Below are 243,126 nucleotides of genomic sequence, written 5' to 3' on the forward strand. Positions count from 1 at the left end.
GTATCTGTCAACTTATACGTTTTTCCCATATTGTATACGTTTTTTGATCAGTTAAAATTGTGCACGCCGTATAATAACTTTTGTGTGGGATTTTTTCAGTACGTTTTTTTGTAAAACCGATCTCGTTTTACCCATTTCGTCTCTAATCTGGATTGTCTTGGTCACTGGTAGCAGACGAAAACGTCATCGCCGACTACTTAGAGTATTGCCATGCTTTAAGCATGATATGCGCACACGCATTTCCCTTTCACCTGAACGCTTTTCACTAAATAAATACAGAGACACCTCGCTACTTCGCGCTTCGGTTAACGCTGCTTCACTACATTGCAGATTTTTTTCTGGGGATTAGAAAAAAATTATTCATTCATTCATCTTCCATACCGCCCATCCTCGAAAGGGTTGCAGGGGTTGCTGGAGCCTAACCCAGCTGTCTTCGGGCGAAAGGCAGACTACACCCTAGACTGGTCGCCAGTCAGTCGAAGGGCACACAGAGAGAAAAACAACCATTCACACTCCCAATCATGCCACTGCCTGCGGGAATCGAGCCCACGTCTGCCCGCAATGAAGTCAGGCGAGTGAACCTCTACACCACGAGGCGGGTTATTTTTTTATTATTTTTTTTAAGTTCATAAAAATATGAAAATCCACGCTAAAACTCGCAAGCGGAAGCAACTCCCCTGTCTTCCGCTTGCTACGAGGACTCGGCACTGAAGAAAAAAAATTAATAAGGGTGACCCTACTTCGCAGATTTTCACTTTTCGTGAGGGGGTCCGACCCCCCCATCAACCGCGATAATCGAGGTATTACTGTATAGCGCGTCAGAAAGCCGTGCACTTAGGAGAAAATTTTAGACCTTTACGTGCCCCCCATGTGAGTAAATATGTGCTGCGTTGCATTTTTTTATCGCTTAATAAGGGGAATTGCAATCATTAATAAGAGGAGGTACGGAAATGTAACATGACATTTTCTGTACCGCTTATCCTCACAAGGGTCGCAGGGGGCGGAGCTATACCAGCCAACTACGGTCACCAAGCAGGTGAAACCCATGAATTGGTGGCCAGCCTCCCACACGTTTTTAGGACGTGGATGGAAACCTGAGTACCTGGAGAAAACCCACGCAAGCCCAGTGAGAGCATGCAAACTGCACACAAGAAGGTCGCAACACACCTGGTATTGAACCCTTGATATCAGAACTGTGAAGCCAACGCACTAACTACTCGATCAATGGGCCGCCATGAAATTATCTTTTACAATAAAATTAAAAGTTATTAGAGTGCAACATAAAGTTCCACTTGACAATGTTATCAGAGCTAGTCCAGACATTCCTTAACAAGCATAACTCATTTAAATCTGACAATCTCTGAACACAGTCTGTTTTAACATTGTTTTTGTGTAGACTATATTCCTACATTCCAATGCATCATACATTTTGATCAGAATTAGTCATAGCTCAGGGTATAAATTTAAGTACTGTACCAATGCAAAGTAAAACCATATAGAACAGATTAAATTGATCCATCTTCATTGTGTAAAGGCAGATTCCTTTGATGGGTTGTACACAACGCCCAACCTCCCTTAATTCAAAATAAAGTTCTAGAAGTGATTAAAAAGGCTGCAGTACTGCCACTAGGTCTTGTTCCATCTTACAGAGGAGTTTACTTTGACACTTAATTCTAAATTACATGATTTCATCATCAAAATAATCCCATTTAAAACCTATTACAGTCATTCCTCTACTTACAAATGCCTCTAGGTACAACATTTTCAGGTTACGAATTTTTTTTTACATGCAAATGAGTGACTGGAGATACGAAAAAGATCCAAGCTTACGAAATCCCCCAAAAAGTAAATGCATTTCCTTATCGGTTATTTTATTTAGAAAATATTGTCTCGGATGCATTGATTCTCACTTTAGAACATCGCTACCCTCTAATGGGTTCTCATTTAATCGTTCTTATTCTATCTCATAATGACAATAAAAGCATTCAATTCAATTCAATTGGCTGTCTCGCAACAACCACTATCCATGTTTCAAGATTCTCTCTTACATACCTGTCCACCTTGGCCAAATTCTCCCCTTATTAATGATTGCAATTCCCGTTATTAAGCGATTAAAAACCGTACAAATAAAAGTAGAAAATGTATGTAGTACTACAAAGTGGACGGCTTTTGGCCCCGGAAGAATGGGCTCTTGCCGCCATCTGGCAGACAAACATGAGTATTACGTCTCCCAATATAATGGCCAGGGAGGGAACTATTTCAGCGGCACAGGGCACATTTTTACAGGGATTTTGGGCTATTATATTCATTTTAAGACATTAATAAATTATTTCCTTATAATTTTCTCTCATTTTTGTGTTTCCTCACATCTTTCATACAAAATTGGGAGACGTTGACCAAATTTAAAGGGTTCAGTTGGTAGTTGTGTGAAGACCGTGGAACGAATTAGAGAATTTACATATAAAGTACACCTCTACTTACGAAATTTTCAAATTATGAAAAAAGTTCTGGAACCAAATAATTTCATAAGTAGATGTACAACTGTAGTAAAAAGTTTGAATTTTGACTATGGTGGGGCTGTATCACAATCCTGAAATCCTAATCTATTTTTAAACAATTTAAAATGAGGTTGCAGGGCTATGGTTCTGAAAATCTCTCCGAACCGTTTGTGATGCCTGCCACAAGCACTGCGACTGTGCCTGATGCACAGGTGTAATATTTCATTAGCATCATGTCCACTAAAGAGTTCAATTGACTGTACTTACAGATATTCAAGGGTTCTTGGATATCCCAGAAAAAACATCGAGGAGGTAGTGAACGGGTTGCGAGGCAATTAAAAGAGAATAAACTGGATTTGGTGGTCCATGGATGGATGCAGAGAATAAGTTCTGCCCAAACTCTCCAAATATGGATATCTTACATTCGATGGCTATACCCTGAACAAGTAATTTATTTTTTTATTTTTTCCCCCCCAATATTGGGGAAAACAAATTTGTGACTAATCAGCAAACATAATTCGTCAATATGCAAGAGTTTTGGCTTGAATCCCAAAATGAACATATGCTTGAAGCATTTTTTTTTTCGATTTGCATTTATAAAGTTATACAAATACTGCAACTAAGGAAAGCGTTATGACAATCTGTGAATTGAATATGATTGCTTAGACCTGATTTACAACATGGTCACACCAGTAATAATTTAGACCAAAAAAATACAAAACTGGATGGACTCAATTTTCAAAGTGATTTTCAGTCTTTGTGAAAAACTTTACACCAATAGGAAATACACAGAAGCAATGAAAACTAAATAGGTCCATACACAGTTTGCCATGACTATATATGGAGGTCCAAATATTTATCTCAGCCACTTTCTAGAGCATTTGTCCTCACTAGCGTCAAGTGTAACCTAGAGTCTATTCCAGCCGACAGGTTTATAGCCAATCACAGAGCACAAACAAACAACCATTCACTGTCTATAACATTTTTTCTCCAATTCCCCTACTGTGAATATTTTAAGAATGTGGGAAGAAATGGGTAAACCTTGAAAAAAACAGACATAGAACAAAGGAGAACATACAGAAATTTGAAAACCAGACCCCAGAACTTTAAGGCACTTGTGCTAACAAAGAGGCCACTGAAGTGAAAAGATAGAAGAAGGAGTGTCCCTCCCAGGGTGAGACTCTCAGGACTTGGGCAGACCTCAGCAGATGGTTTAGCTCTAGCGTCAGCTGGTAATTTCAGTGGGAATTCTTGCCTGGTTCATCCAAACCTCAAAGTCACTGTCTTTGCCTCATCGCTCCACCCTTTCTCCTCTATGCCCTCTCTCATGGAAAACCCAGAGAGCCAGGACCACACCCAGAGCCTATCAATCATTGCTCTAAAGCACATCTGCTGCTGATACTTACTAAATACTACCAGCAAGGCATGTTATTGAAGGGCTTTACCTCTGAAAACATACGGTATGCACAATTTGTGCATACGGGTGTACTCACATCCATAAATATATGGTCAGCCCTTGTAAGTTTACATTACACTCATGAAAAGAACTGATTCTGATCCAACTTGACCGACATTGGCCTGTAGGTTGAATTTCTTACTCTTGGACTGTCTGTCTGTGACTTGGAGGTTTCAGTGTTTACACTAATTTACCTTTGAATGAGACCTTTTTGGTTGTGACTCAGACTTTGGGCAGCAGTAAAGATGTGGAGTCTCAAAGTCTGACTGTTAAGCAATATTTCACATGAGCGGGGGGAAAAGAAGAGGATACATGGCGGACTGTTGCATCTTTAACGTCATTGGGGATGGTGGATAACAATACAATTATTGATTAGCTGATCGTTAAGAGTTGTCTTTTGAAAGAAAATTGAGTTTAGTACGGTGAATTCGGTATCAGAGTTCATGGTTAAACAAAAAGTCCTGTTGAACACTCTATATACACTCAATTGTATATTTGTTGTATGAATCAAATGTGAAAAAAGGTTTTTGAAATAAAGCTACGCATCTGACAGAAAACCATTTTCTTCCTATGTTTTTTATCCATTAACTTTGGTCTAAAATGAAATAAAATATGAACATGTTTTGTACTGTGCTGATATATGAAAAAAAAAACTGATACTTCAGATCGATGACAAAGAGTTGGAGACCTTGAGCTAGATCAGATATCTTCAATAAGGTAATATAATATGTATAAATAATAAAAATATGCATCAAATCTATACAAACATGTGGTGCTCAAACTATATGATGTTAAACGAGAGAGTCAATCTCATAAAACCTTTCATTTGCAAGGAATTGCTGTGATTTGCTCCTTGTTTGAATTTTTTGCAACATGAAACTGGATATTTAGAGTAGAACAAAGAATAAAAGAGAATATTAACAGAGGAGCAGCATTCAGATTGTTGTATTGCCAGTAATTTGCATATACATTATCCTTCAAAATTTGGAGTTAACCATTCAGTTTCATGTTTCAAAAAACACACCACTGTTTATAAATACATATACATACATAAATCACTCCAAACATTAAGTCTACTGTATTTCTTTGCACAGCATCACTATTACGGTGATCCTTTGTAGTATAAAGTTGAATTGTTTTCAGAATTTTTAGTTTCACTAATAAAAATAAGCAAGCTCCTTTTACGATTACCGTATTTTCTGGACTATAAGTCGCACCTGAGTATAAGTCACACCAGCCAAAAAATGCATAATTGAGAAGGAAAATACATCTATAAGTCGCATTTTTGGGGGAAATTTATTTGATAAAATCCAACACCAAAAACTTGAAAGGCAATTTAAAATTAAAATAAAATAGAGAACAACAGGCTGAATAAGTGTACGGTATACTGACGTTACATGACTGGTTATGTCAGTAACGACGTAATATATTAAGAGTTATTCAGATAACTCTAGCATAAAGAACATGCTAACAAGTTTACCAAACTATCAGTTTCACTCCATACCACTAAATCCAATGACATTTTCATCGGTGTCACTTTCAAACAACTCCTCCAACTCGGGAAGTAGATAATTTCACACATAAATCGAACCGGAGTAAAAGTCGCACCCCCGGCCAAACTATGAAAAAAAACTGCGATATATAATCCGAAAAATACAGTATGTGAAAATTAAGAATGTTGGAAAATTAGACTGTCACACAAGTCAATTTCTCATTCAATTTTACCTACTAAACCTAATTTGAACAGGTTTCTTGTTTTTCAATAGCGATTAAATTAATTTCATGACTAAGTAACAATTAAGAATATGAAATTAGTTTGTTTTAAACATCTGCACCATAAATAAGGTTATTTATCTGACACCCAAATTAATCACAGTAAGACGCAGTTTATCACCAGAGGTTATTTACGGGACCGACCAATCTCATCATCTGTCAGTTTTGAAATTATAATTTGATTATTTTTCCACTACTGAACTTTAACATTTTCTGGTGTTCAGTTAACTCCTGAACATTGAATCCCCAACCGCAGCTCTCCTTTCCTAAAAGCGAGGGATTTACAGTAAGCATTGTCTAAAAACCCATTAAGAACAATCAGATAAAATATTTTTTGAAATAGACAGATACAATAGAACCATGAAACCAAGTTATGAAGTGAGGCTGCAATAACTATTTTGCCACTATTCTTAGTAATAAAAAAAAACTGAAATTTCTCAATGCAAAAAAAAAAATCACACTGGTAATGGGAGTGCCTGCATTTATTCATTCATTCATTTTTTGAACAGCGTGTCTGCACAAAGGTCGCGGGGTGTGTGATAGCCTATCCCAGCTGACTTTAGGCCGGAGGCAGGGGATACTCCGAATTGGTGGTCAGCCGATTGCCCATCACAATTAGATGGGCAACCATTCACACTCACATTTAGGTGCAATTTAGTGTCCAATCAGCCTACCATGCATGTTTTAGAATGTGGGATGAAACCGGAGTACCCGGAGAAAACCCATGCAGGACCGGGTAGAACATGCAAACTCCACACAGGTGGACCGCTCTGGATTTGAACCCTGGACCCCAGAACTATGAGACCGACGTGCGAATCAATCAGCATTTTTTATTTTTTTAAAAGCCACCCAAATATGTAAAAACGGTTCATATGCTTTTAAAGGGAGATGTTCAGACACATTTTTTGGCATTCATCTTCCTTCAGTGAAGTCTCACAGGATGAAACTTGACAAGAATTATGGAGCTTTTTTAAAAAAACAGACTACAATGGAACACAAGTCATTTTGCTGAAATGCTTGAAATATCGCTTTTATTTTATGAAAAAGTGTAATGAAACACACCTAATGGTACGGAATGTGAAGACTATTGTTTTGCGCTGGGGAAAATGGATCCTACTATGAATCAGGCAGGCGCTATTGTGATTGACTTCATTTCATAAGTTCTACTGCATGAGAGAAAGACTGTTCCAAGTACAGTTTGAGATATACTCCACATATTTTTTTTAAATCAACTAACTCAAAAGACTGCTGTTGTACGACACTGAGAACTTCTTATAGCTTTTTGGCATCTAGCATTTTACCATATTTCCTTATAAAAGCCTGTGCAGGTGAATTTAGAATGAGGCTAATTTTATACCACTACAGTGTTCCCTCGATTATCACAACTTCACTTCTTCCCGATTCTTTTCTGCTATAAAAAAAAATGGCAGCGGTCAGGACAGCGCTTCATCTCTCAGCGCCAAAGAAGATAGCTACAATAGAGGGAGAATGGCCGCTCCAAACATAATTTATACAGTGCCTAGATTGCGTCTTGCCATTTTCTCTTTTGTTGCAAGTGACGTATTTTTAAAAATATTTTTTGCCTACATATTACATCAATAAAACAAAATCAAACTAAGTTTCGTTCCTGTTGCTTTTTTTAAAAACATACGCTAGCATGCATGCTTACGTCTGTGTCATGCTAGCACAACTATAGCAGGGTGTCCTTTGAAAGGAAGCGCCATTTCTATTGACAAAAAAAACAGAAAATACCCCCGGTGTGAAAATATTCAATCAGTCCATGGACATGATTCGCAGGCCACACAAAATGGGGTAGCAGGCCAAATCTGGTTCACTGAGCTTAAGTTTAACACCTGTGATGTAAGAGAACATCTAATGTCACAACTTGTACACTCGCGATAAAAGGTTATGAGACACTCCCTCATTCTATTGAATGGTGTGGTGTCTCAAAACATTTGACCATGTGTGTATACTTAGCGAACAATCTAATACAATAATACTAAATAGGTCTAAATTTTGACAAGCCTGTTTTATTAGGAGAAATCAACATGTTAAGCACATTTTAAGGTTAAACCTATTCTTGTATAGTAGCACATTTGAATGGTAAACCTAGTGTCGTATATTCTTAGTCAGTGCCGATCATTCCACTGTAATGTTCAGGAAAGTAGAGTTGTTCATTTCCTCTTCCATATGACCTCTTGAATAAACCCTTCACAAAGGAAATATGCAATAATGTATTGATTACAGAAATCTGTCTGACTGCTTAGTTGCACTCTGTAATGAGGATGTTTAAAAAAACAGAAAATACCCCCGGTGTGAAAATACCGTACTTCAAAGTAATGGTCATTTTGCAGAGTAAGGGTTAACAAGAGGGATAGTGTGTCACTACTGGGAGTGAGTAAGTTGTTCCATTTAGACTGTGCCAATGGAAATAAAAAGGGTCCACACTGCTAACCCTCGGATGTCATAAACGGATTAAAAGTCCATTATTATTAGTAAATTGTCACACTGTGTGGTGGGCTGCCTGCAAGCGGCTTGGAAATTAATCAAGTGAAGTTGAAGAAACTTTTCACTGATTAATGACAACATTTTTATTTATCTTTATTTTTACAAAAAGTGTGGACATGATTGCAAATGTAATTTTTCTTGTAACCACTTCTATTGTTGAGGTTAACCCATTGGCTATTACCTCATTTCCTGTAACAACATCAATCGCTACGCAAGCAATATTACCCTGAGGCCACCCACTGTTGACTCGGGTGTGTCTTTGTCAAACAGTAAAAAGAAGGGAAAAAAACTGGCATCCTTCCTTTCTTCCTGTCTTTCTTCTTTGTTCATGCAAAAAATACAAACTGTGGACCACATTTCACACACATGCGTATATCGTAAACATTAGAGCTTTTTTCTACGTATAGTTTAATGGTTCAGTTTTCGCAAAATGAAAGTGTGTGGGGAAAACCCTTAATTTACAGTTTAAAAATGTTTAATTTTATTCTGCACAAATGTGAAAAAGTGGAAACTTGCGTTCATACTGGGCTTTTGTCATTATATTTAAGACTTAAGTGAAACTTGAATTGACAACTTATGGTGTTGTCTTTTGCGGGTTTAGTTTGCTTTTCTAGGTTTGGCTAATTTTCCTCAGTGTGACCTTTCCTTGTGATTTCCCATTGAGTTCACCCGTAATTTCCTTGCAACTGGTGTCTCTGCTGGTCACTGCCTCTTGTGTCACATGTGTTTCTAATTGTCTTTCAACCCATGTCTGTCTATTTAAACCCTGTGTATTTGTGAGTTCTTGTCGGATCGTCTGCTGAATTTGAGATATGAGTAGAATTCCGGGCAAATATTTTCCTTGAGATAAGAGACAAATTTTGAGATTTGAGCATTTGAGACAGCCATTTGGCCAGGCCGCTACTTATGATTTCACCGCACTGTCTCTCTCGCCACATCTCCCTCGTGCAAAGATCTCTACGAGCACCGCGTTGCATTTTTTCCGTTTTTCTTTTTCTTTTTGCATCAGTCAGTGCATAATTAAGGGAAACACAATGGATCCAAAGTAAGCTGGTGCAATGAAGGGTAATTCGAAAAAAAGTTGTATGATGACAATCGATATTAAGCACGAAATAATCCAAAAACATGAGTAGTGTACGGGTGACTGAGCTGGTTCGTCAATACATATGCGGAAGCAGGAAGTTCAGCCCGAAAGCCGTGTTGGAATACATGAAGCCCTTGATTATTGCACAAGGAGGTTTAAATTTAGTCTCACATAAGAATAAAACGTTTTTTAAGTGTGTGTATATGAATCTAAGTTCATTTAAGTTAAATTTAAAGTTTATGTTACGTTACGAGCGCATCCGTCAAGTGACTCTCTCTCCCATCCACAAATTTCCCGTTGTATAAAATAATGCCTCATTTTATTATTAAACATCATAACCACTGGTTATTTGTTACTCTGTTAGTAGATGGTGAATTATAACCAATAAAAATATGTTTTTCCATTGTAATATCCTTTTTTTGGTGTTTTTTTCAGAGGGTGGGAACGAATTAATTTGTATTTAGTTCATTTCTATGGGAAACGTTGATTTGAGATACGAGTGAATCGACATACGTGCTATTTCTGAAATACATACTGTATGAATCGAAAAGGATCGTCTGCTGGATTGCACATTATTTGGTTCAGCCTCTATTAAGTCCGCTGGGATTGGCTCCAGCAAGCCTCACAACTCTTGCGAAGATACGAGGTACAGAAGATGAATGAATTAATGTGATTTAAATGTATTTTTTGCAATACACTTCAGGATTATTTTGTTGTTTGTAGCACTTAACTCTTTCACTGCCATTGAGTTATAGACATTAAAACCATTTCAATTGCAAACGCTGGTATTGAGTGATCATCTTTTATTGGCAATATGGATTGATGTCTAATGGCGTCAATCGCAGCTAATGAGTCGATACTTAAAAATTAATAAAAAATAAATAGATAAAAAAATCTCATTGTTTTTATCTGATTACGATCCTCTGAAAATGATGTGATCAGGCCCGATTTCCAATCACAAGAGCAAAAGAAAAGAAGGCTACTGACACAATGCGTGTCATATTTCATACAGGATGGACAAATGGATAATAAGACATCCGTTTCAATTCAACCCGATAATTATTGCATTTCTATTTTCCTTCAAAAATTGCATCACTCATATGGCCTCAATGCCTTCTTTTGTGGTCTGTAAATAGCCCCCTCACTGGCCTCACCGGACATTCCCTTATACTCTGTCCATCAATCTTTAATGATGTCATAATGCAGCCATTCTTCTAAATCTTTTATGTGTAGAAGAACAGACAAGTGTGTGAATCAGATCATATAACACACAAGCTAGTTGACACATTCGGGTGTTTTATTGGCCAAGTAACCAAAGCAAATGCCCACTTCCTGTCTTCCAGGCAAAGGAAATGACTTCATCGTCTATATACCGTGTCCACAAATACAAACTTGCTGACCACTCACAAACTTAAAACATAAGCATCCTCATTACAGAGTGCAACTAAGCAGTGAGACAGGTTTCTGTAATTAATACATTATTGCATATTTCCTTTGTGAAGGGTTTATTCAAGAGGTCATATGGAAGAGGAAACGAACAACTCTACTTTCCTGAACATTACAGTGGAATGATCGGCACTGACTAAGAATATATGGTTTTCTGTGGCCTCCACATTAAAACTGTTCAATGGCACCTTCTATACTTTTTAACAGCATTTGTGTAATGTAATTAAAATAACCAAGATGATGAAATATATTCAACTAATGGCTCTACCTGATATGATTTCACATCTTCCATTTTGTTAACAATTCAACCACGGTCTAAACTTGTTGATGTGGACTTAATTGCACATCTTGCAAACATATGCAAACTCTTTCTTTACTGTTAAAGCGTCTCTGGTTTCAATCCTGTACTTCAAATTTGGTGGTCAGCCCACTCCTGTCTTTGTTTGAATCATAAATTGTCCCTTTCGTTCGGGACTTGAATGTAGGTCAAGATATTCAACGTATCATTTTTCCGCAAAGACAGCTGGAATAATAATGAGAAAGAAGTTTGGTACCACTGCTTGATCAAAGCCATTATCCATGTTGCATGATTCCACGATGTACATACTTTGTAATTACTTTGAAAAGGCATTAAAAAAGTTGCAAAGCTGCAGTTTTTTCACAGCTAATTCTTTCTCAGAGTAGCTGAAGAAAGACTCCAACTCTGCTGAGCTGTAACTTTAGACAGATGTCAACAATTACATTTCGCCATCCCCTCAGATATTAACCCACAGCTCTCAAAATCCCCTCCCATGCCCACAAAAATTGCCTCCGACTCTAACCCGACCACAATACAAACTCCGATTTCTCCCCATTTGTGCTCTCATGCTTCCTCATTTTTGCCTTCTCAGCACTCCTCAGCATCACGAGTACTAGGATCATTATGGGCTGCTTCCTCTAACCTGGGGTAAAGCCCACCCCCCTGTTGCAACAGCAAGTAACTTTTGTTGACTTTATCGTCCTATTGTATTGTTCTATTAAAAACAGCCAACTATTAACTCCCGTTCATTAAAAACTACTTGTTATCGCTAACCAGCATTCATTCTACTTTTCAAGCAACAATTTCTTAAGTGAATGACAACATTTTCAGTCTAGTCAAACCCATTTAATGGATGATATAAATTCAATAATTTCCCAATCCAGTCTTAATTGAATTTTGGGCGAAAGGCAGACTACGGTAATCCCTTGATTAGCGCGACTTCACTTATCGCAAATTCACTACTTTGTGATTTTTTTTCCGCTATTAATTATTCAATTTTTATTTTTTCTTTAAAGTTCATAAAAATGTGAAAATCCACACTGAAACTCGTAAGCAGAAGCCACTCTTTCTACTAGGACTCAGCACTGAAGAAAAAAAAAGTTATAATAGGGGTGACCCTACTTTTCGATTATCACAGCCATGTCTGGTCTACATTAACCGCGATATTCCAGGGATTACTGTACACCCTAGACTGGTCGCCAGTCAGCCGTAGGGCACACTGAGAGTCAGATGACCATTCGCACTCAAAATCATACCGCCGCCAGCTGGAATCAAACTTGCACTGAAGTCAAGCAAGTGAAACACTACATACACCATGAGGCAGCCTGTTCACACAGTTGGCCCTCCAAATTTAGGTAAATTGGACTTCTATTGTTAAAAAGGTGAGCAAGAAGGTGAATAACACATTTTGTAAAAGGAAAAGACAAAAAAAGTGTTGTGTTTATTCATTTATGTGTCATTCAGACAATGCTTTCCTGTACAAGTGCATTCTTAAAAGCTGTTGTTGGGATTTACCCTTTAACCCCTGCAAAATCTCATCTATATAAATACACACTTGCCCTGTAAATGGTTAAGGCTCTTTTAACATATCCAAAATACCTTCTAAAAGTACTTTAAAAAAATAAATGAATAAATAAGAATGACCACGACAAGGGGGCCTGGGGGATGAGTGGTTAGCGCGTCGGCCTCACACTGGGGACCTGGGTTCAAATCCAGGTCGGTCCAGCTGTGTGGAGTTTGCATGTTTTGCGTGGGTTTTCTCCGGGTACTCCGGTTTCCTCCCACATTTCAAAGAGATGCATGGTAGGCTGATTGATTGGACACTCTAAATTGCCCCTAGGTATGAGTGTGATCGTGAATGGTTGTTTGTCTCCTTGTGCCCTGCGAGTCAGCTGGGATAGGCTCCAGCACCCCCCGCGACCCTAGTGAGGATAAAGCGGTTCAGAAAATGAGATGAGATGAGAATATTGGCATGAAATTAATGCAAAGAAAAGCATTGATGCAATGACATCACTTAAAAATTACAGCTGCTAAAGCATCCCATCTCCAATTCTTTTGATGCTAATAGTCCATTCCACCGAAAATGTGGGACTTGTACCCAATGTTTTAATGAGGTAATAACTAAGTTGGTCCCTCTGTAACACAACGCATATAATATACAATAATCATCCATATTTTCATTATTTCCTATTGAGGAGCAACTGGTATATTAGTTAGTAGACTGTAACAACCGTCCCGCTTTTTTCCATGTTTCCCCGTGCTATGATGCACTAAAAATATTTAATACGGCCACCATATGTGACAATTTATGTAACCTTTGAGTAGAGACTTACCTCAGGGTTTATTTTTTTCTCCGTGGCCGCCTGCGTGCTCGCGTCCAACAGCACCGCCACCAGCAGGACTCGGAGCAGCATTTTCAACACTTTTTTCTTCGTTGCCATCTTTTTTTTACACTGTCCAAATAATTAGGAAATTTCTGTATAATCTTTTTAAATCTGAGACAGGCTTCACGCTGTCAAAACATTCCTAAAAAAGAAATTAAATATTTAAAAGAAAAAAGTCGAAAAAGTCATGAAAATTCCTCACGGCTACCAGCGCCTGTTATTCGTCCAACTATTTCGACAACTAAAGTAAGTTAAGAACGACCCGCATTCTTTTTGTATTTAGATCAAGAGTAAAAGACGACGAACGAGCTTTTAGGTTGAATTTATGTGCTTTCTTTTAAGCCGCATCCCCTTTTGCTGTCTTGTCCTTGTAGACGTGGTGGTCGTTTGTAACGCCCCCACTGCCTGTTGAGAAAATGCCCGCCCTCCTCCTGCTCGCATCAATTTGCGTAAATATAATAAATAAACGTCGTTTGTTTGCCCTTTACAATAGTTCCAGACCTAACATTTAATTCGATATAGTTTAGCTTTGTAATTTTGCAGTTTTTTCTCTCAAATTAAGCTTTAACCATCACCATACATGCACCAATTGTCACTTGTTTATATTTTTCATAAATACTTATAGGAATGGAAATATGAGAATATATTTGCGCATAAATGCAATTAGGAGTTGATTTAAAGAGAATATTGCGCCACCTAACGCTAACATTGTGCTAAAATCAGCTCCTACTGTAACATGACTTTTTTTTCTTACTTTCTTTCTTTCTTTTTAACACAAAGTCTTGAAGGCAACTCTCCATACCTTTTTGTTTAAAATTAAACACCATTTGCCCTCGTAAAATACACCGAGGGGTAAAAATAATGTTGAAAATTAGGGTGTCCCCGATAAAAAAATGCATATATTAAGTAGATATACCTGAAGAAATCCTTAATCCCACTACTTTAATTACTATGCGTCAGCAAACATGTACATACCCTATTTTCTCGCATCTAAGCCACCCCACGTACAAACCGTACCCTTGAAATTGCCTTAAAATCATTGAATTTCACAATTTTCATCTCCATATTCATGGTTTTGATGGGGAGTACAAATGTGTTACTTTGACGGGAAAATCTTAAGAAAAATCATCCCACGTGGTATTTCTGAGATACTGTATGAATCAAAAGCACATTATTAGGGTGAATATCATAAGGAAGTTAGTCATTCATCCAGTAATGGTTGTTCTCTTACTGGGAAAACAGGAAATAACCACAAATAGTAAATGTTAATTTGCCGACATCTACTGGTGAAAAAGAGTATAGCAAGCCTGTAAATCTTGTGGCATATAAACCGTACCCTTGATTCAGTCATAATTTTCTTGAGTTACAAATGTGGCTTATATGCGAGAAAATACAGTAGGTAGGCCTAATTGTACTTTGTTACTTCCCATTAATGAAGTTTTTGCGTCCGCATGCAGAATATAAAGAATTCTGCAATATCTTGTGATTAAATATTGCTAACACACAATTACTGGGAAGTTCTGTTTTATAATTGTGGCTATTGTGTTTTTAGAGTATATTGAGGGCACCCAGTTTTGTGGCCTCTGTAGACCATTCCTGCCCTTTGTTGATTAAGTGGTTCTCAACTCTCCCTGGATTGGTTTTTAGATTATTTTGAAGTAGTTGGGGTGAAATTCAGCACTTTCAAATCTGAGACCATGGTACAGTATGCCCTCGAATTTTGCAAAGTAGGATCACCCCTATTATATCTATACCATACATTTTTTTGCGTCCATACAATATCGAGAAATGTATATATTAAACTTAGGTAGTTACTGTATTTTCTCGCAGATTAGCCGCCTCCACATATAGGCCGTACCCTTAAAATTGCCTTAAAATGGTTGAATTTTACAATTTCTCTCGTTTAAGATGCCCTGATTTTCAATTTTCACCTGCATATTTATGGTTTTGATAGGGAGTACAAATGTGTTACTTTGAAGGGAAAATCTTAAGAAAAATCATCATACGTGGTGTTTCTGAGATACGGTATGATTCGAAAGGATTGTCTGCTGGATTGCACATTCCGAAATGGTGTTGCCTGCACGTAGAATTTTTTTAAAAAAGAAGTCACATGAGCAGTACAACCAGGAAGTGTGTCCGTAGAGGTCTAGTTTGTCATCCCTAGGTAAGATGGCGGCGCCCTGAGCGAGCAATGTCAGGCACATTTAAGTAATTTTTGAATTTTTAAAAATATTTTTCTTGAATTTCATTCATAGACATCAAAATTAATTTGGTGAAGCGTTTTATCTGTTTATCTTTTATCTATTTTGAAATAAATGACCGTATCAGTTGCATTGTCTTGCGTTATGGCATTTCGTACATGTCAAGTCTAATTTGTGCGTATATTCAGTCATCATTTTTAACGCCAAATACAGCGTATATGCGAGAATACAGTATATGCATTTGTAAATACTGTAATGCAATAATATTTAGCAAGAATGTATTATAAATGTGTAAATATTTTAACTACTGTACTCATCTCTGACAATAGCTCTGCTCTGCCTACTAATCTTAATCACAAAAAAAATGACAAGGAGACATCTGTGCAATACGATTAAGGTGAAGTGATGATCAAGATGATGATTTAGTGCGCAGGTAAATCCTCTTTGTCAGATTCGAGAGGCATCGTCTGGTCAGCAGGAGGAGCTTATGGTGATGGTGAGTTGTGACTGCTGTTTCTTTTTTTGTACAAATATGGTTTTGCACATGAACGTGACACTGTCAAGACGATTGCCAAATTCAATGGCTCTGACCATGTCATCAATCTCTGGGTCCTTTTGTTGCAAACTGCGTGCCAAATTGAAGATGCTGATTTCTAAAATTACTAAAACCCAGTGGCGGGCGGTGCATTTTCTGGTAGCGCCTTCAATGTATCAATCCAACCCTCAAAAACTATTTTATGGCTATAAAACCTCTACTGCAGCTACAGCTGCGACACGTAAAAAATAATCAATAAATTAATGCACAATAATGGGGTAAAATCCACTTCCTAGCAGCATTTCAATTTCGTCATACGCAGCTGGGTATGATGACAATTAGGCTTTTGTCTAGTCAATGATGATGACAAGCCTAAGTCTGATTTTATTTTATTTATTATTTCATGATTAAATACAAATACTGGAGCTTTTCAGACATTAAAACCAGGCCAGGGGGTGATTTTCCCGGGAAAAGACAGCGATGAACGTCAATGGCGTACGGGCAAACATTGCCCGAAAATGGGGTAAAATCCAGCCGAAAACAGCGTTTATTGATTAAATACAAATACTGGAGCTTTTTAGACATCAGAACCGGGCCCGGAGTATCATTTCCCCGGTAAAAAGACAGCGATGAACGTCGATACGTCCATACGTGAAATTTCAAAAAATGCACTAAAATTAGGTAAAATCCACTTCCTAGCATCATTTATTGATTGAATACAAATACTGGAGCTTTTGAGACATTACAACCAGGCCAGGGGGTGATTTTTCCCGGGAAAAGACAGCGATGGACGTCAATGGTGAAACGCCAAAAATTAAACTGGGGTAAAATCCACTTCCTAGCAGCATTTTGTGATTAAATACAAACACTGGAGCTTTTCAGATATCAGAACTTGGCCCACAATTGAAATATTATTTAGGAATACTTTACTCACCAAAAATCCTTTTTACACAATATCCATCCTCCTTTCTTTCTTCCTTCTTTCCTATCGCCATCAAAGCTAATGATGAAAGTCGAGCCTGTCCTGTCATATTTCCGGCATAGTCCGTTTTTAAAATAGCATTAAATCAACACAACAATATACTATTTGCTTGTGGAGCTAAGTTAGCGCGCTGAAAGTGCCCCACACTTTTTACACACCATTTTCCCGGCTGTAACAGGCTTGCTAGCTTCGGAGTTGACCGCCCTTTCTTAATGATGTCCATTTTTTTCTGGAAAAGTCCGTCTGGAAAATAGTTTTGTGAGCAAACAGAATACATTTGTTTTTGCTTCTGTCGGCCATAGTGGGTGGAGTTTGCGATCTCGGCTGCTCGGGTACTGCTTTGGCCCGCCTACTAGCCAATCATAGTTTGTGAAAGCAATGACATGTCCCAGCCAGCAAAATGCTAACGCCTATGAAAAATCATTGTGGGGTTGCCAACTCGAAATCTGATTGGTTAAAAGCAACAGTCTAGTTTAATGCAGCAGAGCCAGCAAGAACTGATTGTGAAGGCTTTGAGGCAGATCTGATCTGGCAACAAATAATGGCTGAAATGTGATTGGTTAAATGCTTCAATATGAAAACACACATCTGGAAGCAGTGCAACCAGGGGGAAAAGCAATGAAAGGAAGCTAACAGACCATTTGGAATAATAAGTATTGATGGACAAAATATAATGATTCAGATATTTCTTAGGCCAGCAGAGAAGGCCCTGACGGTCCGCCACTGCTAAAACCATGTTCTTCATCCTCATTGCCGTCATTGTTTTGCAGAAAATCCAATGTACAATCCACTCCCCCACCAGTCTATCCAAGAGCTCTATTTTCGGATAAGAGCGGGGCAAATCTTACGTCCGTTATGCCTCCCCGCGGCGTCCGCCCGTCCTGTCCGCCCACAGAGCTCTATTTTCAAATAAGAGCGATGGCCTTGTGAGGATAAGCAGTACAGAAAAAGAATGAATGATACCTGTGAAAAATACTGTGATGGACTGAAGCCGCGAAATGACGAGGGATGACAGTAGTATTTTGGTAACTTATGGTATTGGCATGGTAAAGTCCTTTCCCATGTCGAAGAGTTGAAGTATCTTAAATTCTGGTTTACGAGTGTGAAATAAAAAAATAAAAATAAAAAAGATTTTTCATCATTTGTCCCCAGATCATTTTTATTACAGAGATAATGTACAGATCACAACAAACTTTATATAGTTTTAATAACTTGTGCCACGCGTTACTTTTGCAACAAACAACATTCATATTGTTCTTATCCTCAGTAGATTCACAAACATTGCAGCTGTGCAGTACTTCACAAGGCATAATTGTAATTAAATTGAATCAGAGAATGGGACATGACATAACATTCCACACAGAAATGCATTAATTTTGTCTGTTTGGTTAGTTATTGCAAAGTTAAGTTCTTTCTGAAGGAAATCTAGGTTGCACAAGCCTCTTGATAATAGGTCATATTTAAATACCATACCTGAGGTAGACATTACCTTTCTTTCAGTGTCTAGGAGAAAGCAAAACCAGATTGGACATACAACATTGATACGCTTCGTCAACAACAGTCTTGTCACAGCAATTACTGACAACAGATTTACTTGAATATTTTGATTCGTGTGATATACAGCATGTCTATTTTAGTAATAAGACAATATTTATTGACTTACAACTTTCACATACAAACATAGAACTTACTGTGACTACCAAACTGAGGCTACATGAAATGCAGGAAGAAATCAGTAATCCGCTATTCAAACTGAATCAAGTTATGACCCTGAACTAAATTCATCTCCTGCTTCGTTAAGAGCATCTTTATCCAGCTCTGACTGCAAAACAGGGTTTGAGGACATATCATTTATTTCTTGTCTGTCAAGAGTGGTGTCATCAGTTGAGCCAGTACTGGTGTTGAGGAAGGTTTGGTACTGGTTCCAAAAACCTGCTGCACTTGTGGAGGCAGGAATATTCAAAGAAGCTTTTGATGTAGATGATTGACGTTGGTCAGTGCATGAACGACTACTGCGTGCTAAAGGGCGCGTTGCTTTTGTTACGATTCCATGGTGCTTCATGTGTCCCTGTGTATGACAAAATAAAAACAGCAATATACCCTTATTCAATGAGGGATACACCTAAAATGAAAACATCCATCGAGCATGCAGAGGCAGATAGCGGAAAAATACAATGGGACATCTACCCACAAATGTCTCTACATTAAAAAAAATGTGGGTTACGAAACGCTTCAATGGGAAAATATTCTAAGTAATGAGAGGTGAACTCTCAAAAATTCAAACATCCCTCTAAACCAGTGTTTCCCAACCTTTTTTGAGCTGCGGCACAGTTTTTGCACTGAAAAAATCTCAAAGCACACCACTAGCTGAAAATCGTCTTTATATTATTTTATTTATTATTTATATATTTTAAGTTTTTTTTATTTTTTTATGTTCTATTATTATTTATATTAATTTAAAACTATGTCACCTATATTAATATTATAAAGTCGTTGTTATTAAAAGTTTTATTATCAGAAATTAAATAATCTCACCCAAATTATTCCAAAATTAAAAAAAATCACACCGATCTAACGTCATCAAAGTTGATGTCCGCAGACCCCGAACAGCTTTCAGTTCGACTGATGTTAAAATAATTAAAGCAATGTTTTTAAACCTTATTTAAATTTTTGACTTTTTCGCCCAATATTACGCAAAAGTCATGTGCTCAAAGACTTTACGTGGGCAAAAATTGATGCCCCTGAAACCAAACAACTTCAGGTTCACATACCGTAAAAACAGGAAAACGACTTAAATCTCATAATATTACGACTTTTTTTCCTCCCGATATTACTTCAACCACCTAACATTACGAGAAGAGCTGTTTTGTGCTCACACAGACTTAACGTCGCCAAAAGTTGAAGCCTTGAAAATCCAAGATCTTCCGGTTTACTTAAAATAAAAATAAGCAACAAAATGACTTCAAATTCATAATATTACGATTTGAATCTTGTCATAGTACAATCTATGATTTTCATATTTCAATTTTAACCTCGTAATAGTTCGATTTTAATCTCTCAATATTGAGATTTCTCTCTGTTAGGATTGGGTTCACATTCTTATTTAAATTTCCTCCGTGTCTGCTGATGTTCGTTTTCCTACTCTTGTTTGTCCCTCCTGTCTTGCCATTCCTCTTGCGCAGCTGCACGTCAGGAACGGCAAGACAGGAGGGACAAACAAGAGTAGGGAAACAAACACAAGCAGACACGGAGGAAACTGTGAAATAACAATATGAACCCAATCCTAACACTCTCTTGGATTATTACGATGCATGATTTCTTGTAATTTCCCGCAGCACAGCTGAGCATCCCTCGCGGCACACTGGTTGGAAAACACTGCTCCAAACGTAAATACACTTGCAGCATCCTGTATTTTATCTTGAAATTGGCTTGATAGCCAATGGGCAGAGCAACTCTATCTCTCAATACCTGGCTGGCCTTCCATTGGCTATCTTCAATAAAAAAAAATAATAATAAAAAAAAATGCCCAGCCATTGGATAGGAGGGGTCTGTGTCTTGTTCGTCACGGAGTCCTACCACGCTGTTTCCAAGTGTGTTTAAGGCAACTTTATTCTTTGTTTTTCGTCATGTGCGCTAAGGAAGACATTTTTGGGATTAAATAGCACTAAAGGAAGTGTCAACGCCACAGTGGTGTGCCAAACAAAGATCCTATTGGTGCGATCAGGACTCCGCTTTCTCACCAATGGTTTCCACATTTTAGCTTACATTTTAGCTTACATTTTAGCTTACGTTTTAGCTTACGTTTTAGCTTACGTTTTAGCTTACATTTTAGCTTACATGTTAGCGGAGAGCCACATGCATCTATCAAAAAAGCCATATACAGTGGTACCTTGACATACGAGTGCCCCAACATACGAGCAATTTGAGATACGAGTAAAATTTTGAGCAAATATTTATTCTCGAGATACGAGATACATTTTGATATACGAGCAGACAGCGGACGCGAGAGGTTGCTCATAAGAACATCATGGACACTGACGCTCTCCCTCGTGTAATGTCTCTGTGGTCGCAACTCCGTCATGTAATGTCTCTGCGAGCACTGGGCGGACTTTGTATGTCACGCAATCTTGTTCTAATAAAACGCGTTGATGCAGAAAGGGGAGTCGGAGATTGGCGGGCGGAAACAGTCGGAGATTGATCGGAGTCTTACGCAGAGTCTGTTTTCTCTCCGTGCTCCCCTTTTGCAGAAGCGTCAAAATCTCACTCCATCTGTCTGAGTGTGCTTACTTGTGTTCGACCTTGTTGAATGTTCAGCGTGGACCTGACACGTCTCTGCAAGCACTGGGCGTAGCGTTGCATTTTTTCAGTGTTTTTTCCCGTTAGTCAGTGTGAATGGTGTATATACTACTTCTCGTTGGAAAGCGGTCGTGCATTATCCTATTGTGAGGACTTTTGTGTGCATCATTTTCGGAATATTTTAAAGGGAATACAAAAACAAACAACCCTCGATAGGTTGCATCTGAAAGTCAGGGTGGAGGCGGGGCAAATAGAGCCAACCCGGGAGAAGAAAGTTATAAAAATGTAAAACAAAATTAGAATTAAGTTCAGTGTAAGGTTAGATTAAATTTATTTGTGAGTATGTCTGGATCGTAATCCAAGTTCATTTAGATTTGTTATGTTACGAGCGCATTGCCGTGCAAAAAGCCCCACCCCTCTCCCCTCCGCGAAATCCGTCTAATTTTAGTAATATTAAACAAATTTCAGTGCTATTAAACCACTAGTTATTTGTTACTTTGTTAATAGATGGCGAATTACATATAAATACAAATGTTTTTCCAATCCAATATCCTGTTTTTGGTGTTTTTTCAGAGGGTTGGAACAAATTAATTTGTTTTTAGTTCATTTCTATGGGAAACGTTCGTTTGAGTTACGAGAAAATCAACATACGAGCTCAGTCCTGGAACGCATTTAGCTCGTATCTCGAGGTACCACTGTATGTCTCATGAGCCATAGGTTCCTCATCCCTGATTTTGGGGACAGTATTGCAGACCTTGGAACAGACGAGGGCATTTGCGTGTAAAATGTGATTCTACTTAGAAAGAATTCAAGTTACAAAACCACATCTGCAACAAATTAATTTCGTAAGTAGATGTGCCACTGTATATAATGATTAGCTTGATCTAACGTTTATGATTAGGAAAGCCTTACCTTTGGCACCGATTTCACTCTTTTGAAGGAGGCACCCTTTGAGGTTTACTAAGATACTGATAGTATTGACATGAAAAAATATTTTCTTACCTTTAATCCACTGCGACTAGCATATGCCTTTCCACATTCAGCACAGCAATAGGTCTTCTTTTCGGGCCGAGCTATTGGAGACGGAAGAGTTGGGGCTAGGCTGAGAGGAACAGAAAACTCTGGTGCCTCACTGGGAAATGATCCAATAATCTTATTGATATCATCTATTTGGTTGTTTCCTTCATATGAGTTCTGACCTGCCTCCTTTGTGAAAGTGGAAGCCCTATGTAGATCACTTTCTTGATTAGTATTGTCTGCAATATCAGAGGCTGACATCATTTTGGGAAATTCGTCAGGCACTTCATCTTGTGTTAGTGTTGTTGGAGTACAAAACTGTTCTCCGTCTACTTCCATGGATTCAGGTGATTGGACCCTAGCGGACACTAAGCTTGACTCTGGGTTTGGACTATCAACAGCTGTAGTGTCATCTTGTTTCTGTGTTATAGAAGAATTTGTACTTGAACAGCTGTAAGTAAAAGGGATACACTTTGTAGATGTGCTTTGCAGATCTGGGTGATTTGATTTGGGGACAGCACATGCATCAGATAAATAAGAGGGTTCGTCACAGTTCCTGGCCATGTCGTCATGCAATGCAGTTTTTTGGTTAACAGGAGAAGTTGACTTGGAGGATGCATCTGTGGCTGTTTGCTCAATTTGGTCATCTTTGTCGACCAAGGAAAACTCATCAAATTTAAGATGCTGGGTAAATGGCAGAGGAGCATTTGCACAAAGGAAAGGAGGATCATCCCGAGTTTCAGACAGAGTTTGAATTTTGGCTTTCATAAAGGGCTCGGGACTCAGATCAGTGGGAGGTTTGAGGTCTGGGCTAGAAGAGCCGGATTTGGTAGTAGTCGCAGTGCAATCAACAGGTGTACCGTCAGAAACAGCACATGAATCAGTTTCCACAATTTTTAATCTTGAACTCGGGGACAAGCTATTTAAGTTGCTAGGTTGAGATGTTTTATTTGGCCCAGTATTTTGTGCATTGGAGTTGGATTCAGAATGTGACAACGATTTTGCATTCAATTCAGATGTTGGCTCACAGGTAGAGTTGTCGGTGGCTACAGGTGGCAGGTGACCACCAAGGTGCATACGAATATGGTGTTGCAGTACAAGAGCATTGGTGAATTTCCGCTGGCACAATGGGCAAGAGTTGTGGACACGAGCGTTATGGGGCCGAGCATGATGCGTTGCCAGATGTGACCGCAGGCTGCCTTTGGTTGAAAAGGATCTCCCGCATAACTTGCATGGGAAAGGGCGTTCTCCAAGGTGCGTAGCTTGGTGTAAACGCAGTGCTCTGGGGCAGCTCAGAACCCGAAGACACACACCACATTGATTAGTTGCCAAATTATTGGATGAACCTGTGATATTCAGTGCTGGTATCAACCCCCCTGCAATGGCATTTACATTATTAACACCCATGCCAAGGGCAGCAACCATCTGACTGGTGAAGTTTGAAACAGATGTGGTGACCAGCGTAGAGGATGGTGGAGCTGCCATGATATATGTTGTGGAAGTGCTATTACTTGTGAAATTATTGTTAGCTGAACAGGCAGGCAAAGTTATGGTATTGCTTGATTGCACATCCACTGTGGCACCGGAAATGGTGGAAGAGTTCCATGAAAAAGTTGACTGACACGGTGTCTTTTCCAGTTTCTCCACCAGTCTTTGTAGTTTGGAGGTTTCCGATGTCGGTGTAGAAACAGCTGTAGAGGATGGTACAGCAGTCACAGGTTTATGAAAAGGCATGAAAGGGAAAGTAATATGTGAAAAGCTGGAAGAAGCTGGTTGGTGAGAGCCAGGGTTTGACTGTAATGGGTTGCAGAGAATGCCCAAAGCTGGATGCAATGTTGAGTGTGGGACACTTGAGGTAGAGCTTGAAGAGCCAGATGGGAAAAGAAGCTTTGGCAGGTGAGCTAACTGGGAGTATGCTGCAGGAGAAAGCATGGGAGCTTGAGGAGGGGTGTTTTCATCAGGGTTATTTGAGTCCTCTGTGCCTTTCGGCATTCTTGTAATGGTAGATGTTGAAGATAATGTTGGATTTGAAAGTAATGAGGTAGCTAGTGAATAGGAGGGAGCTGACGACGTGGAAGGCGACGAGTAAGATGAGCCAGAAGCAATTGGGACTGCAGCTGCAACAGCTGCTGCCCTGTTAAGTTGAAGCAATGAATGAGAAATCAAGGCCAGATCAACACTAGGAGGAAGGGGGAGCGTGCAAGGGGTGGCCCCTCCTGATACTCCAAGAGGAAACCTACCATGGGTGCCGCTGACCTGCAAATCATTTGCATATATTTCATCTTCAGGCCCAATTTTTGGCTTCTTTTCCGACATCTTCAAAGCACTGGTATTACAACTGCTGCTGCTAGTTTGACTTATATCTGTGGTTCCAGCGGCCCGCAAAGCAACTCCAAACAAAGATGGTGGAAGGAGCGAAAGCGAAAGCTCTGGGTTTTGCTCGCGGTGGCGTAGGAAATGCACTTTGAGGTTGCCTCTGGTGGTGAAGCGACTTAGGCACACAGGGCACTGGAAGGGACGCTCCCCGGTATGTGAACGCAGATGTATCTGTAGAGCTGAGTCCCCACTGAAAATCTTCCCACAAAAACGGCAAGCATGCTGGAGCCGGTTAGAACTGCTTGAAGTAGGGTTTACCCCTCCAGAGAAAGACTGTATTGTATATTGTGCATTTGGAGATACTGTCGATAGGGCTGCATTTAGGTAGGACTTGCCACTGCGCTCATTCACTGAGGTTTCATTTGGCAATTTTTCACTAAAATAATGGTTAGGTAGAGCCAAAGATAAGGCAAGTGGATAGGGGGAGGCATTCATGGCAGCAGCTGAAGATGCGGATTGGTCTGAGGAGTGTGCGCGCACTCTTGAGTAACTACTTGCCTCTGGATCGTCTTCTGTGCCCTCCATCTGGGGCTTGCATGTTTGTAGAATTTGACACAAGGCATTACTAGATTTTGAAGGTTTGTTGGCCACCTGAGAGGGAAGTAAGCCTGAAAAACATGCCAGGAGAGGAGTGACCGATGTGGAAGCCTCGGTTTCAGTGGTTTGGGGAGCTGGGCTACTGGCCCTTCTGGCTTCCAGACAGAGTTGAGGTAGGGGTGAGAGAAGATGCTGAGAAGGAGAGTCTAGAGAGTATGATGCCCCACCCAGCCGTAGTACCTGTCTGCAGATTTCCTCTGTTATTTGCATCTGGTTTAACTGTCTTTGCTGAAGCACCCGCAACTCGTCTAATATTAGAGCAAAACTCAACTGGGCCCTAGTGGGAGCAGCTCCGGCAGATGCCATATCTGGACTAGGGGTCGGAGTAACAGGACTTGGGGGGCCCTCTGGAACACGGCTCGGGCTTCCAGGGTGTGGAGGACACATGGAGGCAGAAGATGATGAGGATGAGGAGGTGGTAGTGGCCGAGAGGCCCAATTTGGGAGAGGCCATGGGTGCGCCGCTGTGAGGGTATAGGAGGGACCTGTAGACAACTTGGGTTTGCAGGCCAATAATCCAGGTATTGAGCAAAGACACTAAGAGTAGTCAAGAGTTAGGGTGGAGTGGAGGTGCTCTAATTTTAGAAGACTGAAGATTCTGGATCTTGTGGGAATAGAGAATCCGTATGGAAATTCTGATTAAATGGCCAATGTGATCCAGTGATCATGACAGATGATGAGCACAACAGAGAATCTGGTTGAGGTGATGTGAATTTACTGCCAGATAGTTGCCTGTAGAAAGTAAAAGAACATTTGAAACTCATTAAGTAAGAGCTATATGTGTTTGAATAGTAATAAAAAACACGTCCTTTCTTGCTATTATGTCCCATGGGTTCAAATGGGTCGTATCTGGGTCTGTATTATGCACTATAGTGTTTTTGTCTTCTTATTTTTGTTGCACTGCCCTATAAACCACAGTCATATACCCAATAGCTTTGAAACTGGCAGGCAGTCATAGAAAACTAGGTGGCATGCAAAAAAACCTAGCAAATGAGGCACAGAACATCAAGAATCCAACTTTGCCCCAAAGGATCAAGGAAAAGATTGAAGGCACATGCCCACATAAACAGCCTTAATGTACAGTACAGTCATATCTCAACTTGCGAACTTACGAAAGTTTCATGTTACAATTTTTTTTATATGCAAATGAGTGACTCGAGATACGAAAAAGATCCAAGTTACGAAATCTCCCAAAAAGTAAATGTATTTCCTTATTTGTTATTTTATTTTGAATTCCCCTTATTAAGCGATTAAAAACAAAAAATGCAACATGGCACATATTTTCACACACATATACACACATCTAAAATGCACTACAAAGTGAACACCTTTCAGCCCTGGAAGAACGGACTCTTGCCGCCATCTGACGGACAAACACAGGTATTACATCTATAATGGCCGCGGGGGGGGTTGTTCAGCGGCGCAGGGCACATTTGCATTTGCTTAATTTATTTTAAGACATTAATTAATCATTTACTTATAAATTTCTCTCATTTTTGTGTTTCCTCACGTTTCATACAAAATTGGGACACTTTAACCAATTTTAAAGGGTTTAGTTGGTAGTTGTGTGAGGACCGTGGAATGAATTAGAGAATTTACATATAAAGTACACCTCTACTTACGAAATTTTCAAGTTACGAAAAAGGTCTTGAAACCAATTAACTCCGTAAGTAGAGGTACGACTGTATGCATAAAAAAGTCCTTTGCATGTCAGGTGTAAGGAGTAACACATTCATTCAACATAGGATAAATAATGGTGAAACCTTGCAAACTGTTGTGAGCAGACACACATTATTAAGAAATCACAGTTATAAGATCACCATAATCTTACATAATAATCTTGACATACTGCAAATTGCTTGGTGTACCTTGCCTGCTGCTCATTGTCAGCTGGGATACTAGGGCACCCACGCAAGCTTAATGACGATAAGAGAAAGGAAGATGAATGAAAAAACTAATTTAACATGTATTTTCCCGACTTTGAAAAAAAATAATTTCGTCTGATTGACTGTACTTGTTACCTTTTCTTTCCACACTTGTTTTTTTTTTTAATTTCATCTCATCTCTCATCTCAATTTATTCCGCTCAGGTAGCGGGCGCACCAGCTTTAGCAGGGAAGCCCGGACTTCCGTCTCCCCAGTCACTTCATTCAGCTCTTCCGGAGGGATCCCAAGACATTCCTGGGCCAGCCGGAAGACAGTCTTCCCAGCGCGTACTAGGTCGGCCCCGTGGCCTCCTCCCGGTGGGACGTGCTCGGAACACCTCACCACGGAGGCATCCTAATAAGATTCCCAAGTCAGCTCATCTGAATCATCTCGATCCAGAGGAGAAGTGGCTCCGAGCCCCTCCCGGATGGCCAAACTTTTCACCTTATCTCTAAGGGAGAGACAGGACACCCTGTGGAGGAAACTCATTTCAGCCACTTTTATCTGGGATCTTGTTCTTTTGGTCACGACCCCACAGCTCATGACCATAGATGGGGGTGGGAATGTATATCACCCGGCGAATAGAGAGCTTCGCCTTTTGGCTCAGCTCCTTCTTCACCACGACGGACAGAGGCAGAGTCCACATTACTGCAGATGCTGCATCAATCGGCCTCTTGATTTCCCGCTACATTCTTCCCTCATTCGTGAACAAGACCCCAACATACTTAAACTCCTCCACTTGGGGAAGGACATCATTCCTGACCTAGAGAGGAAATCCCACCTTTTTCCGACTCTGGACAATGGTCTCAGATTTGGAGGTGCTGCTTCTCATCCCAACTGCTTCAAAATCTTTATGAAGCCAACAGAACCACGTCATCTGCAGAAACCAGGGATGCAGTACTGAGACCACCAAACCAGACCCCCACCCCTCAACAGCACGGCTGCGTCTAGATATTCTGTCCATAAAAGTTATGAACACAATCGGTGGCATAAGGCAGCCTTGGGAGAGTCCACCCCCCACTGGAAACAGATCTAACTTATTGCCGGCTACGGAGACCAGAATCTGACAGCGGTGATGGATGGAACAAACCCCACATATCAGGGATTCCGGAAACCCATTGTCCTGGAGTAGCATCGACAAAACTCCCTGGAGGACACGGTCAAACATCTTCTCTAAGACAACAAAGCATATGTAGGCTGGTTGGGTGAGCAACAGATTCGTTTATAACATAAAATGTTGTTTTTTTTAAAGTCATTTTGTTACCTGACATATTTAGTCAGGCGAGTACAGTAATCCTGTTTATCGCGGCCATGTCCGGTCTAAATTAACTGCGATATTCGAGGGATTACTTTACGCTTTTTATCAAGAAAATGGCTTGCTGAATATAAAAAAGGGAGTGACATTATCATCTATTAATCCATGTCTTACTTCTACCATTTTGTCATCTGTGTGCAAGTGGATTGATGAATTTTCCAGTCTATTCTTGAGGAAAAAATGATTAGTTTATTAGTATTCTGCAACTGGAAAAGGTGCTGTCAGGTATATTTGTAAATAGGCATATAATCGTAATGTAATTGTAAAAATAGTCGAAGTTATTTGATATTACCTAAATGTTTTAAGATTTGGTTGTGCATGCTGTTTTTGAATGCACTGTGTAAGTGACAAGAAAGAAGGAGAGATGGGGTAAAGCGAGATCTAATGCTTTCAATTTTGTTTTTGTTTGGTTGTGTGTTGTGGCGTCAGCTATGCCTGACGTAAGCCGTGTTGTGCTCTTTGATTTTCAAAATAAATGAGTAAAAACCTGACAAAGCTGGCAAATTTTTTGTCAACGTTACAGTATATTTACTGAGCTGCCACTCACAATTTCATACCATTGAAAAATGTCTCTGCATTTCTCATCTCATTTTCTGAACCACTTTATCCTCATTAGAGTCACGGGGGGTGCTGGAGCCTATCCCAGCTGACTCCAGGCCAGAGGCGGGGGACACCCTGAATCGGTGGCCAGCCGATCGCAGGGCACAAGGAGACGGACAACCATGCACACACCCATACCTAGGGGCAATTTAGAGTGTCCAATCAGCCTACCATACATGTTTTTGGAATGTGGGAGGAAACCGGAGTACCCGGAGAAAACCCACGCAGGCACGGGGAGAACATGCAAACTCCACACAGGTGGACGTGACCTGGATTTGAACCCAAGACCCCAGAGCTGTGAGGCCGATGCGCTAACCACTCGCCCCACCAGGCCCCCTCTTTGCATTTCTCTTTCATTTTAATGGGTTAATAATTATTTTCTACTCTGTTTTGCATACAATTGCAACCATATTTCATACAAACTTGGTATACATACTGGTATAATTTTCTAAAATGTTTATTATTAAAGATCATAGAACAAATAATGCTAATTCAATGTAAAATATAACCATCTACGCTACCTGACTGCAGTCCAAGCAAGTGTGGGATCGATTCCCCTTTGGTCGTAGTATGATTGGGCACGCAAATGTTTCTGTCTCTTTTTGTGTTACCTTCGGCCTTTCGTACGCACTCTGCTGGGATAGGCTCCAGTAACGCCCGTAAACCTTGCGAGGACACGCGAATGAACGAACGAACGAATGAATATGCCACTACTTACGAAAAATCCAAGCTATGAAGCCACTTCTGGAATCAATAAGTTTCGAATAGAGGTACCAAGGTAATTGTAAAATAAGTACAATGGAGTACTTTGCAGATTTTTTATGAGAATGTAACTTGCGTGAAGGACGCAAATTGAGTAATTTTTTTGGTGTACTTTTAGAACTACTAAATTTTCTCACCGTTGCAAAAAACGTTACAAATAAATCATGGCATCCTCTTTCCCTCCTCGTATGTGTAGTCACAAGGACGTTTTTCAGATTGGGGCCATTGTAATGTTTCTCTCAGCTGAGAATCCTCGAACAACACACACACACAGCTCATTTGTTCACTAGCTACTTGGCATTCAAATGGCGAGTGGAGATTCTTCAACCCTTCTTTCGTAACCATCATTTCATCTAAGATGATCTAGAGCAGGGGTCGCCAAGTCTGATCCTCGAGAGCCCCTATCCCGTCTGTTTTCCATATCTCCCTCCTCTACCACACCTGAATCAAACGATCAACTCATCAGCAAGCTGTCCAGAAGCTTGATACCGATCCAGATTATTTGATTCAGGTGTGTTGGTAGAGGGAGATATGGAAAACAGACCAGATAGGGGCTCTCGAGGACCGGACTTGGCCACCCCTGATCTAGAGCAAAGGTGTAACACTCAGCCTGGTCAAGGGCCACTGATATATCCAATCCATTTTGACTTGGGGAACGAATGCACTGCCAGAACAAATGCTCATTTGCCCCTACAACATTACTTATAGACAGTTTTGTTCAAGTTACTCAATTATGAAAGTAACTAAATTAAACAGTATAAAATATGATATGCCTCGCCACCAATTCAGGGTGTCCCCTGCCTAGTGCCCATAGTTGGCTGGGATGGGGATAGGCTTGTGAGGATAAGTGATACGGAAAATGAAGGAATAAAATATAATATACAAATAGATTTGTGTACATCTGTTGTACAGTGAGAGAAAAGACACCTCCCTCTTGACATAAAAAGTAATGTTTGTGTTTTCACCCTGACAAGCCTCCAATCTAATGATGAATTGCACTTGCCAGAGCCATATAGAACAGTGTTTTCCAACCACTGTCCCACGGCACACTGTTCTGCGATGAGCGATGCTCAGGTGTGCCGCAGAAAATAATCTGCCAAGGAGTCATACATTTTAATATTTCGAAAGAAAGGTCTTAATATTGCGAGATTAAAATCGAAAGGGTGCCCTACGGCTGACTGGCGACCAATCTAGGGTGTAGGCTGCCTTTCACCCGAAGTCAGCTGGAATAGGATCCTGCAACCCTTACGAGGATGCGCGGTACAGATGAAAAAAAAAGAAATCTAAATACGATGAACAGTAAATCATATGGTGGCCCGGCGGCCAAGTGGTTAGCACGTCGGCCTCACAGTTCTGGGTTTGATCCCAGGTCAGTCCTAACTGGGTGAATTTTGCATGTTCTCTCCGGGTACTCCAGTTTCCTCCCACACCCCACAAACAAGCAGTTTAGGCTGGTTAAACACTCTAAATTGCCTCGGTGAGGGTTAATGGTTGTCCGTCTCCTCATGCCCTGCGATTGGCTGATTCAGCGTGTCTCCTTGCCTGGTCCTAGGCTCCAGCAACCCTTGTGAGGATAAGCAGTTACAAAAATGAATGTATTGAGAATGAAGTCATATGCTGCACTATTAGAAGGTTCAAGCTCTAATATTATAAGATTAAAGTAATTTTGTTGCTTATTTTCATGTACAGACGCTCCCCTACTTACGAACGAGTTAGGTTCCGAGCGATTGTTCATAAGTTGAATTTGTTTGTAAGTTGATTCAGTGCTATATTTTGTATTATAATTTATGTTTAAGGCCTATATAAGTATATTGAAGGTTTATATAAGTGCATTTGTATGTTTAAGGCTTGTATAAGTAACACGCATTGGTTTGTACTGAAAAAAACATTTAATAAAATGGAGAGAATATGTACAGTACTGTATAGAGAGAGAGATTTATGTATTAGAAACTGGCCGAAAGAAGCGATCTAATGACGATTGCACAGTTTTCTTCTTTTTTTCATCATAAATGATGCGGTAGCACTGTATGGCATCATTCAACTGATTTGCAAACTTTGTGCAACGTTCAATATTTGGGTCCTGCTGCTCGATCTTTCTGTTTATAAATGGTGTTGAATGTGCAACGCTCACCACTCTCACGCGCATCAAGCTTCGTTATTATTGCCACTCGTTTCAAATGAAATGGCTTGCCTCTTCCTTGCAACTCCCTCAACAGAAGCATTTCGCTTTTTACCAACCATATTCAATAATGGATGCACGAGATATTTAATGATACAAATGAAAAAGGTTCTTTGCCCACTGGAGATACATTCACGCACTTCCGCATTGCAACGAAGAAGGTAGATGCTGGGTGAGCTGAGCCCTCACAGCGCCAGGCGTCGGTATTAGCGGCGGAAAGAAGCACTACTCGGAAAAAAATACAAAATTGGACTTACGAACATTTTTCGACTTAAACGCAATTTGCAGACATGTTCGTATGTACCGTTGTTCGTAAGTTGAATGTTCGTAAGTAGGGGAGCGTCTGTACGTACTAACTTTTTATGCACTTCAACTTTTGGTGACATAAAGTCTTACCTGGAAATGTCTTTCCACGTGACTCTTTTTGTTATTTGACAACTTCTCGCTACAAAGCGAGCATTCAGGCAATCCTTCCGCATTAGCAACGCACGCAAATGATTCGGTCAAAGAAATGTGGATTCCTGTTTTCTTCAGTTATTTTTCTCTTTTCCCTTTGGGATCCATGGCCCATCAGACAGTCGCCAGTTTGTTTACAACAGCCACCTGCCTAGCATCCCGCCTAGCTGGCATGTCGCAAGCTATGACGCAAATCTTCCTTGACAGGAATGTTGAAATGCAATATTTATTCTACACCTTCTTAAAGCATTGGAAAACAAAAAGAATGTTGGTGTTGTGTTTGTCTTCCTACAGAAACCATATAAAGCAAAAAATATATTTATCTCCTCCATGTTCAAACATTTTTGAAAAAGTTCCAGAGTCACTAGGGCAGCGCTAAAGAGCCGCATGCGGTTCCAGATTCCAGGGTTGCCGTCCCCCAGCCTGGGGTGTTGGGAGTCTTTTAGACATCATAATAAGCCAAACAGCGTTAAGGTGGTTGGATGTACAGTGGTACTTCAAGATACAAGCTTAATGCGTTCCGGGACTGAGCTCGTATGTCAATTTTCTCGTAACTCAAACGAACCTTTCCCATAGAAATGAACTAAAAACAAATTAATTCATTCCAACCCTCTGAAAAAAACACCCAAAACAGGATATTGGATTGGAAAAACATTTTTATTTGTTCTAATTCACCATTTATTAACAAAGTAACAAATAACTAGTGGTTTAATAGTACTAAAATTAGACCGATTTCGCGGAGGGGAGAGAGAGAGGGGGGAGAGAGGAGGGAACTTTTTGCACGGCAACACGCTCGTAACATGACAATTTTAAATGAACTTGGATTACAATGCAGACACACTAAAAAATAAATTTAACCTTGCACTAAACTTAATTCTAATTTTGTTTTACATTTTTATACCTTTCTTCTCCGGGGTTGCTCTATTTGCCCCGCCTCCACCCTGACTTTCAGATGCAACATAGAGGGTTGTTTGCTTTTGTCTTCCCTTCAAAATATTCCAAAAATGATGCACACAAATGTCCTCACAATAGGATAACGCACGACCACTTGCCAACGAGTAGTATATACTCCTCTCGTATTACCGATCGCTCCGTCATTCGCACTGACTAACAGGAAAAAGAAACACTGAAAAAATGCAACGCTCCGCCCAGTGCTCGTAGAGACATTACACGAGGGAGTTGCAACCAGTGCCCATGGTGTTCTTATGGGCAGCGACTCGTGTCGGCTGTATGAACATATATCAAAATTTTACTCGCATCTCAAATTGCTCGTATGTCGGGGCACTCGTATGTCGAGGTATTACTGTATTTGCAATTTTGGCATATTCGAGGCAATGCTTGATCTCTAACCCTAATGAAATGTGGGGTTCCACTGCATTAGATTATTGCTCTGCACATTATTTTACTTTTTTTGCTCCTGGCACCCAACCACACCCCCTTTACACCCTCAAACCACACCACCTAAAGGCCAGAACTCGGGTACGGGTGTACCCAAAGCAGCCCTCTAAATTCCACCCCAGAATTGGATTTCAAGCACCGTCAAAGCCGATGAAAATAAGGCTTTCACCATTAATTGATGTTGTATCGATAACTAATCAAATAGCAATGGAGCCTACAACTACTTTAATAGACGATGAATCATTTGGAGAGACTATTTGTTTCAATCTTTTTTTGGAGCCTATTAATGAAATATTATTTTCTCATTTTATTTGTATCTATTTCAATTTAAAAGTAAATTATTTGTTTGCATGTTCTCCCCGGGCCTGCGTGGGTTTCCTCCGGGTACTCCAGTTTCTTCCCACATTCCAAAAACATACATGGTAGGCTGAATGGACACTCTAAATTGCCCCTAGTTATGGGTGTGAGTTCATGGTTGTCCGTCTCCTAGTGCCGTGCGATCGGCTGGCCACCGATTCAGGGTGTCCCCCGCCTCTGGCCAGGAGACAGCTGGGATTGGCTCCAGCACCCAGTGACCCTAATAAGGATAAAGCGGTTCAGAAAATGAGATGAGATGAGATAATCTCTTTATCCAGTTATTTATCAGGGCCAGACAGGTGGGTAGTTGCTCGTGTCATCCAATCACAGGTCCAGCTGATGTGTTAAGCAATGGCACGTGCGGCTCATCAGAGATCAAGGACTACAGTGGGGAAAATAAGTATTTAGTCAACCACCAATTGTGCACGTTCTCCTACTTGAAAAGATTAGAGAGGTCTGTAATTGTCAACATGGGTAAACCTCAACCATGAGAGACAGAATGTGGAGGGAAAAAAAACTGAAAATCACATTGTTTGATTTTTAAAGAATTTATTTCCAAATTAGAGTAGAAAATAAGTATTTGGTCACCTACAAAGAAGCAAGATTTCTGGCTGTCAAAGAGGTCTAACTTCTTCTAACGAGGTCTCTACCCATTACCTGTATTAATAGCATCCGTTTTAACTCATTATTGGTATGAAAGACACCTGTCCACAACCTCAGTCTCTCACTCTCCAAACTCCACTATGGCCAAGACCAAAAGAGCTGTCGAAAGGACACCATAGACAAAATTGTAGGCCTGCACCAGGCTGGGAAGACTGAATCTGTAGTAGGTAAAATGCTTGGTGTAAAGAAATCAACTGTGGGAGCAATTATTAGAAAATGGAAGCCATACAAGACCACTGATAATCTCCCTCGATCTGGGGCTCCATGCAAGATCTCACCCCGTGGCGTCAAAATGATAACAAGAACGGTGAGCAAAAATCCCAGAACCACACGGGGGGGGACCTACTGAATGACCTACAGAGAGCTGGGACCACAGAAACAAAGGCTACTATCAGCATACCTGTCAACCTCTGCCGATAACTGCCCTTATAAATGATTATGATTCCCCTTACAAACCCCCAAAAAACCTTACAAACACTGTACGACTCGTACGGTGTTTGTAAGGTTTTTGGGGGTTTTGTAAGGGGAATCATAATCATTTATAAGGGCAGTTATCGGCAGAGGTTGACAGGTATGTATCAGTAACACAATGCGCCGCCAGGGACTCAAATACTGCACTGCCAGACGTGTCCCCCTGCTGAAGCCAGTACAAATCCAGGCCTGTCTGCGGTTCGCAAGAGAGCATTTGGATGATCCAGAAGACGACTGGGAGAATGTGTTATGGTCAGATGAAACCAAAATAGAACTTTTTGGTAGAAACACAGGTTCTCGTGTTTGGAGGAGAAGGAATACTGAATTGCATCCAAAGAACACCATACCCACTGTGAAGCATGGTGGTCGAAACATCATGCTTTGGGGCTATTTTTCCTGCAAAGGGACCAAGACCACTGATCTGTGTAAAGGAAAGAATGAATGAGGCCATGTATCCAGAGATTTTGAGTGAAAATCTCCTACCATCAGCAAGGGCATTGAAGATGAGACATGGCTGGGTCCTTCAGCATGACAATGATCCCAAACACACAGCCAGGGCAACAAAGGAGTGGCTTCGAAAGAAGCATTTCAAGGTCCTGGAGTGGCCTAGCCAGTCTCCAGATCTCAACCCCATAGAAAATCTGTGTAGGGAGTTGAAAGTCCGTGTTGCCCAACGACAGCCCCAAAACATCACTGCTCAAGAGGAGATCTGCATGGAGGAATGGGCCAAAATACCAGCAACAGTGTGTGAAAAGCTTGTGAAGAGTTACAGAAAACGTTTGGCCTCCGTTATTGCCAACAAAGGGTACATAACAAAGTATTGAGATGAAGTTTTGGTATTGACCAAATACTTATTTTCCACCATGATTTGCAAATAAATTCGTTAAAAATCAAAGAATGTGATTTTCAGGTTTTTTTATTTCACATTCTGTCTCTCATGGTTGAGGTTTACCCATATTGGGAATTACAGGCCTCTAATCTTTTCAAGTAGGATAACTTGCACAATTGGTGGTTGACTAAATACTTATTTGCCCCCAACGTATTTAAGCCAACCAGAGCTTGACCACATTGCTGGATCGTTTGAATCAGTTTACTGTAAAGTTCCTTCTCTCGTTACCTACTTGCTTCGTCTTGCCTGATTTTCGACCTTTTGTTTTTTGCCCTACGGCTGCGACCACGGCCTTGACCACACAACTTGTACCTTCGCTTTGGATCTCTCTACAGACCTCTTGGCTATCGACCTCCACGCTACGCAAGACGACTCCTCTACGCTTCTCCTCTTGTGCCTTCCCTTGGCCCTACACAATAGGCACTCATAATAAACAGAAAGCTTCACGTCTGGCTTGTGTGTGTTTGCCTGTTTTGGGGCCCTCCGCCCACGACAGTAACATTATTTTTCACAACAGCAACATTTATTTTTCACCCTGAATCAGTGGCCAGCCAATCGCAGGGCACAAGGAGACGGTCAACCATGCACAGTCACACCCACACCTAGGGCCAATTTAGAGTGTCCAATCAGCCTACGATGCATGTTTTTGGAATGTGGGAGGAAACCGGAGTACCCCGAGGAAACCCACGCATGCCCGGGGAGAACATGCAAACTCCACAGAGATGGATTTGACCTGGATTTGAGCCCAGCATCCCAGAGCTGAGGCCGACGCCCTTATATTAAAAGTGTAAATTTTAGGGTTGAATTCTAAAAGGGGGGAGAAGCAACCATATAATCTTTCCCCAAATGTATTTGATAAGAAAAAAAGACATTAAATATCCTCCAATTTCCAAAGCCATAAATCTTCCACCGAGGTCTGCAGAAATTTAGTAAAAACATATTTTACCAAGAAATATAAAGTCTTGATGATTTATTTTCATGGGTCACACAAAATGACATGGTGGAACAGATCTGGCCCCGAGGGCACCAGTTTGACACCTGTGATATACCATCAAAACAGCCAACAAACAAAATGTGTAAAATGATGGCACACCAATTATCTTAAACTGGAATTCCTATACAGTTGAGCAGTTTAACAAAATAACATTTGCTCGGGTCGATGTAATGACAAAAATGCAAGTTAATACCGGTCCCGTTTTTAAACAAAAAAATGAACGAAACGCGGTGTTGCGTTTAAGGGGATTCGGACGAGTCAAAGCAATCCGTGTCCATGGGAGAACCTGGTAAACAAGACGGCTGGAATTTGCAACAATGGCGTTGAGGAAACACAGCTGAATGAGCATCGCCTCCTCCAACACATGACGCCAGTTCGCGGAGATACAATGCTCCCTTTTCACCCTGACGCCTACATTTTTAACAGGCGGAGAAAAACAAACTGGTGGAATAAAGAAAACATACACGACGACGAGTGACATTTTCACAATAACATTATCGACAAGGGTTGGACCAATAGTAACGTGATTTTTTTTTTCAAAACCGATCCGTGAACTCGTCACTTGTAGCCAAATTAGCTAACCCCAAGGCTAATTCAAAACGCGTGTTTCAATAAGGAAAATAACGTGTATCGCTAGCTGCAATCCTAATTCATCTAAAAAGACAATAAATCCGTCCATCATGCCAGCATCCCGTCTGTTCCGTATAGCCAAGCCTGAGACGAAACTACGGCTGGGGTGTTATATTCCTTTGGTAAACACGCACACAAATATGTATGGCGGTGTGATGCGCGCTCCCGCTACTGTACGAGCACCTGTTGCACGCCGCGCGCGCCCGCACATCATAACAAGTTATGATTCATAAAATTTTACAGGCAAGAAAAAAAAATGTCCCGGATGTGCTTCCAAACCCCCCCTAAAGGCCTCAACGGGTGACGCTGCTTCTTTATAACAATTTTAAAAAAATGAAAACAAATAACTCACCATGTTTGAAACGATGCGTTTGCGTGTAGAATAATAAAAAGAAGGAGGCTCCGAATCACAGATGATCGACGCCTTCTCTCAGACGGGACACTGGCGCACTATTTCCCTATTCACCACCAGGGATGCGCAGTCAGATAGCCGCATTTCACCCCTCAATTATTTATCTCCTTCGCAAATAGCCGTTCTTTATTTCGTCAACAATTATTCCTGCGCGTTTGCGGTGACACACGCATGGGCGGGCTTGGTGGCGCAAATGGACTCGACGAAGAGAGGAGAGCTTGTTTTTTTTGTATTGTCTTTGAACGTCTCTGGGCCTGTCTACGCTCTCTGCGGTACCGTCTGTCTGTCTTTTCGCCTGGTATAATTAATGACCCTAACAGCCAGACGGTCCTCTGGGAAACAGTGACCACGGCTACCTTCTCAATGACTCTCCGTGTGCGTCTCACGTAGGAAAAATAAATCCCTCACCTTAACAGCCGCGAGAGGTCAGTTATAAAAAGATTTGGACAGAGACTAAAAGCCCAAACATGACTGCATTTCGATGGTTAACACAGCAGTAGCTACAATACTAAATATACAGTAATCCCTCGTATATCGCGGCTTCACTACATTGCTATTTTTTTCTGGGAATTTTTTTTAAATTTGATTTTCTTTTTATTTCCTAAAAATTTTTCGCGGCTTCACTACATTGCTATTTTTTTCCTGGGAATTTTTTTTTTTACTTTTTTTTTTAATTTCATAAAATTGAGAAAATCTACGCTGAAACTCGTAAATGGAAGCCACTCCACTGTCTTCCGATTTCTACTAGGACTGAGCGCTGAAGGAAAAAGAAGGTGATTATAATAGGAGTGATCCTTTTCGTTTATCGCGGCCATGTCTGGTCTACATTAACTGCGATATTCGAGGGATTACTGTAATCGTTATTTCCGTAATTGTTTTACATGCTTATTATGTTAATATGTAAATATTAGTTCATGTATTTATTATGAATTTATCATTTAAAAAGTGAAGTTCCCTGTGTAATAAAGTAAAAGAACATGTGAGAGTATTGTCTAGGTGTCGGCAACCCAAAATGTTGAAAGAGCCATTTCATTTTTTTTTTCATTTCATTTTCTGAACCGCTTTATCCTCACTAAGGTCGCAGTGGGGGGAGGGGCCTTGAGCCCTATCCCAGCTGCCTTTGGGCACGAGGCAGGGGACACCCTAAATTGGTGGCCAGCCAATCGCAGGGCACAAGGAGACAAACAACCATTCACGCTCACACTCATACCTCATTACCTGTCAAGAAGTCAGGCATTATAATATTCCGAGAGAAAAAATATTTTACGTAATTAAAATTCAAATATGACGAACAATAAGTACATATTGTAATATTACAAGATTTGTCAAACTGTAATATTTTAAGATGAAAATTGTTTTCTTGTTTATTTTTATTGTAATTCAACTAGAAATGTATTATTGTTTGAGTTTGAGTTTCTCATCTCATTTTCAGGACCGCTTTATTCTCACTAGGGTCACGGGGGGTGCTGGAGCCTATCCCAGCTGACTTCGGTCCAGAGGCGGGGGACGCCCTAAATTGGTGACCAGCCAATTGCAGGGCACAAGGAGACAAACAACCAGTCATGCTCACACTCATACCTAGGGGCAATTTAGAGAGACCAATCAGCCTACAATACGGTACAGGTTTGGGAGAAACATGCTGTCATCTAATCGTTTTTTTTAATTTTTTTATTTATGGATGCACTTGACCAGGGGTCCCCAAACTTTTTCCTGTGAGGGCCACATAACTTTTCCCTTCTCTGATGGGGGGCCGGTGTCAGTTTGTAACAGAAAAAGTGTGACGATCGTAGGGGAGCTTAAAAAATTTATTGTTTTCCAGAAAGCCACACATAAGCAAATAACCCTTTCCATGTTCTTTACAGAAAAAAAGTCAGGAAACAAATAATATTAATGAAATAAATAATAACTAAATAACCCTCTCTGAGTTCTTCACAGAAAAAAACAGGAAATAAATAACACTATTTATGAAATAAATAATAACTAAATAACTCTGGGTTCTTCATAGAAAAAAAAAGCCATGGAACATTAACTTTCTGTTGTGCCATGCACAATCTTCTCCCTTTGCTCTGAAGTTTATGCACGACACCACAACCTTCATTACAGAATCCCATGTCAACACTTTGAAGCAAGCACAGTGCTTGCTGGTGAATTAGGCAGTGGACTCGTAGCGGGGCGGTGAGACCCCTTTTTTCCAACTCCCGGTCCATGCGTCCTATTAGACCGCGAGTTTCGCCCACCATGCTAGGAGCCCCGTCAGTCGTGATGCTAGCTAGCTTTGACCAGTCCTGGTCCAACTTCTCCATGGTTTGGCACACTTTGTCAAAAATATCCTCTCCCGTTGTAGTCCCTTTGAGACTTTGGAGGGCTGCCAGATCCTCGCAAATCTCAAAGTTTGCGCTAACTCCACAAATAAAAATGAGCAGTTGCGCTGTGTCTTGCACGTCCGTGCTTTCATCCAGTGCTAATGAAAAAAAGTCAAATTCTTTCGTCTTCTGCTGCAGCTGGGCATATATATTTCTCCCGATTTCTTCAATGTGTCTGGTCATTGTACTCGCCGACAGACTTACGGCATTAAATGCATCTTTCTTCTCGGGACACACCTCCTCCGCGACAGCATCCATACATTTCTTAACAAACTCTCAGTCAGTGAAAGGCTTACCGCTGCTTGCTATCAGTTAGCAACCCGAAAGCTGGCCCGAACGGATGCCTGGTTCAGCTGAGCTTGGCGTACAAATGTATTCTGCTGAGATAGTAGTCCACTTTTTAGCTTTGAGAGTTTGTTTGCTCGTATTTGACCTTGCAAGCTATCGTACTTGTCTTTGTGACGGGATTCATAGTGTCGGCGAAGATTGTATTCTTTGAATACCGCCACCGTCTCTTGACAGATGAGACAAACAGCCTTCTCTTTGCATTGAACAAAAAAAATAATCGTTTGTCCACTCCAGGTTAAATACCCTGCATTCTGAATCAATTTTTCTATTACCTAACTTTTTCGCCATTATTCCGTTCTCTCTTTGACAGGGCGGGGCCTAGGATTTTTTTTCTGGAGGCCAAATAGGAAAAAAATCAGATAGCATCTCTGGTATTGTTCAGAGGGCCAGGCCAAATGTGCTGACGGGCCGTATCCGGCCCGCGGGCCGTAGTTTGCTGACCACTGCCCTTGACCATTTGAGTAAAACAATGCCAAACAACATTCTGCATGTGTTACAACATCGTGGCTTTGTAGTAAAAAAGTCTGGGTCTGACTGGCCTGCCAGCAGCCCACCTGAGAAAAAAAATTGAGACTTATGAAACATAAAGTACAACAACCGGGACCCTAATCTTGAACAGCTAAAGCTGTACATAGAGCAAGAATGGAAAATAATTTCACAGAAAAAGCTCCAGCTATTTGTGTTCTGAGTTTCCCACCTTTATGGGGTGTTGTTAAAAGAAAAGGTGCTGTATGACAGTGGTAATTATATTTATGTTCCAACTTTTTGAAACGTGTAGCCGCCATAACATTCTAAATTATTTAATATATTTTATCCGCCTCATGGTGTAGGCCAGGGGTCGGGAACCTTTTTGACAGATAGAGCCATAAACAATTCATATTTTCTAATGTTGTTTCTGGAGAGCCATTCTCAGAATTGAAAATTAAAAATATATGAAAATGTGCTTTTTTTTTTTCATTTCACCACTGTTAAAGTACCATATTTTCCGGACTATATGTCGCACCTGAGTATAAGTCGTCCCAGCCAAAAAATGCACAATTAAGAAGGAAAAAAACATGCATGAGTCGCACTGGAGTATAAGTCGCATTTTTGGGGGAAATTTATTTGATAAAATCCAACACCAAACACTTGAAAGGCAATTTAAAATTAGAATAAAATAGAGAATAACAGGCTGAATAAGTGTACGGTATACTAACGTTACATGACTGGTAATGTCAGTAACGATGTAACATATTAAGAGTTATTCAGATAATTCTATCATAAAGAACATGCTAACAAGTTTACCAAACTATCAGTTTCACTCCAAATCACTAAATCCAATGAAATCTTCATCCTCGGTGTCAGTTTTAAACAACTCCCCCAATTCGGGAGTTAGACGCGATTCGCTTTTTTTGTTTTCTTCATTTCAGTAAGAGTAACCTCCGCTTTTCGCCAGTCCCTTACAAGTTTCTCTCTAACTCCAAACTTTCTTTCTGCTGCTCGATTACCGTGTTCGGCTGTATATTTCACTATTTGCAGCTTGTAATCTGCAGAATATGATTTTCTTTTTGGTGCCATTTTTGTTCAGCCCATCTCAGTTGTTTTTATAAATTACCGGAAATGTTGAAATTATACACAGGCCTAGAGCGCCCTCTTTCGGTTTAGAGTGAAAATAACACGTGAAATGATATAATAATGTGTTAATAATTTCACACATAAATCGCAACCCCGGCCAAACTATGTAAAAAAAATGCGATTTATAATCCGAAAAATACGGTACAAAAAGTCTCTGAATTCTTTTGACAACATTGTTTTGCTGTTGCTAATCAATCAGTATCAATGAGATTATGCATGCAGAAGAATAATGAAAAAACAAAATTATGCTAAAGGTGCTAAAGGTAGTGTCACAAGGTCAACGTGACACTCCTATTGGTGCGTTCGGGACTCAGCTCTCTCACCTGTGATTTACACATTTTACCTCACAGTTTAGTGGAGAGCCATATGCACCCATGGAAAGAGCCACATATGGCTCCCGAGTCATAGGTTCCTTACCCCCCTAGTGGAGGCGTTGACTCCCTTGATTTTGGTGGGGGCAGGCGTGGACTCGATTCCCGCTGGTGGCGGTATGATTGTGAGTGCGAATGGTCATCTGTCTTTTTGCGTGCCATACGGCCAACTGGTGACCGGTCTAGGGCAATGTTACCTCTAAGCTGCGCGTGTGCCCAATTGCGCACTACTCTCGTCTTCTCTGCACACAGTAAATCATATGGAGCGCACAAAATAAAATCCCAATTTTTATTTTTATTTTTTTATTTTTTTTTAGCTGTGAGGCCGACGCACGAACCACTCATCCGCTGGGCCGCCCATTCATAGATATTAATCATTACATTTTATTATTACTAAATCATTTATCTGTAGTAGACATGCACCTGCTTATGGCAGGTGTGATAGTGGTGTGTGGCCATAGCGAGCAATGATGATGTTGCTCACACCGGTACTCAGTGTGCTCAGGGAGGTTGTCTTTCTGCCGAGACAAACAACAAATTAGAGGGAACATTGGTCTAGAGCAGGGGTAGGGAACCTATGGCTCGGGAGCCACATGTGGCTCTTTTGATGGGTGCATATGGCTCTGAGCTAAAATATGGAAACCAGTGGTGAGAGAAAAGAATCCCGAACGTCACGTCGGCACTGTGGCATTGATTTTTTTTTCATTAGTCTTCTGCATTCATTCTATCATTGATACTCATTGAACTCATTGACATTCATTGATTAGCAACAGCTTAACAATGTTGTCAAAATAATTAAGAGACTTTTTGTACTTTAAAAGTTGTAAAATGACAACAACAACAAAAATCGCACATGTTCATGTGTTTTGACTTTTAAATTGTGATTATGGCTCTTAAGGAATAATATTTGAAAATAGGAATTGTTTATGGCTCTCTCTTTCAAAAAGGTTCCCGACCCCTGGTCTAGAGTATAGTTTGCCTTTCTCCTGAAGTCAGCTAGGATGCTAGGTTCCTGCAATCCTTATTAAGATGAGTGGTATGGAAGATGAATGAATAAATTAAATCAATCAATATTTGCTAAAAACAATCAAGATTAACAGTTTGAACATCAAATATTCTTTCAATAATTAAGTAGGTTAAACATGATTTACAAATCCGTGTATTCTGTTTTTATTTATGTTAAACAAAACATCGCAACTTCATGGGAATTGGAGTTGTAAAGCAATGAACAGTTCAACGTATTTATTCCACTTGTTTAATTAGTTTTTAGACCTCTGACCATCTCAGAATCACATGACTACTGTGAACTCAGTTGGGTGGTTAAACCAGACGCTAAAGGAGCTCGGTGAATCCATAGGGATTAACCTCCGGTCAGCAGAGTTTGCACCTTGATACCAAGATTGATGGCTACTGACAACAAACACCGACAGGTAAGAACTCTATTTCTCCTTTTGAATGTTTCATTCTTTACTTACACGTTTAATTTAAACTATTGTTGATACAATGTGTGAATTTGTGGATGTACATGCACCAGCTGACAGTAAATCTGGTCAGCAAGCTGTCAAGGATGATCTCCTGATCCTTTCAGTGCATTCAACCACTTAAGACTCTGGTTGGGTCAGTTTTTAAATGTATGTTTCACTTTGGGAAATGTATGTAAAGGGTATTTTGTTGCAAGAATTTTTAGTATGGATTCATGGATAAGTATTTTATTAACAGCACTTGAAATGATTAGGAATTGCAGTGAAAAGGTAATAAGTTTTGAAGGTAATAAAGTACAAATACCATATACTGCATGATGTGTAATGCTGTATTTGATTAGTGATTGACCGTTAAGGGTTTTTCAGGACCAATACAGATTATTAGTAAAGTTAAGGAGGCCAATAGCTGATATTCATTTGCAGTAAAAGTGTAAAAAATTGCAAGCCCAGAACTTTATATAACTTACAATATTATATATTTATATGTGTGTGTGTGTGTGCGCGTGTGTGTGTGTGTGTGTGTGTGTGTGTGTGTGTGTGTGTGGGAGTCCTGGGTTCAAATCCAGGTCGGTCCACCTGTGTGGAGTTCCCCCTGGGCCTGCGTGGGTTTTCTCAGGGTACTTCGGTTTCCTCCCTTATTCCAAAGACATGCATGGTAGGTGTGCATTGGGTGCTCTAAATTGCCCCTAGGTATGTGTGTGAGTGTGCATGGTTGTCCGTCTCCTTGTGCCCTGTGATTGGCTGGCCACCAATTCAGGGTGTCCCCCGCCTCTGGCCCGAAGTCAGCTGGGATAGGCTCCAGCACCCCCCACGACTCTAGTGAGGATAAAGCAGTTCAGAAAATGGTAAGATAAAAATGTGATGTACTGAAGGCGCAAAGTGGTGAAGGATCAGTAGGTATGTAAATTCTCTAATTCGTCCCATAGTCCTAAAAAAAACTACTAAACCCTTCAAAAATGATGTCCCAAATTTGTATGAAAAAAGTGAGAAACACACAAACGAGAGAAAATGATTTAATAATATATTAAAATTAATAACAAGCATGCAAAAACATTTTCTATTCTTGCAGGAGTACAGTGCAGTGTAAAGAGGAAGCTAACATTAGCACATGAAGACATGCACATAAACACACATTTAAACAACTTCAAATTATGAATTGAAAAGAACTTTGCATTAAATAGAAGTTCAGATGAGTACGTATCTCCATGTCGTCTCTCAGTACAGGAGTCATCGCTTTTCATGCTTCCTTCTGCTTCAATAGTGTGGCGATGCTAGTAGGTGGGTTACGGTCGGCCTCTATTGCCTTCAATATCAGTCAACCGCACGCCACTTCGCTTTTTCATTTCATTCGCACCGATAATTTTGTAGAAAGAATTCCGTGACGACAAAGGCCGTTTAAAACAGAGTTGGTCCTGTGAGGCTCCAATAGGAAGTCAATTGAGCATCAAGCAGGACGCAGGACAATTCCAAATTATATTAACAGATACAGGAAATGTATCAACATATTGGGTGATTTCGTAACTTAGATCTTGTTTTCGGATATTGGAACCGTCAATTCCATATGAGAATGTTTATTAAGCTGAAAATGTTATATTGAGAGGCATTTGTAAGTAGAGGTACCCCTGCACAAATATTTTTGAAGCGCCAATGTTTGTGTCACTCTAATGTCAAGACTTTGTTGGCTTTGAATGAGTGGGCCTTGAGGATTAAATTTCACAACAGACGAACTCAAGCGACTCAATCATTATTTTCCAGTAATTGATAATTTACAAAACAAAAGCCAATGTTCCCCGTTGAAGTGGGCTACTAGCGTAATGCCATTTCATCAAATGGTTCTCGTCTCGACAGACTGCATCAAAAAGCAAATTGGCTCTGCATTTGACTTCCTTGAGTTAAATATAGATTGTGAACACTTTTACCTCCATGTTATAACAACAATTCATACTTGTTTTTTCCTAATACTACTGTGGTCTGTGTGTGCTTTTTTAAGTAGATCTTAGGCACTTCACAACATCACCTTGCAATGGCAGCCTTCACAGAAGAGCTGACCTGCTCTATTTGCAGAGATAACTTCAGCGAATCTCACCCACTACCCTGTGGCCACAGTTTTTGTCCCGACTGTATCCGTGAGGCCTGGGGTACCCATGGTGAGGTCAAAGGTCACTTTACGTGCCCCCAGTGCGTGGAAGAGCACGGCGAGGTACTATGTGACTGCTGCTCCCCAGAGGCGAACGAAGGGCTGGTTCACTCTGCTGTCAAAACCTGTTTGAGATGCGAAGTGTCACTTTGTGCGGAACACCTCCGCCACCACCTGGAAAGACCTGCATTTAGCAGCCATTTGTTGGTGAATCCGTTGGGTGACCTGACTCAGCGAAAGTGCCCAACCCACACAGAGCTACTGCGATATTACTGTGCCGATGAGAGGGTATACGTTTGCTCCGACTGCTTGCTGGAAGGAAGACACTTTCAACATAATGTCAAGGGGCTGACACAGGTTGAAAACGATCTAAAGGTTAGTCTGTGTCTGCATGCCGCTGTTATAGTTTACTTCGAAAATATTGTTGCTCAGAAATGCGTATATTTTCTTAGTTGATTCTCCAGACGCTCCTGGAAAAGTCAGAGGAGAAAGTAAATAAAGGAGAGCAAATCCTCGAAGAGTATGCCAACATCGATTCCACCATTGAAGTGAGTAATGATGACACGGCAAAAAATGGATTTTGTGTGGAAGTTCCAATGCACCATTGACAAAAATGATTGATTTTTGTGGACAATTGAACTCAATTTATCTATAGACCTTATATAGTGTGATTTATGGATGGATGTGTGTGTGTGTGTGTGTGTATGTTAAGATTCTCTCGCTACGTTTGTCCAAACCGTGCAACGTAGAGTTTTTTATGGTGGCCAGAAATGACTGTCGGATCCTAATAGACGATTGAATTTGTGTAAACTACTTTTATTTGTTAAAGCTGAAAGCAGAGTTGATGTATGAATCATTGTTTTTACATGATGTGCACTAAATGCACCGTGTGGCTAATTGGTCGTAAGGTAGGACTCCTTTCCACGTCATTTTCAGGAAGAATTTCCCCCTGCGAGTTTCCAGGTGCTCCCTTGAAACACTTTTTTTCTGTCGTGACGGGAGTTATAAAACATCCACCCATCAATAAATCACGCTTTATCTATTCTATCATCCTTATAAAGCATGATTTTGGATGGATGTGTCTGTGTGCACCTGGAATCTCATCTCATTTTCTGAACCGTTTTATCCTCATTAGGGCCGTGGGGGGTGCTGGAGCCAATCCCAGCTGTTTCCGGCCAGAGGCGGGGGGCACCCTGAATTGGTGGCAGCCTATCGCAGGGCAAAAGGAGATGGACAACCATGCACACTCACACCCATACCTAGGGGCAATTTAGAGTCTCCAATCAGCCTACCATGCATGTCTTTGGAATGTGGGAGGAAACCGGAGTAACCGGAGGAAACCCACGCAAGCCCGGGGAGAACATGCAAACTCCACACAGATGGACATGACCTGGATTTGAACCCAGGACCCCAGAGCTGTGAGGCCGACGCGCTAACCACTTGCGCCACCGTGCCACCCACACAAATATATATATATATATATATATATATATATATATATATATATATATATATGTATATATATATATATATATATATATATATATATATATATATATATATATATATATATATATATATGTATATATATATATATATATATATATATATATATATATATATAAATCATTAATAACAGAAAAAAATCGAGAAGTGAATTCGCGATAAGTGAAGTCGCGATAATCGAGGGAAGACTGTATAACCAAGGGGTGTAACGGTACACAGATGCAAATTGATATATCGATTGGTAAACCGAAATCGATATAAATGCAAAATATTGATCAACATCTTTTACTTACATTATATTGCGTTTTGGTTAAAAGATTTCAAATTAAACTTTAACTTTCTGAAAAGCTGCTGAAAATTGTTAAAAAGATGAAAATTGCTATGTATCAAATTGATTTAGGTGAAATGTTCTCATTGTCTTAAATCTGAATGTACATTACTGCAATATTGTACTCTAATATATTAAATCAACAGAAGGAATCAAACTGAATTGTTGCAGACATGGTAAAATTGGCTAATATTGTATCATTGTTCAAAGAATCAGTATTGAATTATGTCATCAAATCAGAAAATTGGTAAATAAGGCCTCTAATCTACACCTACATTACTGGTGTCAAACCAATTCCATAAAGTGCCAAGAGGGCACTGGATTTTGTTCCAACCAAGGAAGAGGACACCTATTCTCTAATCTAAGACCCCCTTCAGACTGGCACCAGATTTTTAGGATATCCAGATTGAAAGCGAATGGCTCTTTTGTAGTCTGAACAACAGAGTAGAGAATTCTGTTTTTTGGCGAGACAGATCGAAACCACATGCAGGAGGTAGTCTAGACAACAACAATCAAATTCTTACCGAGGGACTTTATATTGGCAGTAGCATCAACATCGCAATCTGAAGGTAATCTGCATGTTCTTTTATTACTAGGACTGTCTGATGGAGGAAAATACCCAAGTCGAACGCTTGGGCTCAGATTTGCAGATCCAAGTGGAGAAACTAGTTGTGGATCTTATGGAAATAACAAAGAAAGACAGACAAGGGATTATTGAGCGTGTACATGAAGACTGTTCCAAAGTAAAAGAGGACATCAGTCAGACAATGAGCATCCAGCACTACTTGACCTCGCTACTAGCGGAAACTGACCCCTTCTTACTCATTTGGGTAAGATAGCCCACTTATATCAGGAATGGAATGGCTTTTTAACACGTGTGTGACCATCACTGATGATTTATTTTCACAAAAATGACACTTTTACCAAATTAAACTTTTCTCTGCAAAAATCCATGGTGCTAACGTGAACAATTCGGCTGTATTGTCAAATACTTTCTCAGAGGCTTGAAAGATGAAATATTTTTCTTGCTGCTATTTGTTCGGAAATTTAGCGCCTAATAATGATCACTTTGATGATTTGAATATTTAATCTACTCTTTGCAGGCCTTTCAGTCTGATGACACAAAGTAAGTCTGTAGCACCAGGATTATTTGTTTTATTTATGTACCACCACAAGCTACATTACACTGTAGGCACTCCTGCCCTTTTCGCTTAGGTCTGGTTTTGAAAATACACTATATAGGAAATAAGAAATCCATTTGGGCTTATCGGGTCTATACTGAGATTTTTTTGTTAACTGATGTTATGGTTATGTAATCCCAAGGAAGAAAAAAAATATATATACGTATATATGTATGTGTTATGTGTGGTTGGGTTTTGGGGATGGTTTGTATGCTTTTCACCTATTATGTCCCTCATGGTTTCCCTTCCCTTGTGTGACCAGGTGTGTGTACTTCAACCCTTGTCTGTCTATTTAAACCCTGTGTGTTTGCGAGTCCTTATCGGATCGTCTGCTTAACCTCCTTTGTTAGCATCATGCTAAGTTGCCATGCCATGTTCCCTGTCTTTCCATGTCAGGGTTTTCACATTTTTATGAACTTAAAAAAAAAATTATATATATATATAAAATCAGTGGCGGTCCGTGCATTTTCTGGTAGCGCCTTCAACGTATCAATCCAACCCTCAAAAACTATTTTATGCCTATAAAACCTCTACTGCAGCTACAGCTGCGACACATAGAAAACAATCAATAAATCAATGCACAAAAATGGGGTAAAATCCACTTCCTATCAGCATTTCATGATTAAATACAAATACTGGAGCTTTTCAGACATTAAAACCAGGGCCAGGGGGGGGATTTTCCCGGGAAAAGAAAGCGATGAACATTGCCCGAAAATGGGGTAAAATCCAGCCGAAAACAGCATTTATTGATTAAATACAAATACTTGAGCTTTTTAGACATCAGAACTGGGCCCGGAGCATCATTTCCCCGGTAAAAAGACAGCGATGAACGTCGATACGTCCATATACGCCCATACGTGAAACGGCAAAAAAATGCACCAAAATGAGGTAAAATCCACTTCCTAGCAGCATTTACTGATTGAATACAAATACTGGAGCTTTTGAGACATTACAACCAGGCCAGGGGGGTTATTTTTCCCGGGAAAAGACAGCGATGGACGTCAATGGCGAAACGCCAAAAATTAAACCGGGGTAAAATGGGGTAAAATCCACTTCCTAGCAGCATTTTGTGATTAAATACAAACACTGGAGCTTAAATACAAACACTGGAGCTTAAATACAAACACTGGAGCTTTTCAAATATCAGAACCGGGCCCACAATTGAAATATTATTTCTTTCTTTCTTCCTTCTTTTCTATCGCCATCAAAGCTAATGATGAAAGTCGAGCCTGTCCTGTCATATTTCCTGCATAGTCCGTCTTGAAAATGGCTTTAAATCAACACAACAATATATTTGCTTGTGCAGCTAAGTTAACGCACTGAAAGTGGCGCACACACTATTTTCCCAGCTGTAACAGGCTTGCTAGCTTCGGAGTTGACCGCCCTTTCTTATTGATGTCCATTTCTTTCTGGAAAAGTCCCTCTGGAAAATAGCTTTGTGAGCAAATCTGCAACCAAATCCATTTGTTTTTGCCTCTGTCGGCCATTGTGGGTGGAGTTTGCGATCTCTGGCTGCCTCACTATGGCTTTGGCCCGCCTACTAGCCAATCATAGTTGGTGAAAGCAATGACGTATCCCAGCCAGCGAAATGCCAATGGCTTAGAAAAAGTATTGTGGGGTTGCCAACTCGAAATCTGATCGGTTAAAAGCAACAGTATTGTTTAATGCAGCAGAGCCCGCAGAACTGATTGTGAAGGCTTTGAGGCAGATTTCTGATCCTGGCAACAAATAATGGCTGAAATGTGATTGGTTAAATGCTTCAATATGAAAACACACATCTGGAAGCAGTGCAACCAGGGGGAAAATTAATGAAAGGAAGCTAACAGACCATTTGGAACTATAAGTATTGATGGACAAAATATAATATGATTCAGATATTTCTTAGGCCAGCAGAGAAGGCCTTGAAGGCCCTGACCGCCCGCCACTGATATATATGTATATATGATATATGATTACAATTATTATTATTTGAAAGGGTTAAGGCCGGCCCAGCAACTGAGCGGGTAGCGCGTCGGCCTCACAGTGGGAGACCTGGGTTCAAATCCAGGTCGGAGCACCTGTGTGGAGTTTGCATGTTCTCCCTGGGCCTGCGTGGGTTTTCTCCGGGTACTCCGGTTTACTCCCACATTCCAAAGACATGCATGATTGCTGATTGAAAACTCTAAATTGCACCTAGGAATCAATGTGAGCGTGAATGGTTGTTTGTCTCCTTGTGCCCTGTGATTGGTTGGCCACCAATTCAGGGGTGTCCCCCGCCTCTGGTCCGAGGTCAGCTGGCATAGGCTCTAGCATCCCCCCACGACCCTAGTGAGGATAAAGCGGTTCAGAAAATGAAATTAGATGAGATGAGAGATAAAAGAGTTAAAACAGCAATAGAACTGTGCATATGAATATTTAAATGCAACCAAATCTTCAATAGGATCCAGGCTGAGTTATGAACTTAAAGATTCACTTCCAAGTGCAATATTCAATTAGAAAAACATTTTAAATGAATGTTTTCTACAAGTTCCTTTTCAAATTGTAATGATTGTATTACTTTCCACATTCACACAGTGCATTGCCTAATTATTAAAAAAATTGAGACAAAAATAAATTATGAATTATTCATTCCTTTCCGTATCGGTTATCCTCACAAGGGTCATTTAAGGCCAAATTACAGTGTGTTAACTTTTAGAGCAGACATGAAGATATGGCTAGTAATACAGCAATAATAAGACATACTTTATTCTTATTTATAGGTTACTAACAGACCTTAGCAGTCCCCTATTCACACCAGAACCTGTCAGTTTGGATAGGAAGCACATTTTGGAGGACATAGAGGGCAAGTATCGAGAGTTCATCACCGCTATCCTCCGCTGTCTCAGTGAACTCAAAAAGGAGCTCTGTAAGTAAATACAAAACAAGATTGGTTTTAAAATTGTGTGAAAATAGAGAAAAGTATATCTATTTTGTCTGAGATGCGAAGCATCGGTGAGTGCAGGCCGTAGATTTGACACGCCTATGACAATAAACATCTATCCCAGTGGTGTCCTAACTATTCCACAAAGGGTCGCTATGAGTGCAGGTTTTTTTCCAACTGATCTAATGTGTGAAGTTTAACTAAGGAGGTTTCTTCTCAAACAAGATGTACCTGTATGGACTACAGTCATACCTCTACTTACAAAATTATTTTGTTCCAAGACTTTTTTCGTAACTTGAAAATTTCGTAAGTAGAGGTGTACTTTATATGTAAATTCTCTAATTCCTTCCACGGTCCTCACACAACTACCAACTAAACCCTTTAAAATTGTTTAAAGTGTCCCAATTTTGCATGAAAGATGTGAGGAAACACACAACAATGAGAGAAAATTATAAGGATATTATTTATTAATGTCTTAAAATGTATAAAGCATATGAAAATGTGCTCTGTGCCACTGAAATATCTCCCTCCGCGGCCGTTATGGATGTAATACCCATGTTTGTCCGCCAGATGGCGGCAAGAGCCCGTTCTACCAGAGTACATTTTAGACTTTTACGTGTGCACTGTCTCTGTGTGTTTGTGTGTGTGTGTGTGTGTGTGTGTGAAAATATGTGCCACATTGCATTTGTAGTTTTTAATTGCTTAATAAGGGGAATTCAAAATAAAATAACGGATAAGGAAATGCATTTACTTTTTGGGGGATTTCGTAACTTGGATCTTTTTCGTATCTCGAGTCACTCATTTGCATATAAAAATTCCGTAACCTGAAACTTTCATACCTAGAGGCATTCATAAGTAGAGGCATGACTGTATATTGATGGCACTTTTAAGATAATAGATTGGTGAAAACGTTTCCTCTTCATCCTTTTGAATGAAACCCTCAGTTTGTGCGGCCCGAGAAAGTAAATGATGAGTGCCGACTTTGTTTTATGATCAAATTCAAATAAAGATTATAGATGTATTGGGAATATTTCCACCATTTCCCCTTTTTAAAGAAATAATTGCAGAAGATTTGTACTATAATTTGAATCTCCAAAAATGATCTACATGGCAGGACTATCGAAAAAGCTGTCAAATGACTAATCAATTAATTTTGGCAGCTTTGTTAGAAGACATCGAAACTACGACATAGCCCGCGACCAAAAAATCAGTTTGACACCCCTGAATTATACTCATATAAAGCATGTTTTGGAAAGGTGAGATGAACACAAGTATTGACATGAATAAACATACGAGTTCCTATGCTGCCAACGTAACCCAATTTTCCACTGAGTTTACTGGCTTGGTGGCTTTATTCTACAATGATGTTCATCGGTGTCTCTCCTTAGTACATTATTTTTATGATTTTAAGCATTGGAAATTGCTCTTCTTTTGGCTGTACCAGCAAGGCTAGAAAACCCAGCTTTCTTCTTTAGCGCCACAATTTAAAAAAAGACAACGATCCATCTAGTGCACAAACACAGACAAACACTATGCACTAGCAAAGCAGAAACTATGGTGCTATGGACTAAATGTAGGACAAAGCATAGGTGTCACAAAGTCCAGACGTCGTAGGTGGAGGACATCGTAACCCGCGGACTCCCTGTATAAACGAAACAATAACAAACAGAAAATGGGTTGCCAATTTTAATTGAAGTCACAAAAGTATAAAAATTGTTTTCTCCCCTCCTCTTTGACCAGTGACCTGTCCTCTGACTTTGGACACCAACACATCTCATCCTCTTCTGAGCATCTCTGATGACCTGCAATTAGTTAGAAGGGTTAAAACACGCCTACCCTACACTGCTCACCCGGAACGATTCGACCACTGGCCGCAGATCCTCACATTTCAGAGTTTCTCGACTGGGACTCATTACTGGGAGCTAGAAACTGAAGGCTTCTGGGATATCGCCGTATGCTATAAGAGTATTGGACGGAAAGGAAAAGACGGCAATTCCTTTGGCAACAATATGGTACGTGTGGAACCAATGGTCTAATGAGTAGAGCAGCATTGTGTACAGTGGAACCTCTAAGTTGTAAAGATTGTAAACTAACTTTTTTTAAAAAAAAAACCTTTATGTAGCACAACATTTTTTATTTTGTTCCAGTGATACAATGGGACCTCGTCTCTGCCTCAATGTACCTCAGTATAGAGCATCTCATCTTCCTCCGCTTATCTGAGGTTGTGTCGCAGGGGCAATAGCTTCAACATGGAAGGCCAGACTTTCCTCTCCCCAGCCACTTCATCCAGCTCTTCCGAGAGGGTCCAAGGCATTCCCGGGCCAGCCGGGCGACATAGTCTTCCCAGCGCATCCTGGGCTAGGCCCGTGGCCTCCTCCTGGTGGGACGTGCTCGGAACACCTCACCATGGAGGCGTGCAGAGGGCATCCTAATCAGATGCCCGAGCAAAACCATCTTGCTCCTTTCCATCTGGAGGAGCAGCGGCTATACTCCGACGGAAATTAATTTCAGCTGCTTGTATCCGGGATCTTGTTCTTTCAGTCACAACGCACAACTCATGACCATAGATGAGGGTGGGAACGGAGATCTTCCCCTGATAGAGATGAGCTGGTTCGGGCATCTGATTAGGATGCTTCCTCGACGCCTCCTTGTTGAGGTGTTCCAGAACACCTTGGAATCCTGCGTGAAGTGCTGGATGAAGGCTGGGTAGAGCGAAGTCTGAAGAGAAAGGACTGTTGATCTCACTTTTTTGCAAGCGCATCAAAGTAAAGTGTACGTTTATTTTTGGCAATTAGCAGAGTTGATTGGATTGGATTGTCACAGTAGCAAGAGGGTGAGGATGCAGAAATAGGAAAGGCATTTTGGACATAAATAGATAGGTAATAAGTAAGTTAATAAATAAATAAATACATGAATAAATATATAAATAAATAAGCGTGTTGCTGATATATATATATATATATATATATATATATATATATATATATATATATATATATATATATATATATATATCAGTGGCGGTCCATGAATTTTCTAGTGACGCCTTCAGCTATCGGAATCGATCCAACCCTCAAAAACTATTTTTTGGCTATAAAACCTCTACTGTCCTACAGTTCATGTTGTCTAGGTTCATATGTTTCATCTCCTAGTATTTTATTGAATAAAAGTCAAATCTGTCAAATCATGTCAAAAAATGCAGGCATATTCTCTGAGCTAATAACAACTTAGTCCCTAATAAGTAAGTAAAATCAATTCCATGAGAGTACATATTTTTTCTGCCACTGAAGTTTTCTTAACCACATTTTTTTCCAGTTCTCATGGAGTTTGACACAGCAGCATGACAGGAAACTGGCTGCTTGGCATGACCGCAAGAAAACACGTCTCGCATACAAAATGACTGGCAAACGAGTTGCCGTCGCTGTGGACTATAGTGCCGGCACCATCACCTTCTCAGAAGTGGGAGCGTCGAGCAACTTAACTCACATCCACACTTTCTGGACCATGTTCACTGAACCAGTGTCCTTGGGCTTTGGACTTTATAAATCAGAGCTGAACAGCCACATTTCAATTGTAAAAGTCTGACCGTAGAGTGCTGGTTTATAATGTGGATGGGTAGGATATAGTTGAACTATTATTACAAGTTGGTGTGAAACCTTACGGAATGTGCAGGATAAATTGTTGTGTGCCTCACATGTCCAGCTCATAATTATCAGAAGTGAATATGAAAAAAGACTGATTGATTGTTGTAATTAAAATAAAATAAAATGTGGACGCGAAGAGGATAAAGTCAACCCCTTCTCAAACTGTTGACATCAAAAGACACTTTATTCAGTGTGTAAAATTTTGAGTTTTGGATTGGATTGGATTAGAACTTTATTTCATCCCGTATTCGGGAAATTTCCTTGGTTACAGTAGCAAGACAGCAGCAAGCACAGACCAAGCCATGCGACTGGGTGGGGTCGAGTCGCAAAGGTCGCAAAACAACAAAGCAAAAAGCACAAAGTACAAGGAAAAGTATATTGGAAAGCATTAAGAAATATTAAAATACAATTAAAAAAGATAGAAAGGCAGCAAAAACACAAAACGAGCAAGAGCGAGTGGAGCTACTGCTACCGGCTGCCACTTGAGCGGCGCTATCTTGGTTGCAGTAGCAAAAACGGATACAGACACAGGAAAAAGACATTGTAGAGCTGGAACCAGACACAGGAAGTCTTCCACACGGTGGGGAACTTCTGCAGACTGAGACTGAGACTGAGGTTGAAAATATGCAGAATCACTCTTCCAAGCTTATCCGCGCAGTCCCTCAGTAGTCTAGAGCTGAAGAATCAACAGCAACAGAACATAATGACTGTACGATTAAATCAATCCTAAAATAAAATGACTGAAGCTACCTAATGGACAACAATAGGATTTAACAAGTGTGTTTCCATTGTGATGTCTTATGTTGCAGAAAATAATGTGTTTTATGACTGTTAAAAAAAGTGATTGGTAAAAAGCCAAATACACTTCCTGTTTGCATGTTGATGACAAGTTTAGATTTATTAACTCCGCCGTGTCATTACAGGCCTACTAATTTGACAAAAGGTTTGTTTTCTGAATCAATTATTCTCACAAGGGTCATTGTGGGCCAGGGGGGTTGCTGGAGGCTATCCCTGAATTGGTGTGATAGGTTTATTAATAGATATACTTTAATAAAAAACAGAGAGACATCGTTGACATATTCCAGCGTTGAAACTTGCAAGTGAGAATCGTCCTGGCTCGTCCTCGCCACCGTGACATTCTGGAGAAACGGCATCCTCCTCTGTCCATTTAGTCGCGCATAATGAAAACACTTAAGGTAATCTGATTCAAACAATTGCATAAGTTAACCGAATAACATCATTAAGGTCCAAAAACAACTGCCACAACAATTGCATATCAGGTCGGAAACCAAAAACACCTGCGTAAGAATTTGCACAAGTAAGCATACAAGGTGACCCAAGCGGCAGTATTTTTAAACAATATGCGAGTATTTTCGGAAGTTGATTTGATTATCGCCATCTGCCGGAATCCAAGTCAAAGCAATTTAAGAGTCCTTCACAGATCTTCATTGCGAACTCAGATCAACAGTCCTCGGCCCGGAAAATGGTGACCTGTCCTGTCAATAGCCCTGAAAACAATTAAATGTCCTCAAAGCCAGCTGTGGGGGGGGAAGTGTCCTTGTTATATCGAGCTTTCGTCTGCTTCGTAAGAATGATTTAATAATATGCACATATTGCATATGTGCCCCAATATGCACATATGTAATAACATCCCAGAATAACCCCAACATGTTGGCCAGCCAATTGCTGGGCATGAGGGTCCGAGAACCATTCACACTCACACTCATAAGTAGGGGAAATTTATGGTGTTCAACCAGCCTGCCACGCATCTTTTTGGATTGTGGGAAGAAACCGGAGTACCTGGAGAAAACCGACACAAGGCTGGAGAGAACATGCAAACTCCACACAGGAGGACCAACTGGGATCGAACACAGGATCCCAGAACTGTGAGGCCAACACGCTAACCATTCAGTTGTCGGGCCACCAGGTTACATGTAGACCATTGAATTGTGTTGGATTGTGAGCAAGATCTGAAGTTAGAAAAATTAGAGAGCTCGTATATATATTATTGAATCCTGGTCAGGGTTGCTGTGTGCTGGTATTACACATTGGGTTGTTTAGGTTTTGTTGGGTTATTTTCCCTGTGTGACCTGTCCTTATGATTGCCCACTGAGTTCACTGGTCGTTTGCCCGTCTCTGGTGTATCTCCTGCTTGCCACCTATCATGTGACCCAGGTGTTTCTGATTGTCTCGTCAACCCATGTCTGTCTATTTAAACACTGCGTAGTATTTGTCATTCCTTGTCGGATCGTCATTTGTGTCAACCCGTGTTCATGTAGATATGCTTTCTACATGTCCAGTGCTCTGTGTTTTCCCCACCAAGGTTTGGTTTTGTTCTCTTGGTTAATAAGTCCTGTTATTTTGACAGCCTCCTAAGTTATTAAAGTTTTGTTCTTTGTCAATCCCCATCGCAGCCTGCTTCCCTACCCTGGCTCATACCACGCATACGTAACAGCTGGAGACTATCCCAGCTGACTTCGGGTGAAAAGCAGATCAGCCGCCAGTCAGTCATAAGGCACATATAGAGAAAGACAACCATTTGCACTCACAATAACACCACCACCAAGCGGGAATATACAGTAATCCCTCGAATATCGAGGTTAATGTAGACCAGACATGGTTGCGATAATCGAAAAATCGCAAAGTAGGGTCACCCCTATTATAACTACATTTTTTTTCTTTCTTCTTCAGTGCTGAGTCCTCGTAGCAAGGGTGGCTTCCGCTTCCGAGTTTCAGCATGGATTTTCACATTTTTATGAACTTAAAAAAAATAAAAATAAATATTCAGTGCTGAGTCCTAGTAGCAAGCGGAAGACAAGGAGGTGGTTTCCGCTTGCGAGTTTCAGTGTGGATTTTCAAATTTTTATGAACTTTAAAAAAATAATAATAATAATTGGTAGCAGGAAAAAACGCGAACTAGTGAATTCACGATAAGTGAAGTCCCGAAAATCCCACGTTTGTCCGCAACAAAGTCAAGCTTGTGAACCACTACACAATCATTTGGCTATATGTACTATATGTATATATCAGAATCACTTGGCAGAGAGGCTCAGTGGATGAAGGATTAGCGCGTCTGCCTCACAGCTCTTGGGTCGAGGGTTTGATCCCAGGTGAGTTTTCACTGTGTGGAGTTTGCTACACTCTAAATTGCCCCTAAGTATGAGTGTGAGCCTGAATGGTTGTCTGTCTCCATTTGCCCAGCAATTGGCTGGCCACCGATTCAGGGTGTCTCACCCCTGGTGCCCATACTAGTTAGCTGGGATAGGATTCAGCACCCCATCATTACCAATTTGAGGATGAGTGTTTCAGAAAATGAATGAATGAAAGATTCATTTGGCAACTCAAGGCCTTCTTTAAGAGCTTAGAAGTTCAATTATGAATATTTTCTATAAATTTCACTGTGGTGGTGGGTGGAAGTATCATCAAGAATGAGAGAGGCGGAGGTAAAGTGGGGGTGGCAAAGCGATATAGAGCAGGAGAACAAAAAGAGAGGTGATCACATAGCTATCTTGGCTCTGATCTGACTGACTTTTGTGTGGAATTACGTGAGGTGCGAGGAGGAAGAAACAATACATTGCCTGTTGGCTTGGAGCATGGCATAAAAGAGATACAGGTGATATACATTTTCTTATCATTAATAATAATAGAACATTTCTAATAAAACAATAATAGGCAGAGAATGGAATATTTCTCATTATTTTCTGTGATGACAAGCAAAGTTTGACAGTTTTACCTCTCGACAAAAAAACCTTTAACCGTAGATCCACGTTTATTGTAATGGTGCAAAATAAGAGCAGAAGCGAGAATGTGCGTGCACCACATGAGGAAATGCATGTTGAGCGGCGTTAGGTGGGAAGGAGCTGCGCGTAGAAGACAGATGGTCACTCAGTGGAGTTGTTCCTCCACTCCCTCGCTTTTCCTGCCCCCCCCACCTCGGTCTTGTGTCCTTCTGCTACTGTTTTCAAATCGATGCATCTTTTGACTTGGCCCCTTCAAGCTCATCTTGTCCAAATCTTCCCGTCCCTAGATACTTCAACCGCCTTGTCATTTTTTTGCTGAAGAAGTCAACTTGAGGAGACCAAAGGTCCATTTGTCAGCGTTCCACCGAGACCTTCTGACACCGCTGAAGAGCCATTTGGGACTCGGACAGACACAGAAGAAACTTTAAATACAGCGAGGAATGAACAACACTAAACAGTGACGCATCCACTATTCTTTCAAGCGTTGGAAATCAACAAGAAAGTCATGCATACCTGTGATCTTAGCATCGTGTTGGCTATGTTGCTGTTATGGGGGCCACCATGGTGCAATGGGCAGAATGACACAGAACCTATAATTCTGGAGGGAAAATGTTTGGTGGTTTGTGACTCCACACCCTCATCTGAACCAGCTGGGAATGCCTTGGGCATGTCTGTGCGCTCGGGCAGTGGCCGAATCGCTTTTTCCGCCAGCCGCCAGACCAACCATGAGCCTACTGACATGAGCAATCGTACAATGATCATCTACTTCGATAATGTAAGTGTGCATGCAAAATTTGCAAAGTTATAGGGAAGTTAGAATTAGTTAGATAGAAAGTATAAAAGTAGATGTTATTGTATGGAAAATTGCATTTTGTTTATCTTTGCCTAAACAACCAGCTTTGAGTGAAGCTTGGTCAAATTTCTACTTTTTTAAATTAAAGTTATTCATATGGTATATTTAAGATGCACATTTTTGTCACGCAATTTGAATCTGAATAACAGCGAGTGACTGTGTGAATATTACAACATGTTTGGATACATTTCACGAGATAACACCATGAACGCTCCTCTTAAAAGAAATAATAAGAGACTTAACCTTAACCTAAGACGTCATGCTTTGGACCCATTGGCGTAAGTTGATTCCATGCACGACATTATAGGATGCACAAAAACATAATTAAATTCAGCCCAAAAACAAATCCCCATTGGGTCCCATTGATGGTACAGTAGGACTCACAAAACCAATAACAATTGATGGTTAATATATATGTACATTTTTTTTACCAAAAAGTCCCCATTAAATATCCTTGATCTACTCAAGTACCATGTTCACCTCATCTCATCTCATTTTTTGAACCGCTTTATCCTCATTAGGACACCCTGAATCAGTGGCCAGCCAATCGCAGGGCACAAGGAGACGGACAACCATTCACTCTCACTCTCATACCTAGCGGCAATTTAGAGTGTCCAATCTGCATGTTTCTGGAATGTGGAAGGAAACCGGAGTACCCGGAGGAAACCCACGCAGGCCCGGGGAGAACATGCAAACTCCACACAGATGGACATGACCTGGATTTGAACCCAGGATCCCAGAGCTGTGAGGCCGACTCACTAACCACTCGCACCACCGGGCCGCCCTACCATGTTCACATGTTCATCCATTTACATAACCATTTTTTCAACATATTCTCAGAAAAATGAGCACTTGCGCACAGCCTTGACCAAAAGGTTGCCGTTTTTTACCAAAACGTGGTCGGGCACCCAAGGCACTTCATCAACCACACAAATTTGCCAGAATCTGTATTTTTCAGTTCTTGAAAATTTCCAGAATTGGATATTTCATTTTTACTGATAAATTCTGAAATTCCAGTTTTTAGACAAAAATCATAACTTTTTAAAATAACTTTTACAAATCCAAATCACAATAAGCTCAAAATTCTTCACAACTAAAATAAATTGTTCTAAATTTGTTTTTTTATCTGTTATTATTGGGATCTCCTTTCTAAAAAATAACAGGTAGTTCTGTTCAAGGTAGTCATGCAAAATATAAATAGTCATTAGTTTTAATTCATGTTTATAGATATACTCAATAACAATGAAGGACTGTTACTTGTATTAGATACATTTTTATTTAGATTAGATTAGATTAACCTTTATTCATCCCGTGTTCGGGAAATTCAGTTTGTAGCAGTAGTAAGACACAGAAAAGACAATGTAGACCTAGATAAAACTGGAACCACACACAGGAAGTCCACACAAGGTTGGAACTTTCTGCGGACTGAGGCTGAGGTTGAAAATATGCAGAATTACTCTCCCAAGCTGATCCGCACAGTCCCTCAGTAGTCTGGAGCTGATCATCAGGACCGGTAGCCTTCCTGGCCTGGATGGTTCCAAAACACGTCCAGGACTGGCATAAAGAAACTAAGCTAATAGACCAATGACTGCCTTTCACACGCGATGGTTGGAGTTCAGTCGTAAAGATCGTGAAAACGTAAAGTAAAAGGTATAAAGTACAAAGTAAATGATAAGGGAAAGTTTTAAGAAATGTTTGAATGTAATAAAGCTGTAAAAACAAAAAAAAACAAGTTATTTAGTGAATTACTTAATGTGGCTTTTACCCTCACTGCTTCTATCTTTCCCGCTGTTAATTCAGATTCTGGTGAATGTGGGCAGTCATTTTGATCAAGAGAGCAGCATCTTCCTAGCACCAAGAAGAGGCGTTTACAGTTTTAACTTTCATGTCGTGAAAGCTTACAACAGACAGACGATTCAAGTAAGTCACTCAGGTGCGCTGTCAGCGATGTAGTTCAAGACAAAACAGCATATCATCATTTTCCCAGGTCAGCTTGATGCTGAATGGTTGGCCAATGATTTCCGCTTTTGCCGGGGACCAGGATGTGACCAGGGAAGCAGCCACAAATGCTGGTTTGGTAATCATGGAGAAAGGGGACAAGGCCTACCTCCGACTAGAGAGGGGCAACCTAATGGGAGGTTGGAAATACTCCACCTTCTCTGGGTTCCTGGTCTTCCCCTTGTGAGCAAATTTGTATTTAAAAGGACAAACAACACCTAGTGGGCTAAACATCACCTCTGTGTGAAAGACGGTTTCTCAAAGTATTTATGAATACAAATCTTAAATTTCTTGTGTTGGGTTCAGACCGGCCACGTTTTTTTTTCCCTTGTTGCATGATGGATTCCTGTATAAACTCACAACGGGTGAGACCTGTCAGACGCGATGCGATGTCACCTGTTTGACTAGATAGGCGGCATCCTGTAATCTTGTGTGTTGATCTTCTGTGTCACAAAGAAAATGGCTGAGTGTATTTTTCTGGGACAGATTTTTAGCAACGACGAGGAAGTAGCCATTAAAATATGTTTCATCATATTTGACCTCTGTCGCAGCATCCGGAACCTTCCTAACATCCAGTCAACAAAAGTACCAAACAAAAAAAGTCAACGTAATAGGAGAGTAATATTACAAGACAGAAGTAATTCATTGAGATGTTATGAGCGAAAAAGTGTAATATAATAAGAGTAAAGTTGTAATATTACAAGAGTAAAATCATAATACAGTAATCCCTCAATTATCGCGGTTAGGGTAGACCAGACATGGCCGTGATAAACGAAAAGCCGTAAAGTAGGGTCACCCTTATTTAAAAAAAAATATATATATATATATATATTATTATTTTATTTTTTTACTTCAGTGCTGAGTCCTAGTAGCAAGCGGAGGACAGGGGAGGGGCTTCCGCTTGCGAGTTTCAGCGTGGATTTCCAAATTTTTATGAACTTACAAAAATATTTTAATTTAAAAAAAAAATTCACCCCCCAAAAAATCCGAGATAGTTGAAACCGCGATATTCGAGGAATTACTGTATTTCAGAAAGTGAGTCATACATTGTCATATTACAGGATTGAAATCGTATTATTACAAGATTTGATTCATCTGTCTTATTTTTACGTTACGTGAACCGTATGTTGTTTAGTTTCATGGGCTGAGACTTGGGGAGGTAGCAACACAAGACTACTTTTGGCATAATTATAGGAGAAAAAAATCGTCAAATAACAAGATTAAAGTTGTTATGTTAGTCATTTTTACGATACTTGAACTGGAAGTTGTTTGATGTACCAACACCAAAACCGTATTTGGCAACGCGTTGTCTTGCAGCAAAATGCAGCCAGTCTGAACGCAGTGTTAGACCTCCGATGATGGGGGGAAATAATGTTTAAAGGTGCTATGAAATGGTAACCTTTTGAAGTAAAAATGAAAATGACTGTCGTAATGAAATTTTACATGTAAAAAAAACCTCACTCAAATCTGACCGATTTTTATTTTTTTACCATTTCATAGCTATTCCACCCGAAACAATGCATTACTGTACGCACACTAGCTCGTAAATGTTGACAGAATGACAGAACGCTCTCACGGAATCTCATCTCTCATCTCATTTTCTGAAACACTTTATCTTCATTAGGGTCACGGGGGGTGCTGGAGCCAATCCCAGGTGACTCCGGGCCACATGCGAGGGACCCTGAATCGGTGGCCAGCCAATCGCAGGGCACAAGGAGTCAAACAACCATTCACGCTCACACTCATACCTAGGGGCAATTTAAAGTGTCCAATCAGCCTACCATGGATGTCTTTGGAATGTGGGAGGAAACCGGAGTACCCGGGGAAAACCCACGCAGGCCCGGGGAGAACATGCAATCTGGATTTGAACCCAGAACCCCAGAGTTGTGAGGCCGAAGAGCTAATCACTTGTGCCACACGGAATCAAAAGAAACCGGAAAAAATCTGCAGATCATGTTTTTTGTGTCATTTTCATAAATGAATTTGTGTCCAGGAAATGATCTGCTAGCATTCTAAAGTCACTATTTCAAAGCAACTTTAAACACAAAACATGACACTTCCTATGACAACAGCTATTTTGTCGGCTAAAATATTACCAACGTGTTTCTATTTATGTTTTTCTCCATTCCTACACAGAGCAAAGAAACCTTTTTTTGCATTCTGTAAACAAGATCTTTTTAACTGGGATGCAAAAAAACAAAGGTGTTGTTTGTCCCTTCAAGTCGTTGTGATGGTGATCGATAGAATTATGTTGGGTTTATGAGAAAAACTTTATTCTTCAGGCAAAGTTCATAGATGCATAACTATACATAACACTTACCTTACTGACGGGAATGAGTGAATAGGATGGAGTTAACTAAAATTGCTTTGCTTATCTATAAATTGAGTTTTTACGGTATAGTGCAATTACAAAATAACCTTGTGCATTGTGGACATCTTTATTGTTGTATTTTCCTCTATTTAATATTTGAAAAGTTAGCTGTCATGTCTGTCTCGCCTTGACAAAACTATCTATGCCTGCATTAGATGTTTATTTACACAAAACTTTCTATAAAGAAGCCATATTAAACCAAATCCATATGAAGTATTCAGTGGGTCCTTTTGATTTTGTGCATTTGTATTGTCAAGTATTTATTACGTACTTACTATTTCCATGTCAACAGCTCAAGTGAAAAAAAAAACCATAAAACAGGCTAAATATTGTTATGCCTCCTTCTCACGGTCCTGTTGCCACTGCCACAGCAGCTGTTTGTAAATATAGCTCCCACCAGCAGAGTTGGCGTTGGCGTGAACCTAACAGTGCAGCATGGAGCAGAGAGTAAGCATGGTATTACGCAAAAATACTCCTTGCAGGGCCGCAGACAGATGGAGCCATTGGCGAGCGGCAAGGTTCAGCTCTGCAGGGCTGCCGCAGATAAAGAGTGTTTTATCTGCAGAATCCCATTTGCACACATATTTATAATGTGTATTGTGATCTTGTGATTTAAGGGCACTTTTGAAGTGTTCCAATAATGTCTCGAGAGTAATATAACATGTTACACAGAGATGCCAACCTCCGTCGATCCCATTTCAGGACTGACCTGGTCCTATTTCCGGAGTATTTCCGGAGTGAATGCGATTCATGCTAAATTGATATAAAATGTAAAAAAATAAAAAAAATAAGCGTAGGACAATTTAAATGAAACTGTTATTGACTCATGTTTTTACATTAATTGAAATATTGTGTTTTTGTAAATTCATATAAAATGTAAAAAAAAAAAATAAGCGTAGGAAAATGTTAATGATACTGTTATTACCATGTTTTTACATTAATTGAAATATTGTGTTATTGTAAATTGATATAAAATGTAAAAAAAATAAAAATAAGCATAGGACAATTTAAATGAAACTGTTATGATCATGTTTTTACATTAATTGATATATTGTGTTTTTGTGAATTCATATAAAATGTAAAAAAAAATATAAGCATGGGAAAATGTTAATGAAACTGTTATTACCATGTTTTTACATTAATTGAAATATTGTGTTTTTGTAAATTCATATAAAATGTAAAAAAAAAAATAAGCATAGGGAAATGTTAATGAAACTGTTATTACCATGTTTTTACATTAATTGAAATATTGTGTTATTGTAAATTGACATAAAATTTATTTATTTTTTAAAAATAAGCGTAGGACAATTTAAATGAAACTGTTATTATCATGTTTTTAAATTAATTGAAATATTGTGTTTTTGTAAACTAGTGAAAAAGTACAGCATAATCAAAATAAGTTTATCTTTGTGTTAGGGTCCTTCTATGTGTGTTTTAGAGTCAGTAATTCCACCATGTCACGCTGTAGTCTGAAGAATATGACATATTTTATTCCTTCATTTTATTGTAGCTGTTGCATTTTTGATATAGTACCACAGTAGGATTGAAACTATTGTTCTCAACTCATTTACAATGAACAAAAGGTCTTTTGTCTGAGTTTCTGCTTCAAGGTGTGGTCCAGGTGATAAGTGGTCCAGGTGACAAGTGGTCCCGGTGATAAGTGGTCCAGATGAAACCAGAGACAAAGGGATCCCCGCGGAGAGGGCGATGGTCCAGATGATACCAGAAACAAAGAAATTCCTACGGAGGGAGCGACCAAGCCAGACGTGGATTCGCGGACAAGCAGATCTCAGGGGAGGACACCCCTCCAGAATCGTCGTGGGACAGTCCGAATATCATTAGAATCAGCGAATGAATATTCATTTTTGTTTAACTATAACTGTGCAAACGCGGGTGTGGACCGTTGTCTTTCCATCCTCCACTGTGCATTACGACGCGCAGCTGGTTTACTATTATTTGGGAGGGGGCCCGGAGCTCTGTAAGGATCAATTTCTGGAATAAACCATCTGTGGAGTAACTCGCAAACCCTGGTTTCTTCCTTCGATGCTGAACGCGCACATTTGTTAGATAAGATCAGACTGAGTTAAGGAATTAGGGATAGGTGTTAAAACTGTGAATCTAACAATTTTGGTGACCCCGACGTGCGTCGAGGGAGGAGAGAGGCTGCGTAGACAAATAGAGGTCGGTCGGTTAATGGTTAATGCCGGAGTCAGGGATTCCGAGGAGTGATATTTATTAGGAAAAGGAAAAACGTTTGGAAACGTGACACGTCGCGGACGTGGGATTAAGGAAGGGGAACCCCGCCGAAGTCGCGGACTTCGAAGCACGTCGTGAACGTGATATTTATAAGAGTGGTCTGGATTTGAGACACTCGGCATCTTTCTATGGAGACTTCTCTGACGGGCGCCTGAAATCTAAAAGGTAAGCGGAATGCCTGTTACTTAACTGTCAAAATTCTGCTATTGGATTTTTAAATTATGGAGAAGTCACAGTAGAAACGTGTTCTAGGGATTTTTTAAAAAAAAAAAAAATCCGAAAGGTTGTATGCATAAGACCTGTTACTTAACCGTACGAAAATTGTGCAAACTTATTTTTTAGAGTAAAAGGGATTTTTAAGATTCCGAAAGGTTGTATGCATAAGACCTGTTACTTAACCGTACGAAAATTGTGCAAACTTATTTTTTAGAGTAGAAGGGATTTTTAAGATTCCGAAAGGTTGTATGTATAAGACCTGTTACTTAACCGTACGAAAATTGTGCAAACTTATTTTTTAGAGTAGGAGTCACAGTAGAAATGTGATTCATATAACACGAGTATTTGTTCAGGGACATTTCCGTGATTATATATCTGGAATCAGTGATTGGGGATTCCAGAACGGTCGTTTTGAGATAAAGGGAAACGTTCGTATGAAAACAAGGGAATAAGGTGATTCCGTAAAAAGGCTATATGTTGGAGACCTTTTACTTAATTGTAAGAAAAATCCAGCAAACGTATTTTTTTTAAGTCTTCAGCAGGGAAACGACTGGGTCCACAGATGTTTTTTTCTTAGGATTGCTCCTAATAAAAATTCCTAATTCTAAATTGGATATACTAAAATTCTAAATTGAACATACTGAAATTCTAAATTTATCCGGTGATTTGTGATGACTGAATTGGTAAAAATGCGAGGAGAGGTTGAAAATGTGTGTGTGTTAGAAGGAATGTTGAGAGGGCTTGGGATAGAATGGAGTGTGTGTGTGTGTGTGCGTGCGTGCGTGTGCGTGCGTGTGTGTGTGCGTTTTGAGAGGAATGTGGAGAAAGATGCTGAATGAGAATGGAATGAATTGATGAGTTTGTATGGAAATGTAGAGGCACAGGTTTTCAAAGACAAGCTAAATTAAATGTGAGTTGGAGAAATAATTTTGTACGTTGAAAGGAAATTTACATTGTACAGGTCAAAAGCGTTTGTCCGTAGCGTTGAAAAAGGAGCATGACGTCACAGCTAAGGCAGAACTAAAAAAAAAAAAAAAGCGGAGGGAGGTGATTAGGAGGAGGCGTGATATATGGTTCTTAGAGATATTGCACTAAATAAATCCCCCCCCCCCCTGGTGAGGGGAGGAAGTTCATGGCGGTGGAGGCTCCTGGCATTGATGAAGTGGACAGAGTTGTGCGCTTGACACGAGACGGGCTATATAGCGGCTATTGTCGAGGGTGTTCCAGAACCTTTGATCTCTACTGTGTTGAAACTCCAACTTTCCAAATTGCCAGGAATGTGGTGGGGCCCGAGATGGTCAGTTACATGGTCGATACGGTGGTCGCTGGCGTGGTTTCTCTGGTGGCCGGGGAAGAAGGTACTCGGGACAGGGCCAACAAGGCAACTTTTTTGTATTGGACACTGGAGATGTGATTGCCCCAGTCAACAACGGCAACCGCAACAACTGTTCCCATGGCAACCCCAAGCACAGCAGTATGGCCCACTACAGCAACAGCGGCCTACGTGTGGGGGAGGACGAGGCACTGGCAGACCATGGCGGCCCACAGCAGCCGGCCCAGTCACCTGGACAATATTACCACGGCGGAGATGATTCTTACGGACCAGGGGATCCTTCACACTCCGAATAGAGGTGACTTTACCAAATGGTGCAAAGATTCCGTGTTCACAACCAATATGAACATGTGGACAGTGGTGGACAATCTATAGGTCACGTCTTGAGCCTGAAACTCCGGCCACTGGGGGACTGTTGTCTGTAGATCACCGGTGGAAATCATTCATTGACTGGCTCCGGCCCTACCATCCACCCATGGATGATTTTCATTGTACGTTGTTTTGTGACATGGAGGATGATTTAGTCTATTAAGACCATTTTCAGAGGGTTCTTGGAGCACCCTGGCAGTTGAAAGGCTTTGGCTCTGTCTCCTGGTCATGAGGCTCGCCGACTCGGTCCGATGGTCATCGCCGGCACCCCTTCACAGATGCGCACACCCCTCACCCGACAAACAAAAAGAGGGGGGTCGCCCAATTGGGATATATTAGTGACAAATTATGGGTCCTCTATTAAACACTGAAATTTAAATTACGAAATTGCTAATTGGAAGGTTAGTTTCTCTAAATTTTAATTGTGGTAAGAAGGGGCTACAGAAATGTCTCTTATTTTAAATAAAACCGCCTTCTTAGAGCGGATAGGAATTCAGCCAGAGCTTTAGCTATTGGTTTTAGTAATATGAGAGTGATTTGCGATTTAGACTTAAGGATTAGGAATCATCCAAATTATTAATGATATCAAACATGAAGACAATGCAGAAATGGCATTGATCCAAATTATTAGGTAAATTGTAGCTGGCAAGTTTAGATAAAAAAATTAATTTAGGATAGGCATAATTTCGCTGAGATGCAATAAACATCATGACTTGTCATCAGTGCACGGATGACAATTCATTGTTTTGCTCATCAACAGATGGAATATGCTTTAGCGTGAGTCGTAAGAATGTATGACTATGAGAATATGTCTAAAAATGAGTGTGAGCGTGAATGGTTGTTTGTCCTTTTGTGTTTTTGATTGGCCGACCACCGAGATATGATCAATCGGTTAGGTATCAAGGTGGAAAATGATTTAGCAAATTGGAATCGATTTCAGAATTCGCCAATAAGCCGTTTCACGGATGGCAACGCCAAATTATGGAAAAATATTTCGTCCAAGGAAATTTTTAATGAAAAAGCAGCAGTACTCCAAATGTGAAATTTGAAGTGGAGAAACAAATCTGCTATGCGAAATTTGGGAGCACTGGAAAAAACAAAGGCAGTGCTTGATATGAAATTCCAAAGTACTATTGATTTATAGTGATAATGGCATCCAAATTGTGTTAATAGAAACATTGACTGAATTGACAAAAGTTTCCATATTTCGTTATGAAATCATTGCGCCTACATAACGAGGTCAACAAGACAACAAAATATGGAAATCCAATTTAGTGGAATGTACCAAACGCCATTATTCACTACACGATTGGAGCTGGATGATAAGGCTAATCTGGCGATCTGCATAAAAGAAAAATTTTAAAGAAACGCATTAAATTTGGGTTGGCAGAGGGAGATTGTGCTTTTCAACAGGAAACATGGAGAACAACCCAGGATGTGAGTGTGGCTATTGCAGAGAACGGGAAAGCTGTTTTCCTGAGGAGAAGGCAGCCTGGTTTGCTTTTTGCATTTTTCCTATTTTTAGTATGATTAGTTAATTTGTGTAAATACAGGAAAGAGAAATTGGCAAAATAATGTACGGCACCAAAAGGTCCTGGGTTCAAGCCCTCCCACTGGCTCTACTCTCGATTCGTCAAACCATAAACAAAACCACAAATTTTGCCCCATTTGAATTACTTACGGGCCGGCTGATGCCCGGTCCTAGTTCCTCAATCACCCCATACGATCTCTCGCATGCAGCATATTAGTCGACAACTTCATTCTCTTGTATCTAGTATTTCTTCACAGATACAGGAGGCTGCTGCAGCTGCACGTGATCACCCACAGTCTCAACCCACATTTTTCTCAAGGTTCTATCCAGGAAGTGGTCGGAGCCCAGGTGGACAGGTGTCCTTTCAGAGTGACTGCTCGTACATCAAAGGCGGTTCAACTTGAACATGAGGGACAGAAGTGGTTTCATTATTCCCAAATTGGAGCCGTTGATCCATGTAACCCATAACCACACACTCCACCACAGGATCCTCCAAAGGCAGCCTTTGATTCTCCCGGGGACAGGTCACATACATCTAAACATGACACATAGTTCCTGGACATAGTTCCTGTTCTGGACTGGGCTTATCCCAGTCCAAGAGAGGGAAGTGGTGTACAGGATGTTTTGGCTTATTATTGTTTTAATTTTTCTCTTGTTATTTTTTGAAGGAGCGCTCCACGTGTATTTCATACTCCTGTTTGGCGATCTCCAATCAGACGGATGTGGCTCCAATGACACCGCAATCTCCAACAGATGAGACACCACTAGCTTCCTAACCCTGTGTGTGGTCCTCGGATACCGATCCATGGTGGCCAGTGGGGATGTGTAAACCTAGTCTACTCAGGCGAAAACTGGCAAGGTGACTCCGTCAATCGTGTCCCCTAAATTGGTTTAGAATGATTACAGGTATTACGGCAGGATCTAACAATTGGCTGTTAATGGCAGAGCAAGCTGCCAGCAAAACCCAAGATGATTGCCTCGTGTATGGGTGCTCGACCCGTACTCCGTATTGTTTCGGCCCCAGTCGAAGATGAATGTATTGTGGACCTTCTAAAAAACAATAAACCAAAATTTAATTGTTCTAAGTATGATTCGATATTCCCATAAGGATAAAGAGAAACCAATTTTTGATAAAGCAGTAGCACGACAACATTTTACCTGTCTCAAATTAAAGGGGATTGGAAAATCATTGGGAAGCATTCCGTCTGATTGGTGTGTATTAAATATGTCTTTTCCGGTACCACACCCCTTATCCCAAGCGGAACTTCTGGTTATGGTGTGGAAGCGATAAATTGTGTGATAGATTACCCACAAATGCTTCTGGTGTGTGCTCTTTGGTGTCTTTGTTGCTTCCGGTTTCTGTTTCCCCAGTGAATCTCACAGTTGGAGTACAATTGCCTTCAAACCTGAAGGATATTTTGCATCGCAACAAGAGAGCAACACCCGCCTGGATGGGTCTCAGCAGGATTCGAAGGTCTTCTAATTTGGCATTGGAAGGCCTCCGAACCCTGACTAATAAGATGGCAGACCATTCAGGTGTGGGCGACTCAATCTGGGACCAATGGATGAATCATCTCGGTACCTGGAAAGGTTTGATGGGAATTGTCTTTATATCGGTTGTTGTTTTCACGACTTTACTTAGTCTTTGTGGATGTTGCCTCATCCCCATGGCTCGTACTCTGGTTATTCGTTTGATCGATAGGACAGTGGGACCAGATCCGAAAGGTCAGTATACTCAATTGCTACAAACTGATCCCTCTGCAACCACCGCCGAGCATGTGTTCATGGATACACTAATGTGATGCTTCTTTGTTTCTTTTCTTATACTAACGTAGTGCTTCTTAGTTTTTTCTTACTAACTTGTGTGTTGTTTGTCGGTATGGTCTCTTTTGGGAGACCAAGAGAGGGAATGAAGAATATGACATATTTTATTCCTTCATTTTATTGTAGCTGTTGCATTTTTGATATAGTACCACAGTAGGATTGAAACTATTGTTCTCAACTCATTTACAATGAACAAAAGGTCTTTTGTCTGAGTTTCTGCTTCAAGGTGTGGTCCAGGTGATAAGTGGTCCAGGTGACAAGTGGTCCCGGTGATAAGTGGTCCAGATGAAACCAGAGACAAAGGGATCCCCGCGGAGAGGGCGATGGTCCAGATGATACCAGAAACAAAGAAATTCCTACGGAGGGAGCGACCAAGCCAGACGTGGATTCGCGGACAAGCAGATCTCAGGGGAGGACACCCCTCCAGAATCGTCGTGGGACAGTCCGAATATCATTAGAATCAGCGAATGAATATTCATTTTTGTTTAACTATAACTGTGCAAACGCGGGTGTGGACCGTTGTCTTTCCATCCTCCACTGTGCATTACGACGCGCAGCTGGTTTACTATTATTTGGGAGGGGGCCCGGAGCTCTGTAAGGATCAATTTCTGGAATAAACCATCTGTGGAGTAACTCGCAAACCCTGGTTTCTTCCTTCGATGCTGAACGCGCACATTTGTTAGATAAGATCAGACTGAGTTAAGGAATTAGGGATAGGTGTTAAAACTGTGAATCTAACAAGTCGCACATGCATGTTCTAGAATGCGCAAATGTCGGTCCTTTTGGAGACGGCGTTAACATGGGATATTTCGTGGAATGCGAGTGTCTCAATTTTTTTAAAGTTTCATCCAAATTGCGATCCATTTTGCGCTTATTCCGACGAGGCATATTGATAAGATAAACCAGTGCTGTGTACGCCTACTTCCTGGTTTAGAACAACCCCATAAATGATGAGATTTGTTTCAAAACAAAAGACTGGTGGTTTAGTCAGCCTAAATAATACTTCACCTGTGAAAAAAAATGAAAACAAAAATGTTAAAGCGATAGAGACTACCTATGCAATCGATTCCGAATCGATTGCCATGCTGAAGTCGCACTAGACAAATCATTCGTCAGAATTTATAACTGGGATGATTCACAATGCACTCGTGTTACCGAATTCTTCCAGATTACAGTGCAGTTGAATCAAGATGGCAGAAGCCGTAGAAACAGTGTGAATTCCGAGGAATTTAAATTGGAAATTTGGTACTTTTCCGAAATGGTTGCTTCAAAAAAAATACTTGGTGAAATTTTGGGGGGAATTTCCGGAGTTTAGGGAGGTTGTCCGAAGTCCCGGAATTTGCGTTGCATTTCCGCAGAAACTCCTGAAATTCAGGAGTAGTTGGCAGCCCTGCATTTATATATAAAATATATTAATATTAGTAGAATGCTTTTGGGTCTTAAAATGTTTAATTTAGATAAGGCAGGAAATTATTTCAAATGGAGAAGGATTTACATTTGCTAAATGATTTATTCATACATTTTCTGTGCAGCTTCTCCTCACAAGGGTTGTACTGGGTGCTTTAGTCTATCCCAGCCAATTCTACGCTGCAGGTGGGTGACACCCCAAATTGATTGCCAACCAAAGGGCACAAAGAGATGGACAACCTGGTACTCGGACGTTTGGTCGCCGGACGTTTGGTCGCCGGACGTTTGGTCGCCCGGACGTTTGGTCGCCGGACGTTTGACAACATGACAGAGAGTTTACTGTTGAAACCAGCTCTCAAAATTATATTCATGAGAGAGAGTTTAATATCTAAATATATACTGTTGAAACCAGCTCTCAAAATTATATTCACCCGGGCGACCAAACGTCCGGGCGACCAAACGTCCGGCGACCAAACGTCCGGCGACCAAACGTCCGGCGACCAAAACGTCCGGTCACGGGACAACCTTTCACACTCATACCCATGGGGAATTTAGAGTGTACAACCAGTCTTTTAGATATGGTAGGAAACAGGAGTTCCTAGAGAAAACCCATGCAGGCTCAGCGATAATATGTATACCCCACACTGGAAGGTTGTTAAAAATCAGTCGTTAAACCCTTGTCTCAGAATTGTGTGGTGGTCGTGCTAACCCAGAGGTAGGGAACTTATGGCTCGGGGGCCATATGTGGCTCCTTTAATGGGTGTATAAGGCTCTCCGCTAACCTGTGGTAAAATATGGGAACCACTGGTGAGAGACCCAAGTCCCGAACGCACCAATGGGAGCGTCACGCCGGCACTGTGGCGTCGACACTATCTCTAGTGCCTTTTTAATCATAATTTTTCTTCATTAGACTCTTCTGCATGCATATTCTCATTGATACTCATTGATTAGCAACAGTGAAAAATGTTCTCAAAAGAGTCATAGGTTTCCTACCCCTAGTGTAGGGTTTCACTCGCCTGACCTGGTTTTCTGTCTCTCTGTGTGCCCTACAGCTGACTGGCTACCAATTTAGGATGTCGTGATCCTTTCGCCCGCTGGCATAGGCTCCAGCAGCACCCGTAATCCAAAATGTCAATATTTTTTTGTGGCCACCATTATTTTCCTGCACTGCCGGCATGACGTTTACCAGAGGTTCACAGGTCGCCACTGGAATCCTCTTCCACTCTTCCATGATTAAATCATGTAGCTGGCGGATGTTGGAAGCCCTGTGTCCTCAGTTTGCTACTAGAACTCAGCACTGAAGTAAAAAAAACTTTTTTTAAATTGGGGTGACCCTACTTTGCGGTTTTTCGTTTATCGTGGCCATGTTTTGTCTACATTAACCGCAATAATTGAGGGATTACTGTGCTCACTTTTGTTGGCAGCATTCTGTAGAAGAAAGCATTTTGTGTGTGTGCTGCAATGAACAGCTAGGCCCGGTTCTTCTATTCACAAATTCTTTAATTCTTTCAAGTGGACAGAAGGTACAAACTTGATTCCAAGTCAATAACAAAAAGTGAAAACACAACATAGAACAATAACACAAATGAAAACACAGAGACAGAATTTTTAGACAATATAGACCAGTCCGGGCGCCCTCTCCTTCCACCCTTCAGTGGCTTCCGGGTTGCAGAGAGGGTCATAGCTTCAAGGCACGTCCACTTTTAAGCAAATGAACAAGTGGGTGTAACTCAAGCAGTGTCCTGTTCCAAGGAGATGAGTTGAGAACAAAAGGTGTCGATCTTCCCTTGCCCATCTCAAGATGATGCCATTCCGTCTCCTTTTGGGCCCCCCTGCTTGGGTAACTGAATTAGTTATGTAAAAGCGTAAATTCCACAGACGTTCTGTCTCCAAAAGAACAGATAACTAAGAACCTACATATAAATACCCATTATTTGAAAGCAATGAAAGAACACGTGATAACAAATATTTCTTTTCACATTCATTTCTGTGTTTTGAGTTATTTTGAAGATACAGTTACATCTCGTTACTATGCGTCTCTCGCTATTATGCCACTTTTGCTCGGTCCCGCCAAAATTCAATACAAAATAAATGTACATTGCCACCCCCTAATCTCACTACTACGTCACTATTTTGTGTGTGTGTTGTACTTTCTAAATCATTTATTTTTCAAATTTAATCCACAACGTCAGCTCAGAAACACAAGAGAATCGACTTTACACTGCAGGAGAAGCACTCATTCCTCTCTCAAGGAATAATGTTTGAAAATATTAATTGTTTATGGCTCTCTTCGTCAAAAATGTTCCCGACCCCTGCCCTACACCTTCAGATGGCATTTATTTTACAATAAAGACATGTATTTAAGGTGGCTCGGCGGACGCGTGGTTAGCATGTCGGCCTCACAGTTCTGAGCTCGAGGGTTCGATCCCAGGTCGGTCTACCTGTGTGGAGTTTCCATGTTCTCCCAAGGGTTGCCTGGGTTTTCTCCGAGTGCTCTGGTTTCCCCCCAGATCCCCAAAACATGCAGGTTAGGCTGGTTGAACACTCTAAATTTCCTTTAGGTATGAGTGTGAGCGTGAATGGTTATCTGTCTGCTTGTGCCCTGCGATTGGCTGGCCACCGATTCAGGGTGTGCCTCGCCTGGTGCCCGTAATTAGCTGGGATAGGCTCCAGCACACCCACGATCCTTGTGAGGATAAGCGGTTCAGAAAATGAATGAATGAAATGTATTTAATGCAACCAAACAAAAATGTCACAAACACCTCCACACTAAAATAATGATGTGCTTGTATTGCATTGATTGGGGACCCAAGCGCAGGAAATAGATCCAACGGCACAAAGGAAAGTGCTGATGAACAAACATAAGGGAAACAACTACAGAATAAACCCCCCCAAAAAACTGAGGAAAATAATGAAGAAACAAACTGAATGGGGAAGCACACGTACGAAGTGCTGTACACCAACAGAAGGCAACATAATCACAGACAGAAAATAATCGCACGCTCGACATACGAAGACACAGCGTTTAAATACATAGGCATGGTTGATGACAATCCTGACCGGACGATTCGCTGAAAGACGTTTCGCCGACGGACGTTTGGCTGACGGACAGTTCGCCGAACGGATGTTTCGCCGAAACAGGATTCGCGCGCTCGCCCCGCCCCCGGATCATGTGTGTACATGTTTTTCAACCTCGGCCCGCGGGCCATATACGGCCCGTTACAGATAACATTCATTTAGGAATAACAAGAGCATGTACCTGCTGGACATATTTCTAAATACAAGTACGTACTACAATGTGCTGCCAATTTTTTTATATTTTTTATTTTATCCTTGGGCCGTATATGGCCCGCGGACCGAGGTTGAAAAACATGTACACACACGATTCGGGTGCGGGGCGAGCGCGCGCATCCCGTTTCGGCGAAACATCCGTTCGGCGAACTGTCCGCCGGCGAAACGTCTTTCGGCGAATCGTCCGAGTACTGTCTTTATTAGTGAACTTACAGTATTTATTCGAGTATAACGCGCATAATTTTGAAGTAAAGTTCGGGAGCGCATTATACATGAGTTCTTCGCTTTTATGACCAAATCCCAGTGTAAAACAGCCCTCCATCCGTTAAAAAGTCCCCTCCGCAGCTGTTATAATGGGAGACGTAAATCCTGTCTTTGTCCACCAGATGGCGTGAGAGAGCCCGGGAGGCTAAAATAAAATAAAAGTTGCTCCAGAGAAAGGGGGGGCACTCTGTATCTGTGGCCAGCCAATCGCAGGAGACAAGGAGGGGGACAGCCATTCACACTCATACCTAGGGGTAATTTAGAGTGTCCAATCAGCCGACCATGCATGTCTTTGGTATGCGGGAGGAAATCAGAGTGCCTAGGGAAAACTCACGCAGGCCTGGGGAGAACATGCAAACTCCACACAGGTGGACTGACCTGGATTTTAACCCAGGTCCCCCACTGTGAGGCCGACGCACTTACCACTCAGCCGCCGGGCCGCCCTTGTATACCAATATTTAGTCACAAATTATGGGTGCGCGTTATACTTCAATAAATATGGTAATTTGGCCTTTTCTAAATATTTGTTTGCACATGTTCACTGCTTTAGTACTTTTTGTAAAACTTTCTGATTTCTGACAAGGAGCTGGAAAGGAAATATGGCAAAAGGTTATTCATTAATGCACAAACTGATTCTTGATTGATTAACAGTACTGTCAACTGGTAGACTTGAAAATCGTTATAAAGAAACTAGAAAAATGTGCACAGACGCGATACAGTTACTGAACCCGTTCTATTTTTCACTACCACTTATTTTTCACAATCTGAGGAAAGAAAGAACTGGTTTGACCTCTTGCGTATCCCACACTGTGCAGCCAAAAAGTGTGGTATACCGATATTGGAGTCTTTTTTTCCTTTGGATTTCAGAGCAAAATTGGTCTATAAAAAACTCTGAAAGTGATGTTTCTTGTGTATTGCGATGAAACAATGGGGTTTACTGACAGCAAATAATGGCAACCAGGGATACTCAGAATTGATAGGTTAAAACACGATTTGCATTTAGAAATTGTCTGACACAATTTTCAATGCCACTTCCGTGAAAATTGTGGCCTCTATTTACAATTAATCAAAAATTACAAATAAGAAGAATGAAATTCTGTTTTTAAACAAGATTTATCCTGGTGGTACATAATAAAGGGTGATCTTTTTAAAGACATTATTGTGCGTTTGAATTTGCTTTAACTCAAATGTAAATTTTCCGTTTAGAATTGTTGGGTATCAAATTATACAAATACGTACCTTACCTTTATACCACATCTTATATATATTTTTATTTGATATACTTTAAGTAATACATAATAAACTAGTTATTTATGAGCTACTCAATTTTTCCAACTAGAACTAATTTATGTACTTCAGGTAATTATTTAGAGCACTACTTTTTTTTACTTCAAAGTATAACATTAGTATAATTACAAGAGTATAGTACGTAGTCTACTTTTAACTACCGCGACTGTATAATGGCAGTGTCTCCTCCGTGTTATGCCACTAGATGGCGCTAATTTCCCAATCACGGCACGGCGACGAAACGGTAACGTCGATTCTCTGCTATTACATTACCCGATAAATGCAAGGTAAAATATAATGTTATGTTAGTGTGGGTCCATCAAAGTCAGAATATATATTCTTGTGTTATACCTCAACAAAATGGTCGAAATATCACACGGATCTTCATTGAACGATCAAAGTAAGCGGCTTGTACAAAAACACTTCCTGCGAATCAGGGGTTATACATTTAAATTGCTTCTCCGGTACAATCCCCAGTTTATTTTTGCATCAAAACACAATATTTGTACATAGAGTGTCTTCTCACGTTAGCATCGAGGGCAGTAAAGCTGCCGTACCGGAGATCACTCAGTCAAATGAGCTCAGCTAGGCCGCATTTATTGTTCCTCAACCTAACCACCAGGTCTCATCCCGCCTAACGGCGGCCATACTCTGACTGACGGGTATCATAACCAATAAACAGAAAGCCTGCTTCCGGATTGTAAGTTATCTGACCAATCGCAGCTCGGTAGCGTCCGCGAGGCAGGCTTTGTACGGGCTCCCAGGCAAGAAGGTTAGTTCCTGCTCTTCCTTAGCCGTTTCCTGTAACCGTACTGTGTTGTGAGACGGAGAAAGCCATGTGTGTCGATGCAAAGGTAAATTTAGCGCCCCGAATTATTACCGCGAGCCGTTGGGCAGCTGATTCGATGCTTATTTCCCGGAGTTTAACCGAAAAATGGACGCAGACTAACTGAAATAGTATCGCGGCCTAACCCGTGTCAGAACGTTGACGGGTAATGGTTATTGTGGCACGTTGCTTTGCTTTGGTTGGGTTTGTTGATGAGATTGAAGGAGTCGGCTTGACTTGATGGTCACTCGTAATTGACCCAGAAGCCATTTAACTTCTGCAGACATACAAAACGACGGGTTATGGGATGATTGTGTGGGGTATTTCCATACACGCTGTGGCAATAGGCATATCTTAGCGGTAGATGCTAATGCTAGCTGAGTGTTTTTGTGAGGCAGACTGCAATGTGAGTTGATGAGAGCATCCCACCTCTCCATCACTGCTTCCTCGCCTTGATTTAATGTCAACTATTCCGATTTGCTCTCTGTCATTTTGGAGTTGATTATAACTATTGTAGGTCCATAGAACTAAAAAAAAGCGCTTATAAGTCTACATATGCGGAATATTGGCAATTCAAAACATGGGACGACCAACTATCATGTTTTTGATTGTCTTTTTAAACGTCTCCACAGTGTTTAATATTATGAAAACCACTGTGTGCATATAAGAATATAAATTGCAATGCCTTGGTTGTGTGTTGAAACAAATAAGAAATACAATTTGAACCCTACATTTTATCGTAAACTGGGAATGTATTGACACGCGATTTTTGTTGCCATTTACAGGCAAATGAATGTTAACCATGTACACTAATTTAGTTTTTCCTGTTATTTTTGTATATGTTTAAATATTAATGAACTGGATTTATGTACTTTGGGATTTCTGTGTTTTGTGTCCACGGTTACGTCAAATAAAGCAACCTAATGGTGCTTTAACCTCACTTATTGAGATGTTTTGTGTCCACGGCTACATCAAATAAAGCAACCTAGTGGTGCTTTAGCCTCACTTATTGAGATGTTTTGGGGTGAAATATGTAAAACAGTCAAACCCGGGAGATTAATAGGTAAAAGGCAGACTAGGACAAGTGTTATCTCATTTTCTGAACCGCTTTATCCTCATTAGGGTCGCAAAGGGTGCTGGAGCCGCCTATCCCAGCTGACTCCGGGCCAGAGGCGGGGGACACCCTGAATTGGTGGCCAGCCAATCGCAGGGCACAAGGAGACAGACAACCATGCACACCCATACCTAGTGGCAATTTAGAGTGTCCAATCAGCCTACCGTGCATGTTTTGGGAATGTGGGAGGAAACCGGACTACCCGGAGGAAACCCACGCAGACCCGGGGAGAACATGCAAACTCCACACAGGTGGATGTGACCTGGATTTGAACCCAGGACCCCACAGCTGTGAGGCCGACGCGCTAAACACTCGCCCCAATGGGCCACAAGTGTTATTAATGCTTATTAATTAGGCATGTGTTATTTTTCATTGAATGCTAATAATCAGGCGTAAGAGAGAAAATGTTCTAGATAAGTGATGTCTGTCTCTCTTTTTTTTAGCTGTTTCCTTGGAAATTTTGATAAACTGGATGAGTACAATTTAGCTTTCATCTAGGATCGTCTCTCAGATTGTGCCCATCTCCCTGTGTGGAGGGGGCAAGATGGCAGACCCTATAATGGACCTCTTTGAGGACACACCTTTGTTTAACCTGGATGCCCTTCCGGATGACTCCTTCAGTCAGAGTACATCAGACCCGGTGGAAGAGGCTCTCAAACTGGCTTTAGGTCAGGCAGAAGCACCAGTTGAGCCAGAGCCAACACCTGATCTTCCAGTCAATACTGGCCTTTGTGTTCCTGCCGTAGCCGCCGTTGTGCCTGAGCCGACCTCTGTTCCAGTTCCTACACAGCAGCCGGTGGCGGCTGCTCAGAGTGTTTGTTTAGCTGCCGTTTCTACTCTAGCCCAAGCTCCAGCTACTGTTGATACTGTACCTCAAGTTCAAGCCCATGCCACAGTACCCATTACAAGCAACACCAATGTGGTCACAAGTAGCGCTGTCCTGCTTAACTCATCCCAAAGTGTTTCCAGCTCCCCAACGACCTCCGTTGCTGCCCAGCAGCTCGCTCAGATTGCTCAACAGCTCACTCCCCAGCAGCTATCTGCCATCACCCAGCAGGCAGGAGGGAAAATTGTCATTCTCAAAGGTCCCCAAGGACAAGCTCAGGTTCTGCAGACCGTTTCGGGAACCGCTGGCCAAACGGGTGGCAAGGTCATTCGTTTGCTTTCCAGCTCACCACTTAAACCAGGCACACCTATACTACAAGGAGGAGCAGTCTTGAATCAAATGACCACAGGGCAAGCTCAAGTAAAGGTCAGTGCCACGGGTGTGCAGAGGCTGCTGCAGTCCCCCAATGGGCCCGTCAAACAGTTTGTGCTTACTTCCATGCCCCAGCAAGGACAGCAAGTTCAAGTGCAGATTCCAGCTCAAACGCAAATGTCCCAAGTCCAAGCTCAGGTGCAAGTCCAGCCCCAGAGCCAGCCTGCTCAGATACAAATCCATGCTCAAAACCAGGTGCAACTACAACCAGCCATGCAGCCCCAAACCCCAGTAAGTGGTCTTTCCAGTCGGATTCTAAAATATTGCTTGAATTGGTTTACACTGTGGGTGTAACCTTGTGTGTTTGGCCTATTTGCTCATCGTCACAATGAGATAAATTCATTCTTTTTCTTTTTGTTCCTCTAGGGGAGTGAAGCAAAGCGGATCACTCTGGTGCTCCAGCAACCATCACAGGCGGCTGCTGCCACATCAATGGGTCAAACTGTTATTGCCCAACCACAGGTCACCCAAGTCCAAACTGGCCAAGGAGGTCAACAACAGGTCCAAGCTCCGGCTAGACTGGTACTGGGACAGTTGCCTGGGGGTAAACTGGTTATCCAGGGAAGCCAGCTCGCAGCTTTGACCCAGGCCCGGGCCGCAGGCCAGGCAGGAGGGCAGCCCAAAGTTCTTACCATCCAACTGCAGGTCCAACAGCAACCAAACCAGCAAGGAGGAATTAAGGTGAGAATGGTCCTCAGTCCTTTATTCAAAATGGAAAAGTACTCGAATCTGTGACTTCCTGTTCTGTTACTGGATAAAGTATACCTCACCCACAAAATTTTAAATAATCCAAATAGCATGTATTCTTCTCCCCCCAGTCAACATGCATCCCAACAAATGTAACAATGTTAATCATACCCTAAAATATTTTTTAAAAAATACAAAAGGAGTATTCTATTAATTAAGACATTGGTTGCCACAGAAACATGAAATGGGACAATCATACTCTAATTGGAAAAAAACAATGTTGGTATTATTAGTATGATTACTGAAAAAATATTTAGGCAAGCATAGATTAATGAATTCTCTCAAAGAAGATGCAGGTAGCTATAGAAAGATAACAAAGTAGTAAAATGAGCACAATGCAGATACATTCCCATTAACATGAATTCACAAATTACATTTTCGTCTCATGTCGATAATTCATTAGCAAATAGAGTTAGTATTTTTTAACATAATATAGCTGTACTGTACAAGGTTTGCAGGCAAACCCAAAATATATTTTCAGCTACAGTTCAAGTGTTGCACATTTAGCGATATGTTTGCATGGAACAACAAAACTTGTCGTATCAATAACAGATTTTTATTCATTATGAGGCCAATCATCAAGCAATTGTGTAAAAAAGGTTTGCAGGCAAACCCAAAATATATTTTCAGCTACAGTTCAAGTGTTGCACATTTAGCGATATGTTTGCATGGAACAACAAAACTTGTCGTATCAATAACAGATTTTTATTCATTATGAGGCCAATCATCAAGCAATTGTGTAAAAAGTATACATTTGTTTATTCTGTGGCCAGCACATACTCCACTAATACGTTTGATGACCTCGCAACTCATATTGTCGGAATATGGCCTAATAGACAAAATTTGGCAAACTTTTGTGTGAAGTGCAAATAGTGCTTGTCTCGTAAGCTAATAGAAATCGCTGTTTATTTCTCTTATGTTTGTATCATTTCAGTACCAGTTGGTGTCAGGAGCCGGTGGCACTGGCAGCCCGCAGGTGTTGCAGATTTCTCAAGGCCAGGGGGGGCAAAGAGTTGCAGTCCCTCTCAAAATGCTTCTGCAGCCACAGGTAATATTCTTTTCTCCACCGTGTGGTTAGATATTTTTTTGGTTGACAGGAAGAATAATTTACGTTCTTCTCAAACAGACTAGCTCAGGATCTACAGGCACTGGTGCTGTTTCAGTGGTAAAGGTTGTCAACACATCGGCAGCAAGCCCTTCCGGTACATCCACAATGGCGTCGCAGGCCATCCGCATCACCAAAGCTCCTGGTGACTCTTCCTCTGTGCGACGGGTAGAGATCCTGTGCAAGCAGGAGAAAGCAAACCGTATTGTGGCCGAAGCAATCGCGAGAGCGAAAGCACGTGGTGAAAAGAACTTGCCCCGAGTACTCAATCAGGATGAACTTCCATCGACACAGATCTCTCCAGAAATTGGAGGGACTGTGACCGTGGTGACTTCTGCAAAGAAAAAGTCAAGCGGGGGTGGGAATAAGAAAAAAAGTCCAGTAGTTGCAGGAACACTATCTAAAAGCGCAGGAGGATTTGACAAAAAAGGCAAAGCCAAGCCGCCAGGAATGACAATTGTTGATACTGGAGGTACCACCATTCCTGCTCCTGGCATTAAGAGCAAAAGCAAAACCAAGACAAAGTAAGGCATCAATGTTCAAAAAACTGTTTTCTACACACTAGATGAATCATTGCACCACAGTTGCTGATGTATTGTGTTTTCCCGGTTACCTCCCCTCAGCACAATTACACTTGTGGGGGCAAAAAAAAGAAAACGGAATCCCTCCTCTGAACATTCAGATGGAGAGTTGAGTCCTGCCTCACCTGCAGCGCTGGATGAAGACTTTATCATGGTAAGATGAGTTGTTCACTAGTGATGGGTGAAATGAACAACGACTCCAAAGTGTGGGTCGAGTAGTACTGGAGACGTAAAGCGAAGCGTGGCTCAGTGACATAAGCAATTTCCTTTCAACCTTTTTCAATCACCATAACCCATGACTGATTCAGCAAATGGTTCGTCGGTTTGGGTTACACCATCTGTGAGTTGAACCAGAAATGGCGCAGCGGAACACTATAGTACTCTGCCAATCTTGTATTGTTTTTCAAACTATTAGCGATATTTTGTATCTGGCAAGTTTGGCAATTGTAACATTAGATGGAGTCGATCACGGTGAGGGGCGCCGAGCAGGTGTGGGCATCAGGATTTGGTTCAGAAGTTTATCGACCGCATGCCAGGGAGAATTGCAGAGGTCTTGAAAAAGAAGGGCCAACACAGCAAATATTGACCTATAGCATGTAATTCTCAACAAAACCTTTTGATACTTGTGAAATGCTTCTAATTGTATGTCACTATACAATAGAAACATCTGTCAAACACCTAAAAACCCTGAAGGACAGACTTTGTGAAAATGTAATATTTGTGTCATTCTCAAAACCTTTGCCATGACTGTCAACGCGGGTACAAATTAAGTCCTTACAATATGGTAAATATTGGGCTTCCAGGCCACTTGATGGCATAGAGCTTATGAACCACTATGAAGCTTTCAATCAACTGGCTGTAAACCCAAATTACTTCAAACTTCCTTTGGCCATCACTACTTTTGTCTAGCTTTCCACGATCCTTAAAATCTAAATAATTTCCAACGGCTGACTAAATCATCAGTCTCATCTCATTTTCTGAACCACTTTATCCTCATTAGGGTCACGGGGGTGCTGGAGCATATCCCAGCTGACTCTCGTCCAGAGCCGGGGGACACCCTGAATCGGTGGCCAGATCACAGGGCACGAGATGGCCAACTATGCACACTCACACCCATACCTAAGGGCAATTTAGAGTGTCCAATCAGCCTACCATGCATGCCTTTGGAATGTGGGAAGAAACCGGAGTACCCGGAGGAAACCCACGCAGGCCCGGGGAGAACATACATACTCCACACAGATGGATATGACCTGGATTTGAACCCAGGACCCCAGAGCCATGAGGCCGACGCACTAACCACTTGCGCTGCCGGGCCGCCTAAACCACCAGTCTTTTGTTTTGAAACAAATCCTATCATTTCCAGGGTTGTTCTAAAGCAAGTGTCAAACCGATTCCGCCGAGGGCCTCAGTGGGTCCTGGTCTTTGTTCCAACCAATCCAGTGCTGACATTTTAACCAATCAGGTGTCTTCGAAAATAAGTAGCACTTGACTTTAATTAACTGATTACACTTGCAAAAGGTATCCTCTTGTTGAGTTGGAATATAAACCTGCACCCACTGCGGCCCTATGAGGACCGGTTTGACACCCCTGTTCTAAAGGAAGTTCAAGTAGGAGTACACAGCACTTAGCAATAAACCTCCTCGGAATAAGCGCAAAATGGATTGCAGTTTGGATGAAACTTTTAAGAAATCCAGGCACTCATAGAACTTTATTGCTTCTTATTGAACGAAATATCCCATGTTGACGCTGTCTCCAAAAGGACCGACTTTTGCACATTGCACAACATGCAAGTGCAACTTCAGTGTGGGACATGGTGGAATAAGTGGCTGTAAAACGCACGTAAAAGGACCCAAACACAAAGATAAACTTATTTTCATTATGCTGTACTTTTTCAATAGTTTTCACACTATTTCAATTCATGTAAAACATGATAACAGTTTGATTTAAATTGTCCTACACTTATTTTTTCTACATCTTATATCAATTTTGCATGAATCACATTCACCCCGGAAATGGGACAAGGGTACTCCTGAAATGGGGTTGACAGGGGTTACCCGGAGAGCGCATACCACCTTTTTCCGACTGAAGACCATGGACTCAGATTTAAAGGTGATGAAAATCATTCCAGCGAGAGTTAGAGATCACGGCCTGATGAAGCCAACAAAACCACATCATTTGCAAAAAGAGGGATGCAGTACTGAGGCCACCAAAGTGGACACCCTCAACACCATGGCTGCACCTAGATATTCTGTACATAAAAGTTATGAACAGAATCAGTGACATAGGGCAGCCCTGGCGCAGGCCACTGGAAATAGATCTGACTTTCTGCCGGCTACACGGACCAGATTCTGACACCGGTCATATAGGGACCGGACCCTGCGTATCAGGGGTTCTGGAACCCCATACTCCCGGAGTACCCCCCTCAAGACTCCCCGGGGGACACAGTGAATGCCTTTTCCAAGTCCACAAGGCACATGTAGACTGGTTGGGTGAACTCCCATGCCCTCCCGAGGACCCTGCTGAGGGTGTAGAGCTGATCCACTGTTCCATGACAGGATGAAAACCACACTGCTCCTCTCCAATACCTCAGAATAGACCTTGCCTGGGAGGCTGAGGAGTGTGATTCCCCGATAATTGGAACACACCCTCTGGTCCCCCTTTTTAAAAAGGGCAACAGCCACCCTGATCTGCCCATCCAGAGGCACTGTCCCTGATGTCCACTTGATTTTGCAGAGACATGTCAACCAAGGTAGCCCCACAACATCAAGAGCCTTTAGAAACGCCGGGCAGATCTCATCCACCCGGGGCTTTGCCACTGAGGAGCTTTTTCACCTCTGTGACTTTGACCCCAGAGATAAAAGAATCCGCCCCAGAGTCCCCCGGCTCTGCTTCCTTATGGGAAGGCGTGTCGGTGAAGTTGAGGTCTCCAAAGTATTCAGCCCACCGATTCATACACTATATTGATGGTGCACTGCTTCCCCCTCCTGAGACGTCGGATGGTGGACCAAAATTTCATCGAAGCTGTTTTCCATGGCCTCGCCGAACTCCTCCCATGCCCGGGTTTTTTCCTCGGAAACGACAAGAGCCGTGTGCCGCTTGGCCATTACCATCTGTGTGGGATTGCCGCCACGACAGGCACCGGCCACCTTGCGGCTGCAGCTCCGGGCTGCCGCCATAGCAATGGAAGCGCTGAACGTGGTCCACTCCGACTCAATGTCTCCGCCGCTTCCTGGACATGTGAGAAACTGTCGAAAGTGGGAATTGAAACTCCTTCTGACAGGGGGCTCCGCAAGGCGTTCCCAGCAGACCCTCACGAAACGTTTGGGTCTCCCGGGCTGCACAGGCATTCGCCCCCACTGTTGGAGCCAACTCACCACCAGGTGGTGATCGGTTGACAGCTCCGCTCCTCTCTTTACCCGAGTGTCCAAGACATGCGGCCGCAGGTCTGATAACACTACCACAAAGTCGATCATCGAACTGTGGCCAAGGGTGTCCTGATGCCAAGTGCACATTTCTGCGAGTGTTTTCCATATCTCCCTCCACCAACACACCTGAATCAAATAATCTGGATCGGTATCGAGTTTCTGGACAGCTTGCTGATGAGTTGATCATTTGATTAAGGTGTTGTAGAGGAGGGAAATATGGAAAACAGACTAGATAGTGACTCTCGAGGACCGGACTTGGCCAGCAAAAATGGCAGTCAAAAAACATAACAGAATCTTGAAACATGAAGAGTTTTTGTCGACTGCGAGTTCGTCGAAGGCACTTCTTCCAACCATAAGTACAAGCACACAATGACGAACTGCGGTCAAAAAACATGGACAGTTGGGTGAGAAAGCCAATGAGAGCCCAGTAAAGTGTACTGAAATTGTCAAGCAAGAAGCAATGCATCCGCGATAATTTCAAAATAAAATAATGGATACAGGAAATGTATTAACGTTTTCGTAACGTGGATCTTGTTTTCGTGTCTTGAGGCACTCATTTGCATCTCAAAATGTTTCGTAACCTGAAAATTATGTACCTAAAAGCATTCGTAAGTAGAATTATGGCTTTACATGAAAATATAGACCAGTCAGCTGGTGTTCGTATCTCTGAATGGTCGCAAATCAGATGTTCGTAAGTTGAGTCTATAGTATCTTATATTACTATATATCAGAATTTTGTATAAAGGGTCTGAAAGTTTTTTTGTTGAAGTTCTATAATGTGTGTTACTGTATTTGTGTTTTAATTAGCTCTTCATGCACAACGTTTGAAACCCCAACAGTTACTTGAGGTGTTTGTTTGATTTAATAATGAACGTGTATACTTCCTCTTTCCAGAAGAGGCGCTCTAATAGGGTGGTTAACAGGAAAAAGTACACAGAAGACCTGGACATTAAGATAACGGATGATGAAGACGAGCAGGAGGATGTTGATGTGATGACAACTACGGCGGCTGTGGCCTCCATCAGTGCAGCACCCGTAGCGGCACATGTCCACCAGGAAATTGACTTGCATGGTGACGGGCTACCCGGCATGCAGTTCTTTGTGGTGGGTTGAGCATTGACATTTCTGGCAAGATTGGAGAAGCTCAAGCTTTAAAATATTATTGCTGCTTTACAAACTTCCACTCTTCGATTGACTACTATAGTTGGTGATAATTCATAAAAGCTAGTTAACCATTAAGACCGCTGCTGACATACATGATGGTGATCACAAAAGGATATGTTAACTAAACAACCACTGTTTTGTTGATCACTCACTTTTACAAAGTCAGGCAGTGAGCAGCAATTTTTTTTCTTTAAATCCATTAAAATAAGAGATTGATTTGTTTTTTCTTTTTAACACGAGAATTTCATTCAAGGCTTTAGACAGTAGTCCTACTTATTTAGCGTTAATTTCGTCTTTATCCATAAATGTTCTAAACCAGTGTTTCCCAACCACAGTGCCGCGGCACGCTGGTGTACCATGAGCGATGATCAGGAGTGGTGACAGAAATTAACTGCCAAGAAGTCACACATTATAATATTCCAAGAGAAAAATTGTAATATTACGAGATTTAGATTGAAATATGAAAAACAACAAGTCCATATTGTAACATTACAAGATCCAAATTGTAATATTACAATATTATAGTCATTTTGTTGCTTATTTCTAATGTAACGTGAACCTTTGTTTGGTTTCACAGGCATCGACTTTTGGCGACATAAAGTCTGTATGCCCACAATGTAAATATAGGTAACATGGTTTTAAATTAGATTTTAGATGGTTGTTTGCCATTAGTTTTTCACAGTGCAAAAAGTGTGGCACAGCTCAAAAATGGTTGGGAAACAATGGTGTAAGCAAAAGTGAGATTTGCAAAAAAAGTAATGGTAGGATATCACTTATTGTTATTGTAAATAACAAAAGTTGTATTTCTCTTGCCCACATTGCCCAATTCTAGTGTACCGTATTTTATTATCCCTCTTCGTTTATATCATGTTCCCTTTTCTTTTGAAGGAAAACCCAAGTGAAGAAGATGCTGCCGTTGTAGATAAAGTCCTTTCAATGCGCTTAACCAAAAAAGAAGTATGGTTCTATATATTTACTCATTCAATTGCATTTAAAATTAACTACTAAAATTTATGAAGCACATTTACAAACATACTTTTTACTTCTAGATATCCCTAGGCCAATACACCAATGTTGAAGAATTCTTCGTGAAATACAAGAACTAGTAAGTGATACAGTCTTGACCGGTAAAATGCAGCCTTTATTTGGAGCTTGAGTCAATAAAACAATGCAGCACAATACAAACAACTTTGCGTTATTGTGCCCAGTTCATACTTGCACTGTGAATGGGCGAGCATGGCGCAGCTGGAGAAAGACAAGCGAATCCAACAAAAAATCAAAAGGTTCAAGACCAAACATGCACAGATGAGGCATTTTTTCCATGAGGTAAGGGTTGAAACGTTTTGTTATTGTTGCAGCTTGTTTACCACTGTCATTGCATTAAAATGATGCTGTTTTTATCTTGCATTATTACTCTTCAGGAGGAGGAGCTCTTTAATCCAGACTATGTGGAAGTAGATAGGATCCTTGATGTGTCGCACAGTTTAGACAAGGACAATGGCGAGGTAGAAGAAACTAAAACTAATATCATTATTCTGAACGAAAGAAAGTGACAATTCAAAAACTATACTAACTGACACTCTCCTCCGTTCACCTAGCCTGTGATTTACTACTTGATCAAGTGGTGCTCTCTGCCTTATGAAGATGCAACCTGGGAGCTGAATGAGGACGTAGACGAGGGCAAAGTTGAAGACTTCAAAAAAATACAAAACCGACAACCTCGTCTTAAGAGAATGGTAATGATTGACATTCTCGGTAGCAACAGCCTTTTAACTGGTTTTGTGTTTTGACTTCAACTAATGTTAAAGTAAGAACAGAATGCATTCATTTACCTCTTAATTCCAGTCATTCACGAGGATTAAAAACTAAGTAAATTTTAAGTTGAAACACTGCAATTTTTTACTCTGTGCTCGCTGTAGACACGTCCACAGGCTGGCTCATGGAAGAAGTTGGAGGAGACAAGAGAGTACAACAATGGCAACATCCTTAGAGAGTACCAACTAGAAGGTGTTAACTGGCTGCTTTTTAACTGGTACAACAGGTACGTATTACACCCGTTCACATGAATCATCCTACTAAAAAAAACCTCATTCAATTATTAATTGGCCATGTTGACGTTGTTGTTATAAGATTATGTTTTAAGTCCTTTTTGAACGAGAGTCATTAACAATTCATATTTTAAATGTAATTCCCTTAGGGCCATACCCAGAATTTAAAAGTAAAAATAAATGCGTACATTTTTTGGTCATTTCAACACTTAAAGTACTATATAATTCATTCAATAACATTGTTATGCTGTTGCTAATCGATGAGTATCAATGAGAGTATGCGCATGGGAGTCTAATGAAAAGAAAAATTATGATTAAAGCAGCCAGACCTGGATGATAAAACAACGATCGCTATCATCAAATATTTTTTGTCAAGAATATGTATAAAAACTCGATAAAATTTGATACATTTGAAATGCAATTACACTACCCGAACACCACAAAGAACGGGAGCAGTGATGCAATGTGAACGCTAGTTCCACACCAACGTTCAGTAGACAAAAAGATGGTAAATAGAGAGGTTTGCTTACACAGAGCACGAAAGCAAAATGACTATAACACAGTAGTGATACTTTGAGTGTATATTGACACACTACACCACAGGTGTCACACTGATCCCACTATATTTGATAGTGTTTGTCGCCCAATAGTGACCCCTGCAGTAGTTATAAAATCATCGCAGGTAAAGAAATTCCTTGTTTGTGAAAATGCTAAACTGAGTTGATATGTAAAATATAGCAAATTTGAGTTACAATTCAGAGTTACAATTTTTAACTTCTCTACCCATTTTTGTTAACTGTTAAATCTTATGAAATAAAAGACAAAAAAGTGATGAGTTTATCAATTTTTATTGAGGAACCAAAGTGGAGTGTCGTTGCTCGTCTAAGGCGACAATGCCTCAGCATGGATGAAGTGATATTATTGATGTAAGATAGCTCTAGGGAGCAGTGTGGACACTTCACCTACAATAACAGAAAAAGTTAATTTATCTGAAAACAATTCAAACCTCTTACCAGAACAGAGTAAAAACTAAGGTGTAGCATTGCATTCACTTGTCAAACTGATAAAGTGAGTGCAATGCGCCACAGTAAGAAATGGTGTAAAAAAGTAAATAATGCTCAATGAAGAAAAACATTTACCTTGCTTGGCGCCACATGATCCAAATGATTCCACACTGGGGAAAACATGTTAGAACAATCCATAATTATGCAAAACTCCATCCAACAAACCCACGACATGCTGACAGTTTGTTTCCTTATAAACACACTTTGGCACAGCACATCCAAAGGATACAGTTCCTGTATCTTGTTTCTTTCTTAAAGCAATACATGCACCAATATAAGGATCACACTCTTGAGCTCTCGGCACAGTCCTGATGCACCAGTGTTGCTCGTCCCATCACTATAACACAGCCAAAATGAGTGATTATGAGATGCAGGACAACAGCGAGCCAACCCACTAAAAGATCCAAGTGAAGCCTCTCTGTCGTTTTTTTTTAATGCCTCTTAAAATTCCTGTTCTCAAACATCTGCCTTATTTTTAACCAGCAGTCCTCATTTGAGGACAGCCTCTAATTCTTCTGTTACTGGATATCAAAAGGTTTCCCCATTTCACGCAAATGTGATGATAATGTTGCAAAAATCTAAAACTTGTTAACTTAACTTGGGTAAAAAGGGTTAAGTTCATCCAACTTTTATTTTATTTTTTAAATGGCCTAGTGAGGTAAATATACATTTCTTTAATATACTTTTCTTTTTGTGAGGCTGAAAATAGTCTGCTCGCCAATCGTGATGATGTCTTGAGGTGATTATTTTGTTTATATAATTATGCACAGCTACCGTATTTTCATGACTATAAGGCGCGCATAAAAGTAAAAAAAAATCTCCAAAATAGACAGGGTGCCGTATAATCCAGTGCGCTTTATATATGGACCAATACTAAAATTGTCATCACGATAAAATAAAATAAATCAAGTCTATAGGACAACTACGGAAAGCAGCCCCCAACTCTACTATTTTCCCGTAGATAAAGTACTGCGCAGTGACTGCTGGGATATAGAGTTCTTAATACACCCAGTTCTTCAATACAGACGCTCCCCTACTTACGACCATACGACTTACGAACAACGGTACATACGAACATGTCTGCAAATTGCGTTTGTCGAAAAATGTTCGTAAGTTCGATTTTGTATTTTTTTCCGTTTAGTGCTTCTTTCCGCCGCCAATACCGACGCCTGGCGCTGTGAGAGCTCAGCTCACCCAGCATCTACCTTCTTCTGTCCAATTCGTTGCAATGCGGAAGTGCGTGAACGTATCTCCAGTGCGCAAAGAACCTTTTTCATTTGTATCATTAAATATCTCGTGCATCCATTATTGAATATGGTTGGTAAAAAGCGAAAAGCTTCTATTGAGGGAGGTGCAAGAAAGAGGCAAGCCATTTCATTTGAAACGAGTGGCAATAATAACGAAGCTTGATGCGCGTGAGAGTGGTGAGTGTTGCACGGGCATACAACTTGAATCGTTCGACCGTCAGTACCATTTATAAACAGAAAGATCGAGCAGCAGGACCCAAATATTGAACGTTGCACAAAGTTTGCAAATCAATTGAATGATGCCATACAGTGCTACCGCATCATTTATGATGACAAAAAGAAGAAAACTGTGCAATCGTCGTTAGATCGCTTCTTTCGGCCAGTTTCTAATACATAAATCTCTCTCTATACAGTACTGTACATATTCTCTCCATTTTATTAAATGTTTTTTTCAGTACAAACCAATGCGTGTTACTTATACAAGCCTTAAACATACAAATGCACTTATATAAACCTTCAATATACTTGTATAGGCCTTAAACATAAATTATAATACAAAATATAGCACTGAATCAACTTACAAACAAATTCAACTTATGAACAATCGCTCGGAACCTAACTCGTTCGCAAGTAGGGGAGCGTCTGTACAGTCAGTATGACGGCGAGCACACTAATTTGGTGCTGGCCGTCATTTCGGCTGTATTTACAAAAGAAATCCTGCCGCTAAATGTTGGCGTCAACAGAGCATTCAAAGCTAGACTGTGAACTATATATATATATATATATATATATATATATATATATATATATATATATATATATAATATTATATATATATATAATATATATTATATATTATATATATAATATATTATATATTATATATATATATATATATATATATATATATATATATATATTATATAATAACTCTGAGCTTGCCGTCATTCCCGGAGGCTTAAGAACTACAATCGCGGGACCCGGCGTTTTGGAAGACTCATTTGGGCAATTGTTTAATTCGGACACAGAAAATGAGGACTTTGATGAATTTGTGGGTGATGACGTTAGTAAGTTGTAAAATGTCTAAATAAAGTACAACCGAACTCAGTTTTGTTTCCGTTGCCTTTTTAAAAACGTGTTTTTAGCGTGTGGATGTAGCGTGCAAGAACTATATTCCCCAGCAGTCACTGCGCACCGGAACCCGGAAATAGGCTACTTCCGGTAGCCAGCGCTATTGCGTTTCGATGTTCATCCATATATAATATATAATAAATATGCGTCTAAAAAAACAGTGCGTGCTTTGTGTGTCTAAAATACAGAAATAGCACTCGTTACTGACACTGCGGCGTAAAATACGATGCGCCGAATAGTCGTGAAAATACGGTACTTTTGGTTTGAAAGCTAATTATTTATAAAAAAAATAGACGCCTGTCAAAATTTCTGCAGGTTTTATTGTTAATTAATTTTCATACTGTAATGAGGGAGTTTTCTTATCTTTATTGCACAATAGAACAACAAAAATAGTTTTTAAAATCATATTTTTTGTATTTTTTTTCTTGTAAAGTATTTTATTTACCTATTCACAGAAATTTGAAGTTTCAAATTTGAAAGATAAAAGGTGTTATAGTTATGGCACCCTGCATCGTATGGAGCAGACCTGCACAATTAATTCCACAAAGGGTGCAGGTTTTTGTTCCAACCCATAAGAGGAAACCTTTCCACCAAACAAGTATCTTAGAAGTGCAACCAGTGGATTGCAGTCAGGTGCTTCTTGTTTCAGCAGAAATCGAATTAGTTAAACTGTCTGGCTGGATCAGTTGAAACAAAATCATGCATGGAGGTTTCTTCTGCAATAAAATCCAGTGCGCTATGAAAATGCCTAGTCCTCTGGCAGTGCTAGCATAGCAGTGTGGTTGTAGCTTACTACGGGTATTTTTCCTTTTGCAGTCAGTGTCAGCAACCATGGTCAACTTTAAATCCTTGTTCAGTGGCATCACGTTTTCAGTAGAAACAACTTCATTGATAAAATCCGTAGAGACTCTGAATTCAAACAAAGCGTCTAAGCAGGTAGCAACCAAAAGCTTTATCGTACCAAATTATGGCTACCCATACTTTAAAATACATTTACATTAGGTGGTTTGCCTCGTTCTTTTGTAGTGGCACCAGGAGTCTTGAAAAACACTTAGCATGTACTAATAAATACCTCGCTTTTTTAAACGTAGCCTCTGCAACACTATCCTACCAGCAAAGCTGGCGGTGCATTTGACAGTGGATGCCTGCTACTCATAAAACAGTTTTTGGTTTATTTACCAGTCACGCTAATAGTTATGGTTCTGAATGCATCTGTTAGGTTCACCAATAGTCATTCCCAAATGCACGCACGAATAAGGAAAAGACAGGCTTCTGGAATTTTCACTTGTAAGTAGAACGACTGTTGAGGCAACGTCCCAACTCCTCCCTTCATGTCTTTTTTGTTGAAAACCCATACCTTCTTCAGTGCACACTGCAGTGCTTCCACTTAGTCATTTCCTCTTGAAGTTAGTTGCATGAACTACGCAACAGCACCGCTAATTTGTGAGTTTTTATTTTCGTCATATTTTTACTTTGGTTTACAATGTTGTAACAACAATAAGAACCAAACATTGCTTAAATAGGTAAAATTTGTCATCCTTTCTTTTGAAATTGACCGCCAGTTTTCCTTCCTTTTTCCTAAAAGGCATTCTCCTGCCTTCTGTATACCTATACATAATTATTTATTACCTATCTATTTATGTCTAAAATGCCTTTCCTATTCCTGCATCCTCACCCTCTTGCTACTGTGACGACGAAATTTCCCGAATACGGGATGAGTAAAGTTATCCAATCCAATTGTATACACGTTTGCTGTACTATGCGTGTAACTGAAAATTTCCTTTCTCATCTAACCAATTTTTCAAAAGAGAATTTTTTTATAGCGCAATGACTTGTCTTTTGGTTCTAAACAAGCAGGTGGGACCGGCACAAACATATCCCAAAAAATGAAGGGGGCTTTAAGCTTTAACCTGCCATTAATTTCCCTGGTGAACCTTAATATATGAATTCACCAATATTTATATTTTGGTTTCCAATTTGAGAGTGACATGCTACTAGCATCATGAGAAAGTTATTTTATTTATTACCGTATTTTCTTGCACGTAAGTCGTATTTGTAACTAAGAAAAATGATGAATCAAGGGTACAGCTTCACCAGTAGATGTCGGCAAATTGGCATTTACAATTTGTTGATTATTTTCTGTTTTGCAGTAAGAAAAAAACCATTATTGGATGAATTACTAACTTCCTTATGATATTGACCCTAATAACGTGCTTTTGATTCATACAGTGTCTCAGAAATACCAAGTGCAATGATTTTTCTTAAGATTTGTCCCTTCAAAGTAACACATTTGGGCGCCCCGGCAGATGAGTGGTTAGCGCGTCGGTCTCACAGTGGGGGACCTGGGTTCAAATCCAGGTCGGTCCACTTGTGTGTAGTTTGCATGTTCTTGCTCGGGCCTGCGTGGGTTTTCTCCCGGTACTCCGATTTCTTCCCACATTCCAAAAACAAGCGTGGCAGACTGATTGGACACTCTAAATTACCCTAGGTGTGGGTGTGGGCGTGAATGGTTGATTGTCTCCTTGTGCCCTCCAAGTGGCTGGCCACCAATTCAGGGTGTCCCCCGCCTCTGGCCCAAAGTCAGCTGGGATAGGCTCCAGCACCCCCTGTGACCCTAGTGAGGATAAAGCGCTTCTGAAAATGAGATAAGTAGCACATTTGTGCTCCCTATTAAAACCATGAATATGGAGGTGAAAATTGTGAATCAGGGGGGCGGCTTATACATGAGAAATTGTTTAATTCAACGATTTTAATGCAATTTTAAGGGTGCGGCTTATATGGGAGAATATACGATACTCCTATTGAAGCTCATCCTTCAGAAAGATTATACTGAATGTATTTTCCAGAGTTTGGGAAGGAAATTGGCAAATATCTTTTAACTATTTTCTTTCTCTGATCACCTTGTATCTCAGGCAAAACTGTATCCTGGCAGATGAAATGGGCCTAGGAAAGACGATCCAGTCCATAACTCTGCTTTCAGAGATTTATGCTACTGGCATCCAGGGACCCTTCCTAGTCATTGCTCCCCTTTCCACCATCACCAACTGGGAGAGGGAATTTTCCACATGGACCAACATGAATGCTATCGTCTACCATGGCAGCCTGGCAAGCAGGCAGATGATCCAACAATATGAGATGTATTGCAAAGACGACAAGGTAAGCTTAATAGCAATTGATTGAGTGAAAACCTAACATTTCTCATTGTTGTCACCATTTTGTATACAGGAACATTTAATCCCAGGAGCATACAAATTTGATGCCCTGATCACAACTTTTGAAATGGTATTGTCTGATTGCCCTGAGCTGAGGGAGATATCATGGCGTTGTGTCATCATTGATGAAGCCCATCGCCTCAAGAATCGTAACTGCAAGTTGTTGGACAGCTTGAATATGTTGGAACTGGTTAGTTGACCCAAGTAGAATATTATGCAGTGTTGAGAGAGTATCTTCTTTGATTCTGTGGTCACTTTATTAATTTTGTCCCTAGGAACACAAGGTACTGTTGACTGGCACTCCTCTGCAGAATACTGTGGAAGAACTCTTCAGCTTGCTTCATTTCCTGGAGCCTGCTCAGTTTCCTTCTGAAATTGAATTCCTTAGGGAATTTGGTGACCTCAAAACAGAGGAACAGGTGCTAATTTATTTGTCATCACCTCAGCTTTTATAAATGTTGTATTGTTTACCTTTAGATTATAATAGTAAAATATGAAATCTAACATTAACTTAATATTCTTGATTATTTCCCAAATTTGACCCTGAGTAAGTAAGCTCTATTCTCCCTTTTGACTCTTCAGGTTCAGAAGCTGCAGGCTATATTGAAGCCGATGATGTTGCGAAGGCTCAAAGAGGATGTTGAGAAAAATCTCGCACCGAAACAGGAGACTATCATTGAAGTTAGTAAAAGGTTTTCCATGTATTCTCACTATGACAATTCTATATGATTAAAACAACAATTTGCAACATCCTCAGTAAGCTTTTCTCCAAATTTTTTGTTGATTTTTTAGTTTTTGTTTTTCTTTGTTAAAAATTATTTTCTTTCTCTCAAGGTTGAGTTGACGGATGTTCAAAAGAAGTACTATCGGGCTATCCTGGAGAGAAACTTCAGTTTTCTCAGTTTAGGGGCAAACAGTAACAGCAATGTCCCTAACCTGCTCAACACTATGATGGAGCTGCGGAAGTGCTGCAACCATCCTTACCTCATCAATGGTATGACATCTCACTCAGTAGTCTTTTATGCAAATACACTTGATTTGAGTTGACCTTTTGATTTTGTTTTGATAACATAATTAGGAATTGCAAGTGATTTTTTTATTTTTCTAGTTATTTATATGCTCTAAGATCCTTAGTACATTTAAAAACAACTAAGAACTTTGCATTATTTGTGATAGTTTTAGGACAAAACTTGCACAATATCTTTTTGCCATGTCACATAATGTTCCAAAGATTAAATAGTACTCGATAAAGCAAATCTATTTTTAAAGTTGCATAATTTGTATGTAGTTACTGAGTTAAATATGGACATTTTCTGCCTATAAGCCACACCCATCAAATTTGGCTAGAAAACTATTTCCGTTTAAAAGCTGCACTGGACAATAGGCCCCTTTCTCCACATAGTATTGCAGAATATTTATACAAAAATACATATGAGTCATTATGCTTTCACCCCCTGTTCCCTATGGATAACTGGGGCATTAGCAGTGCTCAGCAAGCACTCTTGCCTGTTTAAGCATCAGACTCCTGCATTTTATATCATCATTACATTCTTTTTCGGACGTTTTTTTTTAATTATTTCAGAAAACACTGTCTCTTTTCGCCTGCCAAATTGTGGGTGCGTCAATCGTGATGTTAAATTAAGTAGAATGTATGTTGCAAAGCAGTTCTAAAAAAAAAACCTGACAACATTGTGTATTAATCCTTCTATTGTGTTTTCTTTTAAAAACGTAACATTATTTGATGCTGATGCCTTGTCTCTCTTACCCAGGTGCGGAGGAGAAGATTGTAGCAGAGCTACGTCAGGTGTATGACCCTATGGCACCTGACTTCCATTTGCAAGCTCTAATTCGGTCTGCTGGAAAGCTTGTCTTACTAGATAAATTGCTACCACGTCTAAAGGCTGGTGGTCACAAAGTTCTCATCTTCTCACAAATGGTGCGCTGCTTAGATATTCTGGAGGACTACCTCATCAACAAGAGGTAGGACATTTTGCATTTATTTTCTTTAATTGATTGCACGTGTGTCTGTTTCTAAATTTTTATTTTTTCTATTTTATAGATACCTTTATGAGCGAATTGATGGAAGAGTGCGTGGCAATTTACGACAAGCTGCCATTGATCGCTTTAGCAAGCCTGACTCGGACCGTTTTGTCTTTCTGCTGTGTACCCGAGCTGGCGGCTTAGGTATCAATCTCACTGCTGCTGACACGTGTGTCATATTTGACTCAGACTGGAACCCTCAAAATGACCTGCAGGTAAATACTCAACACTGTACTGTTCAGTCAAAGATGTCCTGTAATCTACTTTGACCTCCCAGCATTAAAAAGTTTTTTTTGTTTTGTTTTGTTGTATTTTTAACTCCCTCAGGCACAAGCTCGATGTCATCGTATTGGTCAGTCAAAGGCAGTTAAGGTCTACCGTTTGATTACAAGAAATTCCTACGAGAGGGAGATGCTGGATAAAGCAAGTCTAAAGCTGGGTCTTGACCGTGCCGTCTTGCAAAGTATGAGTGGCAACAAAGACAGTAATGTTAATGGGGTAAGGAGAAAAAAAGATTCCCTAGTAGTCACATAAAATTTATACTCCGGGATCCCACGGGCTCTTAAATAGTCTTAAAGGGGGACAGACAACACCTCGTATAAATTACCTTCACGTGAAAGACACTCGCTCCAAGTAACTGAAATTTCTTCAACCTCTGCTAATGGAGAAATCTTTTTGAGTTTTTCACAGTATGCTTAATTTAACTTTTTTTCCTCTCATATTTTATGTTAAAATCCCCACATAATTTTTTTACTTGATACTCTAATTTCCAGCAGTACTGGAAAAAAACACAGAAAACTTGATATTATATATCTTGGTGTAATAGTGGAGAAAAATGTAACATTAAGAACATATTGCCAGGAAATGGCCACTCATTGTGCAAGCAGACATTTGGTTAGTGCCAGTACTATTTTAGCCAATCAATTGTAAGCGTTAGTAATACACGGTCCTATTCACTTCTCCTATGAGACTTATGAGTGTTTATTCTAAGGTATAACTGACATTACACTGGCTGCGTTAAACAAAAGGTCTTAAATTTATCTTGATGAAGCCTGTGGGAGCACTGTTTTCTCACAGTTTAATCCATTTTTTTTTTGTCAATTTCAAAGATCCAGCAGTTTTCAAAAAAGGAGATCGAGGACTTACTGAGGAAAGGGGCTTATGCTGCCATCATGGATGAGAACGATGAGGGTAGTCGCTTTTGTGAGGAAGACATTGACCAGATCCTTCAGAGAAGAGCCACCACCATTACCATAGAGAGCGAGGGCAAGGGTTCCACCTTCTCAAAGGCCAGCTTTGTGGCATCGGAGAACCGTAATGATATTGCCCTTGATGATCCAGAATTCTGGGAAAAGTGGGCCAAGAAAGCTGACATAGACATGGACACAATCAACCGAAAGGTTATTTCCACTGCTTGTGTATGCGTATTTCTCTCCGATTTTGCAGAATAACGCTAAATTAATTTCTCTCCCTTAGAACACACTTGTTATTGACACCCCCAGAGTGCGAAAGCAAACCCGTCAGTATTCCACGTTGCGAGGAGAGGGTGCAGAATTATCAGATGCGGACAGTGATGAAGAGTACCCACCTGTGAATTCAAGACACTCTCGTTCTTCCCGACGTGCCGATCGTCACAGTGGAGTGGGCTATGGTCGCACTGACTGTTTTCGGGTGGAAAAACACATGCTTGTTTATGGGTATGTAAAATTGCATATTAAATTAGTTTTCAAATTTTTAAAAGTGGTATGAAATACTCCAAGAAGTGATTTTAAAATGATAGACTCAATTTTGGACACAAATCCATCAAAAAAAATAAGTGACAGAAAAGGCTTAATAATGACTTTAGGTCTTTATTGGTCTTTCTTTCGCAGCTGCTTTGGCCCCACCCACAAAAATATTTTTAAATATGTCACACCCAGAATTTTTGCAGTCTACTAGCATGTTATCCATTGGGTTTCTATCCTCTTGATGCGTATGACCATTCTGTCAATGTGTACTAACTAACTAGCAAAGAGCTAGAAAGCATTGTTTTGGTTGGAATAACTATGAAATGTTAAAAAACTTCAGTCTTTCTCCATCTTACAGTTGGGGCCGCTGGAAGGATATCCTCTCGCATGCTCGATGTAAACGACGGCTGAGTGAGCGTGATGTGGAGACAATATGCCGTGTCATCTTGGTATTTTGTCTTCTTCACTATCGTGGAGATGAAAACATTAAGAGTTTTATTTGGGAACTCATCACGCCACCAGAGAACGGACGTGAGCCCCAAACCTTGCTCAACCACTCCGGTAGGAAAATTGTCATGGCTTCAATTTATGTGGAATTGAGAATAGTCTACCTTTCTTGGGCAATTACGACCTCTCCTGGGCAGTAAAATGATTTTTTACTTTGCTCCACTATTCTTACTTTCTTTTTAGGGCTTTCCATCCCTGTCCCCAGAGGCAGAAAGGGTAAGAGGGTAAAAGCTCAGAGCACATTTGATGTGCAGAAGGTGGAGTGGATTCGGAAGTACAACCCAGACACACTGCTTCTTGATGACAGTTATCGTAAACACCTCAAACACCAGTGCAACAAGTTAGTGGAGAAACCTGTTTTGCAGCATGTGTTTACTATAGTGCCATGTGTTTATGACACCTCTTATCACCTAGGGTGTTGCTGAGGGTGCGTATGCTCTATTATCTGAAACAGGAAGTGATCGGTGAACATGCCGAGTCTGTCCTGAAAGGCGCTGACATTAGGTATCCTGCATAGATGTTTGCGAATGTTACCAATGTTAGACTTAGCTTCTTCTTTTTTTTTTATCTACCCGAGATAAACAATTGACTAAAATATGTTTATTTTCAGAGATGTTGATATCTGGATGCCAGAAATGGAGCAGCAAGAAGTGCCTGCAGGATGGTGGGATGGTGAGGCAGACCGTTCGCTATTGGCTGGAGTGTTTAAACACGGTAAGACCAATTTAGAGAACACCAAAGCTTTCCTCCAACCTTTCAGCTGTTTATGGCCAGGTTCAGCAAAAGATGGAGCTGACTGTCTGACCGTCTCTCTGTTAACCAGGCTATGAGATGTATACGACCATGCGTGCTGACCCCCGTCTCTGTTTCCTGGAGAGAGTGGGACGCCCAGATGACAAGGCTATTGATGCTGAGCAACACACTGCAGATGGCGAGCTAGGGGATGAGTGAGTCATGCAGATACTTTACTACCTGTTTGAAAATGCATTCACACAAATATAAACAAGTCAGTAATGGCTTACTTGTGCCTTAGCTGAATGATAATCAATTTATCTCATACAGTGTCTATTAAATAGGGACACACACCTTAATTGTTGCTGTATGTGTTCAATATGTTACTATCTTTCTCTTTTATCAATTAAGAGCTCACATGCTTATCACTTGTTTCCTACAGAGGTGACTATGATAAATTCTCAGAAGACCCAGAATTCAAGCCTGCATCTAGACATCCCAAAGATTCTTATGACGAGGTCCAGCATACCGCTAATTATTTAATCTTCATTACTCTGAAATATTTTTTGAAATGCATCTAACACTCCTATTAACCGTCCCGTTACCCAGCCTGATGGTTTGAAGATGGAGGATGACATTTCTGCCGGAGATAAGGTGGTTCCGCTGATTGTGGAAAATGTTTCAAACCAGAACCAAAGTGGAGGCAACTGGCCCTCTAGTTCATCACTTACCGCACGCTTACGGCGGTTGGTCACAGCTTACCAGCGCAGCTACAGACAGGAGCAGCTAAAAATTGAAGCAGAGGCAAAGGGTGACCGCAGACGCAGAAGGTGTGAGCAAGCCACCAAGCTTAAAGAGATAGCACGGCAAGAGCGACAGCAAAGGTATGCTGATTCCTTGTGTTTATCTGAACGTTTGTTTTAAAAGGCATTTTGATTTTTTTACTCAACTCCGAGTCAATTTCATGTTGTTCAGTCTTCCAATTCAATTTGTGTTACTGCAGGTGGACACGTAGAGAGGAATGTGATTTCTACCGAGTGGTCTCAACTTTCGGTGTGGAAAGAATAAAAAAGGATCCGGGCCTTCTTGATGGCGAAGAACTAGATTATGAATGGACGCGATTCCGTACCTTTGCCCGTCTGGATAAAAAGACAGATGAAAGCCTTAGTCGATACTTCCGCTCTTTTTTAGGCATGTGCCGGAGAGTTTGCCACCTGCATCCAGGTCGGGATGAGGGTAAATACAGTACTGCTACTTGACGATAACTAAATATCCCATTGTAAAAGTAGCATTCAACACCGTAATTATCAAAGCATGTCATCGGATTTTTGCAAATGTAATGAGCTGCACTGTAATATATACCGTGTTAGATGAAGCATCGCTATTTTATCATTCTGATAACCATAGCCAGCTATTTACTATAAAATAAGAAAACGTTATTTTCTTACATGGGACAAAAAGAGTCATTCTAAACTAATGGTTATTTAAACTAATATGATGGAGCCAACTCTTGTTCTCAAAGGCAGTCTCAAACCTTAAAAAAATACATTTGAAAAACAGGCCACTATATTTACATAGGAAGAAAACAAAAATTCACTTTACCTCACCTCCTAATTTGAAAGTGGACAAAGTCCCCTTAGAAATGATTTACCGTAAGACCTCGTTTATTGTGGTTAGTAGGTTCCAAGACCTGCTGCAATATTATTATTTTACTCCCGAAGCTATACACTTCCCTCACGTAGCCAGTGAAATAATTTTCAACTGTGACTTGACTATTTTGCTCAAATCATTTTAATTTCATATTTTTTGGGGCTTTGCTCTGACCAATTTTCTGAAGGTTGATCACAAACCTCTAGTCTTTTTTTACTTTACACAGATGTGTCAGCACTTCCCCAGACGGTGGCTCCCATCACGGAGGAGCGTGCATCCCGCACACTTTATCGTATTAGCCTCCTACGTCGCCTCCGTGAGCGAGTCTTACCACACCCTTCCTTGGAAGAGCGTCTGGCGCTTGCCCCGCACACCTCCGAGCTTCCCACCTGGTGGAGTGTCCCAGATCACGACCGTCAGCTGATGCTCGGCACGGCACTGCATGGCGTCAGCCGCACCGAACTCTCGGTCTTTCCAGACCCGCAATTTACCTTCAGCGCGGCCCGAGATGAGTTCATTCAGAACCAGCAATCACTGCCCCCGCCACAACCCGTCATGCACCTCAACCAGCCAAAGCCCATTACAGAGGTGTCTGGTGTGAAGGATGACGGACAGGAATTGGACATTAGTTTGCTAGGTGGTGAAATCGGCACGCACATGCAAAGTACACTATTGGCTCACCATGGTGGCAAGGCAAAAGTCCAAAGCTGGAGCTTCAAAAAGAACAAAAGCAAGGAAGGAAGCAAAGGAGGTGAAGAGGGCGGTTCGGATTCCGATTCCGATTCGGAGTCAGGGTCTTCATCCTCGGATCGATCTGGCAGCAGCGATGAGAGCGGAGATAGTGATGAAGAAGTGGATAGAGGTCAGTTGGGATTTGACATCGAGATCGAATTATGTTTTTTTCAGGACCGATACCGATTATTAGTTGTTAGAGGAGGCCGATAACCGATATTTATTTGCAAGTGTAAAAATTTGTGTGAAAAAAATTTATAATGCAAATACTGAACTCGAATAAACTATTAAAACATATATATATATACATACACATATATTATATATATATATATAATTAATCCATTCCCAAACTCTGAAAAAACACCAAAAATGGGATATTGCAATTGAAAAACATATTTTTATTTGCTCCAATTCACCACGTACTCACAAACTAACAAATACCTATCTACAGTAATTCCTCGATTATCGCGGCTTCAACTATCGTGGCTTCACTACATCATGTTTTTTTCTGGGGGAAATGTTTTTTTGTTAACTATTTTTTTTTGTAAGTTCATAAAAATCCATGCTGAAACTTGCAAGCGGAAGATACTCCCCTGTCCTCCGCTTGCTACTAAAACTCAGCACTGAAGAAAAACAAGTGTTGTTTTTTTTTTTTAATAGGGGTGACCCTACTTAGCGGTTTTTCATTTATTGCGGTCATGTCTGGTCTACATTAACCGCGATAATCGAGGGGTTACTAGTGGTTATGATCGTCAATTCGAAAATGTGACATTATTCAGTACAGACAGACGGTAGCGTCTTAACGCGGACGAGAAAGAAAGGACAGGAGAGAGACTTGACGTCAATGCGCTCGTAACATAATAAACTTTAAATGTAACTGAAATGAATTTAGATTACTATACACACTTAAAAATAAGTTTTAATCTTACGTTACACTAAACCTTTTTGTGCAATAACCGAGGCAAAGGTGTTAATATATTCCACCCCGACTTTCAAATCAAATCAATCAAATCAAAACCCTTTATTGTCATCATACACAGCTGCGTATAACGAAATTGGTGGTGCTACTCCAAGCTTTTCAAAGTGTGTTTTCCCAGTAAAAAAACATAAATAGTAGTATAAAAGTATAAAAAGTCACATCCCGGCTAGGTGAATTCTAAAGTATTGCACAGAATTCTAAAGTATTGCACAGATTCTAAAATATTGCACAGATTTCTAAGATATTGCACATTGTTATTGCACACCCCGAAGTTATTGCACAGAAGGGATTGTGTGTCGTGCTAGCTCAAGTTCAGAGTCCTGATGGCAATGGGAAAAAAACCTGTCCTTAAGTCTATTTGTCCGTGCTTTGTGAGACCTGTAGCGTATGCCAGAGGGCAGCAGTTGGAACAGGTTGTGACCAGGGTGGTATTGGTCCCTGACAATGTTCCTGGCTCTGCTGAGGTAGCGAGGGCTGGCAATGTCATCCAGAGAGGGCAGAGAGCAGCCGATGATCTTCTGGGCAGTGTTGATCACTGGCCTTTCTGTCTGCTGCCGTGCTTCCAGCGTACCACACTGTAATAACAGTATGTCAGGATGCTCTCCACAGTGGCTCTGTAGAAGGTTACCAGAAGCTTAGTGTCCAAGTTGTTCCTCCTGAGTACCCTCAGGAAATGGAGTCGCTTCTGGGCCTTCTTCACTACTGCTGTTGCGTTGGTAGACCAGGAGAGCTTGTCCGTGACGTGGACCCCCAGGAATTTGAAGGACTGGACCCTGTCTACGCATACTTCATTTATGAGGAGTGGGGCCAGATCTGTGCTGGGTTTGTGAAAGTCCAGGATTATTTCTTTAGTTTTCGTGGTGTTTAGTGTGAGATTGTTCACCAAACACCACGAAGACCGTTTGTTGACATCTCTGTAGGCCGACTCATCCCCTCCTGAGATGAGTCCGACCACAGTGGTGTCATCGGCAAATTTGATGATGGAGTTAGACTGGTGGGTCGGTGTACAGTTGTATGTGTACAGGGAGTACAGAAGAGGACTCAGTACACAGCCTTGAGGGGAGCCAGTGCTCAGTGTAATGGAGGAAGAGAGGTGGGGACCAAGTCTAACAGTTTGTGGACGGTTGGTTAAGAAGTTCTTAATCCAGTAGCAAATGGAAGAGGATAGTCCCAGGTGGGAGAGTTTTTCAGACAGAATGTCCGGTATTAATAGTATTGAAGGCTGAGCTATAGTCAATGAAAAGCATCCTCACGTAGTTTCCATGGTGCTCCAGGTGGCTCAGTGCTGTGTGTAGAGCTACTGCGATGGTGTCCTCAGTGGGCCTATTTGCTCTATAGGCAAACTGGTGAGGGTCAACTAAGGGAGGGATTGTATCCCTGATATGGCGGGCGACCAACTTTTCAAAGCACTTCATGATCACAGCCGTAAGTGCAACAGGCCTATAATCATTCAGGTTGTCAATGGTTGTCTTTTTAGGGACAGGGATAATGGTGGCAGATTTCAGGCAGGATGGGATGATGGATTGTTGCAGGGCTATAATCATTCAGGCTGTCAATGGTTGTCTTTTTAGGGACAGGGATAATGGTGGCAGATTTCAGGCAGGATGGGATGATGGATTGTTGCAGGGAACAATTGAAGATCTTTGTGAAAACACCAGTCAGCTGGTCAGCACAGGCTTTGAGCACCTTCCCTGGTACTCCGTCAGAGCCAGCAGCCTTTCTGGTGTTCACAGTCCGCAGTACCTGTCTTGCTTCATGTTCCTGAAGCTCCAGTAGTGTACTGCTGCAGGGTGGTGGTGGATGTGTTGAGACTGGGTCTGATTTGTCAGTCTCAAAGCGGGCAAAGAAGCGGTTCAGTTCCTCTGCTTGTGAGAAATCTGCGTTAATAGACACACTATTGTCATTGTAATTGGTAATATGTCGTATTCCCTGCCACATCTTCTTTGGGTTATTTCCTGCGAAGTGCTCCTCAATTTTCTTTGTATATGCTGCCTTGGACTTTTTAATGGCTCTCTTCAGCTCTGCTCTGGCAGCGCTGTATTGTACTTTGTCCCCTGACCTGAAGGCGGTGTTACGGCATTTGATGAGTGCCTGTGTCTCACAGGTCATCCGGGGTTTTTGGTTAGGAAAAACCCATATCCGTTTATTAACAGTGATGTTGTCCGTGCAGTTTTTGATGTAGGAAAGTACAGTGTCCGTGTAGTCCTGGAGGTTGTGGTGTTCAAAAAGTTCCCAAATGGTGCGGGAAAGACAGTCCTGCAGCTGAGAAAGGGCGTCCTCGGGACATGTTTTTATTGTCTTTATTTGTGGCCTTGTTAGCCTCCGGAGTGAGGTGTATGCCGGGGTGAGGGACAGGCAGAGATGGTCTGATCCAGCTAGGTGAGGGAGGGGTCTGGCTCTATAAGCATGTTTGATATTAGAATTAACATGGTCTAGAGTTTTATCTCCCCTGGTATGACACTTCACGTACTGGATAAGGCAGAACAGTCTTTAAACATGCTTTGTTGAAGTCACCAGCGACAATAAAGACTCCATCGGGGTGGTCAAGCTGCTGTTTGTTTAAACCCGCTAGCAGGAGGCTAAGTGCCGTGCTAACGTTAGCATCCGGTGGGATGTAAACCGCCATTACAATGATAATCGTTAGCCTCTAGGTAGATAGAAGGGCCTGCACCGTACTGCCAATAGCTCTAAATCCGGGGAACAGTGAGTGTTAATGATCCTACTGTCGCAGGACCATTCTTTGTGTAGTGCAAAGTCCCTCTCCTTTGCTTTTCCATGATAATTCTTTTGAACGATCGTTTCGGAATAGCGTCCGGCTAGCTAGCAATACTGCGGCGTCGGGGATTTGCGGGTGTAGCCACGTTTCCGTGATGAAAATAATGTTGCCGTTCCTGACAAAGCTGTTGGTAGCAAGCTGGAGTTCCAAATCGTCCGTCCATTTTGTGGGTGATGGATCTGGCGTTGGTCAAGAAGATACTCGGAAGTGGTGCTCGGTGTGGTTGCTGCCTTAGCTTAGCAGCTAGGCCCGCTCCGTCGCACTCTGAGTGGGCCTACTATCCACGGAGATCCCGGTGGTCTCGAGATGTCCTCGGGGATATCGTAGGTCCGATGGTAATCTCTTGTGATGGATATATCGCATCTCCTCCCGAGAGTAATTAAATCCTGGCGACTGTAGAAAACGTTTGCCATCGCAGATGTTAGTAAATAATGATAAGATTGAGAAAACAAAAAACAAAACTTGAGAGCATAGAGCCGCTGCACCCGTGCGCGCCACCATTAAGATGATTTCTCAGTTTCGAGTCGGAACTTTGCTGCCGAGTCTATCCCAGTTCTCCTGCTTACTGTTTATCTTTTATCCATGCTAAAAGAAGGCTCTCTATCTCGTGATAAATGTCAGTGCGCAGCTTGGAAATGATGGTTAGTCCTTTGGAAGGCTTTTTAGCATCCTTCTGATTGATAATGGTACATATTGTTGAGGTATTACTCTCGTCTTGGCGAGCCAGCTAAGTCAGTCAGTGATCCGAACAACCAATAATTTATCAAGGAAAACCTTGAATATGATCAAACCTTTTCATATGACTTTATGTTGATATACTAAAGAAATGACCAAGTCAAAGTGATGTGTCTAGTGCCTCGCAAAACGTAGACAGAAGGTGAATACAATTGCCTTTAATGACAAGACTGTCCTAGACAGACAATCATCAGCTACAGGACGCACAAAACCGCCTTGTGCCTATCACCACAACCTTTTCTCTCAGTCTTCTGTCCAAGTCTTCTGCTAACCATTTGCTTATCACCAGCCTTTATTGTGGCACCAGAGGGTCGCAAGAGGCAAATTAACATCGAATGCAGCAAGGCTTCAAATCCCAAATAACTACTAACTAGACAGTCATTCTAATCTAATTACTCCTGTGTGTGGTGTACGAAAAGTTAAATGTTAAATGTGTGCACAATTTACTCCAACATTATTGAATCTACAACTCAATTTTATTTGTATAGCGGCAAGGAAAGAGAAGGCTGGGGGTTAAATTTGCATAGGTGCTTGTGTGTGTGTGTGTGTGTGTGTGTGTGTGTGTGTGTTTGTGTGTGTGTGTGTGTGTGTGTGTGTGTTTATTACCAATAAAGGGCGCAGAATTGAAGCATAGCAGTCACAACAACATCAAAGCCCTTTACTTAACAAGTAGAAATGCAGGACATTTATGTTAAAACTGAGACAGCAGACAAGAGAGAGGCACAGCTGCATCTGAGCCAAAATAACCCTGTTTTAAATTGATTTCTTCATATCAGCCAATACTGAGATACATCAAATGTCCAAATATTGCCCCCAATTATTTATAATTTGACAAGAACAGTGAAGTTCTTCAAAAACAAAGCAACATTCTAAGACTTTCCCATTTGCTACCCAAGCAGGTGTGAAGACATGTGATGCAGATGAAGAGAATAGTTTACTTTCAATGCCCTTGTCTCAGGATGGCATTCCACCCCCGGATCCTATCAGAGTCGAATGGCCCAAGGTGAGTGAGTCTAATTTATTGAAATGTGCATTTGGTTGATAAATAAATTGCTTGGAATTAAGAGTTCAAATTTTATATGAATTTTCAAAACTGCCACTATACATAGTCAGTTCAATAAGTATTTGAACACCCTGCTATTTTGCAAGTTTTCCCACTTAGAAAATCATGGTGTCCACTGTGAGAGAGAATCTAAAAAGAAAAATCCAGAAATCATGATGTATGATTTTTTTAGAAGATTTATTTGTGTGATACAGCTAGAAATATGTATTTGAACACCTGAGAAAACCAATGTTAATATTTGCTATAGTAGCCTTTGTTTGCAATTGGAGTGGTCAAACTTCACTCTTAATTTTTCACCTTGTTTGCACATACTGCAGGGAGGATTTTGGCCCACTCCTCCACAGAGATCTTCTCTAGATTGATTGATTGATTGATTTGATAAGGGACAGCACATATTAATGAACATATTTATATTCATGTTAATGAACATGTAAATATGTAAGATTGTATCTGCCGGCTAATTTCCATCTTTTAGTCCCTTGTGTAGGTACAGATAAACAATAACACTAGACATACACGTAGTACAATTTTAGACAGCGTCGTGAGAGCAATTTTGTTCGGCGAACAGCCAGGCTTTAAGATGATTGGCGAAGAGGTTCGGAGACGGGAGTTCACGTATGTTAATTGGTATTAAGTTCCAGGTATGTGCGGTGCGGACAGAGAAGGTGCTTTGGCTGAAAGCACTCTTTTTGAAGGGAACTATACAGGTACCTCTAGAGCCAGGCTTTGTTGATGGGTTGGAATTTTTTTATACAAAATCTTGCAATTCAGGAGGGGCTTTGTGTTGGAAGATTTTGTAGACTAAGGTGGCATCTGCATATTTAACAATATTGTTCCAGTTCAGGCGTTTGTGTTTCTTTAATATCTGACAGTGGTGGCGAGTTTTTGGCTTTCTGTCCAATACTAGCAAAACCTGCTTATAAATGGTTTCAATTGGTTTTAGTGTTGTTTTGCAGGCCGATGACCAACTTGTTATGAAGTAAGTCATGTGTGAGATGATCATTGTGTCAAAATATAATTTTGCTGACTCAGGTGTTATATTGTTTCTAATGAACCTAAAATTACACAAATTGAATAAAATTTTATTCAGCATGTTTTTTGTTAAATCTGTGGTTTGAAGGCTAGTTGAGAGTCAAGTGTTTCCTAGGTATTTAAATTCTTGGACTACATAGTTTTTCCCTGGACAAAAATGTTGGGGTCGTTGTTATTTGTAGCTCTTTTTTAGCAGTACATACAGACAGTCTTAGATATATTTAAATGTAGTTGAGATTTTCTCTTTGGCCTTGGCAGAGATACAATTTTGAGTCTTACTGATTGTATGGGGTGGACAGGTGTCTTCATGCAGCTAACAACCTCAAACGGGTGCATCTGATTCAGGATAATAAATGGAGTAGAGGTAGACTTTTAAAGGCGGACTAACAGGTCTTTGATGGTCAGATTTCTAGCTGATAGACAAACAGATTTGGATCTGTATCACACAGCTAAATTGTTTAAAAAATCATGCATTGTGATTTCTGGATTTTTCTTTTTAGATTATCACTCTCACAGTGGACCTGCACCTACAATGAAAATTTTAGCTCTATGATTTCTAAGTGGGAGAACTTGCAAAATAGCAGGTTGTTCAAATACTGACTGTATAGCAGAACTTTGTTTCTCCTGTTGATTAGTCCATTTTAACTTATTGCCTCTCTTAAACACAGGACCGTGTGTTGATCAACCGTTTGGACAGTTTGTGTACACTGGTGCTTAACGGGCAGTGGCCATCAGGCCGACGTTATGTGTCTGAGGTTCATCTCAACCAAAGCACCGAGTTGCAGGGAGATGAATTGAGCTATACTCGACTGGCCCGTAAACCTATCGGTGTGCCTGGGGTCGAAGGAGAGGATGGAGAATTCACCGTTAAACTCCTTAAGGTAAATTGTACACTGAACTTAGTGTGTTGAGCATCAAATTCGGGATGGGTCTTGTTTAACTCCCTTTGACTTGTGAAAAATAATTTTTCTCAAGCTTTTTTGTGTCCGGGAACATGTTCACTATTAAGATTGTCTGAATGGCCCAAAACATTCATCTTTGTAATTTATTTTATTATTAGTTGAAAAAATGACTGAGGATCAAAATTGGTGATGATAATCATACATTTTGCAAACAAAATGTCTACGGTTTCGTTATTTTTTTTCAATGGAATGGACCTGTTGCAAAGTAAACTGAAAGAGGCTCACCCACAAGCCAATTGAGGACAAGTGTTTGATAAAATTGAATAGGTGGTTCAGTGGAGGTCCCATATCACAGATTTGATCAAATGAAATAATTATTAAGCTTTAGGCATGTAAACTACTAATAACTTCAACTTAGTTGTCCAATGTGTAGTCTAGGTCTACTTTTGTACCTGAATACATCTGGTGGGATATTTTGCGGTTACACACATTTATAGTTGCAATATGCTGATAATTTGCTGGTACAGTAATACCTTGAGATACGAGCTTAATGCGTTCCGCTCCGAGCTCGTATGTCGATTTACTCTGATCTCAAATCAACTTTTCCCATAGAAATGAACTAAATACAAATTAATTTGTTCCCACCCTCTGAAAAAAAAACCCAAAAAACAGAATACAGTGGTACCTCGTCATACGACCGCTCGTCATACAAAATACTCATCTTACGAGGGAAATTTCGATCGAATAATTCGCCCGTGATGCGGTCAAAATTTCGTGATGCGACCAAGCCAGGTGGCCATGGCATTTTTTTTTTGCATATCTTTCGTGTATAACAATATTTACGAGCACCGGATGAGTTATTCAGACCAGGAAACGCACAACGCGCATGCGCGGGGAAAAGAGGGCTTTCTGGGTAATGAAGTATACTCATGCACACAACGCCGACAAGCAATGGCACTCAGAATAAAACTTTACCCACAATCAATACGTGGGTAAGCTCAGCTGCTGCATTTCCTGTTATTTTTATCTAATACGAGGAGTATTATATTACTTCTCGTTGGCTGCTCATAAGAACATCAGGGGCACTGGCTCGCAACAGCATCCGCGGTAGCAACTCTATCATAGGCGCCGTTCGAGGGGATGCGAACACAGATGCTACAAGCTAAAAGGAGCCGCTAGCCAGCGCCCCCGAAGCTCCCATGAGCAGCAGAGCGATCGCTGATAAAAGACTGCTGCTCGTTGGCTGCTCATAAGAACATCGGTGGCACTGGCTCGCAACAGCATCTCCGGTAGCAACTCTATCATAGGCGCCGTTCGAGGGGACGCGAACACAGATGCTACAAGCTAAAAGGAGCCGCTAGCCAGCACCCCCGAAGCTCCCATGAGCAGCAGAGCGATCGCTGATAAAAGACTGCTGCTCGTTGGCTGCTCATAAGAACATCGGTGGCACTGGCTCGCAACAGCATCTCCGGTAGCAACTCTATTATAGGCGCCGTTCGAGGGGACGCGAACACAGATGCTACAAGCTAAAAGGAGCCGCTAGCCAGCGCCCCTGCAGCTCCCATGAGCAGCAAAGCGATCGCTGATAAAAGACTGCTGCTCATTGGCAAGTGGTCGTGCGTTATCCGATTGTGAGGACATTTGTGTGCATCATTTTAGGAATATTTTGAAGGGAATAGTACGACAGCAAACAGCCCATCGACAAATCCGCCCAATTTTAGTTAGATTAAACACTTTATTTCTATTAAACCACTAGTTATGTGTTACTTTGTTAATAGATGGGGAATTAGAAGAAATAAAACAGTTTTCCAATCCAATATCCTGTTTTTGGTGTTTTTTCAGAGGGCTGGAACGAATTAAATTTTTTTCCATTCATTTCAATGGGAAATATCCGCTCGAGTTACGAGAACCTCGTCATACGATCTCAGTCTCGGAACGGATTACGCTCGTATGTCGAGGTACCACTGTATTGGAATATTCAGTACAATGAATGCGCAGTGCGGCGGGGGGGACTTTTTGCACGGCAACTCACTCGTAACAACATAAACAAATTTAAATGAACTTGGATTTTGATAGACTCAAAAATAAGGTTAATCTAACCTTACACTAAACTTAATTTTAATTTTGTTTTTAAAAAAATGTACCTTTTCTTTTCCCGGGTTGTCTCTTTTTGCTTTGCCTTCACCCTGACTTTCAGCCGGAATTTTTAAAAGGAAACTATCGAGGGTTGTTTCCTTTCGTCTTCCCTTCAAAATATTCCGAAACGGACGCACACAAATGTCCTTACAATAGGAAAACGCAGGACCATTTGCCAATTTTACCCGGTGCCCCTCCTATTGGCGAGCAAGCTCCCCCACGTGTACACCACTCTCATATTTTTCAATAATTCCGTGCTTCATGTTGATTGTCATCATACGGCTTTTCTTTGCACAACTCTTCATTCCACCTGCTTGCTTTGGACCCATTGTTGTTCCCTTTATTCTGCACTGACTAACAGGGCACTCGTATGTCACGGTATTACTGTATCTTTTAATTTTAGCTTATTGTTAGACAATTTTGGTGTTCATGACTGACAATCTCTGTTTCTCTTTCACTCACTCACTCAACCAGGAGGAGGGACTAAAGCTGACCTTCTCCAAGCAGGCACTGATGCCTAATGGGTCAGGGGGTGAAAGCAGCCGTAAACGGCGCAAAGAGCTAGAGGTACAGTTATTATCTTGAAATATGCTTTTGGACCGAGAGGAAAACGTCTGGTGTGAGTTGCACACCACATTTTTCTTTGCTGAGTTTCTTCTGTCCTGCAATGTTACAGATAACGGACCCAGACGGGCTCCTCGATTCTCTGGATCATAATCCTCGCCGCCGGGACCCTCCCCCCTGGTTGAAAGAAAATCCTGATTATGAAGTGGAGGGAGACATGCTAGAGGTACAACTTTTTTCCAATTTTTTTAACCTTTGGTTTCCTGGGTTTCAAAGATCGAATGAGAAGCATTGAGTACTTGATCACATATCTCCTTGTTTCTTCAGCTTCTTGTGAACAGGAGCAAACGGAAGAGAAGGAGGAGGGCAGATAAAGTTCTAACAGGCAATGAGAAGGTCAAGCTTATTAACATGAGAACAGGAAAGAAGGTCAGACATACACTTTGCTTTGGCTTACCGCACTTACTTCAGACTTGATGTTTTCTAACTACAAATGTTTTGTTTTTCCAATTAAGGTTGGAGCTGCATTTTGCCCGATGCTGCAAGATTTGAGAGAACATTTGGAGGAAAATGCAGATTTGGTTGTCGCACCTGATTGGTCGGAAACAGTTCGGAACTCTGTATGTATACAACATAGTGTTTGTAGTTCACATTTGTTTTTGCTGATGCATGTTATTGACAGATGTCACACTTTGTACACTTCTAAAGTCTGACATAATCTGTTATGCTTGTAGTTTATAAAGTCCATTTGACCTAGCCGTAGAAATAATTGGACACTTGGGCCGTAGAAATGATTGGACACTTGACAATATAACATAATGCCCTTTCCAGACATGCATGACATTTTTATGGCAAAGCTTATTCCAAAGAAATACCAGCAATCACCAAAATTATTTAAAGATTTTTTTAAAGTATTTATTTATTCATGCCAGCACAATCAACAGTCAATAATGTAACTGTTATCAAAACTGCAGGCAAGTTAGTGGAAACCCATTCAACTGTTAATTTTTTTAATATATAAAAATGTGACCAAGTTAATCATGTTAAAACCTTTTCTCCCATTATTAGTTGAGGTTACAACTCAACTGAAGAGCATTGAGTAGGTTTAAATGTGCTCATTCACAATAACAGAGTTCACCTCGTTTTCTTCCAGGGTTTTTTGCCTGAGACGCTCCTCCACAGACTGGTGACTGAATACTCGGAAACCCCCAAGAAAAGTCGCCACCGCCATCACCACCACCACCACCACCACCATCACCATCACCAAAACCAACACCACCACACTCCAGAACCAGTGCCAGAAAATCCTTATCTTGAAGGAGTTGAAGAGGAGACTCTAGTCTCTGATGGAGCTTACATGATGGATGAGGACGACCTGGAGACCTCACAACACTTCCTTACCAGTCCAGACTTTGACGTTAAAATTGAGGCTGGTGACAGCCTTTCCCAGGGAGACTATGACAGCTCGGATCAGGAGGCCCTATTAGATGACGTTATCCTCACACAGAAGGATTCTGACTCATCATCAAGCTCAGAGGATTGACTTACTCCACAGTTTGTTTGATTTAGTCCCCATGTGCGAGTACATTGTTATCCCTCATTTTTACCTTATGTATCAAATTCTAGTTGGAATTGTGTTGTTGCTTTTATGCATTACAAATTTATTTGATCTTTTTTGTTGTTGAAAAAGCAGGTTTGCACCTATGTTTTCTTTTTCACTAGTGGCAATTTCAATTTGTCTCTCCTCAGTCCTCCACTGTAGCTGCTGCAAATGGCAACAACAACAACAACAACAAATCATCCGTACTTTGTGGGCTGTCACCTCCTCCCAAATCGAGGAGTTCCCATCACATTCCCAGCTGTGACCAAAAGGGGGCCTCCTGCTGTAGATACCCTTTTCTTATCCCAGAACCTCTATTAGGGTTCTCAACCATGTCAACTGAATGCAAATACTGAGTGAATTGGTGCCTCACACTTTCCCAGATGTGTGGGGTTCACATCACCAGAGTCCACACAAGACTGTAAAATGACATACAAGGGGATCTAATGTGTGTACTATAAGTGTTTTAACTGTATGAAAGAGGTGTGGAAAATTAGTTACTGAGGCAGTAAATAAAGGATGGTCGTAGTGTATCCCATGTAGATCAGGTAAGTTGTGTCATATGGTGCAAAGGTGACAATGAGTTGCTATTCTTGTTTTATGATCTGACTATCCTGTGACCTGAATTACAGCAAACTACAGTGAAAGCAATCCTGTGTGTTATTGTCCCTTTCATGTTTGTTGGTTCATACTTTAAAAACAATATTTATGAAATAATGTGGGTCCAAATATGTAGTCTCCTTGCGCATGAAAAGCAACTGTTTTCTATTATGATTTCATGATCATTATGCAAAATGATTCGCTCTTATAATATCACATAAGCCTTTTTCTTGGATGTGAGCAAAACTCATCTGTGTACATTACATGCAGGTTAGATCCACACTATTTTTAAAATACTTTATGATTGTTAAATGAAATCATTTGATATCTGTGATTATAATACATTAAATATAATTATTTTCCCACCACTTTTAACTACTTGAGCTACAAAAAAGGACAACAAAAAGCGGGTGCAGGTTAGATTTCCACACAATTTCTAAAATACTTGATAAATGATGAATGAAATCATTTTGATATATATGCTTATAATACACTACATGCAACGTGTAGTCATTTTCCGACCACTATTAACTGCTGAGCTACAAAGAAACAAAAACAAAAAAATCTGCGGGTTTGTTCTCACAATATTTCCCAAAAATGTTCATTTCTGTGCCTGTTATGTGATTTTCGATTTCTCAGTAACATGCTGATGAGACCAGTGACCTCTTATGCGGTAGTATAATAGTAAATTATTTTATGAGGGAAAAAAACTTTTCTTTAACACAGAATAACAATATTGTACACGTCACAAAACTGCAGTCAGTGTTTAGGTTTTTATATAGAGTTTAAATTTTTTTTAAACAAATTTGTAGTTGTATTAAATGCAATTACAGATTAAAATATGCTAAAAGAAAACTGGATACAAAAACCTAAACTGGTTAATGGCCTTAATAGAAGGTTTTTCTTCTTCATAGTGAACTCATTACCTGCCATTGTTGACGATAGATGTCCAAATTATTCAAACTGGGAGGATTGACTGAATGGTCATGTTTCAGTGCGATTGACGGCATTAGACGTCGAATCCATTTTGACTGTCTTACTGGCAGCGATAATTCGCTTTCAAATTGGATTTTTAGCGCCGTCAATGTCAGCCAATGAATGCCATATAAAAGCTGGAGAGTACATTGTGTGTCATTTGAGCAAATGTATTCGGATTCAAAAAGACTGGCCACACCTGACACAGTCATTATAAAGGTGGTGGTTTATAAATAGATGCCGAAATACAAAGCCTAAATATCTTTGTTGAGGGTAAATACCTCTGTCTGGTGAAATTGAACGTGAGAATGTAAATGAATATTTCCAGGAACAACTAAAACAAAGGGTGGCTTGGCAGGTGAGTGTGGTTAGCGCTTTGGCCTCACAGCTCTGGGGTCCTGGGTTCAAATCCAGTTCGGTCTACTTGTGTGGAGTTTGTATGTTATCTCTGGACCTGTGTGGGTTTTCTCCGGGTACTCCGGTTTCCTCCCACATTCCAAAGACATGCATAGCTGATTGGACACTAAATTGCCCCTCGGTATGAGTGTAAGCGTGAATGGTTGTTTGTCTGTCTCCTTGTGCCCTGTGATTGGCTGGCCACCACTTCAGGGTGTCCCCCGCCTCTGGCCTGAAGTCAGCTTGGATAGGCTCCGGCACTCCCCGCGACCCTAGTGAGGATAAAGCGGTTCAGAATATGAGAATGAGAACTAAAAATACTGAAAACTAAAAATATTTCCAGTAAAATAGCATTTGTAGGTGAATTAATGCGTCTTAATGTTCCTTAGACAATTCGTCACAAAGTGGTCTTTTCACGTCTAAATTTACACGCAAAAGCAACGTAAGTCTTAAAGGTTTGAATAATGCACAATAAACAACCATATGGTGTGCAGTCTAAAACTACCTAGTACATTTGCGTATTATTCAACGAATAATGTTGTACATGTGGTACATAAGTGACTTTGAAATACACTTTTGTTTATTAAAAAGGATTTTTTTTGTCAAAATTCGTGACTTGCACACGTGTTCTATTATGTATACATTTTTTGTTGGGTTACCCCGCACTCTGGTGGTAGCTTTAATTTCCGACAGTCCCTGAACTATCAATGGTCAGTCGTCGTCTCAGGCGCCACATTATAGTAATTGTATTAGTATAATGTATAACTCCACGTTTAACTGAGGATTCTCCACCGGAGACGTGATTTGGAGGTCCAAACAATATCAGTATATTACCAAGCGATTGTTCTGCCTGTCTGATGTGAGACTAGCCTCAGAAACCTTTCCAGATCTTCACACGAAACGTAAGGTTAGGTCAGTTCGGTAGCTCTCCTGCTAGCTTAGCTAGTTAGATAGCTAGCATGTTTTGCTCACATTTTGGGTTATACATGAATGAATTGATTCCGTTTTTAAAAAAATATATATTTAGATTAAAAGTAATTTTGCTTGCAGATGGACCTCAATTTCTATTCTGGACTTTCTGACGGTTGTGCTCAAAATGTTGATTCGGAGTTTTTGGACAGCCAAGCATATGTTGGATACTCAGAAGGAAATAAGGTGAGCCAAATGTATGTTTTTATTCATTCAAGTCCGATGAAGCTACAATTGGTATAATGTCACTCTATTAAATTTGAATTTTAATAGCGACTCTATGGGTTTCAGTTTTCAGAGGGCAATGATAGTTACCTGACCATAGGTGGCGGTGCTCATCACTTTTTGTCCGCCGAGGTGAGCAAAACATGGTTTTGTTTTTTTTCACGCAATTAGCACATGAACCATATATGAGAACAAGGTGAAAATGAAGGTTTTTTGAGCATTTTTTATTTAATAATTTGGCTACGTGCACTAGTATACCCTAACTTTTGTGCTTGCATCTAGGGAACGTTTGGCATCATGGTTCACATCTTATTCACATAAATTCCGTCGCAATCTAAAGCCGCACAAGCAAATAGATAATAAAGAATAATTTTACCTGCAGTTTATCAATTTGAATCGGAAATGGCTGGTATTTAACACATAGGCCATATTCATTGTGAAAGAACAAAGTTAAAATTAGTTATTTTATTTTGTTAAACATTTCAGTGATATTTTGTCTCATCTCATTTTCCAAACCGCGTTATCCTCATTAGGCTCGCGGGGGTGCTGGAGCCTATCCCAGCTGAGTTCAGGCCAGAGGCAGGGGACACCCTGTGTCGGTGGCCAGCCAATCCTACGGCACAAGGAGACGGACAGCCATTCACGCTCGCACTCATACTTAGGGGCAATTTAGAGTGTCCAATCAGCCTACCATGCATGTCTTTGGAATGTGGGAGGAAACCGGAGTACCCAGGAAAAACCCACACAGGAGAACATGCAAACTCCACACAGGTGGACCGAACTGGATTTGAACCCAGGACTCCGACTGTGAGGCCGACGCGCTAACCACTTAGCTGCTGGGCCGCCCGAGTTGTTTGTCTTACTCCCTAATTGACATTTTTATACATTGAAGATACAGTAATCCTTGTAATATCGCAGTTATTGTAGACCAGACATGGCCCCGATAATAAAAAAAAATCACGAAGAAGGGTTACTTTTTTTCCTTCAGTGCTGAGTCCAGGTAGCAAGCAGAAGTGTGGATTTTCACATTTTTATGAACTTTAAAAAATCTTTTTTAATTAATCGCAGAAAAAATTCCAAAGAAGTGAATTTGTGATAAGTAAAGTCGCAATAATCAAGAGAAGACTGTACAGTCCCTGTGATTGGCTGGCCACTAATCCAGGGTGTCCCACGCCTGGTGACCCAAGTCAGATGGGTTAAGCTCCAGCACACCCCGTGACCGTTGTGAGGAAAAGCAGTACAGAAAATGAATGAACGAAGATATAGTGATACCTCTAATACATTTCACTCATTTGAGCCATTTCTGATTCTAATTGATAAACTGCAGGTCAAATTATTGTTTGTTGTTTGTACAGATTAGAATTCAGACAGAATTAGTAACTGCTACTGGACTAACTACTGTCCATTTATCTTACTACTCTAAAATGAGTAAGAATTAGTATTTATGGTATTAAATAGTATTTAATATTTTTTAAATTAATTCAATGCAATAGTAACATTATGCATTATGTACTTGTCTTTCTAGTACTGACAAAGGACATACTTGTTCATGGATGTGTCTTAAATTAGATATCCAACATATGGAATAGTTGCTATGACTGTTTTTGGAAAGCTTTTTGCGTCTTTTCTTTTCATGTCCTTGATAAATTAGTCTACTAGCTCACAAGACATGCTCAGGACTCGGTAGTTGTACAATAGCAGTATTTTACAAGTAATGGTACTTATGTCGTAGGTCTGAAAAACTTTAAGCTGGATATCATTTCAATGCCCAAATGATATAATACATAATTTATTCAACTTATACTCGCTAAACAACTATTGTCTTCCCACCTAACAGCAGACCTTCCACACCCCCAGCTTAGGAGATGAAGTTTTTGAGATTCCTCCTATCTCTCTAGACCCGGACCCGTCGCTTAGTATTTCTGAAGCAGTGTCCCACTTTGAGTTGTCTGATGGAGCAGATGGCCCTGCTGGCCCTTCAGGTTCCGGTAGCCTGGTTAGCAACTTGGTGGTGGAAGCTAATGATCCATCTTTTGCATCCCCTTTTGTGAACAACGGCTCCCAAGGCCTGGAGCACCTCAACGTGGGGGCCATTGGTCAGGGGAATGGAGGAGCTCTGCTCAGCTCCTCGTCATTGGTATGCACTTTGCCTTATAAAATTGTCTTGGTCACTTTGTCCTCTCATTTTAGCCTGGCTATTTATTTAAACTGCAATGAATACCATTTGTACAATTTGCGACTGTATCTGTAATGATTACGCTTTATTCATCATGAAATGTAGTAAATGTGAAGTCCTTGTTTTGGCAAGCGGCAACACATGAAACTGAACTTGAAAATGTTTTTATTCCTAAGTACAATAATGAAGCATCTGTACTTGGTTGCTTCCCAGCAGGCTTGAATGATAAACTAGGGGGTTGAATAGTGTCCAATTATGACTATTATATTGGAAATCTTCATAAGTCAATATTTGAAAAAATATACTACCACAAACTTAATGCAGCTCTTATCTTTAACTAACATACTACATAATTGACATTTTTCGCATTCTTTTGCCTAACTGCTTGTTTGTGCTTTTTGCATAATTTTCCCTCAGGAGCTGGGTAACAGTGGAGGCTCTCATTTCAGCAGCCCCTCCCCAATGACTATTGATGTTCAACTTGCCGATATAACTCATGGCCTTTTTGGAAGTGGACATCTGGCTACCATTAACCAGACAGAGCTATCTATGGGTCTAGGTGGAGAATGCGTAGGACCTCCTGCAGGGAGTTCGGAACCACCACTGTCTGCCACACCTTCTCCAGCTGGCTCTTTGCAAGATGAGGACATGGATGACTTCAAGGTGAGTTGCCTTTTTATGCACAACCGGTCTAGTGGTGTTGCCACTGTACTCCCTCTCTTCTCATACTAATCTTGGATTAAGCCCATCTTGCCTGACGTCAAAAGCCCAGCATACTGGCTGCTTTTAAAAGTAGGAGTGAGGTCTTCCTAACTCACACTGTAACCACAGTCATTTTGTTCCATATAAATTCACTCCAGTTCAAACCTTTATTTCAATCTCAAAAGTTCATTAAGAGCGATGCTTAATTTTCAATGATAATAAGACAACACTGGAAAGATACATATAAAAGAACCTTACCAGCAGACATTGTTATAAACACTTTGATTTCAAATGATTCTTAATCATTTTATTGAAAATCGTACCTGGCAATAATTGTGCTGAGTTTGCGTGACTAGTGATTAATGAGGGTAGACTTTCGGCTTCTCCCGAGACGTGGCAAAAGTGAACATGGTTTTCCCCAATTACAGTTTTCCCTTGATTATCGCGAAATCACTTTTTCGCGATTATTTTCTGCTATTATTGGGGGGGGGGGGGAAATAAATAAATAAATATATATATATTTATACATATATATAAACACATACATATATATACACAAATACATCTATATATATATACACAAATACATATATATATATATATATATTTATATATACAAATACATACATATATATATACATCATATATACACATATATATACAGACGCTCCCCTACTTACGAACATTCAACTTACGAACAACGGTACATACGAACATGTCTGCAAATTGCGTTTAAGTCCAAAAATGTTCGCAAGTCCAATTTTGTATTTCGTGTCTTTTTCGGAGTAGTACTTCTTTCCGCCGCTAATACCGACGCCTGGCGCTGTGAGAGCTCAGCTCACCCAGCATCTACCTTCTTCTTCGTTGCAATGCGGAAGTGCGTGAATGTATCTCCAGTGTGCAAAGAACCTTTTTCATTTGTATCATTAAATATCTCATGCATCCAATATTGAATATGGTTGGTAAAAAGCTAAAGGCTTCTATTGAGGGAGTTGCAAGGAAGAGGCAAGCCATTTCATTTGAAACGAGTGGCAATAATAACGAAGCTTGATGCGCGTGAGAGTGGTGAGCGTTGCACATTCAGTACCATTTATAAACAGAAAGATCGAGCAGCAGGACCCAAATATTGAACGTTGCACAAAGTTTGCAAATCAATTGAATGATGCCATACAGTGCTACTGCATCATTTATGATGAAAAAAAGAAGAAAACTGTGCAATCGTCATTAGGTCGCTTCTTTTGGCCAGTTTCTAATACATAAATCTATCTCTCTCTCTCTACAGTACTGTACATATTCTCTCCATTTTATTATTATTTTTTTTTCAGTACAAACCAATGCGTGTTACTTATACAAGCCTTAAACATACAAATGCACTTATATAAACCTTCAATATACTTATATAGGCCTTAAACATAAATTATAATACAAAATATAGCACTAAATCAACTTACAAACAAATTCAACTTATGAACAATCGCTCGGAACCAATTGCGTTGGTAAGTTGAGGAGTGTCTGTATATATACATATATACAGTGGTACCTCGAGATACGAGCTTAATCCGTTCCAGGACTGAGCTCGTATGACAAGATTCTCGTAACTCGAGCGGAAGTTTCCCATTGAAATGAATAGGAAACTAATTAATTCGTTCCAACTCTCTGAAAAAAACACCAAAAACAGGATATTGGATTGAAAAAAATGTTTTATTTCTTATAATTCGCCATATATTGACAAAGTAATAAATAACGAGTGGTTTAATAGAAATAAAGTGTTTAATCTAACAAAAATTGGGCGGATTTCGCCGAGGGGAGAGGGGCACAAAAGGGGCGGGGGGCTTCGTTTTTTTTTTTTTTCCACACAACGCACTCGTAAACGGAACAAACACTCCACCCTCACGTTCGCTATCGATGGGCTGTTTGCTGTCGTACTATTCCCTTCAAAATATTCCGAAAATGATGCACACAAATGTCCTCACAATCGGATAACGCACGACCACTTGCCAACGAGCAGCAGTCTTTTATCAGCGATCATATTTCAAGATAATAACTGTACCTCTAGCTCTTTGCGCCGTTTACGGCTGCTTTCACCCCCTGACCCATTAGGCATCAGTGCCTGCTTGGAGAAGGTCAGCTTTAGTCCCTCCTCCTGGTTGAGTGAGTGAGTGAAAGAGAAACAGAGATTGTCAGTCATGAACACCAAAATTGTCTAACAATAAGCTAAAATTAAAAGATACAGTAATACCGTGACATACGAGTGCCCTGTTAGTCAGTGCAGAATAAAGGGAACAACAATGGGTCCAAAGCAACCAGGTGGAATGAAGAGTTGTGCAAAGAAAAGTCGTATGATGACAATCAACATGAAGCACGGAATTATTGAAAAATATGAGAGTGGTGTACACGTGGGGGAGCTTGCTCGCCAATAGGAGGGGCACCGGGTAAAATTGGCAAATGGTCCTGCGTTTTCCTATTGTAAGGACATTTGTGTGCGTCCGTTTCGGAATATTTTGAAGGGAAGACGAAAGGAAACAACCCTCGATAGTTTCCTTTTAAAAATTCCGGCTGAAAGTCAGGGTGGAGGCAAAGCAAAAAGAGACAACCCGGGAAAAGAAAAGGTACATTTTTTTAAAAACAAAATTAAAATTAAGTTTAGTGTAAGGTTAGATTAACCTTATTTTTGAGTCTATCATAATCCAAGTTCATTTAAATTTGTTTATGTTGTTACGAGTGAGTTGCCGTGCAAAAAGTCCCCCCCGCCGCACTGCGCATTGTACTGAATATTCCAATACAGTGGTACCTCGACATACGAGCGTAATCCGTTCCGAGACTGAGATCGTATGACGAGGTTCTCGAAACTCGAGCGGATATTTCCCATTGAAATGAATGGAAAAAAATTTAATTCGTTCCAGCCCTCTGAAAAAACACCAAAAACAGGATATTGGATTGAAAAAAATGTTTTATTTCTTATAATTCGCCATATATTGACAAAGTAATAAATAACGAGTGGTTTAATAGAAATAAAGTGTTTAATCTAACAAAAATTGGGCGGATTTCGCCGAGGGGAGAGGGGCACAAAAGGGGCGGGGGGCTTCGTTTTTTTTTTTTTCCACACAACGCACTCGTAAACGGAACAAACACTCCACCCTCACGTTCGCTATCGATGGGCTGTTTGCTGTCGTACTATTCCCTTCAAAATATTCCGAAAATGATGCACACAAATGTCCTCACAATCGGATAACGCACGACCACTTGCCAACGAGCAGCAGTCTTTTATCAGCGATCGCGCCGCTGCTCATGGGAGCTTCGGGGGCGCTGGCTAGCGGCTCCTTTTAGCTTGTAGCATCTGTGTTCGCGTCCCCTCGAACGGCGCCTATAATAGAGTTGCTACCCGGGATGCTGTTGTTGTTGTTGTTGTTATATATATATATATATATCTATATATATATATATATATATAACAACAACAACAACAGCATCCCGGGTATATATATATATATATATATATATATATATATATATATATATATATATATATATATATATATATATATATATATATATAAGGTGAGGAGTATTTAAAGAGCCACACACAATTATTGCTATATATTATATATATATATATATATATATATATATATATATATATATACATACACACACACACACACACACACACATACAGACGCTCCCCTACTTACGAACGCAATTGGTTCCGAGCGATTGTTCATAAGTTGAATTTGTTTGTAAGTTGATTCAGTGCTATATTTTGTATTATAATTTATGTTTAAGGCCGATATAAGTATATTGAAGATTTATATAAGTGCATTTGTATGTTTAAGGCTTGTATAAGTAGCACGCATTGGTTTGTACTGAAAAAAAAACACATTTAATAAAATGGAGAGAATATGTACAGTACTGTAGAGAGAGAGAGATTTATGTATTAGAAACTGGCCAAAAGAAGCGACCTAATGACGATTGCACAGTTTTCTTCTTTTTTTCATCATAAATGATGCGGTAGCACTGTATGGCATCATTCAATTGATTTGCAAACTTTGTGCAACGTTCAATATTTGGGTCCTGCTGCTCGATCTTTCTGTTTATAAATGGTACTGACAGTCGAACGATTCAAGTTGTATGCCCGTGCAACACTCACCACTCTCACGCGCATCAAGCTTCGTTATTATTGCCACTTGTTTCAAATGAAATTGCTTGCCTCTTCCTTGCAACTCCCTCAATAGAAGCCTTTAGCTTTTTACCAACCATATTCAATATTGGATGCATGAGATATTTAATGATACAAATGAAAAAGGTTCTTTGCACACTGGAGATACATTCACGCACTTCCGCATTGCAACGAAGAAGAAGGTAGATGCTGGGTGAGCTGAGCTCTCACAGCGCCAGGCGTCGGTATTAGCGGCGGAAAGAAGTACTACCCCGAAAAAGGCGCGAAATACAAAATTGGACTTGCGAACATTTTTGGACTTAAACGCAATTTGCAGACATGTTCGTATGTACCGTTGTTCGTAAGTTGAATGTTCGTAAGTAGGGGAGCGTCTGTGTATATATATATAGACATACATATATACATATATACATATATACATATATACATACATACATATATACATATATACATATATACATATATACATATATACATATATACATATATACATATATACATATATACATATATACATATATACATATATACATATATACATATATACATACATACATATATACATACATACATACAGTTGTGGTCAAAAGTTTGCATACACTTGTGAAGAACAATGTCATGGCTCTCTTGAATTTCCAGTTATTTCTACAACTCTGATTTTTCTGATAGAGTAATTGGAACAGATACAAAAAAGATCCAAGTTACGAAATTCCCCAAAAAGTAAATGAATTTCCTTTTGAATTCCCCTCATTAAGCAATTAAAAACACTTTGACCAATTTTAAAGGGTGTAGTTCATATGCACATTCACCAAACCCTACTTTAGTGTAAAATAAAATGTGATTTTTTAAAAAATCTTTTAAAAATTCAAGATGTATAAATTCCTTGCAGCACTAATTGGCCTAGCAATGTCACGTGATCATCTGCAGCCATTAATGGTCAAGCGGGATATGTTGTCATGAATAGACATGATGAGTCGATGTGTCTTGACATCCGCGGCAGAGGCTCCACCGAACCCCTGAGACCGACTCACCGAACCCCTAGGGTTCGATCCAACCCAGGTTAAGAACCACTGGTTTAGTTTGTAGATGTGTGAGGACCGTGGAACGAATGAGAGAATTTACATATAAAGTACACCTTTACTTACGAAATTTTCAAGTTACGAAAAAAGTCTTGAAACCAATTAATTTCGTAAGTAGAGGTATGACTATTTCAGATATACCACATGCGATATTTTTTCTTAAGATTTTCCCTTCAAAGTAACATTTGAACTCCCTATTAAAATTATGAATATGGAGGTGAAAATTGTGACGCAGGGAGCGTTTATACGAGAGAAATTGTAAAATTCAACAATTTTAAGACAATTTTAAGGGTACGGCCTAAACGCGGAGGCGGCTTATATGTGAGAAAATATGGTAATCATGAATGTTCATGATTTCATTTTTATGGTAGGCTTATGTACATGCGTACAGCATAGCTGCCGTCATTTTTTTTACATTACATTAAGATTTGAGGTATTGGGACCAATGAGATTTGGGGACGTGATATGAGACCGCGGCCAAGGTTCTGTCAATCATGTTTGCGCTCAGTGTCCCTCATGTACATTCATAAATACAGATAATGTACACGACAGTGACTTCACTTGGATTTTTTTAGTGGATAGGCTCGGTGTTGTCCTGCATGGCATTATCGTTTATTTTGGCTGTGTTATAATCTTTTCGCTTTCTCGCTCTGCAAAATTATTAAGGGTTCCTCATCCCCTTCATCGTATCCTCCAACCTTGGTCAGGACTAGCATTCACGTTGCGTTCACGGTGCTCTGTTCTTTTAGGTGTTCGTTTAAATTTATCGACTATTGTTGTACGTTTTTATTATTTCTGTTGACAAAACTATGGAACTATAATTCTAGGTTTAGTCTCCACTTTTAACACATCAAAAAAAGTGAATTCTGTTTTTCTTCTATTTATTAAACATGACTTTACGCTAGTAAATACACGATGCCGGTGTGATCTTGTAATAAATTGCTCAGATTTTAGTATTTTGTGGCTCTTTTAATGCCACTTGTATTATATTGCACGCTTTCTTAATGATTCTGCAACTTAATCACAGTGTCTCATGTGTCTTTCTCACAGAGAAGTGTACTGGTAGAATCCCCCATGTCTGTGTCCTCATCATCCTCAGTCCTCTCCCACTCAGCTGTCCAGTCGTCTGGCTCCACATCCTCGGCAACGGCAAAAAAGCCCACGGGGACTCCGACCACATCCAAAACAGCCCGGCTGAAGAAAGACCCCAACGAGCCGCAAAAGCCAGTTTCTGCATATGCTCTGTTTTTTAGAGACACTCAGGCTGCGATCAAAGGTCAAAACCCAAACGCCTCTTTTGGAGAGGTGTCAAAGATTGTGGCGTCCATGTGGGACAGCCTGGCTGAAGAGCAGAAACAGGTTTGTGCATGCTTGCGTTTTTTTCTTTCTTTTTGATGACTGTCAATGGATTATTTTAAATTACTCATTTACCATCTTGCCTACAATGGAACCCTGGCATACCCTTTTTTATTCAGATATTCATGATTTATTTTTTCCTTCCAGAATTTCATTTTTTTTCCATATTTTTGAAAGGAAAACCAGTTTTAATACAAAACACGAACTCTTTCAGTGCCATTCACAATGACAGAGTGTCACTTCTGGATGCTCATTCCATTTGAACTGGCAGCTTAACTTTTTAAGTTATTGTCCACTTTTATTTTGGTCCTAGTGGGTTTTCAGTTTTAAAAAAAAGTTTTTGGTATGCATTTGTTTTGAGCACAACAAACCTAACAGGATTCAACAACCGGAACGAACTCTAATGTTTGTGAAACAAATCATAGTTTTGGACTATTCTCAAAAGAGAATAGTAGCACCCCAACCAACGTTTCGTCTAAGCTGTGCAACTACACAATTGCCCACTGGTCGCACACTCAACGCACAAGAAAACCTATCCAGCGCAGTGAACACACTGCATATGATTAATACATTTTTTTTCTTTATCATTTTGCTATATAATTTAGTGAGTGACAGGTGTCGAGCCAATCATAAGTTGCGATGCAATTATGGTATGCGGCCAATCACGGCATTGACAGTGTACTTGCACATGTACACTGCGGCGGAGTTAAGTGATGCTAATGCTAACTCTGCTAAAGTGACTGATATGTCGACTCCCCAAACCAAAGTAAAATAGAAACTGCATATTTTAAGTTGGAATGCCTGTCGGAGTGTGTGCAATTAGAACAAGTGGTGAAACTGGGTCAGGTCTTTTCTTTTTTAATTGAGAACGGTCTGCTCTGCAAAACATGCAGCAAAGTTGCAAACAAGTTTTCCGATGGAAAAATATGGACTAAATGGCAGAAACGTTATCTGAATGAGAATGAGAAGTGAGAACGCTAGATGTGAAAAATAAGGTCAAATTTAAGTCATATTTGTGCATATTCTAGTGTCATTAAGATGTTTTATTTATGGATATTCATCATTAAATTTTATAATGACTAGATCATTTAAGGGAAGTAGAAATGCACATGCCGATGTGATACTGGTGTGTGGCCATGGCGAGTACTTCTGCAATTCGCACTGACTAATGGGAAAAAAAACACTGAAAAAATGCAACGCTCCGCCCAGTGCTCATAGAGACATTACACGAGGGAGTTATGACCAGAAAGACAATGCCCATGATGTTCTTATGAGCAGCCTCTCGCGTCCGCTGTATGTCCGTATATCAAAATTTGTCTCGTATCTCAAGATAACTATTTGCCCGAAATTTTACTCGTATCTCAAATTGCTCGTATGTCGAGGTACCACTGTATTGACATTTCGCGCCCCCTTTTGTCGTATTTATGTTATTATGGCTTAGGACAGGGGTCGGGAACCTTTTTGACATAGATAGCCATAAAAAAAAATCATATTTTCAAAAATCATCTTCTTTGAGAGCCATACTCAAAATGTAAAAGTCAAAATAGATGAAAATATATGCGTTTTTAGTAATTTCACCTCTTTTAAAGTACATAAAGACTGAATTCTTTTGATAAAGTTGCTAATCAATGAGTATCAATGACGATATGCATGGAGAAGAGTCTAATTACAAAAATATGATTAAAAAGGCGCTAGAGGTCGTGTCAAAGCCACAGTGCCAATGTAACGCTCCTATTGGTGTGTTTGGGACTCAGCTGTTTCCACATTTTAGCTCATGGGTTAGCGGAGAGCCTCATGCACTCATCAAAAGAGCCACATGTGGCTCCCGAGCCATAGGTTCCCTACCCCTGCCTTAGGACTTCAATCTGTGTTCACCTGCATATAAATCACTGGCCCAGCTAAACATTTAATACTTTGAAAATGAAGCACTTTTTTAATGATTGATATTAAATACAGTAAAATTGTGCCTTGAATATGCAAGTCACATATGCGGGATCTTGCCAATAGGTCAACTAACTGCATGGATGTACTTAACTCACTTGTTTGCTTTGTTTACTTTAGGTGTATAAGAAAAAGACAGATGCTGCCAAAAGAGAGTATTTAAAAGCTCTGGCAGCTTATCGAGCTAGTCAACTGTCACAGGTAGGCTCACGTGAATTTATCATGGTAAATTTATTGATACAATTCCTTAATATTCCGCCCCCTCTCACACCTCAGCCCCCATGTGTCAAGGTAGAGATTGCACCTTCACCACCTCCACCTGCAGTCAGCCAAGCATCTGCGAGTGGACCCCTTGCCGGTCACCAGCTCGTCAGCCTAGCATCTGCGAGTGGCCCCCCTTCCGGTCACCAGCTCGTCAGCCTAGCATCTGCGAGTGGCCCCCCTGCCGGTCACCAGCTCATCAGCCTAGCATCTGCGAGTGCCCCCCCTGCCGGTCACCAGCTCGTCCGTCTAGCAAATAACGTTGAAGAAAACACTCTGACCAACATATGTGCTTCTAATATCATTTTGGATATTCCTGAGAGAGCAACTCGTTCCCGCACGGGTGCAGCCAAACCAGCCACGGCCGCCCCCGCGCCTCCACCGACGCAGACCATCACCAAGATCTTAATTCCAAAACACATGCTTCAGGCAGGGGGCCAGTTTGTCACCCTGAAAATGCCTGCTGGCATACACACTGGCATCCACACTCTACATCCCACAATTGTGGTGCCTAGTGCCCCTCGCCTGCCTCCTCCCTTGCAGCAGATGCAGAACGCGCCCCCGCCACCACCGCTCCAGCAGATGGCGCCAGCGCCGCCGCGGTTACTACAGGCCAAGCCTCGGGAAGGAGGAAACTCGGCAGGACTCCCCGTCTCCATTGCCGCTGCCCCACCGCCTCCGCTTCAGATAAAAATAGTTCCTGCCCCGTTGCAGGGGAAAGACGCTTTGCCCGTCATCATCCCCGCCACGGTGACAGTAGGGCAGACGGTTTCTGGAGCCACACTCGCGGCAGCCGTGCAGGTGGTGAATTCTGCCGTGTCAGCAGGTCAGCATGATGAGGAGGTCATCTCGGAGGTGCTTCCTTCAGAAGAGGTACTTTCGTCTTTCTCGTTTGACTTTTTGGTGGAAAAGTATGATAACCATACAACCCTAAATTTACATGTTGAACTTTCCGCCAAAAATCAGATTAAAAAAAAAATTGCATTGAGTTTTTCAATTTTTAAAAATGTTTTAAATTAACTTCAATCATTATTATTGTTGATGTTGAAATACAGCGAAACAAAAAAGCCCTAAATTTGATCGCCGTCATTTCTTGATTTTGCATCAAAAACAAGTTTATTTTTAATCTGAGGAGTTGTACTACATAATACAGGAGAACACCCGTCCAAATTTGGGTCCTCTATTTTTGGGGGCAGCAGGTCACCTTATATTAAAAAAAATATTTGTAGTTTTAGTACAAGCCGTTAAGTGTTTTTAATGTGCTTTTCATAAATACACTTTTCCATATTTTTTTAAATATTACCAAAGAAATGATGCAAATGGTGTTGTCAATATTGATGCTTCCTTAGTAATCACAATTATTCATTCATTTTCTGAGCCGCTTTATCCTCAGGGTCGTGGGGGGTGCTGGAGCCTATCCCAGCTGACTCTGAGCCAGAGGCGGGGGACACCCTGAATCAGTGGCCAGCCAATCGCAGGGCACAAGGAGACGGACAACCTTGCACACTTGCATCCATACCTAGTGGCAATGTAATGTGTCCAATCATGCATGTATTTGGAATGTGGGAGGAAACTGGAGTACCCGGAGGAAACCCACGTGAAATGGTTCATTCTTCCTGGGTGGGGTCCAACAGAAAATAATTGAGAAGCACTAGTATAACTGTTTGAAAAGTTGAATGAGTCTGCTCAATAGCAAATAAATATTGCACATAAAACACATTTCATCTTTCTGGAGGATATGGAAGTGAACGAGTCATGTGAAGATGCCGCTGTGCCGTCCGTCTGCGTGAGGTCTGGCTGCACAAACCCAGCAGTTGAGAGCCAAGACTGGGACAAAGAATACTGCAGCAACGAGTGTGTGGCTTCTCACTGCAGGTGAGTTGGTGAAATGCCAATAAAAGCTTCAACATTTTCTTTTTTTTTTTTTTTTTTTAAATATACTTTCCCCCTTACTCTGCAGTGACATTTTCAAGGCATGGTGTTCCATCCGAAATCAAACCATGGGAACGGTGAAATAAAGGCGGTCAATAAAGATGATTGTATGGGAATGTGATCGTTTACCAGGATTTGAGCGTTCCATAAATTCTTCAAATGGAATGCAAGCTGCAGTCCAACATCGGGAGTTCTATGAAAGATCCAGTCTCGTCAATGCAAGTTTTTGAGTGAACATACATGTACTAAAGAAAAAAATATTTCTGTTTGTCTGAATATTAGGAGCATTTTTGCTTGTCATTTGTGTTTATTGACCCATTACTGAAGATTTAGTAGTACACTAGGCTGACTTTGGGTGCCAGATATTAAGTTTCATTTGGTTCCAAGTGACTGTATGAATGGTTTTCTGTTGCTATATGCACCTGATGATTTTACGGCACCTAGCCAAGGGGGCGTTACCTTTCATCGGAAGGTAGTTTATTAAAGAGGTAGCCCTTTACCGAGTTATGGTTTTTGGTTTTTCATTAAGGAATCTAAATAAATCAGCTGCCAACCTCCGTCGATCCCATTTCTGGAGTTTTGTTTTCATCAGTAGTGAATGCGATTTGCGCAAAAATCGATATAAAAAGTGGAAAAAAATAACATAGGACAATTTAAATCAAACTTTTTGCACTCTTGGAAAAAGTACTGTATAATGAAAACAGAGCTGGTCCACGATATGTCGGGGTTTAGGTTGGCGCCCAGGCTTTCGGATATGCGTTGGGCGTAGCTGGCCTTGCGTCATTTAAACAACATGTAACTTGAAAGTTTAAAGTAAGGGAGTTCAATTTTAGTTTGAAGTAAAAGCACTTACTGGGGACTTGAGTGGTGTGTTAAGCAAACCTGACGACAAAAATAGAAAACCTGCATTGGACTCAAACGACACATTTGAATAAATTTTAAATTATGTGTAAATTGTATTACATTTTAGGACAATTTATGGTATTTTTTTAATACATGGAAATTTATCAAATAAATTAGGACCTAAAAAAGTGATCATTATGGTGCAAATGAGAATGCTAAAAATGCATTTGAAACACACAGCATAAAACCGTTGAGTAATTAAAATAGTACTTGAAATAAACTTACCAAAACATTCTGGGTTGTGTGACTGCACAAGGCCATAATTTGAACTGTGTGATGGAATCACAAAATCTGGTAAAAAATGATTGAATGTCAAAAAACTTCAGAATTCCAGTAGCATTTTACTTACACATCTTTGAAACTCTGAAACAGACATGGACTCCTGGCACCCCATGGCGAGGTCTCCTTCCCTGAAGAAAGCAAAAGATGGACAATTTTGTCCGACCGAAACAATCTAAGCAGACCTGCACTACAGCATCGTTACCCTGTTGCTGGTCCTCGGCATCCGGCGACACAAAATTCCGGCGTCGGAACACTTTGGGAGTTGAAAACTGTTGACTTTCCGCCCTCGACACAGAAGTTTCCTCCAGTTTTTTTATGTTTCCCTCCTGGTTTGGACATAATTCTTCTTGATCCGAGATGTTTTCTTCCCGAGATGATGCCTGGGTGGTCAACAGTTGGAACCAATCGGGGTCCACGGGACCCAACTTTTTCATGAAATAAAAAAATAGACGTTTTAATGAATATTTCTGTAATCCTGGTGTAGTGTGTGTTTTCTTACCTTTCCATATGTCGTCTGTCAAATGTTCGTGCATTCTGGTAAGAAATCCACTCCCAGAGATTGAAATACGGTGAACTAATTCCAGTTTGGCAGACGTAAGGTGGGTAGTTAGTCTTCAGGTGATGCCAAAGGATAACAATCAAATAAAATAATAAATTAGTTGTCATTTCTGATCTTAAAGACATTTTTTAGATGTTTGTAGAAGAAAAAACAACTTGTTAACACAGCATAAAAAACAAGGAATTCATACTACTTACACGCGTCGTGTGGCAAACTTTCATTACGACACAAAATTTCAGCATACAATGTCAGAGTTAGAGACAAGACACGCCGTAGTTGTTCAAAACGTCCCGAAGTTTGAAACAAAATTTAACGTTTACGGATAGTTTTGACTTCGACTGCAAAATCTGAATCCGTTATGCGCCTGCGCAAGTGGTCGGCACGCGTTCATAGCTAACTACGGCAGAGACAGTAGGACAAATTGTGCAAAAATAATAATCCTTGTATGATTTTCTTATTAACAATGACTAATATCATATGTTTCTATATAGTAATAAATATGGCTATAATTACAAACAATATTTTAATGCACATCACAATCAAGGAGAAGAAAATACTTATATCGAAGGCTAGGAACGCAAAATTGGCTATTGAGAGCGTTACCACTTGTCGGCCATTTTGGGTCAGTGCCTTTTGCTAAAACAGCCAATGGAAATCACTTAAATGTCATAAGCTGGCAAGGATAGAGCTACATGGATATAATTAAACAGGCAATTGAAACGTGAAGCTGGTATTTAGTGAAAAAATATGAACAATCAGTATGAACTACACCAAATATGAGAATTTAAAAATGCCAAAATCAAATATATAAATAGAATCAATGCGAATGCATAATTAATGTTTTTTGTTTATATTTGTCCAATTAGGTAAAAGCAGGAGATTTCCAAGGTGACCCTGAACATCCCTTGGAAAATGAGAGGGAAGTGTTCAGTTTGAGGAGGACGAACTTCACAAAATGTATTCCTTCAAAATGATTTTGTTTTTTGTGTGCCCACGACTGACTCCGGAACCCCTACGGAACAAGTTACATTGGACAGACGTAAATGTCGAATAACCAGGTAAGCAATTTAAGCTTTTATTCGACTTCGGGACCCACTTGCATTTTATAATGATTTAAACAAACTATGATGACTAAATTGATGCTTCGTAAGAAATATGTACGTTTCTGCTTTTGTTATATAATACTCAGTGTTTTAGAAAAGTTAATTGTATCACAAATGTTCAATGGTTTCTCTATTTATTACTTTGTCCCAGATCCTCCTCACAAACTTTATATTAAAATTGCCAACCATAAAAGAATGGGGAGTGTTGTTTTTCATGTCGATAGTGGGAAAATCATTAGATTTAGGATTGAAAACAAACAAAAAACGTTTGCAAAGTGATTTGCAAATACATATGTAGTTCGCCTTCGTTCGATTGGTGTCGCTATAGTAGCATAATGCTACTTGCCAAACAGGAAATAGTACGCGGGCTGGATGAGTTCACGAATCTTTCGTTAAACTGTATTTCGCCCCCGGATATTCAAAATAAAGTCACTTTGTACATTATTGTCAAAATTACTCTCCGTGTACTCTGATTGCTCAGGATTTGTTTTCACTTTGAGTGTAGCACTAAACAACTAATGGTCCAGGGTGGATTATGTGCAAAATTGAAGACGTTTCTTTACATTATTAGCGTGAATATGAATGTGTAATGTGTGTGTATTGATATCAAATATGACTGGTGGTTTAATTCTGCTGCCTAGGAAGTGTTTAGTGCCGTTAAAATATATTCAAATTAGTACTCCTCTCCTATTGGTCTAACGTGAATCACATGACCCACCGCGCTTAGAATTTCCAAACATTCTTTACATTAAAATCGATAAACACCGCAGCACTTTCCATGTTATCATACTAAACGTGTATTGTTATAGTTTGCTGTATAAATGTCTGTTACCTTTTACATCCGACCCGTGTTACCACTACTATAGATCGTAATGGCTGGAAACAAGTAGTCCTTCCTGACGGTTCTTACCTCATCGCTTCTCGGCATTCTGGCTAAGATCAAGTGTAGTATCTGTTCTCATCAGTTTAATATCTGGTACTTCCCCTATCCGGGTACCATGTATTAAATTGATTGTTGGACCAGGGTGATGAAATAGTGCTGGGGTAGGGAACCTATGGCTCGGGAGCCACATGTGGTTCTCTGCTTACCTGTGAGGAAAAATATGTATTTCCCGCCATTGACAGAGCCGAGTCCCGCCAACTGGAGTGTCACGTCGGCACAATTGCAATGATACCCCTTACTTTAATCATCTTATTATAAATCAAATTTTATTAGACTTTGCTGCATGCATATTTTCGTTGGTTAGCAACTGCACAACAGTGCTGTCAAAATAATTCATTTAGTACTTTAAAAGTGGTAATATGACCCCAAAAAAGTCACATCTCATTTTTACACTAAAATTCTGAGTATGGCTCTCAAAGAAATAAAATTTGAAAATAGGAATTGTTTATGGCTCTCTGTGTCATCAACAAGTTAATCAACTGACCATTAACTGTAAAACCAGTTTTGTTCCTAAATGGATTAACTTCTATTTGGTTTTCAATTTTTCAAAAGATGATTTTGTTAGAGATTAGAACCATGTGATTTGAAGATGTGTTAATTTATTCTAGTTGTGCCTTCAGACCCTTTTTAAAGTCATTATCTAGACAAACTAAGAACAAAATTATTACATTATGAGCAGTTTCTTGCAAATGTTTCATGACTGCATTCATGTTCTGCACAACACTAAATGTTAGTACAGGGTTGGGCAAACCTTTCACATTGACTTTAAAAATTTGACAGACGGGCCGGGTCAGCACAAGATACGATACATATAAAAAACTGCATCCGTTAACAGCACAAATGAAACATAAACAGAAAAAAATCACTAAAGTATTAACATACTGTTAGGTTTAAACACCAGACATTTGTATCACCAATCTGAAAGAAGGAAAAACACAGAGAATTGAGTCAACTTTATTTGCAGTGAGAGGGTCGGGGACTGCTCGCGTCTCAATCCTCTGACACACTCTGAAGATGTCTCCTCTCGCCTTGTCTCTTATTGTGTCAAGTTACAGGAAGTTTCAAGGTGATCAAAGGAAAGAGGGAGTTCTCTCCCAGTTACAAAAGGGTCTTTGATCATGACCATATGCTCTTTTAAGGTAACACCTTTACAGTCTCTTTCCCGATCTCCCGCAATCTTCACACAATGGTTCAAACAGGCGCCCGTCCACTGGGGCAGATCCTCTTTGTTGAATAAGGTGAAACTGACCCCCAGGGCTCCAGACACTCCTAATTCTATTAGCAAGCATTTCGATAGTCATACCAGAATCAGGATAACTTATTTACAATAATTCCAACATTTCCCCCTGTTTATCCGGATTCTGCTATAAAATATCATCACCCATGACCTCTTCTTTTCAGATTTTCGCATCACAGGATCACCAAAATAACAGAAAAACGTTACACTCAAAAGTCAATGCCATAGTCTTTAGGATCTGGGAACAGGTCAGGCAGTCCCATGAACTGCATTTCCTCATCATCCCCAGATCCGTCGTCGTCGTCATCGTCCCGTGGTTCGGCTCCAGATGTCAATAAGGCATACATTTCTGATTTGACTGGTTCTATGGCATTTGTTATCAATCTTTGACATAACGCACGAATACAGGGAATGCAACAACATCCACAAGTTGTGAGAATGGCAGCAAAAACAGCGATTGACATTAGAACTGATACAACCAACTGTTTGTATCTGCCAAACATGCTACCAAATTCGTCCCACATTGAGGTGTCGATTCCAGAATGTTCCTTCATCTTGCTGTTGAGGGATCGAAGGCCCTCCAGGGCCTTGGTTAAGCTCCCGTCAGCTGCTGTGTTGTTCGGGATGAACGTGCAGCATTGGTCGCCAAAGATGGAGCACACGCCACCTTTCTCTGCCAGGAGCATGTCAACAGCAATCCTGTTCTGGAAGGCCATCAAGGAGGTAGCCGACAACTGTTCATGGATGGCTGCAAACCCTTCTTCCGTCCTGTTCTGGAGTCGTGCAATTTGGTCAGCGAGCTTATACTCATCTGGTACACCTCGGGGAACCCCGATGCTGTCGATGTAGGTTGGGTCCCCATCGCCCCATCCAAGAGCGGACCGCTTAGCTCTGCCATTCCAGTGCTGAGGCAAGACGTTTCCTGCTACAGTGACCTCTCAGGAGCAGACATCACTTGTTTTCCAACTCGAGTCTCTGTGGGCGGGGCGTTCAGACACGCCCAGGCTGTCACTGACAGTCCAGTCACTGTGATGTGGGTGGCAACAGCTTTCACTGTGGCTTCTGTATAGAGGTGCAAAGTCTATGGGAGGTCAGGGTTAAGTGAGGGGTGCTCGTGGCAGGTGAGTAGACGTCAGATGAGTTTCTTCACGGACAAGGGTTTTGACACCGTCCGATTTACAGTCTACTCAGAGTCACCTGTGTCTCGAACTACCTTGACCTGAGGTTGGTGAATCGACTTTGACTTTTCAGCGATCTTTGCTGCTGTGGAGGTTGGTGAGTTGGGCCACGAATGGGTCTTCCCATCGTGGAGAGAACCAGGACTTCCTTTTTATGACTTGGATCAGGATCCAGTCACCTGGCTTCACCACCTCCTGCAAGATAGAAAAAAGAATCACGGCAGCTTACATGTTCTTTGGATAAGTTTCTCTCCATCCTTAGTCTCTCGTCATGGGTCATCTTCCCATAAAGGAAGTTGGAATGGTCTTCCAAGAACTATCTCAAAAAGGTGTTAATCCCGAGCTAGTTGGCACTATCTTCATATACGTTTTTACCAGTGTTAGGCGTTCTGGCCATGGCTTCTTTATCTCTTCCATGGTTTTCTTAAGCCTTGGTTTTATCGTACCATTTGTTCGCTCTACCAGTTGTTTTGCACTATGCTTTTTGAAAAATGAGCTCCATTGTCACTCCAGATGATTCTGGAGATCCCATGTTCTTTACAGATCAATAAAATAACAAATTAAACAGTTCCTACAAAAATTTTAAAATAGGTATTTATACCTGTTCATCATATATCCCCCCTGTTGAGACATTTATGGCTCAATTTTGGAATACATTTTTGGTAGGCACGGTAGGCCTTTAGCTTTGTACAGTTCGTCTGCAGACTGTTCTTGAGATCGGCTCAGTTTTGTTGTTGTCTTCAACACGTGCTTAACATTTGCTTACAGCTATTTGGTTGGGCTTAATACCCCAATGAACAAAAATCGCAACATTCTTACTTATTCCATCACTATAGTTTGTGAAAATTTAAATACCTTATCAGTCAAAATTAAACATGCTAGGTGGTATTCTATTTTGAACACTGCTTCCTTATTAAGATCAAAACCCATATTTGTTTTTTTCCTTTCCTACAATTACACAAATTAACTAATCATACTAGGAATAGGAAAAATACAAAAAGCAAACCAGGCTGCTTTCTCCTCAGGAAAACAGCTTTCCCGTTCTCTGTAACAGTTTAGATTCACATCAATTAATATCCAGAAACAAAATGCACACATTTATGATTCTGAATAGAATTGAACCCAGTAAAATGTAACCACCCCTTGTTTGTCAGGGTCAATATTTCTAGCATAATTGTGTCCTTTAGAGCAATTAAAGCCCATTACTTTTAAAATGCATACTAATCAAGTCCCAATTCATTTAACAATGTGTATCGCGTTGCATATTAACCTCAGTGTTTTTTAATTCAAAATATCCCAAACTAGTGGTCTTATTATCAAATGTATCATTCCATTGTCTTTGGAGTTTGCCAATCATCTCCTATAAAACTTTCTTAATCAATATTTTTCAATAGTCAGGCATAATATTAAATTCTAGTTACATTTCTATCCATTGTAGTTTCTCTTTTCTCTCTAATTGTTTACTTTAAAAATCTGTAAGAAGATCTAGTCTCAATTTTTTACTTTAACTATCTGTAAGAAGGTTTAGTCTCAATTGAAACGCTTTTTTTATATGGAGACAATAAAACCAATATAAAAAGTTCCTTATGGCTTACAGCATTGCTCCCCGAGCAATAATCTTTCCAATCAATATTGGAGTGCTTGCCATTTTGTCTGATTACGTCAAAAAGTTTATCTTACCTGTCTCCTCATACGTTTCAACTAAGAGAACCTTCTTACAGTGCACAAAATGGATCCGCTATTTTCATGTCTGCTGGTTGGTCAGGAACACTTGCACGGACACTCTTATCCTGGGTTGCTCTTCATGTTTCCTATTAAGAAGCACAATCTCCCTCTGCCAACCCAAAATTAATGCGTTTCTTTAAAGTTTTTTTATTTATTTTTTATTTTTTTATGCAGACATATGATTAGCCTCATCCTCCAGTTCCAATCGTGTAGTGATAATGGCGTTTGGTACATTCCACTAAATTGGATTTCCATATTTTTTCCGGAACAAAATATGGAAACTTTTGTCAATTCAGTCAATTATTCTGTTAACACAATTTGGATGCCATTATCACAATAAATCAATAGTACTTTGGAATTTCGTATCAAGCACTGTCTTTGTTTTTTTTTTGTTTTTCTCAGTGCTCCTAAATTTTGCATCGCAGATTTGTTTCTCCACTTCAAGTTTCACGTTTGGAGTACTGCTGCTTTTACCATTAAAAATTTCATTGGACTAAACAATTTTCCATAATTTTCATCAAAAATTGATTTCAAATTTCTAAATCATTTTCCACCTTGATATCTGATTGATTAATTATATCTTGGTGGTCGGCCAATCAAAAACACAAAAAGACAAACAAACAACCATTCATGCTCACACTCATTTTCAGACATCAGTGGTCTGCAATTTTTCACTAGTGGAGAGCGCCATCCCCAGTCTAGGGCTCCTTGGCAGCTAACCACCTTTTTGCTGTGCTATCAGCACTAACCATTCTCAAAAGAAATAGGTTAACGTCATTTGGTTGACATCAACTGTTTGATGCTAATGCAATTAATATTCTAATCGTCATTAAAATGACCCACGCCAAAGCATATTTCACCTGCTCCGGGCAAAACAAGGAATGTTTTCCTGTGCACCGAAAAACATTCCATGCCTCTTCCGTCCTAGGGAAATCATGCCTATCCTAAATCAATTATTTTATCTAAACCAGCCAGGTATAATTTACTTAATAATTTGGATGAATGCCATTTCTGCATTGTTTTCTCCATGTTTGATATCATTCATAATTTGGATGATTCTTAATACTTAAGTCTAAATCGCAAATCACTCTCATATTGCTAAAACAAATAGTTAAAGCTCTGGCTGAATTCCTATGCGCTCTAAGAAGGCGGTTTTATTTAAAATAAGAGCCATTTTCTATGCTCACTGTTACCTCAATTAAAATTTAGGGAAAATAACCTTTCACTAGGCATTTCCTAATATAAATTTTAGTGTTTAATAAAGGACCCATAATTTTTCACTAATATATCATAACACTGTCAACTATCTCTCTCTCTCTCTACATCTCTCTAAAACTCTCTGTCAACTTTCTCTGTCTCTCTCTGTCTCTATCTATCCCCCTTCCCCCCCTCGTCGTCGTGCTCCCTGCTTGCGAGTGGAGCCTCGTATGAGGAGTGGGCTGAACAGGGGGCCACTATTTCTTAACAGGCCTAATATATATATATATATATATATATATATATATATATATATATATATATATATATCTTCTTATCTTATTTATCCGCCTAAGTATATTTCTTAGTCGTTTCTAGTCTTATATTGCGCAACAATCGAGATTTATGAACGCGTCACAGCGTACTTATATATATATATATCTATTCATATGAAGATTACTTGCATGCGTTTATAGTTTTATTCTATTTTTTTTTCTTTATATCGAGCTCTTTCAGTATCTTGGCACTGTATAACAATATCTTTCTCACTTTTACACTTTCATTCCTTTTAGTTCGCTTCTTTGTTCAACATTGTTTATTCAATACACCCAGGACTCCGCTATCCTTTACAGAATTTAATTAGTCTTTTTCAACTAAGGGGGTCTGTCCGCCTACGGATTTTTGTTGTTTGAATTTTAACTGATAGTGCCTAGGATTGTCAGGGTTTTCATTTCTTTTTTTTAACTTTTTACTTCGTTTTCTATTTTACTTCATTCTCATTCATTCCTTTTTTAAATAAAATTTACTCACGATTCTCTGCGTCCTTGGTATCCCTTCAACCTTTGGACCCCAGCCCATAAGGAAGAAACAGTCCTGGAAAAGGATCTTTATGCTGTGTACACAGACTTTTCTGGATCTTGCTCACCCGCTGGGATCGTCAGGTATCTTGGGATCCGTCTCGAAGGACCATTTAAATGTTAGGTTTAAACACCAGACATTTGTATCACCAATCTGAAAGAAGGAAAAACACAGAGAATTGAGTCAACTTTATTTGCAGTGAGAGGGTCGGGGACTGCTCGCGTCTCAATCCTCCGACACACTCTGAAGATGTCTCCTCTCGCCTTGTCTCTTATTGTGTCAAGTTACAGGAAGTTTCAAGCTGATCAAAGGAAAGAGGGAGTTCTCTCCCAGTTACAAAAGGGTCTTTGATCATGACCATATGCTTTTTTAAGGTAACACCTTTACAGTCTCTTTCCCGATCTCCCGCAATCTTCACACAATGGTTCAAACAGGCGCCCGACCCCTGGGGCAGTTCCTCTTTGTTGAATAAGGTGAAACTGACCCCCAGGGCTCAAGACACTCCTAATTCTATTAGCAAGCATTTCGATAGTCATACCAGAATCAGGATAACTTATTTACAATAATTCCAACACATACTCATCACTCATCTGGGATTTATGGGGTGGTTTCTTGGTTTTCATCAGACTAAAGGTCTGTTCACACACATGTAGAGCCAAATAACACCAGAATCCTCTGTGCCATCTTCTGGATGTTTGGAAATTTGGCTGCACTTAATGAAGCATAAAACTCAGAGACTTTCAGGGAGTTGAACTTTTCACATTGGAGATCAATCAGTTCCAACTGCAACTCCTGTGGAACCGTTTCTGGGTCTTGTGAGAAAGGACATGACACCAGCTGTCAATTTTTCCAAAATCACAAAACCGACGGCAGAATTGCTCATGCAGGTCATCCAATGATTTCCCGTAATTTTTCACATGCGGGGGTCTCTTTTAACGGAACCAGTGTGGGGAAATGAGCAAATGACTTGTCTGATATTTGCTTGAAAAATAAAACCAGCTTGATTTTGAAGGTGGAAGGTTTGCTTTCATTTCATGCACAAACTGTTTTTTCTCTTGTAGCTTCACATTCAGCTCGTTCATGTGTCAGGATGTCCACAGTACCATATTTTCATGACTATAAGGTGCACATAAAAGTCTAAAATTTTCTCCAAAATAGACAGGGCGCCTTATAATCCAGTGCGCTTTATATATGGACCAATACTAAAATTGTTATCACGATAAAAACAAATAAATCAGTCGATAGGACAACTACGGCAAGCAGTCTTCGACTCTACTATTTCCCCTAGATAAAGTACTGCGCAGTGACTGCTGGGATATCAAGTTCTTAATACACCCAGTTCTTAAATACACCCAGTATGACGTTGCGCGAGCACACTAATTTGGTGCTCGCCGTCATTTCGGCTATATTTACAAAAGAAATGTTGGCGTCAACAGAGCATTCAAAGCTAGCCTTTGAACTATAAATATATATATATATATATACATTTACGCCAAGCAGCCCCGACTCTACTATTTCCCGTAGATAAAGTACTGCGCAGTGACTGCTGGGATATCGAGTTCTTAATACACCCAGTTCTTCAATACACCCAGTATGATCATTTCTGCTGTATTTACAAAAGAAATCCTGCCGCTAGATGTTGGCGTCAACGGAGCATTCAAAGGTAGACTGCGAACTATATATATATTAACTCGGAGCTTGCCGGCATTCCCGGAGGCTTGAGAACTACAAACGCTGGACCCGGCGTTTTAGAAGACTCATTTGGGCAATTGTTTAATTCGGATTTTTACTATAATTTGGACAACGTCGGCGGGCCGGATTAAAAAGCCTAATGGGCCGTATGTGGCCCACGGGCCGTAGTTTGCCCATGCCTGTGTTAGTAGCACTGTGCATTCCCAACCAAAGAAACAACAGGAAGTGTGTAAGGAGGGAGGTGGGGCTCCATTGTCAAGTCGGTTACTCCAAAAAAGGAACGCATGCGCATTGACTCTGTATGAGAGCAGCAGTGCATGATGGGATTTGGTAAAATCATACTTTAAAGCTAAATTAAAGACCGCCCAGTTGATGTAACGACTCAACTATTACATGTACTAGTTCTCGGTAGAATTGCCTTATACGGGGTGTGTGTTTATGACTATGTTATTACGGTGTAGCAATCGAGTTTGTGACTGAAAATGGCGAGCACGCGAAAGAAGAGGGTGCTGCATTTGTGTACAACTCATACTTACCTGGCAAGGGAGATACCATGATCACGAAGGTGGTTCACCCAGGGTGAGGCTCAGCCATTGCACTCTGGCTGTGCTGACCTCTGCGAATTCCCCAAATGTGGGAATCTCGATTGCATAATTTCTGATAGTGGGGGACTGCGTTCGCGCTCTCCCCTGATAACATGTGAAAGAAATATCTATGATACATATCTGAAACAAGTCAATAGAGCAGTTGATCCTTCCTTTTCTGTTCATCAGCTTTGCCTTCTGTGACGGTCACATATTGACCTCTACAATCCCAATAGGATGAAGAGAAAACTTATAATTGTAGTATTTCCTTCTTCCGAACGTTTTAGTATTTTCATTCCCCCCAAAAACTTTGGCTTTCAATTCTTGAGATTTTTGTTATTTTGCCTGTGATATGTTTTAATTAAATGATACTAGTTGAATTATGAGTTGATCATTTTTTTTTGACATACTAGTGGAAAGTTGTCATTGTTCATCACAAGACCAGGAAATAGCAAGTAATACGTTAAGCAGGGGTTGTTGATTTGTTGTCATTTTTTTCAAATGTTGCTAAATTAAATGGCTTTTCACTGCAAAAATATTGTTTGCGAATCAGAGAACCTTGGGGCGCTGGGTAAGGTTATTGCTACTTTCCTATTGGACCATTGTGAGTCACATGACCACAGGGACTCCACATTTTCGAAGCATTTGTTCCATTTAAATACAGAAATGCAACGTTTTTTTCCCCTGCTATCAAACAGTGTGTAGTTTTAGGTTGTTGTATAAAGTGTGCTTTTGTTGTCATGTGATCTGTGTAACCACTACTATAGGCTATAATGGCTGGAAAGAAGTCGTCCTTCCTAACAAAGTTTTAGTTATCGCTTCTCGGCCTTTTGGCTAAGATCAAGTGTAGTATCTGTTCTTATCAGTTTAATATCTGATACGTCCCCTATCCGGGGACCATATATTAAATTGATTTTTGGACCTGGGAGATGGAATAGGTGCTTGCTCCGTCCACTCCACGCATCGACCTGGTATTGCAGTACCTCCAGGAACGGTGCACCCCCTCTCAATGTCAAAGTACATCAATTATGTTCATGTCTAAGACATTCCCGTCAAAATTAAATCCAAGGAAATAATCCCATAACCTTTCCTTGATGTCAACCTCTGAATGTTATCATTACAATACAATCTTTTGGTTTTATTACTAGCTTCTCAAGACCCCCAATGAATTCAAACTATTTACTCAAATAGTGTTTGTATATGCCCTGCTCCATAGTAGTACATCACAATGTTGCTGCAATGCCCTGACTGCCTAATACAGTTGCTGCAACGTGATTGGCTGCTCAAAGGACTGAAGTCGCCCGCTAGTTTGTAGTGTGTTAAAGTACTATTGCGGATATAGACTTAGGTCGTTCTGTAAAAGTTTCTTCAGAACACTCTTGTTTCTCTTCAGATTGCATAAATCTTTTGCCTTTTACTAAAGATTTCCGTGCAGAGGAACAATAAGAGTTTATTCAATTTTTTGATGCTCTGCGCAAACAGAGCCTCCCTTAAATGTTAAATTTGATGTATCACGGCCTTCCATCTGATTTCTTACATCACTTCTTGTCTATTTGTATCAACATATTTAAATATCTGATGTTTCTTGTGAAATAATAAGACATCACGTTTATTGTGTCAATTGATTAATCAACTGACCATTAACTGTAAAACCAGTTTTGTTCCTAAATGGATTAACTTCTATTTGGTTTTCAATTTTTCAAAAGATGATTTTGTTAGAGATTAGAACCATGTGATTTGAAGATGTGTTAATTTGTTCTAGTTGTGTTCTGATTTGTGCCTTCAGACCCTTTTTAAAGTCATTATCTAGACAAACTAAGAACAAAATTATTACATTATGAGCAGTTTCTTGCAAATGTTTCATGACTGCATTCATGTTCTGCACAACACTAAATGTTAGTACAGGGTTGGGCAAACCTTTCACATTGACTTTAAAAATTTGACAGACGGGCCGGGTCAGCACAAGATACGATACATATTAAAAACTGCATCCGTTAACAGCACAAATGAAACAGAAACAGAAAAAAAGGACTAAAGTATTAACATACTCATCACTCATCTGGGATTTATGGGGTGGTTTCTTGGTTTTCATCAGACTAAAGGTCTGTTCACACACATGTAGAGCCAAATAACACCAGAATCCTCTGTGCCATCTTCTGGATGTTTGGAAATTTGGCTGCACTTAATGAAGCATAAAACTCAGAGACTTTCAGGGAGTTGAACTTTTCACATTGGAGATCAATCAGTTCCAACTGCAACTCCTGTGGAACCGTTTCTGGGTCTTGTGAGAAAGGACATGACACCAGCTGTCAATTTTTCCACTATCGCAAAACCGACGGCAGAATTGCTCATGCAGGTCATCCAATGATTTCCCGTAATTTTTCACATGCGGGGGTCTCTTTTAACGGAACCAGTGTGGGGAAATGAGCAAATGACTTGTCTGATATTTGCTTGAAAAATAAAACCAGCTTGATTTTGAAGGTGGAAGGTTTGCTTGCATTTCATGCACAAACTGTTTTTTCTCTTGTAGCTTCACATTCAGCTCGTTCATGTGTGTCAGGATGTCCACAGTACCATATTTTCACGACTATAAGGCGCACATAAAAGTCTAAAATTTTCTCCAAAATAGACAGGGTGCCTTATAATCCAGTGCGCTTTATATATGGACCAATACTAAAATTGTTATCACGATAAAAACAAATAAATCAGTCGATAGGACAACTACGGCAAGCAGTCTTCGACTCTACTATTTCCCCTAGATAAAGTACTGCGCAGTGACTGCTGGGATATCAAGTTCTTAATACACCCAGTTCTTCAATACACCCAGTATGACGTTGCACGAGCACACTAATTTGGTGCTCGCCGTCATTTCGGCTATATTTACAAAAGAAATGTTGGCGTCAACAGAGCATTCAAAGCTAGACTGTGAACTATAAATATATATATATATATATACAACTACGCCAAGCAGCCCCGACTCTACTATTTCCCGTAGATAAAGTACTGCGCAGTGACTGCTGGGATATCGAGTTCTTAATACACCCAGTTCTTCAATACACCCAGTATGATCATTTCGGCTGTATTTACAAAAGAAATCCTGCCGCTAGATGTTGGCGTCAACGGAGCATTCAAAGGTAGACTGCGAACTATATATATATTAACTCGGAGCTTGCCGGCATTCCCGGAGGCTTGAGAACTACAAACGCTGGACCCGGCGTTTTAGAAGACTCATTTGGGCAATTGTTTAATTCGGATTTTTACTATAATTTGGACAACGTCGGCGGGCCGGATTAAAAAGCCTAATGGGCCGTATGTGGCCCACGGGCCGTAGTTTGCCCATGCCTGTGTTAGTAGCACTGTGCATTCCCAACCAAAGAAACAACAGGAAGTGTGTAAGGAGGGAGGTGGGGCTCCATTGTCAAGTCGGTTACTCCAAAAAAGGAACGCATGCGCATTGACTCTGTATGAGAGCAGCAGTGCATGATGGGATTTGGTAAAATCATACTTTAAAGCTAAATTAAAGACCGCCCAGTTGATGTAACGACTCAACTATTACATGTACTAGTTCTCGGTAGAATTGCCTTATACGGGGTGTGTGTTTATGACTATGTTATTACGGTGTAGCAATCGAGTTTGTGACTGAAAATGGCGAGCACGCGAAAGAAGAGGGTGCTGCATTTGTGTACAACTCATACTTACCTGGCAAGGGAGATACCATGATCACGAAGGTGGTTCACCCAGGGTGAGGCTCAGCCATTGCACTCCGGCTGTGCTGACCTCTGCGAATTCCCCAAATGTGGGAATCTCGATTGCATAATTTCTGATAGTGGGGGACTGCGTTCGCGCTCTCCCCTGATAACATGTGAAAGAAATATCTATGATACATATCTGAAACAAGTCAATAGAGCAGTTGATCCTTCCTTTCCAGTCTTTGTTCTGTTCATCAGCCTTGCCTTCTGTGACGGTCACATATTGACCTCTACAATCCCAATAGGATGAAGAGAAAACTTATAATTGTAGTATTTCCTTCTTCCGAACGTTTTAGTATTTTCATTCCCCCCAAAAACTTTGGCTTTCAATTCTTGAGATTTTTGTTATTTTGCCTGTGATATGTTTTAATTAAATGATACTAGTTGAATTATGAGTTGATCATTTTTTTTTGACATACTAGTGGAAAGTTGTCATTGTTCATCACAAGACCAGGAAATAGCAAGTAATACGTTAAGCAGGGGTTGTTGATTTGTTGTCATTTTTTTCAAATGTTGCTAAATTAAATGGCTTTTCACTGCAAAAATATTGTTTGCGAATCAGAGAACCTTGGGGCGCTGGGTAAGGTCATTGCTACTTTCCTATTGGACCATTGTGAGTCACATGACCACAGGGACTCCACATTTTCGAAGCATTTGTTCCATTTAAATACAGAAATGCAACGTTTTTTTCCCCTGCTATCAAACAGTGTGTAGTTTTAGGTTGTTGTATAAAGTGTGCTTTTGTTGTCATGTGATCTGTGTAACCACTACTATAGGCTGTAATGGCTGGAAAGAAGTCGTCCTTCCTAACAAAGTTCTAGTTATCGCTTCTCGGCCTTTTGGCTAAGATCAAGTGTAGTATCTGTTCTTATCAGTTTAATATCTGATACGTTCCCTATCCGGGGACCATATATTAAATTGATTTTTGAACCTGGGAGATGTTATAGGAGCTTGCTCCGTCCACTCCACGCATCGACCTGGTATTGCAGTACCTCCAGGAGCGGTGCACCCCCTCTCAATGTCAAAGTACATCAATTATGTTCCTGTCTAAGACGTTCCTGTCAAAATTAAATCCAAGGAAATAATCCCATAACCTTTCCTTGATGTCAACCTCTGAATGTTATCATTACAATACAATCTTTTGGTTTTATTACTAGCTTCTCGAGACCCCCAATGAATTCAAACTATTTACCCAAATAGTGTATGTATATGCCCTGCTCCATAGTAGTACATCACAATGTTGCTGCAATGCCCTGACTGCCTAATACAGTTGCTGCAACGTGATTGGCTGCTCAAAGGACTGAAGTCGCCCGCTAGTTTGTAGTGTGTTAAAGTACTATTGCGGATATAGACTTAGGTCGTTCTGTAAAAGTTTCTTCAGAACACTCTTGTTTCTCTTCAGATTGCATAAATCTTTTGCCTTTTACTAAAGATTTCCGTGCAGAGGAACAATAAGAGTTTATTCAATTTTTTGATGCTCTGCGCAAACACAGCCTCCCTTAAATGTTAAATTTAATGTATCACGGCCTTCCATCTGATTTCTTACATCACTTCTTGTCTATTTGTATCAACATATTTAAATATCTGATGTTTCTTGTGAAATAATAAGACATCACGTTTATTGTGTCAATTGATTAATCAACTGACCATTAACTGTAAAACCAGTTTTGTTCCTAAATGGATTAACTTCTATTTGGTTTTCAATTTTTCAAAAGATGATTTTGTTAGAGATTAGAACCATGTGATTTGAAGATGTGTTAATTTGTTCTAGTTGTGTTCTGATTTGTGCCTTCAGACCCTTTTTAAAGTCATTATCTAGACAAACTAAGAACAAAATTATTACATTATGAGCAGTTTCTTGCAAATGTTTCATGACTGCATTCATGTTCTGCACAACACTAAATGTTAGTACAGGGTTGGGCAAACCTTTCACATTGACTTTAAAAACTTGACAGATGGGCCGGGTCAGCACAAGATCCGATACATACTAAAAACTGCATCCGTTAACAGCACAAATGAAACAGAAACAGAAAAAAAGGACTAAAGTATTAACATACTCATCACTCATCTGGGATTTATGGGGTGGTTTCTTGGTTTTCATCAGACTAAAGGTCTGTTCACACACATGTAGAGCCAAATAACACCAGAATCCTCTGTGCCATCTTCTGGATGTTTGGAAATTTGGCTGCACTTAATGAAGCATAAAACTCAGAGACTTTCAGGGAGTTGAACTTTTCACATTGGAGATCAATCAGTTCCAACTGCAACTCCTGTGGAACCGTTTCTGGGTCTTGTGAGAAAGGACATGACACCAGCTGTCAATTTTTCCACTATCGCAAAACCGACGGCAGAATTGCTCATGCAGGTCATCCAATGATTTCCCGTAATTTTTCACATGCGGGGGTCTCTTTTAACGGAACCAGTGTGGGGAAATGAGCAAATGACTTGTCTGATATTTGCTTGAAAAATAAAACCAGCTTGATTTTGAAGGTGGAAGGTTTGCTTGCATTTCATGCACAAACTGTTTTTTCTCTTGTAGCTTCACATTCAGCTCGTTCATGTGTGTCAGGATGTCCACAGTACCATATTTTCACGACTATAAGGCGCACATAAAAGTCTAAAATTTTCTCCAAAATAGACAGGGTGCCTTATAATCCAGTGTGCTTTATATATGGACCAATACTAAAATTGTTATCACGATAAAAACAAATAAATCAGTCGATAGGACAACTACGGCAAGCAGTCTTCGACTCTACTATTTCCCCTAGATAAAGTACTGCGCAGTGACTGCTGGGATATCAAGTTCTTAATACACCCAGTTCTTCAATACACCCAGTATGACGTTGCGCGAGCACACTAATTTGGTGCTCGCCGTCATTTCGGCTATATTTACAAAAGAAATGTTGGCGTCAACAGAGCATTCAAAGCTAGACTGTGAACTATAAATATATATATATATATATACAACTACGCCAAGCAGCCCCAACTCTACTATTTCCCGTAGATAAAGTACTGCGCAGTGACTGCTGGGATATCGAGTTCTTAATACACCCAGTTCTTCAATACACCCAGTATGATCATTTCGGCTGTATTTACAAAAGAAATCCTGCCGCTAGATGTTGGCGTCAACGGAGCATTCAAAGGTAGACTGCGAACTATATATATATTAACTCGGAGCTTGCCGGCATTCCCGGAGGCTTGAGAACTACAAACGCTGGACCCGGCGTTTTATAAGACTCATTTGGGCAATTGTTTATTTCGGATTTTTACTATAATTTGGACAACGTCGGCGGGCCGGATTAAAAAGCCTAATGGGCCGTATGTGGCCCACGGGCCGTAGTTTGCCCATGCCTGTGTTAGTAGCACTGTGCATTCCCAACCAAAGAAACAACAGGAAGTGTGTAAGGAGGGAGGTGGGGCTCCATTGTCAAGTCGGTTACTCCAAAAAAGGAACGCATGCGCATTGACTCTGTATGAGAGCAGCAGTGCATGATGGGATTTGGTAAAATCATACTTTAAAGCTAAATTAAAGACCGCCCAGTTGATGTAACGACTCAACTATTACATGTACTAGTTCTCGGTAGAATTGCCTTATACGGGGTGTGTGTTTATGACTATGTTATTACGGTGTAGCAATCGAGTTTGTGACTGAAAATGGCGAGCACGCGAAAGAAGAGGGTGCTGCATTTGTGTACAACTCATACTTACCTGGCAAGGGAGATACCATGATCACGAAGGTGGTTCACCCAGGGTGAGGCTCAGCCATTGCACTCTGGCTGTGCTGACCTCTGCGAATTCCCCAAATGTGGGAATCTCGATTGCATAATTTCTGATAGTGGGGGACTGCGTTCGCGCTCTCCCCTGATAACATGTGAAAGAAATATCTATGATACATATCTGAAACAAGTCAATAGAGCAGTTGATCCTTCCTTTTCTGTTCATCAGCTTTGCCTTCTGTGACGGTCACATATTGACCTCTACAATCCCAATAGGATGAAGAGAAAACTTATAATTGTAGTATTTCCTTCTTCCGAACGTTTTAGTATTTTCATTCCCCCCAAAAACTTTGGCTTTCAATTCTTGAGATTTTTGTTATTTTGCCTGTGATATGTTTTAATTAAATGATACTAGTTGAATTATGAGTTGATCATTTTTTTTTGACATACTAGTGGAAAGTTGTCATTGTTCATCACAAGACCAGGAAATAGCAAGTAATACGTTAAGCAGGGGTTGTTGATTTGTTGTCATTTTTTTCAAATGTTGCTAAATTAAATGGCTTTTCACTGCAAAAATATTGTTTGCGAATCAGAGAACCTTGGGGCGCTGGGTAAGGTTATTGCTACTTTCCTATTGGACCATTGTGAGTCACATGACCACAGGGACTCCACATTTTCGAAGCATTTGTTCCATTTAAATACAGAAATGCAACGTTTTTTTCCCCTGCTATCAAACAGTGTGTAGTTTTAGGTTGTTGTATAAAGTGTGCTTTTGTTGTCATGTGATCTGTGTAACCACTACTATAGGCTATAATGGCTGGAAAGAAGTCGTCCTTCCTAACAAAGTTTTAGTTATCGCTTCTCGGCCTTTTGGCTAAGATCAAGTGTAGTATCTGTTCTTATCAGTTTAATATCTGATACGTCCCCTATCCGGGGACCATATATTAAATTGATTTTTGGACCTGGGAGATGGAATAGGTGCTTGCTCCGTCCACTCCACGCATCGACCTGGTATTGCAGTACCTCCAGGAACGGTGCACCCCCTCTCAATGTCAAAGTACATCAATTATGTTCATGTCTAAGACATTCCCGTCAAAATTAAATCCAAGGAAATAATCCCATAACCTTTCCTTGATGTCAACCTCTGAATGTTATCATTACAATACAATCTTTTGGTTTTATTACTAGCTTCTCAAGACCCCCAATGAATTCAAACTATTTACTCAAATAGTGTTTGTATATGCCCTGCTCCATAGTAGTACATCACAATGTTGCTGCAATGCCCTGACTGCCTAATACAGTTGCTGCAACGTGATTGGCTGCTCAAAGGACTGAAGTCGCCCGCTAGTTTGTAGTGTGTTAAAGTACTATTGCGGATATAGACTTAGGTCGTTCTGTAAAAGTTTCTTCAGAACACTCTTGTTTCTCTTCAGATTGCATAAATCTTTTGCCTTTTACTAAAGATTTCCGTGCAGAGGAACAATAAGAGTTTATTCAATTTTTTGATGCTCTGCGCAAACAGAGCCTCCCTTAAATGTTAAATTTGATGTATCACGGCCTTCCATCTGATTTCTTACATCACTTCTTGTCTATTTGTATCAACATATTTAAATATCTGATGTTTCTTGTGAAATAATAAGACATCACGTTTATTGTGTCAATTGATTAATCAACTGACCATTAACTGTAAAACCAGTTTTGTTCCTAAATGGATTAACTTCTATTTGGTTTTCAATTTTTCAAAAGATGATTTTGTTAGAGATTAGAACCATGTGATTTGAAGATGTGTTAATTTGTTCTAGTTGTGTTCTGATTTGTGCCTTCAGACCCTTTTTAAAGTCATTATCTAGACAAACTAAGAACAAAATTATTACATTATGAGCAGTTTCTTGCAAATGTTTCATGACTGCATTCATGTTCTGCACAACACTAAATGTTAGTACAGGGTTGGGCAAACCTTTCACATTGACTTTAAAAATTTGACAGACGGGCCGGGTCAGCACAAGATACGATACATATTAAAAACTGCATCCGTTAACAGCACAAATGAAACAGAAACAGAAAAAAAGGACTAAAGTATTAACATACTCATCACTCATCTGGGATTTATGGGGTGGTTTCTTGGTTTTCATCAGACTAAAGGTCTGTTCACACACATGTAGAGCCAAATAACACCAGAATCCTCTGTGCCATCTTCTGGATGTTTGGAAATTTGGCTGCACTTAATGAAGCATAAAACTCAGAGACTTTCAGGGAGTTGAACTTTTCACATTGGAGATCAATCAGTTCCAACTGCAACTCCTGTGGAACCGTTTCTGGGTCTTGTGAGAAAGGACATGACACCAGCTGTCAATTTTTCCACTATCGCAAAACCGACGGCAGAATTGCTCATGCAGGTCATCCAATGATTTCCCGTAATTTTTCACATGCGGGGGTCTCTTTTAACGGAACCAGTGTGGGGAAATGAGCAAATGACTTGTCTGATATTTGCTTGAAAAATAAAACCAGCTTGATTTTGAAGGTGGAAGGTTTGCTTGCATTTCATGCACAAACTGTTTTTTCTCTTGTAGCTTCACATTCAGCTCGTTCATGTGTGTCAGGATGTCCACAGTACCATATTTTCACGACTATAAGGCGCACATAAAAGTCTAAAATTTTCTCCAAAATAGACAGGGTGCCTTATAATCCAGTGCGCTTTATATATGGACCAATACTAAAATTGTTATCACGATAAAAACAAATAAATCAGTCGATAGGACAACTACGGCAAGCAGTCTTCGACTCTACTATTTCCCCTAGATAAAGTACTGCGCAGTGACTGCTGGGATATCAAGTTCTTAATACACCCAGTTCTTCAATACACCCAGTATGACGTTGCACGAGCACACTAATTTGGTGCTCGCCGTCATTTCGGCTATATTTACAAAAGAAATGTTGGCGTCAACAGAGCATTCAAAGCTAGACTGTGAACTATAAATATATATATATATATATACAACTACGCCAAGCAGCCCCGACTCTACTATTTCCCGTAGATAAAGTACTGCGCAGTGACTGCTGGGATATCGAGTTCTTAATACACCCAGTTCTTCAATACACCCAGTATGATCATTTCGGCTGTATTTACAAAAGAAATCCTGCCGCTAGATGTTGGCGTCAACGGAGCATTGAAAGGTAGACTGCGAACTATATATATATTAACTCGGAGCTTGCCGGCATTCCCGGAGGCTTGAGAACTACAAACGCTGGACCCGGCGTTTTAGAAGACTCATTTGGGCAATTGTTTAATTCGGATTTTTACTATAATTTGGACAACGTCGGCGGGCCGGATTAAAAAGCCTAATGGGCCGTATGTGGCCCACGGGCCGTAGTTTGCCCATGCCTGTGTTAGTAGCACTGTGCATTCCCAACCAAAGAAACAACAGGAAGTGTGTAAGGAGGGAGGTGGGGCTCCATTGTCAAGTCGGTTACTCCAAAAAAGGAACGCATGCGCATTGACTCTGTATGAGAGCAGCAGTGCATGATGGGATTTGGTAAAATCATACTTTAAAGCTAAATTAAAGACCGCCCAGTTGATGTAACGACTCAACTATTACATGTACTAGTTCTCGGTAGAATTGCCTTATACGGGGTGTGTGTTTATGACTATGTTATTACGGTGTAGCAATCGAGTTTGTGACTGAAAATGGCGAGCACGCGAAAGAAGAGGGTGCTGCATTTGTGTACAACTCATACTTACCTGGCAAGGGAGATACTATGATCACGAAGGTGGTTCACCCAGGGTGAGGCTCAGCCATTGCACTCCGGCTGTGCTGACCTCTGCGAATTCCCCAAATGTGGGAATCTCGATTGCATAATTTCTGATAGTGGGGGACTGCGTTCGCGCTCTCCCCTGATAACATGTGAAAGAAATATCTATGATACATATCTGAAACAAGTCAATAGAGCAGTTGATCCTTCCTTTCCAGTCTTTGTTCTGTTCATCAGCCTTGCCTTCTGTGACGGTCACATATTGACCTCTACAATCCCAATAGGATGAAGAGAAAACTTATAATTGTAGTATTTCCTTCTTCCGAACGTTTTAGTATTTTCATTCCCCCCAAAAACTTTGGCTTTCAATTCTTGAGATTTTTGTTATTTTGCCTGTGATATGTTTTAATTAAATGATACTAGTTGAATTATGAGTTGATCATTTTTTTTTGACATACTAGTGGAAAGTTGTCATTGTTCATCACAAGACCAGGAAATAGCAAGTAATACGTTAAGCAGGGGTTGTTGATTTGTTGTCATTTTTTTCAAATGTTGCTAAATTAAATGGCTTTTCACTGCAAAAATATTGTTTGCGAATCAGAGAACCTTGGGGCGCTGGGTAAGGTCATTGCTACTTTCCTATTGGACCATTGTGAGTCACATGACCACAGGGACTCCACATTTTCGAAGCATTTGTTCCATTTAAATACAGAAATGCAACGTTTTTTTCCCCTGCTATCAAACAGTGTGTAGTTTTAGGTTGTTGTATAAAGTGTGCTTTTGTTGTCATGTGATCTGTGTAACCACTACTATAGGCTGTAATGGCTGGAAAGAAGTCGTCCTTCCTAACAAAGTTCTAGTTATCGCTTCTCGGCCTTTTGGCTAAGATCAAGTGTAGTATCTGTTCTTATCAGTTTAATATCTGATACGTTCCCTATCCGGGGACCATATATTAAATTGATTTTTGAACCTGGGAGATGGAATAGGAGCTTGCTCCGTCCACTCCACGCATCGACCTGGTATTGCAGTACCTCCAGGAGCGGTGCACCCCCTCTCAATGTCAAAGTACATCAATTATGTTCCTGTCTAAGACGTTCCTGTCAAAATTAAATCCAAGGAAATAATCCCATAACCTTTCCTTGATGTCAACCTCTGAATGTTATCATTACAATACAATCTTTTGGTTTTATTACTAGCTTCTCGAGACCCCCAATGAATTCAAACTATTTACCCAAATAGTGTATGTATATGCCCTGCTCCATAGTAGTACATCACAATGTTGCTGCAATGCCCTGACTGCCTAATACAGTTGCTGCAACGTGATTGGCTGCTCAAAGGACTGAAGTCGCCCGCTAGTTTGTAGTGTGTTAAAGTACTATTGCGGATATAGACTTAGGTCGTTCTGTAAAAGTTTCTTCAGAACACTCTTGTTTCTCTTCAGATTGCATAAATCTTTTGCCTTTTACTAAAGATTTCCGTGCAGAGGAACAATAAGAGTTTATTCAATTTTTTGATGCTCTGCGCAAACACAGCCTCCCTTAAATGTTAAATTTAATGTATCACGGCCTTCCATCTGATTTCTTACATCACTTCTTGTCTATTTGTATCAACATATTTAAATATCTGATGTTTCTTGTGAAATAATAAGACATCACGTTTATTGTGTCAATTGATTAATCAACTGACCTTTAACTGTAAAACCAGTTTTGTTCCTAAATGGATTAACTTCTATTTGGTTTTCAATTTTTCAAAAGATGATTTTGTTAGAGATTAGAACCATGTGATTTGAAGATGTGTTAATTTGTTCTAGTTGTGTTCTGATTTGTGCCTTCAGACCCTTTTTAAAGTCATTATCTAGACAAACTAAGAACAAAATTATTACATTATGAGCAGTTTCTTGCAAATGTTTCATGACTGCATTCATGTTCTGCACAACACTAAATGTTAGTACAGGGTTGGGCAAACCTTTCACATTGACTTTAAAAACTTGACAGATGGGCCGGGTCAGCACAAGATCCGATACATACTAAAAACTGCATCCGTTAACAGCACAAATGAAACAGAAACAGAAAAAAAGGACTAAAGTATTAACATACTCATCACTCATCTGGGATTTATGGGGTGGTTTCTTGGTTTTCATCAGACTAAAGGTCTGTTCACACACATGTAGAGCCAAATAACACCAGAATCCTCTGTGCCATCTTCTGGATGTTTGGAAATTTGGCTGCACTTAATGAAGCATAAAACTCAGAGACTTTCAGGGAGTTGAACTTTTCACATTGGAGATCAATCAGTTCCAACTGCAACTCCTGTGGAACCGTTTCTGGGTCTTGTGAGAAAGGACATGACACCAGCTGTCAATTTTTCCACTATCGCAAAACCGACGGCAGAATTGCTCATGCAGGTCATCCAATGATTTCCCGTAATTTTTCACATGCGGGGGTCTCTTTTAACGGAACCAGTGTGGGGAAATGAGCAAATGACTTGTCTGATATTTGCTTGAAAAATAAAACCAGCTTGATTTTGAAGGTGGAAGGTTTGCTTGCATTTCATGCACAAACTGTTTTTTCTCTTGTAGCTTCACATTCAGCTCGTTCATGTGTGTCAGGATGTCCACAGTACCATATTTTCACGACTATAAGGCGCACATAAAAGTCTAAAATTTTCTCCAAAATAGACAGGGTGCCTTATAATCCAGTGTGCTTTATATATGGACCAATACTAAAATTGTTATCACGATAAAAACAAATAAATCAGTCGATAGGACAACTACGGCAAGCAGTCTTCGACTCTACTATTTCCCCTAGATAAAGTACTGCGCAGTGACTGCTGGGATATCAAGTTCTTAATACACCCAGTTCTTCAATACACCCAGTATGACGTTGCGCGAGCACACTAATTTGGTGCTCGCCGTCATTTCGGCTATATTTACAAAAGAAATGTTGGCGTCAACAGAGCATTCAAAGCTAGACTGTGAACTATAAATATATATATATATATATATACAACTACGCCAAGCAGCCCCGACTCTACTATTTCCCGTAGATAAAGTACTGCGCAGTGACTGCTGGGATATCGAGTTCTTAATACACCCAGTTCTTCAATACACCCAGTATGATCATTTCGGCTGTATTTACAAAAGAAATCCTGCCGCTAGATGTTGGCGTCAACGGAGCATTCAAAGGTAGACTGCGAACTATATATATATTAACTCGGAGCTTGCCGGCATTCCCGGAGGCTTGAGAACTACAAACGCTGGACCCGGCGTTTTATAAGACTCATTTGGGCAATTGTTTAATTCGGATTTTTACTATAATTTGGACAACGTCGGCGGGCCGGATTAAAAAGCCTAATGGGCCGTATGTGGCCCACGGGCCGTAGTTTGCCCATGCCTGTGTTAGTAGCACTGTGCATTCCCAACCAAAGAAACAACAGGAAGTGTGTAAGGAGGGAGGTGGGGCTCCATTGTCAAGTCGGTTACTCCAAAAAAGGAACGCATGCGCATTGACTCTGTATGAGAGCAGCAGTGCATGATGGGATTTGGTAAAATCATACTTTAAAGCTAAATTAAAGACCGCCCAGTTGATGTAACGACTCAACTATTACATGTACTAGTTCTCGGTAGAATTGCCTTATACGGGGTGTGTGTTTATGACTATGTTATTACGGTGTAGCAATCGAGTTTGTGACTGAAAATGGCGAGCACGCGAAAGAAGAGGGTGCTGCATTTGTGTACAACTCATACTTACCTGGCAAGGGAGATACCATGATCACGAAGGTGGTTCACCCAGGGTGAGGCTCAGCCATTGCACTCCGGCTGTGCTGACCTCTGCGAATTCCCCAAATGTGGGAATCTCGATTGCATAATTTCTGATAGTGGGGGACTGCGTTCGCGCTCTCCCCTGATAACATGTGAAAGAAATATCTATGATACATATCTGAAACAAGTCAATAGAGCAGTTGATCCTTCCTTTCCAGTCTTTGTTCTGTTCATCAGCCTTGCCTTCTGTGACGGTCACATATTGACCTCTACAATCCCAATAGGATGAAGAGAAAACTTATAATTGTAGTATTTCCTTCTTCCGAACGTTTTAGTATTTTCATTCCCCCCAAAAACTTTGGCTTTCAATTCTTGAGATTTTTGTTATTTTGCCTGTGATATGTTTTAATTAAATGATACTAGTTGAATTATGAGTTGATCATTTTTTTTTTGACATACTAGTGGAAAGTTGTCATTGTTCATCACAAGACCAGGAAATAGCAAGTAATACGTTAAGCAGGGGTTGTTGATTTGTTGTCATTTTTTTCAAATGTTGCTAAATTAAATGGCTTTTCACTGCAAAAATATTGTTTGCGAATCAGAGAACCTTGGGGCGCTGGGTAAGGTTATTGCTACTTTCCTATTGGACCATTGTGAGTCACATGACCACAGGGACTCCACATTTTCGAAGCATTTGTTCCATTTAAATACAGAAATGCAACGTTTTTTTCCCCTGCTATCAAACAGTGTGTAGTTTTAGGTTGTTGTATAAAGTGTGCTTTTGTTGTCATGTGATCTGTGTAACCACTACTATAGGCTGTAATGGCTGGAAAGAAGTCGTCCTTCCTAACAAAGTTCTAGTTATCGCTTCTCGGCCTTTTGGCTAAGATCAAGTGTAGTATCTGTTCTTATCAGTTTAATATCTGATACGTTCCCTATCCGGGGACCATATATTAAATTGATTTTTGAACCTGGGAGATGGAATAGGAGCTTGCTCCGTCCACTCCACGCATCGACCTGGTATTGCAGTACCTCCAGGAACGGTGCACCCCCTCTCAATGTCAAAGTACATCAATTATGTTCCTGTCTAAGACGCTCCCGTCAAAATTAAATCCAAGGAAATAATCCCATAACCTTTCCTTGATGTCAACCTCTGAATGTTATCGTTACAATACAATCTTTTGGTTTTATTACTAGCTTCTCGAGACCCCCAATGAATTCAAACTATTTACCCAAATAGTGTATGTATATGCCCTGCTCCATAGTAGTACATCACAATGTTGCTGCAATGCCCTGACTGCCTAATACAGTTGCTGCAACGTGATTGGCTGCTCAAAGGACTGAAGTCGCCCGCTAGTTTGTAGTGCGTTAGCCTGTGTGTTAAAGTACTATTGCGGATATAGACTTAGGTCGTTCTGTAAAAGTTTCTTCAGAGCACTCTTGTTTCTCTTCAGATTGCATAAATCTTTTGCCTTTTACTAAAGATTTCCGTGCAGAGGAACAATAAGAGTTTATTCAATTTTTTGATGCTCTGCGCAAACAGAACCTCCCTTAAATGTTAAATTTAATGTATCACGGCCTTCCATCTGATTTCTTACATCACTTCTTGTCTATTTGTATCAACATATTTAAATATCTGATGTTTCTTGTGAAATAATGAAGACATCACGTGTATTGTGTCAATTGATTAATCAACTGACCATTAACTGTAAAACCAGTTTTGTTCCTAAATGGATTAACTTCTATTTGGTTTTCAATTTTTCAAAAGATGATTTTGTTAGAGATTAGAACCATGTGATTTGAAGATGTGTTAATTTGTTCTAGTTGTGTTTTGATTTGTGCCTTCAGACCCTTTTTAAAGTCATTATCTAGACAAACTAAGAACAAAATTATTACATTATGAGCAGTTTCTTGCAAATGTTTCATGACTGCATTCATGTTCTGCACAACACTAAATGTTAGTACAGGGTTGGGCAAACCTTTCACATTGACTTTAAAAATTTGACAGACGGGCCGGGTCAGCACAAGATACGATACATATTAAAAACTGCATCCGTTAACAGCACAAATGAAACAGAAACAGAAAAAAAGGACTAAAGTATTAACATACTCATCACTCATCTGGGATTTATGGGGTGGTTTCTTGGTTTTCATCAGACTAAAGGTCTGTTCACACACATGTAGAGCCAAATAACACCAGAATCCTCTGTGCCATCTTCTGGATGTTTGGAAATTTGGCTGCACTTAATGAAGCATAAAACTCAGAGACTTTCAGGGAGTTGAACTTTTCACATTGGAGATCAATCAGTTCCAACTGCAACTCCTGTGGAACCGTTTCTGGGTCTTGTGAGAAAGGACATGACACCAGCTGTCAATTTTTCCACTATCGCAAAACCGACGGCAGAATTGCTCATGCAGGTCATCCAATGATTTCCCGTAATTTTTCACATGCGGGGGTCTCTTTTAACGGAACCAGTGTGGGGAAATGAGCAAATGACTTGTCTGATATTTGCTTGAAAAATAAAACCAGCTTGATTTTGAAGGTGGAAGGTTTGCTTGCATTTCATGCACAAACTGTTTTTTCTCTTGTAGCTTCACATTCAGCTCGTTCATGTGTGTCAGGATGTCCACAGTACCATATTTTCACGACTATAAGGCGCACATAAAAGTCTAAAATTTTCTCCAAAATAGACAGGGTGCCTTATAATCCAGTGCGCTTTATATATGGACCAATACTAAAATTGTTATCACGATAAAAACAAATAAATCAGTCGATAGGACAACTACGGCAAGCAGTCTTCGACTCTACTATTTCCCCTAGATAAAGTACTGCGCAGTGACTGCTGGGATATCAAGTTCTTAATACACCCAGTTCTTCAATACACCCAGTATGACGTTGCACGAGCACACTAATTTGGTGCTCGCCGTCATTTCGGCTATATTTACAAAAGAAATGTTGGCGTCAACAGAGCATTCAAAGCTAGACTGTGAACTATAAATATATATATATATATATACAACTACGCCAAGCAGCCCCGACTCTACTATTTCCCGTAGATAAAGTACTGCGCAGTGACTGCTGGGATATCGAGTTCTTAATACACCCAGTTCTTCAATACACCCAGTATGATCATTTCGGCTGTATTTACAAAAGAAATCCTGCCGCTAGATGTTGGCGTCAACGGAGCATTCAAAGGTAGACTGCGAACTATATATATATTAACTCGGAGCTTGCCGGCATTCCCGGAGGCTTGAGAACTACAAACGCTGGACCCGGCGTTTTAGAAGACTCATTTGGGCAATTGTTTAATTCGGATTTTTACTATAATTTGGACAACGTCGGCGGGCCGGATTAAAAAGCCTAATGGGCCGTATGTGGCCCACGGGCCGTAGTTTGCCCATGCCTGTGTTAGTAGCACTGTGCATTCCCAACCAAAGAAACAACAGGAAGTGTGTAAGGAGGGAGGTGGGGCTCCATTGTCAAGTCGGTTACTCCAAAAAAGGAACGCATGCGCATTGACTCTGTATGAGAGCAGCAGTGCATGATGGGATTTGGTAAAATCATACTTTAAAGCTAAATTAAAGACCGCCCAGTTGATGTAACGACTCAACTATTACATGTACTAGTTCTCGGTAGAATTGCCTTATACGGGGTGTGTGTTTATGACTATGTTATTACGGTGTAGCAATCGAGTTTGTGACTGAAAATGGCGAGCACGCGAAAGAAGAGGGTGCTGCATTTGTGTACAACTCATACTTACCTGGCAAGGGAGATACCATGATCACGAAGGTGGTTCACCCAGGGTGAGGCTCAGCCATTGCACTCCGGCTGTGCTGACCTCTGCGAATTCCCCAAATGTGGGAATCTCGATTGCATAATTTCTGATAGTGGGGGACTGCGTTCGCGCTCTCCCCTGATAACATGTGAAAGAAATATCTATGATACATATCTGAAACAAGTCAATAGAGCAGTTGATCCTTCCTTTCCAGTCTTTGTTCTGTTCATCAGCCTTGCCTTCTGTGACGGTCACATATTGACCTCTACAATCCCAATAGGATGAAGAGAAAACTTATAATTGTAGTATTTCCTTCTTCCGAACGTTTTAGTATTTTCATTCCCCCCAAAAACTTTGGCTTTCAATTCTTGAGATTTTTGTTATTTTGCCTGTGATATGTTTTAATTAAATGATACTAGTTGAATTATGAGTTGATCATTTTTTTTTGACATACTAGTGGAAAGTTGTCATTGTTCATCACAAGACCAGGAAATAGCAAGTAATACGTTAAGCAGGGGTTGTTGATTTGTTGTCATTTTTTTCAAATGTTGCTAAATTAAATGGCTTTTCACTGCAAAAATATTGTTTGCGAATCAGAGAACCTTGGGGCGCTGGGTAAGGTCATTGCTACTTTCCTATTGGACCATTGTGAGTCACATGACCACAGGGACTCCACATTTTCGAAGCATTTGTTCCATTTAAATACAGAAATGCAACGTTTTTTTCCCCTGCTATCAAACAGTGTGTAGTTTTAGGTTGTTGTATAAAGTGTGCTTTTGTTGTCATGTGATCTGTGTAACCACTACTATAGGCTGTAATGGCTGGAAAGAAGTCGTCCTTCCTAACAAAGTTCTAGTTATCGCTTCTCGGCCTTTTGGCTAAGATCAAGTGTAGTATCTGTTCTTATCAGTTTAATATCTGATACGTTCCCTATCCGGGGACCATATATTAAATTGATTTTTGAACCTGGGAGATGGAATAGGAGCTTGCTCCGTCCACTCCACGCATCGACCTGGTATTGCAGTACCTCCAGGAGCGGTGCACCCCCTCTCAATGTCAAAGTACATCAATTATGTTCCTGTCTAAGACGTTCCTGTCAAAATTAAATCCAAGGAAATAATCCCATAACCTTTCCTTGATGTCAACCTCTGAATGTTATCATTACAATACAATCTTTTGGTTTTATTACTAGCTTCTCGAGACCCCCAATGAATTCAAACTATTTACCCAAATAGTGTATGTATATGCCCTGCTCCATAGTAGTACATCACAATGTTGCTGCAATGCCCTGACTGCCTAATACAGTTGCTGCAACGTGATTGGCTGCTCAAAGGACTGAAGTCGCCCGCTAGTTTGTAGTGTGTTAAAGTACTATTGCGGATATAGACTTAGGTCGTTCTGTAAAAGTTTCTTCAGAACACTCTTGTTTCTCTTCAGATTGCATAAATCTTTTGCCTTTTACTAAAGATTTCCGTGCAGAGGAACAATAAGAGTTTATTCAATTTTTTGATGCTCTGCGCAAACACAGCCTCCCTTAAATGTTAAATTTAATGTATCACGGCCTTCCATCTGATTTCTTACATCACTTCTTGTCTATTTGTATCAACATATTTAAATATCTGATGTTTCTTGTGAAATAATAAGACATCACGTTTATTGTGTCAATTGATTAATCAACTGACCTTTAACTGTAAAACCAGTTTTGTTCCTAAATGGATTAACTTCTATTTGGTTTTCAATTTTTCAAAAGATGATTTTGTTAGAGATTAGAACCATGTGATTTGAAGATGTGTTAATTTGTTCTAGTTGTGTTCTGATTTGTGCCTTCAGACCCTTTTTAAAGTCATTATCTAGACAAACTAAGAACAAAATTATTACATTATGAGCAGTTTCTTGCAAATGTTTCATGACTGCATTCATGTTCTGCACAACACTAAATGTTAGTACAGGGTTGGGCAAACCTTTCACATTGACTTTAAAAACTTGACAGATGGGCCGGGTCAGCACAAGATCCGATACATACTAAAAACTGCATCCGTTAACAGCACAAATGAAACAGAAACAGAAAAAAAGGACTAAAGTATTAACATACTCATCACTCATCTGGGATTTATGGGGTGGTTTCTTGGTTTTCATCAGACTAAAGGTCTGTTCACACACATGTAGAGCCAAATAACACCAGAATCCTCTGTGCCATCTTCTGGATGTTTGGAAATTTGGCTGCACTTAATGAAGCATAAAACTCAGAGACTTTCAGGGAGTTGAACTTTTCACATTGGAGATCAATCAGTTCCAACTGCAACTCCTGTGGAACCGTTTCTGGGTCTTGTGAGAAAGGACATGACACCAGCTGTCAATTTTTCCACTATCGCAAAACCGACGGCAGAATTGCTCATGCAGGTCATCCAATGATTTCCCGTAATTTTTCACATGCGGGGGTCTCTTTTAACGGAACCAGTGTGGGGAAATGAGCAAATGACTTGTCTGATATTTGCTTGAAAAATAAAACCAGCTTGATTTTGAAGGTGGAAGGTTTGCTTGCATTTCATGCACAAACTGTTTTTTCTCTTGTAGCTTCACATTCAGCTCGTTCATGTGTGTCAGGATGTCCACAGTACCATATTTTCACGACTATAAGGCGCACATAAAAGTCTAAAATTTTCTCCAAAATAGACAGGGTGCCTTATAATCCAGTGTGCTTTATATATGGACCAATACTAAAATTGTTATCACGATAAAAACAAATAAATCAGTCGATAGGACAACTACGGCAAGCAGTCTTCGACTCTACTATTTCCCCTAGATAAAGTACTGCGCAGTGACTGCTGGGATATCAAGTTCTTAATACACCCAGTTCTTCAATACACCCAGTATGACGTTGCGCGAGCACACTAATTTGGTGCTCGCCGTCATTTCGGCTATATTTACAAAAGAAATGTTGGCGTCAACAGAGCATTCAAAGCTAGACTGTGAACTATAAATATATATATATATATATATACAACTACGCCAAGCAGCCCCGACTCTACTATTTCCCGTAGATAAAGTACTGCGCAGTGACTGCTGGGATATCGAGTTCTTAATACACCCAGTTCTTCAATACACCCAGTATGATCATTTCGGCTGTATTTACAAAAGAAATCCTGCCGCTAGATGTTGGCGTCAACGGAGCATTCAAAGGTAGACTGCGAACTATATATATATTAACTCGGAGCTTGCCGGCATTCCCGGAGGCTTGAGAACTACAAACGCTGGACCCGGCGTTTTATAAGACTCATTTGGGCAATTGTTTAATTCGGATTTTTACTATAATTTGGACAACGTCGGCGGGCCGGATTAAAAAGCCTAATGGGCCGTATGTGGCCCACGGGCCGTAGTTTGCCCATGCCTGTGTTAGTAGCACTGTGCATTCCCAACCAAAGAAACAACAGGAAGTGTGTAAGGAGGGAGGTGGGGCTCCATTGTCAAGTCGGTTACTCCAAAAAAGGAACGCATGCGCATTGACTCTGTATGAGAGCAGCAGTGCATGATGGGATTTGGTAAAATCATACTTTAAAGCTAAATTAAAGACCGCCCAGTTGATGTAACGACTCAACTATTACATGTACTAGTTCTCGGTAGAATTGCCTTATACGGGGTGTGTGTTTATGACTATGTTATTACGGTGTAGCAATCGAGTTTGTGACTGAAAATGGCGAGCACGCGAAAGAAGAGGGTGCTGCATTTGTGTACAACTCATACTTACCTGGCAAGGGAGATACCATGATCACGAAGGTGGTTCACCCAGGGTGAGGCTCAGCCATTGCACTCCGGCTGTGCTGACCTCTGCGAATTCCCCAAATGTGGGAATCTCGATTGCATAATTTCTGATAGTGGGGGACTGCGTTCGCGCTCTCCCCTGATAACATGTGAAAGAAATATCTATGATACATATCTGAAACAAGTCAATAGAGCAGTTGATCCTTCCTTTCCAGTCTTTGTTCTGTTCATCAGCCTTGCCTTCTGTGACGGTCACATATTGACCTCTACAATCCCAATAGGATGAAGAGAAAACTTATAATTGTAGTATTTCCTTCTTCCGAACGTTTTAGTATTTTCATTCCCCCCAAAAACTTTGGCTTTCAATTCTTGAGATTTTTGTTATTTTGCCTGTGATATGTTTTAATTAAATGATACTAGTTGAATTATGAGTTGATCATTTTTTTTTTGACATACTAGTGGAAAGTTGTCATTGTTCATCACAAGACCAGGAAATAGCAAGTAATACGTTAAGCAGGGGTTGTTGATTTGTTGTCATTTTTTTCAAATGTTGCTAAATTAAATGGCTTTTCACTGCAAAAATATTGTTTGCGAATCAGAGAACCTTGGGGCGCTGGGTAAGGTTATTGCTACTTTCCTATTGGACCATTGTGAGTCACATGACCACAGGGACTCCACATTTTCGAAGCATTTGTTCCATTTAAATACAGAAATGCAACGTTTTTTTCCCCTGCTATCAAACAGTGTGTAGTTTTAGGTTGTTGTATAAAGTGTGCTTTTGTTGTCATGTGATCTGTGTAACCACTACTATAGGCTGTAATGGCTGGAAAGAAGTCGTCCTTCCTAACAAAGTTCTAGTTATCGCTTCTCGGCCTTTTGGCTAAGATCAAGTGTAGTATCTGTTCTTATCAGTTTAATATCTGATACGTTCCCTATCCGGGGACCATATATTAAATTGATTTTTGAACCTGGGAGATGGAATAGGAGCTTGCTCCGTCCACTCCACGCATCGACCTGGTATTGCAGTACCTCCAGGAACGGTGCACCCCCTCTCAATGTCAAAGTACATCAATTATGTTCCTGTCTAAGACGCTCCCGTCAAAATTAAATCCAAGGAAATAATCCCATAACCTTTCCTTGATGTCAACCTCTGAATGTTATCGTTACAATACAATCTTTTGGTTTTATTACTAGCTTCTCGAGACCCCCAATGAATTCAAACTATTTACCCAAATAGTGTATGTATATGCCCTGCTCCATAGTAGTACATCACAATGTTGCTGCAATGCCCTGACTGCCTAATACAGTTGCTGCAACGTGATTGGCTGCTCAAAGGACTGAAGTCGCCCGCTAGTTTGTAGTGCGTTAGCCTGTGTGTTAAAGTACTATTGCGGATATAGACTTAGGTCGTTCTGTAAAAGTTTCTTCAGAGCACTCTTGTTTCTCTTCAGATTGCATAAATCTTTTGCCTTTTACTAAAGATTTCCGTGCAGAGGAACAATAAGAGTTTATTCAATTTTTTGATGCTCTGCGCAAACAGAACCTCCCTTAAATGTTAAATTTAATGTATCACGGCCTTCCATCTGATTTCTTACATCACTTCTTGTCTATTTGTATCAACATATTTAAATATCTGATGTTTCTTGTGAAATAATGAAGACATCACGTGTATTGTGTCAATTGATTAATCAACTGACCATTAACTGTAAAACCAGTTTTGTTCCTAAATGGATTAACTTCTATTTGGTTTTCAATTTTTCAAAAGATGATTTTGTTAGAGATTAGAACCATGTGATTTGAAGATGTGTTAATTTGTTCTAGTTGTGTTTTGATTTGTGCCTTCAGACCCTTTTTAAAGTCATTATCTAGACAAACTAAGAACAAAATTATTACATTATGAGCAGTTTCTTGCAAATGTTTCATGACTGCATTCATGTTCTGCACAACACTAAATGTTAGTACAGGGTTGGGCAAACCTTTCACATTGACTTTAAAAATTTGACAGACGGGCCGGGTCAGCACAAGATACGATACATATTAAAAACTGCATCCGTTAACAGCACAAATGAAACAGAAACAGAAAAAAAGGACTAAAGTATTAACATACTCATCACTCATCTGGGATTTATGGGGTGGTTTCTTGGTTTTCATCAGACTAAAGGTCTGTTCACACACATGTAGAGCCAAATAACACCAGAATCCTCTGTGCCATCTTCTGGATGTTTGGAAATTTGGCTGCACTTAATGAAGCATAAAACTCAGAGACTTTCAGGGAGTTGAACTTTTCACATTGGAGATCAATCAGTTCCAACTGCAACTCCTGTGGAACCGTTTCTGGGTCTTGTGAGAAAGGACATGACACCAGCTGTCAATTTTTCCACTATCGCAAAACCGACGGCAGAATTGCTCATGCAGGTCATCCAATGATTTCCCGTAATTTTTCACATGCGGGGGTCTCTTTTAACGGAACCAGTGTGGGGAAATGAGCAAATGACTTGTCTGATATTTGCTTGAAAAATAAAACCAGCTTGATTTTGAAGGTGGAAGGTTTGCTTGCATTTCATGCACAAACTGTTTTTTCTCTTGTAGCTTCACATTCAGCTCGTTCATGTGTGTCAGGATGTCCACAGTACCATATTTTCACGACTATAAGGCGCACATAAAAGTCTAAAATTTTCTCCAAAATAGACAGGGTGCCTTATAATCCAGTGCGCTTTATATATGGACCAATACTAAAATTGTTATCACGATAAAAACAAATAAATCAGTCGATAGGACAACTACGGCAAGCAGTCTTCGACTCTACTATTTCCCCTAGATAAAGTACTGCGCAGTGACTGCTGGGATATCAAGTTCTTAATACACCCAGTTCTTCAATACACCCAGTATGACGTTGCACGAGCACACTAATTTGGTGCTCGCCGTCATTTCGGCTATATTTACAAAAGAAATGTTGGCGTCAACAGAGCATTCAAAGCTAGACTGTGAACTATAAATATATATATATATATATACAACTACGCCAAGCAGCCCCGACTCTACTATTTCCCGTAGATAAAGTACTGCGCAGTGACTGCTGGGATATCGAGTTCTTAATACACCCAGTTCTTCAATACACCCAGTATGATCATTTCGGCTGTATTTACAAAAGAAATCCTGCCGCTAGATGTTGGCGTCAACGGAGCATTCAAAGGTAGACTGCGAACTATATATATATTAACTCGGAGCTTGCCGGCATTCCCGGAGGCTTGAGAACTACAAACGCTGGACCCGGCGTTTTAGAAGACTCATTTGGGCAATTGTTTAATTCGGATTTTTACTATAATTTGGACAACGTCGGCGGGCCGGATTAAAAAGCCTAATGGGCCGTATGTGGCCCACGGGCCGTAGTTTGCCCATGCCTGTGTTAGTAGCACTGTGCATTCCCAACCAAAGAAACAACAGGAAGTGTGTAAGGAGGGAGGTGGGGCTCCATTGTCAAGTCGGTTACTCCAAAAAAGGAACGCATGCGCATTGACTCTGTATGAGAGCAGCAGTGCATGATGGGATTTGGTAAAATCATACTTTAAAGCTAAATTAAAGACCGCCCAGTTGATGTAACGACTCAACTATTACATGTACTAGTTCTCGGTAGAATTGCCTTATACGGGGTGTGTGTTTATGACTATGTTATTACGGTGTAGCAATCGAGTTTGTGACTGAAAATGGCGAGCACGCGAAAGAAGAGGGTGCTGCATTTGTGTACAACTCATACTTACCTGGCAAGGGAGATACCATGATCACGAAGGTGGTTCACCCAGGGTGAGGCTCAGCCATTGCACTCCGGCTGTGCTGACCTCTGCGAATTCCCCAAATGTGGGAATCTCGATTGCATAATTTCTGATAGTGGGGGACTGCGTTCGCGCTCTCCCCTGATAACATGTGAAAGAAATATCTATGATACATATCTGAAACAAGTCAATAGAGCAGTTGATCCTTCCTTTCCAGTCTTTGTTCTGTTCATCAGCCTTGCCTTCTGTGACGGTCACATATTGACCTCTACAATCCCAATAGGATGAAGAGAAAACTTATAATTGTAGTATTTCCTTCTTCCGAACGTTTTAGTATTTTCATTCCCCCCAAAAACTTTGGCTTTCAATTCTTGAGATTTTTGTTATTTTGCCTGTGATATGTTTTAATTAAATGATACTAGTTGAATTATGAGTTGATCATTTTTTTTTGACATACTAGTGGAAAGTTGTCATTGTTCATCACAAGACCAGGAAATAGCAAGTAATACGTTAAGCAGGGGTTGTTGATTTGTTGTCATTTTTTTCAAATGTTGCTAAATTAAATGGCTTTTCACTGCAAAAATATTGTTTGCGAATCAGAGAACCTTGGGGCGCTGGGTAAGGTCATTGCTACTTTCCTATTGGACCATTGTGAGTCACATGACCACAGGGACTCCACATTTTCGAAGCATTTGTTCCATTTAAATACAGAAATGCAACGTTTTTTTCCCCTGCTATCAAACAGTGTGTAGTTTTAGGTTGTTGTATAAAGTGTGCTTTTGTTGTCATGTGATCTGTGTAACCACTACTATAGGCTGTAATGGCTGGAAAGAAGTCGTCCTTCCTAACAAAGTTCTAGTTATCGCTTCTCGGCCTTTTGGCTAAGATCAAGTGTAGTATCTGTTCTTATCAGTTTAATATCTGATACGTTCCCTATCCGGGGACCATATATTAAATTGATTTTTGAACCTGGGAGATGTTATAGGAGCTTGCTCCGTCCACTCCACGCATCGACCTGGTATTGCAGTACCTCCAGGAGCGGTGCACCCCCTCTCAATGTCAAAGTACATCAATTATGTTCCTGTCTAAGACGTTCCTGTCAAAATTAAATCCAAGGAAATAATCCCATAACCTTTCCTTGATGTCAACCTCTGAATGTTATCATTACAATACAATCTTTTGGTTTTATTACTAGCTTCTCGAGACCCCCAATGAATTCAAACTATTTACCCAAATAGTGTATGTATATGCCCTGCTCCATAGTAGTACATCACAATGTTGCTGCAATGCCCTGACTGCCTAATACAGTTGCTGCAACGTGATTGGCTGCTCAAAGGACTGAAGTCGCCCGCTAGTTTGTAGTGTGTTAAAGTACTATTGCGGATATAGACTTAGGTCGTTCTGTAAAAGTTTCTTCAGAACACTCTTGTTTCTCTTCAGATTGCATAAATCTTTTGCCTTTTACTAAAGATTTCCGTGCAGAGGAACAATAAGAGTTTATTCAATTTTTTGATGCTCTGCGCAAACACAGCCTCCCTTAAATGTTAAATTTAATGTATCACGGCCTTCCATCTGATTTCTTACATCACTTCTTGTCTATTTGTATCAACATATTTAAATATCTGATGTTTCTTGTGAAATAATAAGACATCACGTTTATTGTGTCAATTGATTAATCAACTGACCATTAACTGTAAAACCAGTTTTGTTCCTAAATGGATTAACTTCTATTTGGTTTTCAATTTTTCAAAAGATGATTTTGTTAGAGATTAGAACCATGTGATTTGAAGATGTGTTAATTTGTTCTAGTTGTGTTCTGATTTGTGCCTTCAGACCCTTTTTAAAGTCATTATCTAGACAAACTAAGAACAAAATTATTACATTATGAGCAGTTTCTTGCAAATGTTTCATGACTGCATTCATGTTCTGCACAACACTAAATGTTAGTACAGGGTTGGGCAAACCTTTCACATTGACTTTAAAAACTTGACAGATGGGCCGGGTCAGCACAAGATCCGATACATACTAAAAACTGCATCCGTTAACAGCACAAATGAAACAGAAACAGAAAAAAAGGACTAAAGTATTAACATACTCATCACTCATCTGGGATTTATGGGGTGGTTTCTTGGTTTTCATCAGACTAAAGGTCTGTTCACACACATGTAGAGCCAAATAACACCAGAATCCTCTGTGCCATCTTCTGGATGTTTGGAAATTTGGCTGCACTTAATGAAGCATAAAACTCAGAGACTTTCAGGGAGTTGAACTTTTCACATTGGAGATCAATCAGTTCCAACTGCAACTCCTGTGGAACCGTTTCTGGGTCTTGTGAGAAAGGACATGACACCAGCTGTCAATTTTTCCACTATCGCAAAACCGACGGCAGAATTGCTCATGCAGGTCATCCAATGATTTCCCGTAATTTTTCACATGCGGGGGTCTCTTTTAACGGAACCAGTGTGGGGAAATGAGCAAATGACTTGTCTGATATTTGCTTGAAAAATAAAACCAGCTTGATTTTGAAGGTGGAAGGTTTGCTTGCATTTCATGCACAAACTGTTTTTTCTCTTGTAGCTTCACATTCAGCTCGTTCATGTGTGTCAGGATGTCCACAGTACCATATTTTCACGACTATAAGGCGCACATAAAAGTCTAAAATTTTCTCCAAAATAGACAGGGTGCCTTATAATCCAGTGTGCTTTATATATGGACCAATACTAAAATTGTTATCACGATAAAAACAAATAAATCAGTCGATAGGACAACTACGGCAAGCAGTCTTCGACTCTACTATTTCCCCTAGATAAAGTACTGCGCAGTGACTGCTGGGATATCAAGTTCTTAATACACCCAGTTCTTCAATACACCCAGTATGACGTTGCGCGAGCACACTAATTTGGTGCTCGCCGTCATTTCGGCTATATTTACAAAAGAAATGTTGGCGTCAACAGAGCATTCAAAGCTAGACTGTGAACTATAAATATATATATATATATATACAACTACGCCAAGCAGCCCCGACTCTACTATTTCCCGTAGATAAAGTACTGCGCAGTGACTGCTGGGATATCGAGTTCTTAATACACCCAGTTCTTCAATACACCCAGTATGATCATTTCGGCTGTATTTACAAAAGAAATCCTGCCGCTAGATGTTGGCGTCAACGGAGCATTCAAAGGTAGACTGCGAACTATATATATATTAACTCGGAGCTTGCCGGCATTCCCGGAGGCTTGAGAACTACAAACGCTGGACCCGGCGTTTTATAAGACTCATTTGGGCAATTGTTTAATTCGGATTTTTACTATAATTTGGACAACGTCGGCGGGCCGGATTAAAAAGCCTAATGGGCCGTATGTGGCCCACGGGCCGTAGTTTGCCCATGCCTGTGTTAGTAGCACTGTGCATTCCCAACCAAAGAAACAACAGGAAGTGTGTAAGGAGGGAGGTGGGGCTCCATTGTCAAGTCGGTTACTCCAAAAAAGGAACGCATGCGCATTGACTCTGTATGAGAGCAGCAGTGCATGATGGGATTTGGTAAAATCATACTTTAAAGCTAAATTAAAGACCGCCCAGTTGATGTAACGACTCAACTATTACATGTACTAGTTCTCGGTAGAATTGCCTTATACGGGGTGTGTGTTTATGACTATGTTATTACGGTGTAGCAATCGAGTTTGTGACTGAAAATGGCGAGCACGCGAAAGAAGAGGGTGCTGCATTTGTGTACAACTCATACTTACCTGGCAAGGGAGATACCATGATCACGAAGGTGGTTCACCCAGGGTGAGGCTCAGCCATTGCACTCTGGCTGTGCTGACCTCTGCGAATTCCCCAAATGTGGGAATCTCGATTGCATAATTTCTGATAGTGGGGGACTGCGTTCGCGCTCTCCCCTGATAACATGTGAAAGAAATATCTATGATACATATCTGAAACAAGTCAATAGAGCAGTTGATCCTTCCTTTTCTGTTCATCAGCTTTGCCTTCTGTGACGGTCACATATTGACCTCTACAATCCCAATAGGATGAAGAGAAAACTTATAATTGTAGTATTTCCTTCTTCCGAACGTTTTAGTATTTTCATTCCCCCCAAAAACTTTGGCTTTCAATTCTTGAGATTTTTGTTATTTTGCCTGTGATATGTTTTAATTAAATGATACTAGTTGAATTATGAGTTGATCATTTTTTTTTGACATACTAGTGGAAAGTTGTCATTGTTCATCACAAGACCAGGAAATAGCAAGTAATACGTTAAGCAGGGGTTGTTGATTTGTTGTCATTTTTTTCAAATGTTGCTAAATTAAATGGCTTTTCACTGCAAAAATATTGTTTGCGAATCAGAGAACCTTGGGGCGCTGGGTAAGGTTATTGCTACTTTCCTATTGGACCATTGTGAGTCACATGACCACAGGGACTCCACATTTTCGAAGCATTTGTTCCATTTAAATACAGAAATGCAACGTTTTTTTCCCCTGCTATCAAACAGTGTGTAGTTTTAGGTTGTTGTATAAAGTGTGCTTTTGTTGTCATGTGATCTGTGTAACCACTACTATAGGCTATAATGGCTGGAAAGAAGTCGTCCTTCCTAACAAAGTTTTAGTTATCGCTTCTCGGCCTTTTGGCTAAGATCAAGTGTAGTATCTGTTCTTATCAGTTTAATATCTGATACGTCCCCTATCCGGGGACCATATATTAAATTGATTTTTGGACCTGGGAGATGGAATAGGTGCTTGCTCCGTCCACTCCACGCATCGACCTGGTATTGCAGTACCTCCAGGAACGGTGCACCCCCTCTCAATGTCAAAGTACATCAATTATGTTCATGTCTAAGACATTCCCGTCAAAATTAAATCCAAGGAAATAATCCCATAACCTTTCCTTGATGTCAACCTCTGAATGTTATCATTACAATACAATCTTTTGGTTTTATTACTAGCTTCTCAAGACCCCCAATGAATTCAAACTATTTACTCAAATAGTGTTTGTATATGCCCTGCTCCATAGTAGTACATCACAATGTTGCTGCAATGCCCTGACTGCCTAATACAGTTGCTGCAACGTGATTGGCTGCTCAAAGGACTGAAGTCGCCCGCTAGTTTGTAGTGTGTTAAAGTACTATTGCGGATATAGACTTAGGTCGTTCTGTAAAAGTTTCTTCAGAACACTCTTGTTTCTCTTCAGATTGCATAAATCTTTTGCCTTTTACTAAAGATTTCCGTGCAGAGGAACAATAAGAGTTTATTCAATTTTTTGATGCTCTGCGCAAACAGAGCCTCCCTTAAATGTTAAATTTGATGTATCACGGCCTTCCATCTGATTTCTTACATCACTTCTTGTCTATTTGTATCAACATATTTAAATATCTGATGTTTCTTGTGAAATAATAAGACATCACGTTTATTGTGTCAATTGATTAATCAACTGACCATTAACTGTAAAACCAGTTTTGTTCCTAAATGGATTAACTTCTATTTGGTTTTCAATTTTTCAAAAGATGATTTTGTTAGAGATTAGAACCATGTGATTTGAAGATGTGTTAATTTGTTCTAGTTGTGTTCTGATTTGTGCCTTCAGACCCTTTTTAAAGTCATTATCTAGACAAACTAAGAACAAAATTATTACATTATGAGCAGTTTCTTGCAAATGTTTCATGACTGCATTCATGTTCTGCACAACACTAAATGTTAGTACAGGGTTGGGCAAACCTTTCACATTGACTTTAAAAATTTGACAGACGGGCCGGGTCAGCACAAGATACGATACATATTAAAAACTGCATCCGTTAACAGCACAAATGAAACAGAAACAGAAAAAAAGGACTAAAGTATTAACATACTCATCACTCATCTGGGATTTATGGGGTGGTTTCTTGGTTTTCATCAGACTAAAGGTCTGTTCACACACATGTAGAGCCAAATAACACCAGAATCCTCTGTGCCATCTTCTGGATGTTTGGAAATTTGGCTGCACTTAATGAAGCATAAAACTCAGAGACTTTCAGGGAGTTGAACTTTTCACATTGGAGATCAATCAGTTCCAACTGCAACTCCTGTGGAACCGTTTCTGGGTCTTGTGAGAAAGGACATGACACCAGCTGTCAATTTTTCCACTATCGCAAAACCGACGGCAGAATTGCTCATGCAGGTCATCCAATGATTTCCCGTAATTTTTCACATGCGGGGGTCTCTTTTAACGGAACCAGTGTGGGGAAATGAGCAAATGACTTGTCTGATATTTGCTTGAAAAATAAAACCAGCTTGATTTTGAAGGTGGAAGGTTTGCTTGCATTTCATGCACAAACTGTTTTTTCTCTTGTAGCTTCACATTCAGCTCGTTCATGTGTGTCAGGATGTCCACAGTACCATATTTTCACGACTATAAGGCGCACATAAAAGTCTAAAATTTTCTCCAAAATAGACAGGGTGCCTTATAATCCAGTGCGCTTTATATATGGACCAATACTAAAATTGTTATCACGATAAAAACAAATAAATCAGTCGATAGGACAACTACGGCAAGCAGTCTTCGACTCTACTATTTCCCCTAGATAAAGTACTGCGCAGTGACTGCTGGGATATCAAGTTCTTAATACACCCAGTTCTTCAATACACCCAGTATGACGTTGCACGAGCACACTAATTTGGTGCTCGCCGTCATTTCGGCTATATTTACAAAAGAAATGTTGGCGTCAACAGAGCATTCAAAGCTAGACTGTGAACTATAAATATATATATATATATATACAACTACGCCAAGCAGCCCCGACTCTACTATTTCCCGTAGATAAAGTACTGCGCAGTGACTGCTGGGATATCGAGTTCTTAATACACCCAGTTCTTCAATACACCCAGTATGATCATTTCGGCTGTATTTACAAAAGAAATCCTGCCGCTAGATGTTGGCGTCAACGGAGCATTCAAAGGTAGACTGCGAACTATATATATATTAACTCGGAGCTTGCCGGCATTCCCGGAGGCTTGAGAACTACAAACGCTGGACCCGGCGTTTTAGAAGACTCATTTGGGCAATTGTTTAATTCGGATTTTTACTATAATTTGGACAACGTCGGCGGGCCGGATTAAAAAGCCTAATGGGCCGTATGTGGCCCACGGGCCGTAGTTTGCCCATGCCTGTGTTAGTAGCACTGTGCATTCCCAACCAAAGAAACAACAGGAAGTGTGTAAGGAGGGAGGTGGGGCTCCATTGTCAAGTCGGTTACTCCAAAAAAGGAACGCATGCGCATTGACTCTGTATGAGAGCAGCAGTGCATGATGGGATTTGGTAAAATCATACTTTAAAGCTAAATTAAAGACCGCCCAGTTGATGTAACGACTCAACTATTACATGTACTAGTTCTCGGTAGAATTGCCTTATACGGGGTGTGTGTTTATGACTATGTTATTACGGTGTAGCAATCGAGTTTGTGACTGAAAATGGCGAGCACGCGAAAGAAGAGGGTGCTGCATTTGTGTACAACTCATACTTACCTGGCAAGGGAGATACCATGATCACGAAGGTGGTTCACCCAGGGTGAGGCTCAGCCATTGCACTCCGGCTGTGCTGACCTCTGCGAATTCCCCAAATGTGGGAATCTCGATTGCATAATTTCTGATAGTGGGGGACTGCGTTCGCGCTCTCCCCTGATAACATGTGAAAGAAATATCTATGATACATATCTGAAACAAGTCAATAGAGCAGTTGATCCTTCCTTTCCAGTCTTTGTTCTGTTCATCAGCCTTGCCTTCTGTGACGGTCACATATTGACCTCTACAATCCCAATAGGATGAAGAGAAAACTTATAATTGTAGTATTTCCTTCTTCCGAACGTTTTAGTATTTTCATTCCCCCCAAAAACTTTGGCTTTCAATTCTTGAGATTTTTGTTATTTTGCCTGTGATATGTTTTAATTAAATGATACTAGTTGAATTATGAGTTGATCATTTTTTTTTGACATACTAGTGGAAAGTTGTCATTGTTCATCACAAGACCAGGAAATAGCAAGTAATACGTTAAGCAGGGGTTGTTGATTTGTTGTCATTTTTTTCAAATGTTGCTAAATTAAATGGCTTTTCACTGCAAAAATATTGTTTGCGAATCAGAGAACCTTGGGGCGCTGGGTAAGGTCATTGCTACTTTCCTATTGGACCATTGTGAGTCACATGACCACAGGGACTCCACATTTTCGAAGCATTTGTTCCATTTAAATACAGAAATGCAACGTTTTTTTCCCCTGCTATCAAACAGTGTGTAGTTTTAGGTTGTTGTATAAAGTGTGCTTTTGTTGTCATGTGATCTGTGTAACCACTACTATAGGCTGTAATGGCTGGAAAGAAGTCGTCCTTCCTAACAAAGTTCTAGTTATCGCTTCTCGGCCTTTTGGCTAAGATCAAGTGTAGTATCTGTTCTTATCAGTTTAATATCTGATACGTTCCCTATCCGGGGACCATATATTAAATTGATTTTTGAACCTGGGAGATGGAATAGGAGCTTGCTCCGTCCACTCCACGCATCGACCTGGTATTGCAGTACCTCCAGGAGCGGTGCACCCCCTCTCAATGTCAAAGTACATCAATTATGTTCCTGTCTAAGACGTTCCTGTCAAAATTAAATCCAAGGAAATAATCCCATAACCTTTCCTTGATGTCAACCTCTGAATGTTATCATTACAATACAATCTTTTGGTTTTATTACTAGCTTCTCGAGACCCCCAATGAATTCAAACTATTTACCCAAATAGTGTATGTATATGCCCTGCTCCATAGTAGTACATCACAATGTTGCTGCAATGCCCTGACTGCCTAATACAGTTGCTGCAACGTGATTGGCTGCTCAAAGGACTGAAGTCGCCCGCTAGTTTGTAGTGTGTTAAAGTACTATTGCGGATATAGACTTAGGTCGTTCTGTAAAAGTTTCTTCAGAACACTCTTGTTTCTCTTCAGATTGCATAAATCTTTTGCCTTTTACTAAAGATTTCCGTGCAGAGGAACAATAAGAGTTTATTCAATTTTTTGATGCTCTGCGCAAACACAGCCTCCCTTAAATGTTAAATTTAATGTATCACGGCCTTCCATCTGATTTCTTACATCACTTCTTGTCTATTTGTATCAACATATTTAAATATCTGATGTTTCTTGTGAAATAATAAGACATCACGTTTATTGTGTCAATTGATTAATCAACTGACCTTTAACTGTAAAACCAGTTTTGTTCCTAAATGGATTAACTTCTATTTGGTTTTCAATTTTTCAAAAGATGATTTTGTTAGAGATTAGAACCATGTGATTTGAAGATGTGTTAATTTGTTCTAGTTGTGTTCTGATTTGTGCCTTCAGACCCTTTTTAAAGTCATTATCTAGACAAACTAAGAACAAAATTATTACATTATGAGCAGTTTCTTGCAAATGTTTCATGACTGCATTCATGTTCTGCACAACACTAAATGTTAGTACAGGGTTGGGCAAACCTTTCACATTGACTTTAAAAACTTGACAGATGGGCCGGGTCAGCACAAGATCCGATACATACTAAAAACTGCATCCGTTAACAGCACAAATGAAACAGAAACAGAAAAAAAGGACTAAAGTATTAACATACTCATCACTCATCTGGGATTTATGGGGTGGTTTCTTGGTTTTCATCAGACTAAAGGTCTGTTCACACACATGTAGAGCCAAATAACACCAGAATCCTCTGTGCCATCTTCTGGATGTTTGGAAATTTGGCTGCACTTAATGAAGCATAAAACTCAGAGACTTTCAGGGAGTTGAACTTTTCACATTGGAGATCAATCAGTTCCAACTGCAACTCCTGTGGAACCGTTTCTGGGTCTTGTGAGAAAGGACATGACACCAGCTGTCAATTTTTCCACTATCGCAAAACCGACGGCAGAATTGCTCATGCAGGTCATCCAATGATTTCCCGTAATTTTTCACATGCGGGGGTCTCTTTTAACGGAACCAGTGTGGGGAAATGAGCAAATGACTTGTCTGATATTTGCTTGAAAAATAAAACCAGCTTGATTTTGAAGGTGGAAGGTTTGCTTGCATTTCATGCACAAACTGTTTTTTCTCTTGTAGCTTCACATTCAGCTCGTTCATGTGTGTCAGGATGTCCACAGTACCATATTTTCACGACTATAAGGCGCACATAAAAGTCTAAAATTTTCTCCAAAATAGACAGGGTGCCTTATAATCCAGTGTGCTTTATATATGGACCAATACTAAAATTGTTATCACGATAAAAACAAATAAATCAGTCGATAGGACAACTACGGCAAGCAGTCTTCGACTCTACTATTTCCCCTAGATAAAGTACTGCGCAGTGACTGCTGGGATATCAAGTTCTTAATACACCCAGTTCTTCAATACACCCAGTATGACGTTGCGCGAGCACACTAATTTGGTGCTCGCCGTCATTTCGGCTATATTTACAAAAGAAATGTTGGCGTCAACAGAGCATTCAAAGCTAGACTGTGAACTATAAATATATATATATATATATATACAACTACGCCAAGCAGCCCCGACTCTACTATTTCCCGTAGATAAAGTACTGCGCAGTGACTGCTGGGATATCGAGTTCTTAATACACCCAGTTCTTCAATACACCCAGTATGATCATTTCGGCTGTATTTACAAAAGAAATCCTGCCGCTAGATGTTGGCGTCAACGGAGCATTCAAAGGTAGACTGCGAACTATATATATATTAACTCGGAGCTTGCCGGCATTCCCGGAGGCTTGAGAACTACAAACGCTGGACCCGGCGTTTTATAAGACTCATTTGGGCAATTGTTTAATTCGGATTTTTACTATAATTTGGACAACGTCGGCGGGCCGGATTAAAAAGCCTAATGGGCCGTATGTGGCCCACGGGCCGTAGTTTGCCCATGCCTGTGTTAGTAGCACTGTGCATTCCCAACCAAAGAAACAACAGGAAGTGTGTAAGGAGGGAGGTGGGGCTCCATTGTCAAGTCGGTTACTCCAAAAAAGGAACGCATGCGCATTGACTCTGTATGAGAGCAGCAGTCCATGATGGGATTTGGTAAAATCATACTTTAAAGCTAAATTAAAGACCGCCCAGTTGATGTAACGACTCAACTATTACATGTACTAGTTCTCGGTAGAATTGCCTTATACGGGGTGTGTGTTTATGACTATGTTATTACGGTGTAGCAATCGAGTTTGTGACTGAAAATGGCGAGCACGCGAAAGAAGAGGGTGCTGCATTTGTGTACAACTCATACTTACCTGGCAAGGGAGATACCATGATCACGAAGGTGGTTCACCCAGGGTGAGGCTCAGCCATTGCACTCCGGCTGTGCTGACCTCTGCGAATTCCCCAAATGTGGGAATCTCGATTGCATAATTTCTGATAGTGGGGGACTGCGTTCGCGCTCTCCCCTGATAACATGTGAAAGAAATATCTATGATACATATCTGAAACAAGTCAATAGAGCAGTTGATCCTTCCTTTCCAGTCTTTGTTCTGTTCATCAGCCTTGCCTTCTGTGACGGTCACATATTGACCTCTACAATCCCAATAGGATGAAGAGAAAACTTATAATTGTAGTATTTCCTTCTTCCGAACGTTTTAGTATTTTCATTCCCCCCAAAAACTTTGGCTTTCAATTCTTGAGATTTTTGTTATTTTGCCTGTGATATGTTTTAATTAAATGATACTAGTTGAATTATGAGTTGATCATTTTTTTTTTGACATACTAGTGGAAAGTTGTCATTGTTCATCACAAGACCAGGAAATAGCAAGTAATACGTTAAGCAGGGGTTGTTGATTTGTTGTCATTTTTTTCAAATGTTGCTAAATTAAATGGCTTTTCACTGCAAAAATATTGTTTGCGAATCAGAGAACCTTGGGGCGCTGGGTAAGGTTATTGCTACTTTCCTATTGGACCATTGTGAGTCACATGACCACAGGGACTCCACATTTTCGAAGCATTTGTTCCATTTAAATACAGAAATGCAACGTTTTTTTCCCCTGCTATCAAACAGTGTGTAGTTTTAGGTTGTTGTATAAAGTGTGCTTTTGTTGTCATGTGATCTGTGTAACCACTACTATAGGCTGTAATGGCTGGAAAGAAGTCGTCCTTCCTAACAAAGTTCTAGTTATCGCTTCTCGGCCTTTTGGCTAAGATCAAGTGTAGTATCTGTTCTTATCAGTTTAATATCTGATACGTTCCCTATCCGGGGACCATATATTAAATTGATTTTTGAACCTGGGAGATGGAATAGGAGCTTGCTCCGTCCACTCCACGCATTGACCTGGTATTGCAGTACCTCCAGGAACGGTGCACCCCCTCTCAATGTCAAAGTACATCAATTATGTTCCTGTCTAAGACGCTCCCGTCAAAATTAAATCCAAGGAAATAATCCCATAACCTTTCCTTGATGTCAACCTCTGAATGTTATCGTTACAATACAATCTTTTGGTTTTATTACTAGCTTCTCGAGACCCCCAATGAATTCAAACTATTTACCCAAATAGTGTATGTATATGCCCTGCTCCATAGTAGTACATCACAATGTTGCTGCAATGCCCTGACTGCCTAATACAGTTGCTGCAACGTGATTGGCTGCTCAAAGGACTGAAGTCGCCCGCTAGTTTGTAGTGCGTTAGCCTGTGTGTTAAAGTACTATTGCGGATATAGACTTAGGTCGTTCTGTAAAAGTTTCTTCAGAGCACTCTTGTTTCTCTTCAGATTGCATAAATCTTTTGCCTTTTACTAAAGATTTCCGTGCAGAGGAACAATAAGAGTTTATTCAATTTTTTGATGCTCTGCGCAAACAGAACCTCCCTTAAATGTTAAATTTAATGTATCACGGCCTTCCATCTGATTTCTTACATCACTTCTTGTCTATTTGTATCAACATATTTAAATATCTGATGTTTCTTGTGAAATAATGAAGACATCACGTGTATTGTGTCAATTGATTAATCAACTGACCATTAACTGTAAAACCAGTTTTGTTCCTAAATGGATTAACTTCTATTTGGTTTTCAATTTTTCAAAAGATGATTTTGTTAGAGATTAGAACCATGTGATTTGAAGATGTGTTAATTTGTTCTAGTTGTGTTTTGATTTGTGCCTTCAGACCCTTTTTAAAGTCATTATCTAGACAAACTAAGAACAAAATTATTACATTATGAGCAGTTTCTTGCAAATGTTTCATGACTGCATTCATGTTCTGCACAACACTAAATGTTAGTACAGGGTTGGGCAAACCTTTCACATTGACTTTAAAAATTTGACAGACGGGCCGGGTCAGCACAAGATACGATACATATTAAAAACTGCATCCGTTAACAGCACAAATGAAACAGAAACAGAAAAAAAGGACTAAAGTATTAACATACTCATCACTCATCTGGGATTTATGGGGTGGTTTCTTGGTTTTCATCAGACTAAAGGTCTGTTCACACACATGTAGAGCCAAATAACACCAGAATCCTCTGTGCCATCTTCTGGATGTTTGGAAATTTGGCTGCACTTAATGAAGCATAAAACTCAGAGACTTTCAGGGAGTTGAACTTTTCACATTGGAGATCAATCAGTTCCAACTGCAACTCCTGTGGAACCGTTTCTGGGTCTTGTGAGAAAGGACATGACACCAGCTGTCAATTTTTCCACTATCGCAAAACCGACGGCAGAATTGCTCATGCAGGTCATCCAATGATTTCCCGTAATTTTTCACATGCGGGGGTCTCTTTTAACGGAACCAGTGTGGGGAAATGAGCAAATGACTTGTCTGATATTTGCTTGAAAAATAAAACCAGCTTGATTTTGAAGGTGGAAGGTTTGCTTGCATTTCATGCACAAACTGTTTTTTCTCTTGTAGCTTCACATTCAGCTCGTTCATGTGTGTCAGGATGTCCACAGTACCATATTTTCACGACTATAAGGCGCACATAAAAGTCTAAAATTTTCTCCAAAATAGACAGGGTGCCTTATAATCCAGTGCGCTTTATATATGGACCAATACTAAAATTGTTATCACGATAAAAACAAATAAATCAGTCGATAGGACAACTACGGCAAGCAGTCTTCGACTCTACTATTTCCCCTAGATAAAGTACTGCGCAGTGACTGCTGGGATATCAAGTTCTTAATACACCCAGTTCTTCAATACACCCAGTATGACGTTGCACGAGCACACTAATTTGGTGCTCGCCGTCATTTCGGCTATATTTACAAAAGAAATGTTGGCGTCAACAGAGCATTCAAAGCTAGACTGTGAACTATAAATATATATATATATATATACAACTACGCCAAGCAGCCCCGACTCTACTATTTCCCGTAGATAAAGTACTGCGCAGTGACTGCTGGGATATCGAGTTCTTAATACACCCAGTTCTTCAATACACCCAGTATGATCATTTCGGCTGTATTTACAAAAGAAATCCTGCCGCTAGATGTTGGCGTCAACGGAGCATTCAAAGGTAGACTGCGAACTATATATATATTAACTCGGAGCTTGCCGGCATTCCCGGAGGCTTGAGAACTACAAACGCTGGACCCGGCGTTTTAGAAGACTCATTTGGGCAATTGTTTAATTCGGATTTTTACTATAATTTGGACAACGTCGGCGGGCCGGATTAAAAAGCCTAATGGGCCGTATGTGGCCCACGGGCCGTAGTTTGCCCATGCCTGTGTTAGTAGCACTGTGCATTCCCAACCAAAGAAACAACAGGAAGTGTGTAAGGAGGGAGGTGGGGCTCCATTGTCAAGTCGGTTACTCCAAAAAAGGAACGCATGCGCATTGACTCTGTATGAGAGCAGCAGTGCATGATGGGATTTGGTAAAATCATACTTTAAAGCTAAATTAAAGACCGCCCAGTTGATGTAACGACTCAACTATTACATGTACTAGTTCTCGGTAGAATTGCCTTATACGGGGTGTGTGTTTATGACTATGTTATTACGGTGTAGCAATCGAGTTTGTGACTGAAAATGGCGAGCACGCGAAAGAAGAGGGTGCTGCATTTGTGTACAACTCATACTTACCTGGCAAGGGAGATACCATGATCACGAAGGTGGTTCACCCAGGGTGAGGCTCAGCCATTGCACTCCGGCTGTGCTGACCTCTGCGAATTCCCCAAATGTGGGAATCTCGATTGCATAATTTCTGATAGTGGGGGACTGCGTTCGCGCTCTCCCCTGATAACATGTGAAAGAAATATCTATGATACATATCTGAAACAAGTCAATAGAGCAGTTGATCCTTCCTTTCCAGTCTTTGTTCTGTTCATCAGCCTTGCCTTCTGTGACGGTCACATATTGACCTCTACAATCCCAATAGGATGAAGAGAAAACTTATAATTGTAGTATTTCCTTCTTCCGAACGTTTTAGTATTTTCATTCCCCCCAAAAACTTTGGCTTTCAATTCTTGAGATTTTTGTTATTTTGCCTGTGATATGTTTTAATTAAATGATACTAGTTGAATTATGAGTTGATCTTTTTTTTTTGACATACTAGTGGAAAGTTGTCATTGTTCATCACAAGACCAGGAAATAGCAAGTAATACGTTAAGCAGGGGTTGTTGATTTGTTGTCATTTTTTTCAAATGTTGCTAAATTAAATGGCTTTTCACTGCAAAAATATTGTTTGCGAATCAGAGAACCTTGGGGCGCTGGGTAAGGTCATTGCTACTTTCCTATTGGACCATTGTGAGTCACATGACCACAGGGACTCCACATTTTCGAAGCATTTGTTCCATTTAAATACAGAAATGCAACGTTTTTTTCCCCTGCTATCAAACAGTGTGTAGTTTTAGGTTGTTGTATAAAGTGTGCTTTTGTTGTCATGTGATCTGTGTAACCACTACTATAGGCTGTAATGGCTGGAAAGAAGTCGTCCTTCCTAACAAAGTTCTAGTTATCGCTTCTCGGCCTTTTGGCTAAGATCAAGTGTAGTATCTGTTCTTATCAGTTTAATATCTGATACGTTCCCTATCCGGGGACCATATATTAAATTGATTTTTGAACCTGGGAGATGTTATAGGAGCTTGCTCCGTCCACTCCACGCATCGACCTGGTATTGCAGTACCTCCAGGAGCGGTGCACCCCCTCTCAATGTCAAAGTACATCAATTATGTTCCTGTCTAAGACGTTCCTGTCAAAATTAAATCCAAGGAAATAATCCCATAACCTTTCCTTGATGTCAACCTCTGAATGTTATCATTACAATACAATCTTTTGGTTTTATTACTAGCTTCTCGAGACCCCCAATGAATTCAAACTATTTACCCAAATAGTGTATGTATATGCCCTGCTCCATAGTAGTACATCACAATGTTGCTGCAATGCCCTGACTGCCTAATACAGTTGCTGCAACGTGATTGGCTGCTCAAAGGACTGAAGTCGCCCGCTAGTTTGTAGTGTGTTAAAGTACTATTGCGGATATAGACTTAGGTCGTTCTGTAAAAGTTTCTTCAGAACACTCTTGTTTCTCTTCAGATTGCATAAATCTTTTGCCTTTTACTAAAGATTTCCGTGCAGAGGAACAATAAGAGTTTATTCAATTTTTTGATGCTCTGCGCAAACACAGCCTCCCTTAAATGTTAAATTTAATGTATCACGGCCTTCCATCTGATTTCTTACATCACTTCTTGTCTATTTGTATCAACATATTTAAATATCTGATGTTTCTTGTGAAATAATAAGACATCACGTTTATTGTGTCAATTGATTAATCAACTGACCATTAACTGTAAAACCAGTTTTGTTCCTAAATGGATTAACTTCTATTTGGTTTTCAATTTTTCAAAAGATGATTTTGTTAGAGATTAGAACCATGTGATTTGAAGATGTGTTAATTTGTTCTAGTTGTGTTCTGATTTGTGCCTTCAGACCCTTTTTAAAGTCATTATCTAGACAAACTAAGAACAAAATTATTACATTATGAGCAGTTTCTTGCAAATGTTTCATGACTGCATTCATGTTCTGCACAACACTAAATGTTAGTACAGGGTTGGGCAAACCTTTCACATTGACTTTAAAAACTTGACAGATGGGCCGGGTCAGCACAAGATCCGATACATACTAAAAACTGCATCCGTTAACAGCACAAATGAAACAGAAACAGAAAAAAAGGACTAAAGTATTAACATACTCATCACTCATCTGGGATTTATGGGGTGGTTTCTTGGTTTTCATCAGACTAAAGGTCTGTTCACACACATGTAGAGCCAAATAACACCAGAATCCTCTGTGCCATCTTCTGGATGTTTGGAAATTTGGCTGCACTTAATGAAGCATAAAACTCAGAGACTTTCAGGGAGTTGAACTTTTCACATTGGAGATCAATCAGTTCCAACTGCAACTCCTGTGGAACCGTTTCTGGGTCTTGTGAGAAAGGACATGACACCAGCTGTCAATTTTTCCACTATCGCAAAACCGACGGCAGAATTGCTCATGCAGGTCATCCAATGATTTCCCGTAATTTTTCACATGCGGGGGTCTCTTTTAACGGAACCAGTGTGGGGAAATGAGCAAATGACTTGTCTGATATTTGCTTGAAAAATAAAACCAGCTTGATTTTGAAGGTGGAAGGTTTGCTTGCATTTCATGCACAAACTGTTTTTTCTCTTGTAGCTTCACATTCAGCTCGTTCATGTGTGTCAGGATGTCCACAGTACCATATTTTCACGACTATAAGGCGCACATAAAAGTCTAAAATTTTCTCCAAAATAGACAGGGTGCCTTATAATCCAGTGTGCTTTATATATGGACCAATACTAAAATTGTTATCACGATAAAAACAAATAAATCAGTCGATAGGACAACTACGGCAAGCAGTCTTCGACTCTACTATTTCCCCTAGATAAAGTACTGCGCAGTGACTGCTGGGATATCAAGTTCTTAATACACCCAGTTCTTCAATACACCCAGTATGACGTTGCGCGAGCACACTAATTTGGTGCTCGCCGTCATTTCGGCTATATTTACAAAAGAAATGTTGGCGTCAACAGAGCATTCAAAGCTAGACTGTGAACTATAAATATATATATATATATATACAACTACGCCAAGCAGCCCCGACTCTACTATTTCCCGTAGATAAAGTACTGCGCAGTGACTGCTGGGATATCGAGTTCTTAATACACCCAGTTCTTCAATACACCCAGTATGATCATTTCGGCTGTATTTACAAAAGAAATCCTGCCGCTAGATGTTGGCGTCAACGGAGCATTCAAAGGTAGACTGCGAACTATATATATATTAACTCGGAGCTTGCCGGCATTCCCGGAGGCTTGAGAACTACAAACGCTGGACCCGGCGTTTTATAAGACTCATTTGGGCAATTGTTTAATTCGGATTTTTACTATAATTTGGACAACGTCGGCGGGCCGGATTAAAAAGCCTAATGGGCCGTATGTGGCCCACGGGCCGTAGTTTGCCCATGCCTGTGTTAGTAGCACTGTGCATTCCCAACCAAAGAAACAACAGGAAGTGTGTAAGGAGGGAGGTGGGGCTCCATTGTCAAGTCGGTTACTCCAAAAAAGGAACACATGCGCATTGACTCTGTATGAGAGCAGCAGTGCATGATGGGATTTGGTAAAATCATACTTTAAAGCTAAATTAAAGACCGCCCAGTTGATGTAACGACTCAACTATTACATGTACTAGTTCTCGGTAGAATTGCCTTATACGGGGTGTGTGTTTATGACTATGTTATTACGGTGTAGCAATCGAGTTTGTGACTGAAAATGGCGAGCACGCGAAAGAAGAGGGTGCTGCATTTGTGTACAACTCATACTTACCTGGCAAGGGAGATACCATGATCACGAAGGTGGTTCACCCAGGGTGAGGCTCAGCCATTGCACTCCGGTTGTGCTAACCTCTGCGAATTCCCCAAATGTGGGAATCTCGATTGCATAATTTCTGATAGTGGGGGACTGCGTTCGCGCTCTCCCCTGATAATATGTGAAAGAAATATCTATGATACATATCTGAAACAAGTCAATAGAGCAGTTGATTCTTCTTTTCCAGTCTTTGTTCTGTTCGTCAGCCTTGCCTTCTGTGACGGTCACATATTGACCTCTACAATCCCAATAGGATGAAGAGAAAACTTATAATTGTAGTATTTCCTTCTTCCGAACGTTTTAGTATTTTCATTCCCCCCAAAAACTTTGGCTTTCAATTCTTGAGATTTTTGTTATTTTGCCTGTGATATGTTTTAATTAAATGATACTAGTTGAATTATGAGTTGATCATTTTTTTTTGACATACTAGTGGAAAGTTGTCATTGTTCATCACAAGACCAGGAAATAGCAAGTAATACGTTAAGCAGGGGTTGTTGATTTGTTGTCATTTTTTTCAAATGTTGCTAAATTAAATGGCTTTTCACTGCAAAAATATTGTTTGCGAATCAGAGAACCTTGGGGCGCTGGGTAAGGTTATTGCTACTTTCCTATTGGACCATTGTGAGTCACATGACCACAGGGACTCCACATTTTCGAAGCATTTGTTCCATTTAAATACAGAAATGCAACGTTTTTTTCCCCTGCTATCAAACAGTGTGTAGTTTTAGGTTGTTGTATAAAGTGTGCTTTTGTTGTCATGTGATCTGTGTAACCACTACTATAGGCTGTAATGGCTGGAAAGAAGTCGTCCTTCCTAACAAAGTTCTAGTTATCGCTTCTCGGCCTTTTGGCTAAGATCAAGTGTAGTATCTGTTCTTATCAGTTTAATATCTGATACGTTCCCTATCTGGGGACCATATATTAAATTGATTTTTGAACCTGGGAGATGGAATAGGAGCTTGCTCCGTCCACTCCACGCATCGACCTGGTATTGCAGTACCTCCAGGAACGGTGCACCCCCTCTCAATGTCAAAGTACATCAATTATGTTCCTGTCTAAGACGCTCCCGTCAAAATTAAATCCAAGGAAATAATCCCATAACCTTTCCTTGATGTCAACCTCTGAATGTTATCGTTACAATACAATCTTTTGGTTTTATTACTAGCTTCTCGAGACCCCCAATGAATTCAAACTATTTACCCAAATAGTGTATGTATATGCCCTGCTCCATAGTAGTACATCACAATGTTGCTGCAATGCCCTGACTGCCTAATACAGTTGCTGCAACGTGATTGGCTGCTCAAAGGACTGAAGTCGCCCGCTAGTTTGTAGTGCGTTAGCCTGTGTGTTAAAGTACTATTGCGGATATAGACTTAGGTCGTTCTGTAAAAGTTTCTTCAGAGCACTCTTGTTTCTCTTCAGATTGCATAAATCTTTTGCCTTTTACTAAAGATTTCCGTGCAGAGGAACAATAAGAGTTTATTCAATTTTTTGATGCTCTGCGCAAACAGAACCTCCCTTAAATGTTAAATTTAATGTATCACGGCCTTCCATCTGATTTCTTACATCACTTCTTGTCTATTTGTATCAACATATTTAAATATCTGATGTTTCTTGTGAAATAATGAAGACATCACGTGTATTGTGTCAATTGATTAATCAACTGACCATTAACTGTAAAACCAGTTTTGTTCCTAAATGGATTAACTTCTATTTGGTTTTCAATTTTTCAAAAGATGATTTTGTTAGAGATTAGAACCATGTGATTTGAAGATGTGTTAATTTGTTCTAGTTGTGTTTTGATTTGTGCCTTCAGACCCTTTTTAAAGTCATTATCTAGACAAACTAAGAACAAAATTATTACATTATGAGCAGTTTCTTGCAAATGTTTCATGACTGCATTCATGTTCTGCACAACACTAAATGTTAGTACAGGGTTGGGCAAACCTTTCACATTGACTTTAAAAACTTGACAGATGGGCCGGGTCAGCACAAGATCCGATACATACTAAAAACTGCATCCGTTAACAGCACAAATGAAACAGAAACAGAAAAAAAGGACTAAAGTATTAACATACTCATCACTCATCTGGGATTTATGGGGTGGTTTCTTGGTTTTCATCAGACTAAAGGTCTGTTCACACACATGTAGAGCCAAATAACACCAGAATCCTCTGTGCCATCTTCTGGATGTTTGGAAATTTGGCTGCACTTAATGAAGCATAAAACTCAGAGACTTTCAGGGAGTTGAACTTTTCACATTGGAGATCAATCAGTTCCAACTGCAACTCCTGTGGGACCGTTTCTGGGTCTTGTGAGAAAGGACATGACACCAGCTGTCAATTTTTCCACTATCGCAAAACCGACGGCAGAATTGCTCATGCAGGTCATCCAATGATTTCCCGTAATTTTTCACATGCGGGGGTCTCTTTTAACGGAACCAGTGTGGGGAAATGAGCAAATGACTTGTCTGATATTTGCTTGAAAAATAAAACCAGCTTGATTTTGAAGGTGGAAGGTTTGCTTGCATTTCATGCACAAACTGTTTTTTCTCTTGTAGCTTCACATTCAGCTCGTTCATGTGTGTCAGGATGTCCACAGTACCATATTTTCACGACTATAAGGCGCACATAAAAGTCTAAAATTTTCTCCAAAATAGACAGGGTGCCTTATAATCCAGTGTGCTTTATATATGGACCAATACTAAAATTGTTATCACGATAAAAACAAATAAATCAGTCGATAGGACAACTACGGCAAGCAGTCTTCGACTCTACTATTTCCCCTAGATAAAGTACTGCGCAGTGACTGCTGGGATATCAAGTTCTTAATACACCCAGTTCTTCAATACACCCAGTATGACGTTGCGCGAGCACACTAATTTGGTGCTCGCCGTCATTTCGGCTATATTTACAAAAGAAATGTTGGCGTCAACAGAGCATTCAAAGCTAGATTGTGAACTATAAATATATATATATATATATATATATATATATATATATACAACTACGCCAAGCAGCCCCGACTCTACTATTTCCCGTAGATAAAGTACTGCGCAGTGACTGCTGGGATATCGAGTTCTTAATACACCCAGTTCTTCAATACACCCAGTATGATCATTTCGGCTGTATTTACAAAAGAAATCCTGCCGCTAGATGTTGGCGTCAACGGAGCATTCAAAGGTAGACTGCGAACTATATATATATTAACTCGGAGCTTGCCGGCATTCCCGGAGGCTTGAGAACTACAAACGCTGGACCCGGCGTTTTAGAAGACTCATTTGGGCAATTGTTTAATTCGGATTTTTACTATAATTTGGACAACGTCGGCGGGCCGGATTAAAAAGCCTAATGGGCCGTATGTGGCCCACGGGCCGTAGTTTGCCCATGCCTGTGTTAGTAGCACTGTGCATTCCCAACCAAAGAAACAACAGGAAGTGTGTAAGGAGGGAGGTGGGGCTCCATTGTCAAGTCGGTTACTCCAAAAAAGGAACACATGCGCATTGACTCTGTATGAGAGCAGCAGTGCATGATGGGATTTGGTAAAATCATACTTTAAAGCTAAATTAAAGACCGCCCAGTTGATGTAACGACTCAACTATTACATGTACTAGTTCTCGGTAGAATTGCCTTATACGGGGTGTGTGTTTATGACTATGTTATTACGGTGTAGCAATCGAGTTTGTGACTGAAAATGGCGAGCACGCGAAAGAAGAGGGTGCTGCATTTGTGTACAACTCATACTTACCTGGCAAGGGAGATACCATGATCACGAAGGTGGTTCACCCAGGGTGAGGCTCAGCCATTGCACTCCGGTTGTGCTAACCTCTGCGAATTCCCCAAATGTGGGAATCTCGATTGCATAATTTCTGATAGTGGGGGACTGCGTTCGCGCTCTCCCCTGATAATATGTGAAAGAAATATCTATGATACATATCTGAAACAAGTCAATAGAGCAGTTGATTCTTCTTTTCCAGTCTTTGTTCTGTTCGTCAGCCTTGCCTTCTGTGACGGTCACATATTGACCTCTACAATCCCAATAGGATGAAGAGAAAACTTATAATTGTAGTATTTCCTTCTTCCGAACGTTTTAGTATTTTCATTCCCCCCAAAAACTTTGGCTTTCAATTCTTGAGATTTTTGTTATTTTGCCTGTGATATGTTTTAATTAAATGATACTAGTTGAATTATGAGTTGATCATTTTTTTTTGACATACTAGTGGAAAGTTGTCATTGTTCATCACAAGACCAGGAAATAGCAAGTAATACGTTAAGCAGGGGTTGTTGATTTGTTGTCATTTTTTTCAAATGTTGCTAAATTAAATGGCTTTTCACTGCAAAAATATTGTTTGCGAATCAGAGAACCTTGGGGCGCTGGGTAAGGTCATTGCTACTTTCCTATTGGACCATTGTGAGTCACATGACCACAGGGACTCCACATTTTCGAAGCATTTGTTCCATTTAAATACAGAAATGCAACGTTTTTTTCCCCTGCTATCAAACAGTGTGTAGTTTTAGGTTGTTGTATAAAGTGTGCTTTTGTTGTCATGTGATCTGTGTAACCACTACTATAGGCTGTAATGGCTGGAAAGAAGTCGTCCTTCCTAACAAAGTTCTAGTTATCGCTTCTCGGCCTTTTGGCTAAGATCAAGTGTAGTATCTGTTCTTATCAGTTTAATATCTGATACGTTCCCTATCCGGGGACCATATATTAAATTGATTTTTGAACCTGGGAGATGTTATAGGAGCTTGCTCCGTCCACTCCACGCATCGACCTGGTATTGCAGTACCTCCAGGAGCGGTGCACCCCCTCTCAATGTCAAAGTACATCAATTATGTTCCTGTCTAAGACGTTCCTGTCAAAATTAAATCCAAGGAAATAATCCCATAACCTTTCCTTGATGTCAACCTCTGAATGTTATCATTACAATACAATCTTTTGGTTTTATTACTAGCTTCTCGAGACCCCCAATGAATTCAAACTATTTACCCAAATAGTGTATGTATATGCCCTGCTCCATAGTAGTACATCACAATGTTGCTGCAATGCCCTGACTGCCTAATACAGTTGCTGCAACGTGATTGGCTGCTCAAAGGACTGAAGTCGCCCGCTAGTTTGTAGTGCGTTAGCCTGTGTGTTAAAGTACTATTGCGGATATAGACTTAGGTCGTTCTGTAAAAGTTTCTTCAGAGCACTCTTGTTTCTCTTCAGATTGCATAAATCTTTTGCCTTTTACTAAAGATTTCCGTGCAGAGGAACAATAAGAGTTTATTCAATTTTTTGATGCTCTGCGCAAACAGAACCTCCCTTAAATGTTAAATTTAATGTATCACGGCCTTCCATCTGATTTCTTACATCACTTCTTGTCTATTTGTATCAACATATTTAAATATCTGATGTTTCTTGTGAAATAATGAAGACATCACGTGTATTGTGTCAATTGATTAATCAACTGACCATTAACTGTAAAACCAGTTTTGTTCCTAAATGGATTAACTTCTATTTGGTTTTCAATTTTTCAAAAGATGATTTTGTTAGAGATTAGAACCATGTGATTTGAAGATGTGTTAATTTGTTCTAGTTGTGTTTTGATTTGTGCCTTCAGACCCTTTTTAAAGTCATTATCTAGACAAACTAAGAACAAAATTATTACATTATGAGCAGTTTCTTGCAAATGTTTCATGACTGCATTCATGTTCTGCACAACACTAAATGTTAGTACAGGGTTGGGCAAACCTTTCACATTGACTTTAAAAATTTGACAGACGGGCCGGGTCAGCACAAGATACGATACATATTAAAAACTGCATCCGTTAACAGCACAAATGAAACAGAAACAGAAAAAAAGGACTAAAGTATTAACATACTCATCACTCATCTGGGATTTATGGGGTGGTTTCTTGGTTTTCATCAGACTAAAGGTCTGTTCACACACATGTAGAGCCAAATAACACCAGAATCCTCTGTGCCATCTTCTGGATGTTTGGAATTTTGGCTGCACTTAATGAAGCATAAAACTCAGAGACTTTCAGGGAGTTGAACTTTTCACATTGGAGATCAATCAGTTCCAACTGCAACTCCTGTGGAACCGTTTCTGGGTCTTGTGAGAAAGGACATGACACCAGCTGTCAATTTTTCCAAAATCACAAAACCGACGGCAGAATTGCTCATGCAGGTCATCCAATGATTTCCCGTAATTTTTTCACATGCGGGGGTCTCTTTTAACGGAACCAGTGTGGGGGAATGAGCAAATGACTTGTCTGATATTTGCTTGAAAAATAAAACCAGCTTGGTTTTGAAGGTGGAAGGTCACGTGTATTGTGTCAATTGATTAATCAACTGACCATTAACTGTAAAACCAGTTTTGTTCCTAAATGGATTAACTTCTATTTGGTTTTCAATTTTTCAAAAGATGATTTTGTTAGAGATTAGAACCATGTGATTTGAAGATGTGTTAATTAATTCTAGTTGTGCCTTCAGACCCTTTTTAAAGTCATTATCTAGACAAACTAAGAACAAAATTATTACATTATGAGCAGTTTCTTGCAAATGTTTCATGACTGCATTCATGTTCTGCACAACACTAAATGTTAGTACAGGGTTGGGCAAACCTTTCACATTGACTTTACAAATTTGACAGACGGGCCGGGTCAGCACAAGATACGATACATATAAAAAACTGCATCCGTTAACAGCACAAATGAAACATAAACAGAAAAAAATCACTAAAGTATTAACATACTGTTAGGTTTAAACACCAGACATTTGTATCACCAATCTGAAAGAAGGAAAAACACAGAGAATTGAGTCAACTTTATTTGCAGTGAGAGGGTCGGGGACTGCTCGCGTCTCAATCCTCTGACACACTCTGAAGATGTCTCCTCTCGCCTTGTCTCTTATTGTGTCAAGTTACAGGAAGTTTCAAGCTGATCAAAGGAAAGAAGGAGTTCTCTCCCAGTTACAAAAGGGTCTTTTATCATGACCATATGCTCTTTTAAGGTAACACCTTTACAGTCTCTTTCCTGATCTCCCGCAATCTTCACACAATGGTTCAAACAGGCGCCCGTCCCCTGGGGCAGTTCCTCTTTGTTGAATAAGGTGAAACTGACCCCCAGGGCTCAAGACACTCCTAATTCTATTAGCAAGCATTTCGATAGTCATACCAGAATCAGGATAACTTATTTACAATAATTCCAACATTTCCCCCTGTTTATCCGGATTCTGCTATAAAATATCATCACCCATGACCTCTTCTTTTCAGATTTTCGCATCACAGGATCACCAAAATAACAGAACAACGTTACACTCAAAAGTCAATGCCATAGTCTTTAGGATCTGGGAACAGGTCAGGCAGTCCCATGAACTGCATTTCCTCATCATCCCCAGATCCGTCGTCGTCGTCATCGTCCCGTGGTTCGCCTCCAGATGTCAATAAGGCATACATTTCTGATTTGACTGGTTCTATGGCATTTGTTATCAATCTTTGACATAACGCACGAATACAGGGAATGCAACAACATCCACAAGTTGTGAGAATGGCAGCAAAAACAGCGATTGACATTCGAACTGATACAACCAACTGTTTGTATCTGCCAAACATGCTACCAAATTCGTCCCACATTGAGGTGTCGATTCCAGAATGTTCCTTCATCTTGCTGTTGAGGGATCGAAGGCCCTCCAGGGCCTTGGTTAAGCTCCCGTCAGCTGCTGTGTTGTTCGGGATGAACGTGCAGCATTGGTCGCCAAAGATGGAGCACACGCCACCTTTCTCTGCCAGGAGCATGTCAACAGCAATCCTGTTCTGGAAGGCCATCAAGGAGGTAGCCGACAACTGTTCATGGATGGCTGCAAACCCTTCTTCCGTCCTGTTCTGGAGTCGTGCAATTTGGTCAGCGAGCTTATACTCATTTGGTACACCTCGGGGAACCCCGATGCTGTCGATGTAGGTTGGGTCCCCATCGCCCCATCCAAGAGCGGACCGCTTAGCTCTGCCATTCCAGTGCTGAGGCAAGACGTTTCCTGCTACAGTGACCTCTCAGGAGCAGACATCACTTGTTTTCCAACTCGAGTCTCTGTGGGCGGGGCGTTCAGACACGCCCAGGCTGTCACTGACAGTCCAGTCACTGTGATGTGGGTGGCAACAGCTTTCACTGTGGCTTCTGTATAGAGGTGCAAAGTCTATGGGAGGTCAGGGTTAAGTGAGGGGTGCTCGTGGCTGGTGAGTAGACGTCAGATGAGTTTCTTCACGGACAAGGGTTTTGACACCGTCCGACTTACAGTCTACTCAGAGTCACCTGTGTCTCGAACTACCTTGACCTGAGGTTGGTGAATCGACTTTGACTTTTCAGCGATCTTTGCTGCTGTGGAGGTTGGTGAGTTGGGCCACGAATGGGTCTTCCCATCGTGGAGAGAACCAGGACTTCCTTTTTATGACTCGGATCAGGATCCAGTCACCTGGCTTCACCACCTCCTGCAAGATAGAAAAAAGAATCACGGCAGCTTATATGTTCTTTGGATAAGTTTCTCTCCATCCTTAGTCTCTCGTCATGGGTCATCTTCCCATAAAGGAAGTTGGAATGGTCTTCCAAGAACTATCTCAAAAAGGTGTTAATCCCGAGCTAGTTGGCACTATCTTCATATACGTTTTTACCAGTGTTAGGCATTCTGGCCATGGCTTCTTTATCTCTTCCATGGTTTTCTTAAGCCTTGGTTTTATCGTACCATTTGTTCGCTCTACCAGTTGTTTTGCACTATGCTTTTTGAAAAATGAGCTCCATTGTCACTCCAGATGATTCTGGAGATCCCATGTTCTTTACAGATCAATAAAATAACAAATTAAACAGTTCCTACAAAAATTTTAAAATAGGTATTTATACCTGTTCATCATATATCCCCCCTGTTGAGACATTTATGGCTCAATTTTGGAATACATTTTTGGTAGGCACGGTAGGCCTTTAGCTTTGTACAGTTCGTCTGCAGACTGTTCTTGAGATCGGCTCAGTTTTGTTGTTGTCTTCAACACGTGCTTAACATTTGCTTACAGCTATTTGGTTGGGCTTAATACCCCAATGAACAAAAATCGCAACATTCTTACTTATTCCATCACTATAGTTTGTGAAAATTTAAATACCTTATCAGTCAAAATTAAACATGCTAGGTGGTATTCTATTTTGAACACTGCTTCCTTATTAAGATCAAAACCCATATTTGTTTTTTTCCTTTCCTACAATTACACAAATTAACTAATCATACTAGGAATAGGAAAAATACAAAAAGCAAACCAGGCTGCTTTCTCCTCAGGAAAACAGCTTTCCCGTTCTCTGTAACAGTTTAGATTTACATCAATTAATATCCAGAAACAAAATGCACACATTTATGATTCTGAATAGAATTGAACCCAGTAAAATAGTATGATTAGTTAATCTAGTGTAATTGTCAGGAAAAGGACAAAAATTCACACAATTATGGGTTCTTTGATCCTTAATAAGGAAGCCCAGTTGTTCTTAAATAGCATACACAAGCATGTCATTCATTTAGACATGTGTAACGCGTATTTAACCTCATTTTTCACCCAAACTAGTGGTCTTATTATCAAATGTATCATTCCATTGTCTTTGGAGTTTGCCAATCATCTCCTATAAAACTTTCTTAATCAATATTTTTCAATAGTCAGGCATAAAATTAAATTCTAGTTACATTTCTATCCATTATAGTTTCTCTTTTCTCTCTAATTGTTTACTTTAAAAATCTGTAAGAAGATCTAGTCTCAATTTTTTACTTTAACTATCTGTAAGAAGGTTTAGTCTCAATTGAAACGCTTTTTTTATATGGAGACAATAAAACCAATATAAAAAGTTCCTTATGGCTTACAGCATTGCTCCCCGAGCAATAATCTTTCCAATCAATATTGGAGTGCTTGCCATTTTGTCTGATTACGTCAAAAAGTTTATCTTACCTGTCTCCTCATACGTTTCAACTAAGAGAACCTTCTTACAGTGCACAAAATGGATCCGCTATTTTCATGTCTGCTGGTTGGTCAGGAACACTTGCACGGACACTCTTATCCTGGGTTGCTCTCCATGTTTCCTATTAAGAAACACAATCTCCCTCTGCCAACCCAAAATTAATGCGTTTCTTTAAAGTTTTATTTTTTATTTTTTATTTTTTAATGCAGACATATGATTAGCCTCATCCTCCAGTTCCAATCGTGTAGTGATAATGGCGTTTGGTACATTCCACTAAATTGGATTTCCATATTTTTTCCGGAACAAAATATGGAAATTTTGTCAATTCAGTCAATTATTCTGTTAACACAATTTGGATGCCATTATCACAATAAATCAATAGTACTTTGGAATTTCGTATCAAGCACTGTCTTTGTTTTTTTTTGTTTTTCTCAGTGCTCCTAAATTTTGCATCGCAGATTTGTTTCTCCACTTCAAGTTTCACGTTTGGAGTACTGCTGCTTTTACCATTAAAAATTTCATTGGACTAAACAATTTTCCATAATTTTCATCAAAAATTGATTTCAAATTTCTAAATCATTTTCCACCTTGATATCTGATTGATTAATTATATCTTGGTGGTCGGCCAATCAAAAACACAAAAAGACAAACAAACAACCATTCATGCTCACACTCATTTTCAGACATCAGTGGTCTGCAATTTTTCACTAGTGGAGAGCGCCATCCCCAGTCTAGGGCTCCTTGGCAGCTAACCACCTTTTTGCTGTGCTATCAGCACTAACCATTCTCAAAAGAAATAGGTTAACGTCATTTGGTTGACATCAACTGTTTGATGCTAATGCAATTAATATTCTAATCGTCATTAATATGACCCACGCCAAAGCATATTTCACCTGCTCCGGGCAAAACAAGGAATGTTTTCCTGTGCACCGAAAAACATTCCATGCCTCTTCCGTCCTAGGGAAATCATGCCTATCCTAAATCAATTATTTTATCTAAACCAGCCAGGTATAATTTACTTAATAATTTGGATGAATGCCATTTCTGCATTGTTTTCTCCATGTTTGATATTCATAATTTGGATGATTCTTAATACTTAAGTCTAAATCGTAAATCACTCTCATATTGCTAAAACAAATAGTTAAAGCTCTGGCTGAATTCCTATCCGCTCTAAGAAGGCGGTTTTATTTAAAATAAGAGCCATTTTCTATGCTCACTGTTACCTCAATTAAAATTTAGGGAAAATAACCTTTCACTAGGCATTTCCTAATATAAATTTTAGTGTTTAATAAAGGACCCATAATTTTTCACTAATATATCATAACACTGTCAACTATCTCTCTCTCTCTCTACATCTCTCTAAAACTCTCTGTCAACTTTCTCTGTCTCTCTCTGTCTCTATCTATCCCCCTTCCCCCCCTCGTCGTCGTGCTCCCTGCTTGCGAGTGGAGCCTCGTACGAGGAGTGGGCTGAACAGGGGGCCACTATTTCTTAACAGGCCTAATATATATATATATATATATATATATATATATATATATATCTTCTTATCTTATTTATCCGCCTAAGTATATTTCTTAGTCGTTTCTAGTCTTATATTGCGCAACAATCGAGATTTATGAACGCGTCACAGCGTACTTATATATATCTATCTATCTATTCATATGAAGATTACTTGCATGCGTTTATAGTTTTATTCTATTTTTTTTTTATTTATATCGAGCTCTTTCAGTATCTTGGCACTGTATAACAATATCTTTCTCACTTTTACACTTTCATTCCTTTTAGTTCGCTTCTTTGTTCAACATTGTTTATTCAATACACCCAGGACTCCGCTATCCTTCACAGAATTTAATTAGTCTTTTTCAACTAAGGGGGTCTGTCCGCCTACGGATTTTTGTTGTTTGAATTTTAACTGATAGTGCCTAGGATTGTCAGGGTTTTCATTTCTTTTTTTTAACTTTTTACTTCGTTTTCTATTTTACTTCATTCTCATTCATTCCTTTTTTAAATAAAATTTACTCACGATTCTCTGTGTCCTTGGTATCCCTTCAACCTTTGGACCCCAGCCCGTAAGGAAGAAACAGTCCTGGAAAAGGATCTTTATGCTGTGTACACAGACTTTTCTGGATCTTGCTCACCCGCTGGGATCGTCAGGTATCTTGGGATCCGGCTCGAAGGACCATTTAAATGTTAGGTTTAAACACCAGACATTTGTATCACCAATCTGAAAGAAGGAAAAACAGAGAGAATTGAGTCAACTTTATTTGCAGTGAGAGGGTCGGAGACTGCTCGCGCCTCAATCCTCCGACACTCTGAAGATGTCTCCTCTCGCCTTGTCTCTTATTGTGTCAAGTTACAGGAAGTTTCAAGCTGATCAAAGGAAAGAGGGAGTTCTCTCCCAGTTACAAAAGGGTCTTTGATCATGACCATATGCTCTTTTAAGGTAACACCTTTACAGTCTCTTTCCCGATCTCCCGCAATCTTCACACAATGGTTCAAACAGGCGCCCGACCCCTGGGGCAGTTCCTCTTTGTTGAATAAGGTGAAACTGACCCCCAGGGCTCAAGACACTCCTAATTCTATTAGCAAGCATTTCGATAGTCATACCAGAATCAGGATATCTTATTTACAATAATTCCAACACATACTCATCACTCATCTGGGATTTATGGGGTGGTTTCTTGGTTTTCATCAGACTAAAGGTCTGTTCACACACATGTAGAGCCAAATAACACCAGAATCCTCTGTGCCATCTTCTGGATGTTTGGAAATTTGGCTGCACTTAATGAAGCATAAAACTCAGAGACTTTCAGGGAGTTGAACTTTTCACATTGGAGATCAATCAGTTCCAACTGCAACTCCTGTGGAACCGTTTCTGGGTCTTGTGAGAAAGGACATGACACCAGCTGTCAATTTTTCCAAAATCACAAAACCGACGGCAGAATTGCTCATGCAGGTCATCCAATGATTTCCCGTAATTTTTCACATGCGGGGGTCTCTTTTAACGGAGCCAGTGTGGGGAAATGAGCAAATGACTTGTCTGATATTTGCTTGAAAAATAAAACCAGCTTGGTTTTGAAGGTGGAAGGTTTGCTTGCATTTCATGCACAAACTGTTTTTTCTCTTGTAGCTTCACATTCAGCTCGTTCATGTGTGTCAGGATGTCCACAGTACCATATTTTCACGACTATAAGGCGCACATAAAAGTCTAAAATTTTCTCCAAAATAGACAGGGCGCCTTATAATCCAGTGTGCTTTATATATGGACCAATACTAAAATTGTTATCACGATAAAAACAAATAAATCAGTCGATAGGACAACTACGGCAAGCAGTCTTCGACTCTACTATTTCCCCTAGATAAAGTACTGCGCAGTGACTGCTGGGATATCAAGTTCTTAATACACCCAGTTCTTCAATACACCCAGTATGACGTTGCGCGAGCACACTAATTTGGTGCTCGCCGTCATTTCGGCTATATTTACAAAAGAAATGTTGGCGTCAACAGAGCATTCAAAGCTAGACTGTGAACTATAAATTTATATATATATATATACAACTACGCCAAGCAGCCCCGACTCTACTATTTCCCGTAGATAAAGTACTGCGCAGTGACTGCTGGGATATCGAGTTCTTAATACACCCAGTTCTTCAATACACCCAGTATGATCATTTCGGCTGTATTTACAAAAGAAATCCTGCCGCTAGATGTTGGCGTCAACGGAGCATTCAAAGGTAGACTGCGAACTATATATATATTAACTCGGAGCTTGCCGGCATTCCCGGAGGCTTGAGAACTACAAACGCTGGACCCGGCCTTTTAGAAGACTCATTTGGGCAATTGTTTAATTCGGACACAGGAAATGAGGACTTGGATTTGTGGGTGATGATGACGTGAGTAAGTTTTAAAATGTCTAAATAAAGTACAACCGAACTCAGTTTTGCTTCCGTTGCCTTTTTAAAAACGTGTTTTTAGCGTGTGGGTGTAGCGTGCAAGAACTATATTTCCCAGCAGTCACTGCGCACCGGAACCCGGAAATAGGCTGCTTCCGGTAGCCCGCGCTATTGCGTTTCGATGTTCATCCATATATAATATACAATATATATGCGTCTAAAAAAACGGTAAGTGCTTTGTGTGTTTAAAATACAGAAATAGCACTCGTTACTGACACTGCGGCTAAAAATACGATGCGGCTAAAAATACGATGCGCCGAATAGTCGTGAAAATACGGTAAAAGTTAAATGTTCAGAAATGTGTCAGTATTCTCAAGTAGCTCCAATAACGAGCTCCCACACACATTTACATACTTTTACTAGACTAGTGCGCCATCTATCAGGGAAACGAGGGCATTGCAGGGAAATGAATGAGGTCATTGATTTTTACTATAATTTGGACAACGTCGGCGGGCCGGATTAAAAAGCCTAATGGGCCGTATGTGGCCCACGGGCCGTAGTTTGCCCATGCCTGTGTTAGTAGCACTGTGCATTCCCAACCAAAGAAACAACAGGAAGTGTGTAATGAGGGAGGTGGGGCTCCATTGTCAAGTCGGTTACTCCAAAAAAGGAACGCATGCGCATTGACTCTGTATGATAGCAGCAGTGCATGATGGGATTTGGTAAAATCATACTTTAAAGCTAAATTAAAGACCGCCCAGTTGATGTAACGACTCAACTATTACATGTACTAGTTCTCGGTAGAATTGCCTTATACGGGGTGTGTGTTTATGACTATGTTATTACGGTGTAGCAATCGAGTTTGTGACTGAAAATGGCGAGCACGCGAAAGAAGAGGGTGCTGCATTTGTGTACAACTCATACTTACCTGGCAAGGGAGATACCATGATCACGAAGGTGGTTCACCCAGGGTGAGGCTCAGCCATTGCACTCCGGCTGTGCTGACCTCTGCGAATTCCCCAAATGTGGGAATCTCGATTGCATAATTTCTGATAGTGGGGGACTGCGTTCGCGCTCTCCCCTGATAATATGTGAAAGAAATATCTATGAAACATATCTGAAACAAGTCAATAGAGCAGTTGATTCTTCCTTTCCAGTCTTTGTTCTGTTCATCAGCCTTGCCTTCCGTGACGGTCACATATTGACCTCTACAATCCCAATAGGATGAAGAGAAAACTTATAATTGTAGTATTTCCTTCTTCCGAACGTTTTAGTATTTTCATTCCCCCCAAAAACTTTGGCTTTCAATTCTTGAGATTTTTGTTATTTTGCCTGTGATATGTTTTAATTAAATGATACTAGTAGAATTATGAGTTGATCATTTTTTTTTGACATACTAGTGGAAAGTTGTCATTGTTCATCACAAGACCAGGAAATAGGAAGTAATACGTTAAGCAGGGGTTGTTGATTTGTTGTCATTTTTTTCAAATGTTGCTAAATTAAATGGCTTTTCACTGCAAAAATATTGTTTGCGAATCAGAGAACCTTGGGGCGCTGGGTAAGGTTATTGCTACTTTCCTATTGGACCATTGTGAGTCACATGACCACAGGGACTCCACATTTTCGAAGCATTTGTTCCATTTAAATACAGAAATGCAACGTTTTTTTCCCCTGCTATCAAACAGTGTGCAGTTTTAGGTTGTTGTATAAAGTGTGCTTTTGTTGTCATGTGATCTGTGTAACCACTACTATAGGCTGTAATGGCTGGAAAGAAGTCGTCCTTCCTAACAAAGTTCTAGTTATCGCTTCTCGGCCTTTTGGCTAAGATCAAGTGTAGTATCTGTTCTTAACAGTTTAATATCTGATACGTCCCCTAACCGGGAACCATATACTAAATTGATTTTTGGACCTGGGAGATGGAATAGGGGCTTGCTCCGTCCACTCCACGCATCGACCTGGTATTGCAGTACCTCCAGGAACGGTGCACCCCCTCTCAATGTCAAAGTACATCAATTATGTTCCTGTCTAAGATATTCCCGTCAAAATTAAATCCAAGGTAATAATCCCATAACCTTTCCTTGATGTCAATCTCTGAATGTTATCATTACAATATAATCTTTTGGTTTTATTACTAGCTTCTCGAGACCCCCAATGAATTCAAACTATTTACTCAAATAGTGTATGTATATGCCCTGCTCCATAGTAGTACATCACAATGTTGCTGCAATACCCTGACTGCCTAATATAGTTGCTGCAACGTGATTGGCTGCTCAAAGGACTGAAGTCGCCCGCTAGTTTGTAGTGTGTTAAAGTACTATTGCGGATATAGACTTAGGTCGTTCTGTAAAAGTTTCTTCAGAACACTCTTGTTTCTCTTCAGATTGCATAAATCTTTTGCCTTTTACTAAAGATTTCCGTGCAGAGGAACAATAAGAGTTTATTCAATTTTTTGATGCTCTGCGCAAACAGAGCCTCCCTTAAATGTTAAATTTAATGTATCACGGCCTTCCATCTGATTTCTTACATCACTTCTTGTCTATTTGTATCAACATATTTAAATATCTGATGTTTCTTGTGAAATAATGAAGACATCACGTGTATTGTGTCAATTGATTAATCAACTGACCATTAACTGTAAAACCAGTTTTGTTCCTAAATGGATTAACTTCTATTTGGTTTTCAAATTTTCAAAAGATGATTTTGTTAGAGATTAGAACCATGTGATTTGAAGATGTGTTAATTTGTTCTAGTTGTGTTTTGATTTGTGCCTTCAGACCCTTTTTAAAGTCATTATCTAGACAAACTAAGAACAAAATTATTACATTATGAGCAGTTTCTTGCAAGTGTTTCATGACTGCATTCATGTTCTGCACAACACTAAATGTTAGTACAGGGTTGGGCAAACCTTTCACATTGACTTTAAAAATTTGACAGACGGGCCGGGTCAGCACAAGATACGATACATATTAAAAACTGCATCCGTTAACAGCGCAAATGAAACAGAAACAGAAAAAAAGGACTAAAGTATTAACATACTCATCACTCATCTGGGATTTATGGGGTGGTTTCTTGGTTTTCATCAGACTAAAGGTCTGTTCACACACATGTAGAGCCAAATAACACCAGAATCCTCTGTGCCATCTTCTGGATGTTTGGAAATTTGGCTGCACTTAATGAAGCATAAAACTCAGAGACTTTCAGGGAGTTGAACTTTTCACATTGGAGATCAATCAGTTCCAACTGCAACTCCTGTGGAACCGTTTCTGGGTCTTGTGAGAAAGGACATGACACCAGCTGTCAATTTTTCCAAAATCACAAAACCGACGGCAGAATTGCTCATGCAGGTCATCCAATGATTTCCCGTAATTTTTCACATGCGGGGGTCTCTTTTAACGGAGCCAGTGTGGGGAAATGAGCAAATGACTTGTCTGATATTTGCTTGAAAAATAAAACCAGCTTGGTTTTGAAGGTGGAAGGTTTGCTTGCATTTCATGCACAAACTGTTTTTTCTCTTGTAGCTTCACATTCAGCTCGTTCATGTGTGTCAGGATGTCCACAGTACCATATTTTCACGACTATAAGGCGCACATAAAAGTCTAAAATTTTCTTCAAAATAGACAGGGCGCCTTATAATCCAGTGTGCTTTATATATGGACCAATACTAAAATTGTTATCACTATAAAAACAAATAAATCAGTCGATAGGACAACTACGGCAAGCAGTCTTCGACTCTACTATTTCCCCTAGATAAAGTACTGCGCAGTGACTGCTGGGATATCAAGTTCTTAATACACCCAGTTCTTCAATACACCCAGTATGACGTTGCGCGAGCACACTAATTTGGTGCTCGCCGTCATTTCGGCTATATTTACAAAAGAAATGTTGGCGTCAACAGAGCATTCAAAGCTAGACTGTGAACTATAAATTTATATATATGTGACATACTAGAGTGTTTGATTTATTAGTGTGACATGCTAGAGTGTTTGATTTATTAACGATTGCATGTAAAGAAGCTATGACGAGTTTGGATTGAATGTGTGTATCGGTGTTCGATTGGTGATCCTTGGATCCACATGGCAAGTGTGGGGCATGTTAAAGTAGATCGGTATTCGATTATTGATGTCTTAGCAAGTAGCTTGAGGCACGGGAGGTATCCTGAATCATTACAGTAAAAGTTTGGATTGAACTAACAACAACATCTCGCTGTTCTGATTATTTCCCCCTGTGTGTCAAGGTATGCTGTTTGTTGTAAAGGTTGTTTGAGTTTGGGGTTTGTAATATACACTGTTTAGCGTGTGAGAAAAGAGATAATGGTTATTAATGTTTATTTACGTTTGAATTACGGGCGTGAATGTGAGAGTCTCGGGGCACGCACATGGAATAGCATTTAGCACGCTACCTTCGGCCACCATTATCGTTGACAGTGTCTATAACGGTCATAGAAAGGATGTTATATTGTTGATATTGCATTGTTTGCCCTGTTGAATAATAGTAGGACTACTAGAAGTTGTAAAAGGAAAAGATATGACAAGTTATGACCGTGTGTTGAACGAGTGTGTGTGTGCATTGTGTTTTGGGTTCTAAAGTGTTGCTAATATATATTTATATATATATATATATATAGGTGTAATTGTACATTATGTTTTGGGTTCTAACGTGTTGATAATGTATATATATATATATGGGTTTAATTGTATGTTATGGGTTTTTGTGTTAATTGATTACAGTAAAAGTTTGGATTGAACTAACAACAACATCTCGCTGTTCTGATTATTTCCCCCTGTGTGTCAAGATCGAATGCAAGGGTGTAACATTTTGGAGGCACCGCTGGGATTGCTGTTCAGATGTCCAGTGTCCAAGACCTGCTCACTGAATTCTGAGCCAGCTAAATCCCCCCAAACACTACAAACCAGGCAGATGGCAGTGAGAGGAGGTGTTGCTGTTTAAGAAGAACTGGAAGTTGGCGGTTGAGTACTTGTCATCTGAGGCCTACGAGATCATCAGAGGGACAGTAAAGACGTGCCAGTTCAGAGTTCACTCCTGTACAGTCAACAGAGCTCCTAGATCGTCAACAAAATGGAACAGTTACTCGAAGAGGTGGTAGGAACATTGAACAACCTGACGGAAAATAACCTACTGGAAATATGTGATTTTCTTAACATATTAAGAAGTGTTAAACGGAAATCGCGTCTGTCATTAGTGGCTCACATTGTAAAGTACCTAGAAAGAGAAGAACTAGAGGAAGTAGAGGATGAAGGCATGTCCGAATTGTTGAAACTGAAAGATAAAATATCAGATATGAAGCATGAAGTCAAAAGAGATGAAAACGAAAAGCAAGGATCAAGATTGGAAGAGACTCCAATAACTTTGCCCCAGCTACCAGATGCTGCGGACCCTCAAGGGGGTGTGTCTCCCCAGCCCCAGCCAAGCTCATACTGGCGCAAGGACTTCAAAATTGCTGGCCAGATAGGTGAACCAGGCCAAAGGGACAAGCTGACATTCTCCAGCCTTGTTCATCAAATTGAAAATGGACTGAATAGGGGTTACCTAGATGTGGAAATTATTGATGCAGTTATCAGAGCTATCTCCCCCAGTTTGCAGCTACGTAATTATTTGGAAGAGAAACCTAACCTCACTCTTCCCACACTCAAACGCATCCTACGCGCTCATTTTCAGGAAAGGAGTGCTACTGACCTCTATGTGCAGTTAGCTTCAGAAGTGCAGCATATCAAAGAGACTCCTCAAAGTTTCTTAATGCGAGTCTTAGTTCTTAGACAGAAGGTACTATTTGCATCTCGAGAATCAGAATCAGGACTCCAGTATGACCCAAGTTTAGTCCAGCGTATGTGCTTGCACACGATACTCACTGGTCTCCAGAGTGACAGTGTTAGAGTAGATATGCAGCCTCTCTTGCTGAACTGTAAGACTTCAGATGAGCTTTTGCTAGAGCGGTTAAATGTAGCCTGTGCTAATGAAACAGAAAGGAGAAATAAAAAGAAGTTTAGTACCCCACAGGCAGCGACACATATTAGCAAGGTGCACTCAGAAGAACTACGACCTACCAATTGCCCTGGAGAAGAAAAACCAAAAGTGTCCCGTGAGGTACGAGCGGAGTTGACTGAACTTAAGGCAAGTGTTGCTTCTCTTAAAGATCTCAGTGCAGAGATAGCTCAGATCAGAGAGACACTACAGCAGGCTATGTTTCAGCCTCAGTCCTACCTCCCACCTTCAGTTAGAAGACCAGTTAGGGAGCCCCAGCCACCTTTTGCAAAACAAAATTACTACAGCAAGCCCCCAGCACCCCCCTGGAACACTAGCCGCCCTGCTTATGTCCCAAGAAGGTGTTTTGCTTGTCAGCAGGGAGGGCGAGATGTGAAGTGCACACATTGTTATCGGTGTGGGAGTGGAGAACATTTCCAAGCTGGATGTAAAATCCGAGGAGGCAGACCACTAAAAGAAGAGACTATAGCAGAGCTAACTCAGGAAAGGGAAGGTGTGGTTCGTGTGCTTTGTGGCACACCCAGTCCACTGGCCATCGTCAATCCTCCCAGCATGCAACAGCAGCAGGTGGGAACTCAGCAACACCTGATGGTGGAACCTGCCGATTCAAAGGCAAAGATCAGACGATTTAGACAAGAGCTAGAAGAGAGGAATGAACAACTGCTGGACAACAGACACCAGCAGGAAAACATGGAGGAAGAAATAAAGAGGCTCCAGCAGGAGAATTTGAAGCTGCTCGTAGACGCCCGTGCAGCCCGCGCCTATCGCGATGAACTGGATGCGCTGAGAGAACGCGCAATCAAAGCTGACAAGCTGGAGTTATACAAGGCCAAAGTGGAGAAAGGGAGACAAGGGATGGAGGAGGCGTACACCATTGCCACCGTGAGTGTACGAAAAGCTGCAGAACGAGGTAAAAAGCACTATGACACCAAAGTGAGGAGCTCCGTGCTACAACCAGGAGAGCGCATCCTGATAAAAAACCTGACACCAGAAGGAGGAAAAATTGACAAGAGTATGGAGAGAAATAAACAGCAGCCGGTATCTCATCTTCAAGAGACAGACCAAGACAGTGGTTACGAAGATGACTTTCACTACAAGCCCCTCCAGGTGCTAAATGAGGGAGATGCCCAAGGGATGGAGTCTAAGTACAGGCTACTGACAGCGAATCGGAGACTCGGAGTGAAGGGCCCTGCTTCCGGACCAGTACAACGAGAAGATGACTATCAGCGGGAGGACCTGCCTGGTGAGGGAACAAATCTGGCTGTTGAAGATCCTCGTGATGATCATTTATCAGAGACCTCTCCGCCAACCACTGTGAATGAACCTGAGGCGTTGACTTATGAACGGCCAAGAAGGGAGAGACATCCACCACGACGAACGACCTATGATCAGCTTGGTGTCCCCTCCTGTTATAGTACTCAGTCACCACATCAGCTGGTACCTGCTTACCCTGCACCAGGAGGGGTTCCTTGGTTAGTACACCTGCAGCCATATTACATTCAACCACCCTTTATGTATGGACTCCAACAGGCTTGAGCCTACAAGGGTGGCATGTATTATGCGAACATGGACTGTTACGACTGTGATTACAGTTTCCATCCAGTGAACGTGGACCGTACGAGTTGTGGATTATATTTGAACTGTGGCCCTTGCCGCCTGGAGTTTTCATGAGTATCAGTTTACAGAAGAGGATGTGAAATGACAAGTTCGCTAGACTGTTCAGCATAACAACCAACAAGGGGAAGATATTTGGAATATACTGATGTCGGGACGACATTTGTTTTTGTGGGGGAGAGTGTGACATACTAGAGTGTTTGATCTATTAGTGTGACATACTAGAGTGTTTGATTTATTAGTGTGACATGCTAGAGTGTTTGATTTATTAACGATTGCATGTAAAGAAGCTATGACGAGTTTGGATTGAATGTGTGTATCGGTGTTCGATTGGTGATCCTTGGATCCACATGGCAAGTGTGGGGCATGTTAAAGTAGATCGGTATTCGATTATTGATGTCTTAGCAAGTAGCTTGAGGCACGGGAGGTATGCTGAATCATTACAGTAAAAGTTTGGATTGAACTAACAACAACATCTCGCTGTTCTGATTATTTCCCCCTGTGTGTCAAGGTATGCTGTTTGTTGTAAAGGTTGTTTGAGTTTGGGGTTTGTAATATACACTGTTTAGCGTGTGAGAAAAGAGATAATGGTTATTAATGTTTATTTACGTTTGAATTACGGGCGTGAATGTGAGAGTCTCGGGGCACGCACATGGAATAGCATTTAGCACGCTACCTTCGGCCACCATTATCGTTGACAGTGTCTATAACGGTCATAGAAAGGATGTTATATTGTTGATATTGCATTGTTTGCCCTGTTGAATAATAGTAGGACTACTAGAAGTTGTAAAAGGAAAAGATATGACAAGTTATGACCGTGTGTTGAACGAGTGTGTGTGTGCATTGTGTTTTGGGTTCTAAAGTGTTGCTAATATATATTTATATATATATATATATAGGTGTAATTGTACATTATGTTTTGGGTTCTAACGTGTTGATAATGTATATATATATATATGGGTTTAATTGTATGTTATGGGTTTTTGTGTTAATTGATTACAGTAAAAGTTTGGATTGAACTAACAACAACATCTCGCTGTTCTGATTATTTCCCCCTGTGTGTCAAGATCGAATGCAAGGGTGTAACATATATATATACAACTACGCCAAGCAGCCCCGACTCTACTATTTCCCGTAGATAAAGTACTGCGCAGTGACTGCTGGGATATCGAGTTCTTAATACACCCAGTTCTTCAATACACCCAGTATGATCATTTCGGCTGTATTTACAAAAGAAATCCTGCCGCTAGATGTTGGCGTCAACGGAGCATTCAAAGGTAGACTGCGAACTATATATATATTAACTCGGAGCTTGCCGGCATTCCCGGAGGCTTGAGAACTACAAACGCTGGACCCGGCCTTTTAGAAGACTCATTTGGGCAATTGTTTAATTCGGACACAGGAAATGAGGACTTGGATTTGTGGGTGATGATGACGTGAGTAAGTTTTAAAATGTCTAAATAAAGTACAACCGAACTCAGTTTTGCTTCCGTTGCCTTTTTAAAAACGTGTTTTTAGCGTGTGGGTGTAGCGTGCAAGAACTATATTTCCCAGCAGTCACTGCGCACCGGAACCCGGAAATAGGCTGCTTCCGGTAGCCCGCGCTATTGCGTTTCGATGTTCATCCATATATAATATACAATATATATGCGTCTAAAAAAACGGTAAGTGCTTTGTGTGTTTAAAATACAGAAATAGCACTCGTTACTGACACTGCGGCTAAAAATACGATGCGGCTAAAAATACGATGCGCCGAATAGTCGTGAAAATACGGTAAAAGTTAAATGTTCAGAAATGTGTCAGTATTCTCAAGTAGCTCCAATAACGAGCTCCCACACACATTTACATACTTTTACTAGACTAGTGCGCCATCTATCAGGGAAACGAGGGCATTGCAGGGAAATGAATGAGGTCATTGATTTTTACTATAATTTGGACAACGTCGGCGGGCCGGATTAAAAAGCCTAATGGGCCGTATGTGGCCCACGGGCCGTAGTTTGCCCATGCCTGTGTTAGTAGCACTGTGCATTCCCAACCAAAGAAACAACAGGAAGTGTGTAAGGAGGGAGGTGGGGCTCCATTGTCAAGTCGGTTACTCCAAAAAAGGAACGCATGCGCATTGACTCTGTATGAGAGCAGCAGTGCATGATGGGATTTGGTAAAATCATACTTTAAAGCTAAATTAAAGACCGCCCAGTTGATGTAACGACTCAACTATTACATGTACTAGTTCTCGGTAGAATTGCCTTATACGGGGTGTGTGTTTATGACTATGTTATTACGGTGTAGCAATCGAGTTTGTGACTGAAAATGGCGAGCACGCGAAAGAAGAGGGTGCTGCATTTGTGTACAACTCATACTTACCTGGCAAGGGAGATACCATGATCACGAAGGTGGTTCACCCAGGGTGAGGCTCAGCCATTGCACTCCGGCTGTGCTGACCTCTGCGAATTCCCCAAATGTGAGAATCTCGATTGCATAATTTCTGATAGTGGGGGACTGCGTTCGCGCTCTCCCCTGATAATATGTGAAAGAAATATCTATGAAACATATCTGAAACAAGTCAATAGAGCAGTTGATTCTTCCTTTCCAGTCTTTGTTCTGTTCATCAGCCTTGCCTTCCGTGACGGTCACATATTGACCTCTACAATCCCAATAGGATGAAGAGAAAACTTATAATTGTAGTATTTCCTTCTTCCGAACGTTTTAGTATTTTCATTCCCCCCAAAAACTTTGGCTTTCAATTCTTGAGATTTTTGTTATTTTGCCTGTGATATGTTTTAATTAAATGATACTAGTTGAATTATGAGTTGATCTTTTTTTTTTGACATACTAGTGGAAAGTTGTCATTGTTCATCACAAGACCAGGAAATAGGAAGTAATACGTTAAGCAGGGGTTGTTGATTTGTTGTCATTTTTTTCAAATGTTGCTAAATTAAATGGCTTTTCACTGCAAAAATATTGTTTGCGAATCAGAGAACCTTGGGGCGCTGGGTAAGGTTATTGCTACTTTCCTATTGGACCATTGTGAGTCACATGACCACAGGGACTCCACATTTTCGAAGCATTTGTTCCATTTAAATACAGAAATGCAACGTTTTTTTCCCCTGCTATCAAACAGTGTGCAGTTTTAGGTTGTTGTATAAAGTGTGCTTTTGTTGTCATGTGATCTGTGTAACCACTACTATAGGCTGTAATGGCTGGAAAGAAGTCGTCCTTCCTAACAAAGTTCTAGTTATCGCTTCTCGGCCTTTTGGCTAAGATCAAGTGTAGTATCTGTTCTTAACAGTTTAATATCTGATACGTCCCCTAACCGGGAACCATATACTAAATTGATTTTTGGACCTGGGAGATGGAATAGGGGCTTGCTCCGTCCACTCCACGCATCGACCTGGTATTGCAGTACCTCCAGGAACGGTGCACCCCCTCTCAATGTCAAAGTACATCAATTATGTTCCTGTCTAAGATATTCCCGTCAAAATTAAATCCAAGGTAATAATCCCATAACCTTTCCTTGATGTCAATCTCTGAATGTTATCATTACAATATAATCTGTTGGTTTTATTACTAGCTTCTCGAGACCCCCAATGAATTCAAACTATTTACTCAAATAGTGTATGTATATGCCCTGCTCCATAGTAGTACATCACAATGTTGCTGCAATACCCTGACTGCCTAATATAGTTGCTGCAACGTGATTGGCTGCTCAAAGGACTGAAGTCGCCCGCTAGTTTGTAGTGTGTTAAAGTACTATTGCGGATATAGACTTAGGTCGTTCTGTAAAAGTTTCTTCAGAACACTCTTGTTTCTCTTCAGATTGCATAAATCTTTTGCCTTTTACTAAAGATTTCCGTGCAGAGGAACAATAAGAGTTTATTCAATTTTTTGATGCTCTGCGCAAACAGAGCCTCCCTTAAATGTTAAATTTAATGTATCACGGCCTTCCATCTGATTTCTTACATCACTTCTTGTCTATTTGTATCAACATATTTAAATATCTGATGTTTCTTGTGAAATAATGAAGACATCACGTGTATTGTGTCAATTGATTAATCAACTGACCATTAACTGTAAAACCAGTTTTGTTCCTAAATGGATTAACTTCTATTTGGTTTTCAAATTTTCAAAAGATGATTTTGTTAGAGATTAGAACCATGTGATTTGAAGATGTGTTAATTTGTTCTAGTTGTGTTTTGATTTGTGCCTTCAGACCCTTTTTAAAGTCATTATCTAGACAAACTAAGAACAAAATTATTACATTATGAGCAGTTTCTTGCAAGTGTTTCATGACTGCATTCATGTTCTGCACAACACTAAATGTTAGTACAGGGTTGGGCAAACCTTTCACATTGACTTTAAAAATTTGACAGACGGGCCGGGTCAGCACAAGATACGATACATATTAAAAACTGCATCCGTTAACAGCGCAAATGAAACAGAAACAGAAAAAAAGGACTAAAGTATTAACATACTCATCACTCATCTGGGATTTATGGGGTGGTTTCTTGGTTTTCATCAGACTAAAGGTCTGTTCACACACATGTAGAGCCAAATAACACCAGAATCCTCTGTGCCATCTTCTGGATGTTTGGAAATTTGGCTGCACTTAATGAAGCATAAAACTCAGAGACTTTCAGGGAGTTGAACTTTTCACATTGGAGATCAATCAGTTCCAACTGCAACTCCTGTGGAACCGTTTCTGGGTCTTGTGAGAAAGGACATGACACCAGCTGTCAATTTTTCCAAAATCACAAAACCGACGGCAGAATTGCTCATGCAGGTCATCCAATGATTTCCCGTAATTTTTCACATGCGGGGGTCTCTTTTAACGGAGCCAGTGTGGGGAAATGAGCAAATGACTTGTCTGATATTTGCTTGAAAAATAAAACCAGCTTGGTTTTGAAGGTGGAAGGTTTGCTTGCATTTCATGCACAAACTGTTTTTTCTCTTGTAGCTTCACATTCAGCTCGTTCATGTGTGTCAGGATGTCCACAGTACCATATTTTCACGACTATAAGGCGCACATAAAAGTCTAAAATTTTCTTCAAAATAGACAGGGCGCCTTATAATCCAGTGTGCTTTATATATGGACCAATACTAAAATTGTTATCACTATAAAAACAAATAAATCAGTCGATAGGACAACTACGGCAAGCAGTCTTCGACTCTACTATTTCCCCTAGATAAAGTACTGCGCAGTGACTGCTGGGATATCAAGTTCTTAATACACCCAGTTCTTCAATACACCCAGTATGACGTTGCGCGAGCACACTAATTTGGTGCTCGCCGTCATTTCGGCTATATTTACAAAAGAAATGTTGGCGTCAACAGAGCATTCAAAGCTAGACTGTGAACTATAAATTTATATATATGTGACATACTAGAGTGTTTGATTTATTAGTGTGACATGCTAGAGTGTTTGATTTATTAACGATTGCATGTAAAGAAGCTATGACGAGTTTGGATTGAATGTGTGTATCGGTGTTCGATTGGTGATCCTTGGATCCACATGGCAAGTGTGGGGCATGTTAAAGTAGATCGGTATTCGATTATTGATGTCTTAGCAAGTAGCTTGAGGCACGGGAGGTATCCTGAATCATTACAGTAAAAGTTTGGATTGAACTAACAACAACATCTCGCTGTTCTGATTATTTCCCCCTGTGTGTCAAGGTATGCTGTTTGTTGTAAAGGTTGTTTGAGTTTGGGGTTTGTAATATACACTGTTTAGCGTGTGAGAAAAGAGATAATGGTTATTAATGTTTATTTACGTTTGAATTACGGGCGTGAATGTGAGAGTCTCGGGGCACGCACATGGAATAGCATTTAGCACGCTACCTTCGGCCACCATTATCGTTGACAGTGTCTATAACGGTCATAGAAAGGATGTTATATTGTTGATATTGCATTGTTTGCCCTGTTGAATAATAGTAGGACTACTAGAAGTTGTAAAAGGAAAAGATATGACAAGTTATGACCGTGTGTTGAACGAGTGTGTGTGTGCATTGTGTTTTGGGTTCTAAAGTGTTGCTAATATATATTTATATATATATATATATATAGGTGTAATTGTACATTATGTTTTGGGTTCTAACGTGTTGATAATGTATATATATATATATGGGTTTAATTGTATGTTATGGGTTTTTGTGTTAATTGATTACAGTAAAAGTTTGGATTGAACTAACAACAACATCTCGCTGTTCTGATTATTTCCCCCTGTGTGTCAAGATCGAATGCAAGGGTGTAACATTTTGGAGGCACCGCTGGGATTGCTGTTCAGATGTCCAGTGTCCAAGACCTGCTCACTGAATTCTGAGCCAGCTAAATCCCCCCAAACACTACAAACCAGGCAGATGGCAGTGAGAGGAGGTGTTGCTGTTTAAGAAGAACTGGAAGTTGGCGGTTGAGTACTTGTCATCTGAGGCCTACGAGATCATCAGAGGGACAGTAAAGACGTGCCAGTTCAGAGTTCACTCCTGTACAGTCAACAGAGCTCCTAGATCGTCAACAAAATGGAACAGTTACTCGAAGAGGTGGTAGGAACATTGAACAACCTGACGGAAAATAACCTACTGGAAATATGTGATTTTCTTAACATATTAAGAAGTGTTAAACGGAAATCGCGTCTGTCATTAGTGGCTCACATTGTAAAGTACCTAGAAAGAGAAGAACTAGAGGAAGTAGAGGATGAAGGCATGTCCGAATTGTTGAAACTGAAAGATAAAATATCAGATATGAAGCATGAAGTCAAAAGAGATGAAAACGAAAAGCAAGGATCAAGATTGGAAGAGACTCCAATAACTTTGCCCCAGCTACCAGATGCTGCGGACCCTCAAGGGGGTGTGTCTCCCCAGCCCCAGCCAAGCTCATACTGGCGCAAGGACTTCAAAATTGCTGGCCAGATAGGTGAACCAGGCCAAAGGGACAAGCTGACATTCTCCAGCCTTGTTCATCAAATTGAAAATGGACTGAATAGGGGTTACCTAGATGTGGAAATTATTGATGCAGTTATCAGAGCTATCTCCCCCAGTTTGCAGCTACGTAATTATTTGGAAGAGAAACCTAACCTCACTCTTCCCACACTCAAACGCATCCTACGCGCTCATTTTCAGGAAAGGAGTGCTACTGACCTCTATGTGCAGTTAGCTTCAGAAGTGCAGCATATCAAAGAGACTCCTCAAAGTTTCTTAATGCGAGTCTTAGTTCTTAGACAGAAGGTACTATTTGCATCTCGAGAATCAGAATCAGGACTCCAGTATGACCCAAGTTTAGTCCAGCGTATGTGCTTGCACACGATACTCACTGGTCTCCAGAGTGACAGTGTTAGAGTAGATATGCAGCCTCTCTTGCTGAACTGTAAGACTTCAGATGAGCTTTTGCTAGAGCGGTTAAATGTAGCCTGTGCTAATGAAACAGAAAGGAGAAATAAAAAGAAGTTTAGTACCCCACAGGCAGCGACACATATTAGCAAGGTGCACTCAGAAGAACTACGACCTACCAATTGCCCTGGAGAAGAAAAACCAAAAGTGTCCCGTGAGGTACGAGCGGAGTTGACTGAACTTAAGGCAAGTGTTGCTTCTCTTAAAGATCTCAGTGCAGAGATAGCTCAGATCAGAGAGACACTACAGCAGGCTATGTTTCAGCCTCAGTCCTACCTCCCACCTTCAGTTAGAAGACCAGTTAGGGAGCCCCAGCCACCTTTTGCAAAACAAAATTACTACAGCAAGCCCCCAGCACCCCCCTGGAACACTAGCCGCCCTGCTTATGTCCCAAGAAGGTGTTTTGCTTGTCAGCAGGGAGGGCGAGATGTGAAGTGCACACATTGTTATCGGTGTGGGAGTGGAGAACATTTCCAAGCTGGATGTAAAATCCGAGGAGGCAGACCACTAAAAGAAGAGACTATAGCAGAGCTAACTCAGGAAAGGGAAGGTGTGGTTCGTGTGCTTTGTGGCACACCCAGTCCACTGGCCATCGTCAATCCTCCCAGCATGCAACAGCAGCAGGTGGGAACTCAGCAACACCTGATGGTGGAACCTGCCGATTCAAAGGCAAAGATCAGACGATTTAGACAAGAGCTAGAAGAGAGGAATGAACAACTGCTGGACAACAGACACCAGCAGGAAAACATGGAGGAAGAAATAAAGAGGCTCCAGCAGGAGAATTTGAAGCTGCTCGTAGACGCCCGTGCAGCCCGCGCCTATCGCGATGAACTGGATGCGCTGAGAGAACGCGCAATCAAAGCTGACAAGCTGGAGTTATACAAGGCCAAAGTGGAGAAAGGGAGACAAGGGATGGAGGAGGCGTACACCATTGCCACCGTGAGTGTACGAAAAGCTGCAGAACGAGGTAAAAAGCACTATGACACCAAAGTGAGGAGCTCCGTGCTACAACCAGGAGAGCGCATCCTGATAAAAAACCTGACACCAGAAGGAGGAAAAATTGACAAGAGTATGGAGAGAAATAAACAGCAGCCGGTATCTCATCTTCAAGAGACAGACCAAGACAGTGGTTACGAAGATGACTTTCACTACAAGCCCCTCCAGGTGCTAAATGAGGGAGATGCCCAAGGGATGGAGTCTAAGTACAGGCTACTGACAGCGAATCGGAGACTCGGAGTGAAGGGCCCTGCTTCCGGACCAGTACAACGAGAAGATGACTATCAGCGGGAGGACCTGCCTGGTGAGGGAACAAATCTGGCTGTTGAAGATCCTCGTGATGATCATTTATCAGAGACCTCTCCGCCAACCACTGTGAATGAACCTGAGGCGTTGACTTATGAACGGCCAAGAAGGGAGAGACATCCACCACGACGAACGACCTATGATCAGCTTGGTGTCCCCTCCTGTTATAGTACTCAGTCACCACATCAGCTGGTACCTGCTTACCCTGCACCAGGAGGGGTTCCTTGGTTAGTACACCTGCAGCCATATTACATTCAACCACCCTTTATGTATGGACTCCAACAGGCTTGAGCCTACAAGGGTGGCATGTATTATGCGAACATGGACTGTTACGACTGTGATTACAGTTTCCATCCAGTGAACGTGGACCGTACGAGTTGTGGATTATATTTGAACTGTGGCCCTTGCCGCCTGGAGTTTTCATGAGTATCAGTTTACAGAAGAGGATGTGAAATGACAAGTTCGCTAGACTGTTCAGCATAACAACCAACAAGGGGAAGATATTTGGAATATACTGATGTCGGGACGACATTTGTTTTTGTGGGGGAGAGTGTGACATACTAGAGTGTTTGATCTATTAGTGTGACATACTAGAGTGTTTGATTTATTAGTGTGACATGCTAGAGTGTTTGATTTATTAACGATTGCATGTAAAGAAGCTATGACGAGTTTGGATTGAATGTGTGTATCGGTGTTCGATTGGTGATCCTTGGATCCACATGGCAAGTGTGGGGCATGTTAAAGTAGATCGGTATTCGATTATTGATGTCTTAGCAAGTAGCTTGAGGCACGGGAGGTATGCTGAATCATTACAGTAAAAGTTTGGATTGAACTAACAACAACATCTCGCTGTTCTGATTATTTCCCCCTGTGTGTCAAGGTATGCTGTTTGTTGTAAAGGTTGTTTGAGTTTGGGGTTTGTAATATACACTGTTTAGCGTGTGAGAAAAGAGATAATGGTTATTAATGTTTATTTACGTTTGAATTACGGGCGTGAATGTGAGAGTCTCGGGGCACGCACATGGAATAGCATTTAGCACGCTACCTTCGGCCACCATTATCGTTGACAGTGTCTATAACGGTCATAGAAAGGATGTTATATTGTTGATATTGCATTGTTTGCCCTGTTGAATAATAGTAGGACTACTAGAAGTTGTAAAAGGAAAAGATATGACAAGTTATGACCGTGTGTTGAACGAGTGTGTGTGTGCATTGTGTTTTGGGTTCTAAAGTGTTGCTAATATATATTTATATATATATATATATAGGTGTAATTGTACATTATGTTTTGGGTTCTAACGTGTTGATAATGTATATATATATATATGGGTTTAATTGTATGTTATGGGTTTTTGTGTTAATTGATTACAGTAAAAGTTTGGATTGAACTAACAACAACATCTCGCTGTTCTGATTATTTCCCCCTGTGTGTCAAGATCGAATGCAAGGGTGTAACATATATATATACAACTACGCCAAGCAGCCCCGACTCTACTATTTCCCGTAGATAAAGTACTGCGCAGTGACTGCTGGGATATCGAGTTCTTAATACACCCAGTTCTTCAATACACCCAGTATGATCATTTCGGCTGTATTTACAAAAGAAATCCTGCCGCTAGATGTTGGCGTCAACGGAGCATTCAAAGGTAGACTGCGAACTATATATATATTAACTCGGAGCTTGCCGGCATTCCCGGAGGCTTGAGAACTACAAACGCTGGACCCGGCCTTTTAGAAGACTCATTTGGGCAATTGTTTAATTCGGACACAGGAAATGAGGACTTGGATTTGTGGGTGATGATGACGTGAGTAAGTTTTAAAATGTCTAAATAAAGTACAACCGAACTCAGTTTTGCTTCCGTTGCCTTTTTAAAAACGTGTTTTTAGCGTGTGGGTGTAGCGTGCAAGAACTATATTTCCCAGCAGTCACTGCGCACCGGAACCCGGAAATAGGCTGCTTCCGGTAGCCCGCGCTATTGCGTTTCGATGTTCATCCATATATAATATACAATATATATGCGTCTAAAAAAACGGTAAGTGCTTTGTGTGTTTAAAATACAGAAATAGCACTCGTTACTGACACTGCGGCTAAAAATACGATGCGGCTAAAAATACGATGCGCCGAATAGTCGTGAAAATACGGTAAAAGTTAAATGTTCAGAAATGTGTCAGTATTCTCAAGTAGCTCCAATAACGAGCTCCCACACACATTTACATACTTTTACTAGACTAGTGCGCCATCTATCAGGGAAACGAGGGCATTGCAGGGAAATGAATGAGGTCATTGATTTTTACTATAATTTGGACAACGTCGGCGGGCCGGATTAAAAAGCCTAATGGGCCGTATGTGGCCCACGGGCCGTAGTTTGCCCATGCCTGTGTTAGTAGCACTGTGCATTCCCAACCAAAGAAACAACAGGAAGTGTGTAAGGAGGGAGGTGGGGCTCCATTGTCAAGTCGGTTACTCCAAAAAAGGAACGCATGCGCATTGACTCTGTATGAGAGCAGCAGTGCATGATGGGATTTGGTAAAATCATACTTTAAAGCTAAATTAAAGACCGCCCAGTTGATGTAACGACTCAACTATTACATGTACTAGTTCTCGGTAGAATTGCCTTATACGGGGTGTGTGTTTATGACTATGTTATTACGGTGTAGCAATCGAGTTTGTGACTGAAAATGGCGAGCACGCGAAAGAAGAGGGTGCTGCATTTGTGTACAACTCATACTTACCTGGCAAGGGAGATACCATGATCACGAAGGTGGTTCACCCAGGGTGAGGCTCAGCCATTGCACTCCGGCTGTGCTGACCTCTGCGAATTCCCCAAATGTGAGAATCTCGATTGCATAATTTCTGATAGTGGGGGACTGCGTTCGCGCTCTCCCCTGATAATATGTGAAAGAAATATCTATGAAACATATCTGAAACAAGTCAATAGAGCAGTTGATTCTTCCTTTCCAGTCTTTGTTCTGTTCATCAGCCTTGCCTTCCGTGACGGTCACATATTGACCTCTACAATCCCAATAGGATGAAGAGAAAACTTATAATTGTAGTATTTCCTTCTTCCGAACGTTTTAGTATTTTCATTCCCCCCAAAAACTTTGGCTTTCAATTCTTGAGATTTTTGTTATTTTGCCTGTGATATGTTTTAATTAAATGATACTAGTTGAATTATGAGTTGATCTTTTTTTTTTGACATACTAGTGGAAAGTTGTCATTGTTCATCACAAGACCAGGAAATAGGAAGTAATACGTTAAGCAGGGGTTGTTGATTTGTTGTCATTTTTTTCAAATGTTGCTAAATTAAATGGCTTTTCACTGCAAAAATATTGTTTGCGAATCAGAGAACCTTGGGGCGCTGGGTAAGGTTATTGCTACTTTCCTATTGGACCATTGTGAGTCACATGACCACAGGGACTCCACATTTTCGAAGCATTTGTTCCATTTAAATACAGAAATGCAACGTTTTTTTCCCCTGCTATCAAACAGTGTGCAGTTTTAGGTTGTTGTATAAAGTGTGCTTTTGTTGTCATGTGATCTGTGTAACCACTACTATAGGCTGTAATGGCTGGAAAGAAGTCGTCCTTCCTAACAAAGTTCTAGTTATCGCTTCTCGGCCTTTTGGCTAAGATCAAGTGTAGTATCTGTTCTTATCAGTTTAATATCTGATACGTCCCCTATCTGTGGACCATATATTAAATTGATTTTTGGACCTGGGAGATGGAATAGGGGCTTGCTCCGTCCACTCCACGCATCGACCTGGTATTGCAGTACCTCCAGGAACGGTGCACCCCCTCTCAATGTCAAAGTACATCAATTATGATCCTGTCTAAGATATTCCTGTCAAAATTAAATCCAAGGTAATAATCCCATAACCTTTCCTTGATGCCAATCTCTGAATGTTATCATTACAATACAATCTTTTGGTTTTATTACTAGCTTCTCGAGACCCCCAATGAATTCAAACTATTTACTCAAATAGTGTATGTATATGCCCTGCTCCATAGTAGTACATCACAATGTTGCTGCAATGCCCTGACTGCCTAATATAGTTGCTGCAACGTGATTGGCTGCTCAAAGGACTGAAGTCGCCCGCTAGTTTGTAGTGTGTTAAAGTACTATTGCGGATATAGACTTAGGTCGTTCTGTAAAAGTTTCTTCAGAACACTCTTGTTTCTCTTCAGATTGCATAAATCTTTTGCCTTTTACTAAAGATTTCCGTGCAGAGGAACAATAAGAGTTTATTCAATTTTTTGATGCTCTGCGCAAACAGAGCCTCCCTTAAATGTTAAATTTAATGTATCACGGCCTTCCATCTGATTTCTTACATCACTTCTTGTCTATTTGTATCAACATATTTAAATATCTGATGTTTCTTGTGAAATAATGAAGACATCACGTGTATTGTGTCAATTGATTAATCAACTGACCATTAACTGTAAAACCAGTTTTGTTCCTAAATGGATTAACTTCTTTTTGGTTTTCAATTTTTCAAAAGATGATTTTGTTAGAGATTAGAACCATGTGATTTGAAGATGTGTTAATTTGTTCTAGTTGTGTTTTGATTTGTGCCTTCAGACCCTTTTTAAAGTCATTATCTAGACTAACTAAGAACAAAATTATTACATTATGAGCAGTTTCTTGCAAATGTTTCATGACTGCATTCATGTTCTGCACAACACTAAATGTTAGTACAGGGTTGGGCAAACCGTTCACATTGACTTTAAAAATTTGACAGACGGGCCGGGTCAGCACAAGATACGATACATATTAAAAACTGCATCCGTTAACAGCACAAATGAAACAGAAACAGAAAAAAAGGACTAAAGTATTAACATACTCATCACTCATCTGGGATTTATGGGGTGGTTTCTTGGTTTTCATCAGACTAAAGGTCTGTTCACACACATGTAGAGCCAAATAACACCAGAATCCTCTGTGCCATCTTCTGGATGTTTGGAAATTTGGCTGCACTTAATGAAGCATAAAACTCAGAGACTTTCAGGGAGTTGAACTTTTCACATTGGAGATCAATCAGTTCCAACTGCAACTCCTGTGGAACCGTTTCTGGGTCTTGTGAGAAAGGACATGACACCAGCTGTCAATTTTTCCAAAATCACAAAACCGACGGCAGAATTGCTCATGCAGGTCATCCAATGATTTCCCGTAATTTTTCACATGCGGGGGTCTCTTTTAACGGAACCAGTGTGGGGAAATGAGCAAATGACTTGTCTGATATTCGCTTGAAAAATAAAACCAGCTTGGTTTTGAAGGTGGAAGGTTTGCTTGCATTTCATGCACAAACTGTTTTTTCTCTTGTAGCTTCACATTCAGCTCGTTCATGTGTGTCAGGATGTCCACAGTACCATATTTTCACGACTATAAGGCGCACATAAAAGTCTAAAATTTTCTCCAAAATAGACAGGGCGCCTTATAATCCAGTGCGCTTTATATATGGACCAATACTAAAATTGTTATCACGATAAAAACAAATAAATCAGTCGATAGGACAACTACGGCAAGCAGTCTTCGACTCAACTATTTCGCAGTGACTGCTGGGATATCAAGTTCTTAATACACCCAGTTCTTCAATACAGTGGTACCTCGTCATACGACCGTTCGTCATACGGAATGCTCGTCTTACGGGGGAAATTTCGATCGAATAATTCGCCCGTGATGCGGTCAAAGTTTCGTGATGCGACCAAGCCAGGTTGCCATGGCATTTTTTTGGGCATATCTTTCGTGTATAACAATATTTACGAGCACCGGATGAGCTATTCAGACCAGGAAACGCACAACGCGCATGCGCGGTGAAAAGAGGGCTTTCTGGGTAATGAAGTATACTCGTGCTCGCAAAAGCATCCCCGGTAGCAACTCTATCATAGGCGCCGTTCGAGGGGATGCGAACACAGATGCTACAAGCTAAAAGGAGCCGCTAGCCAGCGCCCCCGAAGCTCCCATAAGCAACGGGGCGATCGCTGATAAAAAGACTCTGCTTGTTGGCTGCTCATAAGAACATCGGGGGCACTGGCTCGCTACAGCATCCCCGGTAGCAACTCTATCATAGGCGCCGTTCAAGGGGATGCGAACACAGATGCTACAAGCTAAAAGGGAGCCGCTAGCCAGCGCCCCCGAAGCTCCCATGAGCAGCGGGGCGATCGCTGATAAGACTGCTGCTCGTTGGCAAGTGGTCGTGCGTTCTCCGATTGTGAGGACATTTGTGTGCATCATTTTCGGAATATTTTGAAGGGAATAGTACGACAGCAAACAGCCCATGGATAGCGAACGTGAGGGTGGAGTGTTTGTTCTGTTTACGAGTGCGTTGTGTGGAAAACAAACCGAAGCCCCCCGCCCTTTTGTGCGTCTCTCTCTCCCCTCGGCGAAATCCGCCCAATTTTAGTTAGATTAAACACTTTATTTCTATTAAACCACTCGTTATTTATTACTTTGTCAATATATGGCGAATTATAAGAAATAAAACATTTTTTTTTCAATCCAATATCCTGTTTTTGGTGTTTTTTTCAGAGAGTTGGAACGAATTCATTTGTTTCCCATTCATTTCAATGGGAAACTTTACCTCGAGTTACGAGTATCTTGTCATACGAGCTCAGTCCCGGAACGGATTAAGCTCGTATCTCGAGGTACCACTGTACACCCAGTATGACGTCGCGCGAGCACACTAATTTGGTGCTCGCCGCCATTTCGGCTATGTTTACAAAAGAAATGTTGGCGTCAACACAGCATTCAAAGCTAGACTGTGAACTATATATATATATATATATATATATATATATATATATATATATATATATATATATATATATATATATATATATCTCAGTGGCGGGCCGTCAGGGCCTTCAAGGCCTTCTCTGCTGGCCTAAGAAATATCTGAATCATATTATATTTTGTCCATCAATACTTACTTATTATTCCAAATGGTCTGTTAGCTTCCTTTCATTGCTTTTCCCCCTGGTTGCACTGCTTCCAGACGTGTGTTTTCATATTGAAGCATTTAACCAATACATTTCAGCCATTATTTGTTGCCAGATCAGATCTGCCTCAAAGCCTGCACAATCAGTTCTTGCGGGCTCTGCTGCATTAAACTAGACTGTTGCTTTTAACCAATCAGATTTCGAGTTGGCAACCCCACAATGATTTTTCATAGGCGTTAGCATTTTGCTGGCTGGGTCATGTCATTGCTTTCACAAACTATGATTGGCTAGTAGGCGGGCCAAAGCAGCCAGAGATCGCAAACTCCACCCACATGGCCGACAGAAGCAGAAGCAAAAACAAATTGATTCTGTTTGCTCACAAAGCTATTTTCCAGTCAACTCCGAGCTAGCAAGCCTGTTACAGCCGGGAAAATGGTGTGTGGGGCACTTTCAGCGCGCTAACTTAGCTCCACAAGCAAATAGTATATTGTTGTGTTGATTTAATGCTATTTTCAAAACGGACTATGCCGGAAATATGACAGGACAGGCTCGACTTTCACCATTAGCTTCGATGGCGATAGGAAAGAAGGAAGAAAGAAAGGAGGATGGATATTGTGTAAAAAGGATTTTTTGTGAGTAAAATTACAATTATGGCTATATTCCTAAATAATATTTCAATTGTGGGCCAAGTTCTGATATCTGATATCTTCGGGGAGATGGAATTGGGGCTTGCTCTGTCCACTCCACGCATAGACCTGGTATTGCAGTACTTCCAGGAATGGTGCACCCCCTCTCAAATGTCAAAATATATCAATCGTGTCCATTCCTTTAACATTCCTGGCAAAAATGAATCTAAGGCAATAATATTATAACATGTACTTGGTGCAAACCTCTGAATGTTATCAATACTATGCGACCATTTGGTGTTATTACTAACTTTTCTAGACCCCCAATAAATCCAAGATATTTACTCAAATGGTGTATGTATATGCCATGCTTCATAGTAGTACATCACAACGTTGCTGCAATGCCCTGACTGCCGAATACAGTTGCTGCAACGTGATTGGCTGCATAATACAGCTGCTGCAATCATTGGCTGATCAACGTACTGGAACCGCCCACTAGTTTGTAGTGCGTTAGCCTGTGTGTTAAAGTAGTATTGCAGATATAGACATCGCTCGTTCTGTCATGATTTTGTTAGTACACTCTTGGTTCTCTTCAGATCGCATAAATCTTTCGCCTTTTACTAAAGATTTCCATGGGGAGGAACAACAAGAGTTTAATCCAATTTTTTGATGCTCTGCGTAAGCGGAGCTGTCCTCATATGTCAAAACAGAATACTTACAACAAATATGTGATATCCATAACTTCATAGTTTGGTCAATGTTCACTTACATCATGAAATATCTGATGCTCAACAACGAATTGATGATAACGTTACGTCAATTGATTAATCAACGGATACATTTACCTAAAATACAGTTTAGTCCCTGAATGTTTTAACTTATATTACACAATTTCTATTTGCTTTTCAAAATAAACATTATTTTGTTAGATATTATAACAAAGTGAAGATGTCTTATTTTTGGCCTTCAGACCCCCTATTAAAGTCATTATCTTGACAAACTAAGAACAAAATTATTAAATTATGAGCAGTTTTATGCAAATGTTGAATGACTGCGTTCATGTTCTGCACAACACTAAATATTAGTAGCACTGTGCATTCCCAACCAAAGAATCGACAAGAAGTGTGTAGGGAGGGAGGTGGGGCTCCATTGTCAAGTCGGTTATTCCAAAAAAGGAGCACATGCGCATTGATTCTATGAGAGCAGCAGAGCATGAGATTTTGTAAAATCATACTTTAAAGCTAAATTAAAGACCGTCCAGTTCATCAATGACTCAACTATTACATGTACTAGTTCTCGGTAGAATTGCCTTATACGGGCTGTGTGTTTATGACTATGTTATTACGGTGTAGCAAACGAGCTCGTGACTGAAAATGGTGAGCACGCGAAAGAAGATGGTGCTGCATTTGTGTATAATTCATACTTACCTGGTAAGGGAGAGATCATGATCACGAAGGTGGTTCACCCAGGGTGAGGCTCAGTAATTGCACTTCGGATGTGCTGACCCCTGCAAATTCCCCAAATGTGGGAATCTTGTTTGCGTAATTTCTGGTAGTGTGGACTGAGTTCGCGCTCTCCCCTGATCATCTGTTAATAATCATTCAAGATCCCTACACCCTGAAACCAAACCTGACAGAGGTATTAACTGAACTGAGTAATAAAATTGAACACTTCATTTCTTCATCATTATTCCCTGAAAACATTCACATCAACATATTTCACTTCCAGATCAAAACCTTTTGATTTTCATTCAACAACTGTTTCTTATTTACATATCTTTATTTATTTCGGTTTCAAAGTAATGGTGGAGTTGCTATTTTAATAAATAAAATACTGACATTTACCGAATAGGTAGTTTAAAATTATTTTTTTTCAGTCTAGCGATGATCTGGGAAGGAAGTTGCCATAAAGTATCACATGTAAAGCACTAGATGTCTATTGCTCGACGGCAGGGGCGTTGTAACGTGTCCGCCATGTTGATTGAGTCAGAGCCTTTAGATCAGGGGTCACCAAACTACGGCCCGCGGGCCGGATCCGGCCCGCCGGCACATTTGGACCGGCCCTCTGAACAATACCAAAGACGCTATGTTTTTTTTTTGTTTGTTTGTTTTTTTAAATTTTTTTTTTTTGGGATGCAGCCCGCCGGCACATTTGGACCGGCCCTCTGAACAATACCAGAGACGCTATCGGATTTATTTTCCTATTTGGCCTTGAAGACTGGGATGTTTTAATCTTGTGTTTGGTTCATTGCACCCCTGCTGAGCCCACAAATCATCCCAGTGAAGCGGGCCTTCGCATTGCTCCTTTGGTGACACGCGCGGGGAGAGTGTTTGCCTTTGATGTGTGCGGGCATTCCACCGTTGCATGCGTGAGCAGAGTGTTAGCGAGACATCTGGACGATCGCAGGTGAGGGCGGAGCCCTCGTACCATCGCTATTGCGATGCTATTCAAGCATATAAAAACTGTGCAACCTGAACCTGTTTGAGAACGGAATAATGGCGAAAAGGTTAGTTAAGAGAAAAATTGATTCAGAATGCAGGGTATTTAACCTGCAGTGGACAAACGATTATTTTTTTGTTCAATGCAAAGAAAAGGCTGTTTGTCTCATCTGTCAAGAGACGGTGGCAGTATTCAAAGAATACAATCTTCGCCGGCACTACGAATCCCGTCACAAGGACAAGTACGATAGCGTGCAAGGCCAAATACGAGCAGACAAACTCTCAAAGCTAAAAGTTGGACTATTATCTCAGCAGACTACATTTCTACGCCAAGCTCAGCTGAACCAGGCATCCGTTCGGGCCAGCTTTCGGGTTGCTAAACTGATAGCAAGCAACGGTAAGCCTTTCACTGACGGAGAGTTTTTTAAGAAATGTATGGATGTTGTCGTGGAGGAAGTGTGTCCCGAGAAGAAAGATGCATTTAATGCCGTAAGTCTGTCGGCGAGTACAATCACCAGACGCGTTGAAGAAATCGGGAATAATGTCTATGCCCAGCTGCAGCAGAAGACGAAAGAATTTGACTTTTTTTCGTTAGCACTGGATGAAAGCACGGACGTGCAAGACACAGCGCAACTGCTCATTTTTATTCGTGGAGTTAGCGCAAACTTTGAGATATGCGAGGATCTGGCAGCCCTCCAAAGTCTCAAAGGGACCACAACGGGAGAGGATATTTTTGACAAAGTGTGCCAAACCATGGAGAAGTTGGACCTGGACTGGTCAAAGCTGGCTAGCATCACGACTGACGGGGCTCCTAGCATGGTGGGCGAAACTCGCGGTTTAATAGGACGCATGAACCGTGAGTTGGAAAAAAGGGGTCTCACCGCCCCGCTACGAGTCCACTGCCTAATTCACCAGCAAGCACTGTGCTGCAAAGTGTTGACGTGGGATTCTGTAATGAAGGTTGTGGTGTCGTGCATAAACTTCATCAGGGCAAAGGGACTTAAACACAGGCAGTTCCAAGAATTCCTGTCTGAACTGGAGTCTACGCACGGAGATGTGCTGTACTACACAGAGGTCCGATGGCTGAGCCGGGGCAGAGTTTTGAGGCGTTTTTACGAGCTTCTACCCGAAATTAACGCATTTCTTCATTTAAAAGACAAAACGGTCCCAGAGCTGATCAACCCAGAATGGAAATGGCACCTCGCATTTTTAACAGACGTGACAGAAATACTTAACCGCCTTAACTTGCAGCTACAAGGCGAAGGGAAACTCATTTGCGACATGTATTCACACATAAAAGCATTTGAGGTGAAATTAGCGCTGCTTTTGGAACAAGTGAAAAAGCGCAACTTTGTCCATCTTCCTGCTACCCAAAACCTGTCGACAGAGAACCCAGCGGTCCCGTTCCCAGCTGAAAAGTGCGTGGAAGCACTGGAAATGCTGAAGGCGGAGTTCGGTGTGCGATTCACTGAACTACATGTTCATGCAAAAGAAATCCGTCTTTTTCAGAACCCCTTTGTTGCCGACATTGATGAAGCCCAGCCTTCATATCAGTTTGAGTTGGCTGAGTTACAGAACTGTGATGTTCTAAAAGACGCATTCAATCTCAACAGTCTCATTGACTTCTATGCCTCCCTCCCAAACGACACATATCCAAACATCAAAAAACATGCAATGAAAATGTCCTCAGTTTTTGGCAGCACGTATATCTGCGAGAAAACCTTTTCTCGCATGAAACTGCTGAAAACTCCGATGAGATCAAGATTGACAGATGAACATTTGCATCAGTGCTTGAGACTGGCTGTAACTAGAATGGAACCTGATATTCAACTTCTCACCAGCCAGATGCAGGCCCACAGTTCACACTGATGAACAGACATAGGTAAGCTCACTTTTCTGATTTGAATGAGTCATTCTGAGCATAAACAAATATAATCATAATAAAATCTACTGGGATAAAATCCATCTTTACAACCATACTGGTAGTGAAATGTATTGTGTGCTGTGTAGGTGCGGTTTCACTTAGTTCAGTTTCTCAACCTGCTTCCTTTGTGGTTTTCACAGGGAAGTTGATGAGAGAGCTGCAAACAGCGGTGTCTACAAGCCTATTGGAACAAAAGGATTATAAGGAAGAAACACAAGAACTTTAGGAGACTGCTCATATGTGTCAGAGAGATTCTGCTCTGACAACTGAGCTGAACTTTTATCTGTTAAGATTGTGCATGGCACAACAGAAAGTTAATGTTCCATGGCTTTTTTTCTATGAAGAACCCAGAGAGAGTTATTCAGTTCTTATTTATTTCATAAATAGTGTTATTTATTTCCTGTTTTTTATGTGAAGAACTCAGAGAGGGTTATTTAGTTATTATTTATTTCATTAATAGTTTTATTATTTGTTTTCTGACTTTTTTCTGTAAAGAACCTGGAAAGGGTTATTTGGTTATGTGTGGCTTTCTGGAAAACAATAAAAAAAAATTAAGCTCCCCTACGATCGTCACACTTTTTCTGTTACAAACTGACACCGGCCCCCCATCAGAGAAGGGAAAAGTTATGTGGCCCTCACAGGAAAAAGTTTGGGGACCCCTGCTTTAGATCATAAACAGAAATGACTCAACTACAATAAGAAAACCATTCCAAAAAATGGATGTAACTACGCAAAGGACAGAAACGTTGAACTGGTATTCCCTAAATATGCATGACTAATATGTGTAAATTATCACTAATATAAATTATATAGAAAATCAGCAACCAAAGAAGGAAAAGACCGAAGAACATGAGAATAATGTTGGCTATTCTATTTATGAAATATTTCCTAAATAAATTATTTCTTCAAATTCAAATTCTTTGGTCAAGCCTCCGGGAATGACGGCAAGGTCTCAGTTCATTTTGATGATCTGGTTTTTAACCGTTACTGTGAGATGAGCACGCATGGAGTCGCAAATCAAAACAGACGGCGAGCCGTCATATACGTCACGAGCGCCTCCAAGACTGGTTACGTGACATATACTCAGAGCTTGCCGTCATTCCCGGAGGCTTGACAAAAGAATTACAGCCGCTGGACATCGGCATCAACCGGGCTTTCAAATCAAAGTTACGAGCGGCGTGGGAGCAGTGGAGAACACAGCTTCACGAAAAGTGGCAGGCAGCGCCGGGCTTCTTACGCTACGATTTGTCAATGGATCGTTGCCGCCTGGGCGAACGTGTCTGCTTGCACGGTTGTTCGAGCTTTTGCCAAAGCCGGCATAATTTCTAAGGAGCCATATGGAAATTACGGTGACTCTGAAAATGAAGAGAGGGGGGGACCTGGCTATTTGGAAGGCTCGTTCGGGCAATTGTTTAATTCTGACACAGAAGATGAGGAGTTTGAGGGATTTGAAGGTGATGATTACTTGAGTAAATCTTAAAATGTCCAAATAAAGCACTACCGAACTCAGTTTTGCTTCAGTTGCCTTTTTAAAGCGTGTTTTTAGCGTGTGGGTGTAGCGCCCAAGAACTATATTTCCCAGCAGTCACTGCGCACCGGAACCCGGAAATCAATTTCATCAATTTCGTCACACGCAGTTTCTGCGTGTGATGACAAGTAGGCTTTTTGTGTTGTGGTAATGACGACATGGCCTATGTCCGATTATTATTATTATTAAATAAACTGCTTCTGGTAGCCAGCGCTATTGCGTTTCGATCTTAATCCATATGAAATATATAATATATATGCGTCTAATGAAATGGTGCGTGCTTTGTGTGTCTAAAATACAGAAATAGCACTAGTTACTGACACTGCGGCGTAAGAAACGATGCGCCAAATAGGCGTGAAAATACAGTAATTGCAATTTTCTAATCCAAAATAGTATTTTTTTCTTTGTGTTGTTTTTAGTTCTAAAAGCATTTTTTTAAATCTGTTTTAGATCTATAACAAACTGAATATTTAGGGCTTTTGGTTAGGGTCCTTTAATCTGATTTAATTTTAAATATATAAATATATCTAAAATGTTTCCCCTTTCCCCTTTTATTTTTCGCTAAATAAACAGATTTTGAAAAAAGCATTATTTACTCTTAACTTTAAAAAAAAAAAAGGTTAAAACATGAGATTTAATATTTGCCCTCTTTTCAGATTTTTTTTAAAAATCTACTACAGAGAATATATTTGCTAATAAGAGGCTCAAAGAGAAGATTTGTACTAACTTTAATGTCCAAGAATGATCTCTCCATGATCGGAAAAGCTGTCAATTCGTTAATCGGTTCATTTTAGCAGCCTAATTGAAAGAGATAACGGCCCTCCGGATGAAAGCGAAACTACGACGTGGCCTGCGACAAAAAATGAGTTTAACACCCCTGCTTTAGAACCCTGCAAATGATAGCATTTGTTTCAAAACAAAAGTCTGCCTTAATAATACTTACTTCCCTGAAAATGTTAAAGTGATAGAGGCTACCTATGCAATTGATTACGAATCAATTGCCACACTGAAGTCGCACAAGACAAATCATTCGTCAGAACTTGTAACTCCGATGATTTACAATGCACTCGTGTTACCGAATTCTTCCGGTTTACAGTACAGTTGAATCAAGATGGCGGAAGCCGTAGCGATGGTGTTAATTTCAAGGCATTTAAATTGGAAATTTGGTACTTATCCGAAATTGTTGCTTCAAAAAAAAATGTAAGTGACATTTTTTGGGATTTCTGGAGTTTGCAGACGTTGTACGGAGTCCCAGAGTTTTGCGTTGCTTGTCCGGAGTAAAGTCCGGAAAATCCGGAGAAGTTGGCAGCTCCGACAAATAAAGCATAGGTGTACAGATCGGTCCTCAAGGGCCGCATTCGATGCAGATTTTCATTCCAACTAATGTAGAGGACAGAAAACTGGCTTGAAAAATCTCAACTACATTTAAAAATCTAAGACTGTCTGTATGTACTTATAAAAAAAGAGCTACAAATAACGACCCCAACATTTTTGTCCAGGGAAAAACAATGTAGTCCAAGAATTTAAATACCTAGGAAACACTTGACTCTCAACCAGCCTTCAAACGACCGATAAAAAAATAACATGCTGAATAAAATTAAATTAAATTTGTGTAATTTTAGGTTCATTAGAAACAATCTAACACCTGAGTCAGCAAAATTATATTTTGACACAATGATCATCTCACACATGACTTACTGCCTAACAATGTTCCCTCTATTTTTTTGTTTGTCTGGGCAGAAAGACAACCACCCTGAGCACACCGGTGTGAGCAACATCATCATTGCTCGCTATGGGCACACACCAGTATCACACCTGCCATAAGCAGGTGTATGTCTACTACACATAAATGATTTAGTATCTATCTATGAATGGGCAGCCCGGCGGATGAGTGGCTCGCGCATCGGCCTCACAGCTAGAATGAATATATGAATGAATATATATATATATGAATATATATATATATAAAATACATAAAATACATAAAATATATAAAATATATAAAAATACAAAAACAAAAAGGGATTTTATTTTGTGCGCTCCATATGATTTGCTGTGCGCAGAGAAGACGAGAGTAGTGCGCAATTGCGCACACACGCACCTTAGAGGGAACATTGCTGCCTAACAAGTTGGTCATCAGCCTGCAAAACAACACTAAAACCAATAACACGCCACCACTGTCAGATATTAGAGAAACACAAATGCCTGAACTGGAACAATACTGTTAAATATGCAGGTGCCACCTTAGTCTACAAAATCTTCCAACCCAAAGCTCCTCCTCCACTGCAAGATTTTGTATGAAAAAATTCCAACACATCAACAAGGGCTGGCTCTAGAAGTGACTGTAGTTCCCGTCAAAAAGAGTGCTTTCAGCCAAAGCACCTTCTCTGTCCGCGCCGCACATTCCTGGAACTTAATACCATTTAACATACGTTAATTCCCGTCTCTGAATCTCTTCGCCAATCAACTTAAAGCCTGGCTGTTCGCCGAACATAATTGCTTTCACGACGCCGTCTAAAATTGTACTACGTGTATGTGTCTAGTGTGTGTTATTGTTTATCTTGTACCTTCAAATGGGACTAACAGATGGTAATTAGCCAGAGGATACAATCTTACATATGTACATATACATGTTCATTAACATGAATATAAATATGTTCATTAATATGTGCTGTCCCTTATCAAATCAATCAATTATTTACCAATCTGGTGTCTTAAAAGTATAATCCTTGCCAATGTGATGGAAAATTAATTGTCAGTAGTGTCGCTGGCCAAAAATAGCTTTTGGATGAAACGAGTAGAATCTATTGTAAGGCAAGTTGAAAATAAAGAATCTTCAAATTTTTCTTTTCTTTGGTTGAGCATTTCTAGGTATCGGAGGTACAAAAATGAACATGCCATACCGTGTAATTTTTTTTTAATTGAGGTTAGATTGCTCAATTTTGGTGTCAATTTTTAGTTATGGTATTGGATGGGAAAATAGTATTTTCAAACACTAGGTTGAAGGGGTTGGATTGTTAAAAATTTGGGCTACTTTTGGCAAAATTTGATGGTTTTGCAAGAAACATTTAAGTTTTAAAACTTCAATTTTTATAATGACACCAGGGGTGTCAAATTAGTGTTATGTCTAAAAGGGCTGGCATTATTAATCAACTAATGATCAAATTTACCATTTTATCATCAATTTATCATTTGCAAACATTGCATAGCTCAAAATTGTTCACATTTAGTTTTTTTAGCTTCAGCAAATTTTCAAATTTCTTTTTGGTTACAATTTTAAAAAACTTTGGCTCAATTTTTTTTAAAAAATCAATATTATTTTTTGTTTTACGTTTTAATGAAAAAAGTAAATATTCTCTTCATTTTGATCCTTAAAATATCAGCCTTGATTCCTGCATAATGTGTATCTCATGCTATTATTGCACCCAGAGACTTGGTGAACATTATACTGCTACGGACACACTTTCTGGTTGTGCTTATGTTACTTCCTTTTTGTACATTTGTGATTATAAAATAAAACAAAATTTGGCTTTGATTTTTTTTCTTTCTATTTCTTGTTCGAAAGTGACGCTGTAATATGAACCATCGAAGAAAAAAATGAGCTATTTCGACATTAGAAGCAATTTGGCCGCAACATCTTAAACTTCTGGTAAGAAAATTGTGATTTCTGTCTTTAAAACCCATCAGGTTCTCATCAAGATATGCATTTATTTTTTCAAATTGAATAATTTAATATTTTACATTTACAAAGACAGGCATTTTAACTTCCTTGATATTGACCCTAATAATGTGCTTTTGATTCATACAGTATCTCAGAAATATCACGTGCAATTATTTTTCTTAAGAATTTCGCTTCAAAAGTGTTAGAATTATTATGGGGTGTTTCTATATGTTTTGTAAGCATTTTTAATAAGTAATAAGGCATTTTAATTACTTTTGTATAAGAGTGTCTTTAGTTTGAGACTGGGACAAACTCGAGGTCACCCTGCTGGCTCCAGCTTGTTGACATAACACCTCACCCTCCAAGGACTGTTTACTGGGAGATCTACGAAGGACTCATAAATTGTTTTGTCTGGGACACCGGCAGTTTACCTTATAAAGAAATTATTATGCTCATACTGCAAATTCTTACGCAGGTGTTTTTCTTTCAATGGCAATTGTTTAAATCAGATTACCTTTGAATGTTTTGGTTATGTGCCGCTAAATGTACCGAAGAGTATGCAGCTCGTCAGAATGCACTGGGGGCTAAGACGACGTCACAGCGCATTTTCCTTGCAAGTTGTAAGCAGAGTTTGTTGAAAGATGTTTTTCCTTTTTTAATTAAATATTACTAATAATGATTTAAAAGGTTTGAATCATTATTCCAACATTTGGTCCTTCGAGTAGCCGGGGTCAACAAACCGATAAGGCTCAGACGCTGCAGTTTAATATCTGGAGTGACCGTGCACGGCGAGAATCCCTTTTCCAGGCCGGACTATTTCTCAGCAGCGCCTGTTTTCTAATCGGTTGACGACTATCCTCTTGGTAAGCATCTTTCGACATTTCTGCCGAGTCCGCGTGTGATGGCTGCATATTGTCGACGGGTTCCGAGTGCGTGAAGGGCATCACACGCGAAGGCCTTATTTTGAGAAGTAAGGCTCGCATCCTGGGGATGGCGATTTTAAAACCCTGCGGATACTAGTCACTAGCAGGTAGACACGGTGGGGTCTATAAAAATGTGGTGGTCGACATTGGTTGTGTGTGCGTAGTTGTTAAAGAAAAAAAGGTACTACGGGGGCACACAAATCCACTCAAAAAATGGGTGGTGCAAACAGTAAAACGGCTATTGACGACGATCCAAAGATGCGTCGGCCGTGTACAGATTGGATTGTTGAAAATCAAAGCGCTACAAGGGTTAAACACCTAAACTTATGGATAAATAAATATGGATTTGCTGGCCAGCTTAATATGCATAAGATATTGATACTGCAGGATAAAATACGTGCTAAGCATGGGGGAAATCTTAACTAAATGGAGCAGGAGTGATATAATGATACCTATTATTGGTTTATGATACATGGGTTAAATCAGTTGATAACGGTGGGACTGGAGACACAGAGGCTGTGTTATTCCACAGAAAAGAGGACGGTTAGCCCGGTGGGGAAGAAGTGTGTTGTTGTCGTTAAAAAGGAGGGCCCCCTCCGACAAATATGACCAGGTCGGGAGGGCCCGTGGGGGACATGGGGAGAAAACGCTATCTCCCCAGCCTGGGGCGCCGCCAATGAGTGATGTGTTTATTGAACAATATCCCATGATCGAAGTTGCTAATACTAATGTGGGCAAGGAGCAGGCTCCTACTAAATTTGGATGTTCGAATCCAAAAGCTGATGGTGGCCCGTTGTGTCATGACGGTCGTAATTTGAATTTGAGAGTGCATGAACTGATTGATCGGGTTACGGGGAAGTTTAAAACAAAAGTTAATTATACCGTGATCAGCAGAGCTAAGCAGAGGGATGGTGAGCCTTTTGCAGAATATCAAATCAGGATGACGGCTTGTTTTAAGGCCAACAGCGGCCTCGCTGAAGACCACGCGGTGGGCAGCATTTATCAGGAGCAGCTAAAAAAAAATGGGTTGCATGCTCATTCAAATGTGTTGCATGCTCATTCAAATTAGACTTATATATATTACATATATCGCGTGATTGCCTGGACAAAAATGTCTCTAAAAACAAGGCAGGCCTGCTCAAAATGATTTGAATGAGGATTTTGAACATGAGGATTTTGAACATGAGGATGTTGAGCAAATTTTAAACCAGATATCACATTCTTTGGGATTGAATTCAATTGGATTTTTTTGTGTGATGCTGAAAGTTGTAAAATGGCAATTAAAATGGTTATTTCAAAGAATGAAATGGCTTATTGTGGCTTATCCTGGTGTCGTTCCCGTCTGCTAGCGGGAATATTTTGGTTAACAGAAATACAAAACAGCAAATTAAATGTTTAGCGGGGTTGCCAAACCTGCGTTTTTTGTCATACTCTAAACTGGTCAAATAATGAGGGCATAAATGGGTTTTGCTATGCTTGCAGCATATTGTAATTATGGGGTATTGCCAAAATATTGTGATATAGTTGGATATCGGGAGAGTAATTAATTTAGTCTTCTCTAAAAAGCGTTATAATTGTATACAGGAGGTGAAGCATTGTGCTCAGAAATAAAAAGAGATCACTTAGGAATGTCAACATTGATAAGCTGCTTCTGCAGCGAGCGTGAAGGTCACAGTCAGCGGGTAAGGGCGCGCTTCCGTTTAAACATTTCAGAATAAGAACAAAACATGGTCTGCAAGGGATGCAGAGTTCCGCGATTATCTTCGCATTTATTTTTGGGATTTAATCAGAAATGTCTTTCGAGGTGATAGAAGATCTGTTTGGCTTTGGAATTAGGAATAATACTATTATTATTATTTTCTTTTTACTTTAATATAGGAGATTGGCTGGTTAAAGAAAAATGAATGGATTTTTTACAATATTATGGCATATTGGTTACAATTTGTGGGTCCTTTATTAAGCATTGAAAATTGTAATTAGGAAATGCCTAGTAAAAGGTGGATTTCACTAATTTAATTATTGTAGATTTTTCTTGTGGTAACAGGGAGCTATAAGAAATGGCTCTTATCTTAAGTAAACATAGTATGGGGTGATTTGCAATTTATGTCTTAGGTATTAAGGGTTATTTGGTTGTTAAAGAAATCAGACATGAAATTAACAATGCGGAAATGAGAAATTTCATGGCATTTGTCCAAATTGTTAGGTAAATTGAACCTGGCTGGGGTAGATAAGATAATTGGTTAAGGATAGGCATAGTTTCCCTAGAAGAAACATGGAGCGTCTTTAGGTGCACAAAAGACTTTCCTTGTTTGACCTGAAGGGGGCGTATGCTTTGCTATAGGTCATATTGATGACTATTGGGACGTTATTACTGTCTATTGCTTTAGAGGCATACACATTAAGAATTTAGCCAAAACTTACTGCATTGCAATTATGGGGTTAATACAACTGAATGTTACGGTGATAACGATGGGCAATAACAAGCTTAGATAAAGGGTACTATCTACAACAAAGTCTGGTAGGGCCTTCCATGGTGTGAAACAAGTGAAATAATGTCTATGTTTTAAAAATAACAGCTCCAAATTATAAAATATCAACCTTGGAGAAATGCTTTAAGTAGATGGGTTGACTAGAATGGGCAAAATTCGATAACATTGAAAGGGGGTGTAACTTAATGCAGAACAATGAGATAAAGTTTTTTGCAAACGGTTAAAATACTAAAAGGGGGTGTGTGTGTGTTTCAATGTGTGCAACTTTTCCGTTATTGCATTATTGGCGAATAGATAGTTAATCACAGCCACTCGCATGGCAATCTACATGCTGACTGAATGGGGTAAGGGGCGGTGGCAATTGAACAAATTTCTATTTTTAGATATGTGGCATGTGAATCTAATACATTAATTATCTAGTTTCTTCAGGCATCAATCTTGATGATTGGGGGAGCACTCTAAATTCCTTGATTATGAGTGCCAGCGTGGATGAGTGTCTGTCTTTTGTGTTTCAATTGGCTAGCCACCAAGATATATCAATATTCTAATATCAAGGTGGAATATTTCTGAAATCGCTGTTAAGCCTTTCGAGGACGGCGGTGGCAGAGTAGGACAGAAACAATAAAGAAAAGAATTTCGCCAAATGAAATTTTTAATTTCTGTAATGGGAAATTTTGGGAACCTGGGGGACTAAACAAAAACAAAAGACTTATCTGGGAGGGCTGCCATTTTGAGTCATGGTAAATTTCATGCCTCAAAAAAGGGGGAGGTTATATATTCAATCTATATGCAGATATATGGCCAAAACACGGGCGATTCCCCCTTATGTCAAGCTACAAAAGCTACATATCCATTTCAAAGGATACACATGGATTTTATAGAATATGTGTGGTACATAACAGTCCTAAAACAGATTGGGGAAACCTTGTTGCAGAAACTGGTCTAGATTGGCAAGCTTGGATGACACACGCGTGCGAAAAAACCATCAGGCCTTCGATAAAATTAACCCATGCGGTGGGGGCATTACAAATCATAATTCAGACTGACAAATTAACTTGTGGATCTTTGTCTGACGTT

The 243,126-nt window shown here is 40.4% G+C and overlaps 8 protein-coding genes, 53 non-coding genes and 1 pseudogene across 69 annotated transcripts in view; 59 read left to right on the forward strand and 3 right to left on the reverse strand.

The window, feature by feature from the left end:
- The window catches only part of mmp14b (matrix metallopeptidase 14b (membrane-inserted)), a 23,271-nt gene extending 9,448 nt beyond the window's left edge, over positions 1 to 13,823 (reverse strand). The window contains exon 1 of the mRNA XM_077615912.1: positions 13,397 to 13,823. Within this exon, the coding sequence (XP_077472038.1) occupies positions 13,397 to 13,504 (108 nt within the window). The 5' untranslated portion in view covers positions 13,505 to 13,823. The remainder of the gene's footprint in view (positions 1 to 13,396) is intronic.
- Positions 13,824 to 18,306: 4,483 nt separating this feature from the next.
- On the reverse strand, positions 18,307 to 38,847 carry sall2 (spalt-like transcription factor 2). Its single transcript, XM_077615839.1, has 3 exons — positions 38,442 to 38,847; positions 22,464 to 26,182; positions 18,307 to 19,233 (listed from the first exon to the last, which is right to left on the reverse strand). The coding sequence occupies exons 2-3, from the start codon at positions 25,902 to 25,904 to the stop codon at positions 18,928 to 18,930; spliced, it is 3,747 nt and encodes a 1,248-aa protein (XP_077471965.1). The 5' UTR covers positions 25,905 to 26,182; positions 38,442 to 38,847; the 3' UTR covers positions 18,307 to 18,927.
- Positions 38,848 to 44,498: 5,651 nt separating this feature from the next.
- On the forward strand, positions 44,499 to 57,122 carry trim110 (tripartite motif containing 110). Of its 3 annotated transcripts, none has more exons than XM_077615916.1 (8): positions 44,499 to 44,627; positions 46,669 to 47,190; positions 47,268 to 47,363; positions 49,246 to 49,479; positions 49,753 to 49,775; positions 52,569 to 52,714; positions 54,470 to 54,741; positions 56,045 to 57,122. In XM_077615916.1, the coding sequence occupies exons 2-8, from the start codon at positions 46,702 to 46,704 to the stop codon at positions 56,312 to 56,314; spliced, it is 1,530 nt and encodes a 509-aa protein (XP_077472042.1). In that variant the 5' UTR covers positions 44,499 to 44,627; positions 46,669 to 46,701; the 3' UTR covers positions 56,315 to 57,122. The 3 variants fall into 3 exon arrangements, with proteins under 3 accessions (XP_077472042.1, XP_077472041.1, XP_077472040.1); XM_077615915.1 differs by having other exon boundaries at positions 44,525 to 44,627; positions 46,672 to 47,190; XM_077615914.1 differs by lacking the exon at positions 44,499 to 44,627 and adding an exon at positions 44,665 to 44,948 and having other exon boundaries at positions 46,672 to 47,190.
- A 2,712-nt stretch (positions 57,123 to 59,834) lies between these two features.
- On the forward strand, positions 59,835 to 64,890 carry cbln12 (cerebellin 12). 2 transcript variants are annotated; one of them, XM_077615917.1, is made up of 4 exons: positions 59,835 to 59,986; positions 60,401 to 60,888; positions 62,767 to 62,886; positions 62,954 to 64,890. In XM_077615917.1, the coding sequence occupies exons 2-4, from the start codon at positions 60,619 to 60,621 to the stop codon at positions 63,149 to 63,151; spliced, it is 588 nt and encodes a 195-aa protein (XP_077472043.1). In that variant the 5' UTR covers positions 59,835 to 59,986; positions 60,401 to 60,618; the 3' UTR covers positions 63,152 to 64,890. The 2 variants fall into 2 exon arrangements, with proteins under 2 accessions (XP_077472043.1, XP_077472044.1); XM_077615918.1 differs by lacking the exon at positions 59,835 to 59,986 and having other exon boundaries at positions 60,251 to 60,888.
- Positions 64,891 to 79,874: 14,984 nt separating this feature from the next.
- Positions 79,875 to 117,864, forward strand: chd8 (chromodomain helicase DNA binding protein 8). 3 transcript variants are annotated; one of them, XM_077614882.1, is made up of 40 exons: positions 79,875 to 79,967; positions 81,497 to 82,305; positions 82,387 to 82,542; positions 82,678 to 82,992; positions 83,993 to 84,106; positions 84,185 to 84,687; positions 84,787 to 84,898; positions 89,064 to 89,273; positions 90,222 to 90,290; positions 90,383 to 90,438; positions 90,542 to 90,659; positions 90,755 to 90,838; positions 90,932 to 91,069; positions 91,253 to 91,374; positions 97,736 to 97,979; positions 98,049 to 98,225; positions 98,311 to 98,454; positions 98,618 to 98,716; positions 98,870 to 99,029; positions 99,805 to 100,015; positions 100,095 to 100,290; positions 100,403 to 100,573; positions 101,185 to 101,475; positions 101,552 to 101,772; positions 102,161 to 102,363; positions 102,493 to 102,649; positions 102,724 to 102,813; positions 102,920 to 103,023; positions 103,133 to 103,256; positions 103,484 to 103,559; positions 103,651 to 103,925; positions 104,045 to 104,277; positions 104,918 to 105,553; positions 110,813 to 110,919; positions 112,680 to 112,892; positions 115,524 to 115,616; positions 115,726 to 115,839; positions 115,941 to 116,042; positions 116,129 to 116,233; positions 116,767 to 117,864. In XM_077614882.1, exons 2-40 carry the CDS (start codon positions 81,598 to 81,600, stop codon positions 117,154 to 117,156), a joined length of 7,641 nt encoding a protein of 2,546 aa, XP_077471008.1. In that variant the 5' UTR covers positions 79,875 to 79,967; positions 81,497 to 81,597; the 3' UTR covers positions 117,157 to 117,864. The 3 variants fall into 3 exon arrangements, with proteins under 3 accessions (XP_077471008.1, XP_077471006.1, XP_077471007.1); XM_077614880.1 differs by having other exon boundaries at positions 81,497 to 82,542; XM_077614881.1 differs by having other exon boundaries at positions 81,497 to 82,542; positions 110,816 to 110,919.
- Positions 117,865 to 119,867: 2,003 nt separating this feature from the next.
- Positions 119,868 to 134,559, forward strand: tox4a (TOX high mobility group box family member 4 a). 3 transcript variants are annotated; one of them, XM_077615620.1, is made up of 10 exons: positions 119,868 to 120,096; positions 120,235 to 120,339; positions 120,445 to 120,510; positions 122,216 to 122,515; positions 122,972 to 123,217; positions 129,563 to 129,871; positions 131,930 to 132,010; positions 132,086 to 132,943; positions 133,806 to 133,945; positions 134,031 to 134,559. In XM_077615620.1, the coding sequence occupies exons 2-10, from the start codon at positions 120,235 to 120,237 to the stop codon at positions 134,086 to 134,088; spliced, it is 2,163 nt and encodes a 720-aa protein (XP_077471746.1). In that variant the 5' UTR covers positions 119,868 to 120,096; the 3' UTR covers positions 134,089 to 134,559. The 3 variants fall into 3 exon arrangements, with proteins under 3 accessions (XP_077471746.1, XP_077471745.1, XP_077471744.1); XM_077615619.1 differs by having other exon boundaries at positions 119,868 to 120,091; XM_077615618.1 differs by having other exon boundaries at positions 119,868 to 120,086.
- LOC144085929 (uncharacterized) lies at positions 133,991 to 135,937 on the reverse strand. Of its 2 annotated transcripts, XM_077615621.1 has the most exons (6): positions 135,687 to 135,937; positions 135,390 to 135,614; positions 135,255 to 135,315; positions 135,131 to 135,174; positions 134,856 to 134,884; positions 133,991 to 134,195 (listed from the first exon to the last, which is right to left on the reverse strand). In XM_077615621.1, the coding sequence occupies exons 1-6, from the start codon at positions 135,718 to 135,720 to the stop codon at positions 134,064 to 134,066; spliced, it is 525 nt and encodes a 174-aa protein (XP_077471747.1). In that variant the 5' UTR covers positions 135,721 to 135,937; the 3' UTR covers positions 133,991 to 134,063. The 2 variants fall into 2 exon arrangements, with proteins under 2 accessions (XP_077471747.1, XP_077471748.1); XM_077615622.1 differs by lacking the exon at positions 134,856 to 134,884.
- A 1,825-nt stretch (positions 135,938 to 137,762) lies between these two features.
- On the forward strand, positions 137,763 to 137,906 carry LOC144086459 (U2 spliceosomal RNA; annotated as a pseudogene).
- Positions 137,907 to 146,207: 8,301 nt separating this feature from the next.
- On the forward strand, positions 146,208 to 146,371 carry LOC144086431 (U1 spliceosomal RNA). Its single transcript, XR_013304468.1, has one exon. It is a non-coding gene; the product is annotated as a U1 spliceosomal RNA (small nuclear RNA).
- A 706-nt stretch (positions 146,372 to 147,077) lies between these two features.
- On the forward strand, positions 147,078 to 147,268 carry LOC144086446 (U2 spliceosomal RNA). The gene has a single exon (XR_013304483.1). It is a non-coding gene; the product is annotated as a U2 spliceosomal RNA (small nuclear RNA).
- Positions 147,269 to 147,638: 370 nt separating this feature from the next.
- Positions 147,639 to 147,749, forward strand: LOC144086460 (U5 spliceosomal RNA). Its single transcript, XR_013304494.1, has one exon. It is a non-coding gene; the product is annotated as a U5 spliceosomal RNA (small nuclear RNA).
- Positions 147,750 to 149,954: 2,205 nt separating this feature from the next.
- On the forward strand, positions 149,955 to 150,118 carry LOC144086421 (U1 spliceosomal RNA). The gene has a single exon (XR_013304459.1). It is a non-coding gene; the product is annotated as a U1 spliceosomal RNA (small nuclear RNA).
- A 717-nt stretch (positions 150,119 to 150,835) lies between these two features.
- Positions 150,836 to 151,026, forward strand: LOC144086452 (U2 spliceosomal RNA). The gene has a single exon (XR_013304487.1). It is a non-coding gene; the product is annotated as a U2 spliceosomal RNA (small nuclear RNA).
- Positions 151,027 to 151,396: 370 nt separating this feature from the next.
- LOC144086405 (U5 spliceosomal RNA) lies at positions 151,397 to 151,507 on the forward strand. The gene has a single exon (XR_013304444.1). It is a non-coding gene; the product is annotated as a U5 spliceosomal RNA (small nuclear RNA).
- A 2,205-nt stretch (positions 151,508 to 153,712) lies between these two features.
- LOC144086432 (U1 spliceosomal RNA) lies at positions 153,713 to 153,876 on the forward strand. Its single transcript, XR_013304469.1, has one exon. It is a non-coding gene; the product is annotated as a U1 spliceosomal RNA (small nuclear RNA).
- A 706-nt stretch (positions 153,877 to 154,582) lies between these two features.
- On the forward strand, positions 154,583 to 154,773 carry LOC144086447 (U2 spliceosomal RNA). The gene has a single exon (XR_013304484.1). It is a non-coding gene; the product is annotated as a U2 spliceosomal RNA (small nuclear RNA).
- Positions 154,774 to 155,143: 370 nt separating this feature from the next.
- LOC144086461 (U5 spliceosomal RNA) lies at positions 155,144 to 155,254 on the forward strand. Its single transcript, XR_013304495.1, has one exon. It is a non-coding gene; the product is annotated as a U5 spliceosomal RNA (small nuclear RNA).
- Positions 155,255 to 157,459: 2,205 nt separating this feature from the next.
- LOC144086436 (U1 spliceosomal RNA) lies at positions 157,460 to 157,623 on the forward strand. The gene has a single exon (XR_013304473.1). It is a non-coding gene; the product is annotated as a U1 spliceosomal RNA (small nuclear RNA).
- Positions 157,624 to 158,340: 717 nt separating this feature from the next.
- LOC144086443 (U2 spliceosomal RNA) lies at positions 158,341 to 158,531 on the forward strand. The gene has a single exon (XR_013304480.1). It is a non-coding gene; the product is annotated as a U2 spliceosomal RNA (small nuclear RNA).
- Positions 158,532 to 158,901: 370 nt separating this feature from the next.
- LOC144086406 (U5 spliceosomal RNA) lies at positions 158,902 to 159,012 on the forward strand. The gene has a single exon (XR_013304445.1). It is a non-coding gene; the product is annotated as a U5 spliceosomal RNA (small nuclear RNA).
- A 2,207-nt stretch (positions 159,013 to 161,219) lies between these two features.
- Positions 161,220 to 161,383, forward strand: LOC144086422 (U1 spliceosomal RNA). The gene has a single exon (XR_013304460.1). It is a non-coding gene; the product is annotated as a U1 spliceosomal RNA (small nuclear RNA).
- Positions 161,384 to 162,101: 718 nt separating this feature from the next.
- On the forward strand, positions 162,102 to 162,292 carry LOC144086441 (U2 spliceosomal RNA). The gene has a single exon (XR_013304478.1). It is a non-coding gene; the product is annotated as a U2 spliceosomal RNA (small nuclear RNA).
- A 382-nt stretch (positions 162,293 to 162,674) lies between these two features.
- Positions 162,675 to 162,785, forward strand: LOC144086400 (U5 spliceosomal RNA). Its single transcript, XR_013304439.1, has one exon. It is a non-coding gene; the product is annotated as a U5 spliceosomal RNA (small nuclear RNA).
- Positions 162,786 to 164,991: 2,206 nt separating this feature from the next.
- LOC144086424 (U1 spliceosomal RNA) lies at positions 164,992 to 165,155 on the forward strand. The gene has a single exon (XR_013304461.1). It is a non-coding gene; the product is annotated as a U1 spliceosomal RNA (small nuclear RNA).
- Positions 165,156 to 165,872: 717 nt separating this feature from the next.
- Positions 165,873 to 166,063, forward strand: LOC144086444 (U2 spliceosomal RNA). The gene has a single exon (XR_013304481.1). It is a non-coding gene; the product is annotated as a U2 spliceosomal RNA (small nuclear RNA).
- A 370-nt stretch (positions 166,064 to 166,433) lies between these two features.
- On the forward strand, positions 166,434 to 166,544 carry LOC144086408 (U5 spliceosomal RNA). The gene has a single exon (XR_013304446.1). It is a non-coding gene; the product is annotated as a U5 spliceosomal RNA (small nuclear RNA).
- A 2,207-nt stretch (positions 166,545 to 168,751) lies between these two features.
- Positions 168,752 to 168,915, forward strand: LOC144086425 (U1 spliceosomal RNA). Its single transcript, XR_013304462.1, has one exon. It is a non-coding gene; the product is annotated as a U1 spliceosomal RNA (small nuclear RNA).
- A 718-nt stretch (positions 168,916 to 169,633) lies between these two features.
- Positions 169,634 to 169,824, forward strand: LOC144086442 (U2 spliceosomal RNA). The gene has a single exon (XR_013304479.1). It is a non-coding gene; the product is annotated as a U2 spliceosomal RNA (small nuclear RNA).
- Positions 169,825 to 170,206: 382 nt separating this feature from the next.
- Positions 170,207 to 170,317, forward strand: LOC144086401 (U5 spliceosomal RNA). Its single transcript, XR_013304440.1, has one exon. It is a non-coding gene; the product is annotated as a U5 spliceosomal RNA (small nuclear RNA).
- Positions 170,318 to 172,523: 2,206 nt separating this feature from the next.
- On the forward strand, positions 172,524 to 172,687 carry LOC144086426 (U1 spliceosomal RNA). The gene has a single exon (XR_013304463.1). It is a non-coding gene; the product is annotated as a U1 spliceosomal RNA (small nuclear RNA).
- Positions 172,688 to 173,404: 717 nt separating this feature from the next.
- On the forward strand, positions 173,405 to 173,595 carry LOC144086453 (U2 spliceosomal RNA). The gene has a single exon (XR_013304488.1). It is a non-coding gene; the product is annotated as a U2 spliceosomal RNA (small nuclear RNA).
- A 370-nt stretch (positions 173,596 to 173,965) lies between these two features.
- LOC144086409 (U5 spliceosomal RNA) lies at positions 173,966 to 174,076 on the forward strand. The gene has a single exon (XR_013304447.1). It is a non-coding gene; the product is annotated as a U5 spliceosomal RNA (small nuclear RNA).
- A 2,205-nt stretch (positions 174,077 to 176,281) lies between these two features.
- LOC144086433 (U1 spliceosomal RNA) lies at positions 176,282 to 176,445 on the forward strand. Its single transcript, XR_013304470.1, has one exon. It is a non-coding gene; the product is annotated as a U1 spliceosomal RNA (small nuclear RNA).
- Positions 176,446 to 177,151: 706 nt separating this feature from the next.
- Positions 177,152 to 177,342, forward strand: LOC144086448 (U2 spliceosomal RNA). Its single transcript, XR_013304485.1, has one exon. It is a non-coding gene; the product is annotated as a U2 spliceosomal RNA (small nuclear RNA).
- Positions 177,343 to 177,712: 370 nt separating this feature from the next.
- On the forward strand, positions 177,713 to 177,823 carry LOC144086462 (U5 spliceosomal RNA). Its single transcript, XR_013304496.1, has one exon. It is a non-coding gene; the product is annotated as a U5 spliceosomal RNA (small nuclear RNA).
- A 2,205-nt stretch (positions 177,824 to 180,028) lies between these two features.
- Positions 180,029 to 180,192, forward strand: LOC144086427 (U1 spliceosomal RNA). The gene has a single exon (XR_013304464.1). It is a non-coding gene; the product is annotated as a U1 spliceosomal RNA (small nuclear RNA).
- Positions 180,193 to 180,909: 717 nt separating this feature from the next.
- Positions 180,910 to 181,100, forward strand: LOC144086445 (U2 spliceosomal RNA). The gene has a single exon (XR_013304482.1). It is a non-coding gene; the product is annotated as a U2 spliceosomal RNA (small nuclear RNA).
- A 370-nt stretch (positions 181,101 to 181,470) lies between these two features.
- Positions 181,471 to 181,581, forward strand: LOC144086410 (U5 spliceosomal RNA). The gene has a single exon (XR_013304448.1). It is a non-coding gene; the product is annotated as a U5 spliceosomal RNA (small nuclear RNA).
- Positions 181,582 to 183,788: 2,207 nt separating this feature from the next.
- Positions 183,789 to 183,952, forward strand: LOC144086428 (U1 spliceosomal RNA). Its single transcript, XR_013304465.1, has one exon. It is a non-coding gene; the product is annotated as a U1 spliceosomal RNA (small nuclear RNA).
- A 718-nt stretch (positions 183,953 to 184,670) lies between these two features.
- LOC144086451 (U2 spliceosomal RNA) lies at positions 184,671 to 184,861 on the forward strand. The gene has a single exon (XR_013304486.1). It is a non-coding gene; the product is annotated as a U2 spliceosomal RNA (small nuclear RNA).
- Positions 184,862 to 185,243: 382 nt separating this feature from the next.
- On the forward strand, positions 185,244 to 185,354 carry LOC144086402 (U5 spliceosomal RNA). The gene has a single exon (XR_013304441.1). It is a non-coding gene; the product is annotated as a U5 spliceosomal RNA (small nuclear RNA).
- A 2,206-nt stretch (positions 185,355 to 187,560) lies between these two features.
- Positions 187,561 to 187,724, forward strand: LOC144086429 (U1 spliceosomal RNA). Its single transcript, XR_013304466.1, has one exon. It is a non-coding gene; the product is annotated as a U1 spliceosomal RNA (small nuclear RNA).
- A 717-nt stretch (positions 187,725 to 188,441) lies between these two features.
- Positions 188,442 to 188,632, forward strand: LOC144086454 (U2 spliceosomal RNA). Its single transcript, XR_013304489.1, has one exon. It is a non-coding gene; the product is annotated as a U2 spliceosomal RNA (small nuclear RNA).
- Positions 188,633 to 189,002: 370 nt separating this feature from the next.
- Positions 189,003 to 189,113, forward strand: LOC144086411 (U5 spliceosomal RNA). Its single transcript, XR_013304449.1, has one exon. It is a non-coding gene; the product is annotated as a U5 spliceosomal RNA (small nuclear RNA).
- A 2,205-nt stretch (positions 189,114 to 191,318) lies between these two features.
- Positions 191,319 to 191,482, forward strand: LOC144086434 (U1 spliceosomal RNA). The gene has a single exon (XR_013304471.1). It is a non-coding gene; the product is annotated as a U1 spliceosomal RNA (small nuclear RNA).
- Positions 191,483 to 192,199: 717 nt separating this feature from the next.
- Positions 192,200 to 192,390, forward strand: LOC144086440 (U2 spliceosomal RNA). The gene has a single exon (XR_013304477.1). It is a non-coding gene; the product is annotated as a U2 spliceosomal RNA (small nuclear RNA).
- A 382-nt stretch (positions 192,391 to 192,772) lies between these two features.
- LOC144086403 (U5 spliceosomal RNA) lies at positions 192,773 to 192,883 on the forward strand. Its single transcript, XR_013304442.1, has one exon. It is a non-coding gene; the product is annotated as a U5 spliceosomal RNA (small nuclear RNA).
- Positions 192,884 to 195,107: 2,224 nt separating this feature from the next.
- LOC144086435 (U1 spliceosomal RNA) lies at positions 195,108 to 195,271 on the forward strand. The gene has a single exon (XR_013304472.1). It is a non-coding gene; the product is annotated as a U1 spliceosomal RNA (small nuclear RNA).
- A 717-nt stretch (positions 195,272 to 195,988) lies between these two features.
- On the forward strand, positions 195,989 to 196,179 carry LOC144086455 (U2 spliceosomal RNA). The gene has a single exon (XR_013304490.1). It is a non-coding gene; the product is annotated as a U2 spliceosomal RNA (small nuclear RNA).
- A 382-nt stretch (positions 196,180 to 196,561) lies between these two features.
- Positions 196,562 to 196,672, forward strand: LOC144086404 (U5 spliceosomal RNA). Its single transcript, XR_013304443.1, has one exon. It is a non-coding gene; the product is annotated as a U5 spliceosomal RNA (small nuclear RNA).
- A 9,477-nt stretch (positions 196,673 to 206,149) lies between these two features.
- On the forward strand, positions 206,150 to 206,313 carry LOC144086430 (U1 spliceosomal RNA). Its single transcript, XR_013304467.1, has one exon. It is a non-coding gene; the product is annotated as a U1 spliceosomal RNA (small nuclear RNA).
- A 717-nt stretch (positions 206,314 to 207,030) lies between these two features.
- LOC144086457 (U2 spliceosomal RNA) lies at positions 207,031 to 207,221 on the forward strand. Its single transcript, XR_013304492.1, has one exon. It is a non-coding gene; the product is annotated as a U2 spliceosomal RNA (small nuclear RNA).
- Positions 207,222 to 207,591: 370 nt separating this feature from the next.
- Positions 207,592 to 207,702, forward strand: LOC144086463 (U5 spliceosomal RNA). Its single transcript, XR_013304497.1, has one exon. It is a non-coding gene; the product is annotated as a U5 spliceosomal RNA (small nuclear RNA).
- A 7,497-nt stretch (positions 207,703 to 215,199) lies between these two features.
- LOC144086437 (U1 spliceosomal RNA) lies at positions 215,200 to 215,363 on the forward strand. The gene has a single exon (XR_013304474.1). It is a non-coding gene; the product is annotated as a U1 spliceosomal RNA (small nuclear RNA).
- Positions 215,364 to 216,080: 717 nt separating this feature from the next.
- Positions 216,081 to 216,271, forward strand: LOC144086458 (U2 spliceosomal RNA). The gene has a single exon (XR_013304493.1). It is a non-coding gene; the product is annotated as a U2 spliceosomal RNA (small nuclear RNA).
- Positions 216,272 to 216,641: 370 nt separating this feature from the next.
- On the forward strand, positions 216,642 to 216,752 carry LOC144086464 (U5 spliceosomal RNA). The gene has a single exon (XR_013304498.1). It is a non-coding gene; the product is annotated as a U5 spliceosomal RNA (small nuclear RNA).
- Positions 216,753 to 224,249: 7,497 nt separating this feature from the next.
- Positions 224,250 to 224,413, forward strand: LOC144086438 (U1 spliceosomal RNA). Its single transcript, XR_013304475.1, has one exon. It is a non-coding gene; the product is annotated as a U1 spliceosomal RNA (small nuclear RNA).
- A 717-nt stretch (positions 224,414 to 225,130) lies between these two features.
- On the forward strand, positions 225,131 to 225,321 carry LOC144086456 (U2 spliceosomal RNA). The gene has a single exon (XR_013304491.1). It is a non-coding gene; the product is annotated as a U2 spliceosomal RNA (small nuclear RNA).
- A 370-nt stretch (positions 225,322 to 225,691) lies between these two features.
- Positions 225,692 to 225,802, forward strand: LOC144086465 (U5 spliceosomal RNA). Its single transcript, XR_013304499.1, has one exon. It is a non-coding gene; the product is annotated as a U5 spliceosomal RNA (small nuclear RNA).
- Positions 225,803 to 229,662: 3,860 nt separating this feature from the next.
- Positions 229,663 to 229,776, forward strand: LOC144086466 (U5 spliceosomal RNA). Its single transcript, XR_013304500.1, has one exon. It is a non-coding gene; the product is annotated as a U5 spliceosomal RNA (small nuclear RNA).
- A 729-nt stretch (positions 229,777 to 230,505) lies between these two features.
- LOC144086439 (U1 spliceosomal RNA) lies at positions 230,506 to 230,667 on the forward strand. Its single transcript, XR_013304476.1, has one exon. It is a non-coding gene; the product is annotated as a U1 spliceosomal RNA (small nuclear RNA).
- Positions 230,668 to 231,218: 551 nt separating this feature from the next.
- LOC144086335 (general transcription factor II-I repeat domain-containing protein 2-like) lies at positions 231,219 to 234,012 on the forward strand. The gene is made up of 2 exons (XM_077616250.1): positions 231,219 to 233,406; positions 233,589 to 234,012. Exon 1 carries the CDS (start codon positions 231,582 to 231,584, stop codon positions 233,391 to 233,393), a length of 1,812 nt encoding a protein of 603 aa, XP_077472376.1. The 5' UTR covers positions 231,219 to 231,581; the 3' UTR covers positions 233,394 to 233,406; positions 233,589 to 234,012.
- The last annotated feature ends 9,114 nt before the right edge of the window (positions 234,013 to 243,126 follow it).

The sequence above is a fragment of the Stigmatopora argus genome, chromosome 12 (genome assembly GCF_051989625.1).
Source record: "Stigmatopora argus isolate UIUO_Sarg chromosome 12, RoL_Sarg_1.0, whole genome shotgun sequence".
Lineage (NCBI taxonomy): Eukaryota > Metazoa > Chordata > Actinopteri > Syngnathiformes > Syngnathidae > Stigmatopora > Stigmatopora argus.

Excerpts from the sequence above, each read along its gene's own strand:
- tox4a (XM_077615620.1), top strand. The coding sequence starts at position 120,235 with ATGGACCTCAATTTCTATTCTGGACTTTCTGACGGTTGTGCTCAAAAT. Across the intron at positions 122,516-122,971 it reads TGCTCAGCTCCTCGTCATTG|GAGCTGGGTAACAGTGGAGG; the intron begins GTATGCACTTTG and ends ATTTTCCCTCAG. Across the intron at positions 133,946-134,030 it reads TGTGTGGCTTCTCACTGCAG|TGACATTTTCAAGGCATGGT; the intron begins GTGAGTTGGTGA and ends CTTACTCTGCAG.
- trim110 (XM_077615914.1), top strand. The coding sequence starts at position 44,886 with ATGGATTCATGGATAAGTATTTTATTAACAGCACTTGAAATGATTAGG. Across the intron at positions 47,191-47,267 it reads AGGTTGAAAACGATCTAAAG|TTGATTCTCCAGACGCTCCT; the intron begins GTTAGTCTGTGT and ends ATATTTTCTTAG. Across the intron at positions 49,480-49,752 it reads ACCCCTTCTTACTCATTTGG|GCCTTTCAGTCTGATGACAC; the intron begins GTAAGATAGCCC and ends TACTCTTTGCAG.
- cbln12 (XM_077615917.1), top strand. The coding sequence starts at position 60,619 with ATGCATACCTGTGATCTTAGCATCGTGTTGGCTATGTTGCTGTTATGG. Across the intron at positions 60,889-62,766 it reads TGATCATCTACTTCGATAAT|ATTCTGGTGAATGTGGGCAG; the intron begins GTAAGTGTGCAT and ends CTGTTAATTCAG. Across the intron at positions 62,887-62,953 it reads ACAACAGACAGACGATTCAA|GTCAGCTTGATGCTGAATGG; the intron begins GTAAGTCACTCA and ends TCATTTTCCCAG.
- LOC144086335 (XM_077616250.1), top strand. The coding sequence starts at position 231,582 with ATGGCGAAAAGGTTAGTTAAGAGAAAAATTGATTCAGAATGCAGGGTA.
- chd8 (XM_077614880.1), top strand. The coding sequence starts at position 81,598 with ATGGCAGACCCTATAATGGACCTCTTTGAGGACACACCTTTGTTTAAC. Across the intron at positions 98,717-98,869 it reads AACAGGAGACTATCATTGAA|GTTGAGTTGACGGATGTTCA; the intron begins GTTAGTAAAAGG and ends CTTTCTCTCAAG. Across the intron at positions 102,814-102,919 it reads CTGAAAGGCGCTGACATTAG|AGATGTTGATATCTGGATGC; the intron begins GTATCCTGCATA and ends GTTTATTTTCAG.
- sall2 (XM_077615839.1), bottom strand. The coding sequence starts at position 25,904 with ATGGCCTCTCCCAAATTGGGCCTCTCGGCCACTACCACCTCCTCATCC. Across the intron at positions 19,234-22,463 it reads CTAGTCGCAGTGGATTAAAG|GGACACATGAAGCACCATGG; the intron begins GTAAGAAAATAT and ends TGTCATACACAG.
- LOC144085929 (XM_077615621.1), bottom strand. The coding sequence starts at position 135,720 with ATGCACGAACATTTGACAGACGACATATGGAAAG. Across the intron at positions 135,615-135,686 it reads GACAGACGACATATGGAAAG|AGTTGGGTCCCGTGGACCCC; the intron begins GTAAGAAAACAC and ends ATTTCATGAAAA. Across the intron at positions 134,885-135,130 it reads ACACAACCCAGAATGTTTTG|GTTTGCTTAACACACCACTC; the intron begins GTAAGTTTATTT and ends TTTTGTCGTCAG.